Below are 288,358 nucleotides of genomic sequence, written 5' to 3' on the forward strand. Positions count from 1 at the left end.
CTTTGAGAAAGTGAGATGACTTTGTTAAATCGTAGTGTTCGACCCTCATTCAAAATACTTTCAGGACCAGCCACTGAGAAATAAATTGGGCCCAGGATATCAGATACTTATGTCATCATTTAAAATTTTAGTGGCACATATGTGTTTTATATAGTTTAAAGGGTAACACATGCAAAGAAAGACCAATGGGAAGTTCTATACCAATGTATAAAACCTTTACTATTCAAGGGATTAATATGTTTTACACTTCTGAGAGAAAGTATACTGCCACTTAACATGGAGAAAGTGTGTTGTCATCAGGGAAAATTTGTATTTTCCCTTGGGAAAAGTGTATTTTTAACCAGAAAATCTGGGAATTTTTTTTCTTGTCCACATACACACTGCATGTAGTTCAGGAGGTATGATGTCAAATACCGAAATGCGTGAAAACTGCTGCATCGTGAATGACTTTTAATTTATCACTTCTTTGCTACTAACTCTAATTGGAACATATTTCACAAACATTATCCACATATGCTGCTGAATGTGCCTAGAAAAGAATACCTTTGTAAGACAACTAATGCAGGAGATATGATATAAAAACTGAGATGCACGAGCAACTTCTACATTGTGGATGACATTTTCATTTATTATTTCTTTACTACTTACTCTATCCACAACACATTCTGCAGACAATAGGCATGTATACCACTGGATGTATCTGAAAATTTACAATGTTAAACATCATATAGTTCAAGAAATACAATGTCACAAACATTGAGCTGCATAAAAATGAAACTGCATGGTGAAATTCTCCAGACATGCAAGTGAAATATATGTACAGATGTATGTGAAATATGTTAAATGTGTGTGAAATATACTTGACATGTGCATATGCAGCAAAGCCACTAATAAAAAGGTCTGATTTGCTACACATGAGTTAGTCTCGAAAGAGATACTGTAGGGGTAAGAACCACCAGCCTCTCATTGGGGATAGGTTAGTGACATGCAAGTTGCCTAAGTGACATCCAATTGTATGACTTCTACCAGGCCACTGGACCACACATCATCATCATTATTATTACTGTTGTTGCTGCTGCTGCTGCTGTCATCATCTCAACTGTGGCATTTACAGGTGCCTACATGTATCGTGGTGGTGTACTGCATTCATTCACTTTGTGAGTTGCTTGTGTGACATTCTTTTTGTGAGTCGTTTGCTCACTTACTGTTCTTCAGTGTAGTATTCTCTGAATGGTGGGAAAAAACACTGATTTTTGTACTCATCCAGTTCATTGGATCAGTAACAAGGATATTCTCCTTTTGGCAGCAATTATTTCCACCTCCTCAAGTGCATCAATTCAGTCACCTTCCCTCCCCATGAACAATCTTCCCCCAATCTGTTATCTAACTTATCCAAAGACAACTTTGAGAAGTCTTTCCTTGCTGCTGTGGAGTGGCACCTGTCGTGCACTCTGTTTTGTAGAATTTCATTTGGAATATTACAGGGTATCTGCTAAGACACTCCCAATTTTTAAAAAACTATAATTTCTGTATTTATGAATCAGTTTTCTTAGAACTAATTTTGTTAGAAATGAAACTCCTTGAGGTTGTGAGGTTGTGTTTAACATAATTTTAAACCTCCACATAAGGTCCACCATTCTCTACACGTATTTTAAACAAGCCGATACGTTGATGTGTGCAACATTAGGTGGAAAGATGGCTAAATCATCATATACAGTATTACTGCTTCAAATTCATCCAAGTTCCTTGGTTTTCTCCTGTGAACCACCTCCTTAACCCACCCCTAGACAAAAAAAAAAAAAAAAAAACCACATACACACGGGGTTAAATCAGGGCTGTGGGCAGGTCTTTCGTGCTCACCATGTTCGCGAATCAAATTCCCTGGGAAATGATGATGCAGTCATTCACAAGCAACACTTGCAAAATGTGCAGGTGCTCTGTCCTGCATGAAGTGAAGCTGTGGTTTGTTCCAGTTTGAATTACTGGTGATACGTGACCTTGCAGCATTTCCAAGTATCTTTCGCCATTCATTGTATTTCACAGGAAGAAAGCACCAGTGATTTTGGATGGAGTGATACTGCACCATGCTGTCACCTTCGGACACCTCTGCTTTTTCAACAAATTCGTGTGGTTTTCTGGCTGCCCAATAATGGCAGCTATGCCCATTTACAAATCCTCCAATGTTGAAAACTGCCTCATCAGTCCACAGAATGTTCTCAAAAAGGTCAGGCCAACCATAATTCCAACCCAAGAAAATATATTCTGTCACTGTCACAAGGAAACAGTTCCTGCATGTAATTTGGCTTCCATAGGATAAAAGTGAGATCTTTTGTAAAAATCACTGCAACTGTGTAAATGAAAGACCACTTTCACAAGATCCTTGACACAGTGATTCCTTGGGGCTCCTCATGAATATTTCATGAACTCTGTAAACATTTTCGGGTGTTCTCAAAGGTGATGGTCTTCCTGATCTTCTTTGTTCGGCAATCTCCTGCTATTAGTAATTTGGAATGGCAGTTGTTGATTGTTTTTGCATCCATTGTTGCATGATCCCTCGTTCAGCCCTCCAACCTTTGTAATCACACCACAGATCCCCAGGCTTCATAACAAGTTGCTATTTTGACCCATTCTTCCACTGTTAACACAGGTGGCATTTTCCAATTGAAACAAAAGGAAAAAAAACACAACCATAAAGAGTGCTGTTTCTCGCAAAAGTAGTTACAAGAAAATGGGTTCATAAATAAGGAAATTATAACTGTTTAAAAATAGGGAGTGACTTATCAGACACCCTGTAGATACCCAGTCATGTGGGATGCTACCCATTGCAGTAGTATAACACTTCTTTAGGCTTCTATCACTGTGCCACGAATTCATTGCAGATAGTTCAGAAGAAACCTGAATAGAGTTTCTAGAGTGCACAGAACTAAATTTCGTTTACATCTGCACATCTATTATGTCAGTTTTTTGCAGATTTTGACTCTAAACTTAACTGGTCCAATTTTAGACTTAATTTTTGTACTTCTGTAGGTAAGTTTTTGCATACGTCTTGCAGCTCTCTGACTGCGTTAGTCACACTTTGTACTGATGCATCCACTTGGGATTGTGTCTCTTGAGTTTGATATTATGCTTCATTAAGGTTTTGTAAATCACAGGCAAGTTGTTCCTGTTTATAATCTATGGGGATACTTTTCTGTTGATGTACTTATATTGTGGGATAAGTCAGTAATTATTTCATGTTTTATTTGTTTACCTAGCTTTATCAATTTCCTGCATAGTGCATCAGATAATTCAGTGCGTATAGTTTTGCTCACCTAACTGAACTGTTGACTAATACAATTCTTGAAATTGTTAAATGCCTGATTTTGCTGTGGAAACAGTTATCCTACATTTTTCTGATGTTTTGTGAACTGCCGTGTCATATCCTTTAGTTGTTGTGTTATTTGTTGCACGAGTTCTGTCAAATTGTCACTAGTATTCACATAGTTTTTACAAACTGTTTCCTGTTCTTGCACTTGCAATGTCACGAGCAAGCGATCGAAGGAATTTTCCCTGTCGCACGCTTCAGTTTCACTATTGGAAAACGTGTTTCCCCAGTGAGAACTGAGAAATTGTCCCATTGTGGGTCATAAGTGACATCATGATTAGTTATGTTACCAGTGTCACAATTTATTAATAGTGGAATGCCAAGCTCATTGTTTTGGATACCATCGACCAGTTCATGAGTTGACGCATTATCTTTAACTGTTGCCAAGTTAGGATTTCTGACATCTTGGCATATTGCATTTTGTACTGAATTTTCAACAATGTCCATTTCCTTTTACTCAGTTGTGAATAGTTTTTTAAGAAAATTATGAATAAAAATGTTCAAAAATGAAACTTTGTATGTATTGGTACTTTTCAATTAAGGTTGGTTTAGCTGCATATTCACCAATGAACCTGATTACCTGACACAGCCTTATAGACTTTGAATGAGTTATCTTGCAGTTTAATGATGACTTAGTACAAATTTTCATCTTTTTTTATAGAAATACACTGCCCTTCCATATAAGCATACAGTATAGCAGCTTCCTACTGTTACCGCTGAGATCGACATTCCCAACATGTCTCGTTTGTAGGCAGAATTTAATTTTAATTTGCTCCTTCACTGTTTTTTATTATTTCCAATCTCACGGACATGTAACAAATACAATGAAAGTTTCATTAGTTTATTGTAAGAATAATATGAACCATTTATCTCAAAAACAACTTTTTTATCTCAACAAATGAAAGGTCTGTTCATATTTTGCTCAGCACCATCCTTTATATGGTCACCATTGATAATTGCATGAATAATTGGAAAATATTGATTGGAAAGAATTGTTGAAAGAAATTTGAAGGTAATTTATGAATCTGTGCCCAGTGCTGGGTGAACTTTAACTGATACCAATGTGAACAGCCCTTAAATATCAATACATAATTTGTATTATGTACAGCTTCACATTAATTCCATTGTGTTCAGTCTTGATTGTGGCAGTGTCATGCAGGATCACTCCTCCGGGTATCGGGTAAATTCTTCTTGTGTGCTCTGAACCTCCTGATGATGCAGAATCTCGGTGATGGGTGAAATGTTGGACAGGGATGGATGTCCCAAATGTGCAGATTAATTTTACCTTTCTAATAACTTTTATAACACTTTTAATGTACATTTGAGATACACATTTTTTAACAATGGTGGTCCAACAAATCCAAGCATACGTTTGCATGCTACCACTTATAGAAACAAACAGGTGAAGATACAGGAATTAATAAATTGAAGAGAATATCTCATCTTTTGTTTCATGCAGATGTATCAAAACATTGTCCTTGCCACAAAACTTGTTAATTATGTTCGTCAGGGTGTATAACACATATAGTTTACATGCATAAAATGAAAAGAACAAAAAAATAGTATGATTCAACACACAAGGTTAATGTTATTGAAATGAAACATAGGTAAAGAACACTTACTCATATATTGATGATACTTTTACATCGATAAATACTTTACACACCTTGAAAAATCTATGAAGTTCAACTGCCTGTTACAAAAGCATTAGAGAGGGAACAACCGACAAGTCCCCCTGCGGGTCTGGGGTAAGAATAGGCCCGAGGTATTCCTGCCTGTCGTAAGAGGCGACTAAACGGAGTTTCAACCATTTCGGCCTTCCATGTGATGGTCCCCCTTGGGGTTTGACCTCCATTTTTCAAAATTCTACAGAAGTAAGAGCCTTTTGGGGAAGGACGCCTTACGTGGCGTACCACTGGTCCTCAGTTCACTAAGACCTTGGCGCTCAGCATTGTAACGGCGTTGTAACCATACACATTATTCCTCAAATTGGGCCTAAACGCCTGATGGGTTGTACAAGTTACGCCCATAGTGCGTCCCCATCTGCACCTACGATCATGATGTACTTTCCATGGCACCCGAAATCCAGCACGGTAGCCAGCCCGTTGTGGTGGGGTCATCATGTACCCTCTAGGTTGTAGCCCCCTGACAACACAGGGATCGTACTGCCGATACCTGAGCAGCTCCCTCCCCACGTCGGCCAAGGAGTAAATGCCCGTCTCCTTGGGGCATCAGGACTCCCAGCAATGGTCATCCTGCCAGGTCGCCCTTGCTGAGGCTGGGTGGCACCCGTGGGGAGAGCCCCTGGTTGGAGTGGGTGGTATTGGGGCGGACGTTTCGCAGATGAAACGTCAACATGTATCTGGTCGCTCTGGGGCAGAGTCTTTTTAAAAGAAAAGTACTGTCTCTGGTTCTGGTTCTCCTGCCCTTTCCCCCTTGGCCACTCCTTGGGAGGAAGGACAGGCGCGCCGGCTTGGGGCGAAGTACTTCCCCCGCTATTTGGTCTGTTCTCGGACCGATGGGGGGACATTAGCCACCTCCAAGCCCATGTTTTTTGTCCAGCACATTGAGGACATCTTCGGGGAAATCGAGGCTCTCAGTAAAATGGGTTCGGGGTCTGTTCTTATAAAGACCACCTCCGCCACTCAGTCGGCGGCGCTCCAGGTGTGCGACCGACTAGGGGACATCCCAGTGTCCATTGTCCTGCATCTGGCACTGAATACGATGCAGGGGGTTATTTTTCATCGGGACCTCCTGCTGCAATCTGATGAGGAGCACAGGCCAACCTGGAGCGCCGAGGCGTGCATTTCGTCCGGCGAGTCCAGCGCGGCCCCAAAGACCATTGCATCGACACCGGGGCCTTTATCCTCACCTTCAAGGGGGACGTTCTCCTGGAGAAGGTAAAGGTGATGTGCTACCGGTGTGATGTGCGACCTTACGTGTCCAGCCTCCTATGCGCTGCTTTCGGTGTTTGCGTTTTGGGCACATGTCGTCACGGTGTGAGGCTGAGCCCCTTTGTGGTGATTGTGGACGTCCTCTTCGTGAGGATCATACATGCACCCCACCACCTCGGTGCGTTAATTGTCCTGGCATCCACTCGCCTAGATCCTTAGACTGCCCCGCGTATCAGAAGGAGAAGAAGATTCAAGAACTCAAAACTTTGGATCGTCTCTCTTATTCTGAGGCCAGGAAGAAGTATGACCGCCTCCATCGCATGCCATTGACCACTTCGTTTGCCTCAGTCGTGTCCACTCCTTCCACAGTATCCTCACCCCTATCCTGTCCCCCCTCCACCTCCTCCCACCATCCGGGGTCTATGCCTCCGCCTCTCAAATCCCTCCCTTCCAATTCCTCCTCCCCGCAGCCCCTGCCCCAGGGGCCACCCTTCCTCCCCCCCCCCCCCTGCCGCCTGAGAAGCGATCCTCTTCTCAGGCGTCCATTGGGGAAACATTCCGGACCCCAGCTTCCAAGGTCCGGCGTTCCACAACAGACCCCGCGCGTGAGGACCTTCGGGTCCAGCCCACCATCCCTGTGCCTCCTTGGACTTCAAAGAAGGTGTCCAAGAAGAAGTCTCTCTCCCCCTCTCCACCCCGGCGCATTTCGTCTGATGCTCCATCCGTGCGTCGCTGCTCTCGGCCGTCCTCAGTTTCGCCGGGACACTCTGCTGCCAGGTGCTCAGCTGGCCTCTCGTCGGCAAATGATGCTGCCCCTCCTACACAACCCGGGACAGTGGCCGCAGCTGGCGACGACTCAATGGAACAGGATCCGCCTCCCGCCGGTTGTAGCGCTGTTCCCTCGAAACCTGGCCCTCCGCGGCTGTCGAGGTGACCAGCTCTTCCCCCCGTCTCGTTCTCCCTCTTTTTTGATTAGCGATGGCCTTGTTGCATTGGAACATAACAGGTATTCGATCTAATCTGGAGGAATTACAACTGCTCCTCGGCGTGCACTGTCCGCTCGTCCTTGGTCTCCAGGAAACCAAGTTGCGCCCAACTGACCGTATTGCCTTTACCCACTATACCTCGGAGTGGTATGACCTCACCCCTGTGGATGGTATCCCAGCTCATGGTGGGGTCATGTTGCTCGTTTGGGACGATGTCTATTACCATCCCATCCCATTGACCACCCCACTCCAAGCAGTAGCTGTCCGTATTACTCTTTCTGCTTTTACTTTTTCAGTTTTTACCATCTACACTCCATCATAATCCGCAGTTAGTTGGGCTGACATGATGCACCTGATTGTTCAGCTTCCTCCGCCGTTTTTATTGTTTGGCGACCTCAATGCCCATCATCCCCTTTGGGGCTCTCCTGCATCCTGTCAAAGAGGCTCACTCTTGGCGGATGTCTTCAACCATCTCAATCTTGTATGCCTCAATACTGGCGCCCCGACTTTCCTCTCTGACTCTACTCATACTTACTCCCACTTGGATCTTTCGATCTGTTGTACCACTCTTGCCCGTTGGTTCGAGTGGTGTGTCCTTTCTGACACCTATTCGAGCGACCACTTCCCCTGTGTCGTTCGTCTCCTGCACCACATCCCATCCCCACGTCCTTCGAGCTGGAACATACCGAAAGCTGACTGGGGACGTTACTCCTCCCTGGCGACCTTTCCGGACCACGATTTTCTCAGTTGTGACACAGGTCGAATACCTCACGGCTGTTATCATCAATGCTGCCGAACGTTCCATTCCTCATACTACCTCTTCACGTCGCGTTTCCGTCCCCTGGTGGAATGAGGCTTGTAGAGACGCTATCCGTGCTCCACGACGTGCTTTACGCACCTTTCGCCGCCATCCTACGTTGGCGAATTGTATTGGATACAAACGACTCCGAGCGCAATGCCGTAGAGTCATCAAAGACAGCAAAAAAGCTTGTTGGGCCTCTTTCACCAGCTCCTTCAACAGTTTTACTCCCTCTTCCGTCGTTTGGGGTAGCCTGCGCCGGCTGTTGGGCATTAAGGCCCACTCCTCGGTACCTGGCCTGACCTCAGGTAATGAGGTCCTCGTTGATCCTGTGGCTGTCTCCAACGCCTTCGGACGGTTTTTTGTGGAGGTTTCAAGCTCCGCCCATTACACCCTGCCTTCCTTCCCAGGAAAGAGGCAGAAGAGGCTCGGCGACCTTCCTTCCACTCGCTAAATCTGGAAACTCATAATGCCCCCTTTACTATGCGGGAACTCGAACATGCGCTTGCACTGTCCCGGTCCTCTGCTCCGGGGCCAGATGCCATTCACGTTCAGCTGCTGGCACACCTTTCTCTGGCCGGCAAAAGCTTCCTTCTTCATACCTACAATCGCGTCTGGACTGAAGGTCAGGTCCCCATGCGTTGGCGTGACGCCGTGGTTGTTCCTATACCCAAACCCGGGAAGGATAGACACCTTCCTTCTAGCTAGCGCCCCATTTCTCTTACAAGCTGTGTCTGTAAGGTGATGGAGCGCATGGTTAATGCTCAGTTAGTCTGGATTCTTGAATCTCGACGGCTACTTACCAATTACCAATGCGGCTTTCGTCGCCGCCGCTCCGCTGTTTGACCACCTTGTGACCTTGTCGACATTCATCATGAACAACTTTTTGCGAAGGCACCAAACGGTAGCCGTGTTCTTCGATTTGGAAAAGGCTTATGATACCTGTTGGAGAGGAGGTATCCTCCGCACTATGCACAGGTGGGGCCTACGCGCTCGCCTGCCCCTTTTTATTGATTCCTTTTTAGCGGATCGAAAGTTTAGGGTACATGGGGGTTCCGTATTGTCCGACGTCTTCCTCCAGGAGAACGGAGTGCCCCAGGGCTCCGTCTTAAGCGTAGCCCTTTTTGCCATCGTGATCAATCCAATTATTGATTGCATTCCACCTAATGTCTCAGGCTCTCTCTTTGTCGATGACTTTGCGATCTACTGCAGTGCCCAGAGAACATGCCTCCTGGAGCGCTGCCTTCAGCATTGTCTAGACAGCCTATACTCACGGAGCGTGGCAAATGGCTTCCGGTTCTCTGAAGAGAAGACAGTTTGTATCAACTTTTGGCGATATAAAGCATTCCTTCCGCCATCCTTACATCTCAGTCCCGTTGTTCTCCCATTCATGGAAACAACTAAGTTCCTAGGGCTCACACTGGACAGGAAACTTTGTTGGTCTCCGCACGTCTCTTATTTGGGGCCCGTTGTACACGTTCCCTTAATGTCCTCAGAGTTCTTAGTGGTTCATCTTGGGGAGCGGATCGCACTGTCCTGCTTTGCTTGTATCGGTTCATAGTCCGATCGAAGCTGGATTATGGGAGCTTCGTCTACACGTCTGCTCGGCCATCCCTCTTACGCCGTCTCAACTCCATCCACCATCGGGGATTACGTCTTGTGACCGGAGCCTTCTACACTAGTCCCGTCGAGAGTATTTAAGCTGCAGCTGCCGAATTACCATTGACCTACAGGTGCGACGTACTGCTGTGTCGGTATGCGTGCCGGCTGTTCTCTATGCCCGACCACCCCTCTTATCAGTCCTTCTTCGCCGATTCTCTCGACCGTCAGTACGGGTTGTATGTGTCTGCCCTGCTGCCCCCTGGAGTCCGCTTCCGTCGCCTGCTTCGACAATTGGATTTTGCCCTTCCTACCACATTCAGAGAGGGTGAGAGCACGACACCACCTTGACTCCAGCCTCCGGTTCATATTTATCTTGACCTCAGCTCACTCCTGAAGGAGGGTACTCCGGCTGCAGTGTATTGCTCACGGTTTGTCGAACTTCGTGCTAGACTTGCCGGTCACACCTTTATTTACACCGATGGCTCCTAAACTGACGATGGTGTCGGCTGTGCCTTTGTTGTGGGGGCCGCCACCTTTAAATACCGGCTCCTCGACCAATGTTCCAGCTTTACGGCCGAGCTTTTTGCTCTCCATCAGGCCGTTCAGTATGCCCACCGCCACCGCCATTCACCGTATGTACTCTGCTCTGATTCAGTCGGTGCTCATCAGAGCCTTGGAGCTCCCTGTCCGGTCCATCCCTTGGTGCAACGGATCCAGCAGTCCCTCCATTCTTTCGCTGATAATGGTTCTCCTGTCAGCTTTCTGTGGGTTCCCGGACATGTAGGAGTGCCTGGGAATGAGGCTGCAGATGCTGCAGCCAAGGCTGCAGTCCTCCTGCCTCGGCCAGCCTCCCATTGTGTCCCATCATCTGACGTTCGTGGGGTTGTTTGTAAGAGGCTTGTGTCGTTGTGGTGGTATGCTTGGTCATCCCTCCAAGGAAACAAGCTTCGGGCAGTAAAACCGCTCCCAACTGCTTGGACAACTTCCTCCCGAACCTCTCGGCGAGAAGAGGTCCTTCTGACCAGGTTGCGGATTGGGCATTGCCGGTTTAGCCCCCGCTACCTGCTCTCCAGTGACCCAGCCCCGCAGTGCCCTTGTGGTCAAGCATTAACAGTGCGCCATGTTTTATTGTTGTGTCCCTGCTTTAGTCAATCTCGTGTTGTCCTGTCCCTGCCATCTACTTTACCGGATATTTTAGCTGAAGACGCTCGAGCAGCTGCTCGTGTTCTGCGTTTTATAACTTTGACTGGCTTGTCCAAAGACATCTAACTTTTTTACTTATTTTATCTGCATCTTTGTCGGGAATTTCTGGTGTCCCCCCTCCCCTTGAGTTTTACTAGATTCCATGTGCTCTAACAACTGTGACTGGGCGTTAATGACCTCAGTAGTTGAGTGCCCTTAAACCCCACAAAAATAAAGAAAAAAAACCCGACAAGAGTTGAGAAATCAATAGAGAGCCTGACACTGCTCTAGTTTCTATACAACATTTATTCTTGCACTGTTACAAAACATGTGAACAGCCAGTTACGACACATATCAACAAACAAATGTGTGTTGCATCTGCTTGGAGCTTTGAATCAAAATGTAACAGTCAGTTACTGGCAGTCATGTTGCCTAAAAAAATTACCTGCTGTTTTGTACAAATTTTTCCAAACTTGTCATTGCAACTTCATATGATATAAATATGATTATTATTATCCTTATGTATCTGCCAAACCCTTATAGCCTAATGTGCTGCATGCTGGCATGCAAAAGAGTGTTGAGACAAATGTGCATGGATTAATTATGGTTGGAATGTAACCACAACCAGGCAGAGTATGGTTTGTGTGCAAGTTTTCAAATTTGTTTAGAAGAATCTCTGGCTGGCTCTATATCCCAGAAATGCAAAATACAAACAGATGTATGAATACACACAGAACAGAATTGACTTGCAGGTAGTGCAGTCAGAGTGGGTAACAGATGTGGCAGGAAGGACATGTAGCCACAGTGACACAGTAATTTCCAAATTGAGAATGAGTGTTTATCCAAGGCTTTTACCCAGGTAGCTGACTATGTATGGTATGCACACTAGGTTTTTCTTTCTAGATTAGGCAACTCCATCCACTCCAGATAATGGTAGCTGTAGAAGTATCAGTGTAAGATGTAAAGATGTCTCCCCCCCCCCCCCCCCCCCCAAATTAGGTGAAAGAGAATTAAAATCCAAGTCGTTAATTGCTGAAGCAAATATGACAAACTGCCAGAGTTTGAAATGTTTCTATAAAGCAGTAAAGCTCACATAGTACTGGATATAGAAAACTGTTTAAAATCCAAAGTTAGTGACATTTTTGTTTAAAATTTAAGTGCATATCAAAAGGAACGGACAATGATAAACAGATATGATACATTGTTCGCAGTAGACAAGAAACTAGTCCACCAAGGTACAACTTGAAACTGCATGGGAAACTGTGTGGGCAAGAGTCTGTATAGAGGATGGTCATAAACTAAAACTGGATCATCTGTCAACTACCAGACTCACCTCCAAATGTAACTGTAAACTTAAGGGAAAACCACTGTATTAGTATGAAAGCTCTCTCATCATATTGTAATTATAATAGGAGGCATTAATCATGTTGCAATCAATTGGGGTACTTACAGTTTTGTTAGTGGTGGGCATGACTAGACATACTGGGCAACATTATTAAATCCCGCCCCTGAAAACCACCTAGAACAAGTGGTTCAGAAACCCACTGTCTTCGAGGCTGTCCACATCGAAACCAGTGTCAGTGACTATGAGGTGGTTGTAGCAATAATTTTACCAAATTACATGAGACAACTAAAAAAGTGATAGTATTTATATACTCAGTAAAATCAAGCAAAGGAAAGTCAATGATAGAATAACGATAATATGGAAAGATAGATTGCTACTCACCATATACAGTATGCACTGAGTCACACAGGCACAAAGAAAGAGACTGTTAAAATACTATCACTTTTAGACAAAATCTTTCTTCTGCAGTAGAAAACACACACACACATTCACATGTACACAACTCTTATAAACACAACTTAAGCACTCATGGCCTCTGTCTCAGCGTGCTAGAGGCAGTTGGACTGTCCGTGACTCAATGCCTCCTCTGTACGGTGAGTAGCATCTATTCTTTCCACATTGTTCTCATATGTTCAGTAAACTAGATAAAGAAGCACTAGTGTTGTATATCAGTGAGGGGCTTGAGACGTAAAGTACAGGGCAGGATCATGTAGAGGAACAGTGACTCAAGCTTAAAAGAATGGTCCACCATGCACATGTTACACATTTTATGATGAAAAGCACACACCATATTATATAGTCACTGTAAAAAACGAAAAAACCGGAAAAAACCACACACAGAGAAAACTGCATAATAGGTGCAAAACAAAGCAAAGGGCTATCGACAGATGCAGAATGAAATGAAATGCATTGGGCTGTTACGAGAGCAATACGTGAAGCCTTTGGTGACTGTATAGATGGACATTGTTGAAAGATCTTTCGTAAAGCCCACAGAAATTCTGGTTCTATGTGAAGGCTGTTAGTGGCACCACTCACTCATGGATGTGAGAGACTGAAATTGAGAGTAGTAACACAAAACCAGAAACGCTTAAATCCGTTTTCAGATATTCCGTTACAAAGGAAAGCCCAGGAGTAATGCCCTAATTTAATACTCGCACCACTGCCCCAGGTCCCAATGGAATCCCTGCTGATGTTATACTGAATTTGCAGCTGAGTTAGCCCCTCTTTTAACTATAATCTGCCACAGATTCCTTGAACAGAATTCAAGCAATGACTAAGTGTTTGTAAAGAAAAAGTATGAATCATCATCATCATCATTAAAGACTGATCATGCCTTTCAGCATTCAGTCTGGAGCATAGTCCCCCTTATAAAATGCCACATTATCCCCTATTCAGTGCTAACAATGGTGCCTCTTATGATGTTAAGCCTATTACTTCAAAATAATTCTTCACCAAATCCAGATACCTTCTCCTTGGTCTACCCCGACTCCTCCTACCCTATACTGCTGAAGCCATGAGTCTCTTGGGTAACCCTTCTTCTCCCATGCATGTAACGTGACCCCACCATCTAAGACTGTTCGCCCTGACTGCTGCATCTATAGAGTTCATTCCCAGTTTTTCTTTGATTTCCTCATTGTGGACACCCTCCTCCCATTGTTCCCATCTACTAGTACCTGCAATCATCCTAGCTACTTTCATATCCGTAACCTCAACCTTATTGATAAGGTAACCTGAATCCACCCAGCTTTCGCTCCCATCCAACAAAGTTGATTGAAAGATTGAATGGTTCACAGATAACTTAGTCTTGGTACTGACTTCCTTCTTGCAGAAGAGAGTAGATCGTAGCTGAGCACTCACTGCATTATCTTTGCTACACCTCACTTCCAGTTCTTTCACTATGTTGCCATCCTGTGAGAATACGCATCCTAAGTACTTGAAACCGTCCACTTGTTCTAACTTTGTTCCTCCTATATTGCACTCAATCCATTTATATCTCTTTTCCACTGACATTACTTTCGTTTTGGAGATGCTAATCTTCATACCATAGTCTTCACATTTCTGATCTAGCTCCGAGATATTACTTTGCATACTTTCAGTCGAATCTGCCATCACAACTAAGTCATCCGCATATGCAAGACTGCTTATTTTCTGTTCACATATCTTAATCTCACACAGACAGTCTATTGTTTTCAACATACAATCCATATATAATATAAACAACAGTGGAGACAGGTTGCAGCCTTGTCTTACCCTTGAAACTATTCTGAACCACGAACTCAATTTACTGTCAACTCTAACTGCTGCCTGACTATCCATGTAAAGACCTTTAATTGCTTGCAAAAGTTTGCCTCCTATTCCATAATCTCATAGAACAGACAATAACTTCCTCCTAGGAACTTGGTCATATGCCTTTTGTAGATCTATAAAGCATAGATAAAATTCTCTGTTCCACCCATAACACTTCTCCATTATTTGTCATTAGCTAAAGATGTGGTCCTGACAACCTCTAAAAGGTCTAAACCCACACTGATTTTCATCCAGTTTGTCCTCGACTAATACTCGCACTTTCCTTTCAACAATATCTGAGAAGATTTTACCCACAATGCTGATTAAAGAGATACCTCTGTAGTTGTTACAATCTTTTCTGTTTCCATGTTTAAAAGTTGGTGTGATTACTGCTTTCATCCAGTCTGATGGAACCTGTCCCGACTCTCACGCCATATCAATTATCCTGTGTAGCCATTTAAGACCTGACATTCCACTGTATTTGATGAGTTCCGACTTAATTTCATCCACCCCAGCCGCTTTATTACACTGCAATCTATTGACCATTTTCTCCACTTCCTCAAATGTGATCCTATTTCCATCATCATTCCTATCCGATTGTACATCGAAATCCGACACATTACTGATCATATTTTCACCTGCATTGAGCAACTCTTCAAAATATTCCCTCCAGCTGCCCAAGGCATCAACAGGATTCACCAGCAGTTTTCCTGACCTGTCCAAAATACTTGCCATTTCCTTCTTACCTCCCTTTCAAAGACTGCTAATTAAACTCCAGAATGGTTTTCCAGCACCTTGACCCAAAGTCTCCAACCTGTTTGCAAAGTCTTACCAAGATTTCTTCTTGGTTGCTGCAATTATCTGTATGGCTTTGTTTCTTTCTTCAACATAACTTTCTCTGTCTACCTGAGTTCTAGTATATAGCCATTTTTGATACGCCTTCTTTTTCCTTTCACAGGCTGCCTTGACTGTGTCATTCCATCAAGCTGTTTGCTTCATCCTACCTTTACACACTACTGTTCCAAGACATTCTTTAGCCGCTTGTAGTACTGTGTCCCTGTACCTTGTCCATTCCTTTTCCAATGACTGTAATTAACTACATTCAACTAACTGGTACCTTTCTGAGATCACTGTTATGTACTTGTGCCTGATTTCCTTATCCTGAAGTTTCTCCACTCTTATCCACCTACATATGGACCTGACCTCCTGCACTTTCGGCATGTATGAAAGCAAAGAAAATTCATACCAATTTTCAGAATACACTGTGGGACTCCCATCATATTCAACTGTTGCTAAATGGACAAGAGTTTAAATTTGGTCGGGTAGCTTAGATGATGATCTGCATAGTGGTTGGCCAAAATGTTTCCCTACCCTAGAAATAGTTGTGAAAGTGCATAAAACGGTCATGGAGGTTTAGGGAACAAAAGTGCAAGAAATTGTTGAGGCAGGAGGGATGCCTTGTGAACAGGCATATGACTTTTTAACAGTGGACTTGGGTATGAGAAAATTATCTTTTCGATGAATGCCCCGACTCTGTAATAAGATCAGAAATGAATAAAAATGGAAATGTCCAAACAGTATTTGATCCATTTTCATAGCAACCAAAATGATATTTTGTGGCAGTTTGTGACCACATATGAAACATGGTGATTCACACCAACCAAAGAAAACAAAGGCAGTGTAGTGAGCCAGAGAACTCATGTTGTCAGTTTTCTAGGGTCCAAAAGGGACTCTGCTGATCCCAATGTCAAAGAATTATGTGATGATGATGCTACGCTAATCTCTTGGACCAACTACAACAAAAGATACGTGAAGAAAGGCCAGATTTGGAAAGGAAGAATGCCATCTTTCATGAAGACAGTGACACTGTCATGCACGTGTCATTGCCATGGCCAAAATGCTTGAATTAAGATACGAATTGTTGCCACATCCAACTTATTCACCTGATTTGTCGCCACCAGGCTTCCATCTGTACTCAAAGCTCAAAATTGTCTCCAGTGGATGGAGGTTCTCTTCAAAAGAACTGCCAACTGAAGTTGATGGGTATTTTTTTAGGCCTGGAGAAATCTAGTTTACAAGATGAGCTTAAGGCATTGGAACATAGCTGGACCAAGTGCATTAGTGTACAGGCAGACTACATTGAAAAGTTCTAGGAACAGAATAAAAAGAAGTGTCTTGTTGTTGTCTTGAGCCCAAAGACTGGTTTGATGCAGCTCTCCATGCTACCCTATCCTGTGCAAGCCTCTTCATCTCCGAGTAACTACTGCAACTAACATCCTTCTGAATCTGCTTAGTGTTTTCATCTCTTGGCCTTCCTCTATGATTCTTACCCTCCATACTTCACTCCAATACTAAATTGGTGATCTCTTGATGCCTCAGAATGTGTTCTACCAACTAATCCCTTCTTCTAGTCAAGTTGTGCCACAAATTCCTCTTCTCTCCAATTCTGTTCAGTACCTCCTCATTGGTTACATGATCTACTCACCTAATCTTCAGCATTCTTCAGTACTACCACATTTCAAAAGCTTCTATTCTCTTCTTTAAACTGTTTATTGCCCAGTGTTTCACTTCCATACATGGCTACACTCTATACAAAAACTTTCAGAAAAGAAGTAGTGCCTTACCAAAGTGTTTTTTTTTATTTTTTATTTTTAATTTTTTTTTAAGTTTTTGAAACTACCCTTGTAATTTCAGATGACACTGGCACCTATAGGAAGACAGTCCTTCCCAGTTACAGTAGTATAGCCTCAGTATTTAAATAAGACAATAGCAAATGTAGTATCAATGCACTTTGATGTTGAAGAGAGTGACGTAATGTGATAGTGCTTGCCTTTATATCCGCATACAAGGAAGCAAAGCAAGACAGTATGGGTTTCACACCATTTTTCCTAATCCACTGTTGAGGGATGGAAGCAACAATGGATACTTTGTTTCTACCTCAGTTCGAAAGTGCTCAGGATGGAATTGTGAAACAATTCTTTATCAGCACTAAAGAAGCAAGATGGCTGGCAATTACACATGCCTTGGATGCCCAGGATAAAGACCATGAACATTATAATGCCAGTCACCACGGGAGATAGTAGCAACTTTTACACCTGTGCAGGTCAGACTATTGGAAGAGTTACTAAAGTGCTACTGTGGCCTGTACCAAATGGTGACACTTACCAGACCTTATCTGAAAAGTCGAGAATGGTGCAACTGGGTGGTGAAGGCAAAAGTGCTGACTTGTCGTCCATGTCATTCACATGATAATGTGAATAAATTGTACAGGGTTCATATACTTCGAACGTGAAGATGTCTTTGAGGCTTGCAGTACTTCAGTGGAAGTAGAGACTATGGAAACATGGAAAGATGATGTGGAAACTGTAACACGACAGCCTACTATAAAGGGAAGAGACACTTTATTGAATCACAAACATGCGACTGCAGACGCACAGGTGGCAGCTAAGATCAGGTCATATTCCTGTTGACAGCTGAAATCAACTTGACAGGAGCAAGTAGAGGACCAGTTTCACACTATGCTCCACAGATGGAGTTGTCTTTGGACTTCCACCGGCTGCTAAGGTGACTGGGAGAGCCCTTCTGTTGGGCAGCACAGTGGCTGCTCATTTCTCATGGCCGCTTCTCACATCCAATGCAAATTTAAAGCATATCCCAAAATTCATAAATGTAGCTCCATTTGTGTCACTGAAGAGCCAGAAGGGTCATTTGAAGTGGAAAAATATCTGCATTAGTCTATAAGTTATTGTAAGTTGTCATAAATAATTCCTGAAATGTAAAAGTGAATATCTTGCCACTGCATTATGTGGTTGCAACAAACAATGTGTGTATGGATACATCTTGTCGAACTGTATCGGTCTGTGATAGTAGATTAAGTGAAATTATTCACTTACGTAAATGAGAGGCTTTAAAGGGCATTTTGTGCACTTAAACAAAACTTTTCTTACTAAATAAATAGAAAACATTTAGAAAGTGACAGTACTGTAAACTTTAGATGTATAGAAAATTATTTAATCTATAATTTAACTTGTTTGTTAGTATCTGTACTTATAAATCAGAAAATGTAGGTAAACCATAGAGATCATTGTTTGTGTATAAACTATGGCATATAAAAAAAATTGATAATAGCATATTATTTCTCGGAAATATCCATGTGTGTAAAAAGAGTTAACATTAAGAACTTTATTAGTTTTTATGTACAGTAGTTCAACTGACTTCAGTGGTGCTTGGCCAACATTTCCTGGGTCAACAGTGTCATTTTGGTGGGGAGTCTACATTTGGACACCATTTGGATATGGTCAGGCTGTGTTAGTTCTTTTTAGGGGAAAGTTTTGTCTGATGAGCAGTGAAATAACCTACTTTTAGGCATAGATTTTTCCACATCTGATGAACTTGTTCCATTTTGGGTTACGTGTGATAAGTCACACTTATAAGGTTTCATTGTGTAGCTGTTGTTGAATTTGTAATTTCATATGCTGTGGAACTTTAGCAGTTCTCTGAAGATAACTCACACAATTAACCTTGATTTATTCAACCACCTCGAAGTCTTAAGAAACTCAGTCAGGTTTTGAAATTTATTGTGAATTGTGACTTTCGATTTTTCTATGTTATTACTGGAAATAAACTCAAATATGAGAGTGCTTTTGTGATTTTTGCATAGCAAATACTGCCTGCATTTATGTTAAATACTTTTGTTGAACAATGGGTACACTACAATGAATGTAAGTTGGCACTCCACAGATGAAACCTAGCCAAACTTGTAAGTCTCACCACAGTTACAGCATCCCATTGAAGTGAAGTGTTTGTGCTGTGTGAAGTGTGAGTAAATTTGTGCATGTAGTAGCACGTGAGGGCTCATAGCTAACGTAGAGCTTGTGAACAGTTTAGAACTTTGGTTTTTGGTGAGTTTATGAGAGAGATTGTGTTTTATTTTGTTGTCCACACCATATTCGCATTCCCATACGACCCGTACGATTGCATTACGAGAATCCATCTGTGCCACAATAGAAAGAATGACTGACTAGATCCATTTCTATGAAGTTATAGTTGGCAGCAGTTCACTGTTTCGTTTTTCTCCTCGCAGTGCCACGTGCTGTGTGTTGAGGGTGTCCCAGCAGGAATGGCCAGTATTCAGGGATGCAACAGGAATGATCATTCTAAGCCAAAAAGTCTAGTAAATGTGGGCTCTATAAGACATACAGCAAAAACGTTTTCCATCAACCCGGTTCCCAGAACTCCTGAAGACAGACATTGACAGTGGATATTGTACAATACACACAGTTCCTTTGCCTGTTTACAGGTGTCACTAAACCTGCCCAAAGATGTAAACAACCGTGCGTGATCAGTGCCAATTAGACTGAGGGGGGTCTGACAGCTGAGCAGTTCATCATTCCACCAGGAAGGAGGTACCCGGCTAGTGTTGTCTGTAGTTCAATCATGCCTAGACGGTCACTACTGTGGTTAGATAGTGTCTTCATTGCTACTTTGTGCCAGGAAGGGCTCTCGACAAGGGAAGTACCCAGGCGTTTCAAAGTGAACCAAAGTGATTTTGTTGGGACATGGAGGAGATGCAGAGAGACAGGAACTATCAATGACATGCCTCACTCAGGCCGCCTGAGGGCTACTACTGCAATGGATGACCACTACCTGTGGATTATGGGTCACAGGAACCCTGACAGCAATGCCACAATGTCGAATAATGCTTTTTGTGCAGCCACAGGACTTCGTGTTAAGACTCAAACTGTGTGCAATAGGGTGCATGACGCGCAACTTCACTCCCGACGTCCGTAGCGAGGTCCATCTTTGCAACCACAACATCATGCAGTGTGGAACAGATGGGTCCAAAAACATGCCGAATTGACTGCTCAGGATTGGCATCATGTTCTCTTAGACGATGAGTGTTGCATATGTGTTCAGACAATTCTCGGAGACGTATTTCGAGGCAAACCGGTCAGGCTGAACACCTTACACACTGTCCAGCGAGTGCAGCAAGGTGGAGATTCCCTGCTGTTTTGAGGTGGCATTATGTGGGGGCCAACATTAGCCGCTGGTGGTCATTACAAGCGCCGTAACGGCTGTACAATACGTGAATGCCATTGTCTGACCGTCAGTGCATCCATATTGGTGAGGCATTCGTCTTCATGGATGACAATTCACACCCCAATAGTGCACATCTTGTGAGTGACTTCCTTCAGGATAACTTCGCTTGACTAGTGGCCAACATATTCTCCAGACGCGAACCCTATTGAACATGGCTGCGATAGATTGATAAGGGGTGTTTATGTACGATGTGACGCACCAACCACTCTGAAGTATCTATGCCGAATCGCCATTGAGGAGTGGGACAATCTGGACCAACAGTGCCAAACTGCAAGTGACCCATTCAGTTTCCACCTACTGCAATTATCATTCAAAATTAACGTTTTCTAGCAGGTTCTACAACTTATTTAGGGAGTGTTGTAATTTGTTACAACTTGCTAAGTCCATTGAATGGGAGTGCGCACTGCTGAGGCTGGGAGTTGAGATCTGTTTGTACTCTCTCTTTTCTGCATAAATACGCTTTCAGTGTGAAGTGGTTGGTGAATCTATTCTTCTAAATTGTAGTTGATTCCAGTTTCTACATGGCACTATGTAGAGAACTGGAGAATATTCATTGGTTACACAAGGGAGTACGTTTCCACTAGACAATTTTGTACTAGATTTCCACAAGATAATAGTTGTTATTTGAAGTGACTTTAGCAGTTGATATTTATTCCTAAGTATGACACTATAGCGAAGCAAACAGATCTTTATCCTTTGTATTGTCTTTTGTTTTTGTTGTGGCATAACAAGACAGCTACGCCACACTGAAGTAGCCGAAAGGCACGCGTTAATCTCACGTAGGCTAGAGAGAGGTCATGTTACAAATGGCGTCTTGCTAGGTCATAGCCATTGACATAGCTGAAGGCTATTCTAACTGTCTCTCGGCAAATGAGAGAAAGGCTTCGTCAGTGTAGTCGCTAGCAAAGTCGTCGTACAACTGGGGCGAGTGCTAGTACGTCTCTCGTGACCTGCCGTGTGGTGGCGCTCGGTCTGCGATCCTGACAGTGGCGACACGCGGGTCCGACACGTACTACTGGACCGCGGCCGATTTAAGCTACCACCTAGCAAGTGTGGTGTCTGGCGGTGACACCACATTCCTCCCCCGCAAATCGGCGAATGGTCGTGTGATAAGGCTTCCACCCACCGTGGGGAGGACCCCATGTTGACGTATGCGATGAGGTGGGGAGCCTAACAACAGGCGAGGCTGTGCCACCCGCACCCGGCCATTCGGTCTGAGGGTAGCTAGGAAACGCCTGAAAACCTAGTCCAGGGTGCACATCAACATGCAGAGTATGCGCCCGTAAAGAGACAGGAGGGGCCGAAGGTTCGACCTCCATGTGGTCGGGGCACCCGACGGGCGAAGACGACATCTTGTCCGGAGCGGGCAAGAGTTCCATGGCGGAGGACAGCTGGTCATGGGAAGCGATCGGCGGCGCGGGACCCAGGGAGGCGCCAGGCGGTTGCAGCGACGCGTCCACTGCGGGCGGCGCCGGCGGGAGAACAGGCGGCAGCGGCGGCGGCAGCGGCGCGTCGCCATGTGGCAAAATGGAAGGCAGCGTCGGTAACACCTGGGGATGAGGCGAGCCAGTAGATGGGTCCCCAGGGTGCTGACCGGACGGCACCGTCGCTGAAAGCAGACGGGGAGCGGCAGAACCCGTGCGACGACAGAGGCGCAGCTGATTGAGATGCCGACGCACCTCACCAGAGGTCCACAAAACCAAATACATCGCGCGGCCGAGGCAGCGAAGAATGCGCCCTGTGAGCCAACGCCGTGAACCTCGATAGTTGCGATAGAATACAACGTCGCCAGGAGCAAAAGCAGGAGTCTGCCGCTGCACAGGAACCTGATGCGGTGGATGCAGCAAAGTCATCAAGGTTCGATGAGGACGACCATGGAGCAACTCAGCCGGCGAGCGACCATCGCGGGGCTGAGAGCGATACGAAGACAAAAAGAGCAACAAAGCGTCCTCCCGAGAATGCGACTCTTTCAACTTCAACATCTGTGACTTGAAAGTCCGGACCAATCGTTCAGCGGCACCGTTTGACTGAGGCGACAACGGCACGGATGTCAGATGTTGAATACCATTGGCCTTGCAGAATGACTGAAATTCTGCAGACATGAATTGTGGGCCATTGTCGGAAACAATAGTCTGCGGAAGACCTTCAATGCTTATTCCCATTTAGACCTCTCTATATGTACTACCCAACTTTCATGCCGGTTTGAGTGGTACCAAATAATCTTTTGGACTTAGGATAAACAAGTCTAAAAGTATTTGGGTGTGGGTTTTCAACAATTTCAATTGGACCTATGTAAATATCCAAAAATTTCTTTATTTCTCTATTTAGTGCTTTAGATTTGGTGTAACTTTTTGCCAAAACTAGATCCCCAACTTTGAATTTGTGTTTTTTATCTGTTTGTCATGCCATTTCTTTCTTTTTTCATAATAATCTTTCATAGTTCTTCTATCTCCTCTCTTTCAGCTGCTGTTATACTTTTACAAGTTGGAAACTCTATAAGTTCTTTGATTATGAAGGTCGTTTTGGGTCAAACATGATCTCATAAGGAGAGTATCCTGTGGTAGGATGTTGTAGGCTATTCATAATGTCTTCAAATTCTTTAACATAACATGACCAATTTGTGTGATCTTTCTGACAGTAAGTTCTACACAATCTACCAATTTCCCTCATGTACTGTTCAGTCGGGTTGCATTTAGGTGAATAGGATGATATTAAGATATGTCTGATGTTATTTTCTTTTACAAATTCCTTCCAAAATTTAGAGGCAAATTGGCTCCCATTGTCAGATAAAATGGCCTTAGGTGTACCCACTTTAATAAAGTCATCCTTCATAAATGTGGAAGCTATTTTCTTACTAGTTGCTTTCTTTAAAGGATAAAATTCCACATATTTAGAAAACAAATCTACAATGATGAAAATATACTGAAATCCCCCTTTAGCTCTTGGAAGTTAACCATACAAATCTATCCCCACCAAATCCAACTGTTTATGTGGTACCACATTTTGTAAAAATCCCTTGTTTTGTTACTAACTTTTGTTCTTTGACATGTATCACAGCAGGCAAGTAAGGTCCTAACTCTCCTGTACATATTATGAAAATATATACACTCCTGTATTTTTCAATGCACCACAGTGTCTGAAGCTTTCATGTGTGTACTTTATGAAAGTATTTATGTGAGAATCTGGCCAGCAAACTTTCCAGGCATCACTATATGTGCTGTGTCTATAAAATAGAATACCTTTCAAAACCTGATATAACATTTGTACTTCCTCATGACCTTTCTTCTCTAAATAACTTTTAACAAGCTTCCAGTGATCATCACCATTTTCATACCTACTCAACTGATTACAGATTTTTCTAATTTCATTTCTCTATTTGACGTCATTAAAATACATTATTTTAAACTTTCCCTCCTGATTATTATTTTGATTATCATTTCCATTCCCCACTGGCATTCTTGACAGGGCATCAGCAATGACATTTTCCTTACCCTTTATAAAATGAACTGTGACCACCTGGTATTTCTCCCCTGATACAGTTTACACTCTTGTAGGTTTCTTAATGCTTTATGGTCTGTATAAACTTTGAATTCATGCCCAAACAAATAATTTTTAAATTTTTTGAATCCCCATACAATTGCCAAAAGCTCCTTTTCAGTTATCATGTAGTTTCTCTCATGTTTGTGTAAGGTTCTGCTTGCAAATGCTATAGAATGATGTTCAATTTTCCCATTAATTTCTTACTCTTGGAATAAATGTGCCCCCAGTCAAATGGTTCAAATGGCTCTGAGCACTATCAGACTTAACATTTGAGGTCATCAGTCCCCTAGAACTTAGAACTACTTAAAGCTAACTAACCACAGGACATCAAACACAGCCATGCCCAAGGCAGGATTCGAACCTGCGACCATAACAGTCGCACGGTTCCGGACTGAAGCGCCTAGAACCGCTCGGCCACTGCAGCTGGCTACACACAGTCCATAATTACAACTGTCTACCATCAAACAAAATGGTAAAGATAAATCAGGTCTATGGAGGATTTCATTTTCTGCCAATCCTTTCTTAATTCTGTCAAAAGCTGTCTGCCATTCATCAGACCAATCCCACAATGCATTTTTCCTTGACAAGTTGTTCAATCATGGTGCATTAAGTGACTGTGTTTTCACATATTTTTGATAGAAGTTTACTAGTTGAAAATAAGATTTTAAATCTTTTTTTATTTCTAGGTTTCGGGAACTTTGCGATGGCCTCAATTTTTTCCCAATCAGGCAAAATCCCTTTTTCATTCATGCAGTGGCCAAGAAATTTTAATTCTTTCATGGCAAATTTACGTTTTCCTAATTTCAAAGTCATAACCCCCTGTCTCATTTTCTCTCCAATTTCCTTTAAAATTTGAATATGTTCCTCCCAGGTCTTACTTGATACCAAAATGTCATACACATAAATAATTAATTTTTCTAACCTTATCTTCTGTACTGCTCTTGCTAGTTGTAGCACTGCAGTTAAATGATTGACTACAAGATTAATGATTAGCTACACACGAATTTATGGAGAAAGAGTTGTAACAGTATATTCATACATCATTCCAGAATGATATTGAAGTATACTGATAATTTCTGTGAATTTTTTTTAAAAATCCAATTTCAATGTCCTTGACAACAGAAGGAAAATATGAAGTGGACAGGTTGTTCTGGCTGTGCTCAGGGTGTTTTGCAATTCATATTACAGGCTTGTAGGAGGAACTTTGTACATTTCCAGACATGGATTCATTAATCTTAGTGGATAAAGTTTGCTCTATAACCTCTCTGTAATGGGAATTGTGAGACACCTTGACTTCTTGAGTGACATGATGAATGGCATGTGTTGAGTGTAGAATATTGAGCCTCAGTAAATCAGTGTCCTTTGTATCTAGTTTGCACATTATTCTACTTGCTGCAAAGTGCCAAGTGTTGTCAATATCATTACATGGAAAGAAATTGTATATTAATTTTCTGTGAGAGTTTGTTTCTTGTTATATTGCCAGTTTGTCAACTGGATAGTTTAGAAGCTTGTTGTGTGCTGCCAAGCTTATTTTGATGCCAATGCAGTGAACTATGTTTGGCTTTGTAAATGCTTGAAACTTTGTTTCACAAGTAGTTTGTTACCTAGCAGTGAAAAAAGTGCTTGCACTTAAGCTTTTCCTCAGTATTATTCACTGGATATAAATATGCCATAGAAACACATCGTTATTCTGTGATGTCCATAATATTATCTGTTTATATTTTTGTCTAAATATTACCACAGTCTGGAATTGTCAGTTATTGGCAGTTGTGTTTCCCTTACAAATTAAATTTTACAGTGATGGAGAATGTCAGTGAAACACATTAGCTAATGATACATTAGTTTGCTCATAAATATTTTCAGAGTGTTTATGCTGGTAGCAGGAAAGCATATACATATATTACCTGTGTACTGTTACAACAAACTTATTTGTTGTTCACAATTACCGTAATTGGAGTACATATATGATTAGCATGATTATGTTGGTCCTGTGAATGCAAACATGTTACTGCTCTGATACCTCCATGTGCCTGTTCATCTATGAAAATTCAGTATCTTATTGTCCAGCTTTTAAAAATAGTGTCTATAAACAATTGGGAATTTACTGGTGCAACTCCTGTGTATAAAATGATGTCAAACTTCTGACTGCTTTGGAAATGAGTTAATGTGTAAAAATATTTCACTTGAAGCATAGTTTCAAATGTTTGCTAAACTTTTTCTTGCTTACATGCTTGAAGTTTAAGAAGTCTGTAAGTGTGCTTATTCTGAAATATGTGATGAATAGTATGTAATCAGTTACAGTGCCTCAACAAGCACTGTTTCCAACTGTGCTTGCCAATATCTACTCATTAAGATTGTCTTACTGTGTTGAAGTTGGTCAGTAATTACCAGAAATATTGTCAATCAAATTTTTGTAATTCTTGAAAGGCATTAATTAGGCAACCTACAACTGGTACCTGATTCGTGGTTAGTCCCTGGATATTCAACTGAATCTCCAGTATTCCTGTGTATGAGTTACCTTGATTGTCTGTTACTGGAACAGTGTTAGTGTAATAAGTGGCTATGTCATTCATTGTTATTTAAATGACTTTTGTGCCTACAAAGTTAGTTTTGTAATACTGTCTGATTGTATAGTGACTTTTGTAACATAATAAGCCTTGAGTTATTAATATCAGTGCATCTTAATCTGCCCCTTTTGCCTGTTTTTATTACAGTAGATATTGGCTACAGATTTTGCTCCTTCAGATGCATGTATTCATGCTTGTCCTCTCCATACACATTTCTTACTTGGGTACCTTGTCAGAATTGTGGGTACGTGATTGTTGATTAATGTAGACCATGTTTGTGCACATGGTTATTGGGTGATCAAAAATCAACTACTCATCCCATTATTTTATGGCTAATGATAAAAGCAGTTCACAGGTGTGGAAAGTTCTTAATTCTCCAACACTGTATCTTAACTTCAACATGCATTTCATTCTTCTTCAGATACTGCTCACTGCAATACGGGAGACTCATGTGGACGATCTCACTTCTACGTACTGAGAGACAATCGCCACTCTTCGCACCATACAGGTATTTTGTCTAAATCGTGTTGCAATTAGTTTCGATCGTCCGACAACTATAAACGGCGGTAGATGATGGCATCATCTGCTAACAAACTAAGAGCTGCTCAGATTGAGTCTAAAATCGTTTGTCTGGATCAAAAACAACAGAGCTCCTGGAATATGTCCTTGGGGAATGCCATTTATTATTTCTGTTTTACTCGATGACTTTCCGTCAATGACTACCATCTGTGACCTCCCTGACAGGAGATCATATCAGTATTCGTTTGAGGAACAAATTTAAAATATGGAATCAGTTTACGATCCCCTTGTAACAGTGGTCAGTGGTAGATTCAAAAATTTTGCGTTCCTAGGCACGCCATATTATATGCGCTCCACACCCCTCCCCTCCCCCCCCCCCTCCCCTCCTCCAAAAAAAGAACATGTTTTAAATAATAACTATTACCGGTACCCGATCACTCCGCAATTGCTGTTTTGGGTGGGAGCGCTGTGAGCTATTTCCGTACTCTGCTATTGGTTTTTCTGAAGGACTCGTCAGCAGTCTGGTCGCGCTCTATCAAAATGCAATATGGTTCCTGAATTATACTCGGTGTACGGCAGCGGATAAAACAAACTTAAAACTGGATTGTGTTAATACATTCTTCTGTCGAAAGACAACAGAAATGAACACAAGAAAAGTAACTTTTCTTCTATGGCATAAAATTTAAGCAGAACGTGTAGGAGACAACGGATTGTTGTTATACATTCACTTCTAATGTGTTCTTTCACACGAAACCGTTGAAAATGAAGATAAAGTAGTATTACGATCTAAAAATTGAAGCGAACGTGTCATACAGTAGAAATTAATACGTACTTTTACAGAGATTCGTTCCAAAATAAAATTAAATTGTCGTTTCACGATCTAGTAAAGTGAATGTGTAGGCCTACCGTAGCAGACAAAAACCACATTCGGTGTTACTACGTGAAATTATGGGAAAGCTTAAGAAATCAAAATGAAATAGAGATTTCGGTGCACGAACTAATAACTAAATACAGACGATCAAACGCAGATCTGGATTTGCTATTACATAATTTTACAGAGTAGTGTGGAAATATCAAATTTGTTTTATAATCTAAAGTTAAAGTGTAAAGCATTAAGATCTGTGTAGCTAAATGTTGCACAATAAGTGTACACAATACATTTAATCCATGTAAAAGCTGAACAGTTTTATATCTTTCTAACAGTATTAGCGTAGCTTTTACGTATTTATCGACAACTTAACTACGTCATTTATTAACACTTTTTCATCTGAGTGTACTCTCCGATAATGTATATTAACGTATAGCCTATTTCCGCGATAACTATACATTCCAGCAGACGCCAAGAGTACCGTACGCATCAGTTGTAATATATCAGTATGACTTGACTGTACAGCGCCGAGCGGCCTGGGTCATTCGGGTATTGTGTAGTATTGTCGGGCGCCTTCGATCACGTCTGCACGTAAACGAGGCTTAGTTCTGCGTTCTGCCATCGGCAATTGTAAAATAAACAGCTAATACGTAGTTTGTAAATCCAATGAATGTGCTCCAACTTATTATAAACATTACATTATAATCTTGAAGTTTTAAAACTAATACGTATAAATAAACAAACACACCAAACAGCAAATTTTGTGGTTGGCTTTGACGGCAGAAAACTCGTGAGCATATCTTCATAGTTCAGACAGTTATGAGTTAGGAGATCGGCTTCGATGTGAAGAATGGACAATGCGTTCAATCTCTCCTCAGACAACGTAGAACATTGGTACGATTTCAGTCTTTTAAGAGCCAAAAACGAGCGTTCTGCTGAACAATTTGTAAGTGCCATACCTAGAAATATTCTAATAGCACTGTCAACGTTTGGAAACACGGACTGTAACCTCCCTTTTCGTAAAACTTTACTCATTTCGACTGGTATATCACTAAACTCAGAAGATTTCAGAAGTTTCGCTAAATGTACACACTCACTAGCAAAGAAATGCTTTATATCTGTGTCATATGACACGTTCCACGTTCAGCAATATCATCAGATGAACTGTTCTTAAGATTACTGTAAACTGCGAAGGAGTAAAACAGTGGTCTGTACCTTTCCTTCCTCCTCACTAATTTGGCACACAAGTTGCCGAATACGGGGAGAAATATTTCAATTCTAAATTTTTCTTTTCCAGTCAGAAAAATGTCTTCAGAGTCCGCTTCTTCGTCATCCTGAAGTTTGCGTTTTCACGATCTTTTATAGGTGCATTCAGAGTCTGTATCAGTCACAATCTCCATGGATTTATTTTCATAATAGTCGAACACACCACAAATAGATGCAGTAAATCCTACAAGTGATTCATATAATTCATGTACTATTTTAGTATCAATATTTACGCTTCGCAATTTCAGATTGACACTATTAAATCTCTGGAGTATATCGTATCGAACTGTCAACACGAATACTGTTTCTAGTCCACTAAGTTGATTCAATAAAGCTGAAGCCTCATTTTACACACGCTTCCTCTCTTGCTGACCAACGTGTTTTTGATCAACTTTTTACCGTTTTGCTTCTTGGTTTCATGAAAGAAAGAAGTTTACCTCAGTGCTGTGTAGAAGCAGAGAAGAAATTATAAAGGTTTTGCACTACATTGAAAAATGAACTTGTTTCCCGACAACAGCTTGCAACACTAATGCCGACTAAATTCAAAAATTGTGCTGCACAATATACATAATGCACTTTCGGATTTCGTTCTTTAATGCGTGCCTGCAAACCAGTCTCGGTTCCTGAGATATTGCTTGCGTTCTCGTATGACTGGCCTCTACAGTCAGTAATATCAATGAAATTTGAAGACAGGACTTTTAGTACGGGCTCAGCCAAGTTTTCGGACTTGTCCTGGGTTTGGTAAAAACGGAAGAAAACATTCAACAGTTTCACTATTATCGATCACATACCTTAATATGAAAGATAACTGATCAATATGTGAAATGGCCGTAGTAGAATCTGATATAATAGAGAAATATTTGGCTTGTTTTATTTCACTTATGATAATTTTTTTATTCGTCCAGAAAGAAGCTCTATATTGCATTACAGATTGTTGAAGAAAGATAACTTGTATGTCCCTGCCCTGGATTTCCATGCCGTTCAATGTGCTCTGTGAGAATAGGATCGAACTCGGCCATAAGATCAAGAGACATCATAAACTGACCATTATGTAATGAATGGATTCTTTCAAAGTGTCCACGTAGGGCTTACGTAATAAATGGAATCTTTCAACCTGTCCACGTACGGTAAGTTCATGACTTGTTAGCTTCTTCACTACTGCAAACACCCTTTTCAACACAGTGCGCCAGTACATTTTTCCTGTCTCAACATATGACTTGAAATGGTTATATATCGTTCCAAATGACTTTTTCTTGTTAAGAGTGACAACTCAGAACTTCTGTGTTGAAGTGAATTCTCATGACGAGATAAAATATTAGATATATTTTTCCTATCTGCTATCCATTAGCAGCAATAGCGGCCTTACATCCGAACAATTTACGTGGTGCACAAAAACAACACTGGTGCTCCAGGAGCATACTAGAAAATCACGAGAGTTTGATTTTTTTCAAATATCTGGTTTTCTCGCTTATTGATCTTCTTGAATAAGAAAAGTCACTGTTACAACTTTGATTAATGCCACGTTGTAAGAGGATGTCGATTGTTGATTCATTGACATACCATTTTGCAGGATCACCACTAACGTGGTTACCGGTATTTATTTTTGTAATTTCTGACTCGACCCTTAGTTTTTCGTGAAACTCGAAATCAGGAACAATTTGCTTTCCTTCATTTTTAACTTTCGTTTCGTCTGTATTTACATCTTTCACAACAGTTGCCCCCCCTGCGGGTCCGGGGATTAGAATAGGCCCAAGGTATTCCTGCCTGTCGTAAGAGGCGACTAAAAGGAGTCCCTCCCCCTCAAGGGGGTAGTTAGCGCCTGCGTCCAGAGACGGACGGTTCCACGACCTCTATTTGCGGTCATTTTGCTTTTTCACTTCTCGTTTCCTCCTTCCTTTGGTTGGTTCCTTTCTTTGCTCTTCTCCACCTCACTGTCTTCCTTACTCTTTCCCTTGTCTTCTTCTCCTTGCCTTCTCATTGCCTTCTTCTCCTTGCCTTCTCATTGCCTTCTTCTCCTTGCCTTCTCATTGCCTTCTTCTCCTTGCCTTCTCTGGTCTCCGCCTCGGCGTTTGAGACAGTCTGTCCTCTCTCTCTCTCTTCTTTTTCGTCTTCTTCCTTCCTCCCTGTGCACGCCTGAAGGCCGACCCACGCGTTCGCACGCGTAGCCGGTGACGGGGTAACGCGTAATTCCCCGCCCTGGGTAGACATGTAAGGCACGCACGTACCCCCTGGTAAAGGCCAGGCCCGGGGAGGGGTGATTGCCTGAGCTGATACCTTCTGACCATGCCGATTGGTCCCTCCGTCTGTTTCTCGGGAGGTGTGACCTGAGGTGTAAACATTCACCTAAGGCGGGAGTGCCCTCTGAGAGGGTCCCCACAAGGAAGGAGCGCGCCATCGGAGACGCTGGCAATCATGGGGGATTCCTCCGCAATGGATTTCACTCCATCTCTCTCGACTTCTGCCCAAAAACGGAAACTTGACCAGCCACCAGTGACAAAAGTACTACCACTTGCCCCACAGTTCCTCGTCGTTTCTCGATCTGAGGACGGAAAGGATTTTTCCTCTGTCAACCCTTTCGTTATCCAGAAGGGCGTAGATGCCATAGCCGGATCTGTAAAATCTTGTACCAGGTTGCGTAACGGTAACTTATTACTAGAAACTGAGAGCACCTTTCAGGCACAAAAACTGCTTCGGGCCACACTCCTGTACACATTCCCTGTCCAGGTGGAGGCTCACCGACCTTTGAATTCGTCTCGTGGTGTGGTCTATACTAGATCCCTCGACGGATTGACTGACGAGGAGATTCAATCTTTCCTCGCTGAGCAGGGCGTGACGGCTGTCCATAGGGTCATGAAAAAGGTCAACAATGACCTTGTACCGACCCGGACACTTTTCTTGACCTTTGATAGTGTTAAGCTGCCATCGCGCATCAAGGCGGGCTACGAGGTTATTTCTGTTCGCCCCTTTGTCCCGACACCTACGCGCTGCTACCAGTGTCAGCATTTCAATCACACTCGACAGTCTTGTTCCAATGCGGCTAAATGTGTCACTTGTGGCAGGGATACCCATGAGGGTGACTGTCCACCTCCGTATCTTCGTTGTGTTAACTGTCAGGGTGACCATGCCGCATCCTCCCACGACTGTCCTGTCTATAAGGAAGAACGCTGTATCCAATAAATTCGGGTCAAAGAGAAAGTGTCCACCTTGGCTGCTCGCAAGCTATTGGCTAGTAGGAAGCCCACACTGCTCCCAGCGGGGAAATACAGTACTGTCCTCGCCTCTCCTCGGACTACCAGGGAGGTGACAACCCAGACATGCGATCTGACCTTCAGCACCACGGTCGTCCGTTCGGCCAGTGCTAAGATCGCGCGTTCGACGTCTTCTCTTCCTCCCATCACCCCACAGACACCAGCCCCTTCATCAGCTTCTGCTAAGATGAAGACCCCGAAGTCAGATGCACGGGCCTTCAAGAAGGAACCGTCCCGTGCAGACTTCCGACGTACCTCGACCTCCCAGCCTTCGACCGGTACTTCCACCAAACGACCTTCCAAGAAGGCTCATAGGAAGCACAGTTCTCCTTCTCCGCCACGGCGCATTTCTTCTCCTGCGCCACCCAACGGTTGCCGCCCCAGGCCGTCATCCGTTTCGCCTGGCCGCACCGCTGGTAGCCGAACATCTGGCCGTTCACCGGCGGAGGAAGCTCCCCCTCCCGGCCATCTTCCCAAGATGGCCGATGAACCTATAGACCCAGTGGACGATGACTGTCCGCCTACTGATAGCGGCGGCAGTGCTCGCTCGAAGCCAGGCCCTCAGCGGCCTTCGAGGTGACCCCTTCTTTCATCTTCCTTTTCTTCTTACGATGGCACTTATTCACTGGAATATTCGCAGCATTCACTCCAACCGAGAGGACTTGCAGTTGCTGCTCCGCTTGCACCGTCCGCTCATCGTAGCCCTCCAGGAAACAAAGCTGCGCCCATGCGATCAAATTGCCTTGGCACACTACACCTCTGTGCGTTTTGACCTACCCCCTGTGGTAGGTATCCCGGCTCATGGAGGGGTTATGTTGCTGGTCCGGGATGATATTTACTACGATCCCATCACGTTTCACACCGGCCAGCAGGCAGTTGCCATCCGCATTACTCTCCCCACTTTTACATTTTCCATTTGTACCTTTTACACTCCATCGTCGTCTGCCGTTACCAGGGCAGACATGACACGAATTATTGTTCAGCTGCCTGCACCATTTTTGTTGACTGGAGACTTCAATGCCCTCCATCCCCTTTCGGTCTCTCCAGCATCCTGCCCGAGAGGCTCCCTGTTAGCAGACCTTTTCGACCACCTCAATCTTGTCTGCCTCAATACTGGTGCCCCTACTTTTCTTTCGGACACAACTCACACTTATTCCCATTTAGACCTCTCTATATGTACTACCCAACTTTCATGCCGGTTTGAGTGGTACCCTCTTCCTGATATGTATTCGAGTGACTACTTCCCTTGTGTTATCCCTTTCCTGCATCATACCCCATCTCCATGCTCAACTAGTTGGAACATTTCCAAAGCAGACTGGGGGCTCTTCTCTTCCAGGGCGACATTTCAGGATCAAAATTTCGCAAGCTGCGATAGTCAGGTCGCACACCTCACAGAAGTCATACTCACTGCTGCTGAATATTCCATCCCTCACACTATTTCTTCTCCATGTGGCGTACCAGTCCCCTGGTGGACCACAGCCTGTAGAGACGCTTTATGTGCTCGTCGACGTGCTTTACGCACCTTAAAATCACCACCCTACGTTGGCGAATTGTATTAATTATAAACAGTTACGTACGCAGTTTCATCGTATTATTAAAGAAAGCAAGAAAGCCAGCTGGGCTGCTTTCACAAGCACCTTCAACAGTTCTACTCCTTCTTCTGTTGTCTGGGGTAGCCTGCGCCGGCTATCTGGCACTAAGGTCCACTCACCAGTTTCTGGCTTGACGGTCGCGAATGACGTCCTTGTGGCCCCTGATGCTGTCTCCAATGCCTTCGTCCGCTTTTTCGCAGAGGTTTCGAGCTCCGCTCATAACCACCATGCCTTCCTCCCCCGCAAACAGGCAGAGGAGGCTAGGCCACCTAACTTCCGCTCCTCGAATCGTGAAAGTTATAATGCGTCATTCACCATGCGGGAACTCGAAAACGCACTTGGCCGATCACGGTCCTCCGCTCCAGGGCCTGATTCTATTCATATTCAGATGCTGAAGAACCTTTCTCCTGCGGGTAAAGGTTTTCTTCTTCGTACTTACAATCGCAACTGAATTGAGGGACATGTTCACGCATGCTGGCGCTAGTCTATTGTTGTCCCGATTCCTAAGCCAGGGAAGGACAAGCACTTGCCTTCCAGTTATCGACCCATCTCGCTTACCAGCTGTGTCTGTAAAGTGATGGAGCGAATGGTTAACTCTTGATTGGTTTGGCTGCTCGAGTCTCGACGCCTACTTACCAATGTACAATGTGGATTTCGTAGGCGCCGCTCTGCTGTTGACCATCTGGTTACCTTGTCGACCTTCATTATGAATAACTTCTTGCGGAAGCGCCCGACCGCGGCTGTGTTCTTTGATTTGGAGAAGGCTTACGACACCTGTTGGAGGGCGGGCATTCTCCGCACCATGCATACATGGGGCCTTCGCGGTCGCCTCCCTCTTTTTATTCGTTCCTTTTTAATGGATCGACAGTTAAGGGTACGTGTGGGTTCTGTCCTGTCAGACACCTATCGCCAGGAGAATGGGGTGCCACAGGGCTCAGTTTTGAGCGTCACTCTCTTCGCCATAGCGATCAATCCAATAATGGATTGCCTCCCAGCTGATGTATCAGGCTCCCTTTTCGTGGACGATTTTACCATCTATTGCAGCGCGCAGCGTACATGTTTCCTGGAGCGCTGTCTTCAGCGTTCTCTTGACCGTCTTTACTCCTGGAGTGTCGCCAATGGCTTCCGTTTTTCTGCCGAGAAGGCGGTCTGTATTAACTTCTGGCGCTACAAAGAGTTTTTCCCACCGTCCTTACGCCTCGGTCCCATTGCTCTCCCATTCGTGGAGACAACAAAATTTTTAGGTCTTACATTTGACAGGAAACTTAGTTGGTCTCCACATGTGTCATATTTGGCTGCCCGTTGTACCCGTTCTCTAAATGTCCTCCGTGTTCTCAGTGGTATGTCGTGGGGAGCGGATTGAACCGTCCTACTTCGCCTATATCGGTCGATCGTCTGCTCCAAGCTGGATTATGGGAGCTTCGTTTACTCCTCTGCACGGCCATCCTTCTTACGCCGCCTCAACTCCATACAACATCGGGGTTTACGACTTGCGATCGGAGCGTTTTATACTAGTCCCGTTGAGAGTCTTCATGCTGACGCTGGTGAGTTGCCACTCACCTACCGGCGCGATATACTGCTTTGTCGGTATGCCTGTCGGCTACTGGCAATGCCCGACCACCCGTCTTATCGTTCCTTATTTGATGACTCTCTCGACCGTCAATACGGGTTGTATGTCTCTGCCCTGCTACCCCCTGGAGTTCGCTTTCGTCGCCTCCTTCAACACCTTAATTTTTCACTCCCTGCAACCTTTCGAGTGGGCGAGAGCCACACACCACCTTGGCTCCAGGCTCAGGTTCGCGTCCACCTTGACCTCTGCTCGCTCCCGAAGGAGGTTACCCCCGGTTCAGTCTACCACTCCCGTTTTGTCGAACTTCGTTCGAAGTTCATTAATATGACCTTCATTTATACAGATGGCTCTAATACCAATGACGGGGTCAGGTGTTCTTTTATTGTCGGGGCACAAAGTTTCAAATACCGGGTCCATGGCCATTGTTCGGTCTTCACAGCTGAGCTCTTTGCCCTCTACCAGGCTGTTCTTTACATCTGCCGCCACCGACATTCTGCTTATGTCATCTGCTCCGATTCCCTGAGCGCCATCCAGAGCCTCAGTGATCCGTATCCGGTTCACCCTTTCGTGCACCAGATCCAACGCTCTCTTCAGCAGCTGGTGGACGTCGGTTCTCCGGTTAGCTTTATGTGGGTTGCTGGCCATGTCGGTATCCCTGGGAATGAAGCTGCAGATGCCGCGGCCAAGGCTGCGGTCCTCCAGCCTCGGACAGCTTCTTGTTGTGTCCCTTCGTCAGATTGTAGCAGGGTCATTTGTCGGCGCATTTTATCGCTGTGGCATGCCGATTGGGCTGCACTTACAGACAACAAGCTTCGGGCCTTGAAAGCTGTTCCCGTGGCTTGGACGTCCTCCTCACGCCCTTCTCGGCGGGAGGAGGTAGTTTTGGCCCGGTTACGAATTGGACACTGCCGGTTCAGCCATCGCCATCTGCTGACGGCTGCGCCGGCGCCGTTCTGCCCATGTGGGCAATTGGTGACGGTCCGCCACATTTTAACGTCCTGTCCGGATTTTAACACACTGCGTCTTGATCTTGGCCTTCCATGTACTCTAGAAGCCATTTTAGCGGATGACCCACGAGCAGCTGCTCGCGTTCTTCATTTTATCAATTTGACAACCCTCTCTAAGGACATTTAATTATGCTGTTTTCTTTTTTTAATCCTATGCCTGTCAGTCTGTCTTTTATCGTGTTTTCCGTTTCGTTACTGTTTTAAACTTGTGACTCGCGGTGCATTCCTAACGTAGTCTGGGCGCTAATGACCGTTGAAGTTGTGCGCCCTAAAACCACAAAAAAAAAAAACAAAAAAACAAAAAAACAAAAAAAGACCAACAGTTGCATTAGCCGAAAGATCATCCGTATGCTACTACTTGAATTCAAAGTCGACCCAGCAACACTTTTTGCAAAAAATTTATCTACTCAGCCAAGCGTTTTTAGAACACTGGCTTCTCGTTCTTGCCTTTCCTTCCATAATTTTCGAAATGCCGCCCCACTTAATTTTGCACGTTGCTTTTTTGCTTTTTTCACTGTTAATCATGTTAAGGCACTTACAAAATGGCCAACAAACAGTCAAAATAAAAGAAAAAGTTGTAAAACGAAATAAAGACTAGACCGCACATGAGCACAAAGCTTTATACTTTAAACACAGCACATGAGCACAAAGATTTTTCCTTTAAACACGGAGCGACGAACCGACCAACTCGGATTACTTTACGTAACTGTGCTATATTAAAGAACGACAATGCAGAATAATTTAACTTCATTGTCGTTTGTCTCTCCGTTCTCACTGAACAGTAGAAGCACACCTGCCCTTCTTCCGTTTCCCGCGTCGCCGGAATTTTAGCTGAGACGCAAATATGTTCTGAATTCTTAACACTGTCTTCTAATTTAAAGAGCAAATAATTTTTGCAATTTCTTGCAGTGAGGTGTGCTGGATGGATTCTTATCCCACTTACTCTTATAACATGGTAGCGGTTTTTGTGGGCAGAGAAGACGGACTACAAAGTTTAAGTAGTCTTGCTAGCAGTTGATGCGGTGTGTTGTCTTTTGTGTGAAAACTGCTGTTGTGTGTACACGTAAATACACCTTTTGTTCCATTATAAAATGAAAATAACCATTCCTCGAAGAAGAAGAAAAAAAAAGCTTAGTTAAGAAGTTTTATGCACAATTTACAATGACATGTGGAAATACGGAAGCGTCAGATCCCGCCCGTCTGCTTTGACCCATGACGTCACAAATATGGCGGAAACGAAAACAAACATACACACTTTCCACAAGAAGCCTAATGCCACCAACGGGAAAAACGCTGGAAATGGGGTGTTTTGGGTGGGGGGCAAACTAAATATAAACAAATTTAGACGCCTTGCGTAGCTACAACGTGTAAGTGAAGACAGCCATGCATGAATACCCACCCACCTCCCCAGGGGTCGTAACCCCTGCAACCCATAGAAGATGAAGATGCTTCAGTAGCTGATTAGTGTTCTTTGTCTTTTTTTTTAAAAAAAAAAAAAATCTCACGGGATAGAACGAACAGATCAGAAAGATAAATATAATAAACTAAAACAGAAATTGGAGGAAACAGATAATTAAAATAAGTAATAAGTGTTTTTAAAATTTAAAAAAAAAATCTCGCGATATAGAACGAACAGATCAGAAAAGTAAATAAAATAAGATAAAACAGAACTGGAGACAGCCACACACAAACCAAACTCCGCACCGTCATGACGTCACACACAACACCCTTACGTCACGGGTCAAAGCCGACGCGTGGGATCGGACACTTCTGTCGACCCTGACATGTAGTATTCGATTGCACAAAGTGGGAACTTTGATATCTTGCAGGCTGCAGCGCAATAAATGAGACAAACGAAAGTTGGTTTCTTTATCTTTTTTCGCAAAAAAATAAGTAAATAAAGAAATAAAATTTTTAATGTGTTGTGAAGTGTATTTCACACATTATTAGATATTCTTTTCGTATAAACATTCCCAGTACCAACATGTTTTGTTAAATGGATGTCAATAAATCAAAGCTCAGATACTGAAGACCACAGAGCTTTCACATTAATTATAGTAATCGAGGGTTGACTTGATACTTCCCTGTAATTTCTACAAGATATTTACAGTCAGGTTTTACATACTGAGGCCCGCACATGTTACAGTATTTAAGAAACTGCTGATCAGTTTATCACAGCTTTTCAGGGGTCCCAGTATTTTCATGGGGAAAATATGGTAGTGTTAAGTAGAAGCCGACACCATTCTCGGAATAATAACGTTTCAAAGATTGTATTGTAGATTGCCGTCCTGACAGCTTACTTCAGTATTATTTTGAACAATCACGAAGGTGATACCAGACAGAAATGCAATGTTAAATTTCCACACCGGCCAGAGTGACCGAGCAGTTATAGGCGCTACAGTCTGGATCCGCGCGACCGCTACGATCGCAGGTTCGAAACCTGCTTCGGGCACGGATGTGTGTGATGTCCTTAGGCTCGTTAGGTTTAAGTAGTTCCAAGTTCTAGAGGACTGATGACCTCAGAAGTTAAGTCCCATAATGCTCAGAGCCATTTAAACCATTTTTTAAATTTCCATTCAGTCACCAAGTAAACTATGTATATTTCCAAGCTTGTATTGTCGAATTTCGTTCTTAAGGCTTATTTAAACTAGCAAGTTGTAAACAATATTAAGAATTTTTGTCGTTTGTAAGCGCAGTTATTTTAAAACGTAAAAGGTTAAAGTGAGCATAGAACAAAAATGCCATCCCCCCTAATGTGCCACCACTTGGCCCGTGCCTAGTGGGCCTAAATGTAAATCCACCACTGCCCTGTAGATAGCACTCGTTATATCATGAAACTAAAGCGCTAGTTGTGTTGTTTCACAAGAAAGGTATTTTCTGAATCTGTGCTGACTGGGTGTTAGCAGATGTTATGCTTGAGGTAATTCATGGTATACGAACACAGTTCATGTTCCAAAATCCTGCTGCTAATCTGTGTTAGTGATATGGGTCTGTAACTGAGCGGATTGGTAAGACTTGTACAACTTCCCAGCCTTTAGGCTGTATGGTCTAGGGGGCCTTGCCACGGTTCTTCGTATGGCTCTCCCCCTCCCCCCCCCCCCCCTCTTCCCTCCCCATCCCCCACCGCGCCCCCGTCGGAGGTTTGAGTCTTCTCTTGGGTATGGGTGTGTGTGTTGTCCTTAGCGTAAGTTAATGTTGCATTGAGTAGTGTGAGGGCCTAGAGACTAATGACCTCAGCAGTTTGGTCCCATAAGAACTGACGACCACCACCATCACCACCACCACCACCACCACCCCCACCCCCACCACCACCACCCCCACCCCCACCCCCACCACCACCACCACCACCACCCAGTCTTTACGTGTGGATCTTTCAAAGTGCGAACAGTTGTATATGATTACTAAATATGAAGTTATTATATGAGTGTATACAAGTCAGGTTCATTTCAGAGTACAATCTGTACCAGAGTCCTTGCTTTTATTAAGTGATTTAAGCTGCTGCTCAACATGAAGGATATCTACTTCTAAGTTGGTCATGCTAGCAGTACTTCACGGTTTGATTTCTCGAATATCTACTTAGGTTTCTTTGCTTAAAGAATTTCAGAAGACCGTGTTAGATAACTCAGCTTTAGTGTCACTTCATCAGTAACATCAACATTGTTATCGTGCAGTGAAGGTATTGGATTCTGCCAGATTTCGGGACTATTTCGTTGTAGAAAATATTAGAAGCATCTCACAATACACTTCGTGCTAAATTACCAGCTTTTGTAAAACAACTTTTTTCTACGATCTTGGGATTTTACGTTCTTCTAAAATTGGCACGCTCTTCTTCGTTGCTTCTGTAAAACAGTGTTCTGAACCATTTTGTGTACCGTGCGGGATCAGTACTACCGGTATCCCCTATTAATTTATTTGGTTTATATCTTTTAATTACCAGCAGCCTTGGCGAAATGATAACACTGTTTCCAATCAGATGACCGAAGTTGAGTGCTGTGGGGCTCGGCTAGCACTCGACTGGGTCACCGCCCGAGTGTGCTGAGCACTGTGGGCAAGTGGGGTGCACTGGGACCAACTGAGGAGCTACTTGACTGAGAAGTAGTGGCAGCCGGGAGAGCAGTGTGCTGACCACGTGCTACTCCATATCCGCATCCAGTGGCACCTGTTGGCTGAGGATGACGTGGCAGCCAGTCAGTACTGTTGAGCCTTCGAGGCCTGGTCAGATGGAGTTTAGTTTTCTGTATGTCTCTCGGTTGCCATCGATTCTATTTATTTGAATCCAAACGACGTACGGTCTAGGCTTGCGTAATCAGGTGGAACGTGTCGAGGCTCTCTCTTAGTAAGACGTCGAGAGAGAGAGATTTAATCTCCTTTTCTGAAAGTGTACGCTTTTCGTGGGTTTGGCGATATTTAGACTCGCTCCAGTGCTGTGTGGACAGTACCCCTCGTATCCGTCAAGATGTTCCTCAGGATTACTTCTTGCTAAGAGGTCAGCTGTGCTTTCGCAGCAATTTACAGTTAAAATGGATACTTGAATTAATAATTTTTGTTCAAAATACTTCTCTGAGAAAGCATCTTGTATGATTTTGGATTGTGTCTTATGGCTACAACTGACTTGAAAAATGTATTTTCGCCAACATATGGAGGATGGATTTGAGCCATCACCAACTGTAATTGTACGAGTGGGATATCTATTTGAAAGACTCAGCTCGTCTTTGCGCTGTTTGGCGGCTGATTCGTGTCGTCGATAAAATGAACCAATTATTAATTTGTTCCAGTTGTCAAATATAACCTGCCCACACTAACTCACAGATGTTACCTAGTTAAATTTCATTACAAGGTAAATTACTACCTACAGCAATAAAGGTTCCATCACCAACTGCGTTTAATCTATATTTTATGAACCCCGGGTCAGTTCTCTGTAAAAATTTCAGCTGAATTTATTTACAGCTTTAGCCAGCTTTCCATAGATATAACGATTCGAGCTTCAGTGCTTCCTATTAGCGATCAGAGTGCTGGTTTTTTCACAACACGGCTACAACAATTTACAGTCACAATACTAATTGTTGCTAGACTTTTCTTCGTTCTGTTTTTGCCTAACACCCTTTTAGACTGACGTCCTTTCTGTAGCTTCTCGAGACCCTCTAACCTAAGAAGTCAACCAGTCCCCTCCACACAGCCCCTGCTAGCCGTGTAGTCGCCTCCTGTGTGTAGTGAACCCCCAACATATTCAGCATAACCCAGGAAACCCACCGCCTGGAGGCGCAAGTCTAGGAATCTGCAGACTACATGGATGCAGAACTGTCTTAGCCCCTGATACAGAGCCTAATTGAGGGTACGAATCAAAGTACCACGGTCAGTTCTGTCACGGTGCAACAAATGTTTAGCTACAGCTTCAAATAGCAAGACTGGTAGTCTTTACCACTTCAGGCAGCCACCCAAACTCAGAGAGACACTGTTCAGATCCAAGGTGACACACAGTGTTAGTGTCGACAACCTGCAGCTGGATGCAGTGTGTGCTCTTCACGGCACCCAGAAGCATCTGTTCCACTTCTGGAATGACTACTGGTGTGCATACATTGTGCCCAAAGGATTTCTTCCGCTCCTAGGCCGCCTTATCCCTAAGGGGCTCCATTACACCCTTAATGTAGGAACTCCCAACTGCCAGTAATCTCACCCGTAGTGAATTCCCAGACCTTCGCAGATCGAGCGGCTTCCTCTGGAACAGTGCAAGTGACAGCATCTGGCTCACGATCTTTGTCAGCCACAGATAGCGCCCGAAACCTGTTCATCGAACAAACTGCGGCAGCTCTTTGATCGTTCCCTCAAAGTCTTCCTCTGCCTGTTGCACCTCAGAACCTCTGTCCATTAGACAATGGGTGGAGTTCCGAGGATATCCGTGTCCGCCCCCCAGCAGTGATACCCATTGCAACATCATCAAGCTGTGTGACTAAAGACAATACACCCTACAGCTGTGAGAAAAGGGTCACCTACTAGGCTCGCATTTGAACATAGCAATCGCAGTTCTTATCCGTTTTAAAGAAGGTGGAAATATTCTCCAGACAGATGAGACAGTGCATGATGAATACATTCACACATACAGAATATAGAAGATTAAACTAAAGAGCAAACAGGAAATTTAGAATAAATAGCTTCTAATGAGATCATACATCAGTTCTGAGAATGAAATGTTGTACTATGGTGCTCTGCTGCAATAATAAAAGCTGACACAAGACACTCATCAATTAAGTAGCTAGGCATAATATTACAAAGTGGTATGAAATGGAATGAGTATTTACTATAAATGTTGGTGGTCATGGAATATGGATAGGGAAAAGGAATAGTAGAAACAATATTCAATGAAATGCTTTCACAGACACAAAAACCACAAATATCACAACCAGAACTCTCTTCATGGGTTCACATTTTGCACTATATACACTTTAACCAGGAAAATTTCGCACCACAAAACATGCATGCTGTATCTCCACTTCCTTATTCACAAGCATTCTGACCACCTCGTCAGTGGACACTCACAGCTCCACTATGCATGAATCACTGGAGTCAGTAATTCAGGGCTTTTTCTTCCATTCAAGCCCCTTTCTTTGCCCTAATTGATTCTGTTAGAAATTTATGTGATTTGACATTGTCTAGTTTTGCATTATAGGTGACATGTCATAGGGGCTCCCATTAACTGGGACAGCAGACTACCATGGCAGAAAGAAAATGCTTTTTGTTTGTGTATGAAGTGCAGATTGTTTTGAATGTTGTAGAAAAGTAGGTTAGTAGACTTCACTAATTGTCTATTTAAAGGAAGCTTTGATTTACTATAGTTCTTCGCTCATCTAGCTACTCCTGATTTTCTTGCTGAACAGACATTGGGTAGGTCTATTCCCAAGACATTCATTTTGCAGCATTCGTTAGCTGAAAACATTTCAGTTGAGCAGGACAATAATCTTAACCCTGAACACACTGACCACAATTCCAGCTGCTGAACTTTGATACAGGCTCAGCCACAGAGTTCTGTAACATCAGTAAGTGCTAGGATTCTGTGGTGGCTCGAAGCCATTGCCAGATCTGTTTGCTGTAGTAGGTCTTCAGCAGTCTCACAAATGTTTTATCCAGTGGCCAGACATTACAGGTGCAGCGAGAAGGGAGGCTAACTAGATGAACGTGATGAACCCTAGCCAGTGCAGCTACCTGAGTGTTTTTGGTGTGACTGTAATAGTCATCTAAGATTAGAAGCACAGAAGACTCCATACTTGAATAGGTTTTGGAAATGAAATATTCAAACCATTGTTTTGACAAGTTGCTCTCTATCCAACAAGAGGGTTGACACATGGAAATAGACTCTCGTGGTACCCATCCCATTAACTGCTGGTTCACAGTATTCTTTGGGAAGCTACATCATTGGAGGAACAAAGGAGCCACCAGCGCTAATGCACAGAATGACAGTAATGAGTAAGCCTCCTTGTGCCATGGTGAGAGTTACCATATGGCTATTCCCCTTGCGATTTAAGAGGTGGAGATGTTACTTTGAGCAGACAACTAAGCAATTCTATGTTCATTGAAGAACTTTCATACCACTTTTCAGTTGAATCTAGTAACTGTGGCCTGTGATGCGACAATTGGATTCCAAAATGATATATTTCCCTCTCTCATAAAACATCATCTCAGCCAATTCTTTCCTCCAATCCCCATCATACCAAAAGGGTTGCTGATGTCATTCCTAATAGCCAGCTGATAAGCCATCTGACTAATATTGCATCTTGTTCACTCACAGAAAAGACTCTCCGTGCTTGGGCAGTAGGTATTTAGCGCTTCTTGGAGATTCACTGGTATCACAGTTGTACGTGCTAATTTAGTTGTAACTACATCAGACTTAGCCATCCAAAACATCGTCGTCCAAGGGATTTAAGAGAGACTGTGGCAGGCTTCAAATGTCTCATCTTCTATTCCCTCTCTAATTTAATGGCTTTTACCATTTTCTCGGGATCCAGTTCCTTTTGATGCTGTCAGTCTAGTGACCCAAGTTTCTTGTGACAATATATTACTGAGCTTTTGAGAATCATGGGGATAGTGTTACTAGCAGACTACATTTTGCAGTAATTGTTTAAAATACATAAAACAGCTTTGAAAACCAGAATTATGATTTAAACAGCCATGTAAACATGGAGGGATTATGGAATACTTGGAAGCCAGACTGGTGTATAACCCCCTCTCAATTATAACCTGTCTTCACCCATTCAGTGGATGAATAACTTATAGAACTTTCATGTGAAGTTACAAAATAGGCTTAATTTATTAAATTAATATCTAACACACCACTGCACCACAGAGGTTTTACCTGTAAATAATTCTTCAGTCATATACACGAGTGTGTGTTCTAGTTTTCCTGTGGTGTCAGTTGTGTTTTAATTGTTTTAATACATATCCCCATTTTTCACATTCTTTCCCATGTTGTGGGCAACTGTGATTGAACACACACACACACACACACACACACACACACACACACACACACACACTAAATGCCTCAATTGGGCAGCCGAAGAAGGGGCAGCTGATGTCAAGTGTTCATCCAACCGGACATTTCACATTTTCAGTTTGGATTTATAGTATTGCCTTGAACATACAATGTGTAGGAATTGTCTACACCAAAGAATTGGAGAGAGATGTGGAAGGGGAGAGAGACAGAGTAGGAAGAGAATTGGAAAGATGGGTGACATTAGATGAGCAGACACACACAGAGAAAGATGCCCAGAATAGGACAGACAGACTCCAGTTGAAATGTCATAAGACACACAGTATTATGCAAACATGGTGAACCAGTCCTCCACTGACAAGATTTCACAGGTTATTCAGGGTTACCTCGTTCCTAATAAAGGCCCTGTGCTCTCCAACAGCTTGGTACAGGGTTACTGTATTATGACGGTAGTATCTGTTCCCGAAAGAACACATACCGTGGATGACCATGCAGCTTTGCTAGAAATGAATGTAGTGGTGTGGACATGTTGGAAATATTGATCTCACGGGGGGCGTGCAAGGGATAAGTCCCTGCAGACGCACTATCCTCTGTGCCCTCGGTGTCTCAGATGGATAGAGCATCTGCCATGTAAGCAGGAGATCCCGGGTTCGAGTCCCGGTCGCGGCACACATTTTCAACATGTCCACAGTGAAGTATATCAATGCCTGTTTGCAGCTAGGGTGTCTATTTAATTATCATTTCATTTGTAGCAAAGCTGCATGGTCATGATAATTTCATGTTAACCAGACATAACATATGAGAAAGGAAAGAAATATAATAATAATAATAATAATAATAATAATAATAACCCCCGTGGAGGCCCGGGAAAAGAATAGGCCTCCGGTATGTTCTGCCAGTCGTAAAAGGCGACAAAAAGAACAAACCACTAATAGGGCTAACCCACCTTTTGGTGTGATTACTTGGTTCAAGACAGAACTAAAGAAGCCTCGGACAAGCGCCGTCATGGTCGGGGACGACGCTTGAACCCTATGCCCGCCCACAACGGTAACGACACTGCTAGCCAACTGGAAAATGATTTAAATCCAAATAGAGGTGTTTTGCAGGATATGCTTCCTGCAACCAGCCTAGAAGGAAAACAAAGACAGAGGATGAGATGGTCAGATGAAGTTAATCAACATCTCATGTTCTGTTATTACCAAGCAACAAACCTAGGAACCAACACAACTGGATACAGATCACAAGTATACACAACATTTATTACCAGATACCCAGAATTAAAATTTTTAACAGAACGACGACTAGCTGATCAGATCCGTGTAATAATCAAAAATAACAGGATACCCTAGTCAGAATTAGAAAACATCAAACAAGTACAACAAATACTAGAACAAAATAATGTGCAATCAGAAGAAGAAGAAAATACAGTAATGGACTCAAACATCCCAGAGCAAACAAACAAAGAACAACACACATCAATTAAACAATCAGAGGAAAATGACATCTTAAGACAGCCACCAGAACAAGCACAAATAGAACACCAAGTGACACACATGTTAGATATAGAAGAGAAATTTCAGCTGACATATATAGAATACAAAGACACAAATACATACATTAGACCATTCTTGCATAGACCACCAAATAACCCACAAGTCGAAACAACAATAACAACTATCAACACAATCATACACAACAAAATAAATGAAAATACAACAATGGAAGAGTTACAACTACTGGTTTATGTAGGAGCACTCACTACACTAAATATACACACTAGGCAGAGATCAGAACCAACCAACACACAGAAGAAACCCACAAAACCAGCATGGCAACACAGGCTACAGATCAGAATAGAAAAACTGAGAAAAGACATCGGACAGCTAACACAATTTATAAGAAATGAAATATCAGACAAAAAACGAAAAAGGTTAGGTAAAATCTCACAACAAGAAGCAATAGAGCAATTAGATGAAAAGAAGCAGAAGTTACAAGCATTGGCCAAACGACTTAGAAGATACAAAAAAAGTGAAAATAGAAGGAAACAAAACCAAACATTCAACACAAACCAAAAGAAATTTTACCAGACAATAGATAACACACACATAAAAATAGGCAATCCACCAAACGTAACAGACATGGAACACTTCTGGAGCAACATATGGTCAAACCCGGTACAACATAACAGGCATGCACGGTGGATACAAGCAGAAACAGACTCATACAAGATGATACCACAAATGCCTGAAGTGATAATTTTGCAACATGAAGTCACCCGAGCAATTAATTCTACACACAATTGGAAAGCCCCTGGAAATGATAAAATAGCAAATTTCTGGCTAAAGAAGTTCACCTCAACACATTCACATCTAACTAAATTATTTAACAGTTACATTGTAGACCCATACACATTCCCTGATACACTTACACATGGAATAACCTATCTGAAACCTAAAGATCAAGCAGACACAGCAAACCCATCTAAATATCGCCCCATAACGTGCCTGCCAACAATCTACAAAATATTAACTTCAGTCATTACACAGAAATTAATGACACATACAACACAGAACAAAATTATAAATGAAGAACAAAAAGGCTGCTGCAAAGGAGCACGAGGATGTAAAGAGCAACTGATAATAGATACAGAGGTGACATATCAAGCTAAAACTAAACAAAGGTCACTACACTACGCATATATTGATTACCAAAAAGCTTTTGATAGTGTACCCCACTCATGGTTACTACAGATATTCGAAATATACAAAGTAGATCCTAAATTGATACAGTTCCTAAACATAGTTATGAAAAACTGGAAAACCACACTTAATATCCAAACAAACTCTAATAATATCACATCACAGCCAATACAGATTAAGCGTGGAATATACCAAGGAGACTCATTAAGTCCTTTCTGGTTCTGCCTTGCTCTGAACCCACTATCCAACATGCTAAATAATACAAATTATGGATACAATATTACTGGAACATACCCACACAAAATCACACATTTGCTATACATGGATGATCTAAAACTACTGGCAGCAACAAATCAACAACTCAACCAATTACTAAAGATAACAGAAGTATTCAGCAATGATATAAGTATGGCTTTTGGAACAGACAAATGTAACAAAAATAGCATAGTCAAGGGAAAACACACTAAACAAGAAGATTACATATTGGATAACCACAGCGACTGCATAGAAGCAATGGAAAAAACAGATGCCTATAAATATCTAGGATACAGACAAAAAATAGGAATAGATAATACAAATATTAAAAAAGAACTAAAAGAAAAATATAGACAAAGACTAACAAAAATACTGAAAACAGAATTGACAGCAAGAAACAAGACAAAAGCTATAAATACTTATGCTATACCAATATTGACCTACTCATTTGGAGTAGTGAAATGGAGTAACACAGACCTAGAATCACTCAATACACTTACACGACCACAATGCCACAAATATAGAATACATCACATACATTCAGCAACATAAAGATTCACATTAAGCAGAAAGGAAGGAGGAAGGGGATTTATCGGCATAAAAAACCTACATTATGGACAGGTAGACAACTTAAGAAAATTCTTTTAGAACGAGCAGAAACTAGCAAAATACACAAGGCAATCACTCATATAAATACATCGGCTACACCACTGCAATTTCATAACCACTTCTACAACCCTTTAGATCACATAACATCAACAGATACGAAGAAAGTAAATTGGAAAAAGAAAACACTTCATGGCAAGCACCCGTATCATCTAACACAGCCACACATCGATCAAGATGCATCCAACACATGGCTAAGAAAAGGCAATATATACAGTGAGACAGAAGGATTCATGATTGCAATACAGGATCAAACAATAAACACCAGGTATTACAGCAAGCATATTATTAAAGATCCCAATACCACAACAGATAAATGCAGACTTTGTAAACAACAAATAGAAACAGTAGATTACATCACAAGCGGATGTACAATACTAGCAAATACAGAATACCCCAGAAGACATGACAATGTCACAAAAATAATACATCAACAGTTTGCCTTACAACATAAACTTATAAAACAACATGTTCCTACATACAAGTATGCACCACAAAATGTACTGGAGAATGATGAATACAAATTATACTGGAACAGAACCATTATATCAGATAAAACAACGCCACATAACAAACCTGACATCATACTCACCAATAAAAAGAAGAAATTAACACAACTAATCGAAATATCCATACCCAATACAACAAATATACAAAAGAAAACAGGAGAAAAAATTGAAAAATACATCCAACTGGCTGAGGAACTCAAAGACATGTGGCATCAGGATAAAGTTGACATCATACCAATTATACTATCAACTACAGGAGTCATACCACATAATATCCACCAGTACGTCAATGCAATAGAGCTACATCCAAACATATATATACAACTACAGAAATCCGTAATTATTGATACATGTTCAATTACCCGAAAGTTCCTAAATGCAATATAACACATACCGTACAGTTAAAAGGAAGTGACGCTTGATAAAGGTCCGCGTCACTCCATTCTTAACCAGACTTAACGTCTGAGAAAGTAAAGATAATAATAATAATAATAATAATAATAATAATAATAATGCTCTTTCTGTTGTCCATCCTCTCATCATCCTCATATTTAAATTTGAGGAATTACTAATTCTCATATGTATATTTAAAAAAATAAATCTTGAGCATTTAACCATATTTAAAAATTAATCTGTGATGTGCCTGTTACATCACTCCCTCCACATCATTATGATGTATCAAGCAAATAATCTATGGACCTTATGTGACCAGACATGGAACTAAGTGATTTTGAAGGAGTGGTAAAATGAAGTAAGAGGGTGTTTACAGTCAAAGCATGTGAACCTTGCTAGGTCACTTCCTCTGCTGTATTGCTACTCATCTACTTTTGGACAGCAGCCATTCTTCTTACATAATTTTTTAGCTTCTCCCCTTCTCCTGCTATGAAAAGTACTTTGTGTGTAAGGACAGATACAGCTAATAGTTAAAATATGAACAGAAACAGATAGAAAACTTTTTAAAGACTTTTTTATTTAACACTATGACTGTTTGTGTGTACAGGCAGGAATAAAACTGAAGAAAGCTTGTGAGTTGTGCTTCCATAGCTCATTTTGTCCACAAAATGCAAAATTTCTGTGTAACATGCAGTTTTAATCTGCCAGCAACCTTCATATTGGCACAACTCAGTTCAGAGTGAAAAATTAATTCTGAAGTCACTTGAACTGGAAGGCTCATTTTGGTCATGAATATGTATCATAAAACTGCTTACAAAGAACAAAGAGGTGTAAAAGAGAGAGACTCATTACATTTCCAGTGCTGCAGGCAAGAAAACAAAACAAAACCCGGTTCCTGGTACTATGGTTCAGCCCTACCTGTCTCACCAGATCCTCATCTAGGAAGGGTTCCGTGATTGCTATATGACAAAGAAATTCTGTGAAGTGCTGCTGTTCACTAGTGTTTAGTGTTTTACTTAATTCTGAGTTCAGTTGCTCTAAAACTAAAACCTATAAATTATTTCACATGTGTAACAAATTCTAAAAAATAAAAATAGAGTACCCATAATATGCTGATGGGTTACACATTTATTTTTTAAAATTAAATCACTAGTTTTAATATACATCAAAAGAGCATATTTGTTTGGAGGAGCGGAACCATAAGAACAAAGGAAAGGTGCACAGATGCTAGATGAAAGAAAATGTAATTTGAATTCTATATTAATACCTTCAGCTGCTGACAGGCATTGATATATATCAACGGGGACAGGTGAAAATGAGTCCCCCGACCGGGACTCGAACCTGATATCTCCTGCTTACATGGCAGACACTCTATCCATCTGAGCCACAGAAGGCACAGAGGATAGTGCAATTGCTGGGACTATCTTGCACATGCCTCCCATGAGACCCAAATTCTCATCTTATGTGTCCACACACTACATTCGTAGTGTCTGTACCCAACACACCCATTACTCATGGAAGTAATTCTTACCAAGTCCCGTAAGAGTTCGAGTAATGTGTGTGCATCCACACAGAAGGAGGTCATGGCCTGTATTGCCAGAACTATATCCTTATATAGATATGGTGTCTGTTCTTTTGGACATGTCTGAAAGAACAGACAACATTTCCACATATGTAGAAAGAAAATGTGTCTTATCAGTTAGAAAGTGTAGCAAGTATGGCCCATTGGTAACATTTATTTTTTGTTTGTAATATGTGGTGCACTTATATTTGTTCAGTGACATCAGAAATTAATTTGCTTGTCTTAGAAGTACACTGGACATAAGTAAGAACATAGCATGCTACACAATATACCAGTACTGATTATTTTAATTTTACAAACCCGAATTGTTACTAGGACAGTCAGTTTGCTTATGGGGTAGGGGGCAGCAGCACACACTGACAGCTATTATGCTGTAGTCACAACAGGTAGACCTACAGGACTTCAGATTGTCATCTCTCATCAGTTGCTCCAGAAGAGACAAAAAGTAGCAATTTCAGATATTTTATATTTCAGCAACTCAAAAACTCATTTGAAGAGTCTAATTAATCAATTACTTAATTAATTAATAAGAAACTGAGAAGTCTCATATGCCTGACTAATGAAGTGTCATTGGTATAAACTGTGCAAAACATTTCCTGTAGGAATTCCAATACAGAGGAGCATCTCAAGAATATATAGAGTAGGACCAAGAGTTGTCACAGAAAAGGCAAGATTGAATTTGCAAACAGAAATCAATAATTGTAATAAAGAAATAAAAAGAATTTGGCCAACATCAAATAGATATGGAAATATGAGGGGGCTGGGAGTTCACATAGTAGGAAGCTCATGGATGTGGAGAAGAGTGAAGAGGAAATGTAGGTGACAGTACCACTCAGTACATGCTGTAGAGAATGTTTCACAACTGATTCTTAACACTGTGCCTGCAAGTTCCTTGTGCACCTAGTGAGTCATTTGAATGTGCATTCATCCTAATCACAATTTTAGCAGTTGTCACACTGATATGTACAGAGAATTTCCTAATAGGGAGGATGCAGCATATTATCTCAGATGTAGTGTCACCAGCAGATATAGAAGTAACTTTGCGTGCACCCCAGAGAAGTGTGTTGGACCTTCACTATTCATGTTGTATATTGATGATCTTGCAGGCAGTATTAATACTAACTTTAGACTTTACATAGATAATGCAGTTATTTAGAACCAACTAAAGTTTGAAACTGTATCTAGGTCTGACTGAATGTATGTACAGCTTTTTTCAAAGGAAGGAGGATGGATGGATAGATTTATTCTGATTTTGGCTGATTTTGGTTGATTCTGATTTTGGTTGATTCTGATTTTGGTTGATTCTGATTTTGGTTGATTCTGATTTTGGTTGATTCTGATTTTGGTTGATTCTGATTTTGGTTGATTCTGATTTTGGTTGATTCTGATTTTGGTTGATTCTGATTTTGGTTGATTCTGATTTTGGTTGATTCTGATTTTGGTTGATTCTGATTTTGGTTGATTCTGATTTTGGTTGATTCTGATTTTGGTTGATTCTGATTTTGGTTGATTCTGATTTTGGTTGATTCTGATTTTGGTTGATTCTGATTTTGGTTGATTCTGATTTTGGTTGATTCTGATTTTGGTTGATTCTGATTTTGGTTGATTCTGATTTTGGTTGATTCTGATTTTGGTTGATTCTGATTTTGGTTGATTCTGATTTTGGTTGATTCTGATTTTGGTTGATTCTGATTTTGGTTGATTCTGATTTTGGTTGATTCTGATTTTGGTTGATTCTGATTTTGGTTGATTCTGATTTTGGTTGATTCTGATTTTGGTTGATTTCGATTGATGGGGTTACAGGGATCATTGGTCATCGGTCCCTCATCCTTTTGTGTATCAAACTGGGAATAGCCCAGACAGGAAGGACACAAAAGACAAATTCCAATGGACTTGACTGTAACCAAGAACAAAGAAAGCAAAAACATAGAAGCAAGTAGAAGTGAGAGAGAGGACGGTAGGAGATTAGTTCTGCCCAGAAAGCAGCTGGAGACCCCTTGGACACAGTATGTGACTGGAGACACCCTCTGCATCTCAGTTGCTTCCACATCCTCCACTGCCACAAGAAACTAGCTACACAGACAAGATAGATTCATCATCATTGTTCTCTTTCCTTCGATTTTGTCAATTATCTACAGATGTCCCAGAATAAGAAGAATTTTAGGTGTGGGAAGGGAAGGAGGTGGATATCACCACCAGGAAAAAGGACACGTTAGTTTGGATGCTCAGGAAGCAACAAATGTGTATTGTATAGTTGAGCAGCAGTTATTAGCAGTAAAGCAGGGATACCAATTCCAGTGAGAAGGGATAGCTGTGGGACCCTCAGGTTGGAGCAGGCTGCAGGACACACCTCCAAATTCACAAGTGGCCGACAAGGCTATTGTGCACTAAGACACAGAGAGGAGTAAAAACCACTTTCACGGATACAAAGCAAAACCAAATCTGCCACTTTGATGTTGTCTGCTAGTACCAGAGGTAGTGTGTCAGCAAGTGTAAGGCTTCATTTTAAGGTGCCAAATTGGGGCAACCCAGTAGGATGTGGTCCACCGTGAGACCCTTGAGTATGCCTGACATTCTGTATAGTCACAACTAAGGAGCCACTCCCAATTAAGAATGGCTTGCAACTGTGAGAACGACGGTGGTCGAGAGGTCAAGCAATGGCCACCAGTCCTGCAGTGAATGTACTGCATCCGACTGTCAGGGAGTATAGTTTACTGTATTGTGCATGTGTGCAGACAAAACTGGTTTGTCAGTTTGCCATTAAGCCATTAATGTATACTAAACCTGAGTGTGGAACTGCGTGAAGAATGTCCAGGAACAGGCAGCGGAAAACTGTAGGATCTACTCTAAAACTATAGGATTAAGGAGATATGATGGTGGGGTGCACATCATTGGGGCACATGGGATTACTGAATGAAAAAAGGTGACAGTAGGGAAAGATGGAGTTCAGAACAGAGACTCTGCATGTGAACTGTGATCATGACTCCAGGCCTTGGCCTCTTTTGTAGGAGGTGGATATCACCACCAGGAAAAAGGACACGTTAGTTTGGATGCTCAGGAAGCAACAAATGTGTATTGCATAGTTGAGCAGCAGTTATTAGCAGGAAAGCAGGGATACCAATTCCAGTGAGTACACTGTTCACATGGCTGATTTGGAAGGCACGTGTCTCAAGTCGCGCCCCACACTGGTATATCACATCCAGCATCTGCAGTGCTGAAGGGGTTGCTGAGCCATATGCCAGGCTCCCATAATAAAGAAGTGACAGGATCAGAGTTTTGTAGAGCTGCAGAAGAGAGCTTTGTATAGCTGCAGAAGTCTAGAGTGGTCTGCACCCCAGCTGGAGTTAATGACACAGTGAAGAGTATTAGTACATATTCACATTGTGCACTGGGCCTAGATGTGCCTGGATTTCATACTCATCATTTTGCATTTCAGTGTTCACACTGGCAGCCAGGCCGTGTAGGCATGGTGAGAGTTGGCTCATGATATACCGTCAATCTGCAGAATGTTTAATATAGCTGGCATGAGCTGGTGACCAGTGCAAGTCGGTGAAGCTACATTTCAGGTTTTGCAGTAAATGTATCACATGCCTCAAATCTGTTTTTATCAGAAGTATCACACATAATGTTATTTGGTCTCTGATGCTGTTTCATTTTTGCAAATTGATGTCTTTGGGCAAGAAACATGCTTCATATTTTATTTTATTTAAATGACAATTACAAGTATTAGCACACAAAGTAGATAATATTTTGATTCATAGCTATCATTCATTGGACAAATTTCTCTATCTTGAACGGATTGTGTTTTCATGTAATATAGTTCAAGACACACACACACACACACACACACACTCACACACACACACACACACCAGATGACAATACATTGTAAAGCACAGCATCACTAAGAGAAAAGAAAAAAAAACTGCTAAATATCAGTTGATATTCATGGGGTGACTCTATAACCCCCTATTTCTTAGGTGCTTCAAGATGGAATGTGTCACAATGTGAAAAGAAAACCATAGAACAATGAAATTATCATTATGTAAGATGGTTCTAATTGGATGGTAGCGAAACATTCTGGTTGCACCTGTGTTACCTTTGACATTCATCTGCGAAAGGGTGAGGAACCCTTGCTGCTGGGAAAAAGGCCACGAAGCAGGGCAAAAAATAAAATAAATAAATAAAAATAAAACTGCGTGGAAGCAGAAATAGTGACATGCAGATCTCATCCTTTAACCTGGTTTGAACTGACCTGCTTGAGAATACAACACATCAGTTGATAGTAATTAATTTACCTGTCCTGCAGGGTTTGGGGCTAGGCCGAATCCACACATTTTTCTTCCAGTTAAATTAGAGAAACCAGAATGGAAACAGCTTAGAAGGAAATAGGACTTACTAATTTTGTCATCAAATGAGCCAGAAAAAAGGCCATTGAAACGCAGTTCGCCTTAGTATTTATTTTTGGAAATTAATGTGATGAAACCAGTGCTATCTCTAAGGCAATATCCATAGTTATTTGATAGGGCATTTACTTGGAGACAGGGTTGATCTAATGCATATTATTGTTAACACTATGAAAGTGTCATACACATAGTTCCACACTTTTGTAGTTATGGGAATGTGAACATCTTGTGTATTAGCCAAACTTAGACATAGAAACATCTATAAATGTAATTAAGTTTTTCAGCATCTGCTGCTTCTCATCTCCATCTAGAAAGGAATGAAACAGAATGTTGCAACTTGTTACTGCAGTCTATCCACAGCACAGTCTCATCTGAAATTAATTTTGTGGTGTCACCGCCAGACACCACACTTGCTAGGTGGTAGCCTATACGTCGGACCTGCGTGTCGCCACTATCAGTGATTGCAGACCAAGCACCGCCACACGGCAGGTCTGGAGAGACTTCCTAGCACTCGACCCAGTTGTACAACTGACTTTGCTAGCGATGGTTCACTGACAAAATACGCTCTCATTTGCCGAGACGACAGTTTAGCATAGCCTTAAGCTACGTCATTTGCTATGACCTAGCAAGGTGCCATTATCAGTTACTATTGATACTGATTCATTTACCATCAAGACCGACATTCACCATTAATGGACTAAAGTTAAGTATTCCACCAGCTATGTCCTTTTTTCTAAATTCTAATTTCCTTGTCCCATTCCAGACCTCACGCCAGCCTGCGTGAGCTAAAATGCGTGCCTTTCGGCCCCCTCCTAGTAACACGGTGTTGGCTCTCCTGCCAACCAAAACAAATTTGTTCTTCTCTTCCACTTCCAAATACGAAATGTGATGATGATGGTGGAGTCCCATACTCCTTGACAGAGTGTAGGGGAACGATGCGGGAGACGCACATTGCCATACTAGGCAAGGTCCTAGTGGAGGTAGTTTGCCATTGCCTTCCTCCGACTGTAATGGGGATGAATGATGATGATGATGATGATGATGATGATGATGATGATGATGATGAAGACGACACAACACCCAGTCATCTCGAGGCAGGTGAAAATCCCTGACCCCGCCAGGAATCGAACCCGGGACCCCGTGCTCAGGAAGTCAGAACACTACCACAAGACCATGACCTGCGGAGATACAAAATGTATATTCTACTAACTGTAGATGTAGACAACACATAATTGTATGCCTTTCATAATGTAAGGTGTGGCCCATTGTAAAATCATAGCATGCGACTGTCCACTATAACCAGATGTTGTCAAGGGATAAATTTGTACATATTTGGATCTTTGTAGGCATGGATCATTAAAATAACATACGGGCTGACTATGGCGGAAATTATCACTAGCAATTCATTTTTTATATCCCGCACTGTTTGCAAATGGAGACAGATATGTGTCAGTACCATCGGATAAATTTTTTTGACCTTCCACCTATATTTCTGTTGCAATAGTGTATGGTCTAAAATGTAATTAACACTAAGCTACCCATTATCAAACTCCCTCATTACACAATTTTTAAATCAGCTGCATGTGGTTGACAAATAGCATCATTTCATAATGACTGTTATGAATTATGAAAAAGTAAATGGTTTATTAAGAAGCGAAGCTGCTACACTACCATGTGTAGAATAATCTGATTAACTGCATTTTTTTTTTCAAAAGTGACCAATAAACGTTATAGAATTAAAAAAAAACAAATTCAATGAAAAGTACACTTTTTTTACAAGAAAGTGAATCTTTTATGGTAATTACAAGTTCATCAAATGAAGTGCCATAATTTTATACATCACGAAGAGCTTTTTCAGGATGTGGATTTTCTCCTTTTTTGTCCTCACAGTCCAGCACACAGTGTGAACACAGCCTTATGGTGTGACCAGCAAGTTTGCTCAAGTTGGCAAATATGGGATAGCCACATCAGCTGGGCATCAAAGACCAATCCTAAAAGGTGAAAAGTCACCACCACATTGAGTGTTTGGTTCTCAAGGTAGAGTTGTGGATAGGGATAGACAATACGATAGTGTGATAGTGACATAAGTGCATTACATGTCTTGCAAGTGTAAAACTGGAAGCGATGGGTGAGTGCCCAGGACTGTACATTTCCTATGGCACCCACAGTTGAGGAGCCACAGTAGAAGCAAAGTTGTCAGCATACAGGCAGGATTAAATTGTGGACCCCACAGATGCAGCTAGACCACCGATAGTTGCTATATAATGAGGCACACTCATTACAGAGCCCTGTGGACCTCATTTTCTTGTATATGTGGAGTACTGTGGGAAGCACCAACTTTTACCTAGAAGGTATGGCAAGACAAGAATTTCTGGAGATAAATTGGAAGTTGACACCAGAGACTCCACTTATGGAGGGTATCCAGGATGTGGTGATGTTGTGTGGTGTTAGGCCCTATGCAAGTCAGACAACAGCTGCAAGGTATTAACACTAGAAAAAGCTGACAAAGTGGCAGACTCCAGGCAGTCAAAAGTTTCAGTAGTAGAATGGCCTTGGTGAAAACCACCCTTGGACAAAGCCAAAAGGCCCCAGGACTCCTGGTGAGCAGACAGTTGTGTTTGTACCTTATATTCCAGCAACTTAAATAGATCTTAAGTGAGGCTAATTACACAAAAGCTGTCCTTTTCGAGGGGGTGCTTATCAGTTTCAGTACTGCGACAATCGTACTCTCTCCCCACTGTGACAGGAACACATCCTCACTCCAGATATGGTTGAAAATGGCAAGGACATGACACTGGGCATGCACTAATAAGTGTTTGAGCATTTGGCTGTTGGTTCATAGCGGCAATCAGGAACACTACCTCAGATACAGATGCAGAACACATGGGATCTGGCGGCATACGGGTCATCAGAATCTCTCTCTTTTGGATGACACGTTTCCCGTAGGTAATTTAGATTTGGGCTTGTCTGCACAAGATTCTGAGGCAGAGGAGGAATGTGATATCGTATGACCTGCAACCTGTGGCTTCTTTAGCCGCTGGCTGGCATCCAATCATAGGTCAGCTGAGTCCTGGGAATGCAGTGTCTGAGGGACCCCTTCCTGGTAAGTGGTGCGGAGGAGGAGGGCAATGCGTCCCTGGTTGGCAGTTTGGGGACTGACGTCCCTAGTGAATAGCAAGTCAACATTATCAAAGAGGGTATGGAGGGAGCAGTAGGAGGAGGACCCTCCACCACCATGAGAACAGGGGTAGTCAGGTGGCACAGTAGGCCAGCCAAAGGAGACACAGAGGACAATGGCACAGTCACCGGAGAGGACGACATCATAGTAGTAGCATTTGTCATTGTCATACATTTAGGGTGTAACAGATCTTGTTTCGTTTTGGTCTCTTGACGTGAGAGGGTCTGTATTCCTGGATTTTCTTTTTAAACTTGAAAGTGTTACAGTAGGAATGGTACTCTCCACAGTTGACAGAGATGGGGTGTGGGGGGAAGGGCACAAACAGACAACCACAATCCCTTCAGACAAGACTGGCACTTCAATGTGAAGACATGTGTCTAAATCACTGTCATTTGGAGCACCACATGGTAGTAGGAATATGGGGCATGACATCACAGCGATAGATTACCTTTGATGGTTACTCTTTGACTAAGAAGGCTATAGTATCCACTGTGTTGTCTTTTAGTCCTGACTGGACACCATGGACAAAATACACATCATCACTCCTAATTAGCAAACAGCTCTTAAAACAGTACATAAAAGGAGAGCTAGGTGGAAACCCTGTAGCATATTCAGTGTTTAATGCAGGATTATAGTGACAGTAAAATCTCCCAGCTTGTCACAGGCAGGAGAGGCAGTTTTAAACTGGATGGAGCCACTACTAATTTTTGAAATCACGACCCCTGCCCCAAACCTGTCCTAGAGATGTTCAAAGTATAACAAAAACTTTGTAGTCAAAAATGAATCCCCACCTGTCCAAGTACTAAGGGGAGGAGTATTTCTTGCCTTGTCTCTGAGCCATATGTTCCTCCCATGAGGTAACCAGGGAAGCGAACATTTTAGGATGATACCTCTCTGCCCCCCCATGAACCATGGACCTTGCCGTTGGTGGGGAGGCTTGCGTGCCTCAGCGATACAGATAGCCGTACCGTAGGTACAACCACAACGGAGGGGTATCTGTTGAGAGGCCAGACAAACGTGTGGTTCCTGAAGAGGGGCAGCAGCCTTTTCAGTAGTTGCAAGGGCAACAGTCTGGATGATTGACTGATCTGGCCTCGTAACAATAACCAAAACGGCCTTGCTGCACTGGTACTGCGAACGGCTGAAAGCAAGGGGAAACTACGGCCGTAATTTTTCCCGAGGGCATGCAGCTTTACTGTATGATTAAATGATGATGGCGTCCTCTTGGGTAAAATATTCCGGAGGTAAAATAGTCCCCCATTCGGATCTCCGGGCGGGGACTACTCAAGAGGATGTCGTTATCAGGAGAAAGAAAACTGGCGTTCTACGGATCGGAACGTGGAATGTCAGATCCCTTAATCGGGCAGGTAGGTTAGAAAATTGAAAAAGGGAAATGGATAGGTTAAAGTTAGATATAGTGGGAATTAGTGAAGTTCGGTGGCAGGAGGAACAAGACTTTTGGTCTGGTGATTACAGGGTTATAAATACAAAATCAAATAGGGGTAATGCAGGAGTAGGTTTAATAATGAATAAAAAAATAGGAGTGTGGGTTAGCTACTACAAACAGCATAATTAATGCATTATTGTGGCCAAGATAGACACAAAGCCCATGCCTACTACAGTAGTACAAGTTTATATGCCAACTAGCTCTGCAGATGATGATGAAATAGATGAAATGTATGACGAGATAAAAGAAATTATTCAGGTAGTGAAGGGAGACGAAAATTTAATAGTCATGGGTGACTGGAATTCGTCAGTAGGGAAAGGGAGAGAAGGAAACGTAGTAGGTGAATATGGATTGGGGGGAAGAAATGAAAGAGGAAGCCGCCTTGTAGAATTTTGCACAGAGCATAACTTAATCATAGCTAACACTTGGTTCAAGAATCATAAAAGAAGGTTGTATACCTGGAAGAATCCTGGAGATACTAAAAGGTATCAGATAGATTATATAATGGTAAGACAGAGATTTAGGAACCAGGTTTTAATTGTAAGACATTTCCAGGGGCAGACATGGATTCTGACCGCAATCTATTGGTTATGAACTGCAGATTGAAACTGAAGAAACTGCAAAAAGGTGAGAATTTAAGGAGATGGGACCTGGATAAACTGAAAGAACCAGAGGTTGTATGGAGTTTCAGGGAGAGCATAAGGGAACAATTGACAGGAATGGGGGAAAAAAATACAGTAGAAGAAGAATGGGTAGCTCTGAGGGATGAAGTAGTGAAGGCAGCAGACGATCAAGTAAGTAAAAAGACGAGGGCTAGTAGAAATCCTTGGGTAACAGAAGAAATATTGAATTTAATTGATGAAAGGAGAAAATATAAAAATGCAGTAAATGAAGCAGGCAAAAAGGAATACAAACGTCTCAAAAATGAGATCGACAGGAAGTGCAAAATAGCTAAGCAGGGATGGCTAGAGGACAAATGTAAGGATGTAGAGGCTTATCTCACTAGGGGTAAGATAGATACTGCCTACAGGAAAATTAAAGAGACCTTTGGGGATAAGAGTATGACTTGTATGAACATCAAGAGCTCAGATGGAAACCCAGTTCTAAGCAAAGAAGGGAAAGCAGAAAGGTGGAAGGAGTATATAGAGGGTCTATACAAGGGCGATGTACTTGAGGACAATATTATGGAAATGGAAGAGGATGTAGATGAAGATGAAATGGGAGATACGATACTGCGTGAAGAGTTTGACAGAGCACTGAAAGACCTGAGTCGAAACAAGGCCCCCGGAGTAGACAACATTCCATTATAACTACTGACGTCCTTGGGAGAGCCAGTCCAGACAAAACTCTACCATCTGGTGAGCAAGATGTATGAAACAGGTGAAATACCCTCAGACTTCAAGAAGAATATAATAATTCCAATCCCAAAGAAAGCAGGTGTTGACAGATGTGAAAATTACCGGACAATCAGTTTAATAAGCCACAGCTGCAAAATACTAACACGAATTCTTTACAGACGAATGGAAAAACTAGTAGAAGCCGGCCTCTGGGAAGATCAGTTTGGATTCCGTAGAAATACTGGAACACGTGAGGCAATACTGACGTTACGACTTATCTTTGAAGGAAGATTAAGGAAAGGCAAACCTACGTTTCTAGCATTTGTAGACTTAGAGAAAGCTTTTGACAATGTTGACTGGAATACTCTCTTTCAAATTCTAAAGGTGGCAGGGGTAAAATACAGGGAGCGAAAGGCTATTTACAATTTGTACAGAAACCTGATGGCAGTTTTAAGAGTCGAGGGATATGAAAGGGAAGCAGCGGTTGGGAAGGGAGTAAGACAGGGTTTGTAGCCTCTTCCCGATGTTATTGAATCTGTATATTGAGCAAGCAGTAAAGGAAACAAAAGAAAAATTCGGAGTAGGTATTAAAATTCATGGAGAAGAAGTATAAACTTTGAGGTTCGCCGATGACATTCTACGAGAGCAGGACGAATATGTGAGCCTCTACACCTCAAACGAGAAATGCAACACCTGGAAACTGTTCTGAGGAGCAATGGGTACTCCACAAATTACATTAGAAGTGTAACAGAGCCAAACACTCGGCGAAGTAAGGAACCAGAAAAAGAAATGTCGGGTACGGCCTTTCTGCCATACATTCCCAGAGTGACGGACAGAATCGGCCGTATATTGCGCAAACACGGCGTAAAGACGATTTTCAAACCGACAAGGAAGATCAAAGAGTGTCTTAGATCGGCGAAGGAGAAAAGAGACCCACTTGCAATGTCGGGAATATACCGTATACCTTGCACATGCGGAAAAGTTTATGTCGGAATGACTGGACGATCCATTAACACCAGGATCAAAGAGCATAAGCGACATTGCAGGTTGGGGCAGGTGGAGAAATCGGCCGTGGCAGAACACGCACTGAATGAGACCGACCACGTAATAAAATTCGCCGACACGGAAGTTCTGGCTGTAGAGAAGCACTATCACACGCGCTTGTTCAGAGAAGCTGTAGAAATACAAAAACACGCGAACAGTTTCAACAAGAAAGAGGAAAGCCTTAAGGTAAACGGATCCTGGCTTCCCGTACTGCAGCGAACGACCGTCGCAGGTAGCAAGAGGAGAACCGCACCGGAAATGACCGCGGAGAAGCCCTCGGACGTTGGCGCGCCAGGTACATATAGTCTGCGGCCGCGAGCTCGCCTCCAGTTCACCACCGGCAATGGAGGGTGAAGCTTTGACAATGCCAGCCACTCGTGCTGGCGAAACGTCAGAAAAATCATTAGATGAACGTCGGCCGAAGAACCCGAGACAGAAGCCAATAGGCAGTTTGTCAATGTATTTTTGAACGCAATGAATGGTAGAAGATGAGAAGGGTCCACAAAATATGCTTTAGAGGCAGCAGAGGTCCGTAACCAAAGATTACATAATGAGATTTTCACTCTGCAGCGGAGTGTGTGCTTATATGAAACTTCCTGGCAGATAAAAACTGTGTGCCAGACCGAGACTCAAACTCGGGACCTTTGCCTTTCGCGGGCAAGTGCTCTACCCGCATGCAGATGAATAAATGGAAGACCTATAGTCTAATTTCGAATGCACAGTGGGTCGGTACGAGTGCAGGAGGTTGGGTCAATCTTTTCCACAGGAAAAGTGAACAGGAGATGCCTGGTGGGAGACAGGCCATTATATGGTGAATGGCCATAGCAAAGAGGACGACACTCATAATGGAGTTTTGAGGCAATTCTTTCTCCTGGATAAAGGTGTAGGACAAGGCTGGACCTGTACGGTCTTATAAAAATTCCTAAGGGAAATGGAACAGGCAGCCTCTGAAGCCCCACGTGTAGAGAGTATGGGGGATACCAGTCCTCCAGCAGGTGTAATAGGCTTTCTCCATGGCCAGAGTCTGTTATTTCCTCAGAAACCATTCATGACATGGGTTGACAAAGTGACGAGATGGTCAACAGCACACCAGCGTGTACGAAATCCAAACTATGTAGCCCTTAGTAGATTATGAGACTCGAAGCGCCATACCAGCCGGCCATGAATCATACATTGAATCGCCTTGCAAGCACAGCTGGTGAGAGAAAATGGAGAGCAGCTAGAAGGAAGATGTTTTTCCTTACTGGGCTTAGATATAGGTATAACAGTGACTTCACGCCAGCAATTGAGAAACATGTCATCTGCCTATGTTGCATTCTTGGCACCACTACATTGTCTTATTCCATAGGAGTCGAGGGAGATGATGTTGTTTGGTGGCCACTATCCTCTTTCTATTACACAACTGCACACATATATTAACAGAGTTCTTTATTCACATAAACAGGAAGCTACTTAACTTTGAGAGTCCACGTGTTGTGGTACAAGCTCTTCCGCCATCGTGCACTTTAGCCTCACTGCTGGTGAAGTAAAAGACCCCACTAGAAACACTACTCCAGCAGTGGTGATGAGAACTGACAGACGCCAACTAGGACCGTGACTGAGCTGGTAACTGAGAGACTGACTGATACTGAGGCCCTCCAGCCACCGGCGGCCATCTGTATACTTCTGATCGAGAGGGCATTGCTTGTGAGTCTCTCTTTGGCCTCTCTCCTGATAGACGGATTTGATACAGAGCCTACTATCGATCTTCTTGCTACGTCTTTGCCGACCAGTGTGCTGGCGACAGCACAGACTAAATGCAGTTTATATACGAAGGAGAAGAAGTGCTTGCCTGCAAGAGAAAGGTACTGCAGCATCTGAATCTCAGGATCGTCTGGCCCTGGGACAGGAGATCCGGATGAAGTGAAAGCATGATCTAGCTCTCTCGTAGTGAAGGGAGCGTTGTAACATTCACGATTCTGAGAAGAGAAGGGTGTTGCCTGCGCCTCCTCCACACGTTTCCGATGGAGGAAGGCAAGGTGATCGTGGAACGAGCTAGAAGTTTCCGCAAAAATGACAGCCCATTGTGTCTGAGATTGCAATTGGGTCCACGATGACTTCAACTGCAACAGTCAGGCTGGAACTGGGGGAATGAACCTCGGTCCCAGAGATCCCACGGAGTCTGCCCCACAGAATGCAAGAGGGAACAGAACAGAATAGAATAGAATCTTTGTCACATGACATGTTATAAAATCATTTGATTGAAAAATTGGTAACTCATCAATGAATAATTCTGTGACTACCTAGGTATACCTTCAAACAAGATACATTAAATGAAAGCATATGGATGCTCCCAGAAGGACATTAAAACATAAAAGATAAATATGTATCAGCTTTAAACCACTGTGGAAAATTTTAGGAAACAAGAAGAAATCTTTCTTTTTAAGTATTTTTTATGTTTGTTTCTCTAGTGTATAAATGTGGACATACTTAATAAGACCACACACTACCATGAAATGAGCATATATATGTATACACCTAAATATTTACGTACATAGTGTACATGATACACAGTGTACATGATACATAGTTTATTGGCTCGTGCCCACTCGCTCTGGCGGAAACGTCCACCAGAAAACGACCAGAAGGCTACGCACCACCTCCTGCTGCCACGAACCAGACGAAGAAGGCGGCGACTGCTGCGGTGTGGGCGGGTCCAGATCCATCGGTAGCCCGTGAGGAGGCGGAGGAGGGGGAGGGGAAGGCTTCATCTCCGTGGGGTCGTCCCGCGGTGTCGTGATGACACCTTCTCGCGGCTGCTCTGGCCGCGCTGTCTTCTAGACCCGTGAAACTGGGCGAAGAGAGACTGAAAGACCGTCGTGTACACGACAGAGGCGAAGTTGATTTTGATGGTGGCGCTGCAAGCCGTCGAGACCTGAAAGAAGATCCGTGCAAGCGCCAATTCGATAGACGATCTCGCCCCGCGCCCACCGTCTGCTACCGCTAAAAACGCTGTAAAAGACGGTATCGTGCGGCGCAAAGCGATACTTGCGGCCTTCCTTCGGCGCCGGATGTTGAGGAGGGTGGAACAGGTGGAGCAGTGTCCCATGGCGGCGGTCGTGAAGCAATTCCGCTGGCGATGGTCCATCTCGTGGGTGCGAACGATATGAGGCGAGAAACAGTTGCAATGCTCGATCCCTGGTGTGTGCAGAGCGAAGTCTGGTCATCTGCTGCTCGAATGTTCAGACAAATCGTTCCGCTTCACCGTTTGACTGTGGATGGAACGGTGCACTAGTTAGGTGCTGTATGCCATAGCGTTCAAACAAAGTTTCAAATTCATTTGACGTTAGCTGAGGGCTGTTGTCTGACACCAGTACTTCAGGTAAACCTTAGAGGTAAAAAATCGATGACAACACCTGAATTGTGCTACATGACATTGTCGAGTTCATTGACTCATATAGCAAGTTTCCTTTTGCTTTGCCAATCACAAGCAAGTAGTGAGTGTTCCAAACAGGTCGCACATAGTCTACGTGCACACGCTGCCACGGTGATTGCGACTTAGGCCCAGCAGAGAATTTTTGTGGTGGAGCGGACTGATTTTCCGCACGTGCGTGACACTGTGACGTCATCTGTTCTGTTTGGCGTCTATACCCTGCCAAGTACAGTGTCGACGAGCTAACTGTTTCGTACGAACTGTCCCTCAGTGTCCTTGGTGGAGTAACTGCAACACTTCTTTTGGCAAACCTTTAGGGATCAGCACACGTGACTGTCCACTGTCCAGTGATTTTTGATCATGAATCACTCTGCATTTTAGCGAGGATATGCCGACGTGCAAAGTATTGGCGCACTACAATGTTCTTTATGTTAGAGAATGAGTGGGGACTAGATGTGTGAATGTAGTTGAGCAGAGTGTTCAAATCTGGATCAACTTCCGTGGCCTGTGCAATTTAGAAATTTGTAGTAAGTTCTTACGGGACCAAACTGCTGAGGTGGTCGGTCCCTAAGCTTACAAACTACTCAATCTAACTTAAACTGATTTACGCTAAGGACCGGCGGAGGACTCGAATATCCGAGGTGGGCAGCCGTCCGGTCCGTGAGAAGACGCCTTGGACCGTGCAGCTACCCCGCGCAGCCCTGTGCATTTTTCCTATAGGTCAGGGTAAAAGAGTGAAGCAATTCAGAATCCTGAGCATCGATGTCACAACAAGATGCAGCAGAAGCGTCAAAGTCTGTATCAGGGCCAACTGGAAGACGTGAAACCACGTCCGCATTATCATGTTGAGCTGTCGGACGATACACAATCTTGTACTGGTATTGAGATAACAACAAAGCCCATCGTTGCAATTTTTGGGTAGTTCTTACAGAAACCGTTTTCGTCGGAAGAAACAATGACTGTAAAGGTTTGTGATCGTTACTAAGTGGAATTTTCTCCCGTGGTGAAATTTGTTGACACCATACACAATAGCTAAAGCCTCTTTTTCAATTTGTGGATGGTTACACTGAGCTTTCGACAGCACTTTTGATGCGAAAGCAATAGGCCACTCTTTAACACCACTTCCGTGCGAAAGCACTGCACCGATTCCGTAAGAGGAAGAGTTAACTTGCAATTCAACTGGTTCGTCAGGATCAAAGTGAACTAAGCATCAATCACTGAGCAATGCATCTTTAAGTTTTTGAAAAGCTACTTGGCACTCATCTGTCCAAACAAAGGGAACGCAGTCGATGCAATGGTGAATTGTGCAGCATTCGGCATGAACCGAATATAATAGTTCATCTTCTCTAAAACTACCTGCAGTTCTGTGATATGGCGAGGAACAGGCAAATCGCGTATGGCTAACAAATATGACTGGAGAGGCTGTACACCTAGACTGTTTTTAAACCTGAGTTGCAGTATGTTGGTCATGTCATAAAGATCACACTTATCCAGTCTACATTTTAGTCCTGTCTGAGATAACACACGAAACAAACCATGTAAATTGGCAATATGTTCTTCAGGTGTATGACCTGCTATGACAGTCAGTTTGGTACTTGGGCAGTCAGCTGTTCCAAGTATCATTGGGAAATGGCGGGTGCGGAAGCACTGCCAAAAGGCAAACGCAAATATTTAAACAAGCCCAAATGAGTATTCACTACACACACTGTTTGAGATTCTTCGTCGAGCGGTAGTTGAAGATATGCGTCGCTCAAATCAATTTTTGAAAATTAGCGTCCAGCGCCTAATTTGTCCATAAGATCCACTGGGCGTGGCAATGGAAAAGTATCAACGACAGTTTGTGGGTTGACTGTAGACTTAGTCAACACAGAGGCGAATGCGACCTGAAGGTGTGGGAAGCAAAACCAGTGGATTTGCCCATTGACTAGCTGATATGGGCGCAACAACTACATTATGTTGCAAGTCTTTAAGTTCAGCAGCGACTCTGTCCATAATGCAATGGGAACACTTCTAGCCTGGAAAAATTTCGGTTGAGTATTATCTTTCAGCGTAATATGTGCAACAAAATCGTTAGCTTTTGCCTAAACCTTCAGAAAAGAGTTCTGGGAATTCTTTTAGCAAGCTAGCTACACTGTCTTTTTGCATTGAATCCAGACACTGATAACACATTTGGTCTTGATTCTTTTCATGTGTTTGGCTTTAACATCCAGGACAATACGTTCTCACAATCGCGTTATTGTAGCACTGTAAAAGTCACTTTTCACGTATGCGAGCGTTACGTTGCAGGCAAAGTACATGTTCCGAGAAAGGGAATGTCTTTACTATTGTAAGACGTCAGTTGCGTGCTAGTTTTAGGCAGGTGTGGGGAGCCATAACAGTTCATATGTGTGGCGATTTAGCAATGTGACAGAAGCACCCGTGTCCAACTGAAATTTCACACATTTCCCACAAATAAGTAAATGAACAGAAAGTTTGTTTGACTGACGTATCACTGACGAAACTGCACGCATGCTAGTTGTAGACTTGGAATATACTGCATTAATGACATGGGCCTTGTGACTAGATTTTCGTGAGTGGGCCGAATTCTTATGTTTGATCCGTTGCAAAAATACGCTTGCGGTAGGAAAGGACATGTACAGTCCGTAACACTGAGCTTGTCGGGAGGGGCAGTCTTGGCGTTTGTGCCGTGAGTAACACCTAGGGCAAGATTTAATTCTGTTAGCCTGAGTAGCCACCTTTTTAGTGTGCTGCTTACGCGGCGTGGAACGTTGTTTACTGGGCATAGCTAGCGCGAGCTGCCGTTGTAGAATGGGGCGATCATACGCAAGGAACTCAACCTGCCAAATAGCTGGCTGCTCAAATTTAACAGCTAAAAGGCACCGGAATCGTATTGGTCTAGTACTTGCACTACCTACTGAAATGATGGATTGGGCTGTTTCAAAATTGGTTCTCCGAGTTTGACATTAGGTTCATTATACACGATCACATCACGAAACATAATATCTGAATATCAAGCAGTGCAAGCATATTTAAATTTGCATTTGCTTGTCATCCGCTGCAAATCTGTTACCCACTCGCAGTAAGTTTGTTCTGACCATTTTTTGCAGTGAAAGAATTGATACCTAGCTGCTGCCACATTCACTTGTTGTTTGTAATAGTTTGTTAGTGAGTCTACCACTGCGTCGTAAGCAGGTTGACTCAGAGTGGCGTTAGCAAAAAAATTTTGTAGGAGCCTAAACGTTACACTTCCTACTGTGGATAATAGATAGGGAAGTTTCACAGTACCTGGTACATTGTGAGCGAGGAGATGCATTTCGAACTGGGTCACCCACTCGAGCCATTCCTCTTCTTGGTTACGAAACTGTCGAAAAGGTGGTGTTGCAGCAGGAGTAGTAGGTGGTGCTTCTTTCGTCGAGCGTGCAGCATTGGCCAGTAACTGCTGCATCGTGTTGAGCAGTGTAGATACGAGGGTTGGAACTTAAGCAGTGGCAACTATTCATTCACAATCGATACAAAAGAGTTACACGTTTGCACCTGTTACTGTCCTTCAAAGTAGTCACCAGAGTTGTGTAGAACCCGTTGCCAGCGATGTGGAAGGTGTAGCATACCGCTAGCAGAGGCAGTTCTGTTGATGATGCGGATGGAGCGGTCTACTACTGCCTGTCGAACAGTTCTGAAGCGAAAGCCACGAACTGGCTCCTTCATCTTCGGAATCAAATCAAAGTCACAAGATCTTAAGTCTGGGGAGTATGGCGGATGATACAGTACTTCCCAGTCCCACCGACCGAATAGAGGAGCCACAGCTTGCGATGTATGCGCCCGCGCATTGTCGTGCAGAATGATGGGTGGGTCCCGTAGAGAGGGTTGCCACTTCTTTCACAAAGCTGGTCGCAGCTGATGCTCCGAAAACGAACAGTAATACTGTGCATTGACGGCCTGCTGTGGAGGAACGTGATGCATTTGGATAACACCATCACAGTCGCACATGACAATCACCATAACTTCAGACCGCTACATTCGCACCATCAACAGAACAGGCTTTGCTAACGGTATACTACTCCTTCCACATCGCTGGAAACGGGTTCTACACAGCGCTGGTGACTACTTTGGAGGGCAGTAACAGGTGCAAACATGTAACTCTTATGTATCGGTCGTGAATAAATAGTTGCCGCTATTTAAGTTCCAACCCTCGTTCTTGCTTTGTCTGAAACTGAAACATCTGCATTAGCTGTGTGGCATCTAACGCCTGCGGCTGCGGCGCCTTAACGGGCGGCGGGATAAAATGGTTCAAATTTCTCTGAGCACTATGGGACTCAACTGCTGTGGTCATCAGTCCCCTAGAACTTAGAACTACTTAAACCTAACTAACCTAAGGACATCACACACATCCATGCCCGAGGCAGGATTCGAACCGGCGACCGCAGCAGTCGCACGGTTCCGGACTGCGCGCCTAGAACCGCGAGACCGTCGCGGCCGGCGGGGGCGGGATAGGTGGGGGGCGGGCACAAATGCAACAAAAAGACAAAAATATGTACAAAGAAGTTTTCTGCAACGCCCACCTGAGAACACTGATTAGCAAAAACGACAAACTGGTAAAGCGTGTAAGCGCCCCTGCAAAGTAAAGCCAAGAGAGAACTAAGGCGCCAGCACAACCTACACGAAAAGTTGGTGGCCATCGGGCAGTGGGTTCGGAGGATTCTCGTCGCCAGCTGTCGGGTCCCGCCCACTCGTCTCGTACAGGGTCCCTAAGGGATGCTGCGTTCTCGGAATGCTATACAACAATTCGAACAGGTAACATTAATAGTTTTATTTCAATAGAGCATATTTGACAATAGTTGAGCCTAGCACCACTAAACTCGGATCTGTCACCTGGATGTCTAAGGGGCCTTTACATTCTTTTCACTTTTTAACATGTTTGTGTGCTTATTTTGATTATTTAATGAACTGGAAATTTCTTTACTAGGTTACAACACACTTTCCATAGTTATCAGGAACATTATAACATATACAAATCCAATAAATAATTGATATGAGAAATATTATATTTTTATCATGAAACTAACACTTTCATATAGATCAGACTTATTTTAAGAAATCACAAAAGAACGTACAACAGCTAACCACAGATAAGAAAACACAAAATCAAAGTCAGAAATTACAATTGAGTTTTTCCTTCCTACTCACTTTCACTTTTAATTTCATACTGTTTTTGCAGGATGAGTGGAACACACATACTTAGAAAACCTGCAACAAACTATAAAAAGGAAAAAGACAAGATGACAAACGCGTGTATAGTTTTTACTCTTCAAACAGATACGGCATCTTCCTCCTGAATAAAATTCAACAGATTGAACAGTTACAGTAACGATGGGCTGCATTTTCCCTAGAACACTTTCCGTTGCAGAGATAATTGAGCAAAGAATATCATGGGTTTACAAAAGCCACTCTTCCACAGTTCGCCTAATAAGCTGTTGACCTAATTCTATCAGAATCGGCCTTCCTACATTATGCTTCCTCTTATTCCAGTTTGGGTTGTTTATCATGAAAATTGTTCCAGCATTGAGACAGGCAATATCTATTAAGATGAAAAAAAATTGCCACCTTCTTGTCCCTCGTTTTACTGAATGAAGTCGCGTCATTTGATCAATGCCGTCTATGCCCCCTTTAGTTTCATTGTAGTACAGATTGATGTTTGTCTTTTTTTTTTCCTTTGTAGACTCATCCACCTGGTTATCATTGTGTTGTGTGGAAAGAAGCAGGAGGTTCTAAGTAGGCTTCAGTTTCAAGTTGTATGAAACCAAGGTAACTGGTGCGTTGCCTTCTTTCGGATCTGTGAATAAGAACTTAGAGGAAAGTAGCTCTCGATCCTGCGTCTTCTTTAGCTGTTCTGGTATGTTTCTTCTGTTACTCTTGAATGTTCCCACCAAAGTTAATTTGTCGTCATTGTAAAGCTCCTCAGCTAGGTCTATGGATGTATAATAACGATCTGTTGTGATATTTCTCCATTTCCTGTCAGCGGATTCACTAGGCGTCTAACAACTGCCTTTGCACTCCGTTCCTCGGCAGGTCGCTCATCCTTCCCTGGATAGACTTCCAGTTTCAGAACATATCGGATGTGTGTATCTGTTAACATCCTAATCAACATGCCATACTTCCCAGGCTTGTCTTTCATAAAGACGGACATCTTTCTCGAAATAGGGAGAACATTTCATCGATTGTTAGATCTGAACTTGGTATGTATTATTTCACAAACATTTCGTCAATTTTGTCGAAAATTTCACGAAGGGGGCAAAATTTATCCTGCTTTCGTCTTTCGTTTCTTGTTTCTTTATCATCACATCTAACCCAGGACGGAAGTTCTCCACATCGAATACGACTCACTGTAGCTGTGTAGATATTCTTTCCCAATACTTTCCCCCATAAGTCCTCAAGAGGCAGTCTAGTGTCATTATTTCTGCCCGTGCGTACAAAATGCCAATGTAGGCGCACATTTCTTACATGGCTGTAAGTTTTAAGTTCTTATTACCAGCTTCTTGGTTTGTAGAGTCCACGATAATCTTAATTATTTAGGGCGTTACAAACTTTTTTGAAAGATTGACACGCTGGAGGTAAAGCCTTCATGATTGAAAGCTTCATGAAAATTCACTATGTTTTGTACTGACCTGCGCACTTGGCTAGTAGGCACAGTAATATGTTGGTCATAAGGGGATGAACTCCGTGAACTTTGACTCATTTTCATCTTCTTCTGGATCACTTTCATCACCTTCAGTTGCGTCATTCATTATAGCTGCCACCTCTTCATCTATGAAAATCCTCTGATACCGACGAGTCATTTTATTAGAACTGCGAGTAATGCACAACTGCTCGAACAACAAAGGAGATTTATTTCAAAACAACAATGGCAACGCAATACAGCGGTACCAACGGTCAGAAAATGCAGTTCTTTCTGCCATATTGAAAAATAATTTAATGAGGAAAGTTGTCACACCCATGTCTAAGGGGGAGGGGGGGGGGGCAAAAACTGCCCGCACTTAAATATATTAAATAATTAACAAAAATTATAAAATCATGACAGCACATCCTATAGATATTTTTCTACAACTACCTAAATTCTTGCTTCTTAACTCCACTACAGACATAAAACAAATACTCTGCGCAAGTTTTGCACTCCCCTTAGTGGTGCTAGGGTTAACTTTGATTTATATTGCCCGTTGCCCATCGCTTGCGACACTTGTTCTAAATCCAGAGACCTGTGATACAGGCAATGTTCAGGCAAGTCTGTCACACAGTCTGTGGATCACTACTGACTGTTCTCGTAGCACTCTCTGCTAGGCCGTGCTAATACTCCGTCAATACTGTCCACTAATGTTCGTACACTGAGCCGATGTGAGCGGCCGGCGCTGTCATGAGCGGCTCCTACATTCACTTCGCCTTGAGGGCGCTCCTGTCGTGGTGCGGTCCTCTTCCGCGCACCGTTGGCCGACGTCGTTTCGCTGCCTTCTCTGGTCTTGCGATCTTCGTCTTTGTTCCGGCGCTTGTGGTTACGCCAGAACAATAAGTTCTCTTTTAATGGAGGTTTATGTTCTTTTTATATGTGTCCGTACTTAAACATACTACATTATGGATGATTTTAATGAGGAAGAAAAGGAAGAGATATTACTTTTGTTTTGTTTTGTTTTGTTTTGCCGGCCGGTGTGGCCGAGCGGTTCTGGGCGCTTTAGTCTGGAACCGCGCGACCGATACGGTCGTAGGATCGAATCCTGCCTCGGGCATGGATGTTTGTGATGTCCTTAGGTTAGTTAGGTTTAACTAGTTCTAAGTTCTAGGGGATTGATGACCTCAGGTGTTAAGTCCCATAGTGCTCAGAGCCATTTTTTGTTTTCCTGTTTTTCTGGTTTTTTTTCTACATTATTTTCTATGTGTAACATTTGATTTATAAATATTTTTCAGTGTTTGCATCTGCAGGTTCTAGCTTGCAGTCCTTGGACATTTGACGCATTTTATTGCTAAGCTTCACAGCCATGTAGTATGCAGTATTTTCAAATAATGTTAGCCTTTGGCAAGGCAACATGTAATCTTGTTTGTGCCTTGTTCCATGAGCATGTGTAAACGAATTTCCTTCAAAAAGATGTCGGTTTTTTAGCTCAAAGAGGAGTGTTTCCTCTATAAACTTACGAGGAATTGTCAATAAGTCAAGGCTTGAAAATAAAGGTTTCCGTGATTGTCTGTTGTTTATTCCACTTATAACTCTGATAACTTTTTTGTGTAACTTAAACACCATGAGGAGGCTTCCTTTTTCATCACCCCAAAAATTATGCCACCTATTACAACTGATATAAAATATACATGAAGCGCAAAGAAACTGACTTAGCTGTTAGGAAAATTGTTTAGAACTCTCACTGCATAAACAAAACTACTTCACTGCTTCAGTAAGCAAACCACATCATCAGTCACTGACAAATTTCTTGGAGTAACCATAAACAAAAACTTAACAGATCCTGCAGTGATCAGTTCCCTGTTTTCATAACTTAACTGAGTTTATATTCAACAGTTTGTTTGGTCCTGAAGTGTACAATGTGTTCTTGTTAGGTTTAGTTTCATAGTATTATTATTTATCCAAGTTTCTAGATCTTGAAGCCTCTGTTTCGTTTTCTGTGCTAATTCTTCAGTGTTTTGTACAGCAGACTACTACTTTTGAATCATCTGCATACAGAATCGTATCTGAAGTTACTTCACCTGGTATGTAATTTACATAACATTGAAATAGTAATGGGCCTAGTATGGACCCTTGGGGCTCACTTTCTTGTTTTTCCTTCCAACTAGAGCAAGCTTACTCGCGCTGTACACTATATCGGGGACAGCATGGTTTTAAACAGCCGGTGCAGGAAGCACTACACAAATGAAGATTGCTAGTGCCATCACTAGTACCTGTGTTTGTCAATGCACTTGGGCTGCAGCTGCTATTTCGACGCATTGATCTCCCCCCCAGCAGTTTAGAAAAGGCTATGGTTGTCAATGTTGCAGTGCTCCCTGACCCACCAAAGATTGTGTTGTGCACCATCCACTGCTACCACTAACATAGCCACAGTTGTGGCTCCGAAGCGTACCCAGGGCAAAAAGCTGAAGGCAAATAGTCCACCACTGTCGGAGTCGGGAAGTAAGCAGTCCAATGATTGGACATCATCCATTCTGACGTCTGTCTCTCTCTCTCTCTCTCTCTCTCTCTCTCTCTCTCTCTCTCTCTCTCTCTCTCTCTCTCTCTCTCTCTCATTGTTTTAGAGGCAATGGACCTATGGACCTTGATATCGTACGGCAAGTAACTCGCCCCAAGACTGAGCTTCCACCCACTGCGAGCTCCCCTCCCCAGCAGAAAGTCAGAATGAAAGTTCTGTCCCCGTGATAGATGGCTCCTGTCCTGCAGTGGAACATTGTATTCTGAAAACTTGTGGAGCAACCGAAAATGCTAGCACAGGAACGCCCCCAGTGCGTGTGTCTGCAGGAAACGCATTTTAAAGAGTCTGTGGTGGAGTGTATAGCTCCATAGGAAAGAGACAACAAAGATGACTTGACTGGGGAAGGACCAAGGGAGGGATTGCTTTCTTTGTCAGTAATGCACACCTCTCTTCTGCTCTCACCCGAGCTAATGACATGCAAGTGGTTGCATTTAAGGTTCATATATGTCAGAGGATCGTTGATTGCTCGCTATATTTAGCTTTGCAAGTTGTTATTGACTCTGAGGCTCTAAAATGTCTTGTAGAACGCTCCCCTGACCATTTCTTCTACTGGAAGACTTCAGTACCCATCACACATTGTGGATTCGACTTCTACTTGCCCTCAGGATCGCGTTTTGAGACCCTCATGACGTCTCATGAGCTGTGCATTTTTAACACAGAAACTCTCTCTCAATTCTATGCTGCTATTGGATAATTCTGAGCCATCGATCTCTCTGCTCTTCAGCCCTTGTGGACTCTTTCAGTGGGAAATAACTGATGACCTTCATTGCAGTGACCACTGGGTGGAACTCTTCCTGAGAGCTTGCAGCCACAATGATCAGCAGAGCCAAGTGGATGTTGTTAAGCCAGCTGGTCAGGTTCGATTGCCGTACAGTATCCAGGAGACGTGGGCCACATAGAAGTAGTAATCCACCGTACCGCCGACCTCTCCATCTCAAAGCCCTCTCGTAATTCTAGGTGGACATGTGTCGCTTCTTGGACTGAAGAATGCCACTCAGTCATTTGGGTCAAATATTCAGCCCCAATATTTTAAGAGCCGCCGAACGGCGGAAAACCTCGCAACCCCTCGATTAGCGAGGGTTGATGCATCACCAACTATTCCACTTGTTTTACTAAAGCATGGAAAGACGTGAGGAGGATTTCTGGTAAGGCAGTCAGTTACCTAAAACAGTATTATTTAAATCAAATGGCTCTTTGCACTATGCGAGTTAACTTCTGAGGTCATCAATCGCCTAGAACTTAGAACTAATTAAACCTAACTAACCTAAGGACATCACACACATCCATGCCCGAGGCGCAATTCGAACCTGCGACCATAGCGGTCGCTCGGCTCCAGACTGTAGCGGCTAGAACCGCACAGCCACTCCAGCCGGCAGTATTATTTAATCACCTGCAGACACAGAACAGATTGTGGCAGAGCATTTTGGGCCGACTGTTGCCACTGGTAGCCAGGATCCAACAGTCTGTCGGTACCGTGCCTCCATGGTAAGGAGTGAGTTGGATTTCAGAGTCCTGCAACTGCCCATTCTGCATGTGGGAGCTGGGTTCAGCACTGTCTGTGGCTCACAATACTGGGTCCAGTCGCAATTAAATCAGATACAGGAAGCTGCGGAAATTGGAGTCAGTGTCAAAAGAACTCCTCCTACAATGTTTTGATTTAATATGGCAGACCAGCAACTCTTGGAGGGAGACAGTTTTGATGTTTCTCAAACCAGGAACGGACTGAAATTGCCCTTGCAGTTATCAGAGAATCGCCTTAATCAGCTGTGTAGGAAAGTCCGGCTAGAGGTGGCTATTCAGCAGGCTTTCCTACGTAAACAACGCTGCATAGGTATATTCCTTAACACCAGGAATGTGTACGTCACTACTTCGCATCGTAGTATTCTAGGGCGGGTCCACCAGTGGGGCTTTGTGACAATCTATGCTTCTTCATTCGCTCCTTCTTACCGAAGCAGTATCAAGTAGGTGACGTGCTGTCGGATAGTTTCAAGCAGCAGAATAGTGACCCTCGAGGCGGTTTTTTGTGTGTTGCTTTCTTTGCCGTAGCCACGAACGGTACCATGTGTACGGTAACAAGTCCCATACAGCGTTCCTTATTAGTGGACGATTTTGTGGTTTTCTGTTCCTCCTCCAGTGCTGCAGCAACAACTCCTCAGTTGCGACTTACAGTAAAAGGACTGGTAGAGTGGGCTCCAAAGACTGGTTTTACATTTTTGCAGAGAAGTGGGAATGTCTTCATTTTAATCCTTCTTTGTATTCTTAATTTACGTGAATTGCTTATGTGGAACGCCATTTTTCCTTTTAAAGACTCTGGAGTCAAAAATGAGGCCCAAAAACCGCACAAACTGTACTGGCTACCGTACCTGGAGGACCTGAAGGCGAGGTCCCAGAAGGCGCTGAACATTTTGAAGTGCCACAGGTTTCGGGGAGTGGACAGTGTGTGTCTGATCCAGCTGAACAGGGCTTTCATGCGATCGTGGCTGGACTACAGGTGCACAGTGTACAGGTCAGTGAAGTCTTCTGTACACTGTGAGGGGATCAGGCTGGCCACAGGTGCTTACAGGACCAGCCCTATACCCAGCCTGTGTGCTGAGGCTGGAGAAATGCCGTTTAATATCCAATGGGAGCTTTCCACGGTGCGTCCGTCAGGCACGTCAGTTCCTCACTGGCTCGGCATACCGTACGGTCGCTCGTCCAGCTACTGCTAGCCTCTTTACCGGCGTGCGCTGGTAACGAGGCCATTTGGGATGTGCAAAGTGTGTGCCGGAGTCTTTAGTGGGGGACATGTGCGGGCTGAAATCCGGATTTTAACCAACCGTCACCCTGGTTATTGCAAATGCCCAGAGTAATTTCAGATTTAGTGCAGTACAGGAGAGACTGTGCTTCAGGTTCTATTTTTAATACGCTATTTTTTTAACATTTTAAATGAGCCTCTGAAGTATGCAGCTCTATTGATGGATGTATCTAAACAGACGGACCCTGTCGGTCGCTCTACCGTTTTCCCAAATCGTGTTCTCAAGATCTGGTTGTCTCCGGAGTTCACTGTATAGAAAAGAATGTAAGCCGAGCACACACGGATGGAGGATTACGCTAGCGACGATATGCGTCGCAAATGCAGAAATCCGCTGAGATAAGCGACTTTACCAAAGGGCAGATTATTATTACGCAGAACCATTAACGAGTATCGCGAATGTTCACGAGAGTATCTACAGAAAGTGTTAAGAAGTCAGTGAAACTACCACAATGCACGAAGTGGCTGGACGTCTGCGACTCTTCACAGAATGTGAGGTGTGGAGGCTTGTCTACGCTGTCAAGTGGCACAGATGCCAATCTGAGGAGGCTCTGCGAGAGGGCACAGTGCCGGTGGACGCACACGAGCCTCTGAGCACACCATCCGGCGCACATTGTCGAACGAGGGGCTCCGCAGCACTCGACCCTGCGTATTGAAATGTTGACCCAACGACATCGTCAATCACGATTGTATTGCACTCGAGATCATCGAAATTCGACCGAATACAACTGGAAACGTGTCGCCTTGTTGGATAGATCGCGTTGTCGCTACACCACGTCGATGGTCGTCTTCAGAAACGCAGTCATCCAGAGCGACGACTGCGCGAAACTTGAACCGCGCCACTGACGCAGACTGGTGGGAGGATTATGCTACGATACACATTCTCCCGCGCTTCCGTGGGACCTGCGGTAGTAATCGAAGACACGCATACAGCTGCGAACCATCTGCATCCCCCTCACGCTCGATGTCTTCCCTGACGACAGTCTCATCGTCCAGCAGTTCGTCAGTTTCTCGAAGACAAAATCGTGCTACATTGGGTCGAGGAGCACGATAGTGAAATAACGTTAATGTCTTGTCCATCAAACGCGTCTGATGTGAATTCGATGATTCCCACCTGCGACACTATCGAGCGCCATCACCGAGTACACAGATCAGCAGCCAGTTGCATACGGAAACTGCGTGATTTGTCCTTTTTAGGGTACACTGAAACATTGACATGTGACCATTTTCATTCATAAAGAAGTGCTGTGTGGTACGTCAGTGTGAAACACTTGTGAGACGCCCGCTAAACCTGCACGGCAGAACAGGTCATTAGGACTGTGGAAAGGGCCAAATAAGGTGTCGGTCAGGTTCACTCAAAATTGCAATTTTATTATAATTTAATAACACTCTAAACCAAAGCGGCATATAGCCAAACCTTTAGAACTACGAGTTCCAAAAGGCAATTATTTCACCGCTAAGGGCGTCCAAACAAGAAATCTTAAAAGTCAACAAAATAATAATGCAGTTAAAATAGCAAATAAAATAATTAAAACATATAGTATCACACCTAGGCTGGAAAGCCTCAAGGCAAAAGTAGATAGAAAAAACATATGCAAGGTGCAATACATGCGGCTGAGGGCCACAATTAAAAGATTATGGTAGTATATATTAAAATGTTCAAATTTAAGGTAGAAGGCCGCAATGTTTTTTTGCTTAAAGGGTAATTTCAAGAATAAGGTTGTAAGCGGTTTAAGGTCGACAACTGATTATCCAAAGTTCAGAAATACATAAAGTCCAGTAGAAACAAGAACCTTTAATTGTCTGTTTATAATCTATCATAGCCTATGATTTAAACACCGGTGAAAGGGACAATAAAGAAACCAGCACTCAGAAGCCTCCAGGGAGGTCGGTCTGCCCTCATTCGCATAGGTGAGACAGGTGTTGAGCCCAACTACACTCGATCCATCGGAACCCAACCAGAGACAGTCAGCAACTGACCGACACGACGACTCGCTTGCCACCAATCATTACATGAGAACTAAAACACAAAAACTTACGAACGTGATAAGCCACGAAGTGTGTGTTAACTGTCAAAACTACGCACTGTGTGGGACAGCGTCAACAGGTGAGGAAAGGTCACTGCTTGAAATTACGTTAGTGGCCAGGGCAGGTAACCGGAACACTAATAGCCACAAGGCAGAAAATTCCGCTGGTACACTCAAATTGTAGTCAACAAATATAGTTAAGTGCACCGCATGGCAGCTAAATTTCAGCAATAGAAACATTCGGTGTCGCTCACAGGAGAACCTCTCCTACAGCGAACCACCGAAACGAACCACCACAACACGAATGGACGTGGTTTGGGTAGTTGAAACCACTACTTAACTTTGATGTCCCGGGTCGGTGAACCACGAAGCTCGGAGCGCGTGTGGATCTGTCCGATCGCGACGACACTGCGGAGGGCCGCCAGAGGACCCAGGCGACTGCACTTCCCCGGTCCGCAGCAACCGACCGACTCCCTGCAGACCCCCTAGCCGGAAACTACATACACAAAACCAAAGATGGTACACGGTGCAAGTATCGATACACATCGCTGCTGCTACACGTAGAAGGAAGAAGAACCGCGACGTAACCGCAACAAGTGCGGGAAACCAAACACAGTTAGACAGCAAAATTCACGAAAACGCATAGTTGGGAGTGAGCACGGCTCAACTTGTGACCCTCGAAGTTTCCCTTCTTTTCATCGTGACGATTGATTAACACAATCACTTAGTTTAAGTATACATTTTCTGTGAATTACATTTCATTTTGAGTTAAGACGTCGGTATGTCGGATTTCAGTTACGTTCCCATAGCGCCAGAAACGTGCAGATGTGACACCTAGTTCTTAACCTCAAATTGCTTAGTTTGAGACTATCTTTCTGCGCTACACTTTGGATTAATGTATTTTCCGCACCCTGTATATACACACTGAGGTGACAAAAGTCGTGGGACGCCTCCCTCCTAATGTCGTGTCGGACCTCCTTTCGCCCAGCGTAGTGCAGTAGCTTCTACGTGGTACGGGGTCAACAAGTCGTCGGAAGTCCCCTGTAGAAATATTGAGCCACGCTTCCTCTGTAGCCGTGCGTAAATGCGAAAGTGTTTCCGCTGTTGGGTTTGTGCACGAACTAACCTCTCGATTACGTTCCATAAATGTTAGATGGGATTCGTGTAGGGGGATCTGGGTGGCCAGAACGTTCGCTCTAACTGTCCACCATATTCTGAAAATCAGTAGCAAACAGCTGTGGCCCGGTGAAATGGCGCACTGTCATCCGTAAAAATTCCATCAATGTGTGGGAAAATGAAATACGTTAATGGCTGCAAACGGTTTCAAAGTAGCCTAACATAACCAGAACGCTGTCCGTTCCGTGTAAACACGGGCCACGACATTTTGGAGCCACCACCAGCTTGCACAGTGCTTTGTTGACAGCTCGGGTCCGTGGCTTCGTGGGGTCTGCGACACACTCGAACCCTACCGTCACCTCAAATAGGGAATCATCTGACAAGGGCACTGTTCTCCAGTCCTCACGGGTCCAACCGATACGGTCACGAGCCCAGGATGGCGCCGCAGGCGGTGCCGAGCTGTCAGCAGAGGCACTCGCGCGGGTGGTCAGCTGCCGCTGCCCGTTAACGACAAATTCTGCCCCACTGCCCTAGCGGCTGTTGCTTGTCTGTTAGGACTGACAGACAGCGGAAACACTGCTGCTGTCGGTCGTTAAGTGAAGGCCGTCGACCTCTGCTTTGTCCACAGTGAGAGGTAATGCCTGATATTTGGGACTCTCGACTCACTCCTGACGTTGAGGATCTCGCAGTACTGAATTCTCTTACGATTTTCGAAGTGGAATGTCCCATGCATCTAGCCCAAACTACCATTCCGCGTTCAGAGTCTGTTAGTTCCCGTCGTGCGGCCATAATCACGTCAGAAACAGTTTCACACGAATCACGTGAGCTCAGACGACAGCCCTGCCAGTGCACTGCCCTCTTATACTTTGTGTGCGCCATGTTACCGTCACCAGTATATACGTATACATTGCTGTCCCATGGCTCCTGTCACCTCAGTGTATATGAAGAAGAGTAACACCACGTTAACTCCACTACGAAGGAAAGCATTTCGTATTGCCCCTACACCCAGAAAGATTACACCTTCCTCGTCTGTGAAAGAGATCATAAAAAATTTTACTAATCTCAGACGTTCAATGAATTTGGCAAAATGTTCCGTGAATTGTTTATAAACATAATTAATCGATTCGAATTTGGACGATTTCCAGGTGCTCTGTCAAATAGTTTACACAACAAATCGCTCTCGATTGATTATATTTTACCTCTGTCCAGTGTTTCCCAGAATTTGTGCACTGAAAATAATTCACAAGACGTGCGCACAAACACTCTAGTCAAGAAGCAACAATGCAGTTTCCTCCACATCGGTATCAGATTCACTGAACTCTGATTATCGCTTGCTTGAGATGCGTAGTCGGTTAGTCGATGAACAAATAAATGTGACGAAGCTATTCACTTAACAGTGCTGGAGTGGTACCACGGCGTAACGCGAAGTACTGTACTGTCACCTTGAACGTGGAGCTCACTGCAATGGAAAGCCGCCAAGTCAGGATCGACGTGTCGCCGTGCTGTCTCCACGCTCATAGGATGGAGGGCAGATCAGCAGCACACGATGCGTGTGTCGGATTCCACCCAGCGGCGGCAGCGCTCTTGACTTCCTTTGTGCGGCCGCCTAAGAGGCGCGGAATTTTAGTGCAATCTATCAGATCGCACTACTGCATTCATCTCTAATGCGGGCTACAATGGCGTTGGCGAGAATTGCGTCTTCAGAGAGTTAAGCAAAAAACGTTCTGTTGATTTCTTGTGTACTATCTAAGAATTCGATTTTTAACTAGTAAAACGAGTAAATATATTCGTAAAAACGTAGCAAATGGAGCCCGAAAAACAGAATACTGACGTCTAAAAATTGATAGTTGTAGGAGGTACCAAGTGGCAAAGCCTGAAAAAGTAGTTTAGGCATCCAAAGGTGGAGGTGCAGAGATAAATGCTCAGAACTGGTTTGCTCCACGATTTCTTGATGCTCTTACGGCTCTTTGTGTCTACTCTATAGCCTTCTGTAATTTTCTTGTCTGCAGAATTATTTCGTACAACAAAGAAGGGAAAGCTGGAAGGACGAAGGAATATGCAGAAACACCACAGAAAAGGAAATAAATTTGAAGATAATACGTAGGCAAGGGAAGAATGAAAGTGAGATGGGTGATACCGTAATGTCAGAAGAAATTAATAGTACACTGAGTTATTTAGACTAAAAAAAGCACTGGAAATAGACGAGATTCCCACAAAGCTACTGAGAGTGTTGTGAAGCCAATCACAATATAAGCTTTACAGGTCAAGATACGGCACGAAATATAACTTCACGAAGAATGTAATAATCCCAGTGTCTAAAAGCGTAGGTCCTGACAGGCGTGAGTAACTCAAAGAATAAAAAAAACACTAAATTCTCTGACACACAGTTCCTGTTAACATTAGTTTGGGTATCTGGGCCATGATTTTACAACGTGAGCACGTAGTGGCTAATGTAGTACTAGCCTGAGAAGCACTAATATGTTAAATTAATATCTGAACTATCTTTTATTATAATACAACATGCAGCCTACAAATATATTATAAAGGAATGTAATTTTATTGATGTTTAAACTTAAAGGGAAAAAAGAAAAAGAAGCCATAAGGGCCTAGATACCCCTACAAAGTGGGAAAATGGGCCACAAGGGCCTTGGTTCCATAGAAACTGTTGTTTGAATTGAGGTAAGTGGGCCTGTTGGCAAACATCTAAACCCCTGAGAAAATTAATAAAAGGCATTTCAGTGACCCTGTAGTTGAGTTATCGACAACGTAAGATAACACCTTCAAAGTGACTGAGTATGAAATCAATTCAAATTTTCGAATAACACAACTTTTATTTTACAATTACTGGTAAAGATCAATCCAACTACAGGTATTAATATTTAAGTATTATACCATATGTGTAGTTAAAAAAAGTTAATAAATATTCGATAGGTCACTCAAATCATCAGTAAACCTAATCATGTCCTTGAATCTAGCAGAGCTGCTTCTAAGAGGCATTGACAGCTTCCTTACTACATGTAATGTAAGCCTCTTCTTCTGTTTCCATAGACTTCATTGTTTGGGAATGACGTCTGCAAAACATGACATCATATCCAGTGTGCCACTGGTCTGTCACTTTTGCTATGTACAGCCTGAAATTCACTTCTGATTTTGCATAGACTTTGACAACACACAATTCACCCACTTCTACTGAATTCACATCATGTTCATCTACTTCTTCGTCAGAATAACTTACAAAAGCATAATCATCGCCACTGTCACACACAGGAAATTGATCACTTTCTTCACTTGTCTCTTCAGCGGCGATACTATGTTTCTACCTTTTAAATTTTTTGCTGGCAGCAGGCTCAGAAAGGTTGATCTTTGCCAACTCTTTCTCTTTTTCTCTTGCAGAGTGTTTGAGTGTCTTTTTGTTCGCTTCCTCCTGCTTTTCTGTTTCCTCTTTTTCTTTCTTTAATAAATATTGTTTTTATGTAATAATCTCGCAGTTGGTAAGAAGTCTTTTACGATTCTTATCACCTGTTTCAGGGTTTTTCTCACTCTTAAGTATGTCCAGGCAACGGCCTTGCCGCAGTGGATATGCCGGTTCCCGTCAGATCACCGAAGTTAAGCGCTGTCGGGCGTGGCTGGCACTTGGATGGGTGACCATCCGGGCCGCCATGTGCTGTTGCCATTTTTCGGGGTGCACTCAGCCTCGTGATGCCAACTGAGGAGCTACTCGACCGAATAGTAGCGGCTCCGGTCAAAGAAAACCATCATAACGACCACACGCCCCTCCTATCCGCATCCTCAAATGAGGATGACACGGCGGTCGGATGGTCCCGATGGGCCACTTGTGGCCTGAAGACGGAGTGCTCTTAAGTATGTCCAACAACAGGTCTTCGAAACTTTTGCGGCATACTCCTGTGGATGTACTGTCTACTCCTGGTGGGTTTGTAGCTGTGGATGCAGCGATAGCAACCATTCCCGGTGGCGCTGTCTCTATAGGTTTAGAAGCTGAAGACACTATGTCTGTTCAGTGGCAGTCTATTTCTTGTCGGATGGTAGCTACCTGTTTAAATTTAGGCAATTTTTTTTGTACTTCATCAGATCAGTTGTCTTGAATATTGATGTTAGGATTACTTCTTTGTTAACCCCCTGTACTTCCCAATCATAAATTCCAGTAGTCTTAAATCCATTGATAATATTTGTTACGGGCACAACTGAGATAAATGTGTGCTTAAGGATTTTTTTTTGCGTGGATTTCCTTTTTGCCATTTACATAATTCACTGTCCCATTTGGTCTTGAGGCTTTTAAAAACTGCCACATCGAGAGGCTGTAATAGGTGTGTAGTATGGGGAGGTAGCTTCATAATGGTGACATGATTTTGTTGGGATAGTCTGATCAATTTAGTTGAAATATGTATAGTATGACCATCATAGATTAACAGCACTGGCCTTTCTTCACCTATATTTGGTAGAAACAAATCACGAAACCAATTGAAGAATAAAGTGGTTTCCATCCATCCACGTGCAGTTGCTGAAACTACTGTTTGCGAAGCAAGATCTGCATTAATCCAATTCTCCATTACATATTTGCCTTTGAATACGCAAAGTAGTGGAAGCTTTTAACCTGCAGCAGAACAGCATAAGAGCACCGATGTATTTTCACGCCCAGATATATTTGTTTTGCGTCTGCTTTTTGCACCAACGACCCCAACAACTCTGATTTTCGATGGATCACGACAAAACGAGGTTTCATCACAGTTGAAAATCCTCCATGAAGATTCAGTTCCCATACAGTTTTCTCTAAAACATCAAAGAAGCTATGTACTACCCATAGGTTGACTTGCTCACGCCTTACGTGTTCGATACTTTGTGGCTTCTTGAATGACAAGTGATGCCTAATTCTAAAATTTATAAACTAGTCTACACCAGGCCTCTGGTCTTTGAAAGTAATGGACAAAAATGGTTTTGGCTTATATCGACAAGAAGTTTGGGATTTAATTCAATGTTACATCAGATAAAACAGCATCCCTTGTAGATTCAATCAGTTCACAATCTCATCTTCTTTAGCAGCAAACTCTTCGATTCAGCACCTCCACCACCACCACCACCACCACCACCCTTCACTACGAGTGCCCAGAATACGATGTTTCAGTGTAGATCTAGGAACACTGTGGAATGTAGCTGCTCTTGGTGGTTCTATTGCCATTCCGAACATTTTAGATAGCTTTTTCTAAATCCTCTTCAGAGTAGCTAATGCTAGTTCCCCTCTGAATTTTTCTGACGTATGTTCTCACCATTATCTGCAAAAATAGTTAGCGAGATAGTCAAAAGAAGTTTAGGCTAGGTTAAATTAATGTTAGATTAGACAGTTAGAACTCTAATTCTACCTGATGTCTACTCTTTAACATAATAATTTAGGGACGGAAACCTGGCTGAAACCAGATGTAAACAGTAATGAAATTCTAAACTCGGATTGGAATATATACCGCAGAGACTGGCTGGACAGTGAAGGGGGAGGCGTGTTTATAGCGATAAAAAGTGCAATAGTATTGAAGGAAATTGACGGAGATCCGAAATTTGAAATAATTTGGGTGAAGGCCACGGTTAAAGCAGGCTCAAACATGATAATTGAATGTCTCTATAGGACCCCTGGCTCAGCAGCTGATGTGGCAGAGCACCTGAAGGAAAATTTGGAAAATATTTCGAGTAGATTTCCCGACCATGTTATAGTTTTGGGTGGAGATTTTAATTCGCCGTATATAGACTGGGAGAGACAAACGTTTATAACGGGTGGCAGGGACAAAGAATCGAGTGAAATTTTTTTAAGTGCATTATCTGAAAACTACCTTGAGCAGTTAAACAGAGAACCGACTCATGGCGATAACGTATTAGACCTTCTGGTGACAAACAGACCCGAACTATTTGAAACAGTTAACGCAGAACAGGGAATCAGCGATCACAAAGCGGTTACTGCATCGATGATTTCAGCCGTAAATAGAAATATTAAAAAAGGTCGGAAGATTTTTCTGTCTATCAAAAGTGACAAAAAGCAGATTTCAGAGTACTTGACTGCTCAACACAAAAGTTTTGTCTCAAGTACAGATAGTGTTGAGGATCAGTGGACAAAGTACTGACTTGGCATAAAATCCTAAGAAATTTTAGTCTTATGTCAAAGCGGGAGGTGGATCAAAGCAAAATATCCAGACACTCTGTGACCAAAATGGTACTGAAACAGAGGATGACAGACTAAAGGCCGAAATACTAAATCTCTTTTTCCAAAGCTGTTTCACAGAGGAAGACAGCACTGTAGTTCTTCTCTAGATTGCCGCACAGATGACAAAATGGTAGATATCGAAATAGATGACAGAGGGATAGAAAAACAATTAAAATCGCTCAAAAGAGGGAAGGCCGCTGGACCTGATGATATACCAGATCGATTTTACGCAGAGTACGTGAAGGAACTAACCCCTTCTTGCAGCGGTGTACCATAGGTCTCTAGAAGAGCGTAGCGTTCCAAAAGATTGGAAAAGGGCACAGATCATCCACGTTTTCAAGGAAGGACGTCGAACAGATGTGCAGAACTATAAACCTATATCTCTAACATAGATCAGTTGTAGAATTTTGGAACACATATTGTGTTCGAGTATAATGACTTTTATGGAGACTAGAAATCTATTCTGTAGGAATCAGCATGGGTTTCGGAAAAGACGATCGTGTGAAAGCCAGCTCGCGCTATTCGTCCACGGGACTCATAGAGCGATAGACTCGGGTTCCCACGTAGATGCCGTGTTTCTTGACTTCCGCAAAGCGTTTGATACAGTTCCCCACAGTCGTTTAATGAACAAAGTAAGAGCATATGGACTATCAGACCAATTGTGTGATTGGTGTAGTGGACTGACAAGGCAGCCAGTCCACAGGGACGGGTAGCCTAAACGCACGCGTACACACACGCCGACTGGCGTTAAGTCTGAAACAGGATACGTGATGAAAGCTATAAAGAAAAGAACGGAGCATCTCGTATACTTAACTTTAATTCATTGTGGTACATTTCTCTTGATAATACAAGTGAGACTCTCTCCAGATATGGTTAATGGCGCCTTGCTAGGTCGTAGCCCTAGACTTAGCTCAAGGCTATTCTAACTGTCTCTCGGCAATTGAGAGAAAGGCTTCGTACGTGTAGTCGCTAGCAATGTCGTCCGTACAACTGGGGCGAGTGCTAGTCCGTCTCTCTAGACCTGCCGTGTGGTGGCGTTCGGTCTGCGATCACACAGTGGCGACACGCGGGTCCGACATGTACTAATGGACCGCGGCCGATTTAAAGCTACCACCTAGCAAGTGTGGTGTCTGGCGGTGACACCACAATTGGATTGAAGAGTTCCTAGACAACAGAACGCAGCGTGTCATTTTCATTGGAGAGAAGTCTTCCGAAGTAAGAGTGATTTCAGGTGTAGCGCAGGGGAGTGTAGTAGGGTCGTTGCTATTCACAATATACACTCCTGGAAATTGAAATAAGAACACCGTGAATTCATTGTCCCAGGAAGGGGAAACTTTATTGACACATTCCTGGGGTCAGATACATCACATGATCACACTGACAGAACCACAGACACATAGACACAGGCAACAGAGCATGCACAATGTCGGCACTAGTACAGTGTATATCCACCTTTCGCAGCAATGCAGGCTGTTATTCTCCCATGGAGACGATCGTAGAGATGCTGGATGTAGTCCTGTGGAACGGCTTGCCATGCCATTTCCACCTGGCGCCTCAGTTGGACCAGCGTTCGTGCTGGACGTGCAGACCGCGCAGACCGCGTGAGACGACGCTTCATCCAGTCCCAAACATGCTCAATGGGGGACAGATCCGGAGATCTTGCTGGCCAGGGTAGTTGACTTACACCTTCTAGAGCACGTTGGGTGGCACGGGATACATGCGAACGTGCATTGTCCTGTTGGAACAGCAAGTTCCCTTGCCGGTCTAGGAATGGTAGAACGATGGGTTCGATGACGGTTTGGATGTACCGTGCACTATTCAGTGTCCCCTCGACGATCACTAGTGGTGTACGGCCAGTGTAGGAGATCGCTCCCCACACCATGATGCCGGGTGTTGGCCCTGTGTGCCTCGTTCGTATGCAGTCCTGATTGTGGCGCTCACCTGCACGGCGCCAAACACGCATACGACCATCATTGGCACCAAGGCAGAAGCGACTCTCATCGCTGAAGACGACACGTCTCCATTCGTCCCTCCATTCACGCCTGTCGCGACACCACTGGAGGCGGGCTGCACGATGTTGGGGCGTGAGCGGAAGACGGCCTAACGGTGTGCGGGACCGTAGCCCAGCTTCATGGAGACGGTTGCGAATGGTCCTCGCCGATACCCCAGGAGAAACAGTGTCCCTAATTTGCTGGGAAGTGGCGGTGCGGTCCCCTACGGCACTGCGTAGGATCCTACGGTCTTGGCGTGCATCCGTGCGTCGCTGCGGTCCGGTCCCAGGTCGACGGGCACGTGCACCTTCCGCCGACCACTGGCGACAACATCGATGTACTGTGGAGACCTCACGCCCCACGTGTTGAGCAATTCGGCGGTACGTCCACCCGGCCTCCCGCATGCCCACTATACGCCCTCGCTCAAAGTCCGTCAACTGCACATACGGTTCACGTCCACGCTGTCGCGGCATGCTACCAGTGTCAAAGACTGCGATGGAGTTCCGTATGCCACGGCAAACTGGCTGACACTGACGGCGGCGGTGCACAAATGCTGCGCAGCTAGCGCCATTCGACGGCCAACACCGCGGTTCCTGGTGTGTCCGCTGTGCCGTGCGTGTGATCATTGCTTCTACAGCCCTCTCGCAGTGTCCGGAGCAAGTATGGTGGGTCTGACACACCGGTGTCAATGTGTTCTTTTTTCCATTTCCAGGAGTGTATATAAATGACCTTGTGGATAACATCGGAAGTTGACTGAGGCTTTTTGCGGATGATGCTGTAGTATATCGAGAGGTTTTAACAATGGAAAATTGTACTGAAATGCAGGAGGATCTGCAACAAATTGACGCATGGTGCAGGGAATGGCAATTGAATCTCAATGTAGACAAGTGTAATATGCTGCGAATATATAGAAAGAAAGATCCTTTATCACTTAGCTACAATATAGCAGGTAAGCAAATGGAAGCAGTTAATTCCATAAATTACCTGGGAGTAGGCTTTAGGAGTGATTTAAAATGGAATGACCACATAAAATTAATCTTCGGTAAAGTAGATGCCAGACTGAAATTCATTGGAAGAATCCTAAGGAAACTCAGTCCGAAAACAAAGGATGTAGGTTACAGTAAACCTGTTCGCCCTCTGCTTGAATATTGCTCACCGGTGTGGGATCCGTGCCGGATAGGGTTGACGGAAGAGATAGGGAAGATCCAACAGAGAGCAGCGCGCTTAGTTACAGGATCATTTAGTAATAGCGAAAGCGTTACGGAGATGATAAACTCCAGTGGAAGATCTGCAAGAGAGACGCTCAGTAGCTCGGTACGGGCTTTTGTTGAAGTTTCGAGAACATACCTTCACCGAGGAGTCAAGCCGCATTTTGCTCCCTCCCACGTATATCTCGAGAAGAGACCATGAGGATACAATTAGAGAGATTAGAGCCCACACAGAGACATACCGACAATATTTCTTTCCACGAACAATACGAGATTGGAATAGAAGGGAGAACCGATGGAGGTACTCAGGGTACCCTCCGCCACACGCCGCCAGGTGGCTTGAGCGGAGTATGGATGTAGATGTAGAGGTAAATTCACAAGTAAATAATAAAAACTCACTTGAGTAATGAATTAAAGAATAAAAATAATGGTAATTAATGTACTTGCGGTAAATGGATATACTTGGGATAAATGTGTTGTGACTTGGCAAGACAGCCAAGTCATTAGGCGAGGAAGCCGAAATGCACGCGTTTACGCTCACGCAGACTGGCGTGAGGTCTGGAACATTACAAGGAATTAAAGTAGCCAAAAATAGTACATAGCTTCTGGAATACTTAACTTTAATTCATAATTGTAGAAAATCGCTCTTGATGATACAGAAGTACACTGCTGGCCACCGTAAATGCAACACCAAGAAAGACAAGAGGTAGCACAACAAGATTTATTTTGTAGATAACATGTTGACCAAGTATCAAATGATTACGTTTACAGACGTCTGTGACATGTGGTTCCTGCCAGAATCAGTAGCCAGAGTAGCCGCCATTGTTGGAGATCACCGCTGCCACACGTCTCGGCATTGAGTCAAAGAGACTTTGGATGTGTTCCTGGGGTACAGCATCCCAAGCAGCTTCCACACGTTGCCAAAGATCATCTGGTGTGGCAGCTGGGGATGTAATCTGGGTCACTCGTTGAGCAACCATGGACCATATGTTTTCTATCAGCGAAAGATCCGGAGAGCGAGCCGGCCAGGGAAGCAATTCAATCTGGTTATTGACGAAGAACCTTTGGACAATGCGTGCCACGTGTGGTCGGTCATTATCCTGTTGAAATATGGCTGTGGCCGAGCCCTGAAGGTAAGGAAGGACAACTGGCTCCAGCACCTCGGATATGTAGCGCCGACTATTTAAAGTACCGGCAATGCGTACTAGAGGCGTGCGAGAGCAATATCCAATGCCGCCCCATACCATAATACCCGGTGCAAGACCAGTGTGGCGGTGCATAATGCAGCTGTCCAGCATCCTCTCGCCACGGTGTCTCCACACTCGAATCCGACCATCGTGGTGCTGCAGACAGAAGCGTGCCTCGTCAGTAAAGACAACGTCATTCCATTCTGCCGTCCACATCCGTCTGTCATCACACCATTGGCGACGGAGACGTCTGTGGTTCTGCGTCAATGGTAGACGAAGCAATGGAGGTCTTGCGGACAGACCACTCTGCTGTAAACGGCGTCGAATGGTACGCGCAGACACTGGATGATGCGTTACAGACGCAATGTGCTGTGCTATGTTTGGGGATGTCACTGAGCGATCCGTCACTGCCATGCGCACAATTTGCCTATCAGCACGTGCAGTGGTGCACCGAAGTGAATGCGATCGACCACGTCGGTCCGTCGTACCTTCCTGCATCCAACGGTCACATATCCGCATTACAGTTGTTTGGTTTCGTCCAACACGACTAGCGATTTCTCTGTATGATAATCCACAATCTCGGTAAGCCACTATCCTTCCTCTGTCGAACTCGGATACTTGATCAAAAGATGTTCGCTGTTGTCTACGAGGCATAACTGATCGTCTTGTGAAACAACCACAAGGTAAACACACGTGCCGAACGTACACTCGTCGAAATCGCCAAGCCTTAAATGGCGCTATGAGGTGGCGCCACAGGCGCGCGTGATGTGTGTCTGCGCTGAAATTCTAATCAGTTGCGTATCTCATCGCTGCAAACCCATGGGGTAAATTTCACTTGATTCGGATGCTTCCTTCAGGGTGTTGCATTTACGGTGGCCAGCAGTGTATAATAGCAATAATAACAAAGGATAATGGCGCCTTGCTAGGTCGTAGCAAATGACTTAGCTGAAGGCTATGCTAACTATCGTCTCGGGCAATGAGAGCTTATTTGTCAGTCATCCATCTCTGGCAAAGTCGGCTGTACAACTGGGGCGAGTGCCAGGACGTCTCTCTAGACCTGCCGTGTGGTGGCGCTCGGTCTGCTATCGCTGACAGTGGCGACACGCGGGTCCGACGTATACTAATGGACCGCGGCCGATTTAAAGGCTACCACCTAGCAAGTGTGGTGTCTGGCGGTGACACCACAAAATGTGTCCTGGGTGGGCCCAGATACCCCAAGCACCTGGCCCAAATGCCCCATTTTTGACAAACGTTTGGGGTAACTGGGCCACCCTCTCAAACTTACAACCTAAAGGATCACACATGCTGCCAGTAATATTTCAAGAGTTTAGCATAAAGTAGAAGCATGACAAATTACTTGTAACATTGATAATACTTGCAGTGAACCCTTAGATATTCTGTCAAATCGTGATGACACCACATTGATATAAAAATCCAGCACTACAAAATTGAAAACTTCCACATACGAAAACCAAAGCACTTAGAAAGATGAGACTGCTTTCTCAAGGAAGACGCCATTGTCCTTATTGTCCTTCAGTGCTGCCCACCACTTGAAGTGAAATTCCTCTGACAACTGTTACAGGAAAAACTCATGGCCCATTTACCCCCTGGGCCCGCATACCCCAACTGACCTTAGTCATTGATAGAAGCCATGTTAGGCAACATTCAAGAGAAGTGCAAAAATACGGCAGTCAGTGTGAAACCTAAGGCTTTTCTTAGAAGGTAGACTGGAAGAAACGATTTGTTGATTTAAAAAGCCTGTTGACAAGCTGACTGGAATACGAGAACATTGAAATCTGGATATAGGTTATACCTCACGATAAGTAATTTGTACGCTGAGTAAGCACTAAAGAAGATAAATTTGGAGACACTATCAAAGTTCAAATGGTTTGTCTGTGCCATTATAATTTCCAGGGACAGGAAAGGACTTGCCAAAACGGTTAAACAGTATGAATAATGTCTTCAAACCTGGTTATAATGTGAACATCAACAAATGTAAATAAGGGTGAAGGACCGTTGTCGAATTAAAACAAATGATGCAGAAGGTATTACAGTAGGAAGGTAGTTACACAAACAGACGAGTTTTGGTATTTGGGCAGCAAAACAACGAAAGAGCACAGAAGTGAAGAACTTATAAACCCCAGACTGGGAGCAGCAAGAAAATCTCTTCCGAACAGGAAACTATGTGGTAGGAAGACTTTTGTTCAAGTAACTGTTGGGAGACTTTTCTGGGACTGTTTGTCTGGAGGGTAGCCCTACATGAAAGCGAAACATTTACAATAAACTCTTTTAACAAGAAGATAGTAGAAGCTTTTAAGATTTGGTTTTACACAAGATTTGATGTGTGGATCAGATAACCACTACTACTGAAATTAGTTGGGAAGAAAATATTTTAATGCCAACTTTTCATTAAAGGAAGGGATCAGTTGGTAGGGCATTATCCTGAGACAGCAAGAAATCAACTACAGTTGAACTTTCTAATAAGGAAATTGGCCGTAGCACAGAAATCACAACGTTATGATCCAGTCGTCGTTGTAGCCGTATTCCTCGTAAGGAACATACTTCTCATCCTTGATTAACTCTACGAATGTATATGAGTATATCTCATATGTAAAGAAACTTTCAGTCTCAATTATCAACAAGATTTTCCAAATCAGTGTACCGTAGAAGTAAATCTGATGTAATATCGCAACCTGGCGTATTCACCTCTGTGTCCTTCCGTCAACAGTAGGTACAGTATAGACTTAAGCGCATTTGTATTACAGTAGTTGTACTGTTGGCGAGTCCTGTGATCATCGAAATTGATATCTGTTTCATAACAGTTCGTTATGAAGCTCACGCATTTTATAACTGCATGGCCAGTAAAAGAAATGTCTTTACGGTGGAAGAAAAAGTGTAAGTGATTCATGAAATCGAGAATGGAGCTAAAAAGGTTGACGTTTGTCGTCAACTTGGCCTCGTTCTTCCAAACTATTTGGACTGTGGAATTCACAAGGATAAAATTGTTACTGCGTTTGAACAAAACGCATCTAAAACTAAGCGATTTCGAAAATCTGAACGGGACGACGTGGATGAAGAGCTGCTTATGTGGTTTAATTAACGGGGAAGCATCCATGTTCCCATGAGTGGACCTTTCCTTATGGTGAAAGCAGAAGAATTTGCCATGAAATTACATTTTGGGGTATTTGTGAGCAGTAGTTGATGGGTTGACAGATTCAAGCAACGCCACGGCATTGCTTTTGGCGAAGTGAATGGTGAAGCCAATAGTGTGACACTGAAACAATCCAACAATGGCTCACTATCGTGTGACCTACAATTCATGAAGGACATGCACATGTGACATCTTTAATGCAGGCGAGACTGGCATCTTCTTTAAATTAACACCTCACAAAACTCTGAACTGCAAGGGCGAAAAATGTGTTGGTGGCAAGTTATCTAAAGAACGAATAACAGTTCCATCTGCGTCAGCACAAACCAGAATTGAGAAGAAAAAATTGTTAGTGATGGGTAAATCAAAAAATCCTAGGTGTTTTGAGCATGAAGGAAATCTTCCAGTGCACTACAATGCTAATAAAAAGTCATGGATGACCTCCGAACACTTTGAAACTGAGATAAGCGTAGGGATCGGAGGTCAGAAGTTAGGGAAGGAAGATTGACGCAGTCCAGCACATCCTGCACTCTCCAGTCTGGAGAATATTAAGCTTGCTTTTCGTCCTGCGAATACGACAAACTTGTTGCAGCCTACGGACCAAGGAGTAATTAGGAATCGGAAATGCCACTATTGTAAACTCGTATTAATGAAAATGGTACAATGCATTGAGAAAAAGTAGGGTTATTCTATTACACTGGTGGATGCGATTAAATGCATTACCAAAGCTTGGAGCCAAGTAACAGCCCAAACAATCAAGAACTGTTTCCGTAATGCTGGATCACAACTGGAGGAATAAATGCATCCGAAACTGTAGACACGTTCTATGACACAGATGATCTGACGCCATCTGCATTGCAGCCAGAAATCAACTGTGATATTCTCAATCAGAGTGGCTATGAAATGTATGCAACAACAGCTGATGACCTTTCTACAATCGAAGCGCAAAATGAAGACTAAATGGTAAATGAAGTGAAAATCAGGGCCACACTGACACTGAAGTGAGCGAGGGAGATGAAGAACAGGAAGAAGAAATAGATAGAGTGCCTATACCATCTGTGAGTGACGCTTTAGGAGCCACTAGAATTGTAAATATATTCTGTGAAGCTCGGGGAGGGAGCAGTGAAATTGCAAATGAAATAATGAAGATAGAACGTAATTTAGAAAGTGTGTGTTGGGCAAATAGACAGCAGAGTAAAATGACTGACTACTTCACCCCCCAAGTAAAGAAGTTTGGTGAGCACTCGACGTACTGCTGTATATACTGCATTCATGTAAGATTAAGAGTGAATACTGTATGTAAAGTAAAACAAGGCTACATAAATTTGTTGTTTACTATTTGTCACCAGAATAGACTGAAAATACGAATCTCGGCTACAACGACACTCGTTTATTGCAGCATAACTCAAAGTCCTTTTGTGACTCTTCCTATTGCTGCCTGCTGGCACTTCTACGCAATATCTTTTTTCTATGGCCAGCCAGTTTTCTTCACCTCGTCGAGAACGTGAAAGCCAGGTGACACATTGTAGTCAATATTTGCTGATCAATAAGTTTAAATTCAAATTAACACCATCGGTTGGCTGCGTTGTTTAGCGGTTTCTGCCAGGGATGCTCATTAACAGTTATTAGGCACCGGATTCGGTTTTCAGAATGATCTGATTCGCGTAGTCCCTGTACACCGAATTAATTCCTTCAAAGATCACTGGGTTCATTTAACCGAGCGCGATATTTTGCCCGTTGAAAACTATTCCCTTTAATATTAATGTTGAATAATTTATTATTATTATTACTCTTGTCCAGAGGGAATCCGATATACGGTTCACTTCTCGTGATACTCTGTTTGAAATCGTAGGACACTATAATTTTTCCTTAACTCTGTTTTTATTGACACAGTTTCTTTGATATGATTCACTACGATGAACGTTCATACTTATGCCTGATGATAAATGTCCCAACAGGGTCTATAATCGAAAGTAAAGAAATTTACTTTTAATTTGCCCGGCTTCCAACGAAGTTAACTCTTTCACGCAATGGTACTTGAACTTAAGAGACACGAATATTTAGGACTCTAGCGCTGAAAGCTCGGACACTAAAATCCCAAACGCTAAAGTCTCCCAGAAGCCAAAGACTCACAGACGCTAGAGACGTTAACAATACGTACGTTGTGTTTATATCATAATTATGAAATAATAGGGACGTTCATTAGAACTCTTGGAAAAAAGCCCTTTGCTACTGACCATATAATACTCTAAATAAAAGAATAACAACAGCCAATGGAATAATTTTCTCTGCTTTGAAACGAGAATTCGTTATTCTGTACGCAATATGGAAATTGTTCATGGCCAGTTCGATTAAATTTTTGTTTCAAAAAGACCAGATATGTAACAAGGAGTTACACTTTGAATGTTGTTATAGCCACGTTGCACTGTACTCTCCAACGCTTCCCTTCATTACGAAATAATCATTATAGACGCAGACTAGAGGTTGAAGACAGTAAGCAGGTTCAAAAGGACGTGGCTTACTGTGGTCACGCAGAGATGGAGAGATCTGCACAGAACGGACTAGCGTGCGGAGCTGAACCGAATTAGTCTTGCAACTGAAGACCTCAACAAGAGAAAGCGCCCTGACGACGAAAGGAAATTCGGGCGTACTGTGATTAAAATCTTGTGATATCTCTAAGATCTATATTACAGATTCCCTTTGAGCTTTTCCGGCCATGACGGTGAGGGACGTTTTGGGTGTGCTTTGGCTTCCGAAGCGTCGATGCGTGGTCGGCTTCGGGCGGGCGCAGCGGAGTGGCTGTCCCAGCAGCAGCAGCAGCATGTGCTGGGCGAGCCGGTGCGGTAAACTGGACTGCAGCGCAAGTACGTGGGTAGTATTATCGGTGTTGATAGTTGGGCCGTCCCTGAGCTGGAACTTGTTGAACAGTTGTCGCAGTGTGAATTACCGTCGCGAGGCCGGATCCGTAGACGATCCGTAGACTACGAGCTAAACTTGCTTATTACATGAATAGTATTAGTGATTTCTTAGCTCTTGTTAGGGATGAGAAGGTTGCGGAGTAAAGTGAGTTCGAGAAGAGGTGGGCCCATCAATGTTTCCAATGCTAGAGAATCGTGCTCACTGAAACAACGTCACTCAAGATGATACGATGCAAGATACTGAAGTAGAGTTGTCGGCAAGGTAGCTATAGTTACAGTTTTCTGGGATTCCTCACTCCATAACGGCAACATTTTATCATAAGTATTTCTCTATTGATTAAATATCTGATATGGTCAAATGTCTTTGTGATGCCGGCCGTGGTGGCCGTGCGGTTCTAGGCGCTGCAGTCCGGAACCGCGGGACTGCTACGGTCGCAGGTTCGAATCCTGCCACGGGCATGGATGTGTGTGATGTCCTTAGGTTAGTTAGGTTTAAGTAGTTCTAAGTTCTAGGGGACTGATGACCTAAGATGTTAAGTCCCACAGCGCTCAGAGCCATTTGAACCATTTTTTTGTCTTTGTGATGTGGTGTGGTTGACTAAACAAAAGAACGCTTAACAGTAAAATTTCTATGGCCCGCAATTTAATGTAGCCACGTTCTAAGAGTAGTTGGACAATTAGGATAGTGAAGGATGTGGTGAAGGGGAGACGTTGAAAGACACCCACCCGCTGTTATGTTATACCTGCACGTGCTGAGAAAAGCATCACGGAGTCACCTTACGGACGCGAGCGAGCAGTAAACGAGCAGTTCTACATCTACATACATATTCCACAATCCACCATACAGTGCGTGGCGGAGGGTACCTCATACCACAACTAGCATGTTCTCTCCCTGTTCCACTCCCAAACAGAACGAGAGAAAAATGACTGCCTGTATGCCTCTGTACGATCCCTATCTCTCTTATCTTATCTTTGTGGTCTTTCCGCGAAACATAAGTTGGCGGCATTAAAATTGTACTGCAGTCAGCCCCAAATGCTGTTTCTCTAAATTTCCTCAGTAGCGATTCACGAAAAGAACGCCTCCATTCCTCCAGAGACTCCCACCCGAGTTCCTGAAGCATTTGCGTAACACTCGCGTGATAATCAAACGTACCAGTAACAAATCTAGAAGCCCGCCTCTGAATTGCTTCTATGTCCTCCCTCAAACCGACCTTATAGGGATCCCAAACGCTCGAGCAGTACTCAAGAACAGGTCGTATTAGTGTTTTATAAGCGGTCTCCTTTACAGATGAACCACATCTTCCCAAAATTCTACCAATGAACCGAAGACGACTGTCTGCCTTCCCCACAACTGTCATTACATGCTTGTCCCACTTCATGTCACTCTGCAATGTTACGTCCAAATATTTAATCGACGTGACTGTGTCAAGCGCTACACTACTAATGGAGTATTCAAACATTACGGGATTCTTTTTCCTATTCATCTGTATTAATTTACATTTATCTATATTTAGAGTTAGCTGCCATTCTTTACACCAATCACAAATCCCGTCCAAGTCATCTTGTATCCTCCTACAGTCTCTAAACGACGGCACCTTCCCGTACACCACAGCATCATCAGCAAACAGCCTCACATTGCTATCCACCCTATCCAAAAGATCACTTATGTAGATAGAAAACAACAGCGGACCTACCACACTTCCCTGGGGCACTCCAGACGATACCCTCACCTCCGATGAACACTCACCATCGAGGACAACGTTAACAGATAACGTTAACCAGGTCTGCGCCGCTCTTTGTATATCCAGGACACGGCGTGCGAGATGGTTGCTCGTATTATGGAAAGCATTAAACCAGACGATAGAACGGGGGTGATATTCGTGCTACTACCTTGTAAGCTCAGTGATTTGCGAAATTTAGTGGGCGGTATTGAGGGACTACGGTATGTAGAGCAGTGCAGAGAAAATTATTCTCCAGGGAATACAGTTGTTGACAAAGGGACAGAAGTCTTACGGGTGTTGGTTTCGATGTGATGTGAAGGGACATTTCACCTCTTACTGCTTGCGACAAAGGGAGACGCCTGAACCAATACAAGATGGGTGGTCGGGTGTATCTAAGGAACTGCATTAAGCTGGGCTGGGCGGAATCAACGCTGAACGGTATGCTCCCACCACGCTTTTGGGGACTTTGGAGAGGGTGTGCGGGTTGTTAGTCCGGTCTCAGGGCTGATTTCCATATATCCACACTAGGCAACACGGGGCACACTTCTCTCCACTCAAACCAGCTTCTAATATTAACTGTTTCTGTACGTGTAGTGACGGACGAATTAACACTCGTCAGCACTATATTTAGTCGTAGATTTACTTCTGGAAGAGATCGAGTGGATACTACAACACACACGAAATTTAAGTATTTCAGTCCTTGTCCATACGAATATCACTTGTATTTGTTACTGTCGCTGAGCACTGACATGTCGCTTGTGGCAGGACACAGTGATAATCTCTTCTCTCAGTGTACAGGTGACTGTCAATTTCAATACACTTCCGGGTTGTAATACAGTTCGTGCTGCTGGATCCGACGCAAGACGGTGCTGTCGCCGTAAGCGACGACTGTAGACCGGGCCGAGCGGCGCAGGAATGCCCTGGCTGCGGTGGGGCGTGGAGCCTCTCGAGGGTGTGTCCGCACCGACGCCTCTGGTCCGCCACTGCGTCTGGTTCCGTCGTGAGGTACCAACTTCGGTGTCGGCTGAAGAACGTGGTCCCACAGCACACTCCTGCCCCACAGACCTCTGCACCACCGTCTTGTAGTGCTGTGTGACGTGAATGGCGGGGTGGATGCCCGAATTCGGATGTAGTTGAGCAGGCAGGAAGTGTAATGACAGACGATGACAGGACCCCGGTAACTACCCGCGAGTGGCTGGGGACAGCAGCCGAGAAACTGGGCACAGCGTGCACGCCCTCTGACGCTGCGGTGGGGCTGACCGCAAGAGGTGCCGCGACGGCTGTCTGGGGATGGCGCCTCCGCAGAGATCGGCTGGGGCTGCAGGACGGGCGACAGAGGTGGCCCGCCGTCCGCCTCTCCACCTCCACCGCCCTGAACGGCGTCGACGGCGACTGCTGGAAGGGCGGGGGCGACTGCAGCGGCGGGCTGCGTCTGCGGGCCATTATTTGGCGGCGGAAGCTCTGACGTACGGGATCCGCATCCGGTTTAGCAGATGCTGGTGCGGCCCAGAGGAACCTCACACGAGTCTCGGGCCATCCCCAGAATATTGTTTAATGACACTGTGCTACCGACGCTGTTTCTTTCCGAAAACTCGTCCTGTGCCTCGACGTAGTCTGATTGGCGGAACGAAATGTTTCCACACTGCTCACAGGAGACGCTGAAAAGTATGGTGATGATCGTGTAATAATTACGCCGGCGATTTCCCCTCATTTCGCAAAGGATAACCTTTAACGCTCACTCCAATACGTGGGAGGACTGGAGTTCCTCCGTGTGACTTTTGAGCCTTCCAAAGAACCATTCAGCTTCACCATTAGACTGATAGTGAAAAACAACAGTAGTTACGTGGTGGATGCCGTTAGCAGCGCAGAACTGTTGAAAACTGGCAGATGTGAACTGCGTTCCATTGTACGAGACGAGGACCTCAGAAAGAACTTTGGTGTGGATGACATGGTGACAACACTAGGAAATTTACTGTATGCGTCGGTCACCGACAACGGTTCCCTGTTCGAGAATTAGCCGGGAAAATCACTGTGGACGCGTCGCCACTGTCGGAACGGTCGTGGCGTAGCGGGGACGGCGGTCGACTGATACTCCTCGCGCACACGTGCACACACGCTACAGCGAGAGATAATTTCCTGAATTTGGGCGTCCATAACCTGCCTAGTACAGTGACGGTGGGCAAGTTACTGCGTGTGAACAACGTTCCAATAACTTTGATGCAACGCTGACAAAACTCGCCACTGGAGGGAGTGAGGAATCACAACCTGTGCATCGTCATTCTCTGTGCGCAGCGGCAGAACACCTGACCGCACGAATACCGCGTGACAATTCAAAAAGTAGTGACGCGCCATTGGGTGGGGAATTTCTTTCAGACCGTGTGATCACAATGTCGTACTTACTGCAAAACTACCTGAAGAGCTGCGTCGGCAGTTGTTAGTCCAGCAATACGCCTAAAGTCAAGTGGAAAACTTCGAAGAATTTCCTAATCTTGAGTATCAGTGTGATAACACTATACCTCAAACCCTGTGTCGGTACCAACCTGTAACCGAGACAAGGAATCAGCATTCGAATGTTGTGCAGTGGGCCTGTACAACAACTTGTATTCATAATTTGACAGTAACAGTGTCCACAGTATCCATTTTTGTGCTATCTGTTTTGAGACAGACCTGGAAGTACTGAACAAAGCATTAAAGGCAGGTGATCTATAATCAGATAGAACTTCTGAACGTACAAGCATTGCTGGAATTTGATAACATCATAGATAATACCGAGTGACTCTTATTCAGATTGTAATTGCACTCCGCTTTGTTGATCGTTTTCGAGCCAAAAGTAATCGTTTCATCAGATGGATCCATTCTGTGGGAGGGCACAGCTCCAATCCCGTACCAAGATGCACCCACATCTTAGCAGGATGAAACTGAATCAAACGACGACCACGTACCAACGCGCCCTGTAACTGCTGAAATACGTCCTCACATTCTTGGGCTCACACAAAGGGATTTCCGTCACAGCCGGTTCAGCGGCGCAGTCATTTGCGCAGTGTTTCCAATATACTTCAACAAATATGACAAGAAGCTACAGGTGTCTCGATAAATTGTGTTTTGGGGTGCCAGCAGACCTTTAATCACAGATGAGAGTGAATAAGCAGAACGAGTATTTAGGACTGTGCATTTATGGCATGAGTATTGAATTTCTTCGTTGATTTTTTCTTGGTACTCTTGAAGCTAGTCGTAGCAAATACTTCACATAAACTTTCTACATCTGGTAAATGACTAGCAGGCTTACAGTCCGTGACGACAATATATGAGAGGTTTTTTGGCTCTTAATTGTTTCAGGAACCAATGGAAATATACCCAGAGCTGAAGCACTATCTACAGTAGTGTTTGAAATGGGGACAAACCCAGGTGAGGGTTAATCACAAAATATTCTTTGGACTACACGTCGAGTGGTGTGAGGCATACTTACAGTTACCAGTCAGTCTTCGAAAAGAATGTGGCTTGCCCAGTCTACCCATAAATTTCTCCGGTTTGTGGGTTTATTAAAAGCAGCACATGGGCGTAAACTTCCTTAAGGCTTTTTTGGGGTGATAATCCGAGCAGCCCCCTTAGATTTTTTGTAGATGACGCTGCAATTTACCGTCTAATAAAATTATCAGACGATCAATTCCAAATACAAAATGATCTAGAAGGAATTTCTGTATGGTGCGAGGTCATCCACATGGGTACTAAAAAAAGTCCGATAAATTTTGGGTACACGATAAATCGCCCAAATAAAAGGACTGTCAATTCGACTAAATACCTAGGAATTACTATTATGAGCAACTTAAATTGGAAAGACCACATAGATAACATTTTGGGGAAGGCGAAACAATGACTGCGCTTTGTTGGTAGAACACCTAGAAGATGCAACACACCCACTAAAGAGACAGCCTACATTACACTTGTCCGTCCTCTGCTGGAATATTGCTGTGCGGTTTGGAATCCTTACCAGGTAGGATTGACGGAGGACATCTAAGAAGTGAGAAGAAGGGCAGCTCGTTTCGTTTTATCGCGCAATAGGGGTGAGAGTGTCACTGATATTATGTGCGAGTTGGGGTGGCAGTCACTGAAACAATGGCGGTTTTCTTTGTGGCGAGATCTATTTAAGAAATTTCAAATCACCTACTTTCTCTTCCGAATGCGAAAATATTTTGTTGATACCCACCTACGTAGGGAGATACGATCATCATAATAAAATAAGAGAAATCAGAGTTCGAACGGAAAGATTTAGATGTTTCATTTTCCCACGCGGCATTGGAGAGTGGAATGGTAGAGAAGTAGTATGAAAATGGTTCGATGAACCCTCTGCCAGGCACTTAAGTGTGAATTGCAGAGTAACCATGTAGATGTTTAATACCACCAAGGGTGATAGCCACTGACGTGCTGAAATGGGTTGTACCATTCCAGTCCCTCTCCATCGTTGTAGTTCGTGAGCAACCTGCTCATATATAGCCTGGGGGAGAGTCGTGGTTGCACATTGTCTTGAACGGTAGTATGCCATTCAGAACCTTCCAGTCTTCCTTAACTTGGCTCAAGATGTTCAGCGAAAGACTGTTCAGGGTGCTTCTTAAAACGAAAAAAATGTAATTCTCTCCACAGCAACATGAACTTGTGATTCATAATCTTGGTTGAGATGAACGAGTTCCTCACAAGTAATATCTTCCGGCCGAGAGTCGGGAAATAAGTTGATCCATATGAGGTACATATCGGCTCTGAGCATCGATAAAAAAGAAAGGAAAGTGCGTCATACCGTTAACGTCGTCGGCTGTGCAGCTTGTTTGCTTTGAGTTGGGCGCCGCACTCTGACCAGTGTAATTCGTTACTGTTAAATTGCCGGAACTTGGGAGCAGTGATCGGTTGTGGAGCTGCTTCTCGCTACAGTAACGTTGGCGTTTCTTGGACACTGAGCAGCCATCATTCAATCGTTTTTAATAGTTAAGCGGAAAGAGGGTAGTTCTAAGAAAATTTCACTTTTCTGTATCCAAAGGGGTTTAAGAGGGAAACTGTGGCTCTTTTATGTCATTAAAGCACTTTTCAATTGGGACACTGTTAGTGGGAACTTGTAATTCCCATGGAGAACCTAACCTCAAAAAATCTAGAAGACTCAGAGTATGCAATCGAAATTGTATTGCACATCATCTTGAACCACAGCAAACGTGTTTTGACGTGGAGGGATCTAACTGACATTCCCAAGGAGGAACTGAAATAAGCTGACGAGGCCTCCATGCTGAAGATAATTGAAGGTGCACATCATGCGACCACAGGCTCCTACTGGACCAGACCCAAACCCAGTCTCTGTGCTGAGGCTCTGAACTGGCTCTTACCATCTGGTGGCTTCTTCTCATGGTGCACCAGGCGTGTCAGCTCCACCCTACTCCCATAGCTGGTATGATTTGCTGGTGAACACTTCTGTATAAATCGTCCATGGGCAATGAGGCATTTGGAATCCATACAAAATGTGTCCTGCAATCCCTTGGTACGGGGCATGTACACTCTCACATCTGACCATCATCCAGGTAAGTGCAGAAGCTCAGAGTAATTTTAGAGTTAGTGCAGCGATATTTTCCTACATTTTGAATGGGCACCACAGCTATGTGGCTGTCTCCAAAGGTGGGTCTAAACAGAAGTCTCCGTTGGTCGCTCTGTTGCCTTCCCTGATCGTGTCCTCCAGGTCTGGACGCCCGCAGAGCTCATTGTATTTGATGTGATCTCGAGAGCGCTGGAGCATATGCTGTGCCTGCTAAATTCCCCATCTGTTCCCATTCCCACTTCCTGGGTGCACTTAAGTTTCTGCAACGCTTTTATCCAGCTGATAAAGTAGTTCAGGATATCCGTGACACCCTCCTCCAGTAATACATGATGGAGAAGGAAGCAAAGCTCACACATTGATACTGCATACCTTCTTATAGCCACATCGAAAAGATGAGGTTCTCCTTACTCGTCTTCACATAGGTCACACCCCTTTGACGCATGGCTTCTTGCTCCAGGTGGAGGACCCTCCAATGTGTGGTTTTGCTTGTGGCCTACAGAGCAGCATTGGAACATTGGGTATCCTAGGAACTGGGAATATTGGCTTAACTGCCGGCACCATGAGGGAGGTAAAACCTCTACAAAAAAACCACTCACTCTAGATGTGCTGCCTGCTAATGAGATGCATGTCCCTTGAGGAAGAACTGTCACTAGTGGGCAACCTCTGTGCAACCTGCCGCACCTCAATTGTATACGGCCTACCAAGGCAAGTGGAGTTCTGTCTGGGTGCACTTCCTCTCCCCCCCCCTCCTCCAGCTGCCTGTGGGAACACCATGAAACATAAATCAAATGTTTCTACTCCCAGTCATTTCTGAAAGTCACGGACAGTATTATGTGACTTGTTGTCATGAAACGTGTACATGGTTCTTTTGAAAACCTGTTGCCATTTTGTATACATAATGCTCTTGAGGTACTTGCAGGGCAACTCTGATCTATCGAGAGGTTGGATATTGGTGTTATTCTGCTGTAGACTATGAAGGCTCCCCACTCTTGTCCTTACATGCATATGTCTGTCGAATGTGGGGTGGAACACGCTCTTCAGCACTCCGTCAGGGACGTTCACTGCCGTAGATCTCTCTCGGCATGCTCTCCAGCCCTCACACACGCCGCTCAAAGGGAAGTGGTCGATGATGTGGACGGAATTTACCTGCCAGACGGAGTGATGACTGAAAGACATCCGCCACGATGGATGCTTCGTAGGGCAGATGCGACGCTTCACAACCAACTCGCTGTTTGTACTTAGTTCACCGTGACAGTATCCAGGGATGGGTGGAATATATTACCCGTATGATCAACGACTCTGCTGAAGCATTCATCTGCAGTCGTCGGACCTGCTGATAAGGCAGGCTGTCCTAAGGTGCGAGTAGCTGCACGCAAAGCCGCTCGTGGTTTCCTTGTATAGGAGTCCTCAGCAAAAATATCAGTGTGGTAATGTCTTAGTTGGTGGTTCCTCCAGGGTATGAATCTAATCCCTTTATAATTGCAGTTGTAAATCTAGAATTGTAAAAATAGTTGTAATTCTAGAATAGTAAAAAGTGGCTCGTTGCTGTTATCTTACATGTAAAAGTCGGTCTTCATTTTGTACACAGCCACGGACTTAAAACGTCAGTTTTCAACGAAATAGCATTCTTTGATCCAGGTCCCAAATTTATTGTATGGGCAGGCAGTTTGCTTGGGGGCTCCGACCATAAGACCTTTGCAGCAGTTGCGTGCTGACAGTAATTAACTGTGCGGTAGCCAGGCGCGGAACTTCAATAAACAATATGAAGCAATGAAAGGAGTTGCAGAATTCCACCAGCCTGCTGCAGCAAGAGACGACTTTTAGTTCATCAGCTTCGGCAACGGCAGCGGCTGCAGCTACACTTTCGACAGAGGCAGTTCAACAGTAGCAGCCAGCACGACCGGTAAGTAAAGTACATGCGCTGATAGTGTTCTGTGTGAAACTGCAGGGTCACCGTCGGTGATGCAGCCTACAAAGAATGGGCCGCAACCCAGTCTGAGTAGTTCAGGTAATACTAGTGGACCGTTTAGTCCTAACTCCGATCGTAATAGTGTCGAAAGGGAACTTACTGCTTGGGCAGATAGTCCAAAATAGAGGGAAGAAGTAGGCTTTCCGACAATACATCGTCACACGTAATGCAAATTATGCTGGGGCATTGGATACTGAGCTATGTTCAGTAAAAGCGGAGGCTAGTTGTGTAAAAGATGATTTGGGTTCAGTATAAACAGAGTTAAGTTTCAAAATTGAGGGTATAGAGACAAACGTATAAAGTGTCAAAGCTGAGATAGGAAAGATGAAATCAGATATTGAATCGATGATTGATACAAAATTAGGGGTTATAATGACACACGGAAAATTTCTGAGGAGGGTGGCCTATTAACATCAGAGTCGACACCGTGGAAAAATATTTGTGGGAAAATTTGGAAAAGGTACAGGACGAGCTGGTTGGTGATGTTAAGAACTGTGTGCTGAGGCAAAATGCGCTTGAGGAAGTGACGGCTAAGTCTGTTAATATTTTGTGTGGTAGTGTGTGAAGAAGAAGTGGTGAAAATAGGACAATAAGTGGGATCAGGAACTAATACCAAAGCTACATAGTGGGGTCAGCAGTTTAAAGGCGCACGGGCGGAATTAAATTCGTTGGCAGCTATTAAGGCTGCCACTGTGATTGTCGTTTCTGAACTAACACATGGAACACGTAAGTGGTTTGTAAAACATGGAAAATACCATCTAGCTGATTTTGTCACTGCTTATGGCGATGATTTTTTGCGAGGAATATTGGAAGAGCCAAAAATTTAGTTCGCGATATGAAATCTTGGGGGCAACCCACGATCGTGAGCTAATTTAATGAGGGTTTCATGCACTGCCTAGGAAGTGTCTGTTTTGTGTATGTGAACTGATTACATGTGGCAAAATGCTGAGAAATGGTAAAATGTTAGCTGACTTACAGTGTCGGACAAATTTCCTGCCAGGAAAGAAATGTTTTCTCCTGGAAACTAGGCAGGGTGCTAGAAATGTCGAACTGAATCAAATGTATTTTTGCTAAAGCTATAAATCAGTTTTAGCGTTGCTATCCTGTTTGCGAATGTATAGACTCCACCGGGGAGGGCGTTCAGTGCCTCAACTACGGGGGTTCGGAAAATGGTATGACCACCCAACAGTCGTCTTGCGACAGCTATTGCCGTTCAACACGGGCGGTGGCTGCGCATGGCCGGACGTTTCAGTGCGGTGTGTGGCCCATGGAGGCATGAGTTTCTGCAGAGGCGGCGGGACTGCAAACGGCGTAAATGTTGACACAAAAACACCGACAGTGCGCTGTGTACGAAATCGTGCCAGGGATTGTTGCCAAATGAGCACAATAGCGCTAAAAACTTTTACGAGCAAAATTTCTTTCAGTTTATATGATTTGCGTTTATTTCGGCGTTTAGTTAATATGTCGTAATTTTATAACTTGTGTTAGGCTTCGAATCAATTTATGCTAATAATATGTCATTTCCTAGGACGTACGTGCTGCTTCATACACCACCACAAAGATACTTACTCTATTCTCACAGCTATTATATTGTTATGTAAAAACGTCAAATTTGGTGCAACTTAATGTGCCATGTGAGCAAGCTAATGTGCCACATTCACGTGTAACGCTACACAGCGATTAAATATTTCCAGAAAGGACTTTTAGGATTAACAACTTTTAAACGCTATATGCAATTTCAACTAACGATGTCTCAGATAGCAATGCACTGTAACTGTCATTGTCGCCTGGATGTAATTTATTTATCAATTTATTGCGTTTTATGTCTTTTTCATTATGAAGATGTTTGTCAGAACATTGTCTCCTGCACAATAACGAAGCAACTGAATGCAGCATGAATACTTCATATCTTGTCATACTCGTGTAGTTAGCTGATGAATATTTTACTACTGTCCCAGTACCGGTAACTTTATTCAAATGTTGATCACAATTAATATTGTAAACCGTCTTAAATTAAGTAGTAATCGCATGTATCAGCTGACACCGCCACTGAAAGGAGTACAACAAGCCGCTTCTATCAAGCAGACTCAAATACTTCTTTAAACAATATTTAACATTTTGTTTTCTTTTAACATGAGCGCATTGGCCCAAGAACGCTAACTCATTTATTTGTAAACAAACTTTTTTTATGCTTGCTGTGAATGGTCTTATTCAAATATTGTTGCAATATGCTAGTTTAGTGCAGAAAGTGGTCAAGTTGAGTCACATCATGTCTGTAGAACATAAGAATCATGTATTTTCCGTAGGGATTCCTGCTGTGGTAATGTGTGGTATTCTTTTGTGTAGGCGGTAGATTTTGGGTGATGTAGCAGTTGTTCGATTTTAAATTTTGAGACATTTTTACGCCATTTTCTGAAGAAAGCAGACCAGTCCGTGGTCTAGTAAGATATTCTGTCGTCTGGTTGGTTGATTCTGGGTGGTGAACGGCCCCTAGAAGACATTAACTTTTGAGACACTTCAGTCCAGATTTGGAAGAAGGCACATCAGATTATGGGCCGTTTAACGGCCACTACAATACTTTAACGTGTGAAGGGACTACCGATTGCATTACGGAATTGAGAATAAACAGAGCATGAATTTCCATTTGATATCTCTTGTGTGTTACTGTGTTCATTGCCGTTCTGAACTCTGAATTGTTTTTAGATGGCGAATATTTTCTTGTACTGCTACAGGGAAATGGATGACTGTTTAGTCTGGGGAATCTGTCACCATTCTCGTAACTTCCTCAACGCGACTTTACAGCATTTAGTAAGATTTATTCAGGGAAGTATATTTAGAATAAGCATTATAATACAGACAGCATACCATTATTCAACAGAACTGAGTGTCTTATTCTATATTAATAAAAATGTTTCCATCTATCGTCTGTAATTTGTTGTTCATTAATCTTTCATTAAGTATTTTTTGGCATTTTATTATTTCGCAGTTGTAGCCAGTGGATGGCCTGTTCGACTGTAGGATCGCAGCTACAGGCAGATATTTGCAGCGAGTTAGTTGTTGGACATAAAAGCAGATGTGTGCGACTCGAACCGTACATTATAGGGCATTTCTTTTGTAAACAGAGAAGTGCATAGCCCACTTACCTAAGATACGAGTAACCACAGGCAAAGTCGCAATTGATTTGCTCGTACGGGATGCTGGTTCGAGAAGCTGTTCAGCAAGAATACCAGTGAGAAGTAACGTAGCAGCCACGAGAGAAGTATGTACGCTGCCAAATTCGCTACTTCGGTGCGCGGCTGGAATAGGCCAGAAAACCGATAAAACTTAGAGAACCGGAGTTCCAGGACCACAGTGTGATGATTCTGGTGTCATTGTCGCGAGTCTCCCATAGGGGCAATGAAGGTAGCTTGCGAGAGATGCGACCGCTTTCAGATAGATGTAGGTGTAGTGTTGACCACTTTCTGTGGTTTTCTGTTCGCGAACGGGGCGGGGGGAACACCACAGTCTGTTTCTAAGTCCACACTCCGCCAATCACTGTGAAGTGCATGGTAAAGGGTACTTCCTGTTGTAGCAGCTATTAGGTCCTCTTCCCTTTCCACGCACGCAAGGAGCGCGGGAGAATGATCACCTGAACGCCTGTGTGCGCAATTTAATAAGTCACATGCTCACGATCCCTACTCGAGCGATACGTAGGATGTTGTAGTACGTTCCCTTAGGATGTTTTCTGAGGCTTTGTAAATAGGCTTTCCTGCAGTGGTTTGTCTCTCTCTTCAAGCGTCGACCAGTTCATTTCTATTAGGAGCTCCGTGATGCACTCCCATTCCTACTGTCCCTCGCTGTACACGTTCAATATCCCCTGTTAGTCGTATCTGGCACAGGTCCCATACACTTGGCAAATACACTCCTGGAAATTGAAATAAGAACACCGTGAATTCATTGTCCCAGGAAGGGGAAACTTTATTGACACATTCCTGGGGTCAGATACATCAGATGATCACACTGACAGAACCACAGGCACATAGACACAGGCAACAGAGCATGCACAATGTCGGCACTAGTACAGTGTATATCCACCTTTCGCAGCAATGCAGGCTGCTATTCTCCCATGGAGACGATCGTAGAGATGCTGGATGTAGTCCTGTGGAACGGCTTGCCATGCCATTTCCACCTGGCGCCTCAGTTGGACCAGCGTTCGTGCTGGACGTGCAGACCGCGTGAGACGACGCTTCATCCAGTCCCAAACATGCTCAATGGGGGACAGATCCGGAGATCTTGTTGGCCAGGGTAGTTGACTTACACCTTCTAGAGCACGTTGGGTGGCACGGGATACATGCGAACGTGCATTGTCCTGTTGGAACAGCAAGTTCCCTTGCCGGTCTAGGAATGGTAGAACGATGGGTTCGATGACGGTTTGGATGTACCGTGCACTATTCAGTGTCCCCTCGACGATCACCAGTGGTGTACGGCCAGTGTAGGAGATCTCTCCCCACACCATGATGCCGGGTGTTGGCCCTGTGTGCCTCGTTCGTATGCAGTCCTGATTGTGGCGCTCACCTGCACGGCGCCAAACACGCACACGACCATCATTGGCACCAAGGCAGAAGCGACTCTCATCGCTGAAGACGACACGTCTCCATTCGTCCCTCCATTCACGCCTGTCGCGACACCACTGGAGGCGGGCTGCACGATGTTGGGGCGTGAGCGGAAGACGGCCTAACGGTGTGCGGGACCGTGGCCCAGCTTCATGGAGACGGTTGCGAATGGTCCTCGCCGATACCCCAGGAGCAACAGTGTCCCTAATTTGCTGGGAAGTGGCGGTGCGGTCCCCTACGGCACTGCGTAGGATCCTACGGTCTTGGCATGCATCCGTGCGTCGCTGCGGTCCGGTCCCAGGTCGACGGGCACGTGCACCTTCCGCCGACCACTGGCGACAACATCGATGTACTGTGGAGACCTCACGCCCCACGTGTTGAGCAATTCGGCGGTACGTCCACCCGGCCTCCCGCATGCCCACTATACGCCCTCGCTCAAAGTCCGTCAACTGCACATACGGTTCACGTCCACGCTGTCGCGGCATGCTACCAGTGTTAAAGACTGCGATGGAGCTCCGTATGCCACGGCAAACTGGCTGACACTGACGGCGGCGGTGCACAAATGCTGCGCAGCTAGCGCCATTCGACGGCCAACACCGCGGTTCCTGGTGTGTCCGCTGTGCCGTGCGTGTGATCATTGCTTGTACAGCCCTCTCGCAGTGTCCGGAGCAAGTATGGTGGGTCTGACACACCGGTGTCAATGTGTTCTTTTTTCCATTTCCAGGAGTGTATATTAGGATGGGTTGCAAGAGTGATTTGTAAGCAACCTAATGTTACGTTCCTTGGTATTCGATCAATAAGACAAAGTGTGCTACCCGCTGTACATATGAATGAGCCTGTCTGATAAGTCGATTTGATAATCCTACAAACTGTTACACCCAGCTGATCAATTCCAATTATAATTAGCTGATGCTGTACTCACGGGATACTTGGTTTATTCGTATCGTGAAGAGCACAATTTAGCATTTCTTAACATTTACAGTAAGTTGTCAATATCTTTGTATCAGTTTGAAAACTTATCATGATCTGACTCAATATTTGTGTAGCTTTCTTCAGGCCGTAATTGGTTATAGACTGAAGAACCAAAGAAACTGGCACACCTGCGTAATATCGTGTAGGGTCCGCGGGAGCACGCAGAAGAGCCGCAGCACGACGTGGCCTGCAGGGCTGTCCATAAATCCGTCAGATACGAGGAGCTGGACAAATCTTCTGAGCAGCACGTTTCAAGGCATCCCAGGTATGCTCAATAATGTTCATGTCCGGGCAGTTTGGTGGCCAGCGGAAGTGTTTAAACTCAAAAGAACCTTCCTGAAGCCACTCTGTAGAAATTCTGGACGTTTGGGGCGTCGCATTCTCCTGCTGGGATTGCCGAAGTCCGTGGGAATGCACAATGCACAATAGCAGACAGTAAGCTTACGTACACGTCACGTGTCAATCGTATCTAGACATGTCAGGGGTCCCATATCACTCCAACTCCATACGCTCCACACCATTACAGAGCCTCCACCAGCTTGAACAGTCCGTCCGCTTGATACAATTTGAAATGAGACTCGTCCGACCAGGCAACATGTTTCCAGTCATCACCATCCAGCGTCGATGTTGACAGGCCCATGTGAGGCAGAAAGCTTTTGTGTCGTGCAGTCATTGAGGGTACGCGAGTGGACCTTCGGCTCCGAAAGCTCATGTCGGTGACGTTTCGTTGAATGGTTCGCACGCTGATTCTTGTTGAAGGCCCAGTACTGAAATCTGCAGCAATTTGCGAAAGGGTTGCAAATCTGTCACTTCTGTCATCGTCTATTCAGTCGTCGTTGGCCCCGTTCTTTTAGGCTCTTCCTTCGAATGCAGCCAGATTCCCGATATTCACGGTACACTCATGAAATGGTCGTACGGGAAAATGCCCACTTCATTGGTATCTCTGAGCTGCTGTGTCCCATCGGTCATGCGCCGACTATAACACTACTTTCAAACTCCATTAAAACTTGATAACCTGCCATTGTAGCATCAGTAACTGACCTAACAACTGCGCCAGACACTTGTTGTCCTACATAAGCATTACCGACCGCAGCGCCGTATTGTGCCTGTTTACATATCTCTGTATTTGAATAGGCATGCCTACACCAGTTTCTTTGGCGCTTCAGTGTAGAGAACTACATCGTCTGCGAAGTGTATGAAGTTACTATTAATATTGTCCTTAATGTTATTGATATGCAACTTGCACCAACTTGAACTGTAAGGGCACATTTCCCTAGAAAACGTGTTTCGTCCTCCCTACCAAGAAATGCTCAATCAAGTCACAAATTTCATTCGAGATCAGATACGACTGTACTTTCGATAATAATCGTTGCGTCAAATGCTTTTCGGAAGTAAAGTAATACTCCATCTTCGTGACTGCCTCGATACATGACTTTCAGGGTGTCATGTCAGAAAAGAGCAAGTTGGATAGTTTTTTTGTTCAGTGGTGGTCTATTACTATTAAAATGAGAGGCAGCTCAGCTCCAAATTCTGCATAGAGTCTGACAGGGATGGCATTCCTCAGACGAAAAATTTTCAGCTGTTTCTCGACGCCACCAACACTAATGGCGATACGTCTCATCTTCGCAGTCGTGCGTGGAGTAAAGATTAAATGGGAGCAGCACATCTGTATCTCGGTACATTTGGAAACGGAGTCCAGTAGTTGAGCTTTTGGTTTGCTACCTTCAGTTTCATTTCTTGTGTCATTCGTGAGTGAACAGAGAGTAATATGGTGCCACTGGCAGCCTTAACGTGTGACCAGAATTTCTTAGCATTTTGTGAGACATGTTTCCTCTTGACAGCCATTAGTGCATCAATTGTCTGTCTACAGCCCCTCGCTTTGCTTTTCAGTTATTGCTACGCAGCAGCTGCTGTTAGTGTAGAAGTTTGTATACAGTGACTGTGTACCACAGAGGGTCCCTCCCGCCGTGAAGTGAAGTGCTTCTGTCAGGTAGCCGTGTGTCGAGAGCACAGTGTCGGCCGTGAGCCGCAGCCGCGGTCCTCTGCTTCCTCGCCCCCCTGCTCGCTGAGGCGCTGCCGTGTTTTCACTGCTCCGGCTGCTCGCAGCGAAAGTCGTCGCTCTCCCGGGCTTCCGCCCGAGCTCAGTGAATCTGCGCGTGTTTTGCAGGAAGGAAAGCACAGACACCTACACACTGCTCCCACCCACCTATCTCCCCCAGCTGCGAGCAGTACCGTCACCTGTCTCGTTGGCGGCAGTGACACCTCGATCACCGAGAGTTTAATTACGAGCACCCCGTGTCTCGGACACGGTACGATGGACGGTCAGACTGTGCGCCACAGGATTTGCGTCTTTACTAGTGTCAGTGTCACGACTTGCGGCCCGGCGCCGATGCATCGTATTAGTATAGCCGAGGATGAGATACGAATCGTGAGGGAATGAATGTTATGAGTGTTCTCACTGCGTATAAACATTCCTCACATTCCAGTAGCAGGGTTTAAACCATTTTGGTGTATTTTCGCACGAAAGATTCAACTTAGACTAATGGGCACTCCAGGAAACTATGTAATGTGCCTCGGCATACGGTATTAGAAGACTTGCGTACTGCCTTTTAGTGTGCCTTGGCAGACGTTGGAACAGCTGATTAATCCTTCATTCTGTGAGTTGATGTTTCAGTAGTTTTGATTGGTTGTGGTTTTCAAATTTCCTTTCGTGCAGTGAAAGGACAGAATCTTGGTCCTCGAGTTATACTAGGTGTGGATCTTTCACATACTGTACTGCTCTCTCCTTTGTATTTGATACAGAACGTACTGTTGTTCAATTGTGGCTTTGTGTGTGTGCTGACAATTTGATCTGTGTGTCACATCTCGTGCAAACGTGATGCATATTTGTAAGTACTGCCTTTAACAGAGGATGTTTTCTTTTAGAGCCTCCAAATAATATTATCAAACTTGGTAAACGTAGATACAGAAGCAGTTGATCAAGAAGGTGTAACTACAGTTGGGAATTTGTTGACGACCTTGTAAATATATGATTGTCATTACTTTTTTAATTTAATTTATTCGTAGAAGACTTACTTTAACATAATTTAGACACACATAGGAAGTATTGGAAAGTTATATTTACTTTCTGTTAGGTAACCTTTGTATACAGGCAATTACTATGTTTTGCCTTGGTTAAACTGTCATCTGCTCACATTTATACAGCTATCACAGTGTTTTCCTACAAAATGTCTCTATCAGTTGAAACACACTAATTCCAATATCTCTCAGCTTTGCCATTATGTAGAAAAACATCATACAAAAAAAAAGAAATAAAAAAATGCATTTGTAGCAGAAGGTAGGAGTGGCATTCAATAAGAAATGCAGCATATTTCTTTTCTCAACCAATGTCAGTTCAAAAAAATGCGCATGAAACACTTTGGAACATGATGAAACTATAGGGGCTGAAGTAGGAATATTCCACCAAGTCCCAATAAGTGGCAGCACTATATGTGACTTCAAAATGGCGTTTGTAACAGAGGTACATTCTAGGGAGGGACCTGTTGAGTTTTCGGTGCAAAACCAGACCGTTCCAGATGTTCATAGGCACTTGTAGAATATCTACGGAGACCTAGTAGTGGAAAAGAGAAGAGTGTCAGACGAACACATTTGTGACCTCGTCAATATTGGAACATGGAGGTCCATTGATCATGATAGATGAACCACCTTGCTGCTCAGCTGGATGTGCCTGTTGTTAGTGCAGACACACTCGTCCACCAGTTACAGTACTCAAAGCCGTGCCCGCTGTGTTCCTCGCCACCTAACTGAAGACCGTAAAGAGCAACGAAGGAACATCTGTGTCAAACTGTCTGCATGTTATGATGCCGACAGTGATAATTTTTTATAGTACTTTGTAAGACGATGAAATGTGGGTTTGTCACTCGAACGAGAAGCAAAATGACAATCTGTGGAGTGGCATCATAACACCACCTCCAGAGAAAAAGTTCAAAGCCAGATCGTCAACCAGTATATTCATATTGGTGGTCTGGGACTGTGAAGGTGTTACTGTTTTTGATTACCACCATCATGGTGCAACTGTCAACTCTGAAGTGTATTGCGCTACCATCAGGAAATTGGAGAAGAAAAGGTTCATTCAATTTTTTGTGACAATGAACATGCTGAAGTCATTTCTTCATGACATCGCATGACCTCGTACAAGTCTGAACAATCGAGAGGAGCATATAAAATTTCAGATTGAAGCCAGCAGGTGCAAGATCCAGGCTGTTGGGTGGATGAGGAAGAATGGTCCAGTGAAGGGTGCACTCTGCAGTCAGCAGTGCGTGGATGACAGGGAATTTATTGATGCAACAAGGAGTTAATGCTGATGTCGACTAGTAAAATGGTATCATATGAGCATGCAAGCCCATAAGCCCATTACATTGAATGGAAATTATGTTGAAACATAGGGTTTTGTAACAAAAATCACAGGGAATATTGTGGTGCATTGGAATACTAAATAAAACCAACCTGCTTTCAGAAAAATTGTCACATTACTTATTGAATGCCCCTCATTAATTTCAGTCAACACTTTACTAAATTGGAACATTCAGTTGTGTAGTGTGGAATATATTATTTTGTGTATTACAATCAGATCAAACAACCTGCATAGTTACTTCAAGTGTAATAGACATAATGACATTTCTTTTGACACTTAGAACTTAATGTTAGCTGAGGTTTAGCCTGTAGGGACTACAGAGGCTTGTTAGATGTTTTGTAAAAATTACTGTTCAAATATTTGATAAATGTAACAGCACTTTATGCACTACTATATGCTGTTAGATATTCCATCCAAGTAACTGGTACCTTGCAGATATTCAGTTTTGTAATGTTGCACTTTGGTCATGATACAGTTCAACATGGGTACATATACCAAAGAAAGTACTTGTAATGTTAGAGAACATGGTATTGTGTCAACATGTTGGCTCAGCATAAACATGCAAATCTCACGGTATTAAATTTGATATGATCTTTGTTCTGCTTAGGTCAAATAGTGACACACGTATGACTGTTTTTAAATATGGCCAAACACTATCAGTGTTCTAGAAATGTCTGACATTGCTTCCACTTACTTGTGTCAGATGTATTGTGTATTCTTTTCTGCCTTTTGTGTCTTGACCAACTATTCATTTTTTTTATCTCAACGATATTAGATTGCGAGGCCAGAGGGTATCTTTCATTTCCTTTATTTAATCTTCTCTCTGATAGGGAGGAGGAACTCCTCGGCCATTGAATAACGAGAACAAGAGGAGGTAGTGTCTCGAGATACATTACAGAGATACAAAATAGTATCGCTACTATCAGCAGTGCTTGTATCTGAACAGAGTGGCAACTTTTTTGTGGATGAGCATCATTAAATTTCCGTGAAGTTGTGCAGGAGGCTGGACATTCCTGACAGATGTAAAAGTAATTTGAAGGTGCCATGTGTTTGGAGAAGATTGAAGTGAAAATTAGGACAGGACACTGTGTGGAGGATTGTTGAAAGTATATGAGGTACTGCTGTACCTCCTCCCACATTAGTTTCTTCTTAGTAAACAGTCTCCCAGATGCTTCTGTGTTCAGAGTTTTGTCTTTCATCACAGACCACATGGATGTCTGCCCTGATGATATCATTTGTATTTTGGTGTCCAATACTGTCAGAAAGATCATTGTCATTGTGGAAGAATGTTCTTCAAGTCCACCAACAGGAAGATGACATGAGGTCTAGCCAGCATTGCCAGATGCTCTACTACCTCCCGCCCATAGAGGGCTCCGCGTCCGCGGCAGCTATTCCGCGCAGCAGTTCTCGCGCAGCGAGGATGCCACCGCTAAGCCACGTGCAGACAGCGGCCAATAGCTGCCCCCTACGGTTTCATATATAGGGACCCACTCTGCCCTGATCCAGTCAGTCTGGTACTCACTCTGGCTTGCGTCTGAATCTCAGCGGTACTGCGTTCTGGTCGTTGCTCGTTGTTGACGTTTGCCTGGCTCTGGTTCTGAGTGGATTTACTGTTGGTGTTTGGTGTTGTGGCTTCTACAAGCCTCCATTGTTTATCTATTCCTTGTTGTGTCAGTCTTTGTCGGTTGTCATTGGTCTGTCGTCCGACTCGTCCTAGTGTTTACCCAGTGGTGCATGCTCCACCGCCGGCGGCTTCCCCGCCTGGCGGCTCCGATCCGCAGCCCAAGGTGTTCCTGCAGTTGGTTTTGGTTACTACAGATGCCTGAAGTACCTTTACCTGCAGCCTGTCATTTGGGAAGGCACAAAACTGTCTCACGTCAGAAGCTCTAATTGTGGAGCAACACACTTCTTTCAGCCATGTACGTGCCTCACCATCCCAAAAATGTGCATCAGCATTATGAAAGCCAGGGAACAAATGTTTTAAGGGTGGTTCATGAGTGTCATCAACTAAAAATCATGGATTCTCCATCACACATTGACATTGTAGCTACTCGCAGCACATCGTGGTATCAGATTAGTATTGGGCCGAATGCAATGTTAAGTAGTAGTGGATATCTCTCTTGTCTGGTGTGCAAGTAGCCGGTTTAGAGAAAATAAAGTGCAAGATGCCAGCCTTAGCCCAGCACCTCAGACGTGGAATTCCCTTCCTGATGTTTTAAGACACAGCCAGTGAGACCTGGTTGAGTTTGTTCTGTGTACATGTCACATGAAATGACTCTGGGTTTAGTTTCACTTTAGATGTACTTCACATGGTATTTAAATTTGTTCCTTTTTTGCTGCCTAATTTTTTTCTCCTCATGAACTGTTGTATGTTTAACCAAAGAATACTACTTATGTAAGTAGTTGTGATTTGAGCATCATTTCCTGCTTATATTGTGCAACACTATTGCTTCAGAGAAACTGTAGATTTACAACTGATTCAGGTGGTGCAATGTATTTTAAATCAATATGAAAACAATATAGGTACCATCTGAAGTAATGTAACTTGATTGAATGTAATGTGCCAGTTGAGGTAAATGATGTGGATAAGTGATGCAGTTATTTGTTATATTATAGCTGCCAATTAACTATGAATATTTTACCAATAACAGGTAGGTGGCATACCATGGCTTCAGAATGTAATGTTTTAAAAAAGAACATTAATGTCACTATTTTTACCATGTATTTATTTAGTCACAGATACCATACCATTCATGCTCTTGCTTATTTTCAGTGGTGCTACATACATTTAATATAAATTATGCAGTCTGTTGTAAAATTGCCACACCAAGCTGTTAAGTTTTTTATATAAATGTGCTGTTAGCTTGGTGTGGTAATTTTGCAACAACATATATCCATGCAAGCTGAGATGCAATTTTTAATAAGGTTTTAATATAGATTAATTAAGACAGTTACTGTGGGTTCCCCATCATCATTTTTTGGGTTCCAAACATTGCATTACTCTATGATAAATTGCTAGTTGAATTATGTCACTTTTTTAATCAGTAATTAGCAAAAGATGATTATATGACTGCAGAGATGCTATGGTAATGCTTCTTTATAATGCTGGAATCTAGGCACATAATCATGGAAACTAGGTGAAGCCTAGCTTCCTGCTCGATTTTTTTTAAATTGCTAAAATTGTTTTGGAATATGAACCTTACCTACTCTATTGCTCTTTTTATTTGTAGCACTGCACTTACATTATTCACTTCAAGATGAATGGCTAGCCACTCACAAATATGAGGAGATACTTGTAATAGTAGATCCATAAATCATTCCAGAGTTCATTGAAGTGTACTGAGAATCTCTGAAATTTTTGAAGAAAAGCCCATTTGGCAGTTTTATCTGGTCATTAAGGATTTCTTATTTTTGTTCACTGTTAGAAATTTCAATCACAATATTTCACTCTCGCTGTACACAGGGCATGTCACAATTCCCATTACAAACATGTAGGGGTTGTAGAAGAAACGCTATACATTTCCAGACATGGGTTCATTAATGGAACCTAGTGGATAAAGTTTGCTATAGAACCTCTCTGTAATAAGAATTGTGAGACACTCTGGCTTCTTTAGCGACCAGGGGAATGGCATGTGTTGAGTGTAGACTATTGAACCTCAGTAAGTCTACATCCTTTATATCTCATATGCACATCATTCCACTTGTTACAAAGCAACAGATATTACCAGTATTATTACACAGAAAGAAACTGTATATTAATTTTGTGTGCGAGTTTGTTTCTTGTTATGATACCAACCGGTCACTTTTATTATTTAGAAGTTTGTTGATTGCAGTAAAGCTTATTTTCATGCCAATGTAGAGAACTAAGTTTTTGTAAAGGATTTGTAAATTACTGAAACTTTGTTTTGCGGATAGTTTGTTACCTGGGGGTGAAAAGAAAACTGCTTGCTCTTAAGAAGCTTTGCCTTAGTCTTACTTCATATATGTAAATACACAATAATATAAATAAGTTGTTATTCTGAGATGACCATAATATTGTCTGTTTAGAAATTTTTGTAGAAATATTACCCCAGTCTGGAGTTGTTGGTCATGTTTCCCTTATAAATTCGATATTGCAATGGTGAAGAATGTGAGTGAAACACATTAGGTAATAGTACAATAGTTCGTTCATAAATGTTTTCAGACTGCTTGTGCCGTTAGTAAGGAAGCATGTATGTTACCCTTATTCTGTCACAAAAGACGTATTTTGTTGTTCACAGGTTACTATAATTGGCGTAAATATTATTATCATTATGGCTTTGATATTGTGAATACTAAGACAATATTGCAGTGATATTTCCATGTTCCTGTTGTTCAATACCATATCATCAATATCTTATAGCTGTACCAGTAAATTGCTGATATTTTACAGCTTCTAACTCGGGTGCATAAAACGGCATCAAAATTCTGACTGCTTTGCAAATGAGCTAATGTGATAAATATTTCATGTGAGGCATAATTTCAAACTTCTGTTTAACATTTTCTTCCTTACATGCTTAAAGTCCATCAAAAGTCTGATCACATATGCAAATATCCAAACGTTATTCATTGAGTATTTCAACAAGAAACAACTTCATTTTAGTTCTCCCCTATTTCGCAGCAGCCTTTCTTTGAACTTATTGTTGTCCTCCATCAATTCTATCTGATGCAGATCCCACACCACATAGTAATACTTCAGAAGAGGTCAGACAAGCTTGATGTAAGCAGTCTCTCTTTTAGACCTGTGGCACTCTCTAAGTGTTCTGCCAAAAAATCACAGTTGTAGGTTTCATTTTGTCTATATGATTGTTCCAGTTTAATTTGTCCATAATTGTAATTTCCAGGTATTAAGCTGAACTGACAACATTTAGATTCATGTATTGTGAAACAGAAATTTAGCGGGTATCTTTTCGTATTCATGTGGATGATGTCACATCTCTTTATTGAGAGACAATCAGCACTCTTCGCACCATACAGATATCTTGCCTAAATGATTTTGTAGTTAGTTTTTATTATCTGTTGACTTTACACAATGGTAAATGATGGCATCATCTGCTAACAATCTAAGAGGAATGCTGAGATTGCCTCCTAAATTGTTTGTGTAGATCAGAATCAGCAGAGGGCCTATAACACTTCCTTGGAGATCACCAGATATTACTTCTGTTTTAGTTGATTACCTTCTGCAAATTATAATGATCTATGACCTCTCTGATAGAAAATCATAAATCCAGTGCACAACTAGGATGATAATACATAGCCATGCAAATTTATTAGAAGTGGCATCTGATGAATAGTGTTGAAAGCTTACTGCAAATCTAAAAATATCAAATCAGTTTGAGATCCCCCTATTGATAGCACTCATTGTTTCATTAAACTAAAGCACTAGTTGTGTTGTGTTGTTTAATGAGAAAGATGTTTTCTGAATCTGTGCTGACTGGGCATTAACAGATAATTTTTCTTGAGGTAACTCATGATGTACGAACACAGTTTAAGTTCCAAAATCCCACTGCAACTCTGCGTTAGTGATATGGGTCTGTAACTGAGCAAATTACTCCTGTTCCCTTTTTAGGGTATTGATGTGACTTGTGCAACTTTGCTCTTCAAAAGATCCACACCTGAAGACTGTAAACAGTTATATATGATTGCTGAATATGGAGTTATTGTATCAGCATATTCTGAAATGAACCTGACTCGTATACAATCTTGACCGAAGGCCTTTCTTGTATTAATTGATGTAAGCTTCTTCTAAACATGGAGGATACCTACTACAACTACATTAGCTGCCTGTAAACATGGAGGATACCTAATACTACATTAGTCATGTTGGCAGTCATTCTTGATTTGAATACAGGAATATCTACATAGTTACTAAGCATGGTTTTTCAAAATTCTTTCAGCAAAGAAATCTAAGCTTTAGAGGTACTTCACCTATGTTATTGTGCAGTGACGGTATTGATTACATCTTGGCTCTGTGATACTTTACATATGACCAGAATCTCTTGGGATTCTGTCAGATTTCAGAACAGTTTCACTGTGGAAAGTTTTGCAAACCTCTCACACTGAAGTTGGCGCTGTATTTCCAGCTTTTGTAAAACTTTTTTTTGCAAGTGTTGGGATTTTACATTCTTTTACATTTGGCATGTTTTTCTTCGTAGCTTCTGTAATAGTCTTGTGACCTGTTTTGTGTACCATGGAGAATCTATTACTAATTCATTTGGTATACATCACTCAACTGCCATCGATTTTATGTATATATGAATTCAAGAGACATCTGGTCTAGGCTTACATAGTCAGACTGGAATGAGTTGAGGCTGTCTCAAGTGCTTTTTATCTGTGCACACACACACACACACACACACACACACACACACACACACACACACACACACACACACACACCACAGTCTCTCTCTCTCTCTACGTTAATTTTTGATGGGTGGGGAGTGGATCTTACGATATTTAGACTTGCTAAAATGAGCATGTGGACAGTCCGTCATGATGCTCCCTGTTTGCTCAGGATTATTTGTTGATAAGATGTCAATTATGTTTTTGCAACAATTTATGTTTAAAATGGGCCCCTGAACTAATAATTATTGTTGGAAATAGTTCTCTGAGAATGCTTTCGGTATGATTTCGGATGACGTCTTATGCTTACAATCGACTTGGAATACATATTTTAGCCAACATGTGGAGGGTAGATTGAAGTAATCTCCATCTGTAATTGTAGGAGGGAGGTACCTATTTGAAAGACTAAGCTCGTCTTTGAGCTGTTCAGCAACTTGTTCACATGGCTGGTAAAATGAACCAATTATTCATTTGTTCCATTTGTCAAATATAACCTATCCATACTAACTCACAGGAACTATCTACATAAATTTCACAACAAGGTAAATTACTACCAACAGCAATAAACATTCCACCACCAACTGTATTTAATCTATCCTTTATGAACACCATTTGGTCCTCAGTAAAAGTTTCAGCTGAATTTATTTATGGCTTTAGCCAGGTTTTCATACCTGCAATGATTTGAGCTCAGGTTCTTTCCCAACACAGCTTTGACAACTTGGAAGTACAATAGCAACTGCAGCTAGAACTACCTTTGTTCTGTTTTTGCCCTTCACCCTTTTAGACTGATGCCCTTCCTGTAACTTACTGAGACCCCGTAACCTAAGAAGACGGCCAGTCACCTCCGCGCAGCCCCCACTGCCCAAGTAGTCACCTACTGGGTGTAGTGGACCACTAGTAAGCATAACCCAGGAAAACAACCACCCAGTCTTTACCACTTCATCTAGCCACCCAAAACTGGACACATGCCGATATCATCGAAAGCAACACACAGTGTTTCTACTGACATGAGTCATCATCTGCAGTTGGCTGCAACCTCTACTCACCATGGTACCCATAAGCACCTGTTCCACATCTGGAACAACTACTCCTGGTATGCAAACATACTTCCCTTCCTTCACAGCCAAATCCCTAAGGGACCCCATTACACACATACTGTTGGAGCTCCCAACTGCCAGCAATCCCACCGTTGGTGATTCTCAGACCTTAGCAAGTCAAGGGGCTTCCTATAAAACAGTGCAAGTGACAGCATCTGACTCAGGATCTTTGTCAACCACAGATAATGCCCGAAATCTGTTCATCAATGAACTGGGTGCCCCTCCAATTGGTCCCTTGGAAAGTTTTTCTCAGTCTGCCACACCTCAGAATCACTGCCCAAGAGGCAACAGGGGTCTCCACTTCCAGCTTCCTGAAATAATATCCATTGACAACAGCATTAAGCTGTGTGACTGAAGCCAACACCTTCTGGATTCTGTGGTAGAAGAAACGTGAACTTGGCTCACATCTGGACGCAGCAATTACAGTTCCTATCCATACTGAAGAAGGTGGACATATACTCCAGACAGTTAATACAAGATGGACCTGTTCCTGATAAACACACACACACACACACACACACACACACACACACACACCAAATATAGGAGATAGAATTTTATTTTATTTTTAAATATAATCTACACTGGTTGAAATTGTTAAATTTTTTACATGCCTTATTTCAGGATCTAATAAAATCAGTAATTTTTTGCATGGAAGGCTGCGGATTGCTGTGTTATCAAGGTTAAATTACGTGTTTGTATTGGTCATATCCAGAAGAGGATGGGCACCAGGCTGAGGAAGCTGAAACAAAGTTTGAGAGACAAGAAACTTTCTGATGGTAACACCATAAGAAGCAGGCTGACAGACTAAATGATTGATGAACTACAGCAGTATTATGGGAGGACCATTAGAAATAATACTGAGGATTTGTTGAAAATGAAGCAGACAGTATGGGTTACTTTCTTCCACAGACTGCCAACTGGCGAAAAAACAGTACACCACCTTTGCCCTCTTGGACCTGATTCATGGTGCAATTACTGCAATGCCAAGTACTCAAACAGTTCATACAGCCTTAAACATTCCATCCCAGCAGCAGTCATGGATACCATAAAAACAATTTACAGAGACCTGGAAAATTCTGAATTTCTGAAGAAGTGTGTGCATGGTCAGACTCAAAATCCAAATGAGTCATTCTATATTAAATTACTTTTGAATGCATTATGGGAACAGCAGTGATCAATGTCTTATAAATAATTACTATTAAAAACAGTCTTGATCACGATTTATTTAACAAGGTGACCGGTTTCAACCACTACTGTGGTCATCTTTAGACCATTGAGTAGGAACCTCTTTCTGTTGGAGAATCACTACTAGTGATTCTCCAACAGAAAGAGGTTCCTACTCAATGGTCTGAAGATGACCACAGTAGTGGTCGAAACCGGTCACCTTGTTAAATAAATCGTGATCAAGACTGTTTTTAATAGTAGTTAGTTATTCTATAGTCTTATATAGACTCACACACTTCATTGGTAGGATGAAAGTGCAACAGCATATGGGAATTAATCCTGGAGAAAACTGCATCAGAGAACTGGAATAGATGGACAAGGTTTGCATGATAAAACAGAGTATGCATCACAGTTGACCACTAAAGAGTCTGGAAAGAAGAAAAGAAGAAAAAACTTGGAAAAAGATCAAGATGATATACAGTATGGTGCAGGGTGCATCTGAGTAACTAAAAATTTGAAAAATGAAGCATATATTAAGTGAGTTACAGTCTTTTGAAACTTTAGAAGCCGTTCCTGAAAATTTACATTTTGTGTTGCATTTTTCCCTAAATCTCAGAAACCACTTCGAGCAGAGTATCCAAATTTCCAGGTAGTAATAACACACACACATCCTGAGTCTACTGAAGTAAAAGACGAACATAATGTTATGTATAATTATAATTATTTAGGATAACATACAAAAAAGTACACAACATTTTAACCATGTAATTAAAAAATTATATTTCCAAAAGCAATGGCTGAAATGCAATTATTGTAGTTCAGTAGACTCAGAACATACAGTTTAATGTCATACGAAAGTTTGATGTCAATGGCTAAAGTGGTTTCTGAAATACAGGGAAGCCAATTCGCTGAATTTAACACTGTTGGGATAGAGTGTTCCAACTCCCCTTAACTAAAGAGCACAGAGGATATTTAGAGTAATGGTGCATCAGCTCAGAGAATGAAATGGTGTACTTTAGTGCTCTGCAGCAGTAATAAAGCTTCCTCATGATACTGAAACGTAACAGTCCAATCAAAACTAATAAAAATGTGTAAATTTTAACCATAAAAAGCAGTTTCTGACATACAGGTGTATGGAAATATGTACTTGTGAAAAAGTTATGAAGAAAATAATTCTGAAGTCTTCATTACACTAATGTGTAGAAATCTGTTAATTGGTAGTAACATTTTATATGATGTGAATCTTCTGTAATTAGTAAATATAACAAGTGTATTGTTAACATTTGATACCTAAGTGTTTATACTTGCTTCAACTTATGTAGAGATTAGAATTCACTGATGTGTTTAATATATAAGACTCTAGGTAACCATTAAATATGTCATTTGTTTTAGGATGAGAGTTTTAATTGTTAATTAATGAAATAATAATTTTAAACAATGTCGAGGATTGTTCGGGATTTTTAAGAAAGTATAAACACTAACAGCCATGTTGGCAAGGGGTCTGACTGGTTTTGGTTTTTGAGCAGTGAGCTTGTGGCTGCTCCTTTTGTATTGTAAGTATTGTTTGTCTTTGTATTAATACTTTAATTTTGTTTTGAAAGTATAAGAAAAAACTATGAAACTTAATGCAAGCTTAAACAAAATCAACTGTCCAGTAGTTGTTTTACAGTGACAGTAAATGTTCTGAGGACCATGACTGCAGCAGATAAAGAGTAACTATGATCAACCCCATTATTATGAGTAGTTAGAGAAATGTTATAATTCGTGGAGGATCTGGGATGAAGTGTAAACCTGTAAACTAATCATGTATTTTGTTTCAGAGTTAATCCACTTGTAAAAATAATATTCCATTTTTCTGAGAACTGGACAGAGAAGAAAGTGAGTAACACTCAAAGTGTACTTATGTGAAAACGCAACTTGGAGAACCAACTGTCTGCAAGTACAATATAATTATTTGAACTTTCACTGTTTGAAATTGTTTTTTGTCTGCATTGTCATTATGGGGGATAATAGAGAGGTTAACAACAATAGGCAAGTTAATCATAATGGGGAGGTTAATGGAAACTGGGAAAACAGTGTAGATATTACTGATAGTAATGCTGTTAATCAGGACAATGAAATCGCAGAGGACAGTGCCCACAGTAGTGTACTTACGCTCTTTCGTGGATATGAACCTAATGTATCAGCCTTGGATAGATTAGTTCAGCTGATGGAAGAACAGAAAAAGACAATTGAAAAATCGTTTGATGAACATAAAACTTTTTTGACTAGAAGCTTGATTCCATCGATAAAAAGTTAGACAACAATGGAACCCAGATTCGCAAGACAAAAGAGAATTTAGAGACATGTTGGGAAAAGTAAATGAGAATACCAAAAATGTGTTGGCTATAGAAGGGGAAATTGTTACCTCAAAACAGGAAAACCAAAAATTTGTTGGGAAAAGTAAATGAGAATACCAAAAATGTGTTGGCTATAGAAGGGGAAATTGTTACCTCAAAACAGGAAAACCAAAAATTTGAAGAGAGACTAGACTCCGTAAAAAAATTCAAAAAGTTGCTACTGTTGAAATGTTACAATTAAAAAAGCTCAACAAAGATTTTGTAAAAAAAAATCACAGAAACAGACCAAAATATACAAAATTTCACTAAAATTGCAAATGATAAATTCGCGGAGTTAAAAGAAGATGTAGGCACTTGTTTAGGTGAAATTTTGAAGTTCAAATCTAAATTTCAAGAAATCAAAGATTCCGTTGCTGTGAAAGCTTTCTGTAGTTACAGTCCATTGTGGAGTAATCTAAACATAAAAACATTTTCAGGAGAGGGCAATTTGATTTCATGTACCAGATTAAAGACAACTTGACTGATAAAATGAGTGATAATTTGAAAATAAAACTTTTTTAAAAGTTCTTAGATGGGGAGGCTTTGTCATGGGCGAACCAAGCAATCGAACCCGAAATGTCCTTTAATGAGGTAGAATGAGCTTTCAAGAACAAATTCTGGTCAGAAACTAAACAAGCTAGAATTAAGTCAGAATTTTTGAATTGGCCAAATTTCAAACCGGGTAGTGAACACATGAAAACTTTTTGTGAACAACAGTTGAGAACTTTAGTACATCTTGATAAATCACTTGATGAAATGATCCAAATAGATGCTCTAAAATGTAGGTTGCTGAATAGGTAACAGTGGAGTCTTGTCTATGGACCTGATGATTCAATTGAACAATTTCTTAGATATATAGATAAATTGGATTTAGCATGGGAGAGAAATGACAGATGTAATGACAGACCTGATGATACAGGAATAACAATAACAGAGCTTTCAATGATCATTTCAATAGCAGATTTAGAAATGATGACAGAAGAAATGGGGAGAGGAATGATAGGCAGAGACCTGAGAATAGGAATTTCGAACCAAGAAATAGGCAGTGGGGGCAAAATCAGGGAAACAATAGTAAAAATTTTGATAACAGAAGAAATGGTCCAGTAAACTGAGACCTGCCTCTTTCGGAGCCTGGCAAAATGGGGCAAATAGACATGGGAATTACAATCAGGTACATTGTAGTAATTTCAGAAGGGGAAGAACAAATAGAACATACCAGAATCTTGTACCAAGAATACAACCTGAAGTGAAGAGAATGAAGTTTGATAGGGAATTTTGGGAAATTTCTTTATCTGAAAACAAAGATGAACAAAAAAGTAAAAAATCTGAATTTGAATTAGAAGAAAACACTTCGACAAATTTCTTTAACAGTAGTAATGCAGTAGTAGCTGTTGATAGTGATGAGAACAAATCTGGTGAGAATGGTTTAGTGAGAATGTTGAGTAACTGTGAAATGAGTGAAAATGCTGGTACTCATGCTGTATGTGTGGAAGCTGATGTTCATGTGCTAGGCAATGGAAGTGAGAATGACAGAGTAATTCCAGATGAAATTATAGTAGATAATAAACAGGAAAATGAGGATGTGGTAGAACAGAGTTGTCACAGTGTTGAGGTTGTTGAAGAAGTGTGTGAAGAGAGAAATGAGTTTGGTGTTGAAGGTAATATTAAATGTGATAATAATGTTTCTAATGAGAATGATGAAGAAGAAGAAGAAGAAGAAGAAGAAGAAGAAGAAGATGATGATGATGATGATGATGATGATGATGATGATGATGATATGTTACTTGCAGAATGAGGTGGATGGTATATGTAGAAGTTAAGGTTGATGATTTGATGCTGAATGATTCTGGAATTTCTGGTGAGTGTTCGAGTAATGAGTTAGAAACCAGTAGAGCAGTGCCTGATAGATTAATGTTACCAGTTGATGTTAGTGATGATGTGTCTGAATGTGTTTGTGAAATGGAAAAGATGATCTAATTAGTGATAGACTACTAAGCGTAGTCAATGATTATAGTAGCAAATGTCAGTATGGTGATCAAAAGTGTATGGTCTTATATGAAAATTGTCAAAGTGTGCACTCAGATGAAAAAATTGCCATAAAAATGTCGAACAGTCTCCTGGTGGTAGTATGATTAGTAAATCTGTAGAATCTGTAATAAAAGGTATTGATTGTGATAAAGGGGTGAATTTTCAGAACATAGAAGAGGATTTGTTATTTGAAAATGAGATCAATGAAATGGGTAAAGAATTTAGAAGTCCATATATTGTAGTACAGATTAATGACTGGATAGGCAACTGTCTTCTGGATACAGGCAGCCCAATTACAGGAATATTGAGAAAACTAAGAGACAGGATCAAAATTAATGATAATAATTTCACAGAATTTCCAGTAACAGGGATAAGGATAAAAGGGGCAACAGGAAAAAGCAGTAAGTAGATTACCAGACAAGTCTTACTTGAATTTAAGATTAATAATGTACAGTTTATACAGGGATGCTTAGTAATTTATGATGTAAATGAAAACTTGATTCTAGGTATGAAGTGGATTGTTAAGGCTAAAGTAAATTTTATCCGGGCTGACATGAAAATAACATTTGTTGAACCAAAAAGTGGAATTCATGGGGAAATGAGTATTTGAATGGAAGATCATGGTCTAAGTAGTCAGATTAGAGAGATTCAAGAGCCTGATGGTGATAGTTATAGTGAGGAAGGGGAATAATTTGGTACTGATGAGGTTAGTGCTAATTATTATAGTAAACTAATGTATAAAAAAGTATCTGCAACTGAAAGCCTTAATGCACAGAAAACAGAAGAGAGCTTGAAAATTTTTTGTGGGATTATAATGACATATTTGATGTAAAACCAAGGAGAGTAAAAGGGTATTAATGTAGTCTAAAGTTGAAAGTTGATGATCTGTTTTTCATAAAACCATATGCTATCCCTATCTGTAACAGAAAGGTAGTAGAAAGAGAACGTCAGAAAATGGAAAGGTGGAAAATAATAGAAAGAAGTTGTAGTTCTTACAATAACCAATTAGTGGTATTTTCGAAACGAGATGGTGGTATTCGTTTAGTGCTCGACTCTAGACACCCGAATAAATATTTGGAGAGAGAAACTGACCACCCTGAAAGTATAGATGAACTACTAAATAAGTCTGGATTTCATCAGATTGAATTAGAAAGAGATTCTAGAAAATACACTGCATTTTTGTTTAATGGGAAATATTTTCAATATTGTGATGTACCATTTGGTTTAAATGTATCTGTAGCAGAATTTATTAGGGGATTGGACTTTGTTTTGGGTAGAGAACTCTTAGAAAAGTTAATTATTTATGTGTATGACATTTTGGTATCAAGTAAGACCTGGGAGGAACATATTCAAATTTTAAAGGAAATTGGAGAGAAAATGAGACAGGGGGTTATGACTTTGAAATTAGGAAAACGTAAATTTGCCATGAAAGAATTAAAATTTCTTGGCCACTGCATGAATGAAAAAGGGATTTTGCCTGATTGGGAAAAAATTGAGGCCATCGCAAAGTTCCCGAAACCTAGAAATAAAAAAAGATTTAAAATCTTATTTTCAACTAGTAAACTTCTATCAAAAATATGTGAAAACACAGTCACTTAATGCACCATGATTGAACAACTTGTCAAGGAAAAATGCATTGTGGGATTGGTCTGATGAATGGCAGACAGCTTTTGACAGAATTAAGAAAGGATTGGCAGAAAATGAAATCCTCCATAGACCTGATTTATCTTTACCATTTTGTTTGATGGTAGACAGTTGTAATTATGGACTGTGTGTAGCCAGCTGCAGTGGCCGAGCGGTTCTAGGCGCTTCAGTCCGGAACCGTGCGACTGTTATGGTCGCAGGTTCGAATCCTGCCTTGGGCATGGCTGTGTTTGATGTCCTGTGGTTAGTTAGCTTTAAGTAGTTCTAAGTTCTAGGGGACTGATGACCTCAAATGTTAAGTCTGATAGTGCTCAGAGCCATTTGAACCATTTGACTGGGGGCACATTTATTCCAAGAGTAAGAAATTAATGGGAAAATTGAACATCATTCTATAGCATTTGCAAGCAGAACCTTACACAAACATGAGAGAAACTACATGATAACTGAAAAGGAGCTTTTGGCAATTGTATGGGGATTCAAAAAATTTAAAAATTATTTGTTTGGGCATGAATTCAAAGTTTATACAGACCATAAAGCATTAAGAAACCTACAAGAGTGTAAACTGTATCAGGGGAGAAATACCAGGTGGTCACAGTTCATTTTATAAAGGGTAAGGAAAATGTCATTGCTGATGCCCTGTCAAGAATGCCAGTGGGGAATGGAAATGATAATCAAAATAATAATCAGGAGGGAAAGTTTAAAATAATGTATTTTAATGACGTCAAATAGAGAAATGAAATTAGAAAAATCTGTAATCAGTTGAGTAGGTATGAAAATGGTGATGATCACTGGAAGCTTGTTAAAAGTTATTTAGAGAAGAAAGGTCATGAGGAAGTACAAATGTTATATCAGGTTTTGAAAGGTATTCTATTTTATAGACACAGCACATATAGTGATGCCTGGAAAGTTTGCTGGCCAGATTCTCACATAAATACTTTCATAAAGTACACACATGAAAGCTTCAGACACTGTGGTGCATTGAAAAATACAGGAGTGTATATATTTTCATAATATGTACAGGAGAGTTAGGACCTTACTTGCCTGCTGTGATACATGTCAAAGAACAAAAGTTAGTAACAAAACAAGGGATTTTTACAAAATGTGGTACCACATAAACAGTTGGATTTGGTGGGGATAGATTTGTATGGTTAACTTCCAAGAGCTAAAGGGGGATTTCAGTATATTTTCATCATTGTAGATTTGTTTTCTAAATATGTGGAATTTTATCCTTTAAAGAAAGCAACTAGTAAGAAAATAGCTTCCACATTTATGAAGGATGACTTTATTAAAGTGGGTACACCTAAGGCCATTTTATCTGACAATGGGAGCCAATTTGCCTCTAAATTTTGGAAGGAATTTGTAAAAGAAAATAACATCAGACATATCTTAATATCATCCTATTCACCTAAATGCAACCCGACTGAACAGTACATGAGGGAAATTGGTAGATTGTGTAGAACTTACTGTCAGAAAGATCACACAAATTGGTCATGTTATGTTAAAGAATTTGAAGACATTATGAATAGCCTACAACATCCTACCACAGGATACTCTCCTTATGAGATCATGTTTGACCCAAAACGACCTTCATAATCAAAGAACTTATAGAGTTTCCAACTTGTAAAAGTATAACAGCAGCTGAAAGAGAGGAGATAGAAGAACTATGAAAGATTATTATGAAAAAAGAAAGAAATGGCATGACAAACAGATAAAAAACACAAATTCAAAGTTGGGGATCTAGTTTTGGCAAAAAGTTACACCAAATCTAAAGCACTAAATAGAGAAATAAAGAAATTTTTGGATATTTACATAGGTCCAATTGAAATTGTTGAAAACCCACACCCAAATACTTTTAGACTTGTTTATCCTAAGTCCAAAAGATTATTTGGACTCGGGAATGTTATGCAGCTGCAATTATAAAAAAAGCCTTCATCATTCATATAACATCATAAGAATTACCTTTCCTCAGGAGGTTGCAAGCACTTTTTGCAATTTGGGAGTGGCAAACCCAAGGCTCTGAGCTGGTGTGACTCTTTCCTTTTCAAGTCACATCCTCTCTTACTTATCTGTACAAACTCATCCCCTTCCACTTTCTGATTCAGATAAATAGTTAGAGACTGGATGACAAAAGAAACTGGTGCACATATTTTATATTGGGCAAGCTGCCTTTTTCTGGTTATCTGAATACGAGTACAAACTTTGGACAGGTTTAGTAATGTGTGGTTTAATAATACAACCAGAGTACGAATTTTGAGGAGAGTTGGTGTAATATTTACTTATGCCTGTATAGTCATTATCACTATGCTGATAAAGCTATAATCTCATTGTGTTGATGACTTTATGAAAAGTTGAGAAAATATTTAAAGTTGATGTGAAGTTTACTTAAGATATCTGTGCTGCTATAGCAACAATTTATTACTTTACAACTGAGATGTGATTACAATTAGGTTAGACTGTTTGTAGCCTTACATATGTGTTCTCATTTGGTTTCACCTGTTACTATACCTATTATGTGAAAGTCACTGGATAGATGTTGATTTACTATCAAGTATGAAATACTTTATATCTTGATCTTGTCCTTAACATGTGTTAGATCTACTGTGTAACTGGAAAAGGAACAATTATGAGAAAAGAAATTATTATGTTTAAATTACTAGAATGGCTCCATCTGTGGAGCATAAAGAAAATGGAATTTTACGTTGGAGATAGTTATTGGGACAGAAGTATTCTGATTCCCAGGATCTAAGACTCACACAGTTTTATTTTCATGTAATTTTCTACCACTTAAACGACTAAATATGACAACCAATGGTTTGATTATTCTTTTGCCATCCTAGCACAATAAAATAGGGATGATGTGCAGATACCAGACATGTAGCAAACAAGCCATGCTTTCTCGTTAGTGTAGATACAAGGTGTTCTTTGTCACAATGTCTACACAAATCTGAACTGTTCAATACTGCTGAATGTTACAGCAAGTCAATGATTTTAATATATACAAATTTTAGCTTACAATCTGATTCTTATTGGAGAAATTTAACCATTTTCCATTATCGTATTGAAAATATTCTGATGACCACTAAGGATTCATGTGTAATGAGTAGCAAATGAAACACTAAAGATTGAGGATTCATAATCATGATATAGTTATAGGTCTTGCAGACATTTACTTTCAATTGAAGACTAGTTGATTCATTAATATGTAACTGATGATGGAATATATATTTATCATACCTTTAGAGTGGCTGAACTAACCATTTTACTCCTAGTATTAACCCAATTATATTTAACCACTAGAATTTTGCCCTTGGCCTTAACCTATGTTGGAAGTTGCCTTATCTGTTCCCAGTTTTAATTACTGTCTGATCTGATGTTGCTACATCATGTATAATGTGTTGATGACTAACAAGAAATCTGTCAACTAGTTGTTGAGCAGTATGTGTTCTGGAAGTAACTTGCTAGTACTTAATTTGCCAATGTAAATCTGATTCTACAGTAGTATGTGGCCATGGTGGCTCTCAGTCTCTACAAGAAGATGCTGAAAAATTTGGGATGATGACTTTCAAGCTACAAGAACAAGGTGCCTTTGACAGTTATTGGGGGCAAATCCTTTTATCTGTCCTTGTGATTTCCTGACCTGAAATGTACATGTTGGCTCAGTTGTTCTAAAATCAGAGTTTGACTTGTAAAGAGATGAGGATGTTTGGTCCTACAAGTGGTACAGTCATTATGTCTATGTGCATTTCAACAGTTGAAAACTGACATAATTTTTTCCATGAAAATATGTGTCTGAAAGGCTAACAATTACTGGTTCTTGTAAATTGCTTGACAACTACCTATACATGATACGATGCATACTATAATCATCTGTTTAATGTGGTCTGTCTAGACTCAATACAGTGATATACTGTTACATGCAATATATTCCTTTATAAACACCTATTGTCAATGTAATTTCAAACTTTGAGTGTTTATTCATATGCACTGCTGCTTGTAATATTTTTTGCCTCTACTTAATACAATGATATACTGTTCTCAGCAATCACTTATTATCAATGCTCTTTGCTTTTCAAAAGAAATGCACTTACTATAATTATTCTACAACTTACATGCACAAAATTAGAACTACTGATGTACTGGCATATACTATGATGTGCTGTCACATGCAACCTAATTCTCTGTAATTATTCATTGTATTTTTAGTAAACTGTTTTCTTGTGGCATATAGTCTACCCCAACAATTATTAACAGCAACATCATAACTATAATTGATCCTATCACTCTGCTAATGACTGCTTATTTATAAGTACTGCCATTTAAAAAACTTATATATATATTTTGTCTTTGGCTTGCATCAAATTTTGTAACATTATAAACACAGTAAACATGTGCTTGAACTTAATGTAAGACTTATAGAAGTTAGTTTTCCAAATGTCATGGCATATATATCACTTGGCTGAGATTCCCGTAACTTTAATTTCATGTCTCAGACCTGCCTCTTGTTTAATTTTGAAAATGTAACAAAAATTTTTTCTATTGTCATTGTCACACTTTAGCAAATATATTGATGCATATGAAAGTGCTTCACATAATGTGAACATTGTAACACTTGGATGATCTGCCCAATGAGGCAATTGACTTTGTTTATTTTTTTGATATGAGGTATGTGCAATTTGATGCATTTGGCAACCTTATTTCTATTTTTTTTTGTTTATGTAATAATTTATCTTTGAACAGCAATACATATCAGAGGAACACAGTAATTCTATACCTCACTTTAGTAATTTTCATGTATATATCTCACATATGACACAGGTTTCAATATTATATGTTTATGTAATTGTTTATGTTCGATCAAACACAGATACTAGAGGGACTGCTGGTAGGATCTAGCACTTGTTACTTGGGTTAACCAATACAGCATTATATACTTCATTTACTTTGTCCTGCAGAATGCTAATTGTTCACCCTTCGTTGATCAGTCAATAGGGAGTGTTGGGGTTAATTTTCAGGGACTGGAAAGGTGAAGTTGTGGAAAGTCCATTCTGCAGGAAATGCTGAACACTCTTCTCCCTCAGGCGCCACAGTGAAGTACTGGAACAGTGGGGGTCCTGGGTAAGGGGGTTGGGGGGGTTTCCTGTCTTTGGAGTTGAAGAAGAAAAGATGACAGACCTCCAACACTCCGAATCTTCTATTTCATTTCTTACTTCTCATTAGAGTACCAAGCTATCCTTCCCCCTGTCCACATGCATATGTCTCTATTGCTGAGACCCTTCTAATTTACTGTGTCAGCTTCATTAAATGGCTGAAACCTATTCTATAGGAGGATCTGGGGAACAAGCTAGCATTTCTGAATTACTTGATGTAACCATACTCTGTCATACTATATTATTTATTTATGTCTGGTTTTGTTGTATGTTGTCACCGAAATCATAAACATTTACTTATGTATTTACTTTGCTATATACTAGCATCCAAATCTTCTATTTAATTTATTACTTGTCATTTGAGTACCAAGTTATCCTTGTCTTTATCCACATGTATATGTCTCTGTTGCTGAGACTCATCTCATTTACCCTGTCAGCCTATTAAATGACTAAAGTCTGTTTTATAGGATATAAATATATTGATCAACCATATAACTGTCCTGATGTATCTGTCACTTATGTACCAATTTAACAATATATTATGCTCAAACCAACTTGCCAATGTATAAAGTTCATTCACATAATTGTCATGATGTACCAATTATTTATAATTCATTTATTGTGTATTCACACCTAAGTGGTGAACACATACCAGTATATAAGGCCCAACCACATAATTGTTGGTGCTGTTTCAATTACTTATAAAACACAACCAATATGATGTATTAATCACTTACATTGTCACTCAGAGTTATATGTAACTGCACTCTTACGTATCATTCTGCTTCTTAATGTCTGAATACTTGTAAAGGTGGGAAAGTGGTGTTGGAAGTGTCTCGACAAATGAAAAAATGGAAAGATTGGACATTGGTCAGACATTTTATGCTACATATGTAGACTCAATTATTTTAACTGCTGAGGAACTATGCTCTAAGAATTTACTTGTACTATATTATAAAAATATATTTGTTATTCAATACTATCTGTAAGTGTCAACATAAATTGCAGAGACCTGTGCTGTAGCACTTTAAAAAATTAGTGATATGTTATCAAAGAACAAGTTTAAACTACATTATGAGTTTTAAGGCAGGAAATGTTTAAGTATAAACAGTTGGAATTTTACTGAATTGAACTATTCTATTCAAAACAATAAATTACACAATATATATGATTGTCATAAGGAGTGGAGTATGAGCCACATTTCAGGTTTTTGCAACGACGAACTTCCGACGAGCAGAGATCTACAGTGTACTTCACATTGCTCTTCATTGCACATAGAGGAGACTGAACACTTTGTTATATTATGGTCAAATACATGGTGTACTTGCCAAAGATAGGAGGTGGTTAGATACAAACTAATATGGATTTTGAGTATTGTAGTATCCGATACTAACTCTCGTTCCACAATGTATCGTCAGTATTGGGAAAGAGCTATAAACACCAGTGTCTCCATTGCACTCAGGAGAACCTAGAGGACCTAATGACAGGCATAAATATACAGAAATAAGACCAATTCAGCTACCTTCCAATATATAATTCTCTGATTGAGGTAGATCCTCATTTTCATGTTGTAATACATGCTGCAGACAAATTCTGTGAATTAACTTGTTCTTTCTTTGTGTTATTAATTAATATAGTTGAATCTGATACAAAATAATCTATGACAATGTTACATATTTGGTTGTACAAATTTTTCACAAATCGCTTGTTCATCCAATTGATTGTAAAATGAGGACTGTTACGCAGATTTGTCAGACAGGGTTTTGTTCAACTTTCAGTTACGCAAATCCTTTTGGGGCTTGTTGAAACGTAACATTCCAATCAAAACTAGTAAAAACATGTAAATTTTAACCATAATCAGTAGTTTCTGACATAGAAGTGTATGGAAATATGTACTTGTGAAAAAGTTACAAAGAAAATAATTACGGAATCTTGATTACACTTATGTGTAAAAGTCCGTTAATTGGTAGTAACATTTTAAATGACATGAATCTTCTGTAATTAGTAAATATAACAAGTGTATTGTTAACATTTGATACCTAAGTGTTTATACTTGCTTCAACTTATATATTAAACACACGAGTGAATTCTAATGTCTATATAAGACTCTAGGTAACCATTAAAATATTTCATTTGTTTTAGGATGAGAGTTTTAATTGTTAATTAATGAAATAATAATTTTAAACAAAGCTGAGGATTGTTCACAATTTTTAAGAAAGTATAAATATTAACAGCCATGTTGGAAAGGGGTCTCAGTCTGGTTTTGGTTTTTGAGCAGTGAGCATGTAGCTGCTCTTTTGTATTGTAAGTATTGTTTGCCTTTGTAATTATACTTTAATTTTGTTTTGAAAGTATAGTAAAAAAACTATGAAACTTAATGCAAGGTTAAACTAAATCAACTGTCCAGTAGTTGTTTTACAGTGACGGTAAATGTTCTGAGGACCATGACTGCAGAAGATAAAGAGTAACTATGATCAACCCCATTATTACAATTAGTTAGAGAAATGTTATAATACATGTCCATTAAGTACTAGGCATGATATTGCAATGCAATATGAAATAGAATGAGAACTTAAGTAAACTAATAAAGAATAGGAATGTCTGATTTGGGTTCATTGGGAGAATTTTAGGAAATGTAGTTCATCAATAAAGGAGATTGCGTGTAGAGTATTCTTGACTGTTGTTAGCATTTGGGGTTCTGACCAGCACAGGTTAAAGGAAGACTATGAAGCAATTTAGAAGCACACTGATGGATTTGTTACCTATCAAGATGCAAGAGTAACACAGGTGCTTCAGTAAGCGGACAGCGGAATCATTCTGCTACAGCCAAAGTAGACCTATGTTTCACATAATCAGTGTGAAGAAATGATAAGAGACATTAGGGCTCTTGCAGAGGCATACAGACACTCTTCTCTTTCTCACTCCATTTGCCACTGGAACAGGAAAGGAAATGATTACTAGGGGTTTAGTGTATTCCTGGCATGCATCATGCGGTTGCTTGTGGAATACGTATGAGGTAGTACCTGAGTGAGATCACTTGTTTAGGACTGTCAAGAAGTGATCCAGTCCACATATTTGAACACTGGCAGATGCACTTTGAACTGTGACAAATGCTTGTGTAAAATATGTCTGTTGTTGATTGTTAATTACCATTCACATTTAATGAACAATCAAAGCATGGTGGTGGATATAACTCTGCATATATTAATAAATGAGGGTTTTAACATAATTTATTTTAAATTTGTTTGTTTCAATCACTTCACAAATTTACTTACTTCTTTTAATTCTGCTATAAATAATTTCTAGAAAACTGAAATATGATGATTGTTTTCTGAGACCAAAAAATCTCAGATATTGTGATATTTATCACAACCAGAACTTTCCCCATGTGTTCACATTTGGCACTGTACCCAGGAAAATTTTGTGCCACAAAACATGCATTCTGTGTCTCCACTTGCTATTTCAGAATGCATTCTGACCACCTCATCAGTGGAATCTGCCAAACTACTGACTCCAGTGATTCAGACATAGTGAAGTTGCAACTCTTCCCTCCATTCAAGCTCCTTTGAGATCTTTTTTGTCTTGCTCATTTCTGGTACAGATTGATGCAATTCGACACCTTCTTACTATGTGTTATAGGTGATATGTCAATGGACTCCAACTAACCAGGACAGCAGACCAACCTGGCAGAAAGAAAATACTTTGTTTATTTATGAAGTTGCATATTGTTTTGAGCCTTGTCGAAAAGCAAATCAAAGCCTTGTTGTAGTAGAGAATTAACAAATTCTACTAACCTGCTTTAGTTCAACCGTCACCTAGCTGCTCCTGATTTTCTTGCTCAAAAGGACATTGGGTAGATGATCTATTCCCAAGACTTCCATCATTTGCAGCAATGAAGTCAAGATTGCTGAAAACATTTCTGTTGGACAGGAAAATGACTGTAATGCTGAACACATTGATGGCAGTTTCACCAGTCAGAAATCTTCATATAGGATCGACCAAAGAATTCTGCAATGTTAGTTGGTCCTAGAGTTCTGTTGTGTGCTTGAAGTCATTGCCAGATCTCTTCACGATAGTAGGTCTTTGGCAGTCTCATAAACATTTGATGTTATCGGTGCAGTGAGAAAGGAGGCTAACTAAACATACATGATGAATCCCAGCCAGTTCAGCTACCTGAGTGTTTTAGGTGTGACTGTAATGGCCATCTGAGCTGAGAAATGCAGGAGACTTCATACTCGGATGTTGTTGTTGTTGTTGTTGTTGTGGTCTTCAGTCCTGAGACTGGTTTGATGAAGCTCTCCAGGCTACTCTATCCTGTGCAAGCTTCTTAATCTCCCAGTACCTACTGCAGCCTACATCCTTCTGAATCTGCTTAGTGTATCCATCTCTTGGTCTCCCTCTACAATTTTTACCCTCCACGCTGCACTCCAATACTAAATTGGTGACCCCTCAATGTCTCAGAACATGTCCTACCAACCGATCCCTTATTCTAGTCAAGTTCTGCCACAAGCTCCTCTTCTCTCCAATTCTATTCAATACCTCCTCATTAGTTATGTTACCTACCCATCTAACCTTCAGCATTCTTCTGTAGCACCACATTCCGAAAGCTTCAGTTCTTTTCCTGTCTAAACTATTTATCATCCACATTTCACTTCCATACATGGCTACACTCCATACAAATACTTTCAGAAACGACTTCCTGACATTTAAATCTGTACTCGATGTTAACAAATTTTTCTTCTTCAGAAACACTTTCCTTGCCATTGCCATTCTACATTTTATATCGTCTCTACTTCGACCATCATCAGTTATTTTGATCCCCAAATAGCAAAACTCCTTTACTACTTTAAGTGTCTCATTTCCTAATCTAATTCTGTGGTGTCACCGCCAGACACCACACTTGCTAGGTGGTAGCCTTTAAATCGGCCGCGGTCCGTTAGTATACGTCAGACCCGTGTGTCGCCACTATCAGTGATTTCAGACCGAGCGCCGCCACACGGCAATTCTAGAGAGATTTCCTAGCACTCACCCCAGTTGTACAGCCGACTTTGCTAGCGATGGTTCACTGACAAATTACGCTCTCATTTGCCGAGACGATAGTTAGCATAGCCTTCAGCTACATCATTTGCTATGACCTACCAAGGCGCCATTATCATTTGCTATTTATCTTGTGATGCCTGTACCGTCAGACCGATGTTCACCAATTATGGATTAAAGTTAAGTATTCCAGAAGCTACTTACCTTTTTTTACTAGTCTCAACTCCTTTAAGTGTTCCAGACCTCACGCCAGCCTGCGTGAGATTAAACGCGTGCCTTTCGGCTACCTGTAATAGTGTCTTGGCTGTCTTTCCAAGTCACAACAAATTCATTCAGCATCACCTGACTTAATTCGACTAATTCCATTATCCTCATTTTGCTTTTGTTGGTGTTCATCTTATACCAACCTTTCGAGACACTGTCCATTCCGTTCAGCTGTTCTTCCAAGTTCTTTGCTGTCTCTGACAGAATTACAATATCATCAACGAACCTTAAAGTTTTTCTTTCTTCTCCATGGATTTTAATATCTACTCTGAAATTTTCTTTTGTTTCCTTTATTGCTTGCTCAATATACAGATTGAATAACATCGGGGAGAGTCTACAACCCTGTCTCACTCCCTTTCCAACCACTGCTTCCCTTTCATACCCCTCGACTCTTATAACTGCCATCTGGTTTCTGTACAAATTGATAATAGCCTTTCACTCCCTGTATTTTACCCCTGCCACCTTCAGAATTTGAAAGAGAGTATTCCAATTGACACTGTCAAAAGCTTTCTCTAAGTCTACAAATGCTAGAAACATAAGTTTGACTTTCCTTAATCTTTCATCTAAGATAAGTCATAGGGTCAGTATTGCCTCATGTGTTCCAACATTTCTACGGAATCCATACTGACCTTCCCCAAGGTCGGCTTCTATAAGTTTTTCCATTCGTCTGTAAAGAATTTGCATTAGTATTTTGCAGCTGTGACTTATTAAACTGATAGTTCGGTAATTGTCACATCTGTCAACACCTGCTTTCTTTGGGATTGGAATTATTATATTCTCCTTGAAATCTGAGGGTATTTTGCCTGGCTCATACATCTTGCTCACCAGGTGGTAGAGTTTTGTCTGGACTGGCTCTCCCAAGGCTGTCAGTAGTTCTAATGGAATGTAGTCTACTCCGGGGGCCTTGTTTCGACTCAAGTCTTTCAGTGCTCTGTCAAACTCTTCACGCAATATCATATCTCCCATTTCATCTTCATCCACACACTCTTCCATTTCCATAATATTGTCCTCAAGAACATCGCCCTTGTATAGACCCTCTATATGCTCCTTCCACCTTTCTGCTTTCCCTTCTTTGCTTAGAACTGGGTTTCCATCAAAGCTCTTGATATTCATGCAAGTGGTTCTCCTTTCTCCAAAGGTCTCTTTAATTTTCCTGTAGGCAGTATCTATCTTACACCAAGTGAGATAAGCGTCTACATCCTTACCTTTGTCCTCTAACCATCCCTGCTTAGCCATTTTACACTTCCTGCCAATATCATTTGTGAGACATTTGTATTCCTTTTTGCCTGCTTCATTTACTGCATTTTTATATTTTCTCCTTTCATCAGTTAAATTCAGAATTTCTTCTGTTACCCAAGGGTTTCTACTAGCCCTCGTCTTTTTACCTATTTGATCCTATGCTGCCTTCACTATTTCATCCCTCAAAGCTACCCATTCTTCTTCTACTGTATTTCTTTCCCCCATTCCTGTCAATTGTTCCCTTATACTCTCCTTGATACTCTGTACAACCTCTGGGTCTTTCAGTTTATCCAGGTACTATCTCCTTAAATTCCCACCTTTTTGCAGTTTCTTCAGTTTTAATCTACAGTTCATAACCAGTAGATTGTGGTCAGAGTCCACATCTGCCCCTGGAAATGTCTTACAATTTAAAACCTGGTTCCTAAATCTCTGTCTTACCATTATATAATCTATCTGATACCTTTTAGTATCTCCAGGGTTCTTTCATGTATACAACCTTCTTTCATGATTCTTAAACCAAGTGTTAGCTATGATTAAGTTATGCTCTACCAGGCACCTTCCTCTTTCATTTCTTAGCTCCAATCCATATTCACCTACTATGTTCCATTCTCTCCCTTTTCCCACTCTTGAATTCCAGTCACCCATGACTATTAAATTTTCATCTCCCTTCACTACCTGAATAATTTCTTTTATCTCACCATACATTTCATCAGTTTCTTCATCATCTGCAGAGCTAGTTGGCATATAAACTTGCACTACTGTAGTAGGCAGTGGCTTTGTGTCTATCTTGGCCACAATAATGCATTCGCTATGCTGTTTGTAGTAGCTTACCCATACACCTACTTTTTTATTCATTATTAAACCTACTCCTGCATTACCCCTATTTGATTTTATATTTACAGCCCTTTATTCACCTGACCAGAAGTCTTGTTCCTCCTGCCACCAAACTTCACTAATTCCCACTATATCTAACTTTAACCTATCCATTTCCCTTTTTAAATTTTGTAACCTACCTGCCCGATTAAGGGATCTGACATTCCACACTCTGATCCGTAGAATGCCAGTTTTCTTTCTCCTGATAACAACGTCCTCTTAAGTAGTCCCCGCCCGGAGATCCAAATGGGGGACTATTTTACCTCCAGAATATTTTACCCAAGAGGACACCATCATCATTTAATCATACAGTAAAGCTGCATGTCCTCAGGAAAAATTATGGCTGTAGTTTCCCCTTGCTTTCAGCCGTTCGCAGTACCAGAACAGCAAGTCCATTTTGGTTAGTGTTACAAGGCCAGATCAGTCAATCATGCAGACTGTTGCCCCTGCAACTACTGAAAAGGCTGCTGCCCATCTTCAGGAACCACACGTTTGTCTGGCCTCTCAACAGATACCCCTCCATTGTGGTTGCACCTACAGTGCAGCTATCTGTATTCCTGAGGGACGCAAGCTTCCCCACCAACGGCAAGGTCCATAGTTCATGGGAGGGGGGAATAGGTTTTGAAAATGAGATGTTCAAACCACTGCATCAAGGTTGCTCTGTACCCAACAAGAGGGACAGCATGCGGGTAAAGACCCACATTTTGCTAATTTCATTTACTGATTTTTCATGTTGTTCTTCAGGAAGCTACATGATTGGAGGAATGAAGGAACAGCCAGGTCTCAAGCACAGAATGACTGTTATGAATGAGCCTCCTTGTATCACTGTGAGAGCTCCTATTTGACTTTCCCATGCAACTTATGAGGCAGAGATTTTGCTTTGAATGACCGATAAACTGATTCCACATACACTGAAGAATTTTCACACTATTTTTCAGTTGAATCTAGAGAATCTAGCCTGTGATGTGCCAATTGGATTCTGCTATGATAAAATATTTTTGTGTCTCCTAAAATATAGTCTCAGTCAGACCTTCTGTGCAATGCCAGCCCTACCAAAACGATTGTTGATACTGTTGCTAATAGACAGCTGATAAGCCATCTAGATAATATCTCTTCTTGTTCACTCACAGAAAAGAGACTCCATCCTTAGGCAGTAGGTAAAATGCACCTCTTGGAGATTCTCTGGTAACACAGTTCTCCATGCCAATCTTGTTGTAACTGCACCCTTCTCATCAGAAGTTTCAGACTTCACCAGCAAAAACAGTGCCATCCAAGGGATATGACACTGTGGGTGCTTTCAAATATCTCTTTCTTTTCTGCACTAATGTAACAGCTTTTGACATTTGTCTTGTGACACAATTTTCTTGTGACCGGGTATTACTGAGCTATCAAAAAACTTGGGACTTTATTAGCGGACTATATTTTGCAGTAATTGTTTAAAATATATGAAACAGTTTAAATCTTAAATCTGGTGTTCAAACAACCATGTAAACATTGAAGGGTTGAGGAATACTAGCAAGCCAGACTGATCCAAACCTCCTCTCAAATATAACCTGACTTTGCCCATTCAGTGAATGAATAACTTCTAGGGCCTTCATGTGGAGTCACAGAATAGATGTACTGTATTAAATTTTCTGACACCATCCTGCACCTGAAAGAACTTGTACCTATACTTTGCACCTGCAGTAGCACTCTTAAGGACTGCACTCAATTTTATGTAACCTCATGAATCTTCCAAATACCCCAACCAAGTTTACAAACGTAAATAGATTTATAGTAGAAGATGCCTATATAGAATCTATGAAGAAAGCTGTAGAAGAAGCAGTAATAGAAAACAGTGGTAATGGAGACTTGACTGTAGAATTCTGTGCTACCTGGGATAAACAGGGACACAAATCTCTTCATCCTGTAGTATCTGCCACCAGTATTTATACAAGAGACAGCTTTACATGTAGCAGTAATATCTGAAAATTGTAGATGCCCACAAAAAATAGATGTACACATGAAATAATTGCACAGATATATGTTATGACAGTTGTGGAGGAATGGAAGTGGCTGATGTTGCTAGTCTATTTCAATGTTCTGTTGCGTGTGATATGTGAATTACCTTGGTGGCAGTGATGCTAAGAGTTTCAGACATATTTAAGGACTAAATTCCTATGTGATGATGTAGTTGTGCAGGAATTTGAGTGTATTTGACAGATACGGAAACAAATGGGATCAAGACTTTGGTGACTGAAAGCTTCATACAAAAAACAAAAACTCAGTGAAGGTAAAGAATTGGATGGGAAGGGAAGGTTAACTGACAGTGTAACTGAAAAATACAAAACTATTATGGAAGGGCTATTAGGCAAAACACACACAGTGTTGATGAAATGGACAATGTTTGGGCTCTTTCCTTTCATACTTTTTCAAGCAATGAAAGTCCCCATCATTACTTGTATCCCAAAGGAGAAAGCAGTTAGTGCAAGTACAACAATGGATTGTTGATGAAGAGTACACCTATAAACATAGTTTGCCTGATGTGGCAGTGGAGGTAATGAAACCAATTTTCAGAGACTTAGGAGCACATCAACTGTTGAAAATGTGTGTTCATGGAAAAACCCAAATGAAAATGTAAATAGTGTTACATGGTCAAGAATCCCCAGGACTGTGTTTGCTGGAATAGAAACACTTCATTTTGGCTTGTATGATGCTGTTGCTACTTTCAATGATGGCAATGTTGTAAGGTGCAAAGTATTCCTAGGTACGAGAATGAAGATAAATTTCAACAGGATATGTATGAAGCTTGCTTTTGACAGGGAACATCTTCGGGCTGCTGAAAGGGTTGTTTATAGCATAGAAATACAAGCCGGAGTAAACAGGAAGAGGACAATGAGAAAGCTGCTGGAGAAGTTTGCAGAAGATGAAGATAATCCAGACTGTGGACCTGGAATGCACTAAAAAAGTAATCCAAACTTATATATATATATTTTTTTTCCCATGTGGAATGTTTCCCTCTACTATATTAATCCAAACTTTGTCGCTCAATTCCAAAAAGTTTTATTTTTTCATACAAATTACCCATTTTCTCAGGATCTACAAAACAATTTCAGTTCTAATTTTCAGGAAATTCTGCATGGTCCATTATGTGTAAATTAACAAAGCCTTTTTCCAAAACCCTGTACATTGTTAAATTTATAAACAAAAAATGGCACAAAAAGTGTGAATTTTTGTTACTGTACAATAGAAAAAATTTAAAAATTTCAATGCAGTTGTTGGAGATTAAAGTCCCTTTCTCCTCTTAGTACCACTGGTGTCAATATGACCTGATAAGCACATTTCAAACATACATCTCCCTTGTTTTCAAAATGATTATTTTCAAAATTTATGACTTTGTTTCTCTAAGTTGCTTGCATGCAATTACATATTGTTCAGTTTTCCATTTACAACATATTAAAATTTATTCATGGGCTCTGCACAGAGTACCACTGGGGTCAGCATGACCCCAGTCTAAATTCTTGTGTTGGTTCTTGAATGTAACGTTATGAAAACAGAATGATGACTATTATGTTGAATACATGTTATACAAAACACCTGCAACAATGAAACTAACATTTCCCACTTAATATTTATATTGAGACAATATGGCACCGAGTGAGGATCACAAGTGTGTAAAGTCCAGAAAAAGGTGTAAAAATAGCGAAGAAAAGTGTTTATCGTGCAATATAGTCAGTGTGTATTGTGAAAACTTATGCATGCCATGCTACATAATGAAAAAAGTCACTGAAAAAAAACTGTGGAACTACAAGAAGTAAGAAGGAGAATTACACATGTGGAGCATCTACATTGTCTTTCGGGGAACACAATGGGCATAAATAAATTGCTCAGTGAATTTCACTCATGAATCATAAACTATAGTAGCAAAAATACAAGACATAACATGGGTAAAAAGTACGGGAGAGTAGGCAGTAATGGCATATGCAAAACAGAGTTCCATTCTTGGTGTGCAAAAGTTGATCCATTGCCAAAAACACATGAAAAATCAGTTGCAGAATGGAAATATGATACCAATGTTTACAGGGTCAGACTAAACCCACCTATTCAACTACAAAAAAGGTACAAAGTGCTAAGCGAAATAAGTGTATTTTCAAAAATATTTTCTGAAGCACCATCATCAAAGGTACATGTTTCGGCCATTGCTGCTGTCCTGAGTAGGCCTACATGCAATCCATGTCAACATATGCCTAGGTCACGGCAAAAACACATAATCACATGGGAAAACTGCACATTTTAGCTGATACCCATGGACGCGGAATAGCTTCTCTTGTTGATGAGGCATCACTTATGAAATCCATGAGTTATGTCAAGCCTGGGGCCTCCCTTATGGAGATAATTAAGAATGTTTACACTGATGAAATTATCAATTGACTTCAAAATACTTTGTGGCTTTGTTTGGTGGCTCTAACGATGTATATAAAAATTAAACCTATACAGCCTGCTCAGAATTGAGAAAGCATCTGGCTCACATACAAACATTCTCTTTGTCAACATTCCATATCACTATGATCTGTCATCCTGGTCTTGTGTGAACAAAGAGATTAGTACTGCTAATGAGATTTCTTCCAGTATATGCAGTCAATTCGAAAATGTTTGTAGTGTTGACATTAATGGCATTGGTTGGAGATTCCACACTTCTCATGGCCTTCATTTGAATGGCCTAGGGAAGAAACTTGTAACTGAGAAAGTATTAGACGAAATAAAAAGGTACCAGCAAACATCTACAGCACCATCAACAACAGTAACAGTAACATCACAAAAATCAATAAAAGCAGGTTCATTATAAGTAGCAACAACAACAGAAGCAACAGCAACATCAAAATCATCACCAGTAGCAGCAGTAAAATTATCACAAATAGTCAAACCACCACTAGTAACAGCAACAAAACCATCGGCAGAAACAACAGAAAAGCCAACAGATACTACTACAACAGATCAACCATCAACAGAAATAATGCCAATAAAAGAAACAAAGGCAGCAACCAGAAAAAGAATCCTGTCCTTACCACAGCCGCAGCCGCAGCTGCAGTTGCAGCAACACAACACTACTTAAGGAGGAGTCAAAGACAAGGTACATCTACATAATTAAATAAGAATTTTTTGTGGCTTCAAACAAAGAAAAGGAAAAGATTGTGACAAACCAGCAAGAAAATTTGCAGGTAAGTGACAACTACTATGGAAAAAGCAGCACAGTAATTACAAAAGAAAAAATACTTGCCAACCAGTCAGGATAATGTGTCAGAATATTCAGTGCCTCAAAAACAAAGTGCTAGACTCAAAAGTGGCTTTAAACAATCTTGATGATGTCTCTTGTATTTGTTTACCTGAACACTGGTGCAAGGCTAGTGTATTAAGTCTCATAAATATAAGCAACTTTAATTTAGCATCACATTATTGCCAAAGTGTTTTTAAAAATGGTGGGGTATGCATTTACTCTAGAGTATGACTGCAGTTCAAAGTGAAAGCAGAATTGTGCCATCTAAATACAGAAACACATCTAGAATCATGTGCCATAGAGTTAAAAACTGAGGAGAAGAGTGAAAAACTAGTTGTCATAACATTATATAGATCATCCCTGGGTGACAAAAACATATCCTTAAAAAAAATAGAAACAGCATTAAACACTAAACACTAAACACTAAAACATTTCAGTCAACTCAAAAAAGACAACAAAGATGAACACTTCACAGATTTTGTTAAGACATAAGAAAATATACAGGAATGTGATCAAAAAAGCCAAGACAATGCACAATGACAGTGTAATTGCTGGGTCAGTAAACAAATTGAAAGTTATATGGACTGCAGTAAAAAAAGAAATAGGTCCAAGCAGAAATGTTAGAAATCTAGATGACTTTGTTTTAAAAGATGATCAAGGTGTGCTTGTCAGGAATCTTACTTTAGCAAATTATGTTAATGACTGCTTCATAAATAGTCCAATCAATCTGAGTAAAAATTGTTCTAGGATTAGTAGAACATCAATCCCAGGAGAAAAAAGTGTTAATTCAATATTGCTACCTCCCACAAACAAATTGGAAGTTATTCGAATAATAAGAACAATGAAGAATAAAATGCCCTCGGGGATTGATGAGGTACCTTGTTCAGTCATGATGAGATGTGCTAGTGTCCGATCAGAACCACTCTCACACATCATAAACATATCATTGTCAGAAGGAGTCTTTCCACAATGATTAAAAATTGCAAAAATAAAACCATTGTATAAAAAGGGCAATATACATGATGTGGGAAACTATAGACCAATAGCTTTATTATCAGTGTTTTCAAAAGTAATAGAGACAGTCTTAAAAAACATAATTACAAATTACCTTGGAGAAATTCAATCTATTGTCTGTAAACCAACACGGCTTTCACAAAGGAATGAGTACAGAGTCAGCCATTACCCGATTCATTGAAATATTGTAATGGGGCTGGATAGGAACAACTGTACACTAGGAATAAACTTGGACTTATCAAAGTCATTTGATACTTTCCAACATGATAGCCTGCTAGACAAATTAGAATATGTTGGTATAGGAGGAGTGGCAAAAAAGTGGTCTCAGTCATATCTCCAAAATGGAAATGGGTAGTAGAAATTGCAACAACAAACAGTAAAAACCAAAGTACTGTTTACAGATCAGATATTCGGACTATGCCAATTGGGGTACTGCAGGGGAGTGTTCTAGGACCTCTCCTATTTCTTCTTTACATAAATGATATCAAGATTCCAGTAAATGGTACTCACATAACCCTGTTTGCAGATGACACAAACATTGCAGTAACTGACATAAACTGGGTATTGCCAACATCTGCAACCAGAGTTATAGAATATTGGCAAAATTGTTTTCCTGTAATGGATACAATTAGTTTTAGAGATATTTATGATTAATTTGTTCATTTCAAACCAAAGTCACACTCTGATCTGGATTTCAGAATACAAAATACAGAAATTGTGAGAGTTGCTACCACAAAATTCTTAGGTGTACACATAGACGAAAATTTAGACTGGAAATCCCACATCCCGTATCTCTCTCATAAGTTAAGCTCTGCTTGCTTTTCATTACATGGTATTAGCTTTGTATGTAGTAGGGAACGTAGCAGAACTGTTTATTTTTCTTATATACATTCTGCTATTACCTATGGCCTCACGTTCTGGGGTCATAGTAAGAAAAATCTCAAAACCATCTTCACTCTACAAAAACAAGCTGTTAGAATAATTACCAACAGTTCAAGGCTAACTCCTTCAAAGCAATTATTTCAACAGCTAAATATTCTACCCCTACTGTGCCTCTATATACAAAAAAGCGTAATTAATGTAAAAAGAAATATTGACAATTTCTAATCCAACTCTGATCTACATACTTACAACACAAGAAAGTGCAGTGACATTCATATTAAAAGAGATAACAAGGCTTTGTTACAGAAGCAAACAAACATACAAGGAAGCAGATTGTATAACAAACTACTGGTAAAGATAAAAGAAATAAAAAAATTGTCTTCATTTAAAGAAGCAGTGATCAAATTTTTAATGACCAACTGCTATTATAGTGTAAACGAATACCTGGAATAGCTTCATACAAAACAATTAGATTTATGTACTTTGTGCCAATAGTAATTTTTATCTTACTGTTGCTATGATCTAAATAAAAAATATATACAAAAGTAATAAAATTATAAACAGCCGACCAGTTGCAATGGATAAAGAATTCTTTACCCAGGTTTCAACAAATTTAAATTTGTCTTCTTCAGAAGGTGGCAATTTTACATTAGTATGGACTGATGTATCATCGCCGTTCTTACAAATGTCGGCATAGATCCATTTGTCAAAATTAAAATATAGCCCTAAAAATAGAGTTTGTCACGTAAATATAAATTAGTACATGGATGTTGCAGAACTCACAACCAACTCAGTCTAATTTATATTTACGTGACAAACCCTATTTTTAGGGCTATATTTTAATTTTGACAAATGGATCTATGCAGACATTTGTAAAAACGGTGATGATACATCAGTCCATACTAATGTAAAATTGCCACCTTCTGAAGAAGACAAATTTAAATTTGTTGAAACCTAGGTAAAGAATTCTTTATCCATTGCAACTGGTTGGCTGTTTATAATTTTATTACGTGGAACCGTTGCTGTTGTGCAGCTATGTTTAAAATACTGATATACAAAAGTGTTAGAATTATTATGTGTTATATCTAAATATCAACTGCGTATTTCATGTAAAAAGTCTTTATGTATTTTTTGACCAAATCCATGCAATGTACATTGTCTCTGGATGTATAAACTACTACTACTACTACTACTACTACCACCACCACCACCACCCTTTGTTTCCGTTTCTTGCCTCAGATGTTGATGTGTATTGCCTCAGCGTGTGCAAGAACTACATTATGACTAGGAAAACATTTGAATAGTGCTGAAATACAAGCAATTTTGAATGAAGAAGAGGAAACAGGAGATACATCTGATGATGATGATGATGATGATGATGAAGAGATTGATGCTATTATTTCTGGAGGTAATGAATCAACTGAAGATTCTGGTGAAGATGATTCGGAAACTCTGTTTCCTGAAGCTGCGATATCTAAAATCAGATTGTTTGCAAGTAAGTATAGATAATCTACCATATGTTTGCAAAAACTTCAATGATAGTGCTAATAATAATAATAATAATAATAATAATAATAGTTTGTAAATACATATGTAAAATAATAACCCATTGTTTTTCAGGTTGAGAAATTGAAATGAAACATGGGGAAAAAATCCTGTTAGATTACATGGGAGACAGCCAGTACGAAATGTATGAAGACAGCTCCAGGTCCCATGAGGCATACTGTAAGGAATGTAAATACTTTGCAGTCAGCATTTGAATTATTTATGAAGCCCAGCATTTTCCAGATTATTTTGAAGTGGACCAACAAAGAAGGTAACATTACTTTCTGTACCAAATGAACAGATATTGATAGAGAAGACTTCGTACATTCCTGCAAGAATAGGCAGGCCAAGAAAGAATTCAAAGGTCACAATGAGGGCATAGTGAATTCATGGAATGAAGAGCAAGGACGACCTATTTTCAATAATTACATGGCTAGGAACCACTTTACAGAAATATCACACTGTATTCGGTTTGATGATTTTCAGCACTAGTGACAGAATCATAGCCCTGATAAATTGGCTCCTATAAGGGATTTATTGAACACTGGGTAAGCCCATGACAGGGTGCATACAAGAGAATATTACAGCTGATGAACAACTGGCAATGTTTAGGGGTAGGTGTCCATTCCGCCAGTACATCCCCTCAAAAAATGGAAAGTATGGTATAAAGATATGGGCTGCATGTGACAGCACTAATAATTCTGTCACACATCTGCAGATGTATACAGGAAAGGGCAAAGGCCATCTGAGAGAAATAAATTGGGGAAAAAGAGTAGTGTCAGAACTGACAGATCATTTAGCCAGGAGTGGAAAAAATATCACAATAGACAATTTCTTTACAAGTTTGGAGTTGGCAAAGGAATTAGAGCAAAAACAAATGACTCTGCTAGGAACGCTAAGAAAAAGTTGTCGTGAGCTATCTGCAGAGTTTATTGAAGCAAGGGGAAGAACTGCAGCTTCATGTCTCTTTGGATACCAGGAATCAGCTACAATAGTCTCCTATTGCCCAAGAAATGATAAGATAATGGTATTTCAGAGAGGAAATAGGTGACAGGGAAGCAGTAAAACCTTTTTTAATCCAAATATAATGCAACTAAATCAGGTGTAGACACAATGGACAAGTTAGTCAGGACCTACACCACTGAACGTATGACAAGAAATTGGCCTATGGTTATTTTTTGTAATATTTTGGATATTAGTGCCCTAAATGCTTTCATAATTTGGCTGGAATAAAAACAAAAACTGCAAAGGAAGAGAACTTATTCTGGAACTGGGAACACGTCTAGTACAGAAAAACAGAAGTCAGCACAGCAAAGCTCTCTTCCTCATCCTCCTCATTCAGCAGAAGTGCATATGGGGGCAAAACATGGATGGTGCTCTCTATGTGAACATTCAGTGGATAGACAACAGTCAGAAACATGTAGAAGATGCTTTTCATTCATCTGTAACCAACATTCAAAGATTATGTTAAATGGAGAGTGTTTGTTTGTTTTAAATATAAAGATCTATAAGACCAAGGATTAAGACAAGATCTGTAAGTGCTTATATACATTATTTACCTGTTCTCAGTCAGTAATGTATGCTTTTATGTCAGTTCATTGAAATAGGTAAAATACTGCCAAAACATGCTGTGTTAATTACTTTGGGTCATATTGACCCCAGTGGTACTCAGTGTAACAAAAAAATTCTGGTAGTAGGAGGGTTGAGTTGCAGCCAATACTTCAATAAATAGCCTGTAAAATTTTCAACTTCCAAGCTCAAATACTTTCTGAAAAAACATTTAATTTATAAGCATGATTCCAACATTGGAAAGATAGGGCTTTTCAGAGCCCCTTAACCTGGTTGTGACATTGGTAACTTGGTTGATTCCTGATGTCATTAGTGGTAGCTGCACCAAAGCCTGCAAATATTTAAATGAAAATGTAGAGTGATGTATGAAATAAAAAAGTACATAGATCAAGCATTTAACACTGCGATTAGGAAAAATCATAATTTGGTGCAAAATATGAACTTAAATTCAGCCTGGTGTAACACCATAAATATCAGATTGCACCAGTCAAAGTCATGAAAATTACAGACTTTTACCAATATCTATTAAGGTGAACTATTGGGTTGAGCAATAAGTCACAAGAGAGACCACTACCACCTACGCTGGAGGCAACTGTGGGTGGAGAATGCTGTCTTTATTATAATTTATCCCTCATGTGAGCAAATATACACTTGACAGATGATCAGTGATAGACAGAAAGTTTGCTTTCTGCCCATCTCTCTTCTTCTTCTTCTTCTTCTTCTTCTTCTTCTTCTCCTCCTTCTTTTTCAGGTGGCGAGTTGGTTTGGTGGGAGGGAGGGAGGAGGGGGGGGGGATGCCTCTGGAAGAGGTGCCGACATCATGGCAGACACCTGCCCCCTTCCCCCAGGTATGCCACTGGCTGAATCATCTGCTACTTAAAATTCTGTTTATTGTAGACAGGGAAATTATTTACCATATGGGTGCCCAACATTATAGGGATAACATTAAGACTGTGCACCATAGGATTTATATTGCTGGTAGTGTATCATGATGTGCTGTTAGGCATGGTACTGCTGCAATGATATACGGTTGGAACACGAGCGTCAGTGTTCATCACAGGTGCAGACAGTAAACATAAGTCAGGACAAGGTGAAGAGGGCATCACTTGATATTTCATCAAAACATTTCTGAATTGCTCGTGGAAGAGGCCAACAGGCAACTGGACCACAAACTGTTAGAAAAGTTACTCTTCCTATGGTTGAGAATGTTGGACGCATTGTGTGTGATCTTGAAGCTGTGTACAAGCTATTGAAGATGAGTAGAGTATGGGAGATAGCCAACATCACACCCGAGATGTTTTGTGCTGCAGTAAAGCAATCTGCAGTTCAGTTACAGGCTGTCGTGGATGCAGATGGTTGTTAGTTGAGCAAAGTTTGTGCCTTGTAATATAAACATGGTATGTAATTAAACAATGTCACCCTCTTGTGTGGACAATAAATTTGGTTTTTGCAGTGGTTTAACCATTATTTCCCTTACATATGTGGTTAAAAATGATTCAACAAAATATTTGTCCTGTGATCCACCATTTTTCATGAGGGTCCCCTCAGATAACGGGAGTTTAATTATAACCACTGTGCACAGTATAAAAAAGTAGAGTCCCAGCCTACTTCCATGGTGTAAACATGAACTTGCTCCTACACCTGTCAATAGGTCTCCATGAGAGGTAATTTCCTGCATCCTCCTTACTGTGAAATACTCAATCTAGTAACAAATTTTGTTCATAAGAAATGCTGCATCCACATCATTTCTTCAATTGGTGGCTTTCATATTTTCTGTGAGAAAAGCTTAATTTTATTTTTGTGTGACTGATGGTTTTGCAGGCCATGTCAGTTAGTATCTAGGACATTATTCTGTTCATTGCACTTCATTATGTTTGATTTTAGAATACAGGGTGTAACTAAAATAATCATAGGAGTTCAAAAAGTATCACAAGTGTTACATTATCCAAAATATGTCCATGAACAACATACTGTTGGAAAGAGCAAACTGTCAAGTTTTACATGGTTCCCACTAGGTAGCCGCAGTGTGTGTCCACATCAGTTCTATTAAAAATGGTGTTGGGACAACAGGAAGTGTTTTGTATTCTATGTTAAGCACAGCGCAGGTCAGTAATAACTGTTCAGCATGACTTTTGTACTAAGTATGGTAGGAATTCTCCTACAGCACGGAGCATTAGACAATGTCATGAACAATTCCAAGAAAAGGGTTGTTTGTGTAGAGGCAAATCACTGTGTCATCCTTGAGTGTCTGACACAGATGTCGAATGCTGCCACCATACTTTCGTAAGGAGTCTACAGAAATCAGTTTACCATATAGCTCGACAACTCAACATGCCCCCGATGTCCGCTCTGCAAGCTCTTCATGAAGGTGCAAACAACAATGTTTTAATCTTGGCAGGATGGAGGATGACGGTTCACCTTTCCATTTAAATGGAATGTTGCCCTGTCACTAAACACTGAGCATGGAAGGAAACTATCATAACGATACTGTTACACGAAGCACATATCTTGATATGCTTGAGAACTTTCCTTTCCCTCAGTTGGAGACTGCTTTGGATGACTTTTTTTAGCAACAGGATGGTAAGAATCCCCACTGGTTCTGTGCTGTGCTGTGCTTTGCGGTAGTGGTGGTGGTGGTGATGGTGGATGTTTAATGGTCACATTGTGGTTTTCAAGATATTTGAGAAAACATATAATTTCTACCAAACACAATTCCCAGTACACAATTAATGTACATTAAATACCCCATAATGATGTACTCCCTTGGAACTACTACTTTTTACATTTAAGGCATTAGAAAAATAGCAAATGATTAAAAATAACATTTCAGAAATATAAAATTGGTAACTATTAAATGAAGTGGTTTGGGAACAAATATTAAATATGCATACCAGTGCAGTGAAGTCATATTCAGGGAGAAAATGTGTTCTGGGGGGGAACAGGGTGAAGTGGCAGTGTCAGAATGTAGTAGTGAGAGGGGAAGTATGTTGCCATATTGGGGGAGTGCAGTTCCCTCTTCCATAGGCCTGCATGTGGACAAAATCTATACAAATCTCTGCACTGCCAGAGGAAAATCTATTATCAGTCATCCCGTATGGCACCTGTAATGTTCTTCCAGGAAATGCAACTTCCTCCATTAAAAGTGTTGCCCTTTTATGCCTACAGACAGACCATACCTCCCAAGAATTTGCTCTCGATTTCTCATTTGCAGTTGCTAAGTGATATGTCATGTAAAAAAGCTCAAAAGCTGGAGCTGTCAACTGTCTACTACAATGGAGAACCTGCACCCAGTGTGACATGCCATCTCTACGTATTACACAGTGTCAATCTTGTGCCTCCTACCACTGCCTGGACTACTTTTTGCTGTGTGTGTATGTGTGTGTGTGTGGGGGGGGGGGGGGTTAAATGCATCACACCAGCCTTAACTTTCCCAACAAATGAGGAGTTCCAGAAGCTTAGATTCTCCCCGTCTACATTAGGTTGCCTAGATGGTATAAAACTTCACGTATTTTGACATACTTCAAACAACACATTACAGCAGATTGTTGTTCTCAACTCATTCTGTGAGTGCCAGCAATTCCTAAATGGAAGAAATTTGTGTGTAAGAGAACTGTAGAGGAAGTGCTGGGAAGGTATATCTGCCTGTAAACTGAAAAGAGCAGCACTTGCCATACAGGATGACGAAGAATCAATTTCCCTCATGGCAGTGCAGAACAGTGTGCAGAGATGTATGTAGATCCTGCCATAGTATTTATTGTTTTGCTATTAACAAATTCAGTCCCATATACCATGTAGTGTCAATGTACTATGTGGGAAACAGACAACTCCAGACACCTCTGCACTCAGTGTCACTGGTGATTTGTAAATTGGGCTGTGGAGTGTAGATACAGCTTTCTGAAATGACCTGGAGTTGCTTCTTGTGATGTAGTGAGGTACCTAAATTGGGGAATCAGCTGCTTGGCCTTAAATATGAAGGCTTGCAAATGAGCAAACTGCACACTCACAATCTGGTAGTGTACCTCTTCTCACACTACCACCTTCACACTTTTCCATCTCCACCCCGATACACGCTGAAACACAATACATTTCCCTTAACCCTTTCACTGCTGTGGGCACATATACACGTCTTGCTATGCCATTTCCTAGTTTCTGTGGAATCGTGCACTTGCACACCCAGGTTCTCCTACAGTGCTGTGGATCACTGAACGTGCCCTAAGCTGCTGTCATCTCACTGCCACATATACACATCCTGCTATACCATTTCCTAGTTTCTGTGGAATCGTGTACTTGCACACTCAGGTTCTCCTACAGTGTTGTGGATCACTGAACGTGCACTAAGCTGCTGTCATCTCACTGCTGTGGATGAGTTACTTCTGTATCTTGCAAAATAAAGAAGTTACAAGTATTTACTGTAAAACATATGTGTCTCATTGTGTGTGATCATTTGCAAAAAACCTTGCTTCAATATATCGAACCATTTGAGATAAAATAACTGTTAGGACCACACAGTTTGTGATGTACAAGGATATGCATGATGCATGTGAAGAACTTCCAGATATAAAACTTAATAACTAGAGAACAAAATGAGATACAATTCTCCCCTGAATTTTAAATAAAATCTCAGTATCTTAGCCCATCCACTGTAGTGAATGAAATGTTGATAAGATCAACAATGCACAAAATTATGCAGTGCAATTCTACTTCTGTTAACTCTTTAAAATTTCATGCAATGTTTTACTTACTTAATTTGTTGCAACACAGAATGATGAATAATGAAAAGGAACACAGTTCTTTTTGGAGTGAAGATATCAGACTGTAAGATGTACAAAAGTCAATTTTTTTCACCTGATATTTTACAAAAGGTTGGATAAGTATTTCATATCAGCCAGAATGCCGTCTCTCAGTACAGACACCAGCAGTTGGTGAGCAGTGCAGCCAAAACAAAAGCTGTCTCATCACAGAATACAAAGAGTACGTCTCTAGCAGTGAAAGGATTAATAATGCTCCACTGCACCTAGATGGCATATGGCATATACACATTAAATATTTGTTCCTAAATCCACTTCATTTAATGCTAATGTATATGTGCTAACTTCATTGCCACTATTGTCATTGGCATATGAACAGAATTTGTGTCTTCGTAAGAAATCATTAAGTATATTCTGCTACAGTGGTCGCTGAAGGCAGTCATGAACCATGGTCCTTGTCTAGGTGGTGTGGCTTAGGTACCTCAACAATAGAAAGAGGTCAGATTAATCCATGGCTGCTGAAGGAGGAGAGTGCCCTTTCAAGTAGTTGCAGGGGCAACAGTCTACATGACCAGATCATTCAATCATGTGAAGTCAGCCTGCATGCCCTTGATGTTCTGGTACTGCAAGTGTGTGAAAGTGAGGGAAAATTAGAGCCAATACTTCTGCTGTAAGCATGCAGGTCTACTGCATGACTTAATCACAGGGCATCCTATTGATAAAATATTCTGCAGGTAAAATAGCCCCCCCCCCTCCTTCCCTCCCTCCAAAAAATTTTAAAAAATTTAAAAAAAATTTGTATTTTTAGGTAGGGACTGCTAATGAGAATGTCATGTTGAGGAAAAAGGAAGCTGTCACTCTAAGAGTTGATGTATGGATTGTTTGGGCCTTAATTCAGGCTGTGACATTACTGAATTTAAAAATGTAAAGAAAGGGGTATGTTAAAGCTAGAAGTAATGGGAATTCGTGAAGTGCTATGGCAAGGAGGACATGACTAACTTTTGGTCAGGTTGGTTCAGAGTTTATGAACACACAATTAAATAAGGATAGTCCAAAAGTAGGCTTAAAGCCTTCTCCACTAGCAGAAAAATACCTTTATTCATCTTCAGTAATATATCTGTTATTTTGAATCAGTTGACCAACAATGTTAATGAAATGTTATTTTAAAAAATTAATGGTTAGATTTCTGAAAAGAATGTTGTAAGCGGAACAGCGCCATTTGAGGCAACCAGATGATAAAAATGGAAGTTTATGATGCACAGGTTTTATATTTGTAAACTAGTAATGAAAAGGAAACTGGTACAGTATTTAACTACAGCATGGTACAAGGAAAAGTTGTTATACTTTCATATAGTGGATGATGTGTTCTCTTTAGGATACTGAAGACAAGACATCTTAATAGGTATTCTAAAAAATACATGTAATTTTTCAGCTGTGGTGTTTAATGAGTTCACTGTATGTACGAATCACATCTTCTTCATACAGACAGAGATGAGTTCAGACATCTGTGTGCTGATGTATTTGAAGAAATACTGGTGCAGCTAATTGAGTCCTCGCCACCTGCTCTAACTCTCAAAGAAGCACATGAGAAAGAAGGAACAAACACATCTGTATGGCAGCAAGGAGTAAGTAATTGAAGTAATTGTGGATCCATCACATCTGAGTCATCATCAGATGAGAAAACTACAGACCATGGTTAGGTAGATGGGACAAAAGCCTCATCATCCATTGGCATTTCATTATGTTGATGGTTCTATGAGATTGATTCAAATGAAAACCTTAAAAGCCTTATAATATTTTTAATTGGAACAGTGAACAAAACATTTATGTGTATTTTTTTATGTAGGCTCCCCGCTGTTGAAAGCATGTATTCCACAAATGTGGAAGTGTATAAATATTACGATGAAATAATTATTTGGGTCATGTGTGTAGCCAGTTGTGCACTATGGTTTTGATCTCTTCATCATTTCTGAAATACTTGCCTGCCATTGCTTGTGAGAGTGCATCAAACAGATGAGTCTCTAGGAGTGATGTCTGTTGAATGAGGAGCATGTATCGGACATTCAAATTCTATTTCCCTAATAGTCTCAACTTCATTATGGGCTGTCTGCAAATGGGTATTTTCATGCTGTAGCAGTATTCCTGAAGACAAAAATCTTCATCATTTACTACTGATTGCAGAGTGAAGTTAATTTTTCAGCATGTCTGAATAAGTAGTTCTGGTTAACGTCACTCCACTACCCACATAATGCTCTAAAATTACTCCATTTTCATTCCAGAAGAGAATGAGCATGACTTTTCCAGCAGACAGCTGAGTATGGATTTCTTTTAGTTTTGGGGATGAGCTGTGACATGGTTCCTTGTTTGAATTTTTTGTTTCTGACTTGCAAAAGTGGACCCAAGTGTCATTGCCTGTCACATTTTTTCCCAGAAATGAGTCACCTTCAATGTAGAAATGATGCAAAAGTTCTTCATAGGCACTGATGTGATACTCTTTTGGTTCAGCAGTCAGCTGACATGGCATCCATCTTGAAAACATCTTATCAAAGTGCAGTACATTGTGAACAACATTCTGTGCTGAGCCAATATTAATCTCCAAACTTGTAGCTATTATTTTCAGAGTTAGGTGTCCATTATACTTTGCAAGCTCCTCCTCTAATGAGATGTTCTTGCCCATTACTACATGGTAAGTGAGCAGTGGTATGGGGCATCTTCAACAGAAATTAGACCACTTTTAAACATCCTACATCATTCGTACACAAACACAAACACACACCACTGTACTGCAGTGTCATTGTGCATGAATTTCAATTGATTTAACACCTTCTCTACGGAAAATGTGCATCACGGATTGCTGCTCATTTGCAGTGAATGTTGACAGAGGGGTGGCCATCTTGTTGTGGATGGTGCTGTCTTCTGTCAGTCTTTCTGAACCCCAAGGAACACTACTGCCACCTACCAACCCCATCACACACCTTCCCAAAATTTTGTTGAACTTCTAAGGTTTCCCTTTCAATCACCCTCATATTTTGTATCCATAAAGATTGTTACAACCATTTATCCGTACACATTCCAACTGCCACTCATTGATACTATAGTCAGCGGATGCTACATATTTTCATTCTGTGAAGTGCACAATTTTTACATTGCAAAAATTTAAAACAAGTTGCCAGGCTATATACTACTTTTAGATATTTTAAAGGTCTGACTGAATATTTGAGCAGCTTCTTGTAGACAATACTTCATTACAGATAACTGCATCATCCATGAGAAGCCTGAGGTTACTAATGTCAATGAGGTCATTAATATACAATATTAACAATGAGGGTCCCAAAATATTTTCCTAGCTCACACCTGAATTCACTTCTACATATTTCAATAACTCTGAGGATTCTTTGATAGGAAGCACACAGCAAGTTACTCTGATGCAATCTAGTCATAAATTTTGCCTTATTCTCCAATGATCGTACTTTTGATACTAAGTGTAGATATGGTACGGAGTCTTACAAGTTTCTGAAATGGACAAGTACTGCATCATTGACTTGTGGCTTTCAGTATGTCAAGTAAGAAACATGTGAGTTGGATATCATTTGATCAATGCTACTGATTATCATGGAGGAAGTAATTATGTTATAGATTCTTCCTTACATTTGAGATCAGAATATGTTCTAAGATTCTACAACAAAAAGATAAAAGTTGAGCAAGCTGTGATGGAGACTGAGGAGAAAATTGGAAAGGGGATTGAAGTTCAGGGTGAATAAATACAAACTTTGAGGTTTACAGGTGACATTATAGTCATCAGATGGCAATGCACTTGGGGGTGCAATTGAGTGCAGTGGACAGTATCCTGAGAAGATGAACATTAACAAAAGCAAGACAAGGTAATGGAATATAGGCAAATTAAATCAGGGGATTATGTTAGGAAATGACACTACGAGTATTGTGAGTTTTGCTATTTGGGCAGTGAAATGGTTTTCAAAGTAGAGGGGTGATCAAATGCAGACTGGTAATAGCAGGAATAATGTTTATGAAAGAGGGGAATAGATTAACATCCAGTATAAGTTTAAATGCCAGGCACTTTCCTTGCTGTATTTTTGTGTAGTACATGAAATATGGACAATTAGCAGTTTACAAAGAGAAGAGACTAAAAGATTTTGAAATGTGGTACTATGTAAGAATGGGGTAGATCAAATTACAAGATAGCAGATACTGAATTGAACTGGGTAAAAAGAAAATATATGGCATAACTTGATTTAAAAAAGTGTTCAGTTGAAAGGACCCAATGAGAGCCATCATTGAGTATTTAGTTTGGTAATGGAGGGCAATGCGAGGGACAGATATAACTGATGGAGATGACATCTTCAGTAAAGAAAAGGTTCAGATACATGTATGTGGTAGTTTTGCAGAGATGAAGAAGCTTGCACTGGTTGGACTCACAAGGAGAGCTGCATGAGACTAGTCTTGAAGAAATGAACAACTACAATGGTAATAGTCACCCAAGGTTTCATGTTTTGACCTCTTGAGAATCAAACATAATTCCTTCAGTATTTCTCTAAGTACTATGCAGCAGTCCATATTTCCATCAAAGTTGCTGTACAGTGGCTGTGTATGCTGGAGGATCCATCGCATCACAAACTCTTCTTCTAGGATTTGAAGAACAAATATCTTGAGCTGGAAAGAGAATTTACAAAGGAAAAGTGAAATATCAGGCAATGAAAACTCATAACTACATTTTGTTAAATTTTGCAGTTTAACCAAATATGGAATCTTAAAAATACTATAAAGTGGTACAGAAAGTTGCTATATGTGTAACTATATAGTAGAAGTCTAGTTATTGACAGAGGAGAGAAATCCGTGCAGTTTTAAATCTCTCTTTGATTATGGAGTTACTGGTTACTGGAATTAAGAGTTTTCACAGACAGATGGCGTTAAGAGGTTTTCATTGCCTAAAATTGATACATGAAATGTTACTTTGACTTTGATGACATGAAAAAGTGCTAAATATAGGCCCTGTTGCCTTGGGAACACTAAACATGGCAGGTGAGAGAGTTTGATTGCAAGGAAGCTGTTTGCACAATGCTGAATCAGTTGAATACTTCACTTTTGGATGTCCATAAAAGGGCAGTTGCAATAAAAAACAGAAAGAAAATAAAACAGCTAGCAGTGATGTAACGATAACTTCTGTGATGTTTGGAAGGTAGGAGATGAGGTACTAGTGGAAATGAAGCTGTGAGGGCAAGTCATAAGATTAGTTTGGATCCCTTAATCAGTGGCACTTGTCTGTGAAAAGTGAAGCTCCCATCTTTGATTCCTGATCTGGGACACAGTTCTGAACTGCCAGGAAGTTTTGTATTTATAATTTGTACAAATACAGTGATGAGTTTGAAAATCATTGCATAATTTGTATTGTGATAGTGATTAAGTGTCTCTTATTAGACATTGCTTTGTGTAATGTTCATGTTGAAACTGAGGTCACTGACAGTGAGGCACTTATGCCAGTAATGATTACCAAAGGTCTAAGGGCAACAGAAACTACACTCATGCTCATAAATTAAGAATAATGCTGTGAAACAATGCTCTAGTGGGTGGTTTGCTGGTTTAAATTACCTCAGGGTATGACCGCGCGGTGCATTTGACCTGTGGTCATCACACGGTGGCACTGGCAGCAGTCCACATATGCAGAGGTGTGTTGGTGCATGTCAGAGTATGGTGCAGTGAGTAAGTGTGCAGACGTTTTCAAACGTGCTAATGGCGACTGTATGTGGAAAATGGCTCAATGAACACATATTGGGGACATTATGAGAGGTAGAATACTAGGGCGACTGTGGCTGGTCAAACACAGCAGGTCGTAGCATGGGACCTCTGTGTGCAACAAAGGGTGATCTCGAGATTATGGCAATGATTCCAGTAGACAGGAAATGCGTCCAAGGCGTTACAGTACAGTGTACAACACCACAAGAAGACGGATGTCCCACCATCAGTTCCTGCAGACAGCCACAAAGTACTTCAGGTATCCTTGCTTGGGTCTCCAGACACACAGTCTACAGACAACTAAACAGACACAGTTTATTCGCCTGCAGATCTGCAAGGTGAATTCCACTGATCCCTGGTCACAGCAGAGCCCATAAAACCTGGTGTCAAGAACACATTACATAGTCATTGGAACGGTGATCCCAGGTTATGTTCACGGATGAGTCCAGGTATAGTCTGAACAGTGATTCATCTAGCACAAACCAGGAACCAGATACCAAACCCTTAATGTCCCTGAAAGGGACGTGTATGGAAGTTGTGGTTTGATAGTGTAGGGTGGGATTATGATTGGTGCATGTACACTCCTGCATGTCTTTGACAGAGGAACTGTAACACGTCAGGTGTATTGGGACGTCATTTTGCACAAGTATGTCTGCCTTTTCAGGGGTGCAGTGGGTCCCACCTTCCTCCTGATGGGTGATAAAACACGGCCCCACTGAGCTGCCATTGTGGAGGAGTACCTTGAAACAGAAGATATCAGGCGAATGGAGTGCCCTGCCTGTTCTCCATACCTAAACCCCATCGAGCACATTTGGGATGCTCTCGGTCGACGTATCACTGGACGTCTTCACACCCCTAGGACACTTCAGAAGCTCAGACAGGCACAGAGGCAGATGTTTCCCATTTCTGGAATAGGACAACCAGAGGAATGGGAATAATGAAGGACCATAGCTCGTCACACTATCAACAGCGTTGTTGCGGTAGTAACAACAGTCTCCATCAGCTCGTGCAAGTGTAGCGCTGTCAGCCTTGGTTAGCACTTGGATGGGGGACCATTCGTGTCTATTGAGCGATGTTGGCAAGTGGGATGCACTCAGCTCTTGTGAGGCCAGTTGAGGAGCTACTTCATTCAAAAGTTCTGGCGTGGGTCAAGAAAACTGATGACAGCTGGGAAGGTGGTGTGCTGATCACATGCCCCTCAAAATGTGCTTCCAGTGACTCCTGTCGGCCCAGGATGACACGGTGGTCCGTCGGTACGGCTGGACCTTCGGAGACTTGTTTTGATGGAGTAGCTTACAATAGATTTATACCAGCACATTTAATGTCACTGACACGAAATGAATGGAATTGATACAAACTGATAGAATGAAATGCAGTGACTTGAAAGACTAACAGAGAAATATGTGCAGAAAATGATGAAACTGAATGTGACGAATATTTTGTGATTATTTAAAAATTAGTGCCAAGCTGATATACGAACCCAGATTCCCCCCTCACTTTTTGCACTTCCTTGGGTTCACCAAAATGTGCTTTCATAGACTTGGCTTCGTACCCATTGTCTATGTTGATGCTTGCTCTTTGCATTGATAAGCGAAAAATAAAATTAAGGAACCTCTCCTTGGTTTTCTGTATATGATGTCCCATCTCCTAGTAATTCTTCATTATTAAGACCACAGAAAGCACAAGATGCAGGGTTCAGCTCCCAACCCGGCGCAAATTTTCATGACATCACTTGCGAAATACTTGACTGACATCATTCCATTTTCGTTAGTTCCATTTAGAGTACCTCCACCCACTTCATGTCCATAAAGCTGCTTCAGTAGTTCTGGATTATTTTTTAACTCTCGCAAAATAAGAACGCGAGAATCAATATTATGTTTTGAAATTTATTTCCATTGTCTTTCAAGATAACCACCGCCTTTCCTTGAGAACGGAAGAGATTCTTTGCAAGGCAGTTGTGTCGTTTAAGCAGGAATACGGTTGAAATTTCTACATCAGTGTCTAGTTTCACTGATGGTGAGCATCAAAGGTGCACAAGGAAAAACATTTCAAATACATCATATACTAGTTTAATTGACGATACAGAGTAAAAATCGGCACCAAGTGACATGACAGGCAACAGGTAAATTATATGAACCCATTGAAACAGTTTGAAGTAAGTATCGTTGTAGGGGTGGACTGGTGGCCCGATGACAGGACATACCGTGAGCCTGTACAGCTGGTCATATTGCGATGGCGGATCCACGCTGAAGAACCTGGGGTCTGGAGCACAACTGCAGGCAGCGCCGGTTGCCCCGACGGTGATGACGGCGCCCCGTGGTGGTCGCGAGCTGGAGGTGGCGAGGCTGGGGGACGCTCCCCAGCCACATGCTGGCGTAGCGCCTTCGACTTCTGCCACAGACATCAGCACCCATCACAACTGTGCCCCAGGAGTTCCAGTGCAGCCCTACTCACTCTAGATGCCAGCTGAGAGAGGGGGGCAGAGCGGCTTCCAAATGACGCTCCTCTCGGAGTTCCACTGATTCTGATTGTATTTCGCAAATCATTTCATCTGAGTGCTGGGATGTTAACTGAACAACGACGCTGCTGAATGCATTTGTTTTCAACTTTTGTTGACGCACAAGAAGGAAACGTACAACGAGCAAACGTAGACACTGTGAACCAAAAAAACGAAGACCAGAACTTGGAAAGTGCACTGACCATAGCATGACCCAGTGCTCTCCATGTTGCATGAGACTGGGCATAGTATGCACCACTAGAAGGAGCTAGAGTTGAGCCCCGCATTCACAGAACATAGACACCACAGTGACAAACGATGTCTGGTCTTAATTGTTGGGCCTTGTCACACAAGAATGGACACAGCTCAGTGAGTTCCAGGTAGTCCATTCTCTTGCTGTCTGGTCACAAGGTCATCTTGTGGTGTAGGATTTGGGCAAAAATATGGAAACACCATGAGGAATGCATGCTTGAACATATATGCAGATGGCGGCCAAACCTGTACCGAGCGAGGTGGCACAGTGGTCAGCACACTGGAGTCGCAATCGGCGGGAGGACGACGGTTAAAACCCATGTTCAGCCACACTGATTTAGGTTTTCTGTGATTTTCATAAATTTCTTCAGGCAAATCCTGGGATGGGTCCTTAGAAAGGGCATGGCTGACTTCCTTTTCCATCGCTTCCCTTATCCGATGGGACCAACGACCTCAATGTTTAGTCCCCCCCCCAAAATTAACTCACTAACAAGCTAAACCTATAGATTGTGCTGTTGGGTTGGAGACAGATGGTACATGTGTAATGTACTTAATACTTCGCAAGTGGTCAGAACTGTGTTGCGAGTACATTTTATCAGAGCTAAGTGAATTAAAAGGAATTGTTGGTGCTCGTATGGTGCATGCTTCTGTAATTAAGATGGATGAAGTGTTTGGTGTTCCAAGAGGCACCATCTCGAAGATTTATACCACTTACAGGGAAAAGCGGAAAACCATCATCTACTAAAGTATAATGGAGGCGGAAGTGTGTGTTGAGTGATGTTGACAAATGGTCGTTGCAGAGATTTGTGACAAAGAATAGAAGATGAGAACTGCAGAAGTCACTGCAGGACAGAATTCGCACTCATGAACACTGTGAGCACCAAAATGACACAAAGGAAGCTCCTTACGCATGGAATTACAGGCGAACTGGAATACCAAAACGAATCACCAGTGATGTAAGTATCCACAACAGAAAAAAGTGTTGCTGAAACCATAAAACCTTGGCTTTGGGCCGGCCGGTGTGGCCGAGCGGTTCTAGGCGCTTTAGTCTGGAACCGCGTGACCACTACGCTCGCAGGTTCGAATCCTGCCTCGGGCGTGGATGTGTGTGATGTCCTTAGGTTTGTTAGGTTTAAGGAGTTCTAAGCTCAGAAGTTAAGTCCCATAGTGCTCAGAGCCATTTGAACCTTGGCTTCGGAACAATTGGAGAAAGCCATTTGGTCGGATACTTTTTGTTTCGCGCTGCTTCCAACTTTCCAAGGCGTTTATGTGCCAAGGCTGAAGCATGGTAGGGGTACTGTGATGATTCAGCCAGCTATATCGTACTGTTTCTGGAGGGGGGTGGGGGTGGGGGGAGGGGCATGTTACTCTGTGAGGCCCCATTAGTGCCAAGAACTATATGACGATTTAGGCTGATCAGGTCTATTTCATGGTACAATGTTTATTCCCCAATGGTGACACTGTGTTCCGAGATGACACGGCTCCTTTTCACACAGCTCTCATTGTCGAAGATTGGTTTTGTGAGCACGAGGATACAATGTCGCATCTCTCCTGACCACCACAGTAACCAGATCACAGTATCATCGAGCGTTTGGAGAGAAGGCTGCGTGAACGCCATTCACCTCCATCATCTATAACTGAACTTGCAAGTATTCTGCAAGAAGAATATTACGAGATCCACCAGAGAAGCACATAGGACCGTACTTATCCATTTAGAGAAGAGTGGAAGCTGTTCCGAATGCCAACGATTTGCCTACACCGTTTTGTGCACGGTAACGTGTTGTGTTTTTGGAGTTTCCTAATTTTTGTCCATTCCCTCTGTCACCAGCAAACCAAGATACTTTCTCATAGGAAGCCACGTCTTTGATCTCTTCTGCTGTGTCACAGCTGTGAATGCCTCGATTGGCTTAAAGAAACTCATTCTCAGTTTCAGTCGTGAACTTGTTAGCTGTTAACTAAACTGGGAGTCTCTCTTTCCTAAGCATTAATCCCGACTCGCGCGGTCTGCTGGTTAATCGGATGGGGCATGTTAATTTGAAGGGGTGGCCGGATGCCCTTCCTGTGGCCACCCCATACTCCCGGGAAGGAATTAGTGTACCCCAGCTGTCTGCATCTGGTGTATTCCATGGAATAGTGCGAATATGTTCACATGTCTGCGAGCCGCGTAACTGAGGCGGAAACGTGGGGGCGAGCCCAGTATTCACCTAGCACGATGTGGAAAACAGCCTAAAAAAACACATCCTGGCTGGCCGGCACACCGGCCCTCGTCGTTAATCCGCCGGGTGGATTCGATCCGGGGCTGGCGCGCCTACCCGAGTCCAGGAAGCAGCGTGTTAGCGCTCTCTGCTACCTTGGCGGGTAGTTAACTAAACTGAGAGTCAATTTCAGAATTTACTTGTCTTCGAATGACAGGAATTTTAGCAAGGCAGCATAGCTTTTCTGGATGAATGGGCCCTACACACATTCTCTAATGACACAGCCGTCTCAATGATAACTTCTTACAATGTTTTGTTGTGGTGGGTTCTATATGATACAGCACGTGCCTGTTCGGCTGTATAATAAAGCAAGTTCTAAAGTTCTCCCTTTTATGATTGTGCTCAAGGGTTGTAACTTTCAATTTATGCGAAACATTATTTTTGCAGCAACTTTTTAGCTTGATTGTACTAATTACGTAAATGTCGGAGTTCGACAGAATTCCATTTAATGCACCACCATCGAAAAACGAATTACATCTTTTGTCCTATGGTAACATATTGGTAATGATATTTATTATTATGATGGTGATAAGATTCAGAGAGTATGATACCAGAGTTTTCGCAACCTTAAGCCCGTTTTACACGAGCGACTTTCTGGTCAAAATCGACTGCTCGAAGTGCGTGCGCTTTACTTGCCTGCAATTAAATCAGCAAAAAAAAAAAATCGACGCCTTGAGTGTTTCTATGGTATCACTGATCTGTAGGTCGGGCTGAGTCTGTTTTAAATTAACGTGTGTGCCGCACACTACGCATGTGCGGATACAGAGGAATATGGCGGCGTCTGGTAAAATCGGAAGTTAACCTACTCTGGCAGAGTTCATGAAGGTAAGATATTTTTTTTTATTTTTTCGTGTCTTATTAGTATTTGTTATGTTGTTAGCTTTGTCTTCGTGACGTATTGTGAGAGAGTCCCTTTAGTCAGCTGTAGTGCCAGTAGTTCTAGTGTTTGTTTTGAATACAGTCCAGAGACAGGTAGTGCTATTTTCATTGTGTCCAACAAGAAGTGTCTAGTAACCACAGTTTAGTCAGCTATCAGCCGCCTTTAATGAATTAGCTGACTAGTTAAAAGTTAACTAACTCTCTACAGTAAATTGATTTCTTAGGATGGACAGGATGTGTGACTGCTGTGTTCGGACGCAGGAGGAGCTGGTCACTGTTTGCGAGCTGCTGAGCGTGTTGATGGCCGCGGTCAGCCGTCTCCAGGCTGCTGCCTCGGAGTGTAGCGGCAGTGGGGAGTCTGGTGCGTCACATGGTACACCCCAGGTGTTATATGCTTCACCCACTGTCCCTGCTGTCGAGACATCTTCACGGATACCGGGCGCGGTTGGGCCACCCTCTCCCCAAGGGGAGTGGCGGGTCCAGCAGAGTTCGCGGCGCACGAGGCGGAAGGCCAATGTGGAGGCTGGCCGTGTGGCATCGCCCGCTCTGCCTGTGAGTGGACATGTGGCCGCTCCTTCAGCAGAGTCCGAGAAGGCACACTGGGGGGAGGGGTTTATTAGTGATTGGGAGCTCCAACGTTAAGCGGGTGATGGAGCCCCTTAGGGAAATAGCGGAAAGGTCGGGGAAGAACGCCAGTGTTCACTCTGTCTGCTTGCCAGGGAGTCTCATCCGAGATGTGGAGGAGGCCATGCCGGCGGCGATAGAGAGCACTGGGTGCACCCGACTGCAAATTGTTGCTCATGTCGGCACCAATGACTCCTGCCGTCTGGGTTCAGAGGTCATCCTCTGTTCACACAGGCGGTTGGCAGAGTTGCTGAAGGCGGAAAGCCTCGCTCACGGTGTGGAATCTGAGCTAACTATTTGTAGTATCGTTCGCAGAACCGATCGTGGTCTTCTGGTTTGGAGCCGAGTGGAAGGCTTAAACCAGAGACTCATACGATTCTGCGGAGATGTGGGGTGCAAATTTCTCGACCTCCGCTAACGGGTGGAGAAATGTAGGGTCTCCCTGAATAGGTCAGGCGTGCACTACACGCCGAAAGCGGCTACAAGGGTAGCGGAGTACGTGTGGAGTGCACATGTGGGTTTTTTAGGTTAGAGAATTCCCTCCATAGGTCGGACAAGACGCCTCCTGAGACACGGCAAGGTAGTAGTAGGCAAAATGCGACAGGGAATAACAATATTAATGTGGTAACAGTGAACTGCAGGAGTGTCTATAGAAAGGTCCCAGAACTACTCTCATTAATAAACGGTCGCAATGCCCACATAGTACTAGGGACAAAAAGTTGGCTGAAACCAGATGTAAACAGTAACGAAATTCTAAACTCAGATTGGAATGTATACCGCAGAGAGAGGCTGGACAGTGAAGGGGGAGGCGTGTTTATAGCGATAAAAAGTGCAATAGTTTCGAAGGAAATTGACGGAGATCCAAAATGTGAAATAATTTGGGTGAAGGTCACGGTTAAAGCAGTCTCAGAAATGCTAATTGGATGTATCTATAGGCCCCCTGGTTCAGCAGCTGTTGTGGTAGAGCACCTGAAGGAAAATTTGGAAAATTTTTCGAGTAGCTTTCCCCACCATTTTATAGTTCTGGGTGGAGATCTTAATTTGCCGGATATAGACTGGGAGACTCAAACGTTTATAACGGGTGGCAGGGACCAAGAATCCAGTGACATTTTTTTAAGTGCATTATCTGAAAACTACGTTGAGCAGTTAAACAGAGAACCGACTCGTGGCGATAACATATTAGACCTTCTGGTGACAAACAGACCCGAACTATTTGAAACAATTAACGCAGAACAGGGAATCAGCGATCACAAAGCGGTTACTGCATCGATGATTTCAGCCGCAAATAGAAATATTAAAAAAGGTAGGAAGATTTTTCTGTTTAGCAAAAGTGACAAAAATCAGATTTCAGAGTACTTGACTGCTCAACACAAAAGTTTTGTCTCAAGTACAGATAGTGTTGAGGTTCAGTGGACAAAGTTCAAAACCGTCGTACAATATGCATTAGATGAGTATGTGCCAAGCAAGATCGTAAGAGATGGAAAAGAGCGACCGTGGTACAACAAACGAGTTAGAAAACTGCTGCGGAAGCAAAGGGAACTTCACAGCAAACATAAATATAGCCAAAGCCTTGCAGACCAACAAAAATTACGCGAAGCGATATGTAGTGTGAGGAGGGCTATGCGAGAAGCGTTCAATGAATTCGAAAGTAAAGTTCTATGTACTGACTTGGCAGAAAATCCTAAGAAATTTTGGTCTTATGTCAAAGCGGCAGGTGGATCAAAACAAAATGTCCAGACACTCTGTGACCAAAATTGTACTGAAACATAGGATGACAGACTAAAGGCCAAAATACTAAATGTCTTTTTCCAAAGCTGTTTCACAGAGGAAGACTGCACTGTAGTTCCTTCTCTAGATTGTCGCACAGATGACAGAATGGTAGATATCAAAATAGACGACAGAGGGATAGAGAAATAATTAAAATCGCTCAAAAGAGGAAAGGCCGCTGGACCTGATGGGATACAAGTTAGATTTTATACAGAGTACGCGAAGGAACTTGCCCCCCTTCTTGCAGCGGTGTACCGTAGGGGCGTCGAACAGATGTGCAGAACTATAGACCTATATCTCTAACGTCGATCAGTTGTAGAATTTTGGAACACGTATTATGTTCAAATATAATGACTTTTCTGGAGACTAGAAATCTACTCTGTAGGAATCAGCATGGGTCTCGAAAAAGACGATCGTGTGAAACCCAGCTCGCGCTATTCGTCCACGGTACTCAGATGGCCATAGACACGGGTTCCCATGTAGATGCCGTGTTTCTTGACTTCCGCAAGGCGTCCGATACAGTTCCCCACAGTCGTTTAATAAACAAAGTAAGAGCATATGGACTATCAGACCAATTGTGTGATTGGATTGAAGAGTTCCTAGATAACAGAAAGCAGCACATCATTCTCAATGGAGAGAAGTCTTCCGAAGTAAGTGTGATGATAACAGAAAGCAGCATGTCATTCACAATGGAGAGAAGTCTTCGAATTAAGAGTGATTTTAGGTGTGCCGAAGGGGAGTGTCGTAGGGCCGTTGCTATTCACAATATACATAAATGACCTTCTGGACAACATCGGAAGTTCACTGAGGCTTTATGCGGATGATGCTGTGGTGTATCGAGAGGTTGTAACAATGGAAAATTGTACTGAAATGCAGGATGATCTGCAGCGAATTGACGCATGGTGCAGGGAATGGCAATTGAATCTCAATGTAGACAAGTGTAATGTGCTGCGAACACATAGAAAGCTAGATCCCTTACCATTTAGCTACAATATAGGAGGTCAGCAACTGGAAGCAGTTAATTCCATAAATTATCTGGGAGTACGCATTAGGAGTGATTTAAAATGGAATGATCATATGAAGTTGATCGTCGGTAAAGCAGATGCCAGACTGAGATTAATTGGAAGAATTCTAATGAAACGCAATCCGAAAACAAAGGTAGTAGGTTACAGTACACTTGTTCGCCCACTGCTTGAATACTGCTCACCAGTGTGGTCTCCGTACCAGATAGGGTTGGTGTCCAGCAACTTTACGCCATCATCCTCTCTCCACTCCAGCGTAAAGCAAAGAGAAAACAGCCAACGGGTTGTGGTCTACCTGGGCAATTACCCATCCAAGTGAGCCTCGCGCCGAGCGTTGCTTGACGTTGGTGGTCTGACGGGAGCCGCAGTATTAAGTGCGTGGATGTAACTGGCATATAAGAACTGATCAATGAGAATCTTGCAAAATTAATACAAACCAACTGTATTAAGACCAAATCAGTTGTTTGTTTGCGTATTGTTTTATGCGTTACATGAGTTGCCTTTACGAGAAAAAAAAGTCAAATTCTGCTTTTGAGTCCGCAGCTCGTGGTCGTGCGGTAGTGTTCTCGCTTCTCACGCCCGGGTTCCCGGGTTCGATTTCCGGCGGGGTCAGGGATTTTCTCTGCCTCGTGATGACTGAGTGTTGTGTGCTGTCCTTGGGTTAGTTAGGTTTAAGTAGTTCTAGGTTCTATGGGACTGATGACCATAGATGTTAAGTTCCACAGTGCGCAGAGCCATTTTCTGCTTTTGATGATTTATTGCAGCCAGGTGACGTAACATTCTGGAAACGACTCCAAAGCGCCCCTAAAACCGCCACGTATATTTCTCGTAGAACCGAAAACTTTTAAGATTGTAAAACAAACTTTACAGCTTTACACTCAGCTGACAAAAGTACCGGGATACTTCCTAATAACTTGTTGTACCTCCTTTTGCCCGAAACAGTGCATCAAATGCAGAACTATTGAGCCATGCTATCCCTACAGCCGTCCATAATTGCGAATGCGTTGCCGGTCCAGGATTTTGTGCACGAACTGGCCTCTCTGTTATGTCCCATAAAGGTTCGATGGGACTCATGTCGGGCCCCCTGGGTGGCCTAATCAGTCGCTCGAATTGTTCAGAATATTCTCCAAACGAATCGTGAAGAGTTGTCCCCGGTGACGTGGCGCATTGTCGTCCATAAAAATTCTATCGTTGTTTAGGAACATTAAATCCACGAATGCCTGCAAATGTTCTCCAAGTACTGAATGATGGGTGCAGTTGGACCGGAGGGCCCAGTCCATCCCGTGTTGACGCAGCCCACATGACCGTGGAGCCACAGTCAGCCTGCACAGTGCCTTTTGACAACTTTGGCCCACGGGTGCGTGGGGTCAGCGCCACACTCGAACGCCACCATCAGCTCTCACCAACTGCAGTCGGGACTCACGTGACCAGGCCACGGGTTCCCAGTAGTCTAGGACCCAGGAGACACGGCCACGAGGGCAGCAGAGTCACTGCAGACGATGTCGTGGTGTTATCAGAGGCACTCGCCTCGGTGGTCTGCTGCCATAGCCCAGTGGCGCCAAATCTCGGCGCTCTGTCGTAGCGGATACGTTCGTCGAACGTCCTACATCTTCTGTTGGCACTGACAACTCTTCACAAACGCCGCTGCCCTCTGTTGTTAAGTGAAGGTCGTCAGCCACTGTGTTGCCCGTGGTGAGAGGTAATGCCTGAAATCTAGTATCTTCGATTCCCGGCGGGGTCAGGGATTTTCTCTGCCTCGTGATGGCTGGGTGTTGTGTGCTGTCCTTAGGTTAGTTAGGTTTAAGTAGTTCTAAGTTCTAGGGGACTTATGACCACAGCAGTTGAGTCCCATAGTGCTCAGAGCCATTTTTTTTCTAGTATCTTCGTCACACTCTTGGCACTATGGGTCTCGGAATATTGAATACAACCGCCATCTTTATATACACGTATCGCTAACCCATGACTTTTGTCACCTCATTGTATGTTATCGGTTAACCTTCAGCTTCAGTGTGAGAGGGGACACGAGGTAATTTTCACGCGAATCAGTTTGAAAGTTGATGTTCAAGTTAGTGGCAGTGTTTCAAAAGCACTTAAGATTAAATGAAATCAACGTAGATGGTGGGAAAACGTAATATCAAGAAATGTAAAAACAGGTTTTACTATTATTATACTGTTAGCTTGTTTATGTTTATAAAACTGAGCAGGTACTAACCAACAGGAGAAAATAACAACGTCCTCAAATTTACTAAGTAACATTTATGGGGAAATATTTTGCCCCATCTGCAACGAAAGTCCGCGCACATAATCGTTTCGAGCTACGTGTTGTTTCATATTTTGAACCGAAACGTATACAAGATAATGAAATGGATAGCTCTTACTTCGTTGTAAACTCATGTTGACATCAATAAAGGAATAAACAGGCGCAAACTGCGTCTAACATACGCCATGTTTCCAAGGAAAGAAGCCAGTGCAGCTATGGAAGCTAAACGAGTTTTCTTTTGATTTCAGTTTTAATTTATATTCGTATAGTAAGAGTATAGTCACGAATGTTGAGTTAAAAGAAGAACAGAATTCGCAAGCAAACACATTTTCATAGGTCTAAAGGTATTATAACGTTGTGTATGCAATTAAATTTTACCATGTAGCCTTGTGTGGGAGCATAAATAATTCTATTTCTTACTGATAACGTAGAATACAGTAACTAACTAACCGTTAGTGGCAGGGAATATAAAGTAACCTTTGTTGTTCTTGTTGTCGTTGTTGTAGTTGTTATTGTTGTAATCTTCTGTTCAATAACTGATTTCACACACTTATGCATGCTACTCTATATTGTGTAACTCTCTTCGTCTCTTCATACCAGCTGAATCTAATCGATCTGGACAAGCTTGCTGTATTTATGCCTTGGCCTCCCTCTACAACTTTTACGAACCCGGCCCCCTTCACTCACTCCCACGCTTCCATCCATTTCGAAATTGACTGTTCCTTGATGGTTCAAGATGTGCAATATCAAACAAGCCTTTTGTTTAGTCCGACTGGGCCAAAAATTTAATTTTTTCCCAGTTCGATTTAGAACTTCCTCATTATTTATTCGATCTAGGCATTTTATCTTCGATATTCTTCTGTTGCACCACTTTTCAAAATATTCTATTTTCTTATCCTCTGAACTCTTTATCGTCCTTATTTCGCTTCCGTTAAAGGCTACACTCCAGGACTCCACATACACACCTTAACAACGTACTTCATAGACCTTAAATTTATATTCTATAATTAATCTTACGTTTTTATACATCGGCTCATCGAATTTTCGAAGTCACTTCAGACGGTTTGGTTGGTTACGAGGTTGAAACTGGAAGTATGGCGACTGTTTGTTGAAATGGGTAGCAAAAGTCTCCCCGAGCTGAAGTTACTCTCACCTAAACTGCTTAAAAATTAATGAAAATTGTGTAATTTGCTGTTTCTCTTTATCGAAACATTCTAATACAGCAAACTACCAAGGAGTAGTCGGACGAGGATTAGACAGGAATGGGAATAACCCGGCATAAGGGCGTGGGAGGGGAGGAGCACAGTATCGAAATTTGTCCTGGGCGCCACTGAGCCCCTGATTCCAATCCCTGGCTCTTTAACGGCGAAAGTGGCGTTAAGTGACATTACACGTCACTCTGATTGCTTTGGGCTAAAAACTTCCCTTGTATCTGAAGGAGAAACACAGGAATGTCACAAACTGCGAAGAATAAACAATCACAGCATGTAGGAAATCTCACTCTTGACTATATGCAGTTCAGAAAATATTTATACCCAAAATAAAATAAAAACCATGGAGTTAGTAAGAAATTTATTCAAGTGTATGACAAACAAGCTCTCCTAAAGACATAGACAAGGTACAGGTTTCTTTCTCCTTTTTAACATGAAATAAAACAGCTCATGAATTTCAGACACACTCGTCACTGAATTACAAACTGTGGCCTGCTCCTGATAATCATATTTCCCACAAGCGAAAGCGAAACAAGTGAGTGAAGCTGTGAGAAATGCTGAACTCTGGTTAAACGTAATGTGTAAAATTCCTAAACTCGTGTTTGTAGAGAGTTTCAGTGCAGGGCAATAGAACTGTGTTAAAATTAAATTTTGAACGGAATGATGTGGAGCATACGCCACACGATGCGAAATCCTGTCTAGTCGGTACGTAAAACAGTTTGTCTGCGAGAAAACAATACGTTTTCAATGAAATTTACGTCTGCTGTTTGACTGTATAACAGAACGATACAGATTACAATGTTGGTCGTGAATGTTGCTAATCATTATTTTTTGCCTAGTAGGCAATCACTTTACCAGAACTGTTATTCCTAATACACATCTGGCTTTCTGATAAAACTGCTTGAAAACTCACAAGATACCACTTTTCCGAAACCTATGAAATGATATGATATTTTAAGATACATTCCGACAATCACTGTGGCTTACAGTGGACATGAATTTTCATGATAATTAAATTTGTTGGTCTAACTGTGCGCACGGAACGCTTGTCTGTTGTGCAACCTGTTACAAATAGGAATATTGATCTAACTATCCAAAACAAAATTCCATTTGCCGTACTTGTGATGTGCAATGAATTACGGTAACTGACCAGTTTTCACAAAAATTCTTCAAAAATGGCTCTGAGCACTATGGGACTCAACTGCTGTGGTCATAAGTCCCCTAGAACTTAGAACTACTTAAACCTAACTAACCTAAGGACATCACACACATCCATGCCCGAGGCAGGATTCGAACCTGCGACCGTAGCAGTCGCTCGGTTCCGGACTGCGCGCCTAGAACCGCGAGACCACCGCGGCCGGCAAAAATTCTTCTGCAGCATACAAATCGCGATGTGCAATGCAAGTATAAAAACACATTCATAAAGGTAAAGAATGAAAGACGATGAACTAAACTTAACGGCTGAAAAATGAGACCAAAGACTCCAAGTATAACTATGCTTCATTAAATCGTAACAACAATACACCCTTTCATAAAATTCTCACAACTAGACATGTTAGGAAAAAATTATTTAATAACTTTCTTGTGTTATTACTTTCCTTGACACTTATTTCAATTATAAGACAAATCCATGTGCTCCACTATAAAATTTCTATAGTAAACTTTAATCATACACAACGTTCTAACAATAAGAAACTAGACAATTACGAATATATAAAAGAATCTAGACTACCTTTGAAAATATCCCTTCTGACATTCTTGCATTCACATCATCTCAGTTCCACAAATTTTTTTCATCAGAGTATATTATTACAAAATTCTCTTTAACTAATGTTGTTTCCACTATCCGGCAGGCCTGCTACCATCCTTTTCAAATCAAGTCCATCACGAGACCACCTACCACACTGTGCCGCCTACTCTCTTCAAAATAAGTAATCTCTGTGACCAACATCTGCCGTCTCAAGAACAGACTTACAAAGAACATGGTTATATCGATACTACGGATGTGGAGTAAATTTACCAAATTCACAACTTCGTACACATTTATGGCCAAAATTTCTTGTAAATCGACATGGCAAATAAGCCACAGCATTCTCCGGCTACTCAGCCGGAGAAGCAACAGCCTTTTCTGGCCTCACTCGTTTGGAAGGGGTCCCTTGGAGGAGTCCGTTGCAAGGACTTTACCAGTGTCTCACAAGACGCTAGCCACGCTCTTCCTCTGTTCCTGACAATACGTCAGGAAAGCCCTACCAGTATGCGAACCCTCCTCCCAAAGACAAGAGACAGAAGAGGAAGCTCTCTAAGAAGAATAAGGACCCGGTAGTTTCCACACCACCGCTTCCTGTCGGCTCTGCCTCTGAGGATGAGGTCGAGCTCTTTGCGTCCCCTCTTGACCTGGATCTCACCGTCTCCTCAGAAACGATGGGTGTTGAGACGTCAGACAGTCAGTCTGTGGCAGCATGTGACCCTGCTAAGTAATTTGCCTTTTCAGCACCTTCATACACCTACAGGACACACTTTGTACAATCCTCCAGTGGAATTGCGGCGGTTATTTTAGCCATCTACCTGAGCTACGCCAGCTTCTAAGCTGCTTTCTGCATTGCCCTCCAGGAAACCTGGTTCCCAGCAATGCGGACCCTTGTCCTTCGTGGATACATGGGGCTATTACTGTAACCGTAGCGCTTACAAGATGTGTTCCTGTTCCCCTTCAAACATCATTGGAAGCTGTGGCTGTCAGAGTAAGGACTACCCAGGACATAACCGTCTGCAGTGTCTATTTCCCTCCAGATGGTACAGTCCCCCTGACCGAATTGGCTGCACTTGTCACCCAACTCCCCACGCCTTTTCTTCTCCTAGGGGATTTTAAAGCCCACAATCTCCTGTGGGGTGGAACGATGATTACTGGCCAAGGCAGAGATGTCGAGAATCTCATCTCCCAACTCGACCTCTGCCTCTTAAACACCGGCGCCACCACATATTTCAGTTTGGCGCCACACACCGTCAGGTGGCTTGCGGACTATGGATATAGATGTAGATGGCACGTTCTCGGCCATAGATCTGTCGTTGTGCAGCCCAAGGCTTGTACCATCGGTCCACTGGAGAGTCCATGACGACTTGTGTGGTAGTGATCATTTTCCCATCTTCCTTTCACTATCCCAGGTTCGCTCCCCCGATCGCTTGTCCAGATGGGCGTTCAGCAAGGCAAACTGGGAAGTGTTCTCCTCTGCTGCCACTGTTGAATCTCTCCCCCACGGTAACATCGATGTTGCGGTTGAGACACTGACTACAGCGATTGCTTCCGCTGCGGAACGTATCATTCCTCGTTCGTTAGGGTGCCCCCGGTCGAAAGTCAGTGCCTTGGTGGTCGCCAGACGTCGCTGAAGCCATTAAAGGGCGTCGTCGGGCTCTTCAGCTACACAAGCAGCACCTGTCCTTGGAGAACCTAATTTTATTCAAACGTATCCGTGCTCAGGTCCGGAGGCTCATCAAAAGGCGGAAAGAGGAGTGCTGGGAGAGGTACGTTTCCACCATTGGTTCCCGTAATTCACCCTCCCAGGTTTGGATGAAGATTCGGCGCATCTTCGGATTGCAGCACTCTACAGGTGTCCCAGGGCTTTCCATCAACGAGACGCTATGCACCGATGCCGATGCAATCGCCGAGCATTTCGCTCAGCACTATGTTCAGGCCTCTGCGTCGCGGAATTACCCGCCAGCATTTCGTGCGCTAAAACGCCGGAAGGAAGACTAACGACTTTCTTTTGCTTCTCGCCACCCTGAGGCGTATAATGCCCCATGTAGTTCATGGGAACTCCAAAGCGCCCTGGCACGGTGCCCCGATAAAGCCTCTGGGCCAGATGGCATCCACAATCAGATGCCTAAACACCTGTCCCCAGACTGTCAGCGATGTGTTCCTGTCATATTTAACCACATATGGGGCGATGGTGTCTTTCCGTCGCAGTGGCGCGAAAGTACCATCGTTCTGGTGCTGAAGCCTGGTAAGGACCCGCTTAATTTGGATAGCTATCCGCCCATCAGCTTAACAAACGCTCTGTGCACGCTACTGGAACTTATGGTGAGTCGACAGCTGTGTTGGCTGCTCGAGTCTCGGGGTCTCCTGGCTCCGTGCCAGAGCGGCTTTCGTCCAGGCCGTTCCACCACCGATACTTTGGTCTTCCTTGAGTCTGCAATCCGCACTGCTTTTTCCAGGCGCCAACACCTCGTCTCTGTCTTCTTCGACCTCTCCAGAGCATATGACACGACGAGGCGGCACCATATTCTCGCCACGTTGCACGGCAGGGGTCTCCAGGGCTCTCTCCCCATTTTTATTCAGAATTTTTTATCTGTTCGCACATTACGTGTTTTACTTGGCACTACCCATAGTTCGCTTCATGTCCAGGAAAACGGCGTTCCACATGGCTCTGTATTGAGCGTGCCACTTTTTCTTCTGGCCATTAATGGCCTTGCAGCAGCAGTAGGGTCGTCTGTCTCACCCACGTTATATGCTGACGATTTCTGCATCTTTTTCAGCTCCTCCACTATTAGTGTTGCCGAACGTAGGTTGCAGGGAGCCATACACAAGGCGCAGGCGTGGGCTCTCGCCCATGGGTTTCACTTTTCTCATGCGAAGACTTGTGTTCTGCACTTTTGTCGGCGTCGAACTATCCATCCGCACCCTGAGCTCTATCTTCAGGATGCCATGCTCAGGATTGTTGACACTTACCGTTTTCTGGGATTGCTGTTCGATGCTCGGCTTACATGGCTTCCACATATTTTTCAGCTCAACCGTTAGTGCTGGCAGCATCTGAATGCCCTCCGCTGCCTCAGCAACGCAACTTGGGGTGCAGATCGTAATACGCTGCTGCGGCTCTACCAATCCCTCGTGATGTCCCGACTCGATTATGGGAGTGTGGCGTATGGCCCAGCGTCGCCCTCAGTGTTGTAACTGATGGATCCCTTTCACCACTGTGCGGTTCGGCAGGCGACAGGAGCATTCTGCACCAGCCCTGTTAATAGCCTACTTGCTGAGGCTGGGGTTCCTCCATTTCGCGTATGGCGTCAACAACTCTTAGCTAACTATGCTGCACACATCCATTCTTCCACCCGTCACCCTAACTACCGTCTCCTTTTTGCTAATGCGGCAGTCCGTATCACACACCGGCGGCCGCGATCAGGCCTCACAATTGGGATCGGTGCTTGGTCACTCCTTAGTGAACTCGAGTCTTTGCCTCTTCCATCTGCTTTCCAGGTCCACCCACATACACCACCTTCGTGTATTCGTCGGCCGCAGCTTCAGCTGGACCTCTCACGATGGCAAAAATATTCAGTTCCTCCTGCAGTCTTGCGCCGCCAATTTCTTGGTCTCCTAGACGCATCCCGTTGACTCGGAGGTTATCTATACCGATGGCTCGATGGTTAATGGCCATGTGGGGTACGCTTATGCTCATGCGGACTATGTAGACCAGCGCTCCTTGCCGGAAGGCTGCAGTATTTACACCGCAGAGCTAACAACCATTTTTTGTGCCCTTGAGCGTATTCTTACCAGCACTGGAGAGTCCTTCGTTATTTGCAGTGACTCGCTCAGTAGTCTGCAGGCTCTTGATCAGTGCTACCCACGCCATCCCATTGTTGTTGCCATCCAAGAGTCCGTTCACGCTCTTGATCAGCGTGGACGTCCGGTGGTGTTCATATGGACCAAGGGACACGTTGGGATAGCAGGAAATGAACTCACCGACAAGTTCGCCAAAGAGGCTACCCTCAAACTGACGCTGGAGATCGGCCTCCCGGCAACTGATCTCCGATCGGTGTTGCGCCGGCGGGTCTTTGGGATGTTGGGAGACGAATGGCGCACTCTGCACCCAACAAGCTGCGGCGAGTAAAGGAGACCACGACTGTGTGGGGGTCCTCCATGCAGGCCTCTCGCAGAGATTCTGTTATTCTCTGTAGGCTCCGCATTGGTCACTCTTGGCTGACGCATGGTCATCTGTTGCGTCGATAGGACCCACCTAATTGTCGCTTGTCGCTGTGGTGCAAACATGACGGTGGCCCATATGTTGTCGGAATGTCCTCTTTTAACCGCCCCCAGGCAAACTTTTAATCTCCTAGGTGATTTATCATCTCTTTTAGGTGACAATGTCTCTATGGCACATCGGGTTTTAAGTTTTACTCGCGTAAGCGGCTTTTATAGGCCCGTCTAATTTTATTACGTCGCCCTCTTTTGTGCTGTATATCTTACTTAGTTTTGTGTTGTAATTCGACTCCATCCTAACCTTTTAGACTGGACATTTTAACGAGTTGCAGAGTGGCTGGCTCATTCTTCTACTTTCGTGATCAACCAGCCACGGTTCTCTGCCTTTCTTCTATATGTTGTTTATGTCGCTGTGCTCCATACAAGGGACCGATGACCTTTGAAGTTCAGTCCCTTTAATCTTTAAACCAACCAACCAACCAACCAGAACGGAACCGCAAACGAAACTCAAACTTGTTGATTACTTCAAAAGCGTCATAGGTGGCAGCCACGAAAACTGCTATCTCAAGCATGGTACTTGCATCACGTTCGAAAAGCCGTCATTCATATCAAATTTACCATCTATGGGCCATGATGGCATCAGAATATAAACGGTGAAGCTTGTAATTGGTCCATCACTGCCCACTATAAAAATGTCTTCAGCGTCTACTTATCCACATGTGTTTCCCTTGAGGCCTGGAATCTGGAAGCCATCAAGCCGCTATCTACAAATGACATTGCCACACCACCCTGACCTCTTTGCATTCTTTCCGCACTGCAGAAGGGTAAGAATATATTGCATTGTTTAAGTGTTCCGTCAGTTGTTGATAGAAGATTTTATACGTTATGAATGAAAGCAAACACAACACTAGTGTAGTATTCTCCAATATTTGTTATTTATTTCAAAACCTGTTTTCGTCTGTTACGCCATCCTCAGGTATAAGGTAACTTTATGGTACGGTGATATTATGTTAGATCAAAGATTTCAAACAAGGGCATGTACGGAGTATCTCCGTTTCCAGAGATGGAAAATGTTAATGTTAGATTTAGAAATAAAACAAGAGGGATTACCTCAGTGCAAACGCGACGTAAGATTATTGAAGCAGGAAAAAATACATGAGATATTTGCTAATGAACTATGTACAAACTACAACAGTTGTTCATAGAAGAAAATAAACTGAACAACAAACTTTGGTGAGCTCTTCCGGATGTGTGGCTGAACAAAATAACATTGTCTTTAATAGGTCCTAAATTACAAACATATAAGACATACTAGTGAGACGAGACAGGTAAGTGAGGCAGCTGTGATATACAAAGTAATATTTTTAGCACAACAAGAGAAATTATTGAAACTGAAATATTGGAAAATTGGGCATGTGAGTGAGAGGGATAATTTACAACTGGCCTGGATGGGATTATGAGTAGTATCTGCAGTTAGTAGTGACGAGTAAGGGAACTGTGTCTTGTCATTCAGTACTTAGCTCAAGCTTTGGTTGATGATCGTATGTTTATCAATTTCTCTATTTCTAGAAAGTTAAAAAAAAATTTCCACCTGTTTCAAGACGGCAACAGTTACAAGGTGAAACGTGGATTCAGAAGAGGAGACTACTTTTGTAGACCACCTGCTTAAAGAAGGCCATAGTTGCAAGACAAAACGTGAAGTATTACTTCACATGCATAAGGGAAGGAAGATGAACTATCTCGAAATAATGAGATTTTATAATTATATGTTAATCAACACAAGATTCGTACTGAATGACCAGACAGAGTTCCCTTACTCACAAGTTCCGACTGCAGATGCTACCCATAATTCCATCCTATATTTCAGCTATTGTTATGATAAAAAGAATTACTTTGAATACCACAACCGCCTCCCTTACCCGTTTAATCTCACCAATATACCTTATCGGTTTGTAATTTAGGACCAATTAAAGACAAGACTATTTTGTCATCTCGTAGAATCGGGTGTACTGCCGGTGGTCCGCGTCTTCCCAACACAATATTTCGACGTCGTAACTCGGCGTCTTCATCAGGTGTTCCCTGAGACTGGTTGACGAGTTGACCTTGTCCCATATTTATGGCTGGGCGGTGTGTGGCGCTCCCTATGCCGTCTGCGCCCACTGTGGCCATTTCTGGCGGTGGTATCAGTCCCTAGGCGCTCCATCTTCGGTCCGCGCCCGTTGCGGCTCTCTTCTGAGGTAGCGGACATCCCAAGGCGTTCCGTATTGGGTCCGCGCCCGATAGGCGCGATACTAGCACTATCGTGGCTCTGTTCAAGTTCCTCATGCTGTCCGCGACGACGGCGAGTTTCTCTCGTGGCCGAGCCATTCTCCTGGCCCTCTGAACCCGGAAAGCGCCTGTGAGGTGCGCTTCCTGCCCCATCCGGCTGCTGTTGGAGCTGCATATTATGATGGCCGTCCTCCGAGGAGCTTGCTGCCGCCTGGTATCGCGTATACCGTCCTGTTCCGTTACTTACGCCCTCGGACGTCTGTAGGAGGGAACTTTCTTCCGTTGTTTCTGTAGTAGTTCCAAAGCAGGATTCCACGCAGTACTAAGCTGATATCCCGCATCCCAGTTGATCAAGTTCTCCGCCATCTTGATTTCAGTCGATTCATTAATGACATTAGCTCAGAATCCGGGAGTCTGAGCCAGAATCCTGGTTTTGTCATAATCCGTGGTGTGCTCAAAGTGCAGGCAATGTTCTACTGTTCCAGATTTAGTTACCTGTCGTAGTCTGGTATGTCTCTGGTGTTCTTCATATCTTATTCCAACTGTTCTAGTAGTTTGACTGATGTACGACATCCCACACTCACATGGTACTTGGTAGACACCAGGTTTCCTTAAACCCAAATCATCCTTAACAGTTCCAAGGAGGGTTCTTATCTTGCCAGGAGGTCAGAACACACTCTCGATATTGTGTTTCTTCAAGATTCTGCTGATCTTGCCATATATAGGCCCAGCATAAGAAAGAAAGGCTAGTCTCCTGGTCTCTTCTTCCTGCTCCTCTCCTGTTGCCTCAGGTCGTCTGGTGGGATGGAGCGCTTTGCGGATGTCCCTGGTGGAGTATCCGTTGTCTGTGAACACTATATGCAGATGTTCTAATTCCGCTGTCAGGCTGTCTGGGTCAGAGAGTGTTTTGGCTCGGTGTACGAGTGTTCTCAGCACTTCATGCTTCTGTGCTGGGTGATGGCAGCTGTGAGCCTGTAGATATGAGGCAGTGTGTGTTGGTTTCCTATACACACTTTCGCCTAAGGTGCTGTCTGACTTCCTCTTTACCAGGACATCGAGGAATGGGAACGAACCATCACTCTCTAGTTCCATGGTGAACTTGATGTTGGGGTATCTTGTGTTCAGATGGTCCAGGAACTCATCCAGTCTTCTCGGGCCTCGTGGCCAGATGACGAACGTGTCATCAACGTATCTGAAGAAACACGTCGGCTGGTAGGCAGCAGTTGTAAGTGCCTCATCCTCAAATTTCTTCATAAACAGATTCGCCACTACTGGAGGTAAGGGGCTACCCATGGCCACTCCTTCAGTGTGCTCGTAGAATTGGCTTCCACAAAGGACGTACGTCAGTGTCAAAATATGCTTGAAAAGATCTAGCAAGGCTCCGTCAAATTTCTCACTAATTATGTCGAGTATGTCCTGAAGTTGTACCCTAGTGAATAGAGACACCACATGGAAACTGACCGTGATATCTGTGTACGAGATCCGTAGGTTGTTGAGAAGTTCCACAAAGTCTGAGGAGTTGTGAATGTGGTGGACACTCTTTCCCACATATGGTGCCAAAATCTTCTTAAGGTAGGAGGCTGTAGGGTAGGTGGCTGCGCCGATATTGCTGTCGATCGGGCGAAGTGGTACACCCTGTTTATGGATCTTGGGTAAGCCATACAGTCTGGGTGATACTGGTGCCTTAGCTTTTAGTTGTTTGACAACAATCTCAGGCTATCCTGTTTCCGTAAGAAGAAAGCGCGTTTTCCTGTCCACTCTTCTACCCGAACAGCTGCTTCCTTTGTGTAGTGTACCCCTGACCTATCAAGGGAAGTCCTACGAATCCCATCCCATAGCGCAGGTTCAGAAATCTGCGGTCAACAATGTTGCAGAGTTGACGAAGCTCTTGTTAGAGACCCTCAAGTCGGTTCCAAACCAAAGGACTGGCTGTATCACGTACAAAGCCAACAGCTTTCCTCACCTCCGCCAACCGGTTGTATGAACTGAGGATGGCCTCCGAACCCATGGAACAGGTGTCATTGGTGGCGACGTGAGTGACAACTTTCAGACAACTGTACCCTGGACGCGCGACAGCCGCAGACAGGACTGCCTCCACACCTTGAATGAGGTCCCCAGCAGACGTTTCAGAAGGTCCATAACGGTGGAGCGCCTGATAACTAATTAACCACCGCTCACAGAACGAATAGGTGAGGCAAGACGCCACGCTCCCCATTGGCCCTTCGCCTCAGGTCACAGGAACGCGTTAGTACCCGCCACTCGCCCTGCTGTGAGGGCAGATCCTCCACACTAGGAGGTGCCTCGGCAGCAGAGCCCGTAGGCGAAACAAGCAACACCTTGCTTGTCGCTCGCAACGCGTCACATTCTCTGCTACCGCTAAACCACGAGGCAGCATCTCCAAGGAGGACTAATCGTAGCCGAAAGCTCATTCAGCTATTCGCGAACTGCAGCCAGCTGCTCCTGCGTATGCACAAAGCACTCACATATCCTACCCATGCTAAGCAAGACTAACTGAAGAAGTGAACTATGAGAGCGGCAGAAACCTAGATACGCAACTTGCTACCCTGCTGATGTGTCATCAATGTTCGCTGACGCCTCAGCGCTAGGCAAACCGGCATTAGCAAACTACGTAGAAGGAATGTAACAGGTCATTTTGAGCGGTGAAGTTTTCCTTTTTTTGTTTTCAGATTTACTTCTTAAGTTGCTCCAGTACGGTGTCTTTTTAGGTCATTAGTGCATCATGCCTATCGTAAAATGCGTTATGCTTAAAAATTTCTAAAGAAAATATATTTAATTAAGTAAAAAAGATCGAAGTAAGGAATACATTGTAAATACAAAATCAAGATAAACTAAACTTACAAATCCAAATAAACATATAATTACACAACAACATTTTTATCTGTATGACTCGTACTCAACAGGTCTAGAACATATATTTCGTATGACAAATAAGGAAAAATGGATCCAATATACTGTAGAGATAACTATAAAATAACATTTTTCCTCTGAATGACATCTTCCCAGTCCTAGCCACCGTCTTTGTCAAAACACTTTGCCCACACTTGCTGAACACTTCCAGCATATGGACCACATACGAATTTCTTGCACTGCACACACAGATTTTTATTTTTGTTCGAACTTTTGCATTCTTCTATCTGGCAGGTCTTCAGTACCGGTACCTTACGTATTTCAGTGGTTGCAATGAATGAAGAGGTCCTTTCCTTGATTGTACATATGATTGTGCATATGTTCTTTTGCAAATTTGAAAAGAAACATTCGCCGGGTAACTTTTTCGCCTGTTGTCTCTCTGTAAAAGACCCAGGCGTTGTTTTCAGCAAGGTATAGGACGTCGAAAAAGACGTGCATAGACCATCTGCGGCAATCACACTTGACAGTACGCAGGCGAGACATCTCGTCCAGAATATCAACTTAAAATTTAGTAGAATTCTAGAAGCTCGCGGTTTCAGGTAGTTTCTTCTCTGTTTGATCGTCCACTGCAACTGCCTGGCGCATTGTGCTCGATACGGGAACGCTTTTCTTGGTTTTCCCCTCGATAGGGAATAATGGCTGTGTCGCCAGATTTGTATAAAATAGTATCATACAAAGATCCGGCAGTAGACTTAGCTGATGGAGGAACTTCTCTTCGGATTTTCTTCAGTATACCTACCATAGTTGTGTTCTCCGTCTTCAGCTGTTCTGCAAGATGTTTGGCTTGAAGAAATTGTGACATGTTACACTTCTTCCTTTCGAAGTGTAAGGTTGAATGAGACACGCAGCAACACGCTCAGCAAAAGATATGTTATTGGGACTTTCACTTTTTTTACCCAAGTAAGGATCGATTCATTGTATATTTACTACTGACATCTGTTGAAAACCAGAGGTTGAAATTTGTATGTTTTATGACTCATGTATTGCATACACGGGCACCGTGCATTGAATCGATAGAACTACGGCTATAAACGCACTTTGTTTATAGCTCTGGATACAGTTACCTACAAACGAAGTCGAGACTGGGGTAACTGCTGCGAAGCCATCGGCCTTGAGTCTTTAGGCACAAATCTGCTTTTTATCACATCTTAAAACTCACATGACTTCTGTTAACTTATTTCTTCCCATAGTGCGAGAAAAAAATTCTGGCCCCCACACTTGAGACCACAGAAGTTTCAGGGCAAATTGTTTGTTCCAAATGCTCCACATGCACACAATATAGCTATGGCAGCTTCTAAATGGGCAATATCAAGTACCCCCGTGTCATCCTGGAGAAGTTCTCGGGCTCTAATTTCTGTAAAGTTTTTTTTTATGTTATGTAGAATATTATTGACTGTTAATACTCGCCATGCACTCAAGTAACTGGTTGCGGCTGTAAGTTTCCTAGCATTACCGTTGGCCCAGGATTTTCTACCAACACGTTGATACGCCCAAATCTTCCAGGTGCTTGCTCTAGTGCAATTCGAGTCCACACTGTTCTACTCTGGATTATTCGTATGTTGTACAGAGTTGTCATCTTCCGACTCTAACGATCCTCAAAAAAATGGTTCAAATGGCTCTGAGCACTATGGGACTCAACTGCTGTGGTCATAAGTCCCCTAGAACTTAGAACTACTTAAACCTAACTAACCTAAGGACAGCACACAACACCCAGCCATCACGAGGCAGAGAAAATCCCTGACCCCGCCGGGAATCGAACCCGGGAACCCGGGCGTGGGAAGCGAGAACGCTACCGCACGACCACGAGATGCGGGCTAACGATCCTCCTTGTACTGTTTCGTGAGGCTGATATTCCATGTCAGCTTTATAACCTTTGTCATCGTTAACATCCAACACACTCCTGAATTTGGTTCTGGTAAACTGTTTATGTAAATCAGTAATTCTTCATCTGAACGAAAACAGTGGCGCAGGATAATAATGAAGAGAAACTCTTAACTTCTGCAGAGGATAACAGTGTATTGACAGAGAACGGCAGCTAAAGTATGTCCATTCTTCCACTAAGTAAAATTAAACGTAGAGAGAGAGAGGGGGCGGGAAAGAGATCCCGATAACGAAGTAAAATAACCCAAGGCGATGAAACTACCCACTGGTGCGCCCTTACAGATATGAAACGCAGAAATATCTCACCGGTAAGAATGATGAGGTGCAGTCTTTTAAGGTAGAAATGTGTATGATTCGTTTGGTTTTTGTTATAGACGTTTCTCATTTATAGAAGTTATAAAGCACTAAGGTACATTAAAAGTCATGAAAAATATGGCCCATGAATTAAAATGTACGCATTTATTAAATGTGAAATGACGCTCAGCGGTCAGATTGACTGTTACAGTCCTTCTAGTGTAAATCAGGTAGAAAGCTGGCTGTTCGGAAGAAATGAAAACTGCGCTACAGACTAATTTACACTTACAATTAAAAACGGGAGATGTATCCTGTTAAATAGAAAAAACATGCACGAACTTTGAGAAAAGCCCAGGAAAAGCTAAATACGTAAATTGCCCCTCTAGAGATGTGTATCAGGGGACAGCTGGGGCTCGAGTGGATGACTTGCTGAACGAACGGATGCTTGTCTTCAAAAGAAAACAAATGAGCAACTATTGCGCTACAGGCTGAATTAACTGAATGACTGAAATAGTATGAAAATCTCTGAGAAATAATCGTACAGAATGGCTCTGCAAGGTAGAACAAAAGGATGGGGTCTTAGATATCTGAACATGTAATAGTGTACCTAGGTCACACTCCGCAGAATTTCCCTGTGACAACACAAGACTGTAAGTTAGGACCTTGCTTGGATTTAACAGGTCGCTGAAAGTCCCCTGCACAGACATTGAGCCAGGCTGCCTCTACAGCCGTCCAAAACTGATAAAGCGTTGCCGGTGCAAAATTTGTGCACGATCTGACCACTCGGTTATGTCCCACAAATGTTCTATGTGATCCGTGTCGGACGATGAAATTGTCCAATCGCAAACAATTGTGGCCGTGACATGGCACCTTGTCATCCATTAAAATTCCATCGTTGTTTGGGAACATGAATTCCACAGATGGATTCAGATGGTCTCCAAGCAGTCGAACATAACCATTTCAGTGATCGGTTCAGTTGTACCAGATGACCCAGTCCATTCCATGTAGACACAGCCCACACCATTATGGAGATAAGTTGAGTCCATGGCTTCGTGGGATCTGCGCCACACTTGAACCTCACCATCATCTGCTGCCAACTGAAATCGGGACTCATCTGACCAGAACACGGTTTTCCAGTCGTCCAGGGCCCAACCGATACGTTAGGAGTCCAGGAGAGGCGCTGCAGGCGATGTCGTGATGTTAGCAAAGGCACTCGCGTCTGTCGTTTGCTGCCATAGGCCACTGAGGTCAAATTTTGCCGCACTGTAGTAACCATTCCAATGGTTCAAATGGCTCTGAGCACTATGGGACTTAACATCTTAGGTCATCAGTCCCCTAGAACTTAGAACTACTTAAACCTAACCAACCTAAGGACATCACACACATCTATGCCCGAGGCCGGATTCGAACCTGCGACCGCAGCAGTCGCGCGGTTCCTGACTGAAGCGCCTAGAACCGCTCGGCCACCGTGGCCGGCTACTGTCGTAACGGATACGTTCGTGGTTCACCGACTTTTGCTGCTATTTCAAACAAAGTTGCTTTTCTGATGACTCTACAAAAACGCCGCAGTTCTCGGTCGTTAAGAGAAGGCTGTCGACACTGTGTTGTACATGGTGAGAAATAATGCCTGAAATTTGCTGTTCTGGGCACACTCTTGACGCTGTGGACCTCGGAATTTGAATTCCCTAACGATTTCTGAAGTGGAATACCCCATTCGTCTAGCTCCAACTACTATCCGGGTTGAAAATCTGTTAATTCCCGAATTCCATTCGATTGGAAACAATGAAAAACGAATAGAAATATAAGTCAACCAGTTATGATGGAATCAGGTTTGAGGAACCAGGTGACTGCTCTGGGAAAGAGAAAGAAATAATACAGAAAAATTAGTAGATGAGTTGGTAGAGAACAATGAAAGAAATTGGGAGGGTCTAGGAAAACTGGGATAGTGTCGACAATGAGACAGAAATATTCGTTTCCTGTTAGGCAGAAGAAAGACAGTGGGGACATACCTAGAAGGAAACTGTGATGACGGTAACACGTTAACCCTTAATGGTAACCCATGTTACATTTCAGTTATGGAACTGGGATATGTAGTTGATGTCAGGGGAGAGGTGCTGAGGACATCGGTGACTGAGTAAATGACAACAGCGTGCGTGGAAATCACCGACTCCCTCTGGTCGGAACTATCCTGATGGAGTGGAGGGACTGACGTCATCAAACAAACCAATATCGCACAAAAACCTTATTCAGATATTCATGGAAAGCTCGACGTGTGCAGAGGGTTCGCTGTTGAACTGCGTTACAGTAGTAAAGATTCGTCAGGACTATGACTAGGGAAGTTTTTTGTTTACTTGATTAATTGATCTATTCAAGATGATCAGATTAGAGCATTAATGCTCTTTCTGAAACTGGATCATGGTTTCACACGTTCGATACTTTTTTTAAAAAAAAAAAACAAAAATTAGTTAAGAAAGACGATAACTTTAATATGAGGAATAGCAGTAAAATCAATATAATTAAAAATGATTTGAATGTATGTAGAAACAATGTGAATGAATAGTATTAGCTTAGAAGTAATAACTTTAATACTAACAGTCCTACTACTACTGCTACCACCACTGCTCCTGCTGCTGCTGCCACTTTAATAATAGTAATAATAATAATAGTAATAATAACAATGACAGTGAAAGCGGTAGACACAATATGTATTTATAGATGTATAAAACTGACGTTCCCTGACACTAAGAACTCTGAGGGAGAGAAATTTGGGTAGTCCGCACCAACTAAGAGCATTGCCAAAGGAGACAGATCTGGCAGGAAAGTAGGACTAAATGGGATAACGAATGTGTATGGGGATTGTGGTGTCACCGCCAGACACCACACTTGCTAGGTTGTAGCCTTTAAATCGGCCGCGGTCCATTAGTATACGTCGGACCCGCGTGTCGCCACTGTCAGTGATTGCAGACCGAGCGCCGCCACACGACAGGTCTAGAGAGACTTCCTAGCACTCGCCCCAGTTGTACAGCCGACTTTGCTAGCGATGGATCACTGACAAAATACGTTCTCATTTGCCGAGACGATAATTAGCATAGCCTTCAGCTACGTCATTTGCTACGACCTGGCAAGGCGTCATTATCAGTTGCTATTGATATTGTAAAGAATGTACAGACAAGAGCTACGTTCAACATTAATGGATTAAAGTTAAGTATTCCACCAGCTACATCCTTTTTTTCTAGTCTAACTTCCTTGTCCTGTTCCAGACCTCACGCCAGCCTGCGTGAGCTAAAACGCGTGCCATTCGGCTTCCTCCAAACTCCGTGGGTTGGCTCCTGCCAATCCACAACAGGGATAAAGGCATACACTATTGTTGATTCAGCAGGTGGGTTATTCAGTTACCTGTTGTAATGAGGGATGACATTCCAGTGACGGATTCCTGCCACTGAACGGGGTTTCGAGCGAGTGGATGAACGATGGAGTTGGACAGAAAGGAATTTGCCCTAATGGGAACGAGCTTTTAAGCTATGTTTTTCAAACAGCACCGTTGAGGTTGAGGACATTATATGTAGATGAGGTGGTAGAGGAGACAGAGTATATGGAAATATGTATTCTTGTCCGCACGTAACAAGCTTATCTGTACATAACGCGGTGAAATATGTTCAAAGAGTCGGACGCAGCCATTCATCGCCGTGAGCTTTCCCGAGAAAGACTTTGCAGGATAAAATCGCTGTATTGAACGATTCGAAGTATAAGCATTTGTGCAACTTTTATAGTTCCTTACAGGCCAAAAGCGAAGAGTATTTTATATTTTTGTAAGGCGTGGAGAGATGATAATGCATTCTTGCACTTGCAGCTTTGTGATTATCCAAAGTTAGTTTTTCATCTGTTGTTACTCCTAGACTCTTTTTGTGACGGAGAGATGATGTTATTTGTCCCAATTAAGATTATATATGGTAAGTCTATCTGGTATTTCGGGATAATGAGCCTGTAATGACCAAACAGGCTTTCTTGATTTTTTGTTGGTTGAGCGTCAATCTCATATTTCCTGCCCATATTTCACAGAGGGCACCTCTGAAATCTCTGTCTTCAAGTTCATTGGTTTTTCATGAGGTACAAGTGGAGGTCATTAGTATGGTTGGTTGGTTTTGGGGAAGGAGACCAGACAGCGTGGTCATCGGTCTCATCGGATTAGGGAAGGATGGGGAAGGAAGTCGGCCGTGCCCTTTTAGAGGAACCATCCCGGCATTTGCCTGGAGTGATTTAGGGAAATCACGGAAAACCTAAATCAGGATGGCCGGACGCGGGATTGAACCGTCGTCCTCCCGAATGCGAGTCCAGTGTCTAACCACTGCGCATTAGTATGCAGCTGGTATTTGCAGTAAGACAGAACTGACTTCACTGAAGTAAAATGAAAAGGATATAGGCCTAATACTGAACTTTGCAACAACAGACAATGTCTGGAGGGATACCGCAATCACTGGTTACACAACGTTACTTATAATCCGTCTTGATTGGGAAAATGTTTATTCACATGACCGCTTTCGGTTCCCCTAGAACCACCTTCAGATCTGAAATGACAAAGATATTAATTTACTATTTCATAACTGCAAACCTATTTCGTCCTATCAGATCAACATCAAATGTGCCAGAACGTACCTGCAATTTCAGTTACAGGAATAACCCGTCCACACACAGCAACCTTCACATGCTGAGTCACATTAAATTGTTGGCAGAATGCGCGTCATTTATATGAATTATAAAACTCCTACCTACAGGTGGCGTCTGGTACATTTGTTACATTACATATGCACATACTGTATTAAGTAGATTTTTCTAATTTTCCTTAATCTCTAAAAATACTTAGTTAAGATCTGTAGTTGTCGAGGTTAAAATCTGTACTTGTCAAAATAATAATAAGCAATAAAATTATCGTTTTTCTACAGTCGAAAACAAAGGGCGATTTCTATATCCATGGCGCTGGTGTAGACTTGTTTTCCTCTATGGTCTGCTTCCGTGGTTCCCGCTATTTCGGTGTTGTGCGGCGAGCCGTTCAGTCGTCTGATGTCCATCGCCGTGGGTAAGAGGGCCTTGCTGCACGCATCTTCCAGCTGTTTCACCGTGTTTCGGCTTGGACTTCTATACGCAAGAGTAATCATTTCAGTAAGTCGTAATTCTAAAAATATGTAATAGTAGGAATAAATTTCAGGATACAGGTGTATATAAGATTAAATGTGATGACTGCTGTAAACAATACATAGGGCAGACTGATAGGGACTTTAAAACTAGATTTAGAAAGCACACCTTCTCTCAAAACAAAACAGCGTTTGGGGGGCATATGGCTGCCTTAAAGCACTCAGTCACGAACATTGAACAAGACTTAGACATCCTACATAGAGCTCACAAAGGACGGTTTCTTAACATTTTAGAAGAAGTTGAAATATACACCCACAAGAAGAAAGACCCGGATTTAATCCTCAACGAGCAAAGCGAGTTCAATCATAATGCTTATTTTAGTATTTATGACAACTTACTGAAATGATCACTGTTGCGTCTAGAAGTCCAAGCCGAAGGATGAGATTTCAATCGATTCATTATTGACACTAGCCCAGAGTCAGGGGGTCTGAGCCAGGATCCTGGTTTTGTCATAATCCATGGTGTGCTCAAGGTCCAGGCAAGTGTGCAGAAGTGCACACGAGGGTTTTTCGGGCTAGGCGGTACTTCGAGGTACTCTGATGAACCCTTGTCAGTCGATACGCAGAAAGGAAACTCAGTCCGCATTCAGAGTAAAGATACTTTGACTGCCAAAAATTTTATCAGTAAGTTGTCGAAGTATTCTTAATAAAGTTCACGAATGTACTGCCCCCCAGAAAATTTCTCACACTGACATTATTCTTGGGAAGAAGATCTGACTGAACCCGAAGTGAAAAGCTCTGAGATACTTGGTGACTCATTGAAAGTGTATCGGAAAGGCAGATTAGATGCCACAGATGGGAAGGTGTTCATTGCAGTCGACAAAATTACTATCCCTATTGAGGTCGAAGCTGAGTGTGACAGTGAAATTATCTGGTCCGGTTTAACAGGTCTGTGTGAAACCAAGTTAATTGCTGAATGCTTCTACCGGCCTCCCGTTTCTGCTGTGACAATTCTAGAGTTATTCGAAGAAAGTCTACGGTCAGTAGCGCGTAATACCCAGATCTTGCAATACTAATTGATGGCGACTTTAACCTACAGAGTATAGACTGGAATTTCTATGGATTCAATGGGGAGAGTCCAAACAGACACTCATGTGAAGCAGTTCTGAACAAGTTTTCTGAAAACTGTATTGACCACACAGTTCGGCACCCACACGCAACGGAAATATCTTAGACCTGGTAGCTACAAACAGGCCGGACCTTATGTACAGCGTCAGTATAGAGAAGAGGATTAATTATAATGATGTCATCATAGCAACTATTAAATCAGTTAAGAAGGCTAGGAGATATTTCTGCTACAAAGAGCACATAAACAGTTGTTAGCATCTCACTTGGTCAGTGAAGTGACATCACTTGTTTCCAGTAAGACGAACTTAAAGGTTTTACGGCCAAAGTTTAGGCACACTGTAAATCGTACTCTGGAGAACTATGAACCTAGTAATGGATGAAGGACGGAAAAGACCAACCATTGTTCAACAACGAAATTCTGAAAATACTGGTGAAGTGGAGGCTGTAACACTCTGGGTTCAAAAGACAGGTAAAGCTTAGTAGAGATTCATGCGTCTGTCAGAATATCTATGCTCGAGGCATACAACAACAACCACCGTCATACCTTAGCAAAGAACCCGAGAATATTCTGGTCCTATGCAGAATCGCTAAGCTGGTCTGAAGCTTCCATCCCGTCACTCATTGACCAGTCTAGTGAGGCAGATGAAGGATTAAAGGGAGGCATCGGAGACATCGAAACAATTCGGAGGCGGGCTCCTAGATTTGTTACCGGTGGGTTCAATCAACAAGTTAGTGTTATGAGGTGCTTCGGGAACTCAAATGGGAATTCATGGAGGGAAGGCGACTTTCTTTTCAAGCAACACTACCGAGGAAATTTAGAGAACCGGCATTTGAAGCTGTCTGCAGACCGATCCTACTGCCGCCTAGATACATTTCGCGTAGGGACCACGAAGGTAAGATACGGGAAATTAGGGCTCATACGGAGGCATAGTTTGGACAAGAAGAGAATAGAAGCTTTCGAAATGTGGTGCTACAGAAGAATGCTGAAGATTAGATGGGTAGGTCACATAACTAATGAGCAGCTGTTGAATAGAATTGGGGAGAAGAGGAGTTTGTGGCAGAACCAGACTAGAACAAGAAATCGGTTGCTAGGACATGTGCTGAGGCATCAAGGGATCACCAATTTAGTATTGGAGGGCAGCGTGGAGGATAAAAATTGTGGAGGGAGACCAAGAGATGAATACACTAAGCAGATTCATAAGGATGTAGGCTGTAGTACGTACTGGGAGATGAAGCAGCTTACACAGGATAGAGTAGCACGGAGAGCTGTATCAAACCAGTCTCAGGACTGAAGACCACAACAAAAACAATAACAACGGAGGCATATAGATAGTCGTTTTTGCATTTCTCTATTCGCGACTGGGGCAGGAAAGAATATGACTAGTGGTGGTACAGGGTACCCTCCGCAACGCACCGTACTGTGGTTTGCGGAGTATGTATGTAGGTGTAGGTGTACGTCTCTTTGTCCCACTTCAAGTTATACGCTAATGCATGTGTCACACAGTCAAATAGGCTTTCCAGACGTAATCTTTGAGCAGTCGAAAGTTGCGCTCCACTCTCATTTTTCTTCCTGACTCCCATACCACCGAAATATAAGCTAGAAACGACACAATTGTATTTGTTGTCGGATCACAGAGCCGCAGAAATTTTTCAGTGGCATCATGTTTGCCACTAATGCACTATTTATTACAATTTCCACGACTGTAATTTCAAACTTCGGTCGTTTTCGTGTGGTTATATTTACTGAAAACAAAGCAGTTGACAACGTTAATGAAATGAACATAGGCTCACATCCTTTTTATTTACTTTATTAGTACTGACAGTTGCTATGGTTTTAGCACATTTAACCACTTTAAAATGATCAGAGGTCGAAATTACTATTGTGGAAATTGTAATAAATGGTACAGTCTATGACGAGTATGGCATTAGAAAAAAGCGAGAGAGAAATTATTTCGTAACTATTAATATAACAATTTCTTTCATGTTTCCTAGAGCAACCTGCACGAGTAGGGAAGAGCTGTCAAAATTGTACCATTTTTCAGAATTTTTACTAAATTGTACCACTTTTGAGATTTTTCTGTAGCGTAAACAGTAAGTTACAAAATTGTGTAAGCAGTGGCTTCCTCATCTACAGGGAGTTGTTCTCGGTGTCTGATTTAAAGAACTGAAAATCTTAGAATACTAAACCCATCACACTTAGTTTTCTAAGCATCTGCAAGTGGTACAAATTAGGAACCTGGTTTTCTAATTTGGGCAAGCGAGTGCATAAATTGTAAGACCATTGCAACCTACGCCGGGTACATTAATTGTAACACACTTCTAAAATATGTGCCTAACCTGAAGATACGTGTTAGTCTAACTTTAAGGAAATGTCCCTTGCTATAGTTCTTACAACACTATCTGCAGGCATCGCGATACAACTTTTCCCTTCTATCGCCATCCCTGCACACTATCGTAAGTCCATATTCTCTTAATTCACGTGTCTGGTCACTTTTTCCATTCGCTCTACCACAGACGACTCACTACACCATTCTTGTGTTTTAGAAATGAGTTTCTGTGGTGTCTTTCCTGTAGTGTCTCCAAAACACTTCCTTTTCACAGGTCGAGCTACAGATTTAGATTTCTACTCTTTTGCTTTTTTCGTTGTATTCATCATTATCTCGTGGATCTTCAGCCCACTTTTTGTCTGCCATTACTTCTTTTGCATTGAAACTGTTGGGCAAGCCGTCTCGTTTACCGAAGTCTAACGCAAATTTTCTTACGTTCAAAAAGCTTAAACCGAACATTATCTCTTAAAATGTAAGAATATGTCCTTCCAAATCATTTACAGCTCAGTTGGAAAACTTTGTACTGTCCCCGTTAGCATTTTTCTTTTCATTTTCAGTCTGCCTCTTAATAGTTAGCTTAGGAAAAAATTTTATTGGTCCACGACCGCCATTTAGATATAGTGTTACATGTAAGTCCAAGTCATAACACTTTTCCGTTACTTATTCGATTAATAACTTAGCATAAAGAACGCATGATAAAATTCACCTCATCACTTCTATACATTATGTGCACCAATAATGCTAAACACATTTTTTGAAGTTTAGAATACGGGCAAGTTACGAACACGGTGTCGTGAAAAGTTTCATGTGTATTAACCAAAAATAAAACATTTGTTGCCATTTATCTCGTAACGTTGATTACTACAATAAGATGAGCGCTGTCTTCAGACAATCTGTCCCTCGAGACACAGCCGACAATATGGCTCTAAGAAACACGTATTTTATGTTGACGACACAAAATGTCAGACTGTGAAAGGGGTACTGTAGTTTGAAGTAGTGGTACGAATTAGGAGCCGGTAAAATAAAGGCAGCTTTCCCATATATTTGTCTGCTGTAGACTAGAAATTATAATTGCCAACTAATTTCATGTTTAACGTGAACTCTGCGGAGACAATTTAGCACAATATGTGCAAAAAGTTTCAGACATTCCTCGGTAATACACATGAGTCAGAAACGGGCTCCGTACTGATATTTTTATCGAGAGACGGTACTATGTATCTAAACAGGAACAAAAATCGCGAGCAGACGTACCCTATTTCAAATACCAACTGTATTCCACTAGAGGGTCGCACGTAGCATCAGACAATACCGCAGCAAGATATTCTTAGAAGATCAGTGAGATGAAACAGTACACACCAGCGAGGAAAGCAAAAGATATACAAAAGCTTCAGTTGACCTTACACAACAATTGATATAAGAAACAAAACACTTAGATATGCAAAAAAATGAGAGAATGGTAGCTTTTAGGACCACAGCTCTACACGACTGAAACATTAAATGAAATGAACTGCAATGTCACATCAAAGCTGCGTAAAATAACATAGTACTAAAGATATATCGAGCAATTAGATATTAATCGATACGAGATAGACGGCTTTCAATGCTCACTGAAAAACTGTAAGGCAATAGACAACAATGTTAAATCGAAGTCCAAAATCCGATTAGGCTACAAGTTTACTTAATAGCTTATAGTTGCACCACGTTCCACGCCAATGGTAAACTTCTTGAATGAAACTGCTTTCCTGCATGGGTTGTTTTTTGTATCAGTTTTATTTTTGCATTGTATACCACTATGTTTCCTCTTCGTAGCCATTCCCAAAATAATTTTAAACTCGTAAAACGCATATGTTTTGGTATAAAATCTTAATTTCATGAGTTGTCTGACTGGCTGGGCTTGAGAGCTGTAGCCATGACGACAGATTCGCTACGAAAACCATCACACACACAAGTAATTTACTAGCGTGAGCTGGCTCTGAACTGCGTGCAGCTTTACAAACGACTTTTTCATCACGAGATGTCGCTGTACACAGTTCACTGCACCCTGGTGCTAGTAAATGTCATGGCTGTGCGCTGCTGCTTGTACAGCACCAGATACGCGTACACCTCTCAATCCCAGACAACTATGTGCTGTTTAAGAAGTTATGTGACTGCAACCAAAAATTCCTTTCAACAAGTTTTTCCATATTTCAAATCTCGCCACATACCCAAATCGCTCGCGCTTTTACTACTGAGCACTGAATGATATTAAGGTGAAGGCCACTGACCGAATATATGACAATAATAACAATAATTTTGCACTCGCAGATAGTAACAAAGAAAAAGGGTGCTAGACGTACGAGTACATGTTTAAATGTTACCTTTAGGTCTACAACTTTCCTATGTTTTTTCTCGAATTTGGAGACTTTATTTTGGAAAGCTTATAAAAATTGACGATTCGAGGTACTGGTCATTCGGGCCACTACTTTCTCCCGTCTTTCGGGTAGCATACGAATCCCTCGCAGGAAGGACTGGGCGTTTTTGGAGGAGATCCATGAATCGATCTGATTTTGCACTCGCTGATCTGACCGGAAGTCCTGGTTAGTCAGGCCGTGAGCAAATGATCGAGAAAGGTGGTAGTCAGAGGGAGCAATGTCCGGCAAATACAGTGAGTGGTATAAGACTTCCCATTTCAACGTTTCCAAGTCTGTTTTGACGGGTTTTGCGACATTGGGTCGGGAACAGCCGTGCTGAAAAATCACGTTTTCATGTCTATCGCTGTACTGTGGCCATTTCCTTTCCAGTGTTCGGCTCAAACGTACCAAGCTTTCGACAAGTATCTTCTGTGATTGTTTCCGTCGGTGTCAGTCGCTTCGAAAAGCTTCCCATTTCCGCCGCCATGCCGGTCTTCGGCGTTAAATTCACCGTTCTTGAATCGTTGCAACCATTCTCTACTAGTTCTTCCACTAATAGGTACATCACCATAGATCTTACTTACTTACTTACTCCTTGGCGTTACAGCCCGTGTAGGGCCTTGGCCTCTTGGACAATATCCATCCACTCTTCTCTTCTGGCTGCCTCGGCTCTCCATCTTCTGACTACAATTCTTCTCAAGTTCTCCTCCAGTTTGTTTAGCGATCTGGTCCTTGGTCTGCCCCTTACACGGCGTACACCTGGTTTTCCATTGAAAACTTTGTTGACTGTGCTGTTCTCCACCATTCTTTTTACACGTCCCAACCAACATAGCCTCTTACTCTTTATTTCCGTCGCTATATCTGGTTTGTTACACAACTCTCTGATCTCTTTATTATTTCTGATTCGTCAAAGCCCCCTATCATTCTGTGGCCCGTAGATGTTCGTAAGTATCTCCCTTTCTCGTCACTGGAACAATTCTTCCTCATTTTGCGTCATTGTCATCGCCAGAGGTCTCACTACTGCACGACACGCAGTCAGCTTAAGATTCATACTAAGGATTCTTGCTTTAAATACTTTAATCAGTGCAAAGTAACTCGGCCCCCAGCTGCAATCCTTGTATGTATTTCTTCTCTCATATCATTATTCTCAGTTATCAGTAACCCAGGACATTTAAAGCTCTCACTGTGTTCATATTCATTCCCGTTCAAAGTCATGCTTCTTTCTCCTTCACCATACCTTTTCCTAGATGTTAACATACACTTGGTCTTTGACTGATTAATTGTCAGCCCCACCTCCGCTCCATACTTTTCTAATTTTTCAAGATTATCTCCCAGGTCCTGTTTCTTTCTGGATAACAACTCAATATATCTGCATATGCAAGATCGTGCGTCACTCTATTAAACAGCGTTCCCACAGGGTTGCCGCTTTGTGTCTTTCGCATTATCCTCTCCAAGGTGACATTAAACAGAATATTGGACAGCACATCACCATGCCGCAATCCTCGGTTAACTTCAAATGCCTTTAGCAATGTGCCCTCAACCTTCGCTTTGGATACATTCTTCTCAAGTCATATGAACCTGCCTTGTTAATTTGTTGAGTACTACTGCCTCTAGCATTGCCTTCTGGAGTTGATTCCTTTCGATATTATCATAAGCTGGTTTGAAATCAATGAGCAGCTGGTGGATATCGACCCTTTTACATAAGTTCTTAATCGGCCAGCAATGATTTTTCCTAATACTTTATATACTATGTAGAGCAGTGCAATTCCTCTATAATTCGCACAGTCAGCTTTGTCATGTTTATTATGCGTAGGGCAGAGTGTTACTGTATTCCATTATTCCACCATATTTTCTTTCCACCCTTATTAGTTTTTCTCCGCCATATTATATCATTTCTGCTGTAATATTGTCTTCTCCCGGAGCTTTACTGTTTTTAAGAGTCTTAATACTACCTCTAACGTCTTCCATTGTAGGTTCTCGACTGATTTCTGATACTCCCCTCTCTAATTCCTGCTCCACCTCTTCCGCGATACCAGCATCAACATCACCTTCATTTTTCGTTTCTGTATTCAGCAGTTCACTGAAATACTGCACCCACCTGATTAAAATCTTGTCTTTTCCTCTAATCAGGTTTCCCTCTTTATCGTTACGGGAAACTGCTCTGAGTTGGCATCCTTTCTTTATATCTTTCACCCTCATATACATTTCCGTGTTTCGTGAGCACTCTTCCCCTCTTCTAACTCATCATTCCATCGTTTTTCAAATTCTCTCTTTTTCCTTCTGCATTACTTATATGCTACCCTTCTCTTGTCCTGGTGTTCTTTTACAGTAATTCTTGTTCTCCTCTCCAGCATTCATTTTATTGCCTCATCCCTTCCTTCTGTCTTCCTCCTCCAATCTTCATGAAATCAGATCTGGATCTGGATTGCTTCTTTCTACCCTGTACAGTTCCAGTTGTCTCATATATTATACCTTTGACCATTTGCCACCTTTCTACAATACCCTACCTTGCCTGATCTTAGACTTCATTAAATCTATTTGTCAAAATAGTTTTATACTATTGTTATGTATTTTCATCATTTCTGAACTTGGCATGATAAAACCTTGGCACAGTGAAGCTGCAAAATACCTTTCGATGACTGTCGCTGTATTGTGGCCATTCCAGGGTTGGGCTCAAACGCCTCAGTTGCTTTCTATAACTATCTCCTGTGAGTGTTCCGTCGGTTCCAGTAGGTACGGAAAGCTTCTCTCTTCCATCGCCGTCCCGGTTTTCGACATCAAAATCACCGTTTCTGAATCGCTGAAGCCATTCTCTGCAAGTTGTTTCACTAATAGGTAACTCACCAAAGATCTTACCCAGCATTTGATGAGCCACAGCCGCAAGTTTCTTCATATTAACGCAGAAAATAAAACTTGTAACAGATAACGAGAACTGGGCTCGTAAGTTGTCGTATTCAATCGAGATTAACTTTATGACGCAATCACAAACCGAAAAATTTTTTATTGGCACTATGTTCACAAGTGCATAAGCTTATTTTATGACACTTACGACCTGCCTATTGCACACTCACTTGCCGCTACTGCCATCTATTACAAATGGCAAAGGCAAAGTTGAAGACCTAATAGGTTACATTATGAACAACGAAGAGGAACATGAGCTATAAAGTTAGACTAGACTAATCCTAAGCATGGAGCTTAACCGGCGTGTTTCATATATGCCATTATGCGAGGGAACGTTGAGGATTTCACTTTATGCACAACTGATACGTTAACCACCAAACGACAAAAATTTCAAAGTGAGGGCAGAAGGAGGTAATCTAACAGAGTTTTAGTTCGTTTGATAAATAAACACAATATTTATGAAAAAGTAAGCGATGCTGAACGTTTAGCCGGCCGAGGTGGCCGAGCGGTTCTAGGCACTACAGTCTGGAGCCGCGAACGCTACGGTCACAGGGCCGACTCCTGCCTCGGGCATGTATGTGTGAGATGTCCTTAAGTTAGTTAGGTTTAAGTATTTCTCAGTTCGAGGGGACTGATGACCTCAGAAGTTAAGTCCCATAGTGCTCAGAGCCATTTGAGCCTAAACGTTTATCACACGATAGAAAGCGTGTCAAGTGACCACGAACATTGGCCATGTGTCACAGAAACAAATCGTCATTCTTTATTGTCACTTTTTGCATTCTATACAGGTTTATACACCGAATTGAGCTTTTATTTTCACGTCTAAGTACGTATTATCCTTCCATAATCCGTACGTTTTAACGTAAGAAGGACTATACACAGTTTACATACCTTACTCTTATAACATAGAAGAAGTATGTCCTTTACCTTCATTAGCAGGCACCCGGTGCCTACCAGCTTGCAAACATACGGCGATGTATAGCAGCAATGCTTCTTCTAAATGCGGCGAGAACAGCTCGGTTGACCAGTTCAGAAGAACGTTGCCCAGCAACGGACGAGAGCTGCGTAACAATGACAGCAGCTGGCTTGGAACGCTGCAGCGTGGTGGGACGAAGTCAGAAGGAATAGTTGTAGGTAGGTGACTATGAAAGAGACACCAATTCAAGAATAACTGACTACAGTAACAGTCAGGGGTCCACCTTAGGTTAGCACGAGTGACATAAAAGTAGATATCTTAGATGTTGCGAAACAACTCAAATCACATAAGAAAGCCAATTCTTCCGGTCCAGATGGTATACCAGTCACGTTCCTTTCAGAGTATGCAGACGCAAAAGCGCCTCTCTTAGCAATCATTTGCAACCTCTCACTTGACGCAAGGTTTGTTCCTAAAGACTGGAAAGTAGCACAGATCACACCAATATTCAAGAAAGGAAATAGGAGTAACCCATTGAATTACAGACCTATATCACTGACTTCAATTTGTAGTAGCATTTTGGAGCATATACTGTACTAGAACATTATGAATCAGCTTGAAGAAAATGACTTATTGATACATAACCAACACGCATTCAGAAAATATCGTTCTTGAGCAACGCAGCTAGCTCTTTATACCCATGAAGTAATTAGTGCTGTCGACAGGGGATCTCAGATCGATTCCGTGTTCCTGGATTTCTGGAGGGCTTTTGATACCGTTCCTCACAACCGACCATTAATCAGATTGTATGCATATGGAGTATCGTCTCAGTTGTGTGACTGGATTCGTGATTTCCTCTCAGAGAGGTCACAGATCATAGTGCTAGATGGTAAATCATCGAATAGAACAGAACTGATATCTTGCGTTCCGCAAGGTAGTGTCATAGGCCCTATGCTGTTCATGATTTATATAAATGATCTAGGTGATAGTCTGAGCCGCCCCCTTAGATTGTTTGCAGATGAGGCTGTAATTTACCGTCAAGTAAAATCATCAGACGATCAATTCCAATTACAAAATGATCTAGAGAGAATTTCTGTATGGTGCGAAAAGTGGCAATTGGCACTAAACAAAGTAAAGTGCGAGGTCATCCACATGGATACTAAAAGAAATCCGATAAATTTTGGGTATACGATAAATCACACAAATCTAAGGGCTGTCAATTCGACTAAATATCTAGGAATTACAATGACGAGCAACTTAAATTGGAAAGACCACATAGATAATATTGTGGGGAAGGTGAAACAAAGACTGCGCTTTGTTGGCAGAACACTTAGAAGCGACAAACCCACTAAAGAGACAGCCTACATTACACTTGTCCGTCCTCTGCTACAATATTGCTGTGCGTTATGGGATCCTTACCAAGTAGGATTGACGGAGGACATCGAAAAAGTGCAAAGAAGGGCAGCTCGTTTCATATTATCGCGGAATAGGGGTGAGAGTGTCACTCATATATGATACGCGAGTTGGGGTGGCAGTCACTGAAACAAAGGCGGTTTTCCTAGCGGCGAGATCTATTTACGAAATTTCGATCACCAACTTCCTCTTTCGATTGCGAAAATATCTTGTTGGCACCGACCTACGTAGGGAGAAATGGTCATCATAATATAATAAGGGAAATCAGGGCTCGAATGGAAAGATTTAAGTTTTCCATTTACCACGCTCCATTCGAGAGTGGAATGGTAGTGAAGTAGTATGAAAATGGTTCGATGAACCCTCTGCCAGGCACTTAAGTGTGAATTGCAGAGTAACCATGTATATGTCGATGTTGTAGGTTCCATGGAGAGATTTATTTGTTAACTGATGACTAGTTTCTGACCCTCGTCCACCATCAAATCATCCATGCACGAAAGGCACTCATTACAACGAGACGAGCTTGTGAGTTGCTCGGTACAAAACATATAAACATGACAATATACAATGTACCGTCTACACGTGAACACCGCTGCACACTTCCTCCAGACACAGGACACTCTTATGCGCAGGAGGGAAAATGCAGTGGAGGGCAAGAGGTACCGCTGTGCAGCGGAGAACCAGTGGGGCTGGAGGTGGCAGGAGCAAATGCAAGAAAGTGTAAGTGAGTTTATTTTACAAGCATAGTCGTGGAAAACGTACGATTGGTCGTACATAGTAGCTTCACTGTTGAGAACACGTTCACAGATCTTTAGATTAATAGCAGACACAGTAGCACACCACTAATAATAAGTTCGACATTTGACAAACTGCATCCTATTTCACTGCCACTATTTCCACGCATAAAGCACATTTAGAAAATACTCCACTATACGTTTCACGTCCACTGGCGGTGTCAGCTGATTCACTTTCATCTTAAATTGCGGAGTCAGTATAGCTTACATCATTATAACTATCACTGTTCTAATCCGTACAACTTCCCACATTTATGATCATCCCTAGAATTCAATTCAAATATATTGCTCTCCAATTTTGTTTTCATGCTGACAGAGTTTCTTCCAGTCTTCCTCTGTTACGGAAGTAATTACTTCGTTAATTCGTAAGTGTTAATAACGTGTCCATTCTGAATGCAATATTACGCTATTAAACGCCGTTCTTGACTCTTCTCCACATATGCGCTATTGCATTCAATTATGGATGGTACGAATGAAGTCGTACATCAATAAGACTATGTTCGGTTAAAATACTGCCTGTTGTATAATTGATGTGGCCTGGTTTTTTCGTTTCACCAGTGGATAAAACTGCGGTCTCAATATGACTTTTTTTTTTTAAAGGAATTCGCTTTTCTGTTAACCATGACATAATTTATCTCCTCGTGGTTTGCGACGTTGTAGCACGAGTCAGGCGCTTATTCTAATACGGGGCGTTGTCTATAAGAAGAACACTGTGGGGAAGCAGGTTACGAAGTAATCCCTCTGACCCACTTTTCGTTATTTGAGAAGTCAGTCTCGTTCTGATAAGCCCTGTTTTCTGGTCAGATGTAAACCTTACTAAGGCATTCGATACAGAATCGTTCTCTCCGCCAACATGGATAATTGTAATTCTGCTTCCTTCCGAAACATTTTTCAACACATCGTGTAGTGAATTGCCCGTCTATCCGTGCGATGCTCTGTGATAAGTTTAAACACGTGTCTCGTCCATTTAGACAGTCAGGTTATTATTCAACCATTGTCGGGGGTGTCTGCAGACACGTCTTCGCCGGTCCTCGGGTCTCAGTTCGAAGCGGGACTCATCACTGAAGACAGTTCTGCTCCACTGAAAGAGATTCCAGGCCGAAGAATTGTCTGAAGATGTCCTAGACGCCACTTGGATACCAACCCGCCTCTCGCTCTCCGTGGGGCAGGAGTCATGGTGGGCCGTGGTAAAAATTGCTGTTTTGAAGAGCGCGCCGCAGGTCCTCCAGCCGTCTCGGGCCTTTTTTTTTTTTTTTTTTAGTATTAGTGCACCAACTGGACAGACTTTGGGACTATATCCCTCAGGGCATCAAATAACTCTCTCAGTCACTGCCAAGCCGAATAACTGCTTGCATAAGGGCCAGAGGTGAACCGTCGGATTATTGACATGCTCAATTTGAGACTCTCTTTCTCCTGAATAAATCATCCAGTTTTTCTGAAATTGTAATTATCTGTTTGAGTACACATGTATATCACATCTACGAATTTTCGACTCATTCGGATAATTCCTTCGTAGTGCCCTCTTTTTTTTTTGTATTAGTGTTTATACAGGATGACTCATCTAAAACTTGCATCCCATCACTACAAACATTACGGAATTGGAGATTTCTATTGATGTGCGGTTTTCACAGAATGAATGGTAACCCATATTATTAGCCAATAAACATCGTAAAAATACTTAGGAAGTGTATTTTTTGTGTAAACGTACACTGTATCAAATGCAACAATGCCTATTGACACTAACAGACTGAAAGTAGGGTAAATTAGAATGCCAGTGGTTTTTGTTGCAGTATTCTAGTGCGAAATGTTTCGGAGATATTGTATTTTAAACATTTCCCTCACCGACACTTACAGAGTATCTGTGATAGCACACACTAAAGAACAACATAAGTGCATGCAATAGTTATATGGATTCTGACCAGGAATGAGACAATGACCAACACAGGTTGTGTTCGAAGTTACAACCAGCAGTGGCAGTACACGCTTCCAGTCCGATATGGCAGCACTGCTGCACGCGTGCTAGCATTTCAGTGGAGGTGTCCGAGTAGGCTGCAATAATACGTCGTTGCATATCATTGTGTGTGGTTGCTATGTCCCTGTACACAGTATCTTTCAGCTTTTCCCACAGAAAAATGTCCACGGGCGTCAATTCCTGGGAACGAGCCGCCAAAGGTACAGGTCCTTTTCGTCCAGCGATCTGGAAACAATTCGTGGTGACATGCTGTAGCACTTCGTGCACTACTGTCTGGACAGCTGTCACGCTCGTACCACGGGTTGCTCCTAGCCTGCAGAGAAACGTCCTCCAGCATCCGCGGAAGATCATCTGTTAGGAGGCTGCGATACCTGTGTGCGTTCAGTGTTCCGTCTATGAAAAACGGGCCTGCGAGCTGATGGTTCGCTGTCCCGCACCACACGTTTACACTTGACGGACGCTGTCGTTCTACCTGAAGAAGCCAATGGGCATTGCCAACAGACCAATAGGGCATGTCTCGGCGCTTTACCTGAGCACGATTCGTAAATGTGGATTCATCACTAAACAAGGTACATGATAAATCTAGAGTATCCTGTCTTAATGCACATGTACTGAAGTTAACACTATTCTCGTTTCCATGCATCTCTTGACGGAGAGAGATGTGACAGGGATGGAACCTATGACGACTGAGAATGTGTAGGACACTTGACTCATTCGCGCCATATCCATGTGCGACCGATCGGGATCGACTGCAAGAGCAGCAGGAACATCAATTTCTCCCTCTTCTGTCGTCACTTGTTTCCTTCTGTTACGTTGTTTAGGTGTTGCACTACCACTTTCATATAACTGGTTGAAGAGTTTGAAAAGTAACTGCAGAGATGGCTGACATCTATTGGGATATCTTGCTACAAACACCACATAAGAACGAACTGCGTTCCTCCTAGTCTCTCCATACACCAACAGCATGTCGGTTTTTTCTACATTGATAAATCTCATCGTCCACTCACGACCCACTGCTTGGACTGTCACATACTAACTGACTAGCATGTCGCAGTGCACTCGAGGAACACACAAGCATACTCTAAGCAAACATAACAACATCGTGCCTAGCAACTACGCAAGTTGAGTGGCAAAGACATGTATCGTTGTGGAAACTTTTCAAGGTACATCTCGTAAGTGATTCTCCCTAGACTCCTACAAGAAACACCACTGACATTCTAATGTTAGTCTGTTAATGCCAGTAGGCATTGTTCCATTTTCTAAACTGTGTTTGCACAAAAAAAAACACTTTCTCAATGTTATCATCAGTTTATTGACTAATAGTACGAGCCCCTGGCTACGAATCCGTTCTGCGTAACCGCACATCAATAGCACTTCCATTTCCGCAATATTTACGGTGCAAGTTTTAGGTGATTCACCCTGTATTTAAAATCAAAAATTAACTTCTTGGTCCACGCCCCTTTTAAGAAATTTTGTACTGCCCAACACCTTCCCAGTGGCTAGCTCCCATCTTTGAGGAGTGATTCTGAGTACGCACAATATCTGGCTATAGCTGGCATGACGTCTTTATTGAATTCTAAAAAGAATTAATCCACGACATTTATTAATACGTGGGAACTGGTAAAGGGCACAAAGTGCCAAAGCGGCGTTACGGATGTTCCAACTACTCACAGCTCAAATGGCTGTTACCAAAGCCACAGCATCTCTTTGTCTAGCTGCACTGTCTTGATGGAGGCAGAGTTTTTCCAACTTTGCGTATTCAGCCTCACAAATGTGGCAACGAAGGTTACTGATTTTATTAAGGGTGGTGTGAAGCGAGCAATGGTAGGCGGAGAACGGGGATGGCCTCACTCGAAGCAGTGGGCCAGGAAATTTCTTTATCAGCAGGAACAATGGAGTGGCAGAAGAAGCAACGCGCCTTTATCGTAGGGGTCGGGTTTGCTGACGGCTGATCGACTATCGCAGCGCAGCGTACATCGCGTGTTGACTTAAAAATTTCCGCACCAGCTCCTGCCTTTTCCAATTTTTTTCATTCCGTTCCTCCCATGTCTCCGGGAGGTGAGCTACCAGTACTACAATATCCCTCTCTTCAGCCAAATTCTTTTACAAAATATGAGTAAGGACATTGGAACAAAGTTTATTTATGGAAAATTTAAAAACGTTTTTAAAGTCTATAAAAAGATAATTGTTGTTTTCGTACTTCAAATTTAAAAAAGAAACAGTTCAACGGATATGAATGAAAAGGTAAAACAGACATTTAAAATACGTTAAAAAGGATGATAAAGTTCATTAAAAAGGAGCAATGTATTTTCAGTAAAAAGGCTGAAGGATCGATGCTGGGCAAAAAATGTTGTGGAAACACTGAGCTTTGGGTGTTCAGTTAGGAGGAAGGGTGTGGGTGTAAGTATATATGCCGTTGACTGATATGTGGAAATGGTGGTAGGCGGTAGGATGGGTAGTGGGAACACGGAAAGGAAGGATTAGTTCGGTGCGTGGGTGGAGCCGTGATATCAGTGCTGACGTGGAGGGGCAGTTGTTGTTGGAACCCAAGCTCTGTTCCTGGCTGCAATCGGTTTCCTTGTGGATCAAAACTTGCGGAGCAGCTGGAAATGTGCAAGGAAGAGGAATGTGACTTGCCTTGACATTGTAAAGTAATGGGGTACCAAACCCCTAAACGAGAGTTGTAGTGGTTCTGAGCGTATTCGGAAGAAGATTATAACTATTAAGCAAATACATTGTGTGGCTGAAAAATGGACGGATATGGATATAGCGAAACAGACCGGGAAATATACTGTACGACATTTTCAATCTCAACAACCAAGCCCTTACCGGCCGGTGTGGCCGTGCGGTTCTAAGCGCTTCAGTTTGGAACCGCGTGACCGCTACGGTCGCAGGTTCGAATCCTGCCTCGGGCATGGATGTGTGTGATGTCCTTAGGTTAGGTAGGTTTAAGTAGTTCTAAGTTCTAGCGGACTGATGACCTCAGAAGTTAAGTCCCATAGTGCTCAGAGCCATTTGAACCATTTTTGAACCAAGCCCTTGCATATTGACATTTCACGCACCGTTCATATCTTGGAAATGATATCTTGTAGATAGCCACCATTCTTACGTTGACACTCGGACAATCTACGATATTAGTCATTTATGATAGGTACAAGCATCTTTATAGGAATGTTTGCGATTTCACATAAATGGTGTCTTTCAGGTCAGCAATTGTGTCTAGACGTCTAGAACGCACCCTCTGTTTGAGGGACCTCCAAAATAAATAGTCACAAATTGACAAGCCGGGAGGCCTTGAAGGCCTCGAAATGTCCCCATTGCATGAAATGATGTGGTTGCCAAACACTCTGCGCACTGCTGCCGTTGAAATCTGAACACGTACCACCATATTGCTGAGACCAATACGTATTGGCAGGAAACTGTTCAAGTTCAGACGCGACGAATGTGCCAATCATGGCAGCACACCGCTGACATGTGCCTGTTGTTGGGCGTCCATGTTCATTCTCAAAAAAGAAAGGATAGATTTTGTTCACTGAGGAGGCGGCGCAGCCAGTTTTGACTTTTTGGCTGTGTGAGGGGCGTTGATGGAGTTCGCTAGCATTATCCGCGCACCAGTAACGGCAGTTTTGTTTGATGCGCCTTCTCACTCATCTATAGAAAATTTAAGAAGCTTTCATTATCCCTAATTTTAGTCATCAGTTTAATACACAGAATTACTCGCTCTTCATAACTACTTCATTTAACTTATTCACGACCTGTTTTACGAAATTAGAATTATACATTAGTACCTTCAGCTGCTGACGGGTGTTGATATATATCAATGGAGACAGGTGAAAATGTGTGCCCCGATCGGAATTCTAACCCAGTATCTGCTGCTTACATGGCAAACGCTCTATCCATCTGAGCCACCGAGGGCACAGAGGATAGTGCGACTGCAGGGACTATCTCGCGTACGTTGCAGGTCATGAATGGTGTCTGTTCTTTCGGACATGTTCGAAAGAACAGATACCATATCGATATAAGTATGTAGTTCTGGCAATACCGGCCATGACCTTCTTCTTCTGTGCGGATGCACACATATTCCCCGAACTCTTACGTGAGTTAGAAAGAATGTCTTCCAGGAGTAATGAGTGTGTTGGGTAGCGACACTACGAATGTAGTGTGTGGACATTGTTTGTTTGTTGTGGTCTTCAGTCCTGAGACTGGTTTGATGCAGCTCTCCATGCTACTCTATCCTGTGCAAGCTTCTTCATCTCCCAGTACCTACTGCAACCTACATCCTTCTGAATCTGCTTAGTGTATTCATCTCTTGGTCTCCCTCTACGATTTTTACCCTCCACGGTGCCCTCCAATGCTAAATTTGTGGTTCCTTGATGCCTCAAAACATGTCCTACCAACCGATCCCTTTTTCTAGTCAAGTTGTGCCACAAACTTCTCTTCTCCCCAATCCTATTCAATACCTCGTCATTAGTTACGTGATCTACCCACCTTATCTTCAGCATTCTTCTGTAGCACCACATTTCGAAAGCTTCTATTCTCTTCTTATCCAAACTAGTTATCGTCCATGTCTCACTTCCATACATGGCTACACTCCATACAAATACTTTCAGAAACGGCTTCCTGACACTTAAATCTATACTCGATGTTAACAAATTTCTCTTCTTGATAAACGCTTTCCTTGCCATTGCCAGTCTACATTTTATATCCTCTCTACTTCGACCATCATCGGTTATTTTACTCCCTAAATAGCAAAACTCCTTTACTACTTTAAGTGTCTCATTTCCTAATCTAATTCCCTCAGCATCACCCGACTTAATTTGACTACATTCCATTATCCTCGTTTTGCTTTTGTTGATGTTCATCTTATATCCTCCTTTCAAGACACCGTCCATTCCGTTCAACTGCTCTTCCAAGTCCTTTGCTGTCTCTGACAGAATTACAATGTCATCGGCGAACCTCAAAGTTTTTTCTTCTTCTCCATGAATTTTAATACCTACTCCGAATTTTTCTTTTGTTTCCTTTACTGCTTGCTCAATATACAGATTGAATAACATCGGGGAGAGGCTACAACCCTGTCTCACTCCTTTCCCAACCACTGCTTCCCTTTCATGCCCCTCGACTCTTATAACTGCCATCTGGTTTCTGTACAAATTGTAAATAGCCTTTCGCTCCCTGTATTTTACCCCTGCCACCTTCAGAATTTGAAAGAGAGTATTCCAGTTAACATTGTCAAAAGCTTTCTCTAAGTCTACAAATGCCAGAAACGTAGGTTTGCCTTTTCTTAATCTTTCTTCCAAGATAAGTCGTAAGGTCAGTATTGCCTTACGTGTTCCAACATTTCTACGGAATCCAAACTGATCTTCCCCGAGGTCCGCTTCTACCAGTTTTTCCATTCGTCTGTAAAGAATTCGCGTTAGTATTTTGCAGCTGTGACTTATTAAACTGATAGTTCGGTAATTTTCACATCTGTCAACACCTGCTTTCTTTGGGATTGGAATTATTATATTCTTCTTGAAGGCCGAGAGTATTTCGCCTGTCTCATACATCGTGTTCACCAGATGGTAGAGTTTTGTCATGACTGTCTCTCCCGAGGCCATCAGTAGTTCTAATGGAATGTTGTCTACTCCCGGGGCCTTGTTTCGACTCAGGTCTTTCAGTGCTCTGTCAAACTCTTCACGCAGTATCTTATTTCCCATTTCGTCTTCATCTACATCCTCTTCCATTTCCATAATATTGTCCTCAAGTACATCGCCCTTGTATAAACCCTCTATATACTCCTTCCACCTTTCTGCCTTCCCTTCTTTGCTTAGAACTGGGTTGCCATCTGAGCTCTTGATATTCATACAAGTCGTTCTCTTCTCTCCAAAGGTCTCTTTAATTTTCCTGTAGGCAGTATCTATCTTACCCCTAGTGAGACAAGCCTCTACATCCTTACATTTGTCCTCTAGCCATCCCTGCTTAGCCATTTTGCACTTCCTGTCGATTTCATTACAAGGTGAGAATGCGGGTCTCGCGGGAGGCGTGCGCGAGATAGTCCTTGCAGTCCCACTATCCTCTGTGCCCTCGGTGGCTCAGATGGATAGAGCGTCTGCCATGTCAGCAGGAGATCAAGGGTTCGAATCCCGGTCGAAGCACACATTTTCACCTGTCCCCGTCGATATATATCAACGCCTGTTAGCAGCTGAAGGTATTAATATATAATTCTAATTTCGTTCTAGGTCATCAATGGTGTGAACAGACACCATATCCATATATGTATGTTTTACGGTTGCAACTTTAAATTATTCCTTAAAATTTTGTGCATTCTACGAGCAGACATTACCATTACTGCCGCAATTTGTCTCACACAACGCATTACACTGTTTCTTACAACATTTTGAATTTCGTCTATCCGTTCCTGAGAGTGACAAGTTCTGTGCCTTCCTAGCGATTTCACCTTAAGGGCACCTCCTGTTGCTTCATTGATTTTCGCACATAATGTGATTGTGTGTGCCGTTGGTGCAGCATCACTCAGTCTAAAGTTGAACTCTCGTCTAGCGGCAGCAACACACGGTCACCCATCTTGAGAGGGGCCTGCACAGCCGCAACAAGTCATGGCCAGCTCCACAGCTGCATCTCAGCAAATGGCGGACCTATCTAAAACATATGACAGACATACAGTGCTACCAATAATACAGTTGCACTTTCAGGCACTAACTAAAACAGCCCGTTTTTTTTTTTTTTTTTTTTTTTTTTGCCACATCCCATACTTTACGTAACTGTGGGTTAATCCAAAATTTGGAGTAATACTGTAGCTATCGCAAAAGTCCACTGTATGAAAACACTGGCATTTTGTACCGCTAACTTGTTTAAAATGGGACCCAAATACATAAGTAATTTACATCGGCGTATTTCCTTTACATTATTTCGTTAGAATCCGTTGTAATCTTACTGTGTGTATGTTAACTTGTGATTTTGTATTGCAAACCGTTCTTCATAAAAAAGAGAAAATAATTAAATATTTTTGAATTTGTATAACTTATGGAAAAAAAGTTAACGCAGTACAATTTCAGTGGTGGTGAGTGGTTACACGTACATCAAAGGAAAAGATGAACCAGAAGCGACGCTAGTGGTCTGGAATTAAACACTGACTTCGGAGAAGAATAATCTGACAGCAAAAATGTGATTAACAGAACAGGTCCAAGCAAATCAGCTACAGAACACACGACGGCGCTAACAATATGCGTTGTGCAATTATTAAGCCACCACTCGCGTGTTGATTTATTAAAAGGACTCGCACTGCAGTTTCCTTCTTCATCCACTGTGATCTCTCACTAGAAAGGAGTCAGAAAGTTAAATAATAATGATATCTAATTACCTCCGAATTCTGACTTCGTATTCCTTCATGGTCACATGTTCATTTAGACAGTTCACAGCTTCCCTGGCAATTGAAATGTGTAATATAGTATTAAATGGCATCAAAGTACATTAATCATTCCATCAGAAAATGTGGTAAATGATGGAAGCAAGAAAGAGAGAACGAAAAACGTGTGCCCAGACTGATCGAGGTGGCGCAGTGGTTAGCACTCTAGACTCGCATTCGGGAGGACGAACGCTCAAATCTGCACCCGACCACCTTGATTTAGGCTTTCCATGATTTCCATAAACCACTTCAGGAAAATGGTGGGACAGTTTCTTCGAAAGGGCGCAGTCGGCTACCTTCACTATCGTTCCCGAATCCGATGGGATCGAGGACCTCGCTGTTTAGTCCCCTCATCCCAATCAACCAACCACGCAACCATCATATGTCCCAACTTAAACAGGTAGTGTGCAACCTTCTTATACATCCAATGAACCTCTTACTGTGGCGTATAGTGTTCTAGGGCTCCACATAGTGCAACACAGATGTGGAAATTGGATTTTCGTTAGAGAAGCTCAGATACTCCAGGCACTCGTTTTTCAAATCTTGAATAAGCGCTTTGGTTTGCTGAGGAACTTATTGCTGTCATAGGGTTTAATGAGGTCATTATTACAAAGAAGCGCCAGTTTCATTGTAAGGAAAGAATATTCTGACTCAAATGGATTTTTATTTGAGATACAAGTGCTCTTTAGCTTACCTATCATTTAGTTCTTTTGTTAGATCGTTTACTTAGTTTTCTCAACTACTTGCATGTGAGGAAATCGGTACTGACTGCGTGAACTTGCAGAACATGTGTGATATGGCGCGCGCAGCTGTCCTGTTATCCAGAGCGCGCTGTAATCGATTATATTTCGCTGTCCTGGTGCGGGTGGCGCTCCGGTGGCGATTTGCTGTTACGTCGCTGGCGTGTTGGCGGTGGCCGGCGGAAAGCGAGAGAGTAGTTGGTTTCCGGGTATTGCACGGAACGTGAAGTTCGCTCTGCCTGACCTGCTAGTGACCAGAGCTAAGGTTGTTGTGCCTCGCAATATGAGCAGAGTGGTCTGGGGCGGAGGCGACTCGCCGCTCTGCTGGCCATGCGGTGGTGATTAATTGGAGTCGGCGTACTAGTTCTACCTGCCTGTCTGATGTGGAGGTCCGGTGGGGTCCTGTGGTACTCTGGCTCAAAATGGCTCTGAGCACTACGCGACTTAACTTCTGAGGTCATCAGTCGCCTAGAACTAATTAAACTTAAGTAACCTAAGGACATCACACACATCCATGCCTGAGGAAGGATTCGAACCTGCGACCGTAGCGGTCGCTCGGTTCCAGACTGTAGCGCCTAGAACCGCACGGCCACTTCGGCCGGCTGTGATACTCTGGCCCGGAGGCTACTAGTTGCTGAATTTTGGAGTCGTCTGCCCGGTTAGGGTGTGGGCTTTGTTAGCTCGTCAGATTTTCCCCTGGAAGCTCCAGCAGCGGTTTCTGAACTTTTCTGGAGTGGGACGGCGTTGTTGGAACTTTTTGCTGTGTGTGTGGCTCGTTACGAGATTTGTTGGTACTAATTTATTTGCTCAGCTGGAGTCCTGCCCAGGGTTGCGTTCATGTATGGTATATTTGGTATTCGATGTGTTAGCTAAAGTTAGCCTAAGAAGGGCGATTTTGTACAGTACATACATAGTGAATTACTGCTGATTGGTATATGTGGTCTTCTGGGACCTGAACAACACGATCTCGTCAGTTTAGTTGTTTAACAGCATTTAGTGGTATGTTATGTATTTTTCTCACTGTGTTATTATTAACTTGGCGGTACAGTCACGTTTGGTGTCGATAAGGCACTTCTAAGACTGTGGTTTGACTATTCAAGTGCGCTTGGCTTTTATTGTTTCGTTTTAAGAAGCGAGAACTGTTTATTGAGATTTGTGTGTGATGGCTTCCAGCACTTATTAAGAGCGCCCGAGTTAACGGCGCCGTGGTTACCATGTGCTGTTTGGATGATATACTGTATTTTTGAATTTTATCTTGTGTTGATATTATCTGTCGTGTGTTACAGAAAATAACCAAGGTGCGTAAGTGATGGGCAGTTGTGAGAGGCGGTTTATTTTGGGGACCGTTTCTAGTGGGAAGGCTCCGAAGTGTTGAGAGCTCGCTCGTCTGTGATAGCGTTGGGAGTTGCCCTCGCCTTTTCGTTTTATCAAATTATTATTTTGTTATTGTGGTGTCACCGCCAGACACCACACTTGCTAGGTGGTAGCCTTTAAATCGGCTGCGGCCCAGTAGTATACGTCGGACCCGCGTGTCGCCACTATCAGTGATTGCAGACCGAGCGCCGCCACACGGCAGGTCTAGAGAGACTTCCTAGCACTCGCCCCAGTTGTACAGCCGACTTTGCTAGCGATGGTTCACTTACAAAATACGCTCTCATTTGTCGAGACGATAGTTTATCATAGCCTTCAGCTACGTTATTTGCTAAGACCTAGCAAGGCACCATGTTCAGTTACTATTGATATTGTGAATCATGTACAGTCAAGAGCGACGTTCACCATTAATGGATTAAAGTTAAGTATTCCACCACCTACGTCCGTTTCTCTAAATTCTAATTTCCTTGTCCTGTTCCAGACCTCACGCCAGCCTGCGTTAGCTAAAACGCGTGCATTTGGGCCTCCTCTAGTAACACGGTGTTGGCTCTCCTGCCAACCACAACATTGGCGACGAGGCAAAACCACGTTCTTCTCTAAACTGCCCTAATTTACTTGTGTAATGGCTTCGCCACAATCTTCAGATGTGTTGTCCGAATTTTATCGCTTACAGAATCAGTAGACGCTGGCATTACAGGATGCCCTTGGACAACTCGTCCAGGGTCAACGTGCAATGCAAAACGATGCGGCAGCCGCCGCTCCACCGCTAACGCCGCCACAACACGCACTTGCACCAACTTTTCGACATATTGATGCTGCACTGGAAAGTTGGACGGAGTTGTCACGCCAATTTGGATTCCATCCCGCCGCCTGCAGATTTCAAGGTAACGAACGGCAGCCTTTTTTGTTATCATCAGTCGGGGTGAACACGTACCTTGAGATAGTCAAATTATTTCCATGATGTGACGTAGCAACTCTCTCCTACGAAGAAATTTTGTCTGCATTAGATGCATATTTCAAAGAAGCAGTCAATGTAGTTGCGAAAAGGTATATTTTCTTTCGTACAAAACGTACGGCAGGTCAGACTAATAGGGAGTGGGTTGCAACCTTGCAAGGCCTTACAAGGGATTGTGCTTTTGAGTGTCAATGTGGACTCCCTTATTCAGGTACTATGGTACGTGATGCAATTGCACAGAACGTTTCTGATGTTCGTATAAGGGAACAGATTTTGAAACTAGTCCATCCCTCACTTCAACAAGTGATGGACATATTGGATCGGCAGGACACACTTGACTTTGCTCAGGAATCATTTGAAACTTCGCCATCCGTGTGTCAGGTTAACCGGCCCGCCGGGCGAGCTGCACGGAACAGTAAACAGCCCTCGCGTCCGGCCGCGCCCTTGCCGCCAGGCTCTCAGCCACGTGTGCCGCGCCGGCAAGCAAATGCAGTGCTCAAATCTTGCCTGTGGTGTGCTACTAGACATTCGCATGAGAATTGCCCATCACGCCAAGCTATTTGCTTTTATTGTAATAAAAAAGGACATGTTCAGAGTGTTTGCCAGAAAAAGCTCAGATCGGAAACTCACAACCATTCCAGGCCCTTTGCTTCGCGCCAGATTCGAACCAAGGATACTCAGGCTCGTGAAACTTCGCCCTTGGAAATTCATGTAGTTCATTCCACTCCACTCCGTGCCACTCTCTCTAACAGTGACTGTGTTCATCCCACAAATAGTGTGCGTCGACATCGCCGGAAATCCCGTCAAGTCACAAGTGATTTTGTACCAGTGTCCGTTCACGGTGCATGAGACAGTCGCTCTTGTCGTCAGCAGGACAATAAACTTTTTGTGGACTTGGACATTAATGGCAAAGTGATACCATTCCAGCTCAATACCGGGGCTGCAGTTTCGCTGATCAATCAAGACACTTACAAACTGCTGGGCACACCTCCGTTGCGTGCCGCAAATGTTAACTAGTTATTCAGGTCAAGATATCCCTGTGTTAGGAAAGTGCAGCCTTCTTTCAACATACAAAGGACAAACAAAACTTGTGTCATTTTACGTCCTTCATTCTTCTTCTGCAGTGAACTTGTTTGGTTTCGATTTATTTTAGTTGTTTAACTTGTCCATAGTAAATCAGGTCCTATCAGTGAACCAGACTGTGCTTTCAGACAGTGTTTCTCGTCAATGTGAAGAATTTGCAGACATTTTTGCACCGGGCCTCGGTTGCGCTAAGAACTATAAAGCACATTTGGAACTGGAAGTAACCGCGCAACCAAAATTGTTCAGAGCACGCAATGTTCCCCACACATTGCGTGATGAGGTCGCAAAAACATTACACGATTTGGAATCACAAGGTGTAATGGAATGTGTGCAGGCTTCTCTCTGGGCATCACCCTTAGTAATTTTGCCAAAACCTTCGGGAAAATTGAGACTTTTTGTGGACTTCAAGGCAACAGTGAATCCACAACTAGTGATTGCAACTTTTCCTTTACCCCACCCGTAAGATCTTTTCGACAAACTGTGCCCGGGTAAATATTTTTCTAAGTTGGACCTCGCAGATGCGTACTTGCAGATACTGGTGGACGAAGAATCCCAGCGCGTTTTGGTGGTTAACACGCATCTTGGGTTGTATCAATTCAATCGACTGCCATTGTTGTTTCAGCAATATCTACAAACTGTTTGTGCGTCGGTCCCTACTGCATCAAATTATCTGGACGATATTGTGATCTCCGGAAAGACGGAAGAAGAACATTTGGCCAATCTCAGAACATTATTTCGGGTCTTGCGACAAAATGGTCTTCGCTTGCGGAAGGACAAATGTGTGTTTTTTGCTCGTGATTTGCCATACCTGGGACATGTACTCAATGCCCAAGGCATACATCACAGTCCCACGCACCTTCATGCCATACAAGACTTGCCTTCGCCGCAGAATTTGAAGCAGCTACAGAGTGCGCTGGGAAAAATAAATTACTACCATAAATATGTGCCACATGACTCTTCCATTTCAGCTCCGCTTCATCGCTTACGCCGTAAAGGTGTTCCGTTCGTCTGGACGACGGAATGCGAACGCGTCTTTCGCCATCTGAAATCGGCGTTGCTTTCCAATACTTGCCTTACGCCATTCGATCCCCAGAAGCCCCTTTTGTTAATGGTGGATGCATCGGATTTCGGGATCGGTGCTGTGCTTGCGCACAAAGATGGATCGCACGATCGCCCTATTGCCTTTGCGTCCAAATTGTTCTCGTCTGCGCAAAGAAGTTATTCACAGATCGAGAAAGAAGTATTGGCTCTCGTCTTTGGTGTTACAAAGTTTCACGATTTCTTGTATGGTCGTCACTTTACCATAATCACAGACCATAAACCTTTGACATCGCTTTTTCATCCGACCAAGCCTGTACCTCCACGTACAGCGCAGAAATTCATTCGCTGGTCTATTTTCCTCTCGCAGTACCGCTACGATATATTGTATCGGTCCACTGCTACGCACGGAAACGCCGATGCGTTGTCCCGTTTGCCTGTTGCTGAGGATAGAGCATTCGATTCCTCCGAACTTGCTTGCATGTTCATTGATTCGGAAACCGATGACGTGGTCGAATCGTTTGCGATTGATTTTCGTCGTGTAGCTACAGCCACAGCTGCTGACCCAGTCCTTGCTACCGTTTTGCGTTTTGTTGCTACGCAATGGCCCTTGTCAAAGTAACGGATCGAGGATCCGTTGGTTCGCCGATTTTTTGCTCACAAGGAGACACTTTTTGTTCGACGTGGTGTTTTGCTGTTGCGTTCGGATAATGATTAGTCCAGGGTCGTGGTCCCACGTTCGTTACAGTCCTCTGTCTTACGGCTTCTCCACCAAGGACATTGGGGTAAAGTGAGAACGAAGCAACTTGCTCAACAGCACTGTACTTGGTTCGGACTCGATGCTGCGATTACCAATATGTGCTCTTCTTGCATGGCGTGTGCCGAACAACAATCCGCACCACCGCGGAAATTCTTTGCATGGCCGAAAGCCACTACCCCTTGGCAACGCTTACACATTGATTTTGCTGGTACATTCTGGAATGCTCGATGGTTGGTCCTGGTCGATTCCTTCAGTAATTTTCCTTTTGTTGTCAGGATGTCTTCCACGACGTCATCTGCCACCATCCAAGCGTTATCTGCTATCTTTTGCATTGAAGGTCTGCCACAGACTATTGTTTCCGACAATGGCCCACAATTCATGTTCGCCGAATTTCAGTCATTCTGCAAGGCCAATGGTATTCAACATCTGACGTCCGCGCCGTTTTCACCGCAGTCAAACGGTGCCGCTGAACGTTTGGTCAGGACTTTCAAGTCACAGATGTTGAAGTTGAAAGAGTCTCATTCTCGGGAGGACGCGTTATTGCTCTTTTTGTCCACGTATCGCTCTCAGCCCCGAGATGGTCGCTCGTCGGCTGAGTTGTTGCACGGTCGTCCTCATCGAACCGTGGTGTCTTTGATGCATCCGCCGCATCAGGTTCCTGTGCAGCGGCAGAAACCTGCTTTTGCCCCAGGCGACGTTGTATACTATCGCCACTATCGAGGTTCACGGCGTTGGCTCGCAGGGCGCATTCTTCGCTGCCTCGGCCGCGCTATGTATTTGGTTTTGGGAGTCTCTGGTGAGGTGCATCGGCATCTCAATCAGCTGCGCCTCTGTCGTCGCACGGGATCTGCCGCTCCCCGTCTGCCCGTCTGCTTTCAGCGACGGTGCCGTCCGGTCAGCGTCCTGGGGACCCATCTACTGGCTCGTCTCAGCCCCAGGTGTTACCGACGCTGCCTTCCATTTTGCCCCATGGCGACGCGCCGCCGCCGCCTGTTCTCCCGCCAGCGACGCCCGAAGTGGACGCGTCGCTGCAACCGCCGGGTGCCTCCCTGGGTCACGCGCCGCCGATCGCTTCCCGTGACCAGCTGTCCTCCGACATGGAACTCTTGCCCGCTCCGGACCAGATGTCGTCTTCGCCCGTCGGATGCCCCGTTCTGATGGAGGTCGACCCTTCGGCCCCTCCTGTCTCTCTGTGGGCGCATACACCGCATGTTGGCGTGCACCCTGGACTAGGTTTTCAGGCGTTTCCTAGCTCCCCTCGGACCGAATGGCAGGGTGCGGGTGGCACAGCCTCGACTGTTGTTAGGCTCCCCACCTCGTCGAATACGTCAACATGGGGTCCTCCCCACGGCGGGCGGAAGCCTTATCTCACGACCGTTCGCCGATTTGCGGGGGAGGAATGTGGTGTCACCGCCAGACACCACACTTGCTAGGTGGTAGCCTTTAAATCGGCCGCGGTCCGCTAGTATACGTCGGACCCGCGTGTCGCCACTATCAGTGATTGCAGACCGAGCGCCGCCACACGGCAGGTCTAGAGAGACTTCCTAGCACTCGTCCCAGTTGTACAGCCGACTTTGCTAGCGATGGTTCACTGACAAATTACGCTCTCATTTGCCGAGACGATAGTTAGCATAGCCTTCAGCTACGTCATTTGCTACGACCTAGCAAGGCGCCATTATCATTTGCTATTTATCTTGTGATGCATGTACCGTCAGACCGATGTTCACCAATTATGGATTAAAGTTAAGTATTCCAGAAGCTACGTACTTTATTTGCTAGTAACCATACGCTGGCGGTCTTGGATATTCGTCTTGGAACATAATCTTGACAGTGTTCTTCAAATTTACGTTCGCCATGTTACTTCAATGGTTCAAAATGGCTCTGAGCACTATGGGACTCAACTTCTCAGGTCATTAGTCCCCTAGAACTTAGAACTAGTTAAACCTAACTAACCTAAGGACGTCACACACATCCATGCCCGAGGTAGGATTCAAACCTGCGACCGTAGCGGTCTCGCGGTTCCAGACTGCAGCGCCTAGAACCGCACGGCCACTTCTGCCGGCTTACTTCAATGAGTTTGTAGTAAGAGACTCGCGCTCGAGGGAAGTAAACAAACTCGAGTCCGCCGCTAGACGGGCGGGACGGTAAGCGCACGTCCTCGCCGCTCCGTCGCTGACGGCCAACCGTCTTGGCACAGTCGCTTTGCACGACTGCACAAACTGGCACACCTCCCTCCTCAATTCAAACTCCTATTCACGCCTCAGACTACTTAGTGTTCCTCCTAAACTGAAACTGCATTGTAAACTGCTTAGAAATAGCACCGCAGCATCTAATGAAAAATAGTGAATCCAGCCTGAAACCCAGGAAACAGGTGCTTCAATGAAATATAACTATGGTGGTTCCAGAGACGTCAAACGTTATATATATATATATATATATATATATATATATATATATATATATATATATATATATATCTGTGTGTGTGTGTGTGTGTGTGTGTGTTGTGCGTGTGTGTTTTTCTATATACGTGTACTGAAGCTTTTACATAAGGTATTTATTTGTGGAAAATTACAGCTACATAGCAGCCTAAAATTGCCAAGGTCCTGTATATCCCGGATATTGGTACTGGCACGTAGCTGACATCCAGGTTGGGCGGTTGGGCGCACACATGTCGTATTGGGGAGAGATCTGGGGGTTTTGCCGGCCACAGGAGTACCTCAGTATTATGCAGACGGTTCACGGCCATGTGTGGGCCAGTATCGTCCTACTGAAAAATTATACCACAATAATGTCGCACGATAGGTCACACATGTGTTCATAGGACGTCCCTGGCACACTGTTGTACTGTCAGAGATTCCCTAGTCACTATCTACCGTGACCAGAAGTCATACACCATGGCTCCCCACACGAATAACACCTCTGTGTGCTTCCACAACATTGAAAGAATGGAAACTCTCCCCAGGACGCCTCCGTGTTCACCTGCGCTTGTAATCCGGGATAGCGCGTAACTGCAATTCATTGTTGAACACAGTGCCCGCATCTCGTGGTCGTGCAGTAGGGTTCTCGCTTCCCACGCCCGGGTTCCCGGGTTCGATTCCCGGCGGGGTCAGAGATTTTCTCTGCCTCGTGATGGCTGGGTGTGGTGTGCTGTTCTTAGGTTAGTTGGGTTTAAGTAGTTCTAAGTTCTAGGGGACTGATGACTATAGATGTTAAGTCCCATAGTGCTCAGAGCCATTTGAACCATTTGAACACAGTGTGACGCCATTCATCACCTTCCAGGTTTCGGCACCACTCCGAACGCAGCCGCTCGTGTTGAAGTGCTGACGTCATGCTAAACGTGGGATGGTAATCCCTGGCTGCTGACAGTCTCTGACCATTTGTTCGCAATGATACAGAATGTTGCATTGACTTCATTACTTGTTGTCGGATGGTAGGCGTATCCGTGAAACTGTTACGACCTGCTTGGTGCACAATATTGTGGTCCTCCTTCGCGGTTCTCCAACGTGACCTACCGGAACGTCGACAACTCATGTTTCCATGCAGTCCACTGTCCACTGTCACATCCGAACCCCCCACAAATCTGAATACTGCATGATTGGACCAGTTAGTTAAATTGAGACAGTCAGGCCCCTTTCCAACCGTGCCAGGAGGTGATAATGCTATCTTACACGAGTACTCGACATCTACAGGACATACACAGTGACCCCTCATACGCCATCCCTAGCCTTTTATCACCACTAAACAGGAACAACATTAACGCCTGCTAGTGTTCTTTCTACCTGTCACGGAAATTTTCAACTCTGGTCGTTTACTGTACAAACCCATCTGTAGTGTGTAGGCGACAAAGTTGCATTGACATCCGACCATGTCTCCTAGATGATTCATTTTACTGTCAGGCAGTATATACCGTACTATGAGGGGATCTCAAACACTCACTTAAGCTATCTCCTCCCCCCCCCCATGCCCCTCCAAAAAATACGTTATTGGTCAAAAAGGCGTTGCCAAAACAAACAAAACAAAACGCTTCTTCAAAACCATGCCAACTAAAACGTCAGGAAGTGTATACCACAGTATGTGTGAAGCTTTACTACGAACTTTGGTCTACCGCCCACAACAAAAGTTATTTTTCCAAAAGCGATGCGTAAACAGACGAAGCGATATACTTTGAGAAACATGACAATTAAAACGTAGATGGTAATAGGGAACATAATAATCTTGTAGAAAAATGGCTCTGAGCACTATGGGACTTAACATCTGAGGTCATCAGTCCCCTAGAACTTAGAACTACTTAAACCTAATTAACCTAAGGACATCACACACATCCGTGCCCGAGGCAGGATTCGAACCTGCGACCGTAGTGGTCGCGCGGTTCCAAACTGAAGCGCTTAGAACCGTTCGGTCACACCGGCCGGCAATCTTGTAGACATTAAAAGACATTAAAATAGTAAAGTATCTCAGAAAATAAAGTGAATGCATACTCTATCCAATAGTATCAGTACATGGCAGCACGTAATGACATGATTACCTGCACTGTGAGAAACTGAAAGAACCGTAATTACATATACACTCATGTTCAGAAAAACAGAACACCTTGTACGACTAGAGATATGGCGTTCATATTCACATAGTCTACATCTACATCTACATACATACTCCGCAATCCACCATACAGTGCGTGGTGGAGGGTACCTCGTACCACAACTAGCATTTTCTCTCCCTGTTCCACTCCCAAACAGAACGAGGGAAAAATGACTGCCTATATGCCTCTGTACGAGCCCTAATCTCTCTTATCTTATCTTTGTGGTCTTTCCGCGAAATGTAAGTTGGCGGCAGTAAAATTGTACTGCAGTCAGCATCAAATGCTGGTTCTCTAAATTTCCTCAGTAGCGATTCACGAAAAGAACGCCTCCTTTCCTCCAGAGACTCCCACCCGAGTTCCTGAAACATTTCCGTAACACTTGCGTGATGATGAAACCTACCAGTAACGAATCTAGCAGCCCGCCTCTGAATTGCTTCTATGTCCTCCCTCAATCCGACCTAATAGGGATCCCAAACGCTCGAGCAGTACTCAAGAATAGGTCGTATTAGTGTTTCATAAGCGGTATCCTTTACAGATGAACCATTTCTTCCCAAAATTCTACCAATGAACGGAAGACGACTATCCGCATTCCCCACAACTGCCATTACATGCTTGTCCCACTTCATATCGCTCTCCAATGTTACGCCCAAATATTTAATCGACGTGACTGTGTCAAGCGCTACACTACTGATGGAGTATTCAAATAGTACGTGATTCTTTTTCCTATTCATCTGCATTAATTTACATTTATCTATATTTAGAGTTAGCTACACCAATCACAAATCCTGTCCAAGTAATCTTCTATCCTCCAACAGTCACTCAACGACGACACCTTCCCGTACACCAGAGCATCATCAGAAAACAGCCGTACATTGCTATCCACCCTATCCAAAAGATCATGTATGTAGATAGAAAACAACAGCGGACCTACCACACTTCCCTGGGGCACTCCAGATGATACCCTCACCTCCGATGAACACCCACCATTGAGGACAACGTACTGGGTTCTATTATAACTTAAGAAGTCTTCGAGCCACTCACATATTTCGAACCAATCCCATATGCTCGTACCTTAGTTAGGAGTCTGCAGTGGGGCACCGAGTCCAACGCTTTCCGGAAGTCAAGGAATATGGCATCCGTCAGACACCCCTCATCCATGGTTCGCAAGATCTCATGTGAAAAAAGGGCGAGTTGCGTTTCGCAGCAGCGATGCTTTCTAAAGCCGTGCTGATGCAAGGACAGCAACTTCTCTGTCTCAAGGAAATTCATTACATTCGAATTGAGAATATGTTTGAGAATGCCGCAACAAACCGATGTTAAGCATATGGGTCTGTAATTTTGAGGGTCCGTCCTTCTACCCTTCTTATATATAGGCGTCACCTGCGCTTTTTCCATTCGCTCGGGACTTTACGGTGGGCAAGAGATTCGCGATTAATGCAAGCTAAGTAAGGAGCCAATGCAGTAAAGTACTCTATGTAAAACCGAATTGGAATCCCATCAGGACCCGGCGATTTATTTACTTTCAAGCCAATCAGCTGCTTCACAACCGCAGGGATGTCTATCACTATGTCCTCCAATCGGGAATCTGTACGAGACTCAAACGGCGGTATGTTTGTACGATCCTCCTGCGTGAAAGATTTCTCAAATGCTAAATTTATAATTTCAGCTTTCGTTTTGCTGTCTTCCGTTGCCAGGCCAGACTGATCAGTGAGTGAGTGGATGGAAGACTTCGACCCGCTTACCGACTTTACGTAAGACCAGAACTTACTTGGGTTTTCAGCAAGATCTTTTGCTAAGGTATGACGGTGGTAGTGGTTGTATGCTTCGCGCATCGCTCTTTTTAGAGCAGCATGAATCTTTACTAACTTTTGCCTCTCCCGATGTTTCTTGTACCGTGAGTGCAACTGTCTTTGCTTCCTGAGCATAAGAATACTCTCCTAGCCTTCTTGACCGACTTTTTAGCTTTTGTAACCATAGTCGTAATGACAACATCATGATCACTAATCCCTGTCTCAACACTGACGTCGTCGATGAGGTCTGGTCTGTTCGTGGCTAGCAGATCTAAAATATTTCCATTATGCGTTGTCTGTCGACTTAGCTGCTCATGACAATTTTCGGATAATGCTTTTTCACACGACGGCTTGTCTGTACCACCTGTAATGAATCGATAGACATCCCAGTCTCTACTAGGTAGGTCGAAGTCGCCTCCGGCTAATATAGCATGATCCGGGTACTTCTGCGATACAGAATGTAGACCCCTTTGAATGATTCTACAACTGTCGCGGTGAAACCTGATGGCCGGTAATAACACCCCACAATTAACTTTATTTTCCCTAGCCCTGTTAAACGTGTCCAGATCACAATCACACTCTAATTCGACCTCAGCAGACACAATATTTTTGTCAACTGCAATGAAGACACCACCCCCTACGGTGTCTAATCTGTCTTTCCGATGCACGTTCCAACCCTCACTAAATATTCCAGAACTTCCCATCTCAGGGTTCAGCCAGGTCTCAATCCCGAGAATAGTTTGCGCGCCACACGCTTCCTGGAAGGCGGAAAATTCAGGATCTTTATTCCGAACACTCTGAAAATTACCTGCTAATATTTTGATAGCTGATGTGCCTTTACACTGAGCGCGTCCTGATTTCCCTGCCTGCACGTCGATTGGTGAATGTTCATCAGGACACCTCGCACCACTCCCTATCCTAAAAAAACCCCATGTGCACGCCACAAGTACTCTGCTACCCGAGTAGCCGCTTCCTTTGTGTAGTCCACCGCTGACCTATCTAGGGGCGTCCTACAGTTCTCCACCCAATAGTGCAAGTCTAGAAATCTGCAGCCAAGACCGTCACAGAGTCGACGTAGTCTCTGGTTGAGACCCTCCACTCGGCTCCAAACCAAAGGACCCCGATCCACTCTGGGAACGATGCTGCAAATAGAGAGCTGTGCTTGCACCCCACTTGCGAGGCCAGCGGTCTTCACCAAATCCGCCAGCCGCCTGTACGAACTGAGGATAGCCTCAGAACCCAAGCGACAGGCATCATTGGTGCCGACGTGAGCAACTGCTTGCAGACGACTGCACCCCTTACGCTCGATAGCCGCAGGCAAGGCCGCCTCCACATTTTGGATGAGGCCTCCGGCAGACAAACCGAGTGCACGTCGGATTTCTTTCCAGCCCTGTAGGCTATTTCCCTAAGGGGCTCCATCACCCGCCTAACGGTGGAGCTCCCAATAAACAGCAAGCCTTTGCCCCCGCGTGCCTGCTCGAGCCCTGCTGAAGGAGCGGCCACTTGCCCACTGACAGGATGAACGGGCGAGGCCGGCCTCCACATTGACCCTCCGCCTCGAGCGATGCGAACGCGTTGCAGTCCGCCACTCACCCTGAGGTGAGGGCGGCCTCGATGCGCCGGGTACACTAGAAGGCGCCTCGGTGGCCGAGTCAGCGGACGCAGCAAGCGACACCTGGGGTGTCTCAAGCGACGCGCCAGACCCTCCGCCGTCGCTGCACCTCGAGGCAGCAGCCTGAAGGCGGCTGACCGTGGCCAAGAGCTCGCTCAGCTGCTCGCGAACCGCGGCCAGTTCCTCCTCCGCCCGCACACAGCACGTACACACCCTATCCATCCTACTGCTAATATCTGGACGTATAGAGTTGCGACAAATAAAACAGCAATATGCGACTGCACAGTTGCGTCACCAGCGCCAGATTGAGCTGCGATATATGAACAATTATTAACGATCCAAGCAATTAAATGAGCACGAAGGCGCCACTATACAGATATTACAATGCGATCCTACCTCTGTCTTAGTACAAATGACAACCACCTACACGATGTTACACTCTATCGTTATTAAAATTTGATACTACCCGTTTATAATTCGAAAATACGCAAAGATCCGAAAAATTTCACCACGCAAGCACACAAACACACTAAGTAATTTGAATAAAACCTGCGGAACTAATACGGGAAACTGAATATACGACTAGTTTCTGCTACTGCTGCTCTCACACGTCACTCTGCAAGCACAGATGAAGCTGCACTGGCCTCTGTCTGCTACTGACTGAATCTACGAAATAAACAGAAAGCACTGGTGGTCCAAAACAAACAACTGACTAACGACTCCGCGAATTTATACTTTACAGCTGTCAATAAGCAATATAACTCCTCTCAAATACGAGAATACGCAAGGATTTTGTGTAATTTAATATACAAGCGCACAAACACTCGCAAAGAAATTAAGAATCAAACTACAAAACAAATATGAAAGCTAAATATGCGACTCGCTACTGCACTGCTGCTGCACTACTGCTGCACACAGGTATGTTCAAGGACAGCATCGATATGGCGACGCAACACCACTTACCGGTGAAATGTGTCTGCGGCTCTCGATTTCGCTATAAATCGACGGTGATGTATCCGTGTGACGAGCACGTGCAGGGCGCCTAGTAGACGTATGCGCGAACCGTACCGTCAAACCAGTGAGTGAGAGAGGGCGCATTATTTCCAAGAGACAATGTGATGCGTCTATCCGAGAAATTGCTGCTCGTATCGGACGAAGTGTTTCGGCAGTGCTACTACGGGTGCGCACAGAATGGTTCTCCGAAGGCCGTAAAACACGACGAGATCGGTCAGGCCGCACCACCCAGACCAACCTCCGAGAAGACCGACACCTCATTCGCATACCACTGCAGGACATATCTGCGTCCTTCTCGGCTCTGGTGCAGCACTGCAACAGTGTAACATATCGTATACCACCAGGGGTGACAGTCCGCCACGGTTTGTTAGAGCACGGGTTACGTGCACATCGTCCACTTCTCCGCCTACTTTTGACAAAGGTGCAGAAATATGCTAGGAAGCAATAGTGTACGAAACGACGTCACTGGGTCACCGGGGACACGAATGCCATTTGATAGTGTTTTCTGACGAATCCAGATTCTGTTTGATTGCAAATGACGGCCGCATTTTAGTTCGGCGCAGAGAGGCGGAGCGGCATCACAGTGACTGCATTCGCCCAATACATGCAGCGTCAACTCAAGGTCTTATGATGCGGGGTGTTATTTGGTACAACCACAAATCAGAAATGTGGCGTGTCCAGGGCACTGTGACCACTCTGACCTACATCAGTGACATCCTGCCACCTGTAACCATACCCATACCGCTCAACATCCTACGCGCGTCTTTTAGCAAGACAATGCACGGTGACATGTTGCTGCACGAACACACACATGCCTTCCTGGTGTCACAGGATTTCAGCCTTCTGCCTTGACGAGAAAGATCAGCAGACTTGTCGCCAATCTAAACTGCGTGGGGTCTGGTGAAACGACCGGTGCAGCGCTATGAGCCAGTGCCATCGACCACAGATGAACTTCGGAACTGGGTGAGTGCAGCGTGGATGGCTGTATCACACGACGCCATTCGCGCCTCATACGCATCGATGCCACTGAGGAACGAGTTATGAGGGCCGTGGCGGACCCTGCGCCTACTAGGCAACAGCACGCAGGCTGAACCGAGGCAAATGAAATGCTCATCATTTATACAGAGCATACTAATGTACATGTCCTGTGAATATGAACGTCGTACCTCTAGTCAAGATGATCTGCTTTTCTATGAACATGAGTGTACATTGGGCAAATGTGAGATCCCTTTGAACACATGTGATGCACCAAATACCACGTTATAGTGTATTTCAATATCCCCTGTAGAGTTCATAGGAAACATGTACAACATTAAGCAGTCGTCGCGAATTCTGTCACTAATGAAACGTCCATCCGCATTGATTTACCAACTGCTACATGACGCTCTTAAAGTAACGCGCGAGTATGTAAAAATGAGTTTTTCCAAAGCCTTTGTCAAAACATATTAACCTGACATCCTTCTCCTACCTAAGTATAATATTTAGATTGATGTAGGTGACATTCTGACATGTTGAACCTCGGTAAACCAGAACACACAGGTTATAATTGAAGAACCCCATGTACTGTGTTTAAGGCACCGAACTTAAACAATGCAATCTGTTCATAGCTGATAAATGGCTTCTCTGTAATCCCATACGTCTCATCATTACATCTACAGGCTCTGTAGGTCCATCTTCTTAGAGAAGGCTGTGGAACTTGGCTATTCGATAGAGGATGGCGTAGTAAAACGCTGAAACTGGGTGCCAAATAAAATAACGTTGGAAACTAGACGGCTGGAAGATGTTTAATTTGACATCCTTTATAGCCACACATATCAACATTATATTCATTAGTTTTTTCTTTGAAACTTTAGAGTCTTGTGCTTCCGATAAATGCCCTGTAGGTTTCTTGAAGAATCAATTCTGCCCATTCCAATGGCAGTCAAGTCGAAACGTGCTTCACTGAATTGATGTAATCTTTCGTTGGAATGAAATTTGGAGTTGATGTGAAATGTAGCCATTCGTGAATGGCATTAATAGCACTCTTATCGAATTTTATCGCAGCAAGAGTAATTATTTGTCAAGGTATTCCACAAGCCATTAGAGATCCAAGGTCTGCTTAGTAATGTCACCTAGACCTCGAAAGCAAAGTCTGTAGCCTATTCCGACCAAGCGTGGGCTGTACTGTTGTGACGCCACACCCAGAAGCTTCACTCGTTATCTCAGCCTTCACAGTCGGTCGTATGCGCCTCGTCACCTTATGGCATTCTTCACGAGGTGCAATGGGGAGGGCTGGGGACAGACACTTGTCGCAGCTAGCCTGCTAGTTCCCAGTTCCCACCGTGCACTGCCGGCACTTCATACTGGCTGACAGTCGAGTGCTGTTTGTAACAGTGCAATGACGAAGAGAAGGACGTTCTCCGACAGTTAGCAAATTCTACTGGACAGATCCAAAAAGTCTTGAGTAGTTCCAACTTGTAGTTGTTAGCTCTTATTGGAAATTTGCGTCATTCAATGTCAGATGAATGAGGCGTCCAAGCAAGTACTCTAGGGCTCCCCTGAAGTTTTCAGACATGTCAAATGAGAGTACGTAAGTCTATTTTCACGTCTCATACAGTTACTGAAAATTGGTGCGCTAAAGGTATAGAAACTGGAGCATTTCTTTCACTCGTGGTCTTTTTTAAGTTTGATTACATCGTTTTCTTATAAAGCCAACAACATTAATAACGGACGGAGGTTCGGGTATATTAACAAATATCACGTTACAAAAGAGTTAAAGAGATAGATGGAAGGCGAAACAATTTTTTATTACGTATAAAAAATACTTCCTTTGATTTAACCCATGGACCGAGAAACTGACCATGAAAGTTTAGCTTGTCACAATTATGGAAATAATAACCATGATGCTCTCGTCCTTGGTGTTATTCTTGGTCTCTAGTTTCAAAAAATTTGCTTCATGGTTTTGAAGTGGTAAGAGAACGAGATGAGGAGCTGTATTTGACGGAACGAATGTTATTAACACTACTATATTTTTAATTTAAAAATAGTGGCTAATGCGTCAGTTGTTGTCCTGTACGTCACCTTTAGTGTGTGTGAATTCTTAAGGGACAAAACTGCTGAGATCGTCCGTCCGGCTACCTTTTGTGCTAAAGCGAAGGAAGCGAAGCGTTACTCGTATTTCACATCTTAAAAAATATTCACTGAGTAATTATTTCAAAACTTCATACATTAAGGTTGACTATAGAAGACAGTTTTGTTGCTATGCTGTATGCCTGTTTCCCGATACAATGATGTTTGTAAGCAACAGGGGCAGGAAATCCAAAGATCAATATATTACGACGATAAAATAATGTATTCGGTACACGCTTATTTAACATGAGTGATGTTTTGATTGTCTGTCACCCATTATTACCCCTCCGCCTCTAACCGAGAGAGATGGCGATAAAAAGACAGCAATTTGTAACTACTTATCTGTAATAAAATGAAGCACTTCAGGCGAAGAATCTATTCAGAAATTTCGTAAGCTAATGAGTGTGCAAATATGCATGCAAATTTTGTTTGTTGCGTTGGGCTGTGGAGGAAGGCAAATAGGATAAAACTAGCGACTCGGCCCGACTTCGCACTAGTAGCACTAAGTATCTACACGCAGAACACTTCACTGGCTTAGCGTATTCTGTTTGCGAGCCACGTATAATAGAGAACCAACGTTAAGTAAGTGAATATCATCACTTTCATGTAACTTAGGGCGTTTGGTGTGACATTTTATGGCAATGATGGCAGCACATTCTGCTGTAAGCAATATTTTACTGTACGCGATTCATGGGTGTTCTCTACGTGTGTGTGTGTGAGTGGTGCAATGAGCATCGGAGGCTGGCTGAGGTAGCACAAATAAAAGGAGAAATGAGAAAAAACACGCGTGATCTACATGTTTAACTTATGTTACAGCAGTCCACATGTGAAGCTTAGTACGCACTGTGATGTATTGTTGACACTCATTGCTGCAATTCTTTCTCGTGGACTCTTCGTGACAGACCTCGCCGCGCTACGCAAGGAATCGCGTCCAGCTTACCTGATTTACGTTTTCCGTGGTTTCCCTAAATCACTCGAGGCAAATGCCAGGTTGGTTCCTTTGAAAGGGCACGGCCGACTTCCCTCCCCGTCCTTCCCTAATTCGATGAGACAGTTGCTTACCAAAAAATTACAGGTCAGTGGATATGAAAAATATTAAGTCAGCGAGTATTGACGAAGAAACGTGACACAAAGAAGAAAATGTACAAGGATGTCAAAGCTTTTCCAGCAGTCAAGAGAAAAGGACCTACATGGTTTACATGTTCGTCTTCCACAAGGTATGAGAATATAAAGCGGTTATTCGGCGTCATGCGTAAATCATAGGAACCCACCAATTTCATATTTGATGGAGTGGAGGTGGAGCCCCTCCACGCCCACACCGGCACGATGGCCAACTCAAAAGGTCTACCGCCATCTCTGCATAAGGGTTAGTGTTCGCTAAAGTGAGGTGTCGCAGGATGTGGGCACTGCGAGGTTTGCGTACGTCTGGTTAAGGTTAACCATTTATAGGCGCTCATCTGGAGGTAGATTGGGTCGAAAGTCGAACGAAGGATAGTGGTTTGAAGGGCAGAGGGAAAAAAAGTCTTCGGGTAGTAAGAGCAGTAGCGAATGCCATGCTGACTGCGACAGTTCATGCAAGGGTAGGTTATGTTAACAGCGGGTATCGTGCAAGAAGATACCGTGTCAGTGCATTGGTCGTCATTATAAAGGAGTCCGGCGCGGCAACCCAGTGCGTTGCCTCGAGCCCTCTGCTGCGCCGTGTCGTCAGTGACCTGGCGCAGCATCGTGGGGCTGGTGCTGAACGGCGGCACCTCGCTGTCGGCCGGCGTCCCCTGCTGCTGCGTGGCGGAGTTCTGCCGCAGCTGCTCCTCCGGCAACTCTGCTGGCTCGGCGTACTGCGCCGCAGTATCACCGGAGAGCTGCAGGCCGTTCTCTCGCGCGTGCGCGACGTAAAATGGTTCAAATGGCTCTGAGCACCTTGGGACTTAACATCTGTGGTCATCAGTCCCCTAGAACTTAGAACTACTTAAACCTAACTAACCTAAGGACATCACACACATCCATGCCCGAGGCAGGATTCGAACCTGCGACCGTAGCTGTCCCGCGGTTCCGGACTGAGCGCCTGAACCGCTAGACCACCGCGGCCGGCTGCGCGACGTAGGCTGCCCTTTTGGCTTCTCAGTGCCTAGCGGGTTCTCCCCCACGGCGGTCGGCGTCGCCGCCTGTACCGTTGGGGCGGCGGGCGTCGTCACGGCGCTGCTGAGGCGACCGGCGGGGGAGGCACCAGAACGCCCTTCTGCGGAGTTGCATGAGCCTTCGTCGGGGTTCGAACCCCCTTCTGCTCCACGGAGGCCTCGGGCAAGAACTGCACGCAGCTTCCTCGAGGCCCCTTCCTTCTCTGCAGCTAAGGCGGCTTTGAGGACTGCTGTGGCCTCCTCCACGGCGGTGCTGATGTCGACGCCGCTGCTCTTCACAGGGGCTCGGGCTGCATTCGAAAGTCCGCCTCCGGGAGGTCGTCCCCGCTTTTGGCGGGAGGAGCTGCCTCTGCGCTGTCCCTCGGCTGAGCCCGGCTGGTCTGCGCCCGTCGTCGTCGCCGACGTCGTCGTCTCTTCCGCTGCGTCGGTGCCTCGCCGCGACTGTGGCTCGAGAAAGCCGGGCAGCCGCGTCAGCTGGCGACTTGCGGGCCGCCACACCGGGCGCAAGTCGGCGAAGCTTCTCTGCCGCGGTCGCAGGCGCAGATGTCGCGCTCTCCAGAGCACTCGACGCAGCACGCCGCGTTGCGGCAGTACTTCGCGACGTGGCCCTCACCCTGGCACTTGAAGCACTGGGGCTGAGGGTCCGTGGCGGTGGGGAGAGCCTGCGTCGTATCCGGGAAGCCCAGCAGCTTCCGCAAGTCGAACATGTTACCCTCGCTATTGGCCGTTTGCACGCTCACGGCATAGAGCGGCGCCCTCTTCTTATTCGTCTGGTTGTGCAACCTTGCGGTTGTGTTACCGAAACCGGCTCGCAGTAGCCCTTCCCGAACCGTTACTTCCTCACAGCACCCAGGCAGCCCCCTTAGAAGTGCCTCGGTCGTCTTCTTCCTTCCATCGGAAGGCACCTTCTCGCGCGTCGGCGGCTCGTCGACAATGTGGGCAGCCACAGCACTTCTGATCGCCTTGTGGTCGGGCAGGTGTGCTGCCCGAACGCAGATCAGCGAGTCTGTGACGACAGGCCCGTAGACCACCTCGTTCTTGGCGCAATTCGTCATTAAGTCGAACAGCGCCGTAAACCCGCCTTTACACTTGACATACGAAGGGGGAACAGACTGCGACTCGTCTTCTCGGGTCCTCCTTGCTTGATCGGCAGACTGAGTGATACGCAAAACCGAAGGCCCCCTCGTGGCAGCAGGTTTCCTCTGCGCGTACGTCTTTCCCAGGCTGTGGGGCGCAAGACACGACAGTTCTCTGGCGTTGTGAGAACTACACAAACGACAATTTGCTTTTCGCTGCGCCCACAGCACATAAGTGAATCTGGAGCTGTCCTCGGCCGAGAAAGCGTAGCCCGCAGCGGCACCGATGCGCGCGCCTCACTGGCTCAGGCCGAACCGCCGCGCGAACCACTCCGCATCACTCCTGATCTTGTCACATGGTGCATTATCGTACTTAAAAATGCCACTGGCGGCGGGAAACACGATCCTCATGAGGAGGTGTGCGATACTCCTTGGCGCGTCATGGCGCCTTGCTAGAGCTGCACTGGATCCACGGATGCCCACGAGAATGTTCCACAGCGCGTAAAGGAGCCACCACCAACTTACCGCAATCCTGCAGTACTGGTGTCAAAGTGGTGGTCCCCTGGAAGACGATGGATTCGCGCTTTCTCATTGGCACGATGAAGAAGGTATCGGGATCCGTCAGACCGTGCAACGCTCTGCCACTGTGCCACTGTCCAGTGCCGATGGTCACGTGCCAATTGCAGTCGTAGCTGCCGATGTCGCGGGGTTGGAATTGGCACATGCATGGGTCGTCGGCTGAGGAGGCCCGTAGTTAGGAGTGTTCAGTGCTCTGCGTGTTCAGACACGCTTGTACTCTGCCTGGCTCTAAAGTCTGGTGTTACTTCCGCTGCAGTTCGCCGACTGTCCTGTCTTACGAGTCTGCACAGCCCACGACGTCCAACATCCGTAATGAGATGTGGCCGCCCACGACGTCTGGACGTGGTTTCATTTTAGTTCCGCCACGTGTTGAAGACACCCACCACAGCACTCCCCGAACATCAGACCAGTCGTGGAGTTTCCGAAACGCTCCTGCTGAGCCTCCGCGCCGGCCATCACAATCTGCCCTCGGTCAAACTCACACAGGTCGCGCGGCTTCCCCACTCCACACGCGGACAGCACGCCCCCATATACTACGTGCGCCGTGCGTGTCTCTGACTACCACTCATTCCTAGCCAGTTGACGCTGGTGTCTTCTTGAGTCGTTTATATCGACAGTAGGTTGGTGATCACAATGCTCTGGCTCATCATTGTATATCATTTATAAATGTATACGCTGTTGAGCGTGGCTACGAGTTGATAATTTCGCCCGTACAATCTACTGACTTAAATATTTGTGTTTAATCCGGCATGGGATTTTCTTATCAATGCTTCCGAATATTGCCTTTGTTGTATGATATCTTTGACACGGAAAGAGAATCGACAACAAACCAACACCGGCAACAACAGCTCAGGAATACATGCTGACGTCATAAGCCGAATATAAAGAGCCACACAAAGTGTTTGAGGATCTTGAACGGGTAAGTCAGCATGTAAAGGGAAATGAAAATCTAATACTCATGGGGGACTAGAATGCGGTTGTAGGGTAAGGGTTATAGGAGAATGTGGGCTTGGTAATAGGAATGAGGAAGAAAGATTAATTGAGTTGTGCGATAAATTACAGCTACTAACACAGAATAATATGTTCAGGAATCACAAGAGCTGGAGGTATACTTGGAAAAGGCCTGGAGATACAGCAAAATTTCAGGTACAAAATTGTTAAGCCTTTCGTGGCCACTTGTTGACAAACTGCCTATTGGCTTCTGTCTCGGGTTCTTCGGCCGACGTTCATGTAATGATTTTTCTGACGTTTCGCCAGCACGAGTGGCTGGCATTGTCAAAGCTTCACCCTCCATTGCCGGTGGTGAACTGGAGGCGAGCTCGCGGCCGCAGGCTATATGTACCTGGCGCGCCAACGTCCGAGGGCTTCTCCGCGGTCATTTCCGGTGCGGTTCTCCTCTTGCTACCTGCGACGGTCGTTCGCTGCAGTACGGGAAGCCAGGATCCGTTTACCTTAAGGCTTTCCTCTTTCTTGTTGAAACTGTTCGCGTGTTTTTGGATTTCTACAGCTTCTCTGAACAAGCGCGTGTGATAGTGCTTCTCTACAGCCAGAACTTCCGTGTCGGCGAATTTTCTAACGTGGTCGGTCTCATTCAGTGCGTGCTCTGCCACGGCCGATTTCTCCACCTGCCCCAACCTGCAATGTCGCTTATGCTCTTTGATCCTGGTGTTAATGGATCGTCCAGTCATTCCGACATAAACATTTCCGCAAGTGCAAGGTATGCGGTATATTCCCGACATTGCAAGTGGGTCTCTTTTCTCCTTCGCCGATCTAAGACACTCTTTGATCTTCCTTGTCGGTTTGAAAATCGTCTTTACGCCATGTTTGCGCAATATACGGCCGATTCTGTCCGTCACTCTGGGAATGTATGGCAGAAAGGCCATACCCGACATTTCTTTTTCTGGTTCCTTACTTCGCCGAGTGTTTGGCTCTGTTACACTTCTAATGTAATTTGTGGAGTACCCATTGCTCCTCAGAACAGTTTCCAGGTGTTGCATTTCTCGTTTGAGGTGTTGAGGCTCGCATATTCGTCCTGCTCTCGTTACGAGCGTACTAATCATGCCTCTTTTCTGGCTCGGGTGGTGGTTTGACAGTTTGTGCAGGTATCGGTCTGTGTGTGTCGGTTTCCGATACACGCTGTGTCCCAGGTTTTCGCCGTCCCTTGTGACCAGGACATCTAGAAATGGCAGTTTCTTGTCCTTTTCTACTTCCATGGTAAATGTTATGTTGGCATGGAGGCTATTCAAGTGTCTCAGGAATTCACCGAGCTGTTCTTCACCATGGCTCCACACCACGAAAGTATCATCGACGTACCTGTACCACACCTTAGGTTTGCAAGTCGCCGAGTCCAGTGCCTGTGCTTCGAATTGTTCCATGAAGAAGTTGGCCACCACTGGACTGAGAGGACTACCCATGGCGACGCCTTCCAGCTGTTCGTAGAAATCGCCATTCCACGTGAAATAGCTCGTGGTGAGACATGCATGGAAGAGCTTTTTGATGTCTTGCGGGAACATGGAACCGATGTGCTCCAGAGCGTCGCTGAGTGGCACTTTCGTAAATAACGAAACAACATCAAAACTGACCAGGATGTCGTTTGGCGCAAGTTTCAGTTTCCTCAGCTTCTCAAAGAAATGTCCTGAGTCCTTAATGTATGTGTCGGTCTTTCCCACGTGTGGCTGGAGCAGAGAGGCCAAGTGTTTCGCCAGTTTATACGTTGGTGAGCCAGGAGCGCTAACGATCGGTCTCAGTGGAACGTTGTTCTTATGGATCTTGGGTAATCCATACAGCCGAGGTGGTAGGGCTTCTGTGTTGCGCAGGTTTCTCTGTATGTCCGCCGGCAGAGAAGACACCTTGATTAATCGATTCGTATTCCGAGTGATACGCTGCGTCGGATCTGCGCTTAGTTTTAGGTACGTCGTCGGATCTAATAGGTCTCGGATCTTTTGCTCGTAATCTTCGGTCTTCATTACGACGGTCGCATTCCCCTTATCGGCAGGCAGTACCAATATACTCTTGTCGGCGTTGAGATTCTTAATGGCTTGAACCTCTTCTTTCTTCAGGTTGCAAGCTGGTGGTTTTGCTCGGCGCAGTATCCTGGCTGTTTCAGTGCGTATTTCCTCTGCCCTTTCACAAGGAAGGGTCCGAATGGCTGCTTCGGTGTTGGCAATGATGTCCTCCATAGGTATAGTTCTCGGGATGATAGCGAAATTCCCTCCTTTTTGAAGGACTGACACTTCCTCTTCGGTCAATTGTCGTTCAGTGAGGTTGACCACTGTGTGTGACATGTCGGGAATCGCCTTGTCGGTCTGCTTCCGGCATCTTTCAAACTTTTTCTTTTGCCGCTCGGTGCAGCGCTCGAGTTCGTTCTGCATGCTCCTGTGAGTGATGCTGTCAATCTTGTCCCAGTCGTCTCTATGCATTCTGCTACTTAGTTGATAGAAAATGTCCAGAAGTTCCTGATCCGTTCTTGCCAAGTCTCTCCGTGTTGTATGTATTCGCTCACGAAGAAAAGCTCGTTCCATTCTGTCGTAGATACGATGTGCTTGGGCGGTGGTGAATAGGCGCTTGCATCTCACGAACTTCGGTGTAGCACATTCATCTCGGCACCGTGACAGAAAGGCGAGAGAGGACATCAGTCGCGCTTTTTTCTTCCGTCGTTGGTCAAGGCGTCGGTACAATCTGCAAATCTCCTCCCCGTAGAGGCGTAATACAAAATTGTTAAGGCTTTCGTGGCCACTTGTTGACAAACTGCCTATTGGCTTCTGTCTCGGGTTCTTCGGCCGACGTTCATGTAATGATTTTTCTGACGTTTCGCCAGCACGAGTGGCTGGCATTGTCAAAGCTTCACCCTCCATTGCCGGTGGTGAACTGGAGGCGAGCTCGCGGCCGCAGGCTATATGTACCTGGCGCGCCAACGTCCGAGGGCTTCTCCGCGGTCATTTCCGGTGCGGTTCTCCTCTTGCTACCTGCGACGGTCGTTCGCTGCAGTACGGGAAGCCAGGATCCGTTTACCTTAAGGCTTTCCTCTTTCTTGTTGAAACTGTTCGCGTGTTTTTGGATTTCTACAGCTTCTCTGAACAAGCGCGTGTGATAGTGCTTCTCTACAGCCAGAACTTCCGTGTCGGCGAATTTTCTAACGTGGTCGGTCTCATTCAGTGCGTGCTCTGCCACGGCCGATTTCTCCACCTGCCCCAACCTGCAATGTCGCTTATGCTCTTTGATCCTGGTGTTAATGGATCGTCCAGTCATTCCGACATAAACATTTCCGCAAGTGCAAGGTATGCGGTATATTCCCGACATTGCAAGTGGGTCTCTTTTCTCCATCGCCGATCTAAGACACTCTTTGATCTTTCTTGTCGGTTTGAAAATCGTCTTTACGCCATGTTTGCGCAATATACGGCCGATTCTGTCCGTCACTCTGTGAATGTATGGCAGAAAGGCCATACCCGACATTTCTTTTTCTGGTTCCTTACTTCGCCGAGTGTTTGGCTCTGTTACACTTCTAATGTAATTTGTGGAGTACCCATTGCTCCTCAGAACAGTTTCCAGGTGTTGCATTTCTCGTTTGAGGTGTTGAGGCTCGCATATTCGTCCTGCTCTCGTTACGAGCGTACTAATCATGCCTCTTTTCTGGCTCGGGTGGTGGTTTGACAGTTTGTGCAGGTATCGGTCTGTGTGTGTCGGTTTTCGATACACGCTGTGTCCCAGGTTTTCGCCGTCCCTTGTGACCAGGACATCTAGAAATGGCAGTTTCTTGTCCTTTTCTACTTCCATGGTAAATGTTATGTTGGCATGGAGGCTATTCAAGTGTCTCAGGAATTCACCGAGCTGTTCTTCACCATGGCTCCACACCACGAAAGTATCATCGACGTACCTGTACCACACCTTAGGTTTGCAAGTCGCCGAGTCCAGTGCCTGTGCTTCGAATTGTTCCATGAAGAAGTTGGCCACCACTGGACTGAGAGGACTACCCATGGCGACGCCTTCCAGCTGTTCGTAGAAATCGCCATTCCACGTGAAATAGCTCGTGGTGAGACATGCATGGAAGAGCTTTTTGATGTCTTGCGGGAACATGGAACCGATGTGCTCCAGAGCGTCGCTGAGTGGCACTTTCGTAAATAACGAAACAACATCAAAACTGACCAGGATGTCGTTTGGCGCAAGTTTCAGTTTCCTCAGCTTCTCAAAGAAATGTCCTGAGTCCTTAATGTATGTGTCGGTCTTTCCCACGTGTGGCTGGAGCAGAGAGGCCAAGTGTTTCGCCAGTTTATACGTTGGTGAGCCAGGAGCGCTAACGATCGGTCTCAGTGGAACGTTGTTCTTATGGATCTTGGGTAATCCATACAGCCGAGGTGGTAGGGCTTCTGTGTTGCGCAGGTTTCTCTGTATGTCCGCCGGCAGAGAAGACGCCTTGATTAATCGATTCGTATTCCGAGTGATACGCTGCGTCGGATCTGCGCTTAGTTTTAGGTACGTCGTCGGATCTAATAGGTCTCGGATCTTTTGCTCGTAATCTTCGGTCTTCATTACGACGGTCGCATTCCCCTTATCGGCAGGCAGTACCAATATACTCTTGTCGGCGTTGAGATTCTTAATGGCTTGAACCTCTTCTTTCTTCAGGTTGCAAGCTGGTGGTTTTGCTCGGCGCAGTATCCTGGCTGTTTCAGTGCGTATTTCCTCTGCCCTTTCACAAGGAAGGGTCCGAATGGCTGCTTCGGTGTTGGCAATGATGTCCTCCATAGGTATAGTTCTCGGGATGATAGCGAAATTCCCTCCTTTTTGAAGGACTGACACTTCCTCTTCGGTCAATTGTCGTTCAGTGAGATTGACCACTGTGTGTGACATGTCGGGAATCGCCTTGTCGGTCTGCTTCCGGCATCTTTCAAACTTTTTCTTTTGCCGCTCGGTGCAGCGCTCGAGTTCGTTCTGCATGCTCTTGTGAGTGATGCTGTCAATCTTGTCCCAGTCGTCTCTATGCATTCTGCTACTTAGTTGATAGAAAATGTCCAGAAGTTCCTGATCCGTTCTTGCCAAGTCTCTCCGTGTTGTATGTATTCGCTCACGAAGAAAAGCTCGTTCCATTCTGTCGTAGATACGATGTGCTTGGGCGGTGGTGAATAGGCGCTTGCATCTCACGAACTTCGGTGTAGCACATTCATCTCGGCACCGTGACAGAAAGGCGAGAGAGGACATCAGTCGCGCTTTTTTCTTCCGTCGTTGGTCAAGGCGTCGGTACAATCTGCAAATCTCCTCCCCGTAGAGGCGTAATACAAAATTGTTAAGGCTTTCGTGGCCACTTGTTGACAAACTGCCTATTGGCTTCTGTCTCGGGTTCTTCGGCCGACGTTCATGTAATGATTTTTCTGACGTTTCGCCAGCACGAGTGGCTGGCATTGTCAAAGCTTCACCCTCCATTGCCGGTGGTGAACTGGAGGCGAGCTCGCGGCCGCAGGCTATATGTACCTGGCGCGCCAACGTCCGAGGGCTTCTCCGCGGTCATTTCCGGTGCGGTTCTCCTCTTGCTACCTGCGACGGTCGTTCGCTGCAGTACGGGAAGCCAGGATCCGTTTACCTTAAGGCTTTCCTCTTTCTTGTTGAAACTGTTCGCGTGTTTTTGGATTTCTACAGCTTCTCTGAACAAGCGCGTGTGATAGTGCTTCTCTACAGCCAGAACTTCCGTGTCGGCGAATTTTCTAACGTGGTCGGTCTCATTCAGTGCGTGCTCTGCCACGGCCGATTTCTCCACCTGCCCCAACCTGCAATGTCGCTTATGCTCTTTGATCCTGGTGTTAATGGATCGTCCAGTCATTCCGACATAAACTTTTCCGCAAGTGCAAGGTATGCGGTATATTCCCGACATTGCAAGTGGGTCTCTTTACTCCATCGCCGATCTAAGACACTCTTTGATCTTTCTTGTCGGTTTGAAAATCGTCTTTACGCCATGTTTGCGCAATATACGGCCGATTCTGTCCGTCACTCTGGGAATGTATGGCAGAAAGGCCATACCCGACATTTCTTTTTCTGGTTCCTTACTTCGCCGAGTGTTTGGCTCTGTTACACTTCTAATGTAATTTGTGGAGTACCCATTGCTCCTCAGAACAGTTTCCAGGTGTTGCATTTCTCGTTTGAGGTGTTGAGGCTCACATATTCGTCCTGCTCTCGTTACGAGCGTACTAATCATGCCTCTTTTCTGGCTCGGGTGGTGGTTTGACAGTTTGTGCAGGTATCGGTCTGTGTGTGTCGGTTTTCGATACACGCTGTGTCCCAGGTTTTCGCCGTCCCTTGTGACCAGGACATCTAGAAATGGCAGTTTCTTGTCCTTTTCTACTTCCATGGTAAATGTTATGTTGGCATGGAGGCTATTCAAGTGTCTCAGGAATTCACCGAGCTGTTCTTCACCATGGCTCCACACCACGAAAGTATCATCGACGTACCTGTACCACACCTTAGGTTTGCAAGTCGCCGAGTCCAGTGCCTGTGCTTCGAATTGTTCCATGAAGAAGTTGGCCACCACTGGACTGAGAGGACTACCCATGGCGACGCCTTCCAGCTGTTCGTAGAAATCGCCATTCCACGTGAAATAGCTCGTGGTGAGACATGCATGGAAGAGCTTTTTGATGTCTTGCGGGAACATGGAACCGATGTGCTCCAGAGCGTCGCTGAGTGGCACTTTCGTAAATAACGAAACAACATCAAAACTGACCAGGATGTCGTTTGGCGCAAGTTTCAGTTTCCTCAGCTTCTCAAAGAAATGTCCTGAGTCCTTAATGTATGTGTCGGTCTTTCCCACGTGTGGCTGGAGCAGAGAGGCCAAGTGTTTCGCCAGTTTATACGTTGGTGAGCCAGGAGCGCTAACGATCGGTCTCAGTGGAACGTTGTTCTTATGGATCTTGGGTAATCCATACAGCCGAGGTGGTAGGGCTTCTGTGTTGCGCAGGTTTCTCTGTATGTCCGCCGGCAGAGAAGACGCCTTGATTAATCGATTCGTATTCCGAGTGATACGCTGCGTCGGATCTGCGCTTAGTTTTAGGTACGTCGTCGGATCTAATAGGTCTCGGATCTTTTGCTCGTAATCTTCGGTCTTCATTACGACGGTCGCATTCCCCTTATCGGCAGGCAGTACCAATATACTCTTGTCGGCGTTGAGATTCTTAATGGCTTGAACCTCTTCTTTCTTCAGGTTGCAAGCTGGTGGTTTTGCTCGGCGCAGTATCCTGGCTGTTTCAGTGCGTATTTCCTCTGCCCTTTCACAAGGAAGGGTCCGAATGGCTGCTTCGGTGTTGGCAATGATGTCCTCCATAGGTATAGTTCTCGGGATGATAGCGAAATTCCCTCCTTTTTGAAGGACTGACACTTCCTCTTCGGTCAATTGTCGTTCAGTGAGGTTGACCACTGTGTGTGACATGTCGGGAATCGCCTTGTCGGTCTGCTTCCGGCATCTTTCAAACTTTTTCTTTTGCCGCTCGGTGCAGCGCTCGAGTTCGTTCTGCATGCTCCTGTGAGTGATGCTGTCAATCTTGTCCCAGTCGTCTCTATGCATTCTGCTACTTAGTTGATAGAAAATGTCCAGAAGTTCCTGATCCGTTCTTGCCAAGTCTCTCCGTGTTGTATGTATTCGCTCACGAAGAAAAGCTCGTTCCATTCTGTCGTAGATACGATGTGCTTGGGCGGTGGTGAATAGGCGCTTGCATCTCACGAACTTCGGTGTAGCACATTCATCTCGGCACCGTGACAGAAAGGCGAGAGAGGACATCAGTCGCGCTTTTTTCTTCCGTCGTTGGTCAAGGCGTCGGTACAATCTGCAAATCTCCTCCCCGTAGAGGCGTAATACAAAATTGTTAAGGCTTTCGTGGCCACTTGTTGACAAACTGCCTATTGGCTTCTGTCTCGGGTTCTTCGGCCGACGTTCATGTAATGATTTTTCTGACGTTTCGCCAGCACGAGTGGCTGGCATTGTCAAAGCTTCACCCTCCATTGCCGGTGGTGAACTGGAGGCGAGCTCGCGGCCGCAGGCTATATATACCTGGCGCGCCAACCTCCGAGGGCTTCTCCGCGGTCATTTCCGGTGCGGTTCTCCTCTTGCTACCTGCGACGGTCGTTCGCTGCAGTACGGGAAGCCAGGATCCGTTTACCTTAAGGCTTTCCTCTTTCTTGTTGAAACTGTTCGCGTGTTTTTGGATTTCTACAGCTTCTCTGAACAAGCGCGTGTGATAGTGCTTCTCTACAGCCAGAACTTCCGTGTCGGCGAATTTTCTAACGTGGTCGGTCTCATTCAGTGCGTGCTCTGCCACGGCCGATTTCTCCACCTGCCCCAACCTGCAATGTCGCTTATGCTCTTTGATCCTGGTGTTAATGGATCGTCCAGTCATTCCGACATAAACTTTTCCGCAAGTGCAAGGTATGCGGTATATTCCCGACATTGCAAGTGGGTCTCTTTTCTCCATCGCCGATCTAAGACACTCTTTGATCTTTCTTGTCGGTTTGAAAATCGTCTTTACGCCATGTTTGCGCAATATACGGCCGATTCTGTCCGTCACTCTGGGAATGTATGGCAGAAAGGCCATACCCGACATTTCTTTTTCTGGTTCCTTACTTCGCCGAGTGTTTGGCTCTGTTACACTTCTAATGTAATTTGTGGAGTACCCATTGCTCCTCAGAACAGTTTCCAGGTGTTGCATTTCTCGTTTGAGGTGTTGAGGCTCGCATATTCGTCCTGCTCTCGTTACGAGCGTACTAATCATGCCTCTTTTCTGGCTCGGGTGGTGGTTTGACAGTTTGTGCAGGTATCGGTCTGTGTGTGTCGGTTTTCGATACACGCTGTGTCCCAGGTTTTCGCCGTCCCTTGTGACCAGGACATCTAGAAATGGCAGTTTCTTGTCCTTTTCTACTTCCATGGTAAATGTTATGTTGGCATGGAGGCTATTCAAGTGTCTCAGGAATTCACCGAGCTGTTCTTCACCATGGCTCCACACCACGAAAGTATCATCGACGTACCTGTACCACACCTTAGGTTTGCAAGTCGCCGAGTCCAGTGCCTGTGCTTCGAATTGTTCCATGAAGAAGTTGGCCACCACTGGACTGAGAGGACTACCCATGGCGACGCCTTCCAGCTGTTCGTAGAAATCGCCATTCCACGTGAAATAGCTCGTGGTGAGACATGCATGGAAGAGCTTTTTGATGTCTTGCGGGAACATGGAACCGATGTGCTCCAGAGCGTCGCTGAGTGGCACTTTCGTAAATAACGAAACAACATCAAAACTGACCAGGATGTCGTTTGGCGCAAGTTTCAGTTTCCTCATCTTCTCAAAGAAATGTCCTGAGTCCTTAATGTATGTGTCGGTCTTTCCCACGTGTGGCTGGAGCAGAGAGGCCAAGTGTTTCGCCAGTTTATACGTTGGTGAGCCAGGAGCGCTAACGATCGGTCTCAGTGGAACGTTGTTCTTATGGATCTTGGGTAATCCATACAGCCGAGGTGGTAGGGCTTCTGTGTTGCGCAGGTTTCTCTGTATGTCCGCCGGCAGAGAAGACGCCTTGATTAATCGATTCGTATTCCGAGTGATACGCTGCGTCGGATCTGCGCTTAGTTTTAGGTACGTCGTCGGATCTAATAGGTCTCGGATCTTTTGCTCGTAATCTTCGGTCTTCATTACGACGGTCGCATTCCCCTTATCGGCAGGCAGTACCAATATACTCTTGTCGGCGTTGAGATTCTTAATGGCTTGAACCTCTTCTTTCTTCAGGTTGCAAGCTGGTGGTTTTGCTCGGCGCAGTATCCTGGCTGTTTCAGTGCGTATTTCCTCTGCCCTTTCACAAGGAAGGGTCCGAATGGCTGCTTCGGTGTTGGCAATGATGTCCTCCATAGGTATAGTTCTCGGGATGATAGCGAAATTCCCTCCTTTTTGAAGGACTGACACTTCCTCTTCGGTCAATTGTCGTTCAGTGAGGTTGACCACTGTGTGTGACATGTCGGGAATCGCCTTGTCGGTCTGCTTCCGGCATCTTTCAAACTTTTTCTTTTGCCGCTCGGTGCAGCGCTCGAGTTCGTTCTGCATGCTCCTGTGAGTGATGCTGTCAATCTTGTCCCAGTCGTCTCTATGCATTCTGCTACTTAGTTGATAGAAAATGTCCAGAAGTTCCTGATCCGTTCTTGCCAAGTCTCTCCGTGTTGTATGTATTCGCTCACGAAGAAAAGCTCGTTCCATTCTGTCGTAGATACGATGTGCTTGGGCGGTGGTGAATAGGCGCTTGCATCTCACGAACTTCGGTGTAGCACATTCATCTCGGCACCGTGACAGAAAGGCGAGAGAGGACATCAGTCGCGCTTTTTTCTTCCGTCGTTGGTCAAGGCGTCGGTACAATCTGCAAATCTCCTCCCCGTAGAGGCGTAATACAAAATTGTTAAGGCTTTCGTGGCCACTTGTTGACAAACTGCCTATTGGCTTCTGTCTCGGGTTCTTCGGCCGACGTTCATGTAATGATTTTTCTGACGTTTCGCCAGCACGAGTGGCTGGCATTGTCAAAGCTTCACCCTCCATTGCCGGTGGTGAACTGGAGGCGAGCTCGCGGCCGCAGGCTATATGTACCTGGCGCGCCAACGTCCGAGGGCTTCTCCGCGGTCATTTCCGGTGCGGTTCTCCTCTTGCTACCTGCGACGGTCGTTCGCTGCAGTACGGGAAGCCAGGATCCGTTTACCTTAAGGCTTTCCTCTTTCTTGTTGAAACTGTTCGCGTGTTTTTGGATTTCTACAGCTTCTCTGAACAAGCGCGTGTGATAGTGCTTCTCTACAGCCAGAACTTCCGTGTCGGCGAATTTTCTAACGTGGTCGGTCTCATTCAGTGCGTGCTCTGCCACGGCCGATTTCTCCACCTGCCCCAACCTGCAATGTCGCTTATGCTCTTTGATCCTGGTGTTAATGGATCGTCCAGTCATTCCGACATAAACATTTCCGCAAGTGCAAGGTATGCGGTATATTCCCGACATTGCAAGTGGGTCTCTTTTCTCCATCGCCGATCTAAGACACTCTTCGATCTTTCTTGTCGGTTTGAAAATCGTCTTTACGCCATGTTTGCGCAATATACGGCCGATTCTGTCCGTCACTCTGTGAATGTATGGCAGAAAGGCCATACCCGACATTTCTTTTTCTGGTTCCTTACTTCGCCGAGTGTTTGGCTCTGTTACACTTCTAATGTAATTTGTGGAGTACCCATTGCTCCTCAGAACAGTTTCCAGGTGTTGCATTTCTCGTTTGAGGTGTTGAGGCTCACATATTCGTCCTGCTCTCGTTACGAGCGTACTAATCATGCCTCTTTTCTGGCTCGGGTGGTGGTTTGACAGTTTGTGCAGGTATCGGTCTGTGTGTGTCGGTTTTCGATACACGCTGTGTCCCAGGTTTTCGCCGTCCCTTGTGACCAGGACATCTAGAAATGGCAGTTTCTTGTCCTTTTCTACTTCCATGGTAAATGTTATGTTGGCATGGAGGCTATTCAAGTGTCTCAGGAATTCACCGAGCTGTTCTTCACCATGGCTCCACACCACGAAAGTATCATCGACGTACCTGTACCACACCTTAGGTTTGCAAGTCGCCGAGTCCAGTGCCTGTGCTTCGAATTGTTCCATGAAGAAGTTGGCCACCACTGGACTGAGAGGACTACCCATGGCGACGCCTTCCAGCTGTTCGTAGAAATCGCCATTCCACGTGAAATAGCTCGTGGTGAGACATGCATGGAAGAGCTTTTTGATGTCTTGCGGGAACATGGAACCGATGTGCTCCAGAGCGTCGCTGAGTGGCACTTTCGTAAATAACGAAACAACATCAAAACTGACCAGGATGTCGTTTGGCGCAAGTTTCAGTTTCCTCAGCTTCTCAAAGAAATGTCCTGAGTCCTTAATGTATGTGTCGGTCTTTCCCACGTGTGGCTGGAGCAGAGAGGCCAAGTGTTTCGCCAGTTTATACGTTGGTGAGCCAGGAGCGCTAACGATCGGTCTCAGTGGAACGTTGTTCTTATGGATCTTGGGTAATCCATACAGCCGAGGTGGTAGGGCTTCTGTGTTGCGCAGGTTTCTCTGTATGTCCGCCGGCAGAGAAGACACCTTGATTAATCGATTCGTATTCCGAGTGATACGCTGCGTCGGATCTGCGCTTAGTTTTAGGTACGTCGTCGGATCTAATAGGTCTCGGATCTTTTGCTCGTAATCTTCGGTCTTCATTACGACGGTCGCATTCCCCTTATCGGCAGGCAGTACCAATATACTCTTGTCGGCGTTGAGATTCTTAATGGCTTGAACCTCTTCTTTCTTCAGGTTGCAAGCTGGTGGTTTTGCTCGGCGCAGTATCCTGGCTGTTTCAGTGCGTATTTCCTCTGCCCTTTCACAAGGAAGGGTCCGAATGGCTGCTTCGGTGTTGGCAATGATGTCCTCCATAGGTATAGTTCTCGGGATGATAGCGAAATTCCCTCCTTTTTGAAGGACTGACACTTCCTCTTCGGTCAATTGTCGTTCAGTGAGGTTGACCACTGTGTGTGACATGTCGGGAATCGCCTTGTCGGTCTGCTTCCGGCATCTTTCAAACTTTTTCTTTTGCCGCTCGGTGCAGCGCTCGAGTTCGTTCTGCATGCTCCTGTGAGTGATGCTGTCAATCTTGTCCCAGTCGTCTCTATGCATTCTGCTACTTAGTTGATAGAAAATGTCCAGAAGTTCCTGATCCGTTCTTGCCAAGTCTCTCCGTGTTGTATGTATTCGCTCACGAAGAAAAGCTCGTTCCATTCTGTCGTAGATACGATGTGCTTGGGCGGTGGTGAATAGGCGCTTGCATCTCACGAACTTCGGTGTAGCACATTCATCTCGGCACCGTGACAGAAAGGCGAGAGAGGACATCAGTCGCGCTTTTTTCTTCCGTCGTTGGTCAAGGCGTCGGTACAATCTGCAAATCTCCTCCCCGTAGAGGCGTAATACAAAATTGTTAAGGCTTTCGTGGCCACTTGTTGACAAACTGCCTATTGGCTTCTGTCTCGGGTTCTTCGGCCGCCGTTCATGTAATGATTTTTCTGACGTTTCGCCAGCACGAGTGGCTGGCATTGTCAAAGCTTCACCCTCCATTGCCGGTGGTGAACTGGAGGCGAGCTCGCGGCCGCAGGCTATATGTACCTGGCGCGCCAACGTGCGAGGGCTTCTCCGCGGTCATTTCCGGTGCGGTTCTCCTCTTGCTACCTGCGACGGTCGTTCGCTGCAGTACGGGAAGCCAGGATCCGTTTACCTTAAGGCTTTCCTCTTTCTTGTTGAAACTGTTCGCGTGTTTTTGGATTTCTACAGCTTCTCTGAACAAGCGCGTGTGATAGTGCTTCTCTACAGCCAGAACTTCCGTGTCGGCGAATTTTCTAACGTGGTCGGTCTCATTCAGTGCGTGCTCTGCCACGGCCGATTTCTCCACCTGCCCCAACCTGCAATGTCGCTTATGCTCTTTGATCCTGGTGTTAATGGATCGTCCAGTCATTCCGACATAAACATTTCCGCAAGTGCAAGGTATGCGGTATATTCCCGACATTGCAAGTGGGTCTCTTTTCTCCATCGCCGATCTAAGACACTCTTTGATCTTTCTTGTCGGTTTGAAAATCGTCTTTACGCCATGTTTGCGCAATATACGGCCGATTCTGTCCGTCACTCTGTGAATGTATGGCAGAAAGGCCATACCCGACATTTCTTTTTCTGGTTCCTTACTTCGCCGAGTGTTTGGCTCTGTTACACTTCTAATGTAATTTGTGGAGTACCCATTGCTCCTCAGAACAGTTTCCAGGTGTTGCATTTCTCGTTTGAGGTGTTGAGGCTCACATATTCGTCCTGCTCTCGTTACGAGCGTACTAATCATGCCTCTTTTCTGGCTCGGGTGGTGGTTTGACAGTTTGTGCAGGTATCGGTCTGTGTGTGTCGGTTTTCGATACACGCTGTGTCCCAGGTTTTCGCCGTCCCTTGTGACCAGGACATCTAGAAATGGCAGTTTCTTGTCCTTTTCTACTTCCATGGTAAATGTTATGTTGGCATGGAGGCTATTCAAGTGTCTCAGGAATTCACCGAGCTGTTCTTCACCATGGCTCCACACCACGAAAGTATCATCGACGTACCTGTACCACACCTTAGGTTTGCAAGTCGCCGAGTCCAGTGCCTGTGCTTCGAATTGTTCCATGAAGAAGTTGGCCACCACTGGACTGAGAGGACTACCCATGGCGACGCCTTCCAGCTGTTCGTAGAAATCGCCATTCCACGTGAAATAGCTCGTGGTGAGACATGCATGGAAGAGCTTTTTGATGTCTTGCGGGAACATGGAACCGATGTGCTCCAGAGCGTCGCTGAGTGGCACTTTCGTAAATAACGAAACAACATCAAAACTGACCAGGATGTCGTTTGGCGCAAGTTTCAGTTTCCTCAGCTTCTCAAAGAAATGTCCTGAGTCCTTAATGTATGTGTCGGTCTTTCCCACGTGTGGCTGGAGCAGAGAGGCCAAGTGTTTCGCCAGTTTATACGTTGGTGAGCCAGGAGCGCTAACGATCGGTCTCAGTGGAACGTTGTTCTTATGGATCTTGGGTAATCCATACAGCCGAGGTGGTAGGGCTTCTGTGTTGCGCAGGTTTCTCTGTATGTCCGCCGGCAGAGAAGACACCTTGATTAATCGATTCGTATTCCGAGTGATACGCTGCGTCGGATCTGCGCTTAGTTTTAGGTACGTCGTCGGATCTAATAGGTCTCGGATCTTTTGCTCGTAATCTTCGGTCTTCATTACGACGGTCGCATTCCCCTTATCGGCAGGCAGTACCAATATACTCTTGTCGGCGTTGAGATTCTTAATGGCTTGAACCTCTTCTTTCTTCAGGTTGCAAGCTGGTGGTTTTGCTCGGCGCAGTATCCTGGCTGTTTCAGTGCGTATTTCCTCTGCCCTTTCACAAGGAAGGGTCCGAATGGCTGCTTCGGTGTTGGCAATGATGTCCTCCATAGGTATAGTTCTCGGGATGATAGCGAAATTCCCTCCTTTTTGAAGGACTGACACTTCCTCTTCGGTCAATTGTCGTTCAGTGAGGTTGACCACTGTGTGTGACATGTCGGGAATCGCCTTGTCGGTCTGCTTCCGGCATCTTTCAAACTTTTTCTTTTGCCGCTCGGTGCAGCGCTCGAGTTCGTTCTGCATGCTCCTGTGAGTGATGCTGTCAATCTTGTCCCAGTCGTCTCTATGCATTCTGCTACTTAGTTGATAGAAAATGTCCAGAAGTTCCTGATCCGTTCTTGTCAAGTCTCTCCGTGTTGTATGTATTCGCTCACGAAGAAAAGCTCGTTCCATTCTGTCGTAGATACGATGTGCTTGGGCGGTGGTGAATAGGCGCTTGCATCTCACGAACTTCGGTGTAGCACATTCATCTCGGCACCGTGACAGAAAGGCGAGAGAGGACATCAGTCGCGCTTTTTTCTTCCGTCGTTGGTCAAGGCGTCGGTACAATCTGCAAATCTCCTCCCCGTAGAGGCGTAATACAAAATTGTTAAGGCTTTCGTGGCCACTTGTTGACAAACTGCCTATTGGCTTCTGTCTCGGGTTCTTCGGCCGACGTTCATGTAATGATTTTTCTGACGTTTCGCCAGCACGAGTGGCTGGCATTGTCAAAGCTTCACCCTCCATTGCCGGTGGTGAACTGGAGGCGAGCTCGCGGCCGCAGGCTATATGTACCTGGCGCGCCAACGTCCGAGGGCTTCTCCGCGGTCATTTCCGGTGCGGTTCTCCTCTTGCTACCTGCGACGGTCGTTCGCTGCAGTACGGGAAGCCAGGATCCGTTTACCTTAAGGCTTTCCTCTTTCTTGTTGAAACTGTTCGCGTGTTTTTGGATTTCTACAGCTTCTCTGAACAAGCGCGTGTGATAGTGCTTCTCTACAGCCAGAACTTCCGTGTCGGCGACTTTTCTAACGTGGTCGGTCTCATTCAGTGCGTGCTCTGCCACGGCCGATTTCTCCACCTGCCCCAACCTGCAATGTCGCTTATGCTCTTTGATCCTGGTGTTAATGGATCGTCCAGTCATTCCGACATAAACTTTTCCGCAAGTGCAAGGTATGCGGTATATTCCCGACATTGCAAGTGGGTCTCTTTTCTCCATCGCCGATCTAAGACACTCTTTGATCTTTCTTGTCGGTTTGAAAATCGTCTTTACGCCATGTTTGCGCAATATACGGCCGATTCTGTCCGTCACTCTGGGAATGTATGGCAGAAAGGCCATACCCGACATTTCTTTTTCTGGTTCCTTACTTCGCCGAGTGTTTGGCTCTGTTACACTTCTAATGTAATTTGTGGAGTACCCATTGCTCCTCAGAACAGTTTCCAGGTGTTGCATTTCTCGTTTGAGGTGTTGAGGCTCACATATTCGTCCTGCTCTCGTTACGAGCGTACTAATCATGCCTCTTTTCTGGCTCGGGTGGTGGTTTGACAGTTTGTGCAGGTATCGGTCTGTGTGTGTCGGTTTTCGATACACGCTGTGTCCCAGGTTTTCGCCGTCCCTTGTGACCAGGACATCTAGAAATGGCAGTTTCTTGTCCTTTTCTACTTCCATGGTAAATGTTATGTTGGCATGGAGGCTATTCAAGTGTCTCAGGAATTCACCGAGCTGTTCTTCACCATGGCTCCACACCACGAAAGTATCATCGACGTACCTGTACCACACCTTAGGTTTGCAAGTCGCCGAGTCCAGTGCCTGTGCTTCGAATTGTTCCATGAAGAAGTTGGCCACCACTGGACTGAGAGGACTACCCATGGCGACGCCTTCCAGCTGTTCGTAGAAATCGCCATTCCACGTGAAATAGCTCGTGGTGAGACATGCATGGAAGAGCTTTTTGATGTCTTGCGGGAACATGGAACCGATGTGCTCCAGAGCGTCGCTGAGTGGCACTTTCGTAAATAACGAAACAACATCAAAACTGACCAGGATGTCGTTTGGCGCAAGTTTCAGTTTCCTCAGCTTCTCAAAGAAATGTCCTGAGTCCTTAATGTATGTGTCGGTCTTTCCCACGTGTGGCTGGAGCAGAGAGGCCAAGTGTTTCGCCAGTTTATACGTTGGTGAGCCAGGAGCGCTAACGATCGGTCTCAGTGGAACGTTGTTCTTATGGATCTTGGGTAATCCATACAGCCGAGGTGGTAGGGCTTCTGTGTTGCGCAGGTTTCTCTGTATGTCCGCCGGCAGAGAAGACGCCTTGATTAATCGATTCGTATTCCGAGTGATACGCTGCGTCGGATCTGCGCTTAGTTTTAGGTACGTCGTCGGATCTAATAGGTCTCGGATCTTTTGCTCGTAATCTTCGGTCTTCATTACGACGGTCGCATTCCCCTTATCGGCAGGCAGTACCAATATACTCTTGTCGGCGTTGAGATTCTTAATGGCTTGAACCTCTTCTTTCTTCAGGTTGCAAGCTGGTGGTTTTGCTCGGCGCAGTATCCTGGCTGTTTCAGTGCGTATTTCCTCTGCCCTTTCACAAGGAAGGGTCCGAATGGCTGCTTCGGTGTTGGCAATGATGTCCTCCATAGGTATAGTTCTCGGGATGATAGCGAAATTCCCTCCTTTTTGAAGGACTGACACTTCCTCTTCGGTCAATTGTCGTTCAGTGAGGTTGACCACTGTGTGTGACATGTCGGGAATCGCCTTGTCGGTCTGCTTCCGGCATCTTTCAAACTTTTTCTTTTGCCGCTCGGTGCAGCGCTCGAGTTCGTTCTGCATGCTCCTGTGAGTGATGCTGTCAATCTTGTCCCAGTCGTCTCTATGCATTCTGCTACTTAGTTGATAGAAAATGTCCAGAAGTTCCTGATCCGTTCTTGCCAAGTCTCTCCGTGTTGTATGTATTCGCTCACGAAGAAAAGCTCGTTCCATTCTGTCGTAGATACGATGTGCTTGGGCGGTGGTGAATAGGCGCTTGCATCTCACGAACTTCGGTGTAGCACATTCATCTCGGCACCGTGACAGAAAGGCGAGAGAGGACATCAGTCGCGCTTTTTTCTTCCGTCGTTGGTCAAGGCGTCGGTACAATCTGCAAATCTCCTCCCCGTAGAGGCGTAATACAAAATTGTTAAGGCTTTCGTGGCCACTTGTTGACAAACTGCCTATTGGCTTCTGTCTCGGGTTCTTCGGCCGACGTTCATGTAATGATTTTTCTGACGTTTCGCCAGCACGAGTGGCTGGCATTGTCAAAGCTTCACCCTCCATTGCCGGTGGTGAACTGGAGGCGAGCTCGCGGCCGCAGGCTATATGTACCTGGCGCGCCAACGTGCGAGGGCTTCTCCGCGGTCATTTCCGGTGCGATTCTCCTCTTGGTAAATGCGACGGTCGTTCGCTGCAGTACGGGAAGCCAGGATCCGTTTACCTTAAGGCTTTCCTCTTTCTTGTTGAAACTGTTCGCGTGTTTTTGGATTTCTACAGCTTCTCTGAACAAGCGCGTGTGATAGTGCTTCTCTACAGCCAGAACTTCCGTGTCGGCGAATTTTATAACGTGGTCGGTCTTATTCAGTGCCGGCGGACATACAGAGAAACCTGCGCAACACAGAAGCCCTACCACCTCGGCTGTATGGATTACCCAAGATCCATAAGAACAACGTTCCACTGAGACCGATCGTTAGCGCTCCTGGCTCACCAACGTATAAACTGGCGAAACACTTGGCCTTTCTGCTCCAGCCACAAGTGGGAACGACCGACACATACATTAAGGACTCAGGACATTTCATTGAGAAGCTGAGGAAACTGAAACTTGCGCCAAACGACATCCTGGTCAGTTTTGATGTTGTTTCGTTATTTACGAAAGTGCCACTCAGCGACGCTCTGGAGCACATCGGTTCCATGTTCCCGCAAGACATCAAAAAGCTCTTCCATGCATGTCTCACCACGAGCTATTTCACGTGGAATGGCGATTTCTACGAACAGCTGGAAGGCGTCGCCATGGGTAGTCCTCTCAGTCCAGTGGTGGCCAACTTCTTCATGGAACAATTCGAAGCACAGGCACTGGACTCGGCGACTTGCAAACCTAAGGTGTGGTACAGGTACGTCGATGATACTTTCGTGGTGTGGAGCCATGGTGAAGAACAGCTCGGTGAATTCCTGAGACACTTGAATAGCCTCCATGCCAACATAATATTTACCATGGAAGTAGAAAAGGACAAGAAACTGCCATTTCTAGATGTCCTGGTCACAAGGGACGGCGAAAACCTGGGACACAGCGTGTATCGAAAACCGACACACACAGACCGATACCTGCACAAACTGTCAAACCACCACCCGAGCCAGAAAAGAGGCATGATTAGTACGCTCGTAACGAGAGCAGGACGAATATGTGAGCCTCAACACCTCAAACGAGAAATGCAACACCTGGAAACTGTTCTGAGGAGCAATGGGTACTCCACAAATTACATTAGAAGTGTAACAGAGCCAAACACTCGGCGAAGTAAGGAACCAGAAAAAGGAATGTCGGGTATGGCCTTTCTGCCATACATTCCCAGAGTGACGGACAGAATCGGCCGTATATTGCGCAAACATGGCGTAAAGACGATTTTCAAACCGACAAGGAAGATCGAAGAGTGTCTTAGATCGGCGAAGGAGAAAAGAGACCCACTTGCAATGTCGGGAATATACCGCATACCTTGCACTTGCGGAAAAGTTTATGTCGGAATGACTGGACGATCCATTAACACCAGGATCAAGGAGCATAAGCGACATTGCAGGTTGGGGCAGGTGGAGAAATCGGCCGTGGCAGAGCACGCACTGAATGAGACCGACCACGTTAGAAAATTCGCCGACACGGAAGTTCTGGCTGTAGAGAAGCACTATCACACGCGCTTGTTCAGAGAAGCTGTAGAAATCCAAAAACACGCGAACAGTTTCAACAAGAAAGAGGAAAGCCTTAAGGTAAACGGATCCTGGCTTCCCGTACTGCAGCGAACGACCGTCGCAGGTAGCAAGAGGAGAACCGCACCGGAAATGACCGCGGAGAAGCCCTCGGACGTTGGCGCGCCAGGTACATATAGCCTGCGGCCGCGAGCTCGCCTCCAGTTCACCACCGGCAATGGAGGGTGAAGCTTTGACAATGCCAGCCACTCGTGCTGGCGAAACGTCAGAAAAATCATTACATGAACTTCGGCCGAAGAACCCGAGACAGAATCCAATAGGCAATTTGTCAAAATTTCAGGTATTATATGATGTTCAGGCAGAGATTCTTATATCAGATACTTGATTGAAAGGCATATCCAGAATCAGGTATAGACTGGAATCACAATTTAGCAGTGATGAAGAAGTTTAATGAGCCTAGTCAGGAAGAATCAACGCTCAAAGAAGATGGATACAGAAGAACTAAGCAATAAAGAGACACGCTTGAAGTTCTCATAGATACTGCTATAAGGAAACGTTCAGTAGGCAGTTCAGTTGAAGAGGAATGGCTGTCTCCAAAAACGGCCATTATAGAAGTTGGAAAGGAAACTGACGGTACAAAGAAGGTAACTGAGAAGAAACCGTGGCTGATAGTAGAAACACTTCGGCTGATCAGTTTATCGATGAAAGAAGGAAGTGCAAAAATATTCAGGGAAATTTAGGAATACAGAAACACAAATCTCTTAGGAACGGAATAAATAGGAAGTGCAGGAAAGCTAAGACGAAATGGCTGCACGAAAAATGTGAAGAAACCGAAAACGAAATGATTGTCGGAAGGACTGGCTCAGCATATAAGATAGTCGGAACAGCCTTCGCTGAAACTAAGAGCAGGGACAGTAACATTAAGAGTGCAATCTATTCCTCCAAATGAATACATAATATTCTATGAAAAACCCACATTCACAAACCTAATCACAATATTCCTTAGGGGATGAAACTGATAGAATTGAGAAGCGGTAAATCTATCGAATTTTGGTATGTTGATAATTCATAGAATGGCCTGTACTGAGACAATGCTCGGCCGCTGCAGACGTTTCTGGTTGCTCCAGACGAGTGTAGCGTCTGTGTTCAGTGCATCTCTCTTCTACAGTGCGACAAGTTTGTCCGATGTACGACATGCCGCAGCTACAAGGAATCTCGTAAACACCGGGTCTTCTTAGGGCAAGGCTGTCCTTAGATGAGCCCAAGAGAGCTCTGAGTTTTGCCGGCGGACGAAAGACACATTGAACTTTATGACTCTTCAATAATCTTCCTATTTTTGAAGAGACACCGCCGGTGTATGGCAACACGACCATTCCCCTTTGTTCTTCGCCTTCTTCCACTTCCTCACGTTGGGTAACCCGCTTCGGTTGCAAGGCACGGCGAATCTCCCGTTCGGAGTATCCATTTTGTTAGAAAGTGGTACGTAGACTGGCATAAATAGGGGGCTCTGGTCCTGTCTTAGCAGTGTGTTCGTCGCCCCTGAAGATGTCGGCCAGTTGCGCTGACGAAATATTGTGGAGTTTTCACTATGACATCCGACGTCTCGCCCGAGAACCATATATTCAACATGTCCGTCGGGAAAGCCTCAAGCAACACAGAACTTTGACATGTACCCATCATCAGCGGTACTTGCGCTACAGCGTACATTTACCTCAGGTGAAGAGTGTTCCATATCAGTTTTTTTTATAGTTCAACGTACAAGCTACGTGTACTGCTTTTAGGATATACGAACGACTTTGCCAATAATTTACCTATTATTACCTCAGCATATACCAGTGATATTCAGCACATACAGTTGAGTCATAATTCGTGCACACTATTTGACAGAAATTATTTATTCAGGGATGTCATTACATGGAGTCTCAACCTGAAAACCAACACGATTGATGCACTCAAATCAACGTTCAACAGTACAGCTTTGTGATAATTGCCTGCTACTAATCCAGTTGATACAAACGTTTTAGTAAATGCCATAAATTGTTAAACGAGTTGGCGGCCATCTGTATGCAAATCATTCTACAAACCTTCGTCACACTTCTGTCGCCGACTGCACAACGTTCGTTAAGCTATCTCCATTCTTCCCTGTTAAAATGTCTTTCATCTGTGGGTATCAACAACATGGAATAAAAAACGGTAAGTTAAAATTGTTCATATTATTTTGACTCGCACTGTAGATTTTGTTAATGTTTAATTGTCAAATTTGATGTACCTTATGTGCGGCTGGTCCCGGCGGAGGTTCGAGTCCTCCCTCGGGCATGGGTGTGTGTGTTTGTCCTTAGGATAATTTAGGTTAAGTAGTGTGTAAGCTTAGGGACTGATGACCTTAGCAGTTAAGTCCCATAAGATTTCCCACACATTTGAACATTTGATGTACCTTAAATCTAAAGGTAATGATCAGCGTGACTGATAGACTGTACAAATTCGTTTATATATTACATTATTTTTGTTAACATAATATCATACAAAAGAATGTATTGCAACAATAGACACTTACAACAACATCGGTGAAATTTTCGACGATTTTGTTGTTGTTTACCACTGTCTCTTCGTTGAAAACAATGACAGGTTGTTTTGTCAAGTGTGTGAAACTTCGTATTTTATCTACTAAGTTTGCTGCGTTTTCCATCAGTTGCTGGGACTACCAGGCATTGTTTTATGTCACTAGCTGAGAGTTTTTATGTTTTTAGATGTAAACGAAATAAAGATAGCGGAGGTTGAAAATACCGCTTCAGTTGTAAATAACTTTATTTTCACACGACCAGTTTCGGACTGTTACAAGCACATCCTCAGGTATCGTAGCTCTGCTGTGGTCCCCGATCACCACGTGTATCAGGCGCGGTGTGCTGCCTATGAGCGGAGAACGGGGAGAACAGGGAGATAAGGTTTCTGCCAATGGCGTTCACATCTTCTATGGATACTGTTTTCATTTCTTCCTACCTTTCCTATGTATGTTATCTCAAGGTTATTCCACTTTAACTTATAGACTCCCCAATGAGTGAATTTATAGCATTGTTCCATGGAATGACAACTTCGTGTTCTGGTGTGTGTTCTGATGTTTATTCTCAGCTTGGACATTTCAAATGGGCGTTTGATATCATTCGATAATCTCCTCAATACGAAGATCTCGTACTTTTTGTGAACTAAACACTAACAATGTAATAGTAACTGATGAAGGGAATACTGTAGGAGGTATGTTCAAAATAGTCTGCATAAAAAGAATCGAGTGTCCAACAAAAGTAACGTGATTTGTACAAAAGGACATCCAGCTACTTGATGTCTGTCCAAATTAAAAATCCCTAAATAGCAAAGAACATTTACTTGACAAAACAGAAAGAAACATATTGCAACATCATGAACCCATCTGCAAATATACTGCAGTCACTGCCAAGAATTCATAAAGACAGTAGCTCTTTCAATCCAGTAATAAACTGCAAAGTAGTTCTTTATTCTGACTAAAACAAAGGTAATTTATATACTTGCTCAGAACTGTACACATGGAAATCAGTATACAGTGAATAGTTGTAGTGGAGTGATACAACAAATTACAGACTTCGATATCCCATCCGATTTAAAACATATTTTATTAGATAAAATCAACATGTAAACCAACTGAATAGTTAATGAGACCATTTAAATGGCCGAACAGAAGGTTCCCACACGTCGTACGTCGAACGCAGTAGTTGTGGGGGAAATTTATTACTTTACTAAAACTGTAACTCTCCTACAACCATTCCAAGTTCAGTAACCAAATATATGTACTAGAATGCGGTTTAGTAATGGGAAACCAGATTGCTGGAATACTCGCTAATATTTTACTGCAACATACTGAGAACCAGTTCCCTTACAGTCATCCTAAATGGATTAATAAAATCCGTTACCTCTACAAATAGGTAGATGATACACTACTGTTACAAGACGGATCAGGAACGTAAATAGAGATGTTCCACAGAATGGAATAAATAACACAAAAATATAATCAGTACGGAAAGAATAGATTGATACTCATCACATGAGGAGGCGCTGAGTCACTAAGAGGCTCAATCAAAAGGACAGCTGAAGTATTGAGCCTTATAACAATATTCCTCTTCGGAAATAGAAAACACACACACTCACACACACACACATTCACTCAAGCACAACACTCATAAAAATGGCCACTGTTTCTGGACGCTGGAGCCCGACTTATCATGAGTCAGGCTCCAGTGCCCAGGGGCAGTGACCAGGTCTGTGTGAGTTTTTGTTGTGGGAATGTCTGCTTGTTTTCTTTTTCTGAAGAAGTACTGTCTTAAAGCCCAGTATTTTTGCTGTTTTTTCATTGTGCCTGTCTGCAGTTCAATGATTCCTTTATGTGGTGAGCGGCCATACACTCGTCCCACATTTCTATTATTCCAGTATTTGATTTCACACAAATAATATTTATAATCGTGCATCAACACCATAGTAATATAAACTTTCTAGATACAACTTAAATAGCAAAGTATTAGCAGAAAACGATGGCTACGATCCAACGTTAGCCAACAGAATTTGTATTAAGAAGCTACACGTAAGTGAAACGAAAATTGAGGACAGCATTACGCTAACAAGAAAACGTAACAAAAATAGTCCATTTCACTGCCAAACCACACTGGCAAAAATTTTCAGATAAAATCTAAGTTGCTAAACTGTATATGACAGAAATGGAGCATGAATTTCGATTTTGCCACATGATTTAGGTTTTCTTGGCTTATCTTGAAGACTGCCAACACTACTCCTTCAAGTCGAAATCGCCACTTCCATCTAGAACTGATTTAGTGCGCCGTCGACAACGTTCCCGGTTATGTTAAAATATTGCCTCTTGACTTTCCTTCTTTTCTGTCTTATTTAATTTCATTTATTTACTTACTTTACTCAGAATTATTTAAATGTTCAGGCTTTGTATGTGGTGTAGCGAAGAATCACTAAAGACACTCATAACAGTGGATTTTGCAATGTGCTTGATGGGTGGTTTTTACGAAACAATAGTAGCACTTGTAGTAATTAATAAACATATTACAGGGAAGTCAGTCTTATTAGTTCTGTTAAGAGAACATAAGAACTTTTACGGTCAAACAAACAGAACTTACCTACTCCTCATACTCAACAATTTATGAATGATTCGAATTGTCTTAGTTTTCACTATTTGCGGTTTGTAGGGAAGCGATAATTATACTGGGTCGCCAAGTTTATATTTTGTACCTATTTGACATGTCGAAAAAATAATGACCATCCCTGTGGTTACTTCACTATTGTCGTAATGGTTTTTGAAAACTTACGTTAAGGAAAACTCATTTGTCGTGAATATGCTATCTCATGGCTGAGTTTACTCTGTTAATCATTTCTATGACGATAACTTTCGATTCGTTCTGTATGTAATGCAAGCAACTTTCTTATTGTAACTGGGGACATTTTTTTCTTTTATCGCAGGTACTGATGGTGTCCTGTAGTGCTATCCGATATTGAAATGGCGAACAGAAGGGACTTCTTAAGATCTGCATCACGATACCACGCCATCTGCAGGGTTTTCCGGCCGACGCCGTTCACAGTGGACACTGAGAGGTGTGAGCTACAGAGGACACGTGCTGGTACACAGTACGCAGCGGCTGTTCTCCTCATGAGCCTGACACTAACAGCGCTTATGATAAACTGGATGCAAGCAATGAACGCGATGAAAAAGGATTCCATCACCTTTGTGTGGTCTGTGGCCTGTGTGATGACAGCCCACGCCACCACGGTGATGGCGGTCGCCGCAGACCTGTTTCGAAATACCCACAAGTACAGAGGATACTCACTCTATTGTCTTACCGGGACAGCGGCATCTTGCAGTGGCGCCATTTCTCCAGCGCGGCGGTGTGGATCTGCTGCAAAGTGGTGTACGCAGGCTCTCTCGCGCTACGTGTAGCTGCTGTGACGTTCGTATATCTGATGGAAGGGACGAAATGGACGTATACGTTATCATTGTTCTCAAGTGGTATTCTACCTACAGCTGTTTGCAGGTAAGTGGGGCTCGTTCTTCTTGTGAGGAGTGACTTACGCCAGCTCAACCAGTGTCTGAGAGCTACAGCCCAAGTGAGATGCCAGCGGCGACCACTTGCAGATCGCTACCGCAAGCTGAGGAGCGTCTACTCCGCAGTGTGCCACCTGTCCCAGGAGGTTCTTTCAGCCCACGAGATAGTCTTAATGGTGACTGCACTGTGCAGTATATCTTGGAATGCAGTTGCCGCAGTCTTAACACATCGGCAGAAACAGCTAGTGGCGATACACATGTTTTTCCTGTCTTGGCAGTCGTCACAGGTGTTAATGGTGACTGTGGCTTCGCAAGCGCTGTCCATGGAGGCGGAGCAGACAGCTCTTGTCCTCTGCCGGCTACTCCTGGGTTCGACTCTCCGCAGCTCAGAAACGTCAGAGCTGCGCCACTTCTGTCGCCTGGTCCGCAGCCAGAGTCGCACTCATCAACTTTACGTCGTCGTTTCCTTGGATTTGCAGATGTTGATTGCCTCCTTGTCTTTCATTACAACTTGTACTGTGATTCTGTGAACAGGGACTCTTCTGCACTAAAATTCTATAACTGTGTTGCTATGATTAAGAGCTATTAAGAGTCCGTAGCATTTTAAGAGATGAGACCATTCTTCTTCAAAGTGTTTCCTTGTATAGCATTATACTAGCACAGCACAGCGAACGGGTGCGAAGATGGACGTGTTCAAGTCTATTGTGCAGTGTATCTAGTCACAGTGTCTAGTTTCGCTCAAAACCAACAGGAAATCTCCCATCGATTGAAACAGGAAACAAATTAAAATTGCTGCAGTTTCCACACTGCGTTACATTTTCACACAATTGGTAATTATTAATAGCACGAGTGAAATGAATTACTTAAAAATATAAATCGCACGAATTTGTAATTCTTGGAACACACGTGAAGTTATTTCACGTAAAAGAAAGAGAAAAGTTCAGGAACAACAACTGGGATATATCATTGGGGACAGAAGCTATGTTCCTCAGGAGGAGGCGGAAGGTTGACAAAGAGGTTCAGATGCGACACGGAGCCACAGTTACCAACAACAGGAGGCGGCAACAGAAGAAGACCAGAAACAATAGCTGACGCGGGTGAATGTTAACGGTGTTTCATCACTGTATTCAAATGGACGTCAAATATGATTTATTGCAGCTGAAAAAAACGTACTGTATCAAAAATTACACTAGCCTTTATCTCGGACATTAGCGTGACTGCCATTTGAATTGTTGCATAGCAAAATCGCGGCACTACAGTCTTAAACACCACGACAGTCTGGAGAAACCATCATAAAACGTAATCAAGCATCAATGAAACGGAATCCATATCCAGATCTTGATCACAGTTATTACTTCCCTTGACACAATCACATATGTCTCAAGCAACCCGAGTGAATCACTTTAGTTTTACACCATATGGACATCATATTTTCTTTCGGCTGGCCAAGTTCTTCAAACAACTCTCACACCAAGTCCATCGATAGTAATAGATCTACAATCACGGGGCAGAACAAGAGTAAAAAACAACATATAACATGAAAGACAAAATGTGCACTGCCTTGGCAGGAAAGATTTGGAACTTTCTACACTCATCATAGACACGGTCAGTATAAGCCGCTGAGCACTAAGATGGTAATCTCACTACACATTATATTCACTTTAATGGTCACAGTGAACCCACTCTGGCTCAAATATCGAACAAACGAAACATCTGTCACATCAGATACTCATCTTTACAGACCAGGACACAACAGTTTCAAATCATAACTCACTTTTCAGTATACTAGGACAGAACCATCTCGTCATTTGGAACACAGTAGATTCATAAAGCCACAACACAACTTTCTGCAAAATATAAATATCCACACTTATCTTGCATACGAAATGCTCTCTATCAAAGACGAATGTCACTCATCGAAGGGAACTATAGTCAAGTAAAATATCTAGTAAAGGCTAAACATAACTGGCATAAATCCTCCTTTATATCATTCACAGCGTGTACTGAACCTGACTAGATAGATAATATCCACTCATAATCACACGTCACAGTTTCAGACTCACAACAAACAAACGAAAATTCCTAAGTAGTATCATCTCATTATATCATACATTATTTTGATAAACCCAATATCACTACATCAAAATATTCATAACATGATATGATGAAAATAGACGTTCATCAAAGCAGACCAAACACTCAAACAAGAAACTGCACAGTGCATGCAGAAAATTACATCATTAATGAATAAAACAAGAATAAGAAAGTGTTATTTACCTATATGATACATAGTAATCACATCTCTAATTAAATCATCATGTGTAAGAGCACTTCACACTGCCTCACTCGTCCCCATAATCAAGAAAAGCACCATAAATTGTCTCATCAATAGATTCATAAAGCCACAACACAACTTTCTGCAAAATATAAATATCCACACTTATCTTGCATACGAAATGCTCTCTATCAAAGACGAATGTCACTCATCGAAGGGAACTATAGTCAAGTAAAATATCTAGTAAAGGCTAAACATAACTGGCATAAGAACATTAAATTCCTCATCACATGTTGCAACTATAATAATAATAGTCATATTGCGCAAAAGCATATCTTTCAAATCCGATGGCCCCTGGAATATCCAGAAGATAATCCATCCAAGCACTAACCAAGCCTGACATTTTTTAACTTTGTTTAATCTGCGAGATTTAATGTGGCAAGCCCATTGGCTATAACGCCACTCACACAGAATAAATTATCTAGACACCTGTCTGATGCCTCAGTCATGCAAAAAAAAAAAAAAAAAAAAAAAAAAAAAACCTATGAAACGTGAAAATGTACTGAAAAGAGAACACGTGGAATGGTCTGGATGGACAAATAAACTTAACTGGCACATAAGTGAAACACTAGATATTTTACACTAGATACCTTAACATCAGAAAATATGGTACCTTCACACTACCACAAAGTAAGATTTGCACTTGACACTATATAAATTATATATGTTCTAAGACTAGTGTTTAGCTTCGATTGATACTGAGGTCATTAGAGATAGTTATCCAGTAACAGAAAGAAGTATGTGCTACATTTCAGGAAAAAATTTCATGTTTTGTTGCTTTATACTTTGTTGGGGCAGCATTCACAAAACCACTGTAGGTATGAAGTCACTTCTTCTCTCTAAACTGTAGTTAGCTATCTAATTATTTAATAACACAGGCCAACGATGTAAAAACATTTTTGCTGAAAATACCTTATTCTTATGCTTTTAGGGTGGGAAATCCTAATATGATACTTAAAAAAACCATTTCTTCATATTTTAAAGTTAAATTTATAAAGCAAAGCGATTTTTTAAAGAATTTGACACCTTTTATACAGTTAAAATAGTTTAAAAATGTGGTGTAATGTATGTAGATGACGTTGGTAACACTTCTGAAAAACAGTTGCTGGAAAAAAAGGTCGATTCTATTTTTGTGTTAACAGATGGTGTTTTGTTTACTGTCAACCTAACATCTCTTTCCTGTTTCCTGTACATGTGCTCAGTACAATGTCTAATTGCGCTTGTAAAAACTCTGCTGACAGTTGTTGTTATATTTGTGGTGAATTTTGATTAAAAAGCACCGAAGAAACATTACAGACTTTGTGAGAAAGGTTTATCTATAATTCTTTGCATCTAAACTTGGTGATCAAGATAAATATTAGGTGCTACACAAGGTATGTTATGTGTGTGTTGAAGATCGGAGAAAATGGTTCAAAAGGAGAAAAAAAGCCTTTATATTTGCTGTTCTTATGATATGGAGGGAGCCAAGAAATCATTCCGATGATTGCTACTTTTGCAATGTTGATATTACTGGTCATAATTCGAAAAACAATAAGGTAATAAGCTACCCTAAACTTCTGTATGCCATCCGACCAGTAGAGCATGATGCAGATTTGCCAGTTCCTGAACCACCAGATGATTTAAATTCTATTCCAACAGAAGTATTTTCTTATGTACAATCTGATTTAGATGAACCAGGTGATGATGAATTCCATTGTAATAAAGAAAGTCTACAGCCCAAATTGTTTACTCAGACCGAGCTTAACGATTTGGTTAGTGATCTGGGCTTAACGAAAGAAAAAACTGTATTGCTTGGCTCTTGATTAAAAGAAAAGAACTTACTGGCAGTTGGTACCAGCATACACATGTATATAGAAAGAGAGCAGCAATTTTCAATTTTTTTATTTTTTTAACAAGAATGTGAATTAGTGTACTGCTCAGACATTCCCGGTTTAATGACTGAATTTGGTATTGAATACAAAAACGAAGACTGAATGCTGTATATTGATTCATCCAAAACTATTTTAAAGTCTGTTTTATTACACATTGGTAACATGTATGCATCTATACCTGTTGGAGATTCTATGCATATGAAGGAAAACTATGAAAACCTAGAAATAGTGCTGGATAAAACAGGCTATTCTGCTCATGGTTGGATAATAACAGGCGATCTAAAAGTAATATGCATGTTCTTTGGTCAGCAAGGTGGCTTTACCAAATTTCCCCATTTACCATGTAACTTCGAATTTTTATACTATGTAATAAAAAATATATTGCTCGAAACCTATAGGTGATACAAAAAAACTAACGCTATATTTGGATTCAGCTCATCAAAATCTATAAAGAGCAGCTATCAAAGTAAAAAGAAGTTTTTCACAAAAAGTTTTCGCTGGCCTGTGTAATAGTTTCCCTTCAACAAGGCCCATGACAGGCTCTGTGCCAAGTTCATCACGTTCTTCCACTACCCCAATGACACCTAACTCCTGTTGTACACTTACTTTAAATAATTCTAACGTAGATTCATCTCTGAATGCTGGTTTTACATGTACTGTGTGGTCAGCAGGTGCATCCACCAGCTCCACCTGACACGCTGTGAGCTCAGTCACAAACACTGGCTTGCACTGGGCTATCCGAGCTCTGCTTTCCACTGACAGGCAGTTAGCTACAGCAGTAGCAAGTTCATCAGCCATGTATGATTCCTGAAATACTATTTTCTCTATTCACCATTAATACTTCCACTCCCTGCTCAAGATTTCCATCACCAGCTACTTCCTCGTTTACCTGACTTGCAACAGTCTGACTTGGAGCAACTTCTAGCCTATCATGTAACTCAGATTGTTCCATTAATCCATGAAGACTATCCTCCCGGTCTTTACAACTAGCCTTTGGCCGTTACAATTACCTAAGATTATCCTCTTCAAATGATATCAATCTGTTTGGTTCTACCACTTCGTTGTAGACCTATACAGCCTGTTGTTGTAACACGTTTATGTCATCCCCTGCGGAATCTAGAAACTTCGCAGACAAACTTCTGAAAAGGGATAATCTACGGACTGAAGCTGAATCCAGTCTACATTCCTACAACAAAAAAGTACCAATTTCACCGCAGGTGCACCTCAGGAGTATAATAATAAATCGAGATGCCATTACGTACAATTGTGAGTAACATTGGAGCAACCACCTACGAACTAGCAAAATTCTTGGCATCTTTGCTCAAACCAATGATAGGCAAGTGTGCACATCACATAAAGAATTCTAGTGATTTTATCAGCCGACTTCACAGACTACAACTGCTAAGTAACGACTTATTGGTCAGTGTTGATGTGGTTTCACTTTTCACAAAGGTGCCTCTTGTGGACTCACTACACCTCATTGGCAATATGTTTGGTGCAGAGATTACAACGTTGTTTGAGCACACTCTCTCCTCTACATATTTTATATTTAACAATGCGCTTTACGAACAATCTGACGGTGTCGCCATGGGGAGTCCTTTGTCTCCCCTGGTAGCCAATCTTTTTTATGTTAGATTTTGAGGAGAGAGCACTCGACCCTGCCACTTATAAAGCGACAGTATTTTGGTGATACGTTGACGACACTTTTATAGTGCGGCCTCATGGTCTGAACCGTCTCCGAGAATTTTTACACGTGATCTCCATACATGAGAACATAAAGTTTACCATGGAGATAGAGAAAGATGGTTGTCTGCCATTTTTAGACGTCTTGATGCGACGTTAGATTGATGGCACACTTCGTCACTCGGTGTATACAAAGCCCACTCATACAGACCTCTATCTACAAGCTACTAGTTCCCACCACCCAGCACAAACAGTGGGCGTTCTCAAAACCTTGATCCACCATGCCCATACCATCTCTGACGTCGACAGTCTTTAAGCGGAACTGGAATACCTGCAAAAAGTATTTCTGAAGAATGGCTTTCCACCTAGGCAAGTGAACAGACTGATGCAGACCTACAAACGACGGAACAAGGAAGAGGAAGAGGCCTACAGGTCGACTGCTTATCTACCATTTATTGGGAATATTTCTTCACAGATAGGCATAATATTGAGAAAGTATCAAGTGAGAGTCATCTTTGGCCCTCCTTCCAAAATTTCATCACTGGTGGGATCCGTTAAAGGCGACCTGGCCCTGCGTAAATCAGGTGTTTACAAAATTCCGTGTGAATGCGGAAAACAAAACGAACTGTGCAGGAACGCATTGTGGAACACCAACGGCATACTCGCCCTCTCCAACCCACCAAATCCGCAGTGGCCGAACATTGTATTTCCACAGACCAATACATGAATTACAACGACACAAAAGTTTTGGTTCATACATCAAACTTTTGGAGCTCGATTATCAATGAATCTGTGGAAATAAGATTGTCTGACAACGAGACTCTCATCAATCGAGATAGCGGTTATCAGCTAAACTCTGCTTGGAATCCTGTTATAGAGAAACTTCGTAGTCGTAGTTATCTGCATAAAGATGAAAATCGACCTGATATCGACGCGCCAAGCTTTCACCGTGGAGAGCGCGAGGCGCAGCGCACGGAGTTGTTACGAACCCGCACGCTGAGCAGCGAATGCGCAATGTCACCTCAGCACGGCTTTAAGTAGCGGAGCTCAGCGCGTACTCGCCAGTACTATTACAGTGGTACTCACCTGAAGATGGCCAGAAGACTCTGCGCCGAAATATCGTGGCCGGACGTTAGTGATATCCGTCAGTTCTCCAGTGTTTTTATGGAACTATCTTACTTATAGTATTTTCTTGCCAGTTTCCACACTAAACCCCTTCTTTTGTCCGGTTCATCAAGTGTTTGCGATCGAGAACACCATTTATGTAGTAGCGTTAGTGCCAGGTAGAGGTAGGAGAAATTCGGAAACGAGCTGGAACTCCTGCAGCAGTTATGTTGAGAAGCAAGGAAGTTGAAGATGAAGACCTCTTTCAGTTTATTTTTATCAAGGAGTTCATTTTCTTCATCCCTTGGGTATGACCACATTTGTTCTCCATTTGGTTATGTTGCTCATTTCATAATAACACACTATTTCAAAATACACGGGACGGTTAATGAAAAACGGGATAACATAGGTCCCATATGTATTTTGTGGCGCCAAAGGGACTCTCAAGCTAAACAGGGGACGATCCCGTAAAGTACGGGACGTGTGGTCACCGTACATTAAAGGCAGTGCTGTACTGGAGGGCGCTGAAACCGTGCGGCGCAGTAAGTGACCGGTCTGACGTCACACCTTTTACCAGCCTTCGAAGAAAGTGTCGCGCACGGAATGGACTGCACGGTCTAGACCAGCCCTTTTCATGGCGGCCGGACTGTGGGTCGCTGATGTATCATAGAGATCGCTGTCTAGAGCATGCTGATGGCATAGATCGCTACCGAATTTTGTGGATTGTGGCTACCTGTAAATCAAGTAGTGTGCAAAACGTCACTCGGTAATTCAGTGATGCACAACACAAACCGGTTTGTTTCAGGCGCCTTCCGGAACCACGTCATTCTTTGGAGAAAGGAAGCCGCAGCCCACAACGTGTAACTCTACTTCCTGTGCTTAGTGGACCATCGTAAGCGCAGGAACATCGCTGCTGTGTTGGTATGTGGTCCCCTGGAGCGATAAATATGCGTTGCCACAGACCCATATCTCGTTTTCAACCGAGACGCCAAGAAGGAGAGATTTATTAGCTTCATTATGAACCACCTCAGACTGTGTGTGCACGAGCTTGGGGGTTGAAATAAAGTTATTGTTTAACTTCTAAACACAGCCAACCACACGCTTCAAGTTTGCAAATTTCCATTGACGTACCGTCTGTAATCAGCAAAGCTTCTTGTTGTCTTCTTTATCTCATAAACGACGCCATTTGTAATTTATACTGCAATTATGTTTACGTGGTGACCACGACCTAGGCATAGTCACGGCGCTATATTTCTTTGTCATTACATTAAGTTACGAAAGACAGTGTCCAACGGTAAAATATTACTCTGGCATAAAAGGCTTTGAGTAAATGTGCGTACGAGACTCATTACATGAATACAGATAAAGTATATGATGGAATGACACCTACAATTCTGGTACATCACACTAATGGTTGTTGTTTTCTGTTGCATCGTGGAGCTGGAATCAATAAGCGGCTCCGCATTCATTCTTAATACACAAAATCAAATAGGGATAATGCAGGAGTAGGTTTAATAATGAATAGGAAAATAGGAATGCGGGTAAGCTACTACAAACAGCATAGTGAACGCATTATTGTGGCCAAGATAGATATGAAGCCCACACCTACTACAGTAGTACAAGTTTATATGTCAACTAGCTCTGCAGATGACGAAGAAATTGAAGAAATGTATGATGAAATAAAAGAAATTATTCAGATAGTGAAGGGAGACGAAAATTTAATAGTCATGGGTGACTGGAATTCGAGTGTAGGAAAAGGGAGAGAAGGAAACATAGTAGGTGAATATGGATTGGGGCTAAGAAATGAAAGAGGAAGCCGCCTGGTACAATTTTGCACAGAGCACAACATCATCATAGCTAACACTTGGTTTAAGAATCATGAAAGAAGGTTGTATACATGGAAGAACCCTGGAGATACTAAAAGGTATCAGATAGATTATATAATGGTAACACAGAGATTTATTAACCAGGTTTTAAATTGTAAGACATTTCCAGGGGCAGATGTGGATTCTGACCACAATCTATTGGTTATGATCTGTAGATTAAAACTGAAGAAACTGCAAAAAGGTGGGAATTTAAGGAGATGGGACCTGGATAAACTGAAAGAACCAGAGGTTGTACAGAGTTTCAAGGAGAGTATAAGGGAACAATTGACAGGAGTGGGGGAAAGAAATACAGTAGAAGAAGAATGGGTAGCTTTGAGGGATGAAGTAGTGAAGGCAGCAGAGGATCAAGTAGGTAAAAAGACGAGGGCTAGTAGAAATCCTTGGGTAACAGAAGAAATATTGAATTTAATTGATGAAAGGAGAAAATATAAAAATGCAGTAAATGAAGCAGGCAAAAAGGAATACAAACGTCTCAAAAATGAGATCGACAGGAAGTGCTAAATGGCTAAGCAGGGATGGCTAGAGGACAAAAGTAAGGATGTAGAGGCTTTTCTCACTAGGGGTAAGATAGATACTGCCTACAGGAAAATTAAAGAGACCTTTGGAGATAAGAGAACGACTTGTATGAATATCAAGAGCTCAGGTGGAAACCCAGTTCTAAGCAAAGAAGGGAAAGCAGTAAGGTGGAAGGAGTATATAGAGGGTCTATACAAGGGCGATGTAATTGAGGACAATATTATGGAAATGGAAGAGGATGTAGATGAAGATGAAATGGGAGATACGATACTGCATGAAGAGTTTGACAGAGCACTGAAAGACCTGAGTCGAAACAAGGCCCCCGGAGTAGACAACATTCCATTGGAACTACTGACGGCCTTGGGAGAGCCAGTCCTCACAAAATTCTACCATCTGGTGAGCAAGATGTATGAAACAAGCGAAATACCCTCAGACTTCAAGAAGAATATAATAAGTCCAATCCCAAAGAACGCAGGTGTTGAAAGATGTGAAAATTACCGAACTATCAGTTTAATAAGTCACAGCTGCAAAATACTAACACGAATTCTTTACAGACGAATGGAAATACTAGTAGAAGCCAACCTCGGGGAAGGTCAGTTTGGATTCCGTAGAAATGTTGGAACACGTGGAGCAATACTGACCCTACGACTTATCTTAGAAAACAGATTAAGGAAAGACAAACCTACGTTTCTAGCATTTGTAGATTTAGAGAAAGCTTTTGACAATGTTGACTGGAATACCCTCTTTCAAATTCTAAAGGTGGCAGGGGTAAAATACAGGGAGCGAAAGGCTATTTACAATTTGTACAGAAACCAGATGGCAGTTATAAGAGTCGAGGGACATGAAAGGGAAGCAGTGGTTGGGAAGGGAGTAAGACAGGGTTGTAGTCTCTCCCCGATGTTGTTCAATCTGTATATTGACCAAGCAGTAGAGGAAACAAAAGAAAAATTCGGAGTAGGTATTAAAATCCATGGAGAAGAAATAAAAACTTTGAGGTTCGCCGATGACATTTTAATTCTGTCAGAGACAGCAAAGGACTTGGAATGGATTGGAATGGAGAGTGTCTTGAAAGGAGGATATAAGATGAACATAAACAACAGCAAAACGGGGGTAATGGAATGTAGTCGAATTAAGTCGGGTGATGATGAGGGAATTAGAGTAGGAAATGAGACACTTAAAGTAGTAACTGAGTTTTGCTATTTGGGGAGCAAAATAACTGATGATGGTCGAAGTAGAGAGGATATAAAAAGTAGACCGGCAATGGCAAGGAAAGCGTTTCTGAAGAAGAGAAATTTGTTAACATCGATTATAGATTTAACTGTCAGGGAGTCGTTTCTGAAAGTATTTGTATGGAGTGTAGCCATGTGTGGAAGTGAAACGTGGACGATAAATAGTTCAGACAAGAAGAGAATAGAAGTTTTCGAAATGTGGTGCTACAAAAGAATGCTGCTGATTAGTTGGATAGATCACATGAATTATTAGGAGGCACTGAATTGATTTTGGAGAAGAGGATTTTGTGGCACAACTTGACTAGACGAAGAGAGTGGTTGGTAGAACATGTTATGAGGCATCAAGGAATCACCAGTTTAGTATTGGAGGGCAGCGTGGAGGGTAAAAATCGTCGAGGGAGACTAAGAGATGAATACACTAAGCAGATTCAGAGGGATGTAGGTTGCAGTAGGTACTGGGAGATGAAGAAGCTTGCACAGGATAGAGTAGCATGGAGAGCTGCATCAAACCGGTCACAGGCCTGAAGACCACAACAACAACAACAACAAAGTATATGTCTCCGAGGAGCACTTTCATGTTGTAGCCGCAGCCGTTTTACTCTCTAGTATAATACCGGCTCTGTAGCATATAGTCTTTAATGTCGACGCAATTTCTGTGTCGCATCCTTATTACAAGAGTGCGATGGTTTCAGTAAATGGGCAGTAGTGCGTTGGATATAAATTACAGGTCCCCGTGGAGGGCTTTAACGTGGAAGCCGCATCCATTTTACTACAAAGTACAAAACCTGTCCGGTAGCCCATTGTATTTAATCACAATGCAATTTCTGTGTAGCATCCTTATTAGAAGGGTGCAAGTGTTTCAGTAAGTTGGCAGTAGCGCGTCGGATACAAACTGTATGTCTCTGAGGAGGGCTTTCATGTGGAGGCCACAGCCGTTTAACCTCTAGTACAAAACGCAACCTATAGCGTATAGTATTTAATCTCGACGCAATTTCTGTGTCGCATCCTTATTAGAAGAGTAGGAGGTTTCAGTAAATGGGCAGTAGTGCGTCGGATACAAACTACATTTCTCCAAGGGGGGGCTTTCATATGGAGACCGCAGCCGTTTTACGCTCTAGGATAAAACACGCCCTGGCGGCAATATTATTTAATCTCGTTGCAATTTCTGTGTCACATCCTTAGTAGAAGTGTGCGAGGAATTCAAGAAATGGGCCGTAGTGCGACGGATACAAACTAGAAGACTCCCAGGAGAACTTTCATGTGGAGGCTGCAGCCATGTTACTCTCTAGGATATAACACGCCCTGGAGCCTATAGTATTTAATGTCAATACAATTTCTGTGTCGCATCCTCAGTAGAAGGGTGCGAGGGTCACAGTATATGCTGAATATTGCTTCGGATACAAACTATATGTCTCCGAGTAGGGCTTTCATGTGGAGGCCAGAGCCGCGTTACTCTCTAGGATAAAACCCGCCCTGGAGACTATGGCATTTAATCTCGATGCAATTTCTGTGTCGCATCCTCACTAGAATTGTGCGAGGGTTACAGTAAATGCTGAATATTGCTTCAGATAAAAACTATATGTCTCCGAGGAGGGCTTTCATGTGGAGGCCGCAGCCGTTTTACTCTCTACAATAAAATCCGGCCTGGCGTCTATAGTACATAACCTCGACGCAATTTCTGTGTCACTTCCTTAGTAGAAGTGTCTGTGGGTTTCAATAAATGGGCATTAGGGTGACGGATACATACTAGAAGACTCCCAAGAGAGCATTAATGTGAAGCCTGCAGCCGTGTAACTCTCTAGGATAAAACCCGTCCTTTAGCCTTCAGTATTTAATGTCGACACAATTTCTGTGTCTCATCCTTAGTAGAAGTGTGCCCCGGAGTCTACAGTATTTAACCTCGATACAATTTCTGTATCGCATCCTCACTAGAAGGGTGCGACGGTTACAGTAAATGCTGAATATTGCTTCGGATACAAACTATATGGCTTCGAGGAGGGCTTTCATGTGGACGCCGCAGCCGTGTTACTATCTAGGATAAATCCGCCCTGGAGCCTATAGTATTTAATCTCGATGCAATTTCTGTGTCCAATCCTCAGTAGACGGGTGCGAGGTTTACAGCAAATGCTGAATATTGTGTCGGATACAAACTATATGTCTCCGAAGAGGGTTTTCTGTGGAGGCCACAGCCGTGTTACTCTCTAGGACAAAATGAGCCCTGTAGCCTATGGTATTTAATCTTGACGCAATTTCTGTGTCGCATCCTAATTAGAAGATGTCGAGGGTTTCGGTATTTGGGCAATAGTGCGTCGAATACAAACTATATGTCTCTGAGGAGGGATTTCATGTGGAGGCCGCAGCCGTTTTAATCTATAGGATGAAACACGCCCTGCAGCCAATAGTATTTACTCTCGACACAATTTCTGTGTCATATCCTCAGTAGAAGGGTGCGAGGGTTGCAGTAAGTGCTGAATATTGCGTCGGATACAAACTATATGTCTCCGAGGACGGCTTTCATGTGGAGGCCGCAGCCGTGTTACTATCTAGGATAAATCCACCCAGGAGCCCATAGTATTTAGTATCGATGCAATTTATGTGTCATATCCTTAGCAGAAGTGTGCGAGGGTTTTAAGAAATAGTAAGTAGTGCGACGGATACTAACTACAAGACTCCCAGGAGAACTTTCATGTGGAGGCTGCAGCCGTGTTACTCTCAAGGATAAAACCCGCCCCGGAGCCTATAGGATTTAATCTGGACGCAATTTCTGTGTCACATCGTTATTAGGGGAGAGCGTAGTTTTCAGTAAGTTGGCAGTAGTGCGTCGGATACAAACTATATGTCTCCGATAAAGGCTTTCATCTAGAGGCCGCAGCCGTTTTAATCTCTAGGATAAAACACGCTCCGGAGCCTATAGTATTTACTGTCGACGCAATTTCTGTGTCGGATCCTCAGTACAAGGTTGCGAGGATTACAGTAAGTGCTGAATATTGCGTCGGATACAAACTATATGTCTTTTTAGGAGGGCTTTCATGTGGAGCCCGCAGCCGTGTTACTCCCTAGGATAAAACCCGTCCTTTAGCCTTCAGTATTTAATGTCGACACAATTTCTGTGTCTCATCCTTAGTAGAAGTGTGCGAGGGTTTCAAGAATTGTGCACTAGTACATTGGATACATACTACAAGACTCCCATGAATGCTTTCATGTGGAGGCAGATGCCGTTTTACTCTCTAGGATAAAACCCGCCCTGGCGTCGACAGTATTCAATCCCAAAGCAATTTCTGTGTCGCATCCTTATTAGAAGGGTGAGACTGTTTCAGTAAATGGGCAGTAGTGTGTCGGATACAAACTATATGTCTCCGAGGAGAGCTTTAGTGTGGATGCCCCAGATGTGTTACTCTCTAGGATAAAACCCGCTCCGTAGCCTAAAGTATTTAATCTCGACGCAATTTCTGTCTCGCATCCTTCGTAGAAGTGTGCGAGGGTTTCTAGAAATGAGCAGTAGTGCGACGGATACAGACTACAAGAGGCTTAAGGGAGCTTTCATATGGAGGCTGAACCCGTGACACTCTCTAGGATAAAAACCTCACTGGAGCCTATAGTATTTAATCTCGACGCAATTTCTGTGTCGCATCCTTTTTAGAACAGTGCGAGGGTTTCAGTAAATGGGCAGTAGTGCGTCGGATACAAACCACATGTCACCGCGGAGTGCTTTCATGTGGAGGCCGCAGCCGTTCTACTCTCCAAGATAAAACCCGCCCTGGAGCCTATAATATTTAATCTCGATGCAATTTCTGTGTCGCATCCTCAGTACAAGGGTGCAAGGTTTACAGTAATTGGGGAATATTGCGTCGGATGCAATCAAGACGAATCCCAGGAGAGCTTTCAATTGGAGGCCGCAGCCGTGTTACTCTCTCGGATAAAACCCACCCTGGAGCCTATGGTATTTAATCTCGACGCAATTTCTGTGTTGCATCCTTATTAGAAGAGTGCGAGGGTCTCAGTAAATGGGCAGTAGTGCGTCGGATATATACTATATGTCTCCGATGAGGGCTTATACGTGGAGGCCGCAGCCGTGTTACTCTCTAAGATAAAACCTGCCCTGGCGCCTACAGTATTTAATCGAGACGAATTTCTGTGTCGCATCCTTGTTAGAAGAGTGCGAGGCTTTCAGTAAATGGGCGGTAGTGCGTCGGATACAAGCTAATTTTCTCTGAGGAGAACTTTCATATGGAGGCCCCAGCCGTGTTACTCTCTAAGATGAAACCCGTTCTGTCGCCTATAGTATTTCATCTCGACGCAATTTCTGTGTCGCATCCTTATTCGAAGACTGATAGGGTTTCAGTAAATGGCCAGTAGTGCGTCGGATACAAACTAACTGTCTCTGAGGTCCGCTTTCATGTGGAGGTCGCAGCCCTGTTACGCTCAAATATAAAAACCGATCTGGCGCCTACAGTATTTAATCTCGACGCAATTTCTGTGTTGAATCCTTAATAGAAGAGTGTGATGGTTTCAGTAAATGGACAGTAGTGCGTCGGATACAAACGACATGTCTCCGAGGAGGGCTCTCATGTTGAGGCTGCAGCTGTGTTACTCTCTAGGATGAAACCCGCCTTGGAGTCTATAGTATTTTATCTCGCCGCAATTTCTGTGTCGCATCCTTAATAGAAGAGTGTGAGGGTTTCAGTAAATGGGCAGTAGTGCGTCGAATACATACATCATGTCTAACAAGAGGGGTATCATGTGGAAGCCGCAGCCGTGTTACTCTCTAGGATAAAACTCGCCCTGTCGCCTATAGTATTTCATCTCGACGCAATTTCTGTGTCGCACCCTTATTAGAAGAGTGCGAGGGTTTCAGTAAATGGGCAGTAATGCTTCGGATACAAACTACATGTCTCTGAGGAGGTCTTTCATGTGCAGGCCGCAGCCGTGTTACTCTCTAGGATATAACTGACCCTGGCGCCCATAGTATTTAATCTCGACGCTATTTCTGTTTCGCATCCTTATAAGAAGAGTGCGAGGGTTTCAGTAAATGGGCATTTGTGCGCCGGATACAAAATAATTGTCGCTGAGGAGGGCTTTTCATGTGGACGCCGCAAGAGCGTTACTCTCTAGTGTGAAACCCACCCTGGAGCATATAGTATTTAATCTCGACGCAATTTCTGTGTCGCATCTTTATTATAAGAGTGCGAGGTTTTCAGTAAATGAGCAGTAGTGCGTCGGATACAAAATTCATGTTTCCGAGGATGGCTTTCGTGTGGAGGCCGCAGCCATGTTACTCTCTAGTGTGAAACCCACCCTGGAGCATATAGTATTTAATCTCGACGTAATTTCAGTGTCACATCCTTCTTAGAAGAGTGCGAGGGTTTTAGTAAATGGGCAGTAGTGCGTCGGATACAAAGTAATTGTCTCTGTGGAGGGCTTTCATATGGAGGCCGCAGCTGTGTTACTCTCTAGGACGAAGCTCGCCCTGGAGCCTATAGTATTTAATCGCGTCGCATTTTTTGTGTCGCATCCTCGTTAGAAGAGTGCGAGGGTTCCAGTACATGGTCAGTAGAGTGTCGTATACAAACTACATGTCTCCGAGGAGGGCTTTCATGTGCAGGCCGCTGCCGTGTTACTCTCTAGGATTAAACTCGCCCTGGAGCCTATAGTAATTAACCTTGACGCAATTTATGTGTCCCACCCTTATTAGAAGAGTGCAACGGTTGCAGTAAATGGGCACTAGTGCGTTGGATACAAATTATACGTCTCTGAGGAGGGCTTTCATGTTGGAGGCGGCAGCCGTTTTACTCTCTAGGATTAAACCCGCTCTGACCATTATATAATTTAATTTCGACGCAATTTCTGTACGCATCCAAATTAGAAGAGAGCGTGGGTTTCAGTAAATGGGCAGTAGGGCATCGGATACAAATTACGTGCCTCCGAGGAGGGATTTCATGTGGATACCGCAGCCGTGTTACTCTCTAGGGTAAAACCCGCCCTGGAGCCTATCGTATTTAATGTCGACGCAATTCCTCTGACACACCCTCATAAGAAGAGTGCGAGGGTTTCAGTAAATGGGCAGTAGTGCGTTGGATACAAACTATATGTCTCTGAGGAGGGCTTTCATCTGGAGGCCGCAACCGTGTTACTCTCTATAATGAAGCCCGCCCCGGAGCCTATAGGATTCAATATCGACGCAATTTCTGTGTCGCATCCCAAGTAGGAGGGTGCGGGGTTACAGTAAATGGGGAATATTGCGTCGGATGCGAACTACAAGACTTCCAGGAGAGCTTTCAAGTGGAGACGGCATCCGTGTTACTCTCTAGTATAAAAGCCGCCCTTTAGCCTATAGTATTTAATCTCCACACAATTTCTGTGTCGCATGCTTATTAGAGGAGTGTGAGGGTTTCAGTAAATGGGCAGTAGTGCGTCGGACACTAACTATATGTCTCCGACTAGGGCTTTCATGTGGAGGCCGCTGTCGTGTTGCTCTCTAAGATAAAACTCGCCCTGGGGCCTATAATATTTAATCTCGACGCAATTTCTGTGTCGCTTCCTTATTAGAAGAGTACGAGAGTTTCAGTAAATCGGCAGTAGTGGATCGGATACAAACTACATGTCTCCGAGGAGGGTTTCATGTGGAGGCTGCAGCCGTGTTACTCTCTAAGATAAAACCCGCTCTGGCGCCTACAGTATTTAATCTCGACGCAATTTCTGTGTCGCATCATAAGTCGAAGGGTACGAGGGTTACAGTAAATGGGCAGTAGTGCGTCGGATACAAACTAAAATACTCCCAGGAGACCTCTCATGTTATGGCCGCAGCCGTGTTACTCTCTAGTATAAAACCCGCCCTGGGGCCTATAGTATTTAATCTCGACGCAATTTCTGTGTCGCTTCCTTATTAGAAGAGTACGAGAGTTTCAGTAAATCGGCAGTAGTGGATCGGATACAAACTACATGTCTCCGAGGAGGGTTTCATGTGGAAGCAGCAGCCGTGTTACTCTCTAGTATAAAACCCGCCCTGGAGCCTATAGTATTTAATCTCTACGCAATATCTGTTTAGCCTCCTTACTAGAAGTGTGCGATGGTTATATTAAATGGGTCGTAGTGCGTCGGATACAAACTAGAAGACTCCCACGAGATCTTTCATGTGGAGGCTACAGACATGTTACTCTCTAGTATAAATCCCGCCCTGTAGCCTATAGTATTTAATCTCGACGCAATTTTTGTGTCGCATCATAAGTCGTACGGTACGAGGGTTACAGTAAATGGGCAGTAGTGTGTCGGATACAAACTACAATACACCCAGGAGAGCTTTCATGTGGACGCCGCAGCCGTGTTACTCTCTAGGATAAAACCCGCCCTGCAGCCTATATTATTTAATGTCGACGCAATTTCTGTGTCTCATCATAAGTCGGAGGGTACGAGTGTTACCGTAAATGGGCAGTAGAGCAGGGAGCGAATGGGTATTTATAATTTGTACAGAAGCCAGATGCCAGTTATAAGAGTCGAGGGACATGAAATGGAAGCTGTGGTTGGGACGGGAGTGAGACAGGGTTGTATCCTCTCCCTGATTTTGTTCAATCGGTATATTGAGCAAGCAGTAAAGGAAACAAAAGAAAAATTCGGAGTAGGAATTAAAATCCATGGAGAAGAAATAAAAACATTGAGGTTCGCCGATGACATTGTAATTATGTCAGAGACAGCAAAGGACCTGGAAGAGCAACTGAACGGATTGGACAGAGTCTTGAAAGGAGGATATAAGATGAACCTCAACAACAGCAAAACGAGGATAATGGAATGTAGTCGAATTAAGTCGGGTGATGCTGAGGGAATTAGATTAGGAAATGAGACGCTTACAGTAGTAAAGGAGTTTTGCTATTTGGGGAGCAAAATAACTGATGATGGTCGAAGTAGAGAGGATATAAAATGTAGACTGGCAATGGCAAGGAAAGTGTTTCTCAAGAAGAGATATTTGTTAACATCGAGTATAGATTAAAGTGTCAGGAAGTCGTTTCTGAAAGTATACGTATGGAGTGTAGCCATGTATCGAAGTGAAACATGGATAACTAGTTTGGACAAGAGGAGAATAGAAGATTTCGAAATGTGGTGCTACAGAAGAATGCTGAAGATTAGATGGGTAGACCATATAACTAATAAGGAGGTACTGAATAGGATTGGGGAGAAGAGGATTTTGTGGCACAACTTGACTAGACGAAGAGAGTGGTTGGTAGAACATGTTCTAAGGCATCAAGGGATCACCAATTTAGTATTGGATTGCCACGTGGAGGGTAAAAATCGTCGAGGGAGACCAAGAGATGAATACACTAAGCAGATTCAGAGGGATGTAAGCTGCAGTAGGTACTGCGAGATGAAGAAGCTTGCACAGGATAGAGTGGCGTGGGGAGCTGCATCAAATCAGTCTCAGGACTGAAGACCACAACAACATGAAGATGGCATCTCTTCTTTCGGACATGTCTGAAAGAACAGATGCCATCTTCATATCGTTAGGGTTAACCTTCTTCAGTGCGCATGCACACGAATTTACTGAACTCTTACGGGACTCCGTGGATTGTCTGCCGCGAGTAATGCGTATAATGGCAGGGACACTACGAATGTAGTGTGTGGACTAAAGTTACGAGGGTCTCACGGGGAGCGTGCCGGCGATAAGACCCTGCAGTCGTACTATCATCTGTGCCCGCGGTAGCTCAGGTAGTCCCAGTATCCTCTGTGCCCTCGGTGGCTCGGATGGTTAGAACATTTGCCATGTAAGCAGGATACCCTGGATTCGAGTCCCGGTCGGGGCACACATTTTCAACTGTCCCCGTTGATGTATATCAACGCCTATCAGCAGCTAATGGTATTGATTTAATTTTAATATCAGTATGACGCTAGACGACTGGAAGACAGAGTCCTGGTCAGATGAATTCCAATTTCTGTTGGTGAGAACTGACGGTGTGGTTCGAGAGTAGTGCAGACCTCACGAAGCCGTGCACCCAACATGTCAACGAGGCACTGTGCAAGCTGGTAGTGGTTCCATAATGGTGTGCGTTGTGTTTACGAGGATCATTGACTGGAAACGGCTATGTTCAGCTACTCGGAGACCATTTGCAGCCATTCGTGGGCTTCACGTTTCCACACAACGACAGAAATTTTGTGGATGACAGTGCGCACTGTCACCAGGCCGCAGTTGTTCATGATCAGTCTGAAGAACATTCTTGACAGTTGAGAGAATGATTTGGCCACCCCGATCGCCTGCCATGAATCCCATCGAACGCTTATGGGACATAACCGAGAGTTGCTGCACCGGCAACACTTCCGTAACTATACAGGGTTACCCATTTATCTTGACCACCGTAAATAACTGTTTGTCCAGATGCAAATTACAAAATGTTTCAAGCAAATGTTCTTTAGTCCTCAGGGGGACATCAATCAGCATTATTTCCTTCGTTCCAACTTTGCTTTTTACAAAGATGTGAACAGCGGTATGACTTTTTTAAATGGCATCCTGTATTTTTTATTCGGTAATTCATTTCCTCTGCTAAAGACCTATTCAAACATGTATCACAGTGTGCCATTTACTGAAACACAATGTTACTAATTACATAACACAACATTGACTTTGACTCTCATGTACCATGTACCAGGAGTAGAACATTCAAAGGTGCTCAAAGTGGTGACCCTTGACACCGATACACTGGTGCACTCGCTGAATGAAACAATTATTTACTCCACTCTACATCTACATACAGGCCACCGCATGGCGTGTGGTGGAGGGTATCCTGTACCGCTATTAGTCATTTCCTTTTCTGTTCCTATTGCAAATACAGCGAGGGAAAAACGACCGTCTATATACCTCAAAATGCGCTATAATTTCTCGTATATTATGTTCGTGCTCCTTACGTGAAACGTAGGTTGGTGGTCAGCCTACATCATCGGTTCTCTAAATTTTCACAGCAGTACCACTCCCATTATCCTTCAGCCGATCTTCAGCATGTTAGTACGGCCAAGTTTTGAACTGGGAACAGGGATGGTTGTGTATGAAACAAAGGTAAGCGTAAACACTGCTTGCGGATTAGGCCTTAGCGCTATTCTGACTGGTTACCTGGTGGCTACAAGGCAGTACGAGAAGCGATGTATAATCGTCGGACATGTGATCAGCACGTTACCAACCCCTTACAATGCGACTGCCTTTTTATTCGAGCAGTTCCTCATTAGGCCTCTTAAGGCCGAATATATCCCGTTCAGAAAAATCCGAGGAGGCTTCGGGAATCCAACCTAGGGCCTTGCACACCAAAGACAGCAACGCTAATCATTGATCTACAGAGGCTATCATTATGTACTGTGTAATGCACAGGTTGATGTCGTGACGTTATTACGAACTTCCGTGGATGATGGAGAACAGTAAATGGATCACTTTAAGGTAAGGGGTCCTGGTCCAGAATCGACCGACTCGAAAGTTATAAGCGAGAATCGTTTTGATGCACTAATGTACACACTGTTCATCAGAGACACACTATCCAGATTCCTGGAACATATCCCACTTGCTATTCGTCGACAGATGTCGTTCCAGTATGACGGAGTTCGGTCTCACTTTGCACTGTGGCTTCGTGAACATCTGGATCAGACATTTCGTGAAACATGGGTAGGCGAAGGAGGTCCGGTTTCCTGGCCAGTACGTTCACTTCACCTCACCACAATTTATTCTTGTGCAGCCACGTAAAAAGTCCTGTGTACAATACGCCTGTCCAGATTGAAGGCAACAATTCTCGCTGCCTGCGACAGTCTTCAAATGACACCAAGTGTCTTACGACGGGTACAACACAATTTTCTGTGATGGTACCATGCCTGAATTGACTTTGGGAGGCGCCATTTTCAACAACTGTTGAAAATGTAGCACCTAGTGAAACTTGTGCATGTAAATGGAGGTCATAATTACTGTATCACAGAATTAGTATTTCCAACGGCCTTGCCACTATGGTAACACAGTTTCCAGTCAGATCGCCGAAGTTACGAGCTGTTGGGCTTGTCTAGCACTTCGCTGGTTGACTGTCGAGGTCTGGCAAGCGCTGTTGGCGAGTGGGGTGCACTCAGCCCTTGTGTGGCCAGCTGAGGAGCTAACTGACTGAGAAGTAGCGGCTCCGCTCAGGCAAACTGACAACGGCGGAGAGAGCGGTGTGCTGACCATGTGCCTCTCCACGTCCGCATTCAGTGACGCCTATCGGTTGAGGATGACGCAGCGGTCGGTCGATACCGTTGGGTCTTCCGAGGCCTGTTTGGATGGAGTAGTAGTAGAAGTAGAAGACTTAGGAT

General features: G+C 43.3%; 1 pseudogene; it reads left to right on the plus strand.

Annotated features, from left to right (window-relative positions):
* Positions 1-84,866: 84,866 nt before the first annotated feature.
* LOC126208277 (5S ribosomal RNA) lies at positions 84,867-84,984 on the plus strand (annotated as a pseudogene).
* The last annotated feature ends 203,374 nt before the right edge of the window (positions 84,985-288,358 follow it).

This window comes from Schistocerca nitens, chromosome 1, assembly GCF_023898315.1.
Source record: "Schistocerca nitens isolate TAMUIC-IGC-003100 chromosome 1, iqSchNite1.1, whole genome shotgun sequence".
Lineage (NCBI taxonomy): Eukaryota > Metazoa > Arthropoda > Insecta > Orthoptera > Acrididae > Schistocerca > Schistocerca nitens.